Here is a 241779-nt window from a genome sequence, read left to right as displayed (position 1 = left end):
TTACTGAAAGACTCAGAAGTCTGAAAGTAAAAGTAGGATTCATACTGCACAATTAGAGCTTCTTTTTTTACACAGTCAAATGCATTCATGTGCAAAGGGAGGTAAGATTATTTCATTATATATACTTCATGGTATGTCATGATTTAAAAAAAATGTAAAATATGCACTTTCACATCTTCAATGTTGGAAAAAAAACTGCGTAGGGTTAAATTGAGGATTGAGAGCTAAATTGTTTTAGTGTTTTGCCGAGCAACTAATTCCGATTGCATGTTACACGTAATCCATCTCACGTGTACATGAAAACGCGCCCCCGCCCATGCGTATATAGAAGATTTTACGTGTAAAAAAAATATATGAATTGTTGTGACCTTTCTCTGCCACCGTAGAATACATACAATAATGCATACGAATAAATATCAATAAAATACAATGATTTGAAATAATCAGCAAATTTACAAAACCTTTACGCCAACTCAGTTTCAGTTTCAGCACAACACTTTCAACAAACTTTTATGGCAAGTTAAAACGAAAGAATAGTCACAATTGTGGATAAATTATTATAATTCTTATTGTTATTATTATTATTTTAAATATTAATTTTATTTTATTATTTTAAATGTGAATTGATTTCTTATGACAGTACAGTTAATTTTGCTCAGCTAAAATTAGCGAAAGTACCGCGACGAACGTACAAATAGGTAAACATTCCTGCCTGTATGATGGTCAGTCAACAGACGAACGAAGAGTTTAAACTCTTAATTATCAAGTTCAAACATATTTTAGGAAACTGTTTTATTCTATAGTAAATTAAGCACTTAGTCTTTTAAAATGTGTTGGCCATACCCTCCAAGCTCACTATGACTCCGCATGAAGACGATAAGAGGATGCCAACGATAGCGTGATGGATTCTGCATCAGTTGGAGAAGGTTAGCGAAGTATTTCCTTTGACCTTTTTTGTGGTTATTCTCCATTAATCAAAATATTTGTCAATAGCCTTTAAATCTTTGTTAATTAAATAAACGGAGTCTCTTGGCCGCTCTTCTTACTAGTTTTGGGGTTAGTCGTGAGTTGTGATGGGATGTTTACTAGTACTGCATTAGGTCCACAACAATACTTGACAACATTTTATTCCAAAATGCACATTCAATCGGGAATGTATTAGACATGAAAATCTTAAAAAAACAAAAACAAAAAAACGCAAGTGTTGACACCTTAGCTCAATTTGGCGCATTTTAGGCTAGCTACAATGGCAGGGTCAAGTCTTTTTCATTATATAATGCCACAAGCTTGACACCCCCCATCTTTCGTATCTTATTATTATTATTATTTAAATAGGTTTGCAATAATATAACAATAAAATAAAACTGTTATGGTATTACAAAAATGTTGGAAAAAGGGAAGGGCTGTAAATACTATTTCCAATAGTTTGTATGTTTTTTTTTTTTTTTAATCTTCAATTAAGTATTAAACTACTGTTATCTCTTTACAGCAGCTGGGCAGAGCCGTCATCACTTGATGCCTGATGGTGATGATGAAACCCAGCATTTAGACACTACTTGTAGATGGAACACAACCTCTTGTAGTGATGACAATGATGTCACTGATGGGTCCAATGAAGAGGAGGAAGCAAACAAGGAAGATGATGCTGCATCAAAACTCACAAGATCTGATTTAAATAATTTTAAACGAGAGAAACCGTTATTTTCCAGTGGTGTGGAACGTTCCGAGGCATGTGTTCCCTTAAAACTGTGTGATGCAAATGAAGACAGTGTCCCTTACACCATCAACAGATACCTGAGGGATTATCAGCGAGAAGGCATCAAGTTTATTTACAGTAACTACACTCATTCTAGAGGATGTATCCTGGGGGATGACATGGGCCTTGGGAAGACCGTGCAGGTATACACTAAAGCGGCCAAGAATATTTGGTGAAAGTGTTTGCCATGGTGCTTGGGAAAAAGTGATATACAGTGAACCCTCGGTTATCGCGGTTAATGGGGACCGAGACCACCCGCGAAAACTGAAAATCCGCAAAGTAGCGGCGCACCTTCAAAAAAAATAAATAAATACTTATATATACTTCGCACCTATATATATATATATATATATATATATATATATATATATATATATATATATATAGGTGCGAAGCAGTGGCGCACCTTCAAAAATGCTTAAAAAATAAAATAAAAACAAAAAAAAAATAAAATATATATATATATATATATACGGGTAGAGAGAGAGTGAAATTCATGTTATAACAAAAAAAAAAATATTATTAAAACTTATTATTTTTTTATTCCCCAGCCATTATTTTTGTATTTATTCAATTACCTCTTTTTGTACTTATTTATTTACTTCGACTTTTACCTGCTGGTACGCTGTCCGGTGTGCCCTGTGAAATGAAAGGTGGCATTTTTCATTTATTTATTTATTCATTTATTCATTCATAACTGACAGCCTCGCGCTCCGCTCGTGCCCGGGCGGAAGAGGTGCTCCTCTTCGGCTTAATTGTCACGCACGCCGGACCTGCTCCCCCGAAGCGTGTATCCGTTCGGTTGAACTCGGTTTCATTTCGCCCCGCTCGTGCCCCGGGCGGAAGGTGCTCCTTTTCGGCGTAATTGCCACGCACGCCGGCCGGCCTCCTTCGGAGCTCTCGTACGGTCCCGAACGGAGCGAAATGTCGCCCCGCTCGTGCCCGGGCGGAAGGTGCTCCTCTTCGGCTTAACTGCCACGCACGCCGGCCGGAGCTCTGGTACGGTCCGAACCGCGCGAAACGTCGCCCCCGATCGTGCCCGGGGGAACTTGCTCTTCTTCGTCCACTCTCCTCTTCGCCCACGCTCTTCTTCGGCGCACGCCGGTCGTCTAACCGCTCCAGCGCCCCGTCGTGCCGCTCGGCGAAACTACAATGCCCCCGCGGAGCTGAGCGAATGGAGAGCCCCGATCGTGCCCGGGCAAAAAGGTTTTTAATTTTTGAATATTTTTTAGACCCGCGAAGCACTGAACCCGCGAAAGGTGAACCGCGAAGTAGCGAGGTATTACTGTATATGTTGCATGCCATGGCTCAAGTGAAGGAGAGGTGTGTTTTTTTTCTTTTCAACAATGTTTTTTTTTTTTTTTTTTTTTTTTTTAATTGTTATTTTACACATAATTACACACCATCACAATATGTTGCGTCATTTTCTTCCCAAAATGCAAGCCAAGGCAATTTAGCTGCTTTGGTTGTTCCTTATGTTTCCAAAGAGCAAACATTACTTTAGTATACGTCCAAAATGCACATTCATTTGCTCCATTATCTTGCTAAAAGCGAGCAACGATTGGCTGTTTCTTATCTTTCCAATGTGCAAGCGAAGGCAGGGTATGTTACTTCATTATACTGCCAAAGTACAAGCAAAGCCACAATAGTTTTGCTGAGGCTCAAGTGAAGGCACAATATGTTGCTTTGTCTGTCTGTCAATATTAAACTGTAACAAATGGAAAAAAAACACATTCATCAAGTCATAACTCATCTAATCTCCTGATGAGAGTTGACCATATCTTTAATTGATGTTGTAAATACGTCACCGAGGTCTTCACATTTCTGTTTGGGTTTTGTTGCAGGTCCTTGGTTTCCTTGCGGCGGTGTTGCACAAAAAAGGAACTTGGGAGGACATTGAAAGCAACAAACCTCACTTTCTGCAAAGTCAGAACCCATCCAAGCCAAGGAAGCCAAATAAAGTGGGTGCAATGATATGAGCATAAAAATGGCTTAAATAGCTTTAAGGCTGGACATTGACATTTGTTATAAGATGACATTCATCCAGATGAAGACTGCATTAAGTGCAACAATAATGCGAGAAGGGGGTGGGATGGATCGGGCGGGGATTGCGGTTGTCTGCAAATGTCATCAGCACAAGTGTTTTTGCGATCTGTTGTAGCTTTTCCTGATTGTGGCCCCGCTGTCAGTGCTGTATAACTGGAAAGATGAACTGGACACCTGGGGCTACTTCCAGTATGCGGTGGTCCACGGGTTGAGGAAACAGGAGGAGCTGGCTCGCGTCAAGAAGGGCCGTGTGGAGATCACCATCACCACCTATGAGACTCTTCGCCTCTGTTTAACTCAATTTAATAAGTGAGAGGCTTTAAGACGCAAGTACAAGACTCCAATGATCCAGTTTCTGTCTGCATTCATGCTATTCTGTTCATTTTTTGTTTGGCCTGTGAAATGATTTCAGGTATTTGTTAATGCTGTTGAATGAGAAACTGTGTCCAATATTTTGACTGGTAGACTATATACGACCGTTTATTATATGATGCTGAGCCTTGGAATGGACTTTTTCAGGGCCTCTACTTGTCTGCTAATACACCAGTATTGGCAAGCCCATACCGTATATCGTAATGCAAATGTTTGTATTCTGGGATTCAAGACCCACTAAAACTCACTCAGTGGTGGGACGACAGACAAAATCACCAGGTTCACCACTCGACGCAAAACTTGGTGGACATATGAAACATGAAATAGTTTCAGGGGACCAAGCATGAAATTCAACCGGAACGCTGCCATTTTGGAATTATGAAGCGATTTGAATGAATTCCAGAGTTTCTTTTTATGACAACTTCTACTCGTGAATTTGTCCAAAGGAGTCTCAATTGAAAGCAGTTATCAGACTGATGGGCAATGTTAATTTCTAAAGCTTTTTGCCTAAGTCAGTGTTCCCCAACCACCGGTTCATGGTCCATTTGATACCAGGCTGCGCAGATATATGTTTTTGTAATGTAGAGTAGATTATCTCCCCGGCAACCATTTGTCGTTGTCCAATGGTTACTAGCTCGCAAAAAAAAATCTTATTTCCTCATACATCAGTCCCAGTTAGAAAAAGGTTGCTTATGCCATTTATTGTAGTTGGAACGTGGCATCAAGATTGATCACAGTTTATCACTGCCTGCAGTTTTAAATAGCCTTTTTATTCCTCACATGACCACTTCCTCGCCCGCAGCATCGACTGGTCTGCAGTGTTTGTAGATGAGGCTCACAAGATAAAGAATCCAAACTCCCAAATCACTCAAGCAATGAAGGGTCTCAAATGTCAGGTCAGAGATTGTGAAGATTTTGAAATAAACCTCAATCCTCTCTTCCTCATTTTGTGGCTTGTTAGTGTATGTATTCTACTTTGTTTTTTACTCAGATCAGAATTGGCCTGACTGGCACCATCCTCCAGAATAACCTTGAAGAGTTGTGGTGTGTAATGGACTGGTAGGTTTTTTTTTTGTTTTTTTTTTTGGGCTAGTCAGCATTTTTTGATCATTAAAAAGTCATAGAAGTTAGAATTTATCACAAGACTTTGTTCAGTGAGTATCAAGACATTCAATCTGGCATGTGGTTTGCATTTTCTAGAACTATTTGTTACTTTGTTGATCTGTTCTTCCTCACAGGGCCGTCCCTGGCTGTCTTGGCAGCTTGGGGCATTTTAAGATCAAGGTATCAGATCCAATTGAGCGAGGCCAGAGACATAGTGCCACCAAGCGAGCCTTAGCGACAGCGAGGAAGACCATCACAGACTTGGTGAGGAAGATTTCCAACAGTTTTCTCCGAAGGACGAAATCGCTGATCAAGGACCAACTCCCAAAAAAGGATGACAGGGTAGGTAAGTGTATTCTCTGATTATGGTCAAGCGGCGCTTTAATGCAGTGCTATATTTTGTCCCCACTCTAGGTGGTGTACTGTTCTCTGACTGGTTTTCAGCAGACGGTATATCAAACTGTCCTGGATTCTGAAGATGTGCAATTGCTTTTGAGGTCTTCAGAGAAATGCGATTGCCAAAGTGGACGTTCTCGGCGGAGATGTTGCTATAAAGTCAGTCCACCACTGCTATATTTTATTTTTTAGGCCTTGTAACGTGGTTGTAGAATTGTTTCCTTCCACTTAATTATTGACCAGAGTTTGTGGAATTGCAGTGAACTGAGCCTTTAAATCTACCAGTTTAGTGCATTATCGTTGTGTTCATTTTAAATGCACCAGTAAAGTTAAACAAATGTTATTATAAATTCTCTTTTTTTTAGTTCTCAGTAGCAGCAACATTAGGTATATGGTATACATATTGATGCACGTTTTCTTTACGAAGATAATCAGGCAGAGTTTTAAGTGCAAGGCTCCATGGCAATACTTGTGACACACTTGTGAAAATATGCCAAGGATCAAGAATTATACGATACTTTACACACCCTATTTTGTCATTTGAGGAAGCTATCCTGTCTCATTTAAGTGAGTGACTGATTGGTAAGCCTTAGCATTTCTACTGGAATGGGTGTGGTTATTGTGTACAGTAAATTGCTTTCCTAGCAGTGGGGTGGAAGTGCACAACAGTTATCTTACAGACACATTGTCAGGGATAGGTTGATAATGGATTCACCTGGTTGTTTGTTTCCACACTTGATGGTTGGGCAGGTACTTCAGAGACCCCAACTGCTCTTATTCAATCCATTAAAAAGACAATTTTCCATAACCTAAGTTTCTCCCGTGCAGATAAATTCTGAGGGTGTGCCAGCAAAGGCTCTATACTTCACTTACCTGTCCGTATTGAGGAAAGTTGCCAGTCACGTGGCACTGCTCCAGTCCACCGCTGGCACCAGTAAGAAACAGGTACAGATGGACTCTACTTCTATTAGAAACCCACTTGTTTTCAGTGTTGCCAATTTAGTGACATTTCTGGCCCTTTTAGCAACGATTTTTCAATGAATAGCGCCAACACCAACTGTGGTCCTCATGTTAGCAACGTTCTTATTTCCTGCACAATGGAGTGAAGGAAGGATTTTGCTTTGGTCTTAATTTGGGAGTCCTGATAACGTCTAATTGTTTTTTGTTTTTTTTTTGTATTCATGAAGTCCGGACACTGAAGATATTTTTCAAATATAAAATATTATTTAAAAATATTGAAAAATAATTGTAGACACTGTAGACTAGAGTTGAACGTTTTTTAAAAATGATCTAATTGTGATGAAATCATCAGCTTTATGGAAGCTTTGTGTCTTATTTTGACAAATGTGCAATGAACCAAATGTGCACTATTTACCTATTGCAGGTCGATCTGGAATGTTGCCCTCGCGAGAAACGGGTGGTCACTGTATTGTGATAAGAGCTCATAACTGTAATTGTGTACCCATTAATGTTTGAGGTTCACTAACATTTCTAAATTGGGAGCATTATGTTTGCCAACAACACAGAACGTACTTGATTGAATACCTAACTGCCTCATTCCCGTAATAGATTGGCTTCAGTGACATGCCTCATTTGTTCTTCTAGGAAAAGTGTGTGAGCGCCATTTGTCAAAAAGTGTTCCAGAAATTTCCAGACTTTATGCAGAGGTGCAAAGATGAAGCATTTGAGGCGCTGTCGGACCCAATTTACAGCGGCAAAATGAAGGTGCGGCTCAGTGATGAGGCTTGGGCTACATTTTTATTCCCCTTTATTTTGGATTAGTGCGAGACACTTTGAATGGTCGCAGCTGTGTGCTGACTCCCATTCAACACGAGTGTGAGATGTGATTGGTTGTTTGAACACAGGCACGTCAAGAGCGTGCACACACTAGTGCAGGGGTGTCAAACTCATTTTTCTCGTGGGCCACATCATAGTTTTGGTTTCGCTCGGTGGGCCACTATAACATATATACTTTAACCCATATGAATCATGATCATCATCATATTATTATTATTATTATTACATATACACAACAAAGTGATGGCTAACTAGATTTAAAAATCAGAATCCAGGAAAATGTTGTTTGTTTAACTACCATTCAATTCATTTTAACAGTGTGATTAGTCACAAAGAAAACATTTGGTATTTTGGCAAGAAACGTAGTCGTGCATGATTTGCCTTGGCGGGCCACACTAAATGATGCGGAGGGCCGGATCTGGCCCCTGGGCCTTGAGTTTGACACCTGTGCACTAGTGCAACCACATTATCTCTGTTGTTTCTTTTTTACTTTTTCTTTTGTAAAACAAAAAATAAACAATTGATTTGTATAGATCATCGAGTCATATTAATGGTGGAAAACATTTTGAATAATCTTGGTATCAACGTAGGTGTCTCGACTTTTTATCCTCTGTACTTGTCTGTGTATAAGGAGCTTATTTTACCCTCAGGTTTTGCAGAAGCTCCTAAGATACTATCTGCAAAAGAAAGACAAGGTGCTCCTCTTTTCACTGTCAACCAAGGTAAGGGCTTCATTTATATATTTCCACTTCCGATAAATTATATTGTACAAATTTCGAATTTATGAATGAATGTCCCATTCATTTGTGGCGAAATGATGAGCAGTTTCTGGGTTTATGGTCAAGGTCATGGCCCAGGCCTGGTTTGCATGTTCTCCTCCCATGCTTGTACTGTGTGTCAGTGTTCCTCCCATATTTAAAAAGCACTCTAAAGTTCATTGAAGACTAAATTGTCCATAGTTATGAATGCGATTCTAACTGGTTGGTTATCTATAGATGCCCTGTGTGCCCGCCCTCTCACCCAGTCAAAAGTATTAAGCTCGAGCTCCACCCATGACCCCAATGAGGACAAGAACAGCACGTAAAACGCATGCAAGCTAGCAGTCCGTGCAAGAAGCTAACATAGCTGTCAACATCTTCAATCTGTACTTTTTGTATTAAAAATCACTAGCAGATTGACTCAAATGCACGACACAAGTCATCAAATGAAAGTCCTTTGTTTCCACAAAGTTAGTCAATACCCACTCTCACTAATAAGCTTCAAGCATTTTCTTTTTTTTTTTTTTTTTAATGCATCCAATGAAGTGTTCAGTGAGTGTACTTTGTCTGATTAAATGGGCATCTGTCCCACAGGAAATTGGAAATTGGATGATTTGTGATTTTTATGGAGGAATTTGGAAGGCGTCAACATTCTCAAATGGTGACTTGAAATCACAGCTTTTAGTTTTAAATTTGCTGCTCCTCGTGGAACCCACACCTTATTTAGAGACAAAACACAAGCAGTCGACAGACGTGTGTGTCTCTCTCTCTCTCATTCTCTGTCTCTCTCTACCTCTTTTCTCTCTCTGTGTGTAAGCCACGGACGGGGCTTTATGAGCAAAAGCAATTAGAGCTTTTAAGAAACAATAATACATCTTTATTTATCTAGCATTTTCACAACACATTAAGGCAAAGTCATAGCCAATGCCATTCTATGGCAATCAGCTAAGAGCTGTTGTTAATGATGCTTGGTTTTTATTGACGCTTGTTAGTTTAGCAGCGGTGCATGTTTCATTTTGAAATATTCAAGATCCATCAGATTTGGAATCAATGCCATTTTTTAGGAATTAACTGGTAATAATCACAAACATTTAGTTTTGTCGTAAGCAGGTCAGCAACTATTAAACATCCATTCAATTTCTAGAGTGCTTTTCCTCATTGAGGTGATGACTGAGGTGGAGCCTATCCCAGTTAACTCTAGATGAGAGGTGGAGTGCACCCTGAACTGGTCTGGTCATTCCCAGTGAATTACCATTATTCTGGTGATAATTCACAGAATCTGTCATTGTTTTTTTTCTTGTTTTGGTCCTGGCAGCTGTTGGATGTTCTGGAGAGCTACTGCATGGTCGAGGGGCATGACTATAGCAGGTTGGATGGCACCACCAAAGCGAAGGAGCGAGTCCACATCGTCAAGGAATTCAACACCTCCGTTCACATCAACCTCTGCTTGGTGTCCACCATGTTAGTCTGCACATGCATTCGCAATAAAAAGCAAATTACTCTATTTCAGAAGATAGGCAATTATTTACTCTGCAGATTGCGGGACTTTCTTATAGATGTTACACATTTATTTTATTAGATTTCTATTAACGGCGAGTGAAATGGAAGTTAAATGCAGGGATATGTTATGGGATATGATATGTGTAACTGCAGTAGCAAATAAGTAAGCCGTACCACATAAATGAGGACACACTCACATGCAACTTAATTTGGTGCTGTTGGTTTGGTTAGCAACATCCTCTACAGATATCTTTTTCAGAGATCTCATTAAGTGAGTCATTTAATTTTTTTTTTTTTTGTGGATGTCCACGGAGATGGACACTATTTGATAAAATTCTATGGCATTTGATGTATTGTATTAATATGAAAAAAAAATGACAACGATATTGCTTCTTTCCAGGGCGGGAGGGCTCGGTCTAAACTTTGTAGGGGCCAACATTGTGATATTATTTGACCCAACGTGGAACCCAGCCAATGATCTCCAGGCTATAGACAGGTTTGTCCATTTATATAAGATTGCAGTGTTTTGCATACTAATGTGCAGCTTTTGTGACATGATTTGCATGGTCCTTAGAGCGTACCGCATAGGCCAGTGCAGAGACGTGACTGTTTTCAGGCTAATCTCATTGGGGACAGTGGAGGAAATCACCTACCTCAGACAAGTCTACAAACAGGTACTCAGATAATTATGATGTCAACGTGTTGTGAGAGATCATCGGTGTGTGGCGGGAAAAATGGAAAATGACTATCTATTATCAAATGATGTGGAAAATGCCTGATGGAATCATGCCCAGAACTGAACAGGAGGTTAGCCATTTTGGTTTGAAGCATCCTCTATCCCAAACCGTTGGGCGATGCTCAATTGTAAATCTCACTGACTATGGCGTCAAGTTCGATAATAATTACGAGTGTGTGGGCCCATTCATCACTGCTTGCAACTTTAATTTGTTTCTACAATTTCATTGTAAGCCCTGATCAAATAGTCCATTCGTGTGCCACAGGAATAAATGCACAGGCGTTTTGAAATGCTAAACTCCAGGCATGTTTTTGTTTGCATTCAGCAATTGCAGAGCTCTGTTCTCGGCATGGAGAGCGCACGGCGGTACTTTGATGCCGTGCAGGGCACCCATAAGGGGGAACTGTTTGGAATCAATAACCTCTTCAGGCTACAGACCCAAGGCACATGCCTCACCCGTAAAATACTTGAGGTAAGATTTAATGTATGATGTGTAACGTATGTTACTTTTTAACTCACCTATTTTTCTTTTCAGTGTAGCTCTAATACTTTGTATACTAATTTAAAAGTATCATCTGCCGTTTCCTTAATACTGACTCTTTTTCCAATAAAAATCTTCACAAGTGTGTCTCTCCCCTCATTCCAGCGTGAAGGACAAGTGGAGGCAGGCGTCATAACAACCAGCACACACACAAACATGGAGGCGCTGGAGGAGGAGGCCCAGACGCACAGCGTTAGCGTGAGTCGCTGTGCTTTTCTCAGAGACCCGGAACATGGAGCACACATCTTTCCCATCCCTCGCTCACACATTTTCTCTCCCCAGTGGCCCTCTCAAATCACCCATTCCCATGCTAAAAACGGGGATACCTCATATGGGGGCCTTCCTGTGTGTATGTCAACCGGCTGGCAGATAAAATTGCTTCTGGTTATTTTGTAACAGGATAACAAACTACCGTAGCACTGCAACTACAATTATTACTACCCTTGCACAACGGTTGAATGAGGCGGAATAATTGTAAATATTTCCTTCTGCTTGAAACAATAATGACTTAATATTCCACTCCGATCCTGCAAATCGAGGTAATCACATAATGTGTGCCCACTGCTACTAGGTTTAAAAATCACTGGAATTGTTTTGTATTTCTTTTCTTTTTGTTTTGTTTTCTTTTTTTTTTTCTGGAACGTTTCCGTTATATTTCCAAGCGAAGTTAAACTGGGGAATTTTGGAAATAATAAGCATAAAAATAAACATTTTGCCCCAAGCAATTAAAACGTATAAAGTTCAACTTAAAAGAACAGTTGATCTTAAACATTGGCACTCATAAAATACGTTTCCATGTAAAAATGACATAAAAAAGACTGTAGTGATTTAAGGCTTTTTTGTGATGAGATTCACAACAAATTGGCTTTTGGCTTGTTATTTTTTTCCGGTCTCAGCTGTCTCTGTGACAGCATAGAGGCAAGTGTGGTAATATTGCTTGGTTTGTCACTTCTGTTGTCTAAAATGGCGACCAATCACCACCAAAATACAAATGCACATGACTACTCTTGTCCACTTCAACCTGTGAAAGTGTAAAAGCATTCAGCACAATAATTTGTATTTATTGACATCAAACGTGACCACATATGAGCACCTCCACAAAATCAAAAATATCACAGGGCTCATATAGACAAACAACCATTCACACTTACACTAACACCTATGGACATTTTGGTGTCATCAATGAATGCAAAATACATGTTTTGAGAAGTTGGGGTGAAGCCACAATAGATGGAGAAAATTCAAGCATCAGGGATAACATGCAAACTGCAAATTCAAACCCAGAACCTCAAAACTATGAAGTAAACTTGAAAACCACCAATCGTGCTGCCTTGTGTCCAATTCCCCTTTTTTTTTTTTTTGCAAAATGTCTTCTATCATCTTAAAGTTGGGTTTGCTTCTATCTATTAGATTTATGGAAAGAATCTGAAGCATACATACACGACTACAGCCTTTATGGTTCCACATGCACGCATGCAAGCTCTCCTGATATGGACAGATCTGTCCAGTGAATGCTATAAACTGGATCATGGTTGGTGGTCCAAATGAAGTCCAAATGTTTATAGCTTCTGGACATGTCAGTTCCTCATATTACATCATAATGGGAGCCTGTGTCGCATTGTGGTTTATTATGATTTGCTATTACGAACATCTGTTTTGTATCCCACCAGGAATGTTCTCATAGGCTGTTTTTTCATAGCTCCCGACCCTTTTCTATGCCAACGTTCTTCTATGTGTTTGTGATTGCAGGAAGCTGGAGATGCATCCAAGGAGAGCATGGGTGCATCTAATATCCCCAGAGGTCTGCAGGACTTCAGTAGTGGGAGTGACGATGATGTTGAGGAGGAGCGGGGAAGTCCCAGTGGCACAAGGAGTATGGATTCCTCCGCCAGGCCAGGTCCAGCCAGTCTGCTGCAACACGGTTTCGCCGCACTGCTCCAAAGGCTTCAAACAATGCCAGAATCGGGTGGAGCGGACAGTAGTTCATGTGGTGAGGGGACAAGCACTTTGGCCTCCAAGCGCTTCAATAGTGGGAATGATGTTTACCCTAAACTGGGGCAGAAATTATTGAGGACCAATTTAGAGGCGGGTGACAAGGAGAGTGATAGAAGCTCCAAAAATCCGATGCGTCCCAAATTACATCACTTTGAGCATTATTCCGATGAGTCGGACGATTTGGACATTGAAACGCTCACACGATCTAAGGGTGACACCCTGACTCGCCACCAAAAAGCAGGAAGGAAAGTACGAGGAAAAAGATGCCACAACAGAAAGAGAAACCTGAGCAGAGGTGCCATGTTCACAGAGGCCATCGAGTCCTTCACAACTTCGGAGGACGAGAGCGCCGCAAGCTCAGATAAAGCCAAAGCAGGGCTCCCAAAAGATGGTCAAGGATCTGGAACGAGCCTGGGTGGATGGGGAAGTGCTTCGTTCACTCGTGTGAAAAGGCAAACGTCTATAGCATCCACCGGAACCCTTGACACTGTCTTAGGTGATGCTCTATTTGGGAAAAGTTAAGCCGTCACATTTGACTAATATTGCTTATGTTCCTGGTTGAAGGTGGGGTGCGGGAGGTGGCATACACCCATTCCAATCAGCGCGTGGTGGGTGGGAGCAAAGCAGAGGAGCTAATCAGTCGAGCCGCAGTGAAGGATGTGTTTGAGCGCAAGATGTACTCTCAACTTCCTGCAAATGAACTCCTCACCCCCTATGAGGTACACAGCGCATAAAACCACTTCGCAGTAAAGCCTGTTTTTTTTCACAGGGGATATGTCCCTAACCTTACCAGCAACAGGTGAAAATCTGTTATATTCTTTACGGAGATCTTAAATATTTTATTACTATTTTTCTTTTCAGTTTTCCCGCTCCCCCATGCTTTAAACACATTAAAAATTTCTAAAGCACATTTAAATGTTTTTGAAGAGACATACAAATTGCAAGAAGAAAATACTGTCCATCCTGTAGCGTCTGTATGTAGATACGGGACAAATGCTAAAACTCGGGCGGATTATCATAATGTATGTGCCCCGTTTAACCAAATCAAAGCTTCTGACATTTTGACCATTCTTGACAAGATGCAACCTTACATTTGAAACATACTTGCTCCTTGAATTACATTTCATGATTCCTCAAAGATATAAAATAAAGGCATGGTTGCGTATTGACCAACAGCCACAGCGCTATTTGCTTTCCTATCTGAAGAAAACTAAAGCATAAATAATTGTATCTTATTTTCTGTGAATGGCTGGCGGTCAGTTCAGGGTGTAGTCCACCATCTAGCAAGATGTCAACTCCACACAAGCACAAGGAAGACAAGTTTTTATATAGTACAATAGTCTCGAGCGCAATTTTTCTTTGAGAGAAAAAAACCCCATATTACAACAAATGTAGTTTTGGTGATGGCTGGAACAGTTATTGCATTTCCATCCATTTCAATGCGGAAAGATGATTTAAGGTACAACTGTCGTCACTGTATCGATTGTTACTTAAGTGTACCGACAGCATCTGTACCTACTTGTATGGAGGAAAGAATAGCCGTAGTCACCAATTTTCAGCGAACGCTGGGAGAAGAGTAAACACAAAAACAAAAGCACGCTCGCGGAGGAACTGCTGTCATTCACAGCTCATCCCCAAACACTGACATGTAGACCGGACAAAGTCACACCCCACCCCACCAGGCCTGCCTCTTCAAGGCACATGCATATACCATAATGCATAGGTTCATTATTTTTATTTTTATATTTTTCCTTCCAATTTCTTTGGTGTTGGAGTATGTTTACAGTGTGTATAATTTGTGTTTAGTAAGTTTAAATGTGTTTACATTTTTTTATTTTTTTTACGATCTCTTGAGAATGCTGATTTTCACCTATTTGGGGGTAGGTCTGGAGCATATCCTCGTGGTAAAGGGTGTTTCACTATGATAAGATTTTTAGTCTTTTTTTTTTCCCAGCAGAGCTTGCCAGAAATCTCCCCCGACCACCAGCCTTGTATCTCCCCCGACATCGCGCAGCATGATCATCATCCTGTCACTTTCACTAAGAGGATTGTGCAGCACACCAGATGTAGCACCTTCATCTTGGGGGAGACCCCTCATGCCATGCGCAGGTAGGTACTAAGGAACGTAGGAAGAAAGAGTTTGTACCTTCCCAGGCAAGTGGTGGGTTTTTCTGGGAGGGTGAATTCCTGGCAGTGTTTGGAAGTCAGCCAAAACTCACTACAGATTGAATGTCTAGCGCCCCCATCTGGGCCTGGAGAAATGGCATGCATTCACACAGAGACCACCCCTGAGCTCGCCCCACCACCCTTTTCCCAGCATCCTGCCAAACATTACACACTTGTGTTCAGACCCGATGGTGCAGGAAAGAAAAAAAGATATCCCCCAGGGACTTTACGCCGGATATGCACATACTTCCCAAGAAACATTTAATGTAGACGTCGCTCCAAAATACACTCATAAATGCGCGCATACACACATATACAGGCACCTTCTTTGGCTGTGATATCATTCCCCAGGTGGAAGAAGCTATCTCCGCCCTGAGGCACATCAGGGTGTGAAAACACATACCAGCCGTATTGATTTCCCCGTTCCGTTTAATTCAAGTCCGCACGAGGTTTTTACTGCCACCACTTTTTTATTTATTGTTTTTCCAGTGAAAGCCACAAGTTCTATTAACTAACACCACCCATTACTGCTACACTTTGAAGTGTTTCTTTTCCTGAGTCCGGATAGACCACACTTTTAATAACAAGTGCCTTGGAGCGCCGAGGAGAAAAAAAAATTGAAAACGTCTGACTATGTGGAGAAGTATTCATCTTGAGTCATGCTTGATGTGCCCACAGAATTTCTGATTAATAGCGTTGGACTTGTGGCTTTTAAACAAAGACACAATAAGTAGCATATGGTGAGTTCCAAATACAGTGGAAGTGCCAAAGTTGAAGACAATGCAGTGCACTCTGTGTAGCTGGCTGAGCCTAAAGCAAAATGTCTCATTGATATCAATTATATTTGGAGTAATCCATTCCAGAGCTCAGCTGTCACTGCCATAAAACCTATATTCACAATACAGGCAATGATTCCTGTAACATCATCCATTTTTTTCCCGCTTTTTGTCATTGGGGTTGTGGGGGAGTTGGAGCATTGCTCAGCTGACTTTAGGTGAGTACACAGCGGGCAGGTTGTCAGTCAAACAGGTCACATATACAAACAAACTCCCACCCATATGCACACCGATGGATGATTTAGAGTAGTGGTGTCCAAACTATGGCCTAAGGGCATTTTTGCACTGCTGCCCGATTTTAGCTGCCCACAGAATATAACTAAAACTAACAATTGACAGTGACTGTGTTCAAAAGGCGACGGCAACATTCATTCGTACATCTCACTTCATTGCTTTTGACCAGTAATGTGTCATTTGGCAAGATGTGCATCAGAATTCGTATCGTTTATCCACTTTCTACGGTGGCCGAGAAAGGTCACAACAATTGCAAACTCCACAACACAACAACATTGAACTACAGTGCGATTGCAAAAGGAAGTGAGCGTTACTCTCGCGGGATGAGAAAAAATGCAAAGGTCCAAAAGTCATAAAAATAAAGTTGTTTTACTAGTAGCAATGCATGAAATTATTTATGCTGTGTTTTTCAAATTATTTATTTGTGATGTTCCCGTGGTTTGTAAGTGAGTACAACGGGTTTAATGTGTACAAGAGGACAGCTGTCACTTGCCAGCCACATATTAGACATTACTAATGTTGAGTTAATGTTTAAATAAAAGAAGGCTGCGGCGCAAAATTGTGGTTTTGATAAGCGAAGTTGGAATAATAACTTGCAATAAAACTGTCCTTTATTTACACCGTGCTTTTCAAAGTATTACACAATTTTAAAGTATTGTTTTAAAACTCTCGGCGTCAGACGTTTATTTAGTTTTCTCCTTTTTTTTATTGTTACAACACCGGCTACTGTGATCTGTAGCCTATGACAACTTAGAGCAACCCGTTCCGTCACTATTACACACAGATCTCCCTTTCTCTCTTCTCAGTCAACTTTCAATTTGTTGCAGTATTCTTAATATTCCGTGTGGACGTAAGGTTTAACGTTACAATTGTGAAGGTTTAACATTACTGTTCCAGCTTTGCATCTTTTCGCATCCCGCGGTAGTTTTGGTCCCTTCCATTGTGGCTTTTGCCTTGGCACTTCCATTGTAGCATTTGCTATAGCGCTGAAGTTCTATATTGTTGTGTTGTGGCTTTTGCAGTCGTGCCAAGGTTCAGTGTTGTTGTTTTGTGGAGTTTGCAATTGTTGTGGCATTTCTCGGCCACCCTTACGTTCTACTCAATGTAGGACATATTGCTCTTGCTTTGTTTCTGAATGTGGATATGTGGAAGCTCTCTGTTTCAAGATATATCCCCAAAAATGTCACGAAAAGCCAACTAGAACATGTGAACTTTATTTAGGGTTAATCAAAGCCTCTTAAAATGATGGCAGGTGTGTTCTGATCGCATATGACATGGGTTTCAATGTGACTGGTTCATTCTGATCACATCCACATCCTGTTACAACCAGGTGTACATGTTTGTGCAACCATAATTTCACACGCAAAAATCTAAAAAAAAATTTTTTACAATTGAGTTGAACAGTTTCTAGGTAACATTTATGGCGGATAAGGATTTGAAATGAAGTGCACACCGGACTCACGTGACATGCACATAGCATGGCTTATTTTTCAGAAGAATCGGTGTTCCACTGTGTTTGCCTGATTTGAGCTGCTGGTGTTTAAAAACTCACTGTGTCAAGTGTGTGTGTCGGTGTGTAGGCAGCAGCTGCAGGAGATGGCGTCCAAATTGCATTTCCCCTCGGTCCAACAGTTCGCCGCCGACGTTCTGAGAAGCGACTCGTCTCAGAGGCTAGAGTGGCTGAGATGCTATTACGACACTATTGGCCACCCTGAACTCGTCAATTTTGTCACCAGCAACTTCCTGACAGCTGACAAAGCCCAGACCCCATCTCTCAAAAACACGAGGATCAGAAGGCGAAAATCCAACCAGAAAAGTCCCGAACCAGAGAAGAAACAGAAAATGCAGAAGAATGCGCGGGAGTCTCCAAGTGTGGATCCTGAGGAGCAGGAGGAGGCGGAAAGCTGTGCTAGAGGTCAACGGAGGACAAAGAAGGCTACTGTGTCCAGACCTGTTGGTGGTCTTGGTGAGTGTCAGGCCAACAGCAGCATCACCAGTAGTTGTCCAGACTCTCAAAAGGTGGCGGATATTCCCCTCAACGTGAAACAAAAGTTAACTAAAAATGTTGAAGAGCATTCCCAGGAGGCTCCTCCTCAGGAAGGAACCTGCATTCTCACAGAACTGTTGGGTGACACCTCAATCCTCGATGACCTGTTCAAACCCAAATCCAAGACTTCCCCCCATAAAACATCCACCTCAGTCTTAGCTTCGCCGCCTTCACCCAGAAGCTCCGTAAACTCGCAATGGAAAACTGTGAGAGGAGGCCGCAAAGACTTCTGGGACATTCTGAACGAGGGCAACGAAGAGAGCATCAATAGGCTTACAGACCCGGACGAGGTGCAGAAAGTTTGCGTCAAAACCAATTTGACAGCTCGACCTCATTCTGTGGAGAAGGAGAGCAAAAGCCTCTGGAAGACCAATGACAAGTTTTTATGGAAGAAATAATGCTCTTCATCAAAAAAGATGCTTTTTTATCCCCCAAAACGGTGTTGGGCCTGATAAATAGTGCCTGGGCATTCATTTGGGCCTTACTGGACTTCCAGATCCATACATTTTTTTTTTTTTTTTTACTTGAACTTAACTTTTAGCAGTTTCACTCTGGCCAACCTCCCGGTGGATGAATAAATGTCAATTTGAAATCTGATTACCATATTTTCCGGACTATACGCCGCATCAACCATTTTTTAAACACACAAGCCGCAGTTTTCTCTGTGGAAAAAAATGAGTTTTTTTACTGCCTGTACAGAACGATTTTGTACTGTGAAAGCACATTAACGTCCATAAACAGATTATTAAAGCAGTGCCTATTAACACAGCAACAGAACAGACCCAAGAGGAAAAAAATCGAGATTTATTTAGTGTATTTTCTGAACAATAGAGCGCCGCTACCGGTCAAAGAAAAATCCACAGAAAAGCCGCAACGTTGTATTGGCCGCATGGTTCAAAATCTAGGAAAAAAGTAGCGGCTTATAGTCCGGAGAATACGGTAAAAGTACTGAGAGCTGTCCCAATTGCAAATAAAATTTGATAAGGCCAAGACAGAATGACGTTGTTCTGCTGAGCATCCAGTGACCACCACTGCAAAAACATACCAAAACAAAAACAAAAAAACTAAGAGTATATCTTCAATATATACTTTTTGTTTTACATTTTGTAGTTTCTCTTTACTAAAGGTTAATATTTATTTTACTTTCTCATTTTCAAATGTTTTAACTTTTAAACTTTGCTACCAATGAAATGAAAATAGACTAAGATTGGTTGTTGTTTTTTACGTGAATAAACTCACATTCCTTTTGACTTTGGCACTCAGGCATTTTGTGTGATGTTGCATGCAAGACTGTGTTGTCAACTTCTAATCAATTGCTACAGTTTGTTTTTATACATGATCTTTTTTTTAATCCTAAACAAAATATATTTAAATTGTTGAGAGAAGAAACAAAATAACAAACTTTTTATTGGCTGGTAACAATGTATAAAGTGAGGCTAGTCAATTTCGACAATCGGATAGTAGAGTTAATTAAAATTATTTAGTACTTATAAGGTCTTCAGCAACAGGTTGGTGGAGATGTTTAACCTTGTGCACCAGATTGTGATGTCAAGTGGATGATTTGGCAACAGGATCCTTCCAGCTGTCAGTATTAGCCATTTAAGTAACGAGATCCTCGAATCACTGGCCCCACCCCTTCCTAGTGTGTTGGTGGCCTAGCAGTGATAACATATGGAAGAGGGAAAAAAAAAGGCTCCTGACCCACTTCTACCATACAGAGGTCATATTGTGTTTAAGTTTTACTTGTGTTCAAATAGTCGAGACTCAAGATTGTCTTCCAACCCAGCAAGTGTAAAAGTAAACAATTAAATATTTTGTAAGCTTTGTTTTACAGAAACAAGTTTGTGACCAATATGTTCCTCATCGTGGGATGAAATCGCCTTCATACTGAGTTTCGACTACGTGACATGACCAGGTAGGCTGGGTGAAGATCCAGAGTTACTTTTAAGCAATGTCTTAAAAGGTGTCAGGAAGAAACACCCACAGCCTCCACGGATATGACGCAAAGCCAAATGGTAAGCAGAGCTGCAATGAGTTTTGTTTTATGCTTAACTAGTGTTCGCTTCTAATTAGCGGCACAAGCAGTACTTGATATCTCGGTTAAGTCTTCGACGTGAGGGCTATTGTATTTGATCAAAAATCTAAATTACAATTAAATGTGCAAGAACATTGAACAAGTATGAGAATGAAAACAGTTCAAATGTACAAAAAGAGACCAAAAGGAAATGTACATAAAATGGGATACGACACTTTCCAGTTACCACGCCCGATTTCTCAAACGCTGATAAGACAATAGCTTTTCAAAAGTTTTATTCAAGTGCATTTAGCTCATTCGCTCTGAGGTGAGTTTTAATGTCTTTCAGCTGCAATGGCAATCTAAGCAGAGCTGCCTTTTGGTTGTGTGGCTGTCACGAGAAAGTGCTGATAGCTATCGGTAAACAGGCGGAGGTGCGTGCCTCAGCAGGACACGGCCGCTCGGAATATCTTTGTGTGCATGGGTGGGTGTTACGATGGATGCTGTCTTCACTGTCACACCTGCAGTTTACACGGCAGCCAGAGGAGAAGAAAAGGCCCCTTTCACACTTCCAACCCCTCCACTTTTTTTCTTCTTCTATTCCAGCCATAACTCCCTTTTTGTTTTCGATTCCAATCGTTTATTTGGCAGCCAGTTGAAGTGCGATAGCTGGGAATTGGACAATGGAATAGCTCACCCACTGACTGACACTAGTTGGAAGCACATAGAGGTCAACTGGCGCGTCAAAGCAATTTTCCGAAATGATAATTGTAGCATAAAGCAGCACGGTGTTTTAGTGTTTAGTGCTTAGCACGTCTGCCTCGCAGTTCTGAGATTTGGTGTTGAATCTCAGCTCTTGTGTGGAGTTTGCGCGTCTTCCCATGCTTGCATTTTCTTCTGTTTTACTCAGGCTGTGGAGTTAAAACCCCGAGCTTTGGTTTAATGACTCAACTTGCACAGCTAAACAGGAGTGCCGCAAAGCGGAACGTATGTGGGGAAAAAAAGACAAGCTGCCGGTCTGTTATGAAATCTGGAAAGACTGCCGACATAACGACCAGATCACAGTTAAAGAGGCCAAAAGAGAAGCAGTTTCCTTGACACTTGACATTTTAGAGGATTTGGTAAGCTATCTGGCTTCCATTGCTATGCCGATCACGTCACAAAAGCCGCTTTCTCATTTAGGCCACTTTTGTCTTGTCTGGAGGAAATCAAGGCCTGAATGCCACTGAATTCCTTGAATTTCAATGAAAAGAAAACAGAAGTTAGGTGTTTGCTCCCAGTGGTCTATGCCCCCCTGGCTTCTTACTTAAAGCCTTGAACGTGGGTCTTAAACTGGATTATGATCTCAAATTGGACCAGCAAATTGGTGCTATTGTTAGATCCAGCTTTTTTTTCATCTTAGGCAGCTAGCTAAGGTAAACTATCTCTCCTTTCTCATCAGCACAGTAATTTATGCCTTCATCAAATCTCGGTTGGACTTCTGTAATGCACTTCATTTTTGAGTCGGCCAATCCTCCATCAAGCGTCTCCAGTTGGTCCAAAATGCTGCTGCTCGCCTCTTGACTGGTTGAGTTGAGGCCTCTTCCCACATCCCAAAAACATGCATGTTAGCTACATTGAATGCACCCTTAAAGACAATCAAATAATTTTCACTTATGGAGGCAGCACTTCGTTCATGGCACTGTCACATGAATAACACCATCACTAAGCTTTCACTGAGCAATCAAGTATGTGGTACCTATCAGAAGCTAAATTTTACATATGACTGTTTACTACCACTCAGTTTAAGGTTATTGTCAAACGAAACATGAAACAAGACAATGTAACATTGTGTATTTAATAGAAGCACACGCTTTCATCTACATGAATGCTAACATGCAGTAGGAAATTCAATAGGCACACAGGCAAACAATTAGCATCCACGGTATGTGGCGATAACACCACCGCCTTTAAGCAACGGATCAGTACACAAATTGTGCTGCAACACTTGTGGACAGATAATATAACACTACTCACAGGCATTTATTCTTTATCCTCTGCGAAGAATGTCTAATATTTACAGCGGTACTGCCACCTGACCACCTTGAGTGATATGGGAAATTGTCTCCAGCTCGTAATTGCTTTAATTGTATTCCTTGCAGAGGGAACCCCACAGCTGTGAGGCTTCATTTTCCCTTGCCAGTTCCTCCATTAGTGTGAAAAGGGAAAGGTAAGACGTCTGTTTACATTTCCTGCCAAAATAAGCTGAGTGTCGGCAAGCGTGTTACAAAGTGGACGCGGCGACGCTGCCTTGCAGGGTTTATTTGCACAAGTCAAAACGGTGACACATAGTTTGATTTGATTTGTTTGAAAAAAAAAAGAAAAAAAGCCGTGAATGACCGGTGGCCTTCATTGACCCGAGGGGGCCCCTGACCCAACCAATCCGCCCGTATGGCTCAAGTTTCCACGTCCAAAGTCCTCAATACGCTGCAAAAATAACAAAGTGATGAAACACATCCTGAAAGCACGCTGTCAGAAATGGAGGTTGAACAGGAGTCAAGAAATGTCCCTCAAGGTACAATCTGCATTCATTTGGCGTATAAAGACCAATTACTGTACTCCAAGGTAGCCGTTTGTAGCTTTTCCTGGGCCAACAAAAGCGCAGGTATGTTCCCGAGCTGGGACAGTCAAGTGTCAAGGATACAAAATTCCACCTGCGATAAGGCGTTAGCCCTAAAGTTAGAGGTGGGGAACCAAGGGCCCTGGTAGGAAAGTGGTTTCCCAACACTGCTCTAAAAATCCAATGTCATTAATGAGTATTAGCTATTTCAAGAGCAGTCACCGAGGATGTTGTGGTACATCCGCCTGATTTGTGTGCGGGCAGCGTGGGTTCGGTTCCATGTCTGCCCTGCGACTGGCTCGTAGTCAGCTGGGATAGGCTCCAGCACCCCCGCGACCCTGTACAGGATAAGCGGTGTGGATAATGACGTGACATTTAAAGAGCTTTAAATAAGAATTTGGATTGTTTCTAACCAGGCTTATTTTAGTTGACGAAAACTGATGAAGTCTAACCTAATAACTAAAAGTAAAATTGATAAAACTTTTTCAGAAATTTCTTTTTGAAGACAGTTGATCTATGTGAACAGCATGATGAAGAAGTGTTTCAATCCTAATTCGAAGGCCAGACTCGACTGATTTATGCATGGTTCTGCAATTTGCTTCCTCAGCAGAAATTACATTTCCGGGTATTAGATCCAGCCCTACCCTTATATTCAGTTTTACAATAAACAAAGAATAGTTGCAAAGGTAAATTTAAAAGTTTATCGGAGGTCAAATTAAGTTCACCTGAAAAGGGTACCGTGAATTTTTGGTTTATTTTGAAGATTCAGCCAAAAATGAAATATCTGTAACTTTTTGTGCGTAGCAGATGATGTTGTCCTCTGTGACCCAGCAGGCGGGAGAAAGCGGGTAGGAGGGAGGTCCGTTCAGAACAAAATGGTGTGTTTTCTCATTGGGATAAATATTGAGGGAGCAGAAATAAACTTATGGAAGAAAGGCTGGATTTTTTTTGCTAAACTGCCGGCCTCTCTGTTGCGCTGCCAAGGGCCTGTGCGTCACTTGATCCATTGTTTAGCGGACGGAGGTCTCGCTAAGCAAGCGGCGGCCTCCGCGCTCCAGCTGCAGCCCCTGCAACTGTTTATGTTTGCAAGGCCCTTCGCCTTGAAGTGGGCCTACACAAGCAAAGCTGAGCCATATGTGAGCTGCGGCCTGATGGAGAACTTTTGCTTTAGCCTCCTTTCTTTTTTTAGGAATCCACCCTCCTCTCATCATTAGCTCCTCATCCTTTTTCCGCCACCATCTTGTCTTCACAGTGTGGTGTTTAGGAGAAGGTGGAGGACTGGAATTATCTTAGATGTGACCACAAAGAATTGCTTCGATTGCTCCTCTTGCTGCACGAACACACATTTTTACCTTTTCAATTAGTAGTTAGAGTGGAAGCTTTGAAGCTGCATGCCTCTAAAGTGATCTGATTTGGAACTTTGTAGAAAAATATACACGGAACCCCCACTAGTTTGTGAGATACTATTCACGAGTACGCCGGTGTTTTTAGTGGAACATAAATAACTACTAATGGCCGGAAAATGCATGTATTCGCATATTTTTCTGCCCTTTTTGCAATGCCTTAAGATGGTACCTCAACGCCCCTGCACCTTCTAAAGTCTGTATCTCATTGAACAGTGAATGCTTGCGAGTGCGCGCATTGTGAATATTGTTTTTTCATCAGGGTTTGTTAAAGTTTGTAAAAGGTTGTATAGATGTTCGCCGGATGTGCACGGTAGTCGCAAACAGTTGTTCATGTCGCCATCAAATTTTGAACTTGTTAGAAATTTTAATTTAAAAACGTTTTACTATTACTTATGCTACTATTTATTTTTGCTTTTACACTCTGTTACGGTTTGTCAGAGACGTGTCACATAACTGTTTCCCCAAAGCCTACGTAACTGCAAGTGACCTTAAATTTGACTCAATTTGACCAATCAAACAAGAAGGCAGTCACATGACAACACGCAGTCGCTGCGCAGCCTCATACAGGAGTAGAGTTTTAAAATTTCCTTTTTCATGGAAAACAGCAGAAATCTATATTTACAGGCTCCAGCTCACGAGCCACTTGGAACTTGAAAAACATACAAGCGGCTGTCTCTTTCATGCATGCGCTGTGGAATAAAACAAAGAGGTCATCCACAGCACGTGAATTCAGATCGCAGTTTGTCTGACCCAATCGAGCCCTTTTGAGCTCTCTGTTCCTTGCCTTTGAAAGGCGTGTCCCCCCTTTCAAAAGGAGGCAGCAGAAAACGCTAACTGCAATGTATGTATGCAAAGTACTGAAAATAAATCAGCATCAAAAATATGTTTAAGGACACATGAATCCATCTTTGATTAAAATTAGCTGTTGACCAAAGTAAGTCATTGCTACCTATTAATTTATCATGACCCTTAATCATTCTAATTATTGAATTAATTAATCCGAGCTAGGGTCTTGTGGCCTATGGGGACACACCTGGATATTACTATTCTCTCTGACCAAGATTTAATTCCCAATCCCCATGTCCTAAATTAGCAATGTTACCCACAGAACCATCCAGCCACTACCAATATTTTCTAAGAATGTTGACGTCAGTAAAAATTTAATTTACTTCATTTTCAGTACACCATCTGCTAGGTCAAAAGTAATTAAGTAAACAAATCTGCTCAAAAAGTAACCAAATCTGTAAAAAAAAAAACCACACAGATACTGAGTATATGGTGAGTGGTTTTGGAAAACAACCCAGCATTTTTTTTGTGTGAAGTAATATTGTTGGACAATATTTGAATTAACATATTATTATAGCATATTTTATATCGTTTTTTTCTTTGATTCATGTGCTATTAAAAAAATTATTACTTATTTATACTATTTGTAGGACTGCTTTTTATCCAAAGTGACATTCCTCTTACTTGAGTATCATTTTTGGCTACTCTATCCACCTCTGTTAAGGAATTCTACTTTTCAGTTTTTTGTTTTTTTTTGAGTGGGGGGGGGTTAAAATGTTTTTCGCTAAAAGGTTTTATGCTTGTGACAGCTGGGTTGAGAGAAGATTGTGTCGATAATGATAGCAGATAGCGTCCTTAACAATGACTTCCATGTCTTAATTCTTGGCTCGTACCTTGAAAATGGCTGCTGACCTCGTCTCCTGGGTGGGCTGCTGCTGCTGTGTGCTTGTGTTGGATCATCTTTGGACCGTTGTGTTTACTGAGACAACAAGCGAGGCGCGTCTCGGGAGGGCCGAGGCGTCATACAGGCAGCATCCTCAAAGACACTAGCTTCTCCTCCCCATTTTCACCCTCCCTTTGTCCAGCCTGCCTTCGGCACTCCCAGCACGCGCACGCTCCATCACTCCTGTGGAGACTGTCCTCCAGCATGACCACCCACAGACTTTGCGACATGAAAAAAACTTTCCCTTGACTCCCGCTCTTTTTTTGTAGTTCTCTCTTAAGGAGATCATACATCTGCAATCCTCAACCTTTGTTTTGCACCACCAGGGGTCAACCGGAGGTTCTGTTTATATTGCTCTAGAATCACACGGACAAGAAAATCCAATGTCATGCACAATACAGAATTGATCAAGAATATATACAGTGACCAGGGACATGCAAAGAGGGGTGGGGGGAACTACTAGGTGTCGTTTTCCTTTTACTAAAAGTGGGTTGCGCTGACAGCAGGAAGTATTTTTCCAAGCTCCCGCCTCCGGTCTACTTTGGAAACACTTGGCAACAATCGGTGTATACCTGGAAGTGTCTGCTTGTCATTTGTGTTTGTAAGATCACGTGTGATCATGCAAATGCTCTGCCTCAGTGGACAGGATTCTTGACCTGTTGGTAGAACAGAATCTCTCAGAGAAGACCAAAACTGTTGAAGACCTGATTATGTGCGGGGTCTGTCACAGATTAAAAAATCTTTTACGATTTGTTCCAGGCCTTAGTTGCTGAGTGTGTCAGTCACTCAAGATAAATAAATGCTTCACTAAGATAGATGACTACTGTCAGAAAAATAATGGTTGTAGATGTAGTTCTCAGTTAATGGACAGGTATTTCCCAAATTTTAGCAGACATTTTAACTCACAAAAATCTCATATCACACCAACAAACAAAAATATCATACTAAAATGAGGATGTGCAGTGACTGTTCTGCCTGCATAGTTAGTTGAAAAAAGATTGATTAAATAATCATTTGGAATCAATCAAGCAAAATTGAATAACTTCCAGCAGCATATCTGCAGATTGTAAATTTGAATGCTATCCATGCACAATATTGTGTGTCCATTTTTATGTTGTGGGGCATCCCTCCATCCATGTTCTGTCATCGCTAGTGTCGCCACTCATTCCCAGAGCACATATAAACACAATAATTTACACAATTTTGTAATCTTCAGTGAACCTAATATGCATATTTTTGGAATGTGGGAGAAAACCCAAGCAAGCATAGGTGAAAATTCTGATATTAGAACCCCTAACTTCGGAACTGTGAGACAGACGTGCTAACCTCAAGGGCAGGCCCACCTTGCTGTCCTTTTCTGACATATGTTGCATTGTGCAGTTCCAGTAATGTTTAATATTAGTCCTAAAATCCCTTTGTACAAATGAAGGGCCATGGCCAGGTGGCCGGGGAAACCTTGTACGATATATACATTATTGTGTGATTGAAGCTGTTCTATTTGGCTAAAAAGGGAAAGTGGCGTGCTATGATCAAAGTGCTATGAGAGCTGGTTTTGAAAACATCGTAAATTACAAAGTGGCACAAAGTCGTGGCATCACTAAATTACAGAGCACCCGATGAAAATCCCCTCCCACTTTGGGTTTCAGAGGGGTAAACAAATTTGAATTCCAGCCACACACACACACACACACCTGGAAATTCCCACATAAGTGTCGCATTAAACTAAAGTATAGGCAGTAACTTTGCCCAACTAACTCTTCTTTTATAGATGATTATTTTATATTTCCTCCACCAACATACCTGCACAATCTGTGCAAGCTTATGAATCTATGACATTTTTTTTTCTTCAACTTTATTGAGCCAGCATGTTACATTAGAAAAATCTCACGGCAAACGAACAAACAGAATTATCTCGAAAGTGAACATACAATGCTGAAATTATCATCTTGTTGAGAAATCTGGGCCTGTTAGTTGAACAAGTTTATTTTGCCAGTCAATATGTTTCTGCTAGCACCCCCCCCCCAAAAAAAAAATTAAAAATCAGACCAATAGTTACTGTATACATGTTTTATAAAAATTGTTCAACAAAATAACAATGGTCTGGCGTAGTTAGAAACACATCCACTTTGAATATTAAGAGCTAATTCTACATCAGTTGCTTTGCTGCAAGTGAAAAAAAAATCAGCCACATGAAGTACGTGGTAATCAATGAAAGTAACACACCACAGTAAAATAAAACCAGCATAAAATAAAGTGTGAAATGAAATTGCTCTCTTACAGTATCAATACTGAGTGGCATTATTTCAGTAAGCTTTTTATTTTTATTGCTGCTCACCAATTCAACACCGTGCGAGCAAATGTGCATGAAGCCATGACAATGTTTTTCTTGTCTTCAACAACCAAAAGCAAATCTAAAATTCTTCTCGTAAATGGTCTCAGACTTGAAATATTCCAGAGAAACTCTGTCCTGATCTACAACTGGTATCATCCAAAGCCTTGCCTTTTTGCAACCTCTACTGGCCTCACTAAATACTACACTGCTCTTTACAAATTCATACATTCAAATATACAATACAATGCAACTTTATTGATATCGCGCATTTCAACACAAACCCAAAACTATTTGACCGTGGGATGTGTGGTATTTTTCTATCCCCTTCACTAACTTTCCTTTGCAACTCCAACTGCACGCACTTCCTACATTCCAACTTCATTGAAAGTACAAGATAGTCCAACTCTTTCTCTTTAGTGTACAGGTACTTATGGTACACGTGTTACAAGTGAAACCCAAATTTTCCAATGTCTCAAAAGTCAAACAAAACTTGGGACTTTGAAACCATGTGTGACTTACATGCAATTGAAATTGAATACAAGAATCCACGGATACTTGTGGTTCACTAATCATAAATTCAGTGATTTAGTTTTCTCCATACAACTCTTCAAAGTGCCTTTTCTGAAACTTTCGCAAGACACTGCCTAAACCCTGTCAAATAAGAACGTCAAGCACGTATATAGAAGTGAAACATCTTTAACTTTGCATGTTGGGGAGACAATCTTCACCGCATGTGCACTTCCAGTGCATTAAAAAAAAGTTGATACATATCTCAATGTATTTCGAAGTGGAACAATCCAGTTCAATGCAATACACTGACATCTTTTAAATCAAAACACGATTTTACGGTTCAAACTGTTTTTTGTTACAGTCCTAATATTGATTGACAAAAACGAAAACAAAAGACATTTACGCTTGAAAAAAAAAAGGTGGCTTAACACAACATTAGCAATACACTGTGGGGTGAAGCCCCACACATGTACAGTTCAGCATTCACAAATGCATCGATTATGTGCTGTATTTGCGTTCGGGTATTGCTTTGGCACCATCTTGTGGTATCTATAGGCAATAACAATGCATCTGTTGCTTTTGTATTTTCATTATTCAGGGGATGAATGCATTTGCTAGAATTGTTTTATTCAGTTTATATGAGTTCCAGGGCCTAAAACCAGACAAAAAAATGGGAATCGTGCGTCACGTAGGGCATCCTGCGTTAAAACTGTGCCAAATAAATCATGAGACTTGTTGTGCTGATTCCTGATGGGACAATCTGGAAGTTGCAACAATTTAACATGATATATAGTTAGAAGACATATTTTCAAATCAAGCAACATGACTGATTTTGGACACTCGTCTGTTAGTGTACATGATGGAACACGAAGAACTTTGCACTGTTATTGCACTCCTCATCCTTTAAGCTTCCCTGATTACAGAACTGGGTCTCTTTTCTGCTTGTTTTCTCTCCACATACTCCTTTAGACCTTGTAGCATAAACTCTGTGTGGAGAATCTTGAGCGGGATAGAGAGTAGTATCCAGCCCTGTGTGTGCAGATCCGCAATAGACATTAGTCTCATGTTTATTACATCCAGAATGTATTCACAGCGCTTCACTTTTGCCCCAATTTGCTATGTTACAGCCTTATTCTTATTATGGAACGAGTTTCCAGCAACAACTAATGACCCAAAGCACAAAAAGAGTGGCTTCAAAATGGCCATCTACCGAAGTTCCTCATCCAACCTGATGGAGTTTGTGAAATGCAGCAAAGAGGAATGGGCCACATTTGCCTAAGAAAGGTCAGCCAAGCCTCTTGCATCATAGTCCAAAAGTTTTGAGGCTGTAATTACTGCCAAAACTAATTCTATATTTATTTTATATAGAATACATTTACACACAAAAAAATTAAAAACAAAATGCTTTTCATGCTGTCATTGTTTGGCTACAGTATCTAGAATGCTAGTTATCTAGCTTGCCACATAGTGACCTTTAGCTAGATAGCTAGATTAGTTAGATTATCTTTTTTATGAGTAAAAAAAAAAGGAAAGCAATTTGTTCCATTTTGGAATGAGGCTATAAGATAACAAGGCGTGGACAAAGTAAAACGCTGTGTAATAATTCGTAACTGAGTCTTCCTTACCAATAACATGTGACAGATGCTGCCGTATGTTTTGTCCCCAGCTCTGATATACTTCAGCGAGCTCGTCACAAAGTCTTGTGGGGACAGCATGGTCACATTCGTTTGCTGGTAGCCCACCATGCGAGTGGAGACCCCGAACGGTGTGACTGCCTGTGAAAGCAAGAAATAAGGTAAAAGTCATGCCTTTCCATTTTGTGTGGATCTTTTTTTGAGAGCCATGATAAATTGGCAAGTTCAGTTTATTATTAGACATGTTTTGGGACAGTGCGGCATGGTGGACGACTGGTTAGCTGGATGGCCTCACAGTTCGGAGGTGCGCGGTTCGATTCTGGCTCGGCCTTCCTGTGTAGAGTGTAGAGTCCATGTGTGGGTTTTCTCCGGGTATTCTGGTTTCCTCCACCATTCCAAAAACGTTCCAAATTTCCCCCAGGTGTGAGTGTGAGCGTGAATGGTTGTTTGTCTACGTGTGCCCTGCAATTGGCTGGCAACCATGTTCAGGGTGCACCCAGCCTACTGCCTGAAGAGAGCTGGGAGAGGCTCCAGTGCCCCCCGGGGACCCTGTGAGGAGAAGCGCCTTAGATAATAGCTGGATGGATGTTTTGGGGCGGTGGTTGGCATGTCTGTCTCATGCTTCTGAGGTTTTGGGTATGGTGTTGGTGCCCTCACTACCTTGTGTATCCCACCCGAAGTCAGCTGGAATTGGCCCCAGCTCACCCATGTCACTCCTGTGTGTTCTTCCATTGCTTGTTTGGGCTTTCGTCAAGCTTCTTCTCATCTTCCAAAATCATGCATGTTAAGTTCATTGAACACTCCAAATTGCCCATAGGTATGAATGTGAGCACAACTTTTTGTTTGTCTTTCTATGCCCCATGATTAGCTGGCGACCAGTCAAGGATGCCTCTCGCCCAGGTTCTCTTTATTTTCACAATTGTGTGACAGGATCTGCTGCTGCCCCCTCCTTCTTTAAAGAGTTTTGATAAACCCAGTACCTGTATAATAATGCCTTTATCTTTATATTCTGCATGAAGACCTTGAGAGAATCTCTCCACAAATATCTGAAAGAGTGATACACGCAGGTTAATTCGAGTATAGAAGCCAAAGAGAGGTTGTAGAACCGTTGCTCAATACTCACTTTGGATGCAGCGTACAGCGAGTACATAGGGAATGGAATGCAGGCAATTCCGGACGCCACGTTTACTATCACCCCTTTTCTCCTGCATACCATACACACAAACGCACACCCATGCACACACACACACACAATCTTAGGAAAAAGCCTGATTTATTCTGTTCTTGGCCACATCATTAGTTGCACTGCACCTGCACTGTTCGAACCTTCATGGAGACGCGAGCGAACTTTGATTTTAGGACCCTCTATTTTAGCCAATATGATCGCTCACTCACACACTTATTGTTAGTGCTGCACTAACATTGTCCACTCCGCGTAGAAAAAATGAAAGGATGCCAGACCCCACTGACATTTTTCATCATTTATCAAGCAATTATATATTGTTTATATATTACTTGATTGGGAAAATGAAAGCCAACCACAACTGGGCATTTTTTTCTTCATCATTGGAATGGATTCTATAATATTGTGCAGGTGTACCTAATGAAGTGGCCTGTGCATAGTTAAACACCAGTTGTTGTCAACTACTGCAAGTATCCATTATAGTTGAATAATTTGTTACATCAAATGAAGGAAACCTGTTTTCCATGCCTGGAAGGATTATTTTGCACATCTGTTGCAAAAAAAAAAGAAGAAGAAGAGAGAGAGAGAACGATATTTTAGGGCAATGCAAAGTATTTTTGTTTTAAAATAAAAAAAATAATAATAAATGAAAAACAGAAAGTTGAACTTCCAAAGTCAAACGCTGTGAAGCTCGTTGACTTCTAAGTTAATGTTTTCAAATAATTTTTCTGCAGGAAAAAAAAAGGAAAATGTGAAGTGATTCCAGGCTCAAACCTTTGCATTATTGAAATGGTATTAACTTTGTAAAGCTCAATTATTTACTTTAATATAAGTGCAAATTGAAGCGGCTCATTGTATAATACTAATTCAAACTAAAATAAATTAAAAACACTCATCCTTCAAAGACCCTTGACAGGGAACAGGACAGTGTTTGAATGTAATGCTGTCATCTACAGTCATGCCGTTCCGCAAATATTGTCGTGATTAATAAATAATATAGAATGTAAAATTTAGTGTGGTCTATGTTGGCGTCTACTTGATCAAATGTATTTGTGTATTCCAGTGCATCCATGCAGTTTTCATGGTACTTCACTTTTCCACACTTTATAATGTTAGAGCTTTACTCTGAAATGGAAATTTGGGGATTTATTTTTTGCAAAATATCTTAAAAATGACAAATCACAAAAGTGTTCACAGCATGTGCTTAAAGCTTTGTTCATGCGCCTTTTGCAAATTTCTCTTTTGTCCATATTGTCAGAATTTGGAGGGGAAAAAAACATGCATTTCCTTTTGGAATAGATATGAAAGATTTACTTGTTTGCAAAATAAATGCTGGGAATACTTGCTGGATGCACTGTAATCTGTTTTTAGACTTGATTTTTCCGGGCAATTTTTTTTTCCTGAAGATTGTGTGTAACTCCTAATTGGATCCCTTTTCTGACATTTGACTCTGGAGGTTCTACTGTGAATACACGTTCTTACCTTCACCATGGTTTTCACATTACAATTTATCACCCTCGTGATTGTCTGAAAGGGAAGATAACAAACATTGTGATCATCTAATCTTCGAGAAGAAAATACTCTGCAATGCTTAAATACGAGGCTGCTCTTGCGTGAGATTATCAGTTTGGAACGATCTTTCAAGATAAGCAAGTACTCACATTTTATGCTGGAGTAGAAGTATAGATACCATGCTTGTACAAAAAATGAATTACTATTTCAACTCCTGCAATTAAATAAACTTCCATCAATTTTCAAATGTAGGGTGTGTCAGTAAATCTAAATCCATAGAGATACCTAAAAAATCTATTATGGTACCAACCACTTCACCTTAAAAGTTTCCAAACGCCTGTCTCATAAAGCTCTGGGCCACCACTAACCTGGTCCAGATCGTCATCTTCAAGGAATCTGTGCGGGACTACACTGGGCACCATGCCTACATTGTTAACTGGCACACAATGCAAAAACATTCAGCTTTGATGGATTCCATTTGATAATGATTTCCACTCATTGTGTAGTTGGCTTGAGCAAGCAAATAATGATGATGATGATGATGATGGCTGAGGAAGTAGTACCTAATACACCAATGTCCAAGTTCTTTAGCTGCTCCTCAATGTCAGTGAAGATGTTGTCCTTGGTGAAGTCTACCACAACTACTTTAACTAGCCGACGTGTACTCTCGCCTGTACATGAACACACGGCATTGAAACGACACAAGGCAATATAAAAATGATGGATAACGTAAATAAAATATTGTAAGACTTACTTATTTCCTTGGCCACCTTGTCCAAAGTGCCTTTGGTTCTGCTCATGATAACCACGTTCATTCCTTGTTCAGCCAGCTGACCATGGTACAAAAGAGGACTGATAAAAAATAATGCGCTACTACTTTCCTATTAAGATCATCTTGGGTGTTTCAGAAATAGTGTAGTTTTCAATGAATAGCTGGGCATAGGGTTCACAAAAAACACAAATTGAAATTAACTTGTGAAAAGTTGGGGAAAAATATGCATATACTGTAGTTTTTGGGTCCAGGGATCCATTACATGTTTCATTTTTTTTTTCGCAGACCACATCCATTTGTACTCCAGCCATTAGGATTTAAAAGCTGATTCATTTAATTAGTTCAATGTAGTGTTATGAGAATAAAGTTGTATATTCTTAAAATAAAGTCATAAAATTATGATGTTCAAGTAAAAGTTGAAGTTATACAAGTATTAGGTTTTTAATTCATAAAAAAAATAAATAAAGAGTGTCTTGAGATATATTTCAGTGTACTATCTATACTTTTGTGACATTTTTGTTTGATTCTGTGCCATGAAGCAGCACGATGGGCGACCGGTTAGAATGTTAGAATATTATTGAGGTGGAATTATGAGGGGGAAAATTGTCTATTTTTGCAGACCGTTATTTTGTTACTTAAGTTTTTGAATTCTTAATGTGCTCGAACAGTAGTTCTCAAATGGGGGTACCAGTACTCCTGGGGGGACTTGAAGGAACTCCAGGGGATACGCAAGATTTTAAATAAAACAAACAAACATGGAAAAATCCTTAAAAAAGAATTCTTGAATGAAAATATAAGGTCATAAAATGAATTTTATGTTCAGTTGGTTATTCAATATCATTATTTAGAAAACCTAGATTCCCCCCATCCTAGAATAATTCGAGCCAAGTTGTCCCGTGCCACCTCTCTGTTACCTGTCAATCACTTGAAGAGAGAGTTAAGGGGTACTTGGCTGAAAAAAAAAACAACGTTTCACCAGGTACATCACTGAACCACTGTGCTAGAACACACTTTGTTTCTTCGGTCACAAGATGTCCTGATCCAGGAGATGTTTTTCTTTTTTTTTTAATGATCAATTATTGCTTAATTGCTGTGATTTAATTTCCTTTGTGTTTCCCAACCCTCGTGTAACATTTTTTTGCATCAGCATTGTGCCTCTGGAGCGTCATAAAAGTTATCTCCAATCCAAACTTGAATAATGACTTACCGCAAAGGCGTATTGTCTTCCTATGCCCTCTGAAGCACCGGTGACCACTGAAATAGCAACACAAACGATGAGTTGACTCAGCATTTCCTCTGTTCTAACTGCAAGGATTGCATCTTACAAGGATACATTGTTAATCAACATGATGTCAAAGACAAGCCTTGTGTTTACTGATTCATCGTGTTTGAGTAACGTGCTGTACTCACAGCATGTTCCTCTGATAAAGAACGTGCTGAGAACGTGTCCAACTTGCCACTACTCTCTCATCTCTTTAGGCCCTGAATACTCAGATAACACATTTCAGTTTGAGCAAGCAAAGAGAGATTGGAGGGACTCTTATAGGGGGTTTTAATCAGATGGGACATATTGGAACTGTTATAATAAAAGAGTGGGACAGCTATGTAAGTGAAAATGAATTGATTTTGATGAGCATGAATGTAGTAATATTTTCTTAATTAAAAGGAAAAAGCTAGAGCTGCATCTCTAAAACGGCGAAACATGAAGAATGGTGATTCTCAAAGTGTGGTATATTTTACGCTTACACTGGTGGTACGAAGGGCTCTCTTTGGTGGTATTTGGAATCATCATTGAATATTGTCACACTCACAACACTCCAGTTGTATTCCAACGGAACTTCTGTAATTTACGATGTCTGGGAGACCTTAAAGGGAACCAATCCAGTGTGATTTGTCATTGGTGTGGGAGTCAACTGGTGGCGGCAGAGGAGCGGATTTGAGCTCATATGCACAAAGCGGAATTGTGGCATATTTCCAGATATGAATAAATGTTTTTCCCACTTTTGGTATGCATGAACGTGATATAAAGTCAAACTGTGGTATAGATATGCCAACTGTTTCTGATTGTTCATTATTTGTTACAGAACTCTGTGAATACGACTTTGTTATGGGCGGTATTCTGGAGATTTAAAAAATAAAATAATTGATGGGTCACACTGCCCAAAAAGGGTGAAAACTAGCAAAAATACTGGGTGGATTATTTCGATTTACAGTTTGTTTGACATCAGGCCACTTCCGGATGCGTAATCCGTCCTTGCAGAAGCTAGCAGGCAAGTCGAAAGTTAGCTAAATGCGAGCTAGCATTTTTAAGAGCTGTAGTTTTAAGATTTTAATATCAGCGGAGACAGACAACGGCAGCCTCACAAAGGAAAGCTTCATTCGCTGATTATTATTTCCATTGACAGGCAGACAACAATTGTGTGCTATGGACAACTTTGTCCATCATAGAATAATAAACACCATCACACAGCACTGTGTTGTGATGTCAGTTTCATGAGACTTTTGGGAATATGTCAATCAGCTGCAGGTCGGTGAATCATAACTAATGGGTAGTGACATTTTTAATCATTTGTTTTCCTTTCTCTTTGAAAATATATCTTATAATGAAAATGTTCATATTAATTTAAAAAAATATCTGCGTGTCTGTGCATGTGCATGCAAAGTAAATATATAATTTAAATATATATTTAATATATAATTTAAATATGTATATATATAATTTAAATATGTATATATCTATAATTTAAAGTGTATATATATATATATATAATTTAAAGTGTATATATATATATATATATACATATATACATATATATATATATATATATATATATATATATATATATATGTATATATATATATATATATATATATATATGTATATATGAATTAATTATTTATTTATTTATTTATAATATTCCTTTACTCTCGAAGCACTAATATTAATTTGTTCTAAACATTGCAGTTTCTTTTAAGACAGAATTCTAGGAGTCCAGAAATATCAGCGAAATATGTCCAGGGCATATTTTGTGGTTCACATGTATTTAATTCATCAGCATGTTTTGTGTTTTATTCATAGGACTTTTTTTTTCAAATGGATATGGGGGAAGTGTGTATGTGGGGGTTATTATCATTTTGCAAAAATCTTTGATATGACTATTGCACTTTGCAGATAAAATGCAAACAGAAGTGTATGACTGCAAAATGTCCAGAATATTAGCCCTTGAGTGCCACCTCATCCAAAAACCTACATGCTATCCATACGGTCTTGAGGGTGTCCCACAAGGCACATTTCTCGGTCCACATTTATTTACTTCATACACATTTTATGTTCATAATTGAATTATTTTTTTTAGAATGAATACCTAAGACTTTTCTACAGTGGTTATCATGACTCACATGAGAATTCATACTTTGAATACAAGATGAATCCAAAACCCAATCGTTGTACAGTAAATGTATTCAAAACAGGTCATTGTTCCAACTGAGTTCTGTCCAAATATTAGTTCATGACCACATTCTTTTATTGTTTCTGACTGATATCACGGCTCAGATAGCTTCCGGAGACATTGTACCTTGTTGTTAGTTTGTAATTATGTTGAGGAACTGTTGACCTATTACGTTCAGCGAGGCTGCTACAAAAATAATTAATCATTTTGACTGCTGGAGACATCAACTTGTGTTTGAGGCATATGATGAAAAGCATCTATACCTTTTTTTTTTTTTTTTTTTAAGAAATGTTCAAAACTGACAGAGGTGAGGTAGAGACAAGAGCAGTGATACTGTATGATAAGCGTGACCATTGCCCATTGCCCTTTGCTTTGGTCAAAGTGTACAAGACTCTTACTTTCCACAGGGTTACTGTTTAAACCCACCCAAAGTCTGTCGTGAGGAAATAAGGTCAACTTTAAAGGCAACTGTTGTGCCAGTTTCAGTATGAAAGTGATGGCTTGCTATCCAGTCTGCTCAATAGTGGGAATTAGTTTAACAACACTGACACTGCCGAGCAGCTCAAATGGGGAAAACGGTTCTGGGGTCACGAAAAAGTAATTCCGTTATGTATTAGATCTTAAGGATTGCAATTTTTCAAATAAAGTGATGACTTCCTGTTGGTTGAACATCCAGGAATTTGAATGGAAAATTCTGGACTTTTGGTGTGAGTTTGTTGACAGTTTGAGTTTGTGTCACTTGTAGCCACACTGCAGTAATCCACTGTTCCAGATTATTACATTTATCAAGATTGAACTGGATAACTAAGTCTTAGTTTGCGTATTAATACCATAGGTTACCAATTAGAACTATTTGAAATGAAAATCTAATTTCAGAAGTTGAACTGGTTCAATTAAAATATTTTGATCATGACCAAGATGATGTTCATGAATCCATATTCTGGTCATTTTTGGGCACAATTCAGTTGTTACAGTTAGTGCACTTGCAGTTTGATTACATTTGGTGTGGAGCTTACAGTGACGACATTGGTGAGAAGAAAAAAAATGTAAAATGTTGAATTTGTGAAGAGTGAACCACCAATGGGCGTGGGTTCACTGTCTATACAGTCTGTTTCCATACCGTTCATACGATGCAGGTGATAAATCATTCTTTTGCTTGTAAACACAGACACACATACAGCAGGCTTACCTGCCCACTCCCCCATGGACAAAAAGAAAGACTTTGGCAGCGGAAACCATCTTTTGGGATAGAGCATCCGAATACAAAGGAGCAGCTTTGCTCCATAGTAGATGACAACCACAGCACCAAGCGTAGTGAAAAACCATTCCATTAAGCTCTTCATGCTTGCCCGGCACCTGAGACACACTCTGCTGCTCCCACCACTGCTGCTTCAGCTGCGTTTGTGCTCCAGTCAGGACGTCGATGAGTGATCCAACCAAAATAAATATACACAGAAAATAGTGATCTTTGCCAGAGAGGACACTCCCTTCTATGGAACAACACACACTCTCTCAACCCCCCTCTGTCCAACAACTACTGAACATGTCGTATCTGTCAGTTGTCAGCCATTATACCTTAAGGCATGTGACTAACGTTGGAACGACTCGTTTGGCCGAGAGAGGCACAACTTGAAAAACTGCATTTGTCATACGGCACTGTGTGACTAAGACGTCATGTACAAAGGTTGGTTGCTCACAGTCCATCAAGGGTGGAGCTAAAATGTCAATGAACCCCAGTCTAAATGGCATCATTTTATGATGTAAAAAAATGAGACATGTTATGAGGCAGGTTTCAAGTTGTAGGAATGCACTATAGCTGATTTTGCTCAATTTTTTTATTTCGAACAAGACCCCAAGATACTCCACGGCTCCACTTGGGGCACGATCTCATCTCCCACCTAGAGAGGGTAATAAGTATTAGTAGTCTTCAAGCAACGCAAGCTTTTTTTTACGCTTATGTTGAGTTTTAGACTGTTCCATGTGCCAGAGTACTGCTGTGCCATCAGATCTCGTTATTTACATATACATATTTATGTACATATTATACAGACACGTCACGCCAGATCAGAATCAGAAATCCCTTTATTGTCATTGTACTCAAGTGTGCAACGAGATTAGAGAGCTCCCCTCTCCAGTGCAATACAACAATAATTCAGATAAATATATAAATTAGATAAATAAGAGAATAGTTAGTGCAATGGAAAATAATACTGAATAGGATATATAAAAACACATCACGTTGCTGTTCTGCAAGGTAAGGGTGGTCGTGTGTGTGTGTGAGAGTTTAGAATGGAGATGGCTCTTGGAAAGAAACTGTTTCTCAGTCTATTGGTCCTTGATTTGATGCACCTGTAGCGCCTGCCAGAGGGCATCAGGTCGAACAGGTGTGAGTTTGGGTGCGTATTGTCTTTGACGATATTGAGAGCCCTGCTGAGGCAGCGGGCGGTGTAGATGTCCGACAGTGAGGGGAGAGGGCAGCCAATAATCCTTTGCGCTGTTTTGACTGTCCTCTGGAGCCTCACTCTTTCCGCCTCAGTGCAGCCGCTGTACCAGGTGGAGACACAGTACGTCAGCAGGCTCTCGATGGACGAGTGGTAGAAGGCCAGCAGCAGCTTCCTGTCCAGGTTGAATTTCCTGAGATGCCACCTTACACACTCTTGCACGCCAACATTGACATATAGGTCTAAGCAAAACATTATTTTCTGTAAAGCTGTCAAACACTCTATTTACCCATTCGTCCATTATCTGAGCCACTTCTCCTCACAAGGGGCGCGGGGTGCTGGAGCCTATTCCAGCTGTCTTCGGGCAGTAGGCGGGGGACACCCTGAACTGGTTGCCAGCCAATCGCAGGGCACACAGAGACAAACAACCATCCGCGCTCACACTCACACTAGGGACAATTTAACTTACCATGTATATTCTTGGGATGTGGGGGGAAACCGGAGTACTCCTAGAAAACCCACGCAGGCAAGGGAAGAACATGCAAACTCCACACAGGAAGGCCGGCGTCGGAAACGAACCCGCCACCTCTGAACTGTGAAACCATCGTGCTGACCAGTCAGCCACAGTGCCGCCCACTCTATTTATTTCCTTATATTTTAATGTCTTAATGATAAACAACTCAACAGTAACATTTAATAACATAAAATGAGCTTGTATGATACAATAAAATCAAATTCAAACAAATCATTAATTGGCAAAAATATATATTTTTAGATATCCGTTCCCAAGTCCGCGGTGGGCACAAGTGCATCTCGGTGGGCGGGCTAAGCCCCTATGGCCCACACATGGGGACGGATCTGGTATGCGTAAACTCACAGATGATGGCTTGTTGACTCAAGAGGACAGCAAACTCATGTTTGGACCTCCACTTTATTTACCAGGGACTCCACATTTGACTTCATTCGTGACTCATCTGATAACCACGTTTGCTGATTTTGCAGATTGAGGATTTCCTACTGGCAGACTTTGTTTACTCTAATTTGCATATTCATATTGGGGCGTGGAAAAGGAGGAGTCTAGTACTCCCCGACTCCACTTCTGCCCAGCTCATGCCACAGGTGAAGATACTCGATGAGTTATTACGTTTTAAATACCATATATATTACATAGATGTGAGGCTTATACAGATTTACTTGGTTGTTTATTTTACATTTGAAGGGAGAGCAGGCACTGCAGAGAGCCTAATACTGAACACAAACAATGTACCCTTTACATTTTTTAATACAACACCTGTCTTATGTTACTTTTCTCGTTCAGACGTTTTGGCTTATGTGTGGCTGAAAGTAATACTTTCTGATGTTATGTTTCTTTTGGAAATTAAACGAATGGAGCGCTTGGATTTGCCACTTTTGATCAGACTGCCCATCTGTAGTGTTACTTGACGGTTGACGTCATCAATGTGCGCCGGGTTGTGTTGCTGGCGCCATTCTGACAAGCGTGTGTTCCCCCATCTCCCTACGAGAGTACCACAGAATACGGCTTTTCTGGTAATTTCCCCACTACTGAGTTTTCTCGTCTGCAGTCACTCTTTTAGGTGAGTCTCGTTGCATTTTTTTCTCAACTATATGCTGATTGCTCATCCCCGAGGATGAAGACGTTATCGGCGGCTAAACGTCCATTGCCCCAAGCTCGTTTGCTATTGAATAAGTTTAGCTCCCTCGCTAGCCTAAAAGTTAGCTATGTTGTTTCGCATATTGTGTGTGTTCTGGTCAAATATAATTTATTTCGTAACAACCGGCTGCCAAAGAGGCCCCACGAAATGCCTCTGCGAACAAGTCTCCGCTATGTGTAAATCATTACAGACGATCTGGTTTACCGAGAATCTTGCATCACACTCGGTCGCCTTTTTTAATTTGTGATGCTTTGTGCAGGAAAGACAAATGGTCGATTTTCGAGTGGTAGAGATGAGAAGTCCACGTTGCAGATAACTAAATGACATTGTTAGCAAGCTTAGATATTGTTTGTGTCATGACAAGCGGTGGTAATATTGCTTACTTTTATCAGCTGCACAACAATGTCACGTGCATGTATTAATGTCATGTAGGAAGAAAAAAAACAATGCAACCAGTGTGAAATGCATCTAACGGGGCAGGCAAGATAAGTGTTTATCAGTCAATAGAGTAGATTACTGGCTTTCTGACTTGGTTGAACTGGTTTGGACTTGGATGAACAGCTGGTCGTATATTATGTGATGCTGTTTTATAGGGTAGTCATTTTCAGGGGTTTACCTGGCTGAAATTGAGACACAAGATGTAAATCCTGATGATTTGGAGGCTAAAACACCCTGAAGTATTTACACACGTTATTGTTCTTTAAGATTTTTTTACATCATCATCCATCCTTATCCCATCCGCTTCTCCTCACGAGGGTCGCAGTAGCTGAACCCAAGTGTGTTTGGGCAGTAGGCGGCGTACACCTTGAACTGGTTGCCCGCCAATCGCTGGGCACAAAAAGGCGAACAACCTTCTGCGCTCACATTCACTCCTAGGGACACTTTGGAGTGTTCAGTCAACCTACCATGCATGTTTTTGGAATGTGGAAGGAAACCGGGGTACCTATGCGGGCACGGAGAAAACATGCAAACTCCACACAGGAAGGCCGCAGCCGGAATGAAACCCCGCTCCACTGAACCGTGAGGCGGACGTGCTGGCCAAGATCATTGTTTGATATTTTGTAAAAAAAAAAAAATGTTCACATACCGTTCTTAACATTCATGGAATAAAATCAACGACAGTTGCATTCAAACCTTTATAAAATAATCACAGCCCATGTACTTGCATAAATTATTCATCGGTTTCTTTTTCTATTGTTGAATTGTGGATTGGATAGCAATCATGTCATTTTAAGGCATGGGTCATGACTGTGTTGCTCACGGGCGATCCCCAAAGCTCACATGAGTAGCTGGTGAAAGCTGGATGATGTGCGAGTTGTCAATGTTTCTCACTTGATCTGGCTTGTGAAGAATGCCTTTATACTTTTTTTTTCTCCACTGTATTTCAATTCAGCAGTCGTAAAGATTTTTTCTTTGCCCTGCCAGTGCATCATATGACACAAATGCTCTAAATTACAACGGTGCCTAATACTGATCTACAAACTAATGCTAAAAATAATCTGCACAGCAAAACATGGAAACTTGTTGACAGCCTCTTTCCTTCACATTTTTGGAGTGGATTAAGTCTCAATGGAATCAATGACGAGAGGATATTTAAAGAAGCAGATCCCCAAACGCACAATCCTGAATCCCTGAAGATCAGTTAGATTAATTTCATTCCATCTTGTTGTCTTATAGTTATTTTTATCGTAAAATAAATTCTGAGCATCTTATGAACAGGCCCAATGTTTGCAACCGACATTCACATTTTTAATTAGAATGAATGCAATCAAGTGATCTTAGATTCAGTTTGCATTTTTCAAAAGTGTTATTTTTAATTAAAAAAACAAACAAAAATATTTAAACAAAAAATACATTCAAACTAATGGCAAGACTGTTAACCATACCTTCTCTGTTCTTTTGAAAAAATAAGATTATTTTAACATTTTGAAATAAAAATAGTTGTTAGTTATTCCATTAATTTAAAATTTATGTTATGAATATTATTGACATTTGCCACCCTCCATTTATTTCAGATAGGACTGCAAGCCCTCTTGCTAATGATCATGCCCAATTGTATCACCTTAATCCTTTATCCCTTCTTAATAGAACCCTTCAGTGGATTAATATTTAATGCACTCACACATGTGACAATTGTTGATGCTAAATGTGCTTGAATGCTTGTGCTGAATATCATTGCAGCAGATGTCTACTACTTCCAATGTCTACCACTGGTCTGGAGATGGCAGTGTTGCTCAATGCTAGCTCATCTACTGGCCAACCTTCACCAAATGGACCAAAGTATTGGAACAAGTTGCCATTATAATGTAGTCAAGTCCCCCCTTTATATCTAGGACATATTCCTCTTCACCATAGGAATATGTTATTTGTTCCCAAATGTCTGTGCTGAGAGCTCTTCTACATACACCAACCTTATCCAATGCTTATTTGGACCTTGCATTGTCAACTTGTCATGCTGGAACTGTAAAGGATCCAAGTCAAACTCTTCCCACATAGTTGGAAGCATAGCGTTGTCCATAATGTCGTGATAAGATGACACATTAAGATCTATGGGAACTAAACTGTGTAGTCCAGCTTATTAATTAAATGACGTGGAGGCCTGTTTCAGTACGCTGGTCCACACTTTGTGCTGGCCTGAGACTGTGCAGCCTGTTAATAATCATTAATATTAAACATCTGGAATGAACTCCCTGTCAACTGATAGTAACTGCAGATTCCTCACAAAATGAGGAAGCGGAATTAAACATCAACCCCTCCAGCATTAGTAACCTTCACAGGTTTTCACATGCTTCAAAAAGACATCCTCCATACTATTAGGAACTAAAGGCCCATTGTTGAAGATGGCCTCTCAAAATGAAGGTGACAGACTCATTGCCTTTTTAAGACAAGTGAGGGTGATTGTGGATCTGAGAGGCTTGAGCATAATTGAAAGCAGTAATCGAGACAATGACAATGCACTTGTTGAGCTTAATGGTTTGTGTTGCCTTAAATTGGGGGCAAAATATTTTGCAACTCAATTTGTTGAGTAACATGTTGACGTTGTTCAAAGTCATTCTAATTTCAAAACAATTTATCCCATAGGAAATTATGGAGAGGGAATTGTTTGTAGTTTCTTCCTGGCTAAAGTAATGGGGTTTCCATCCAAATGTTAAGACATTTTCAAGTGAATTTAGTGAAAACACGCAAAACAAAGATTTGCGGTTTGTAAGAACCTCAGGTCCAAATTGTGGCAGCGTTCACCGCATAACCGATAGGGCAAAGAAGATTGTTTATGTTATGAATACTTTCAGAGATAAGGAGACCACCGCGTCCGTCTCCGTCTGTTTGGGAACGCAGACACACTTACGATGGCCTCTTTTTTTTAATGACAGAAATGTTTCAATTTCTTCATCTCCCCCAAATGTATACCATTGTTTTGTTTTTTTGTGACTACAATGTGTACGTGTGATGTAATCCGCTCAAACATTCGACCGTAATTGTTTATCCGGAAACCTTGTTCCCATAGCCAGAATTCACATTTTTCCTCGATCGATGCGCTGAATAATCCACCCCTCAAAGTGTAAAAATTGCCTTTTTTACTAAATTGTATCGTTAAGTCCCTGTAGAAGAAAATTGAAAATTCATCCATCCGTTATCTTCTACGGCTTCTCCTCACAAGGGCCGCGGGGGGGGGTGCTGGAGCCTATCCCGGCTGTCATCGGGCAGTAGGCGGGGCACACCCTGAACTGGTTGCCAGCCAATCGCAGGGCACACAAAGACGAACAACCATCCGCGCTCACACTCACACCTCGGGACATTTGAGAGTGTCCGAACAACCTTCCATGCATGTTTATGGAATGTGGGAGGAAACCAGAGTACCTGGAAAATTCACGCAGGCACGGGGAAAACATACAAACATGAAATGAGGCTCCAAGATCGTGAAAAATAGAAACCTCCTCCCTGCTGTCGGACACTGTGGTCATCTTTACTGAATGTGTTGAAAACCTGCCCTGCTCGACTCTTACAAGTCAGTCGAATCCATTTGTACCGTATGTGTTCAAATGTCTTCAGTGTGAGCCACAGGTTGATTAAGGTATGCTGCTTTAGGCAATAAACTCTTACGTTTTCCTGAAGTGTCTCTTGTGTGGACCCACGCACAACACAAAAGCGAGTGAGATGGTGTCGTATTAGCGCTGACACCGCCTCATTCGGTTTTTCATCGTGTGGGCAGTGGATAATTGGGCGGCAGCCACCGAATGGCAGCATGATGAAACAACTTCTGTGGACACTGGAGAGCCAAATTTCATTAGCTTTGAAATCCACCAGACACATGTCAACCAGCACACTTGAGTTAAAAGTCTCACAAGATTTCTAGGTGTTATTTGCCTGTTGGGGTATATTTGAGAACATTTTGTAATTTTTGGTGTGTTATTGAAGTTAAACTTGAGTTTTTGAACTCATCCAGAACTTTTACGCAGTCAGTGCACTGAGACATTTGTGGTCTGTCTTCCTTTCAGGTATATCCAGCTATGGATATAGACGGTGCCAGTACGGTGGTGCTGAAGACTTTAACCCAAGCCACCAGTCAGGACACATCTGTGCTGAAGCCCGCAGAGGAGCAACTCAGACAGTGGGAGACACAGCCGGGCTTCTACTCGGTCCTCCTGGTAGGCAAGACTTAGAACAATTTGTCAAATTTGGACTTACTTGATTACCTATCGGGGCTCTTGCTAGTGGAATGCATTCTTATATTTTTTTTCTATCGAACATTTTATCGAAGGCATTTTCTATTGATATCGATCACGTGACTATTGCGAGACATATTGATATTAACTTATCGTCCCAGCCCTAGTCGCAACACGACAAACCTCACAGTCCATTTCCCGCCATCTTGCAATCAAGGATGAAGAATGAAGATTTTTTTTTTTATACATCAGATTTGTATTCACATTTGGAAGAGGCTTTTATTTCGATCTTGAGACATTCGGTTGTGCCACCTGAGAGCCAAAAAAAAAGATCATAATTGTGTCACTTGAAGTATACAGAGTAAATCTAGCCTCCGAGAGATGAATCAAAGCTGTACTGTAATTTGTTGTTTCTATATAGAACGTTCTTGATCCGGCTGCAACTTCACTCCCCCTTTTGCTACCAACACTCCTTATTTTTGTCTTGCTGATATGTATGACTTGCCATCCCTTAGAACATTTTCAACAACCATATGCTGGATGTGAATGTCAGATGGCTGGCAGTACTCTACTTCAAAAACGGAATTGACAGATACTGGAGGAGAGTGGCCCCACAGTAAGTACATGTTTTCACCTTTTAACGCCTCCCTTGGTGTTGTCTCTTTGCTTCAGTCTTTCTTTTATTCGTGTTGCACTCATCTTTGTTTTGGTTCCATTTTCCCGTAATGGCTCTCCTATGTGTATTGTGCCTTTATTACTGTCTTTACTGCTGCAGCTTGTATCGTCTCACTTCCTGCCCTCCTTGATTATTTATATAACCCACGCTTTTTGTCTTTTTAATGCACGCTGATCTATGTGGCCTTTGCTTTCACTCAGCCCCATGTGTCTTAGGCTGTTTTATGAGATGACTCTAGTTGGATTTGAATGGAGCATTAGTCTATAAATCCACAGGACAGCAGCAGGCCTGAGCTCTTCAGTTCTGCCTCAGCAATCTTTGCGTTTGGCCACTTTGTTTCTGGCTGCTTTGTCTCGATCTCCACAGTCTCCTCTTCCGCCTGCTTCACTGACCAAGTTTGTTTTGCTCCTGTCAGTAGTTGAGTGAAGTCCCTTTCATAATTTAGAGTGCTACGTAAGGGTTTTGGGGCCGTCATGTAATTTACCTTTGGGCTTAGTGCCATCCATGAGTTTAAAAGAAGAGCGATTCCCAATATGGCTCGACGAATATGGTGTCATGGTACGAAGCGTAGGCCACATTGTGAGGTTGTTGCGCACATTTTAATAAGTGGATCTGACAATGTTCTGTGGTCTAGAAACCAAAAAAAAAAAGAATGTTGTCTTAACATCCCCATTTTTTTAAAATATTGTTTTGAACACTATCTCTTCTGGGATGCAGGGTTGATATGATTGTTCGTCTTCATCCATCCATCAATTTTCCTTTAGTGCTTGTTCTCCTGTTAGTTGTGGGTGAGCGAGAGAGGATCTCAGCTGACTTTGGACAGGTGCTGTACTCTCTGAGTTGGTTGCAAACCAATTTTTGGGCACATATGAACAAACAACCATTGTCTCTCACATTCACACCTATGGACAATTTAAGTCTTTCATCAATCTTAGATGTCTGTTTTGGCGGCTGTGGGAGAATGTGGGCATATTTCACACAGCAAGCCCTTCGCTGACATCTGAACCCCGAATCTTAAAGCTCAATGAGAGCCTGATCTTATTTCTACCACCTGTTGATAACTCTTGGAAAAAATGTATCATGGTTAACAAAAGAAAATACTATATAATGTTATGTATATACAGTGTACGACTGTTTTCTTGATTGATGTCAATGTTATTCAGTTATACGGTGGACGTTTTTCTACATCAGTATTATATTGTGACGGCACACACGTGGCCGCACAGGAAGGAGTCACTGGTGGCTCTCGTGCGTGCATGGTGTTACAGTGGGGCAAGATGATGCCACTTTGATTTTAGATTTTGGAAATCAGATCAAAGAGGTAAAATTCACAAACTAATGTTCATATAGCCTAAATAACTAGAAAAGTTGAGTAATTTCTCCAAGACTGTTAACAGAACAGGTGAATGTTATTCAAACCTGCGGGCAGTTTAGTACCCATCTCCATCATGCATCACACTTTTAAGATGAGATTTGGGCTGTTTTTTATTGAATCCCTTTTATTCCTTGTTTTTAGCTGGTTGGCACATCGTATCCTTCATTTTTTTTCATTTAACTGTATTGTACTAACCAACCAGGACCGAGACAAGTACTGCTTTCCTCATTGCCATACACACACACATGCTCATCAAGTCAAATTCATTTATATAGCCCTTAATCACAGAAGAGTCTCAAAGGACTTCACAAACCCACAGTTGACAAATATTAATGACATCCCCTAATCTTAACCCCACAGGAGGACAAGGAAAACTAACATAAAAAAAAACACCTGGGGATAAATAAGCTCAGTCTTCTCAAAACACAGTCTGTCAGTGCTGAAATCTCCTTAGCCGTGCCTCAGGAATGCGGTCCACCTTAGCCCTTGTCCCGGTCACTCGGTGAAGAATCCGACATCCAATTGGGTCATTTTCACCTTGCCCCTCTCCAAGGCGGATGAGGACGAGGCTGAAGAGAAAGAAGAAGCGGCCGTCAAAAAGACCAACCTGTCGTGCAACTAACTGCAAGAGTATACAAATACGTCTTGTTTTAAACATTTCTACTGTGGTAGCGGCTCTTATTCCCGCAGGTCAGACATTCTAGAGCACTAGACACTGAATAGAAATTCTCAAGTACCTGCGCGTTTGCTTTTGGCTCTCAGGATCACTAAAAGAAAAAGTAAATTATTTCCAAGTTCACTAACCAAGTTTTTTGTTTTCCACATTTTATAACCGTCAGAACGTTTAAATGTTTCCACTGTTTGTGTTTTTTTTCATTATCCTTTACTGAATACCTGCATGTTTACGTGTGTCCTATGAGCCCGTGGTTGCCCAGTGACGATGTATACTCTAATCTTTTGCACATTGCCAGTAGGTGCCGAAATCCTCTTTTTCTTAGGCACATGGCTTAAATTGTTCCACCGTCCAAGTTTACCTTCTTCTCCTTACTCGGTCTGCTCAGTGACGCATCGCGATCATCAAGCACTCCCCCACTCCATTAAGCCCCAGCTGCAACTTAAATCTACAGCTTAGTTTTTTTGTTTTTTACAAATTCACTGCACAAAACAGCAATGGCGAGAGCATCTGCTGCAATTTTGTAAACGGCAAGATGTTTAATGGAGGTAGAAGATTGAAAGAAGGTTTGCAGCTGGCTGGTGCTGTTGCTATACAAAGATTTGAATTCATCCCTAAGAAGTTTAGGAGACCCGCTTTCGCATTTCACTTTCCACTTGTAGATTTCAAATAAATTATCTAAGTAGTCTGGCAGGCTTGCTGTATTCACAGTGCAGAGGCGCAGCCCCGCAAAGCACTGCCGTTTTACAACTAGGATCTCTCAGGGATTTAAAAACATGCCATTTTCTCTGCGCTGTCAGATGCAGTTTTTTCCTCTGAGGATGTTTTTTCTGTCTGCTTCTTTTGCCAGCGCTTTATCAGAGGAGGAGAAGACCACGTTACGTGCCGGTCTCATCACAAACTTCAATGAGCCTGTCAATCAGGTCAGTGGTTTCACTCACTCCGCCCTGCTGAAATCACACCTGTCCTGATGGTGGACTTCATTAAAGAACCTCGTAGGGAAATCGTCTGTATCAAATTTTGACGACATGCTGACATCTGAAGCAGGTAGCATTTGTAGAACACTGATTGCCATCCATTTGCATCAGCTTGAGCTGCGTATGGGCAAGAAGTAGGAAGCGGGGCTTGGCAAGATTCTTTTTCCGTCCTTTTTCTATTGCACTTACTGAGGTCGTGGGTAAACCGGAGCCCATCCCAGCAGTCACACGGCGAGTGGCGTGGTACACTGTACATCCTAAACCCGTCAATCTTCTGCCAAGATTCCTCAAATATTTTGTTTGTGATTTGAAAAGAATACATGGATTGCAGTTCAGTCTATAACATGGGACTTCAGCATAGCAACTAAGAGGTTAGCGCAGAGGTAAGAAACAGCGCTTCCTGGAGAGCCATATCCTGCCTGTTTTAGACCTCTCCCTACTCCAAACACACCTGATTCAAATATTCAGGATAGTTTCGGGCTTCTGCAGGGCTTGTTGATGTGCTGATCGTTTGAATCAGGTGTTTTTAACTCATTCACTACCAACTGAGTAAAAAAAAAAAGACGTATTTAGCCGTCAATGGTATTGAATGAGTTAAGTAGAGAGAGATAAAAAACGGGCAGGGTATGGCTCTCCAGGAACCGGAGTTCCGTACCCCTGGGTTAGCGTAAGCTCACTGGACTGCTTTTCAGCCATCATGGGCGTGTCATGCTCCAGATTTAACTTTTACTTTTTCATCTGGCGTTTGGATTTAAAATGGATGGATGCAAGAAAAGAATGTCAGTCAAAAGTAATACATGAATATGATGTATAGACTGCTTAGTCAGCTTTTTGCAGTAACTTCTGACTTACAAGCTGTCACTTGTAATAGAGAGAGGTGTTTCTTTCTCTATTTTTGTTTTGTGGTGAATTTTGTTTACAAATATGACAGAATTAGAGGTGGGCCACAGTATTTCATCCTGAAAATCGATTTTTATAAAGGCTTGTAAAACAATGCTGGTATTAACAAAGCTATAATCGGGTGTGGGGAAATCAGGTTGCCGTAGATTTTTGGAAATGGCAACAACATAATTCAACAATTCTGATTGCGACCACTGAGGAGCTCTTTGAGAGGTGGAATATACACTCAGCCATTCAGGATTGTTCTGGTCGTCCACTGGACACAGCTGGCAAGATGAAAGGCATGCGAATGAAGTAATTTACACTCTTTGCCAACGTGCCGTGCTGCCTAAAGTGCCGCCTGACCCTATTTCAAAGATAAGGCGACCCTGCTCGCTGCCTCCAGGTGTGGACATAAGCTAGGAAATTTTCTATGCTAGTGTAGCGTAAACTCTGAACTTGAAAGTCCTCCAGAATTTTCAGGAAAAATATGCCACCATACTTGCGTCATAGAATCATAGATTTTTTTTCATCTTTGGCAGACCCCACGCATAAGATGCAGCTCAAACAACAACTATTATAACCCTGCTGTGTGCTAAAAATGAACGGAATAAAAGCAATAAAAATACAAGACTGATTGTTGCGAATATTTCACCGGCCAAACCTGAATGTCCGGTACGGACTCAAACAGCGCCTCCCACCTCTTGTGAAAGTCATTGCGGTGATCGAAGGCTTTCACCTAAAATGATCGGTGGCTTAGTGAGGCTAGCTGCTATTGCTAATGTGAACGCTAGTGACTTATTTTCTATCACGTCAGTTCTAGTCACTTCAAGTCGCATCTTGTTGCAAAAGCATGAGTGCTACAACGGCCGTGCTCAGTAGCAGCCCAACTCAGCTCAGTGACGTTGGGGGCGGCAACATTCCCATCAAAAGGAATGCATGTACTTAGAAAATAAGTCTAACATCATTTTTCAGCCAATTTTCCAGACTTTCTGGGGGTTTCACCTTTCAGTCTCCTTTTCAGGAGGTGAAATGCTTGCCTTATTTGCTTAAGATCCCGTAATTGACTTGGCCAGTCCATGACCTTCCACTTTTTACCCCCCAAAGTATATTTCACTCAGTTCGTTTCCTCATTTCTTTTAAATTGAGCTAGTTAATCCCTGATCTTTAAATCAACATTTTTAATGCCTGTTCCGAAACATTGAATGATTTAAAACTATAGAAAGGAATCAATTTCAGCAGGTTCACTCAACTTTTATTCAGTGTGGTTATTGACGTTGTCTCTAAAACGTAAAACTAAAATTGCCCCAGTCTTCAGGCAACTGCTCCCTCTGCGAAGAAGAGATAACTTAGAAATCAAGTGGTGTGCATCAGTGTGAGGGTACATGGAAGGTGGTCCTGAATGGCGCCTATCCATCCTGTTCGCTACAGCTTGTGTTTCCCTGAGGGATGGTCCTCAGACATCAGGACTATTAGTGTCCATACGGCACACTGTTAATATGCTGTTTAAATACCATATGGCTCCACAGTCGCAGCCTCTCTTTGCCAAAAGCAAATCCAGACCGAATGCCTGATGTTTTATTTCCTTACTGCTTTGTGTGCTTTTTAAATGAAAGAATTCATTCATCAACGTTAAACTAAACAAATGCCTGCAAGCAAAGTAAGACAGTGAGCCTCAGCAATTTTCCCGTCTTTAACCCCTGCGGTTTGAACAACTATGTACCTTGTTAACAGATTTTCCTCAATCCCAAGACCTTTATATTTGCATTTACTGTTCAGGAATGACCTTTTCCTATTAACTTTTAAAATCAAATGTGCTCACGTTAAAGCATTCAGATCTGCCTGCAGTTCTGCTCTGAACATTGTCCTATTTTTGTTTTATGTTCCTTCTAAAGACAGCATTGTAATTAATATTGCGTTAGTGGAATATTACTTAAGCAATAAAATCCACCCGTTTTTGTCCATTTCAAGTGGGCGGGGGAATTTTACCACTTGTTGTCGAATGAAAATGACTTCACAGTTGCTCAGTGCTGAGGTAATGACAATCATAGGTCAACTTAAAGAAAACAGAACCTTTAAATGTTTCTTCAAAGTAGCGTGCTTTCAACATAGCATCACTGTCATTGGAGTAACATAAGTTTCATTAGCTTTATGCTAACATTCAACGGGAAACACCACCGATGGGCTAACACAAATTCGCATAATTTTTGCTGTCATTTAAATCCAATGTGGCGGTGAAACACACAAATAGAACACACAACAGTACTCAACAGGCCAATATTATACAGTCCTTGTTCTGTAGAAGGATGAGGAGGTTCGGAGTTTAGCGGCATCTTATTATTTATTTATTTTTTTCTATTTCTAAGATCCAAACTTTTAAGCCTGCTTCTTTTAGACCTTAGTCTCAACTCTTCCTATGTCAAATTTTTACCACTGTCAGGGTAAGCTGTACACGCCACAGGGGGCAGCACACTCTTATTTTTATCTGTGACGCAGTAGGTGTTTAATCTGAACCAGTGCCTTCTTTAAACCGCACTTTAAGGTAGTAACAAGTCTATTAATGTTTTTTCCATATGTATAGTTGTAACTCAGAGGTTGAAAGTCTTAATTTCATGAAATGAAGCTGTCAGAGTGTGAAGTCAGTGCACCTCACTACACTTTTTTTCAGCCAGCATTAGGATTAACTATTTTTTTTTCTGTCATTGGTTTTATGTTGAGCGAGAAGTGACGAACTTTTTTGCCTGCACCGTTGATGAAGGTTTTATGATGACATTTAGGACTCTGTCACAGGAACTTGTGTTTGATCAGCATTTCAAAATGCATTGTGTTTGATTTTAAAGAAGCAACTCCATTTTTTAAGTGATCTCGCTCAAAGTCTTTATTTTTACCGGAATGCATCTGCACATCACTCCTTTGCCGTTCCATGCTTTTTGCCTGTGGTCATTCTCTTTTCTGTGTGTGTCTGTGTGTATATTTGTGTGCTTTGCCAATAGATAGCAACCCAGATCGCGGTGCTGATAGCCAAGGTGGCCCGGCTGGACTGCCCTCGGCAATGGCCTGAGCTCATCCCTGTTCTGCTGGAGTCTGTCAAGGGCCAGGACGGCCTGCAGCAGCACAGAGCGCTGCTCACCTTCTATCACGTTACCAAAACCCTCTCGTCGAAACGTCTGGCACAGGACAGACGGCTGTTTCAAGATGTAAGTCACTAGTCGCCTCCTTTGTGGACTGATTTGGTCTCTTTCATCGTGTGATTTTGTGTTTTAGCATGACCTCTCCCTGTGCCAATATTTTGGTTTGTTTTCAACGCGCAGTTCGGTGTGTCGCCTGTAAGTGTTGCTGTTTAGCTTCTGTTGGACTGTCACACATGAGATTAATGGAAGCCCCATTCCCTTTGTGTAGAAGTGCCCCGGTTTTTTTATGCATGAGAGACTTGGGTGTGTGCGAGTGTGCTTGTGTGTGGATGTGTGTGTGTTTATGCAAGGTAATGTTTTCTTCCTTGAAGCTGAGTCCCTGCAAATCCCAAGTTTTTTCTTTTAAATGCCATCCAGTGTATCCAAGAACACAAGACTAAAGCAGAAAGATGGATTTGGAGAATAAAACATGATTTTAGGGCAGCGAAATGATCAAACAGACTAACGAAAGCCCCGCTGTACTTCTTCCACTTTGGAGGCTTCCTACATATCCATATCCTTCTAATCTTTCTATATCCACATCCTTCTAATCTTTCTGCGACATTTCTATCTTTTTTTTTTTTCACTTTTACTTGAACCCTAGACACGCACCTACCTCATGCCGTGATATGTGGTAAATTTGCAGTTTCTCTCTTGGTTATCCTTTCATTTGTTGATAAATATTTCTGTCTTAGCATTTTTAATGTGCATGGTGAGCACCTTCTGAAGCTGTTTGCTGTCATTTTCAGTTCAATGTTCTCACCTATGTATTTTGACAGTTTTATTTCCTTTTATGTATGGTTTTATATTCAACTTTGGACATTTTGCCTCTTGATCTGCTTTGACATGCGTACTGTATATGCTGAAGTCAATTACCAAGCACAACATGGCACCAACAGAGAATAATTGATGTCAGAGACTCAACTATTCTGAAGGTTGCCGAAGTGTGTGAAGTGGAGTGTTTTATAAATGAGGTGATTATTTTCAGGCTAAATGACCCATACGGACAATGTAATCTACACAATGATGACACAAAATAGGCTCCTCCGCGTTTGCCTTTTGAAGCATCAGTGCCATAATGACATCCCGCAATCGGACAATTACCAGTAGTTATGTGATGATATTGTAGAGTATAAAATACTTACACTTATTCGCCTTTGTGGGATTACAGCTCCAGCTCTTGTGAAATGTACTATATAAATAAAGTTGTATTGTATTCCGTCACAAGCAGAGCACGAGACGTCGATCCGTCTCTGACTCAATCTCTGAAGCTGGATAATTGGCAGCTTGTATTTGTCCCGCATTCTGTGGCAGGAAGTTGTAAAAGACTTCATTCACACTCTGGAGTTAAAGACTGTGGGACAAAGGAGGGCAGCTGATGCTTAAGCACTCAGTCTTGATCCGTTTCTGGATGATTCACTGTGTTTTTGAAGCACATTTCCCTTAGTTTAAGTGTGCCTTCCGTTTCTTTTGTTTGCTCAATGTGAATGTGAAATGCATGTTAATTTGAAAGCGGAATGCAGTGATTAAAAGCAAAAGTCCGGTTCTGTACTGTGACCTTCCTTTTGAATCGGAGGTTTAATTACAAAGCCAATTTGGCTGGAAATCGTTTTGAATCCTTTAGTTTGTGAATTATCTTTCATTGAATTTGAAATCAATGTGCGAATGGCAGATTTTTCTTTCTTCTAAGTTGAAAATGTCCTCGCGTCTCCTTTTGCAAGATAGAGACGGAGCCTTTTTTATTATTATTTTTTTTTTGTTTTTTGTTTGTTTCCAGTCACCTCAGCTAGTTGACAGGAATGCAGTGGGGGTGTCCTTATGCGGTTTGAAAGTTACAAACAACACCCAATGAACTTGTTTGTGTAGCGGCGAAGGAATACGAAGAAGCCACACTAGGTTAGAATAGAAGAGAATCGAATGTAGCAGGCCTGGCCAACCCGCGGCTCCCGAGCCTCATGCGGCTCTTCAGGTGCTTTCACATGACATGCGTCAAAAACGCTTGGCTGACGCTGCCATTCATTCCCCCTACGGCTAGATGGCACGCTGATGAGGTGAGCCTGTTCGAGTGGCGTCAAACGCACGACGAGAGAATCTCTGGCGCGACATCCTTTGCATTGTGAACAATTTCCGTAAGTTGGCTCTCAAAATGGAAGATGCACAGTTTAAACGAAAATATGAAGAACACAGGATGTCTTTGACAGAGTGGGAGAGTTTATATTTTTTTGTTGAGCGTAATGGCAAGCCGGTCTGTCTCATATGTCACGCAGCATTAGCGCATTTCAAAGCTTCCAATCTTCAGCGTCACTACAGCTCACTCCACCCTGACATCGAACAGGAATTTCCAAAAGGCACTGAACTTCGCATGCACACGTTGGTTGCTTTGAAAAGTCAGCCAGAAAAGCAGATGCGTTTTTTCAGTTTCAGTTCACGAAACACTCGGAGACCGTAACGCTTGCATCATATCAACTGGCTTGGAACTTCACACGGGCTAAAAAGCCACACAACGAAGATAAAGATAAAGATAAAGATGTCCTTTATTAGTCCCACAATGGGGAAATTTGAAGTGTTACAGCAGCAAAGATATAGATCACACAGAGTCGGCGGCGTAATGTAGCCGTTAATGTGTAACATTAGCAGCAGACATTCATAAAAAGCATGCAAATATACACAGTATAAACGTATCTAAGTGTAAGGAAACACTCCTAATGCCTGTCCATTATACAGAGGGGGAAACACTGTAATGATAAAAACTACTGAATGATTGAAAATACTGCAATGATAAAGATATTACACTGATAAAAGTACTGTAATGGTGAGAGTACTGAAATGACAGGAAAGTACTGCAATGATAGAAAATACTGCAATGATAAAAGTACTGTAATGGTAAAAGTACTGCAATGATAAAAGTACTATAATGGTAGAAGTACTGCAACGATGGAAAAATACTGCAATGATGAAGTATTGTAATAGTAAAAGTACCGCAATGATAGGAAATACCGTAATTATAAAAGTACTGCAATGATAAAAGTACTGTAATAGTGAACATCCTGCAGTGGTAGAAATACTACAGTGATAGAAGTATTGTAATAAGAATACTGTAATGGTAAACAAAATACATCATTGGTCGATGTTAAAGTACACCCTTGGCTGAAAGTACAGTAGTAGTTAATATTGCATCCTAGGACTGCACAATTGCACTAATGCCCTCCCGTTTGTAGGCCTGACCCAATGTTCTTGTTAAAAAGTCTGACAGCAGTAGGCAGGAAGGAGCGGCGAAATCTCTCTTTGGTACAGCGAGGGTGTAAAAGTCTGTCACTGAAGGAGCTGTAAAGTGTTCTCAGAGTGTCATTGAATGGGTGGGCTGGTTTGTCCAGCATTGATGACAGTTTTGCCGTCATCCTTCTGCCCCCCACTGAGTCCACAGAGTCCAGGGAGCAGCCCAGGACAGAGCTGGCCCTCCTCACCAGTTTGTCCAGTCTCTTTTTGTCTCGGCCCGAGATGCCTCCTGCCCAGGAGACCACTCCATAGAAGATGACTGATGAAACCACAGAGTCATAGAAGTTCCTGAGGAGTGTTCCCCGAACGCCAAAGGACCTCAGCCGCCTGAGTAGGAAGAGTCTGCTCTGACCCTTCCTATAGAGAGCGTCTGTGTTGTCGCTCCAGTCCAGTTTATTGTTCAGATGAACACCCAGGTACTTGTAAGTTGAGACCCTCTCAACGTCTGTTCCCTGGATATTCACTGGTGCAGGTGGAGAGTGCCGACGCTTGCGGAAATCCACCACCAGCTCTTTGGATTTCCCAGCGTTGATTTGGAGGCGGTTCTGCTGACACCAGTCCACGAACCCCTGCGTAACCCCTCTGTACTCCCGATCGTCATCGTCAGTGATGAGGCCGACAATCGCAGAGTCATCAGAGAACTTCTGCAGGTGACAGGTTGTGGAATTGTATTTGTAGTCCGAGGTGTAGAGGGTGAACAGGAAGGGAGCCAGCACAGTTCCCTGCGGCGCTCCCGTGCTGCAGAGGAGCACGTCAGACACACAGTCCTGTGTTCTCACGTACTGTGGCCGGTTTGTGAGGTAGTTGTGAATCCATGTGATGAGGTGGTGGGCCACTCCCGCCTGCTCCAGCTTGTCTCCCAATAAGGCGGGCTGGATGGTGTTGAAAGCACTTGAGAAATCAAAGAACATGATCCTCACCGTGCCCCCCGCCTTCTCCAGGTGGAAGAGTGAAGTGTGGAGCAGGTAGATGATGGCATCATCCACACTGATGCCAGGCTGGTATGCAAACTGGAGTGGGTCCATTGAGGAGCTGACCAGGGGGCGCAGATGGACGAGGACCAGTCTCTCCAGGGTCTTCATCAGATGAGACGTCAGCGCCACTGGTCTGAAGTTGTTGAGCTCCTTCGGATGGGGTGTCTTTGGAACCGGAACCAGGCAGGATGTTTTCCACAGCTGGGGGACTCTGCCCAACTTCAAGCTCAGGTTGAACATGTGCTGGACGATTCCACACAGCTGGTCTGCGCAGGATTTGAGGAGCTGGGAGCTGATCCCATCTGGGCCTGCCGCCTTCCTCGCCTTCATCTTCCTCAGCTGGTTCTTCACCTGAGATGTTGTGAGGAACAAGGCTGAGCAGGAGGAAGTGGTGGTTGTCTGATGAGGCTGGGAACTGGAGCCTGTGGAGAGAGAGAGGGGGAGAGAGGGTCTCGTTCGCAGTGGCAGGAGGGGTTGGTGGGGGCTGCAGCAGGGGAGCCTGAGCGGGGTCAGGCATTTGATCAAACCTATTGAAAAATAGGTTCAACTCATTTGCCCACTGAAGCCCCCCCCCCTTCTGGGTCTTACCTGCTTGTCCGTGGCCTGAGATGGTCTTCAGGCCCCTCCAGACATCCCTGGCATTGTTCCGCTGCAGTTGTTCTTCCATCCGCATCCTGTAGGACTTTTTCCCCTCTCGGATCCTCCTTCTCAGCTGACGCTGCACTCTCTTCAGCTCGTCCTTGTCGCCTGAAACAAAAGCCCTCTTTTTCTCCTTCAGGAGAGCTTTAATGTCCGGTGTGATCCAGGGTTTGTTGTTGGAGAAACATCTTACAGTCCTGGTGGGAATGGTGTTCTCCATGCAGAAGTTAATATAGTCTGTAACTGTGTCTGTTAGACCATTAATGTCCTCACCGTGAGCTTCGCTGAATACCTCCCACACAGTTGTGTTGAAACAGTCCTTCAAGGCTTCCTCGGCTTCTCCGGACCATCGCTGAACTCTGCGTGTCACAGCTGGCTGCCTGCGGACGAGAGGTTTGTACACAGGCAGGAGAGCAACCAAGTTGTGGTCAGCTTTGCCCAGCGGGGGGAGGGGCAGTGACGTGTACGCCTCCTTGGTGTTGGCATAGAAGAGGTCCAATATTTTATTGTCTCTGGTTTGGCATGTTACATATTGTGTGAATGAAGGCAGAGAGGAGGAAGGAGAAGCATGATTGAAGTCACCAGAGATAAGGAACAAGGCATTTGGGTGCTGTGTTTGTAGCCTGCTCACAGCTGCATTCAGTACATCACAGGCTGTCTCACCGTTAGCAGAGGGAGGCACGTACGCCGCCACCGCGATCACATGACTGAACTCTCGCGGTAAATAGACCGGACGCATGCTAACAGCTATCATCTCAATGTGCCGACTGCAAAGTTGATCCTTAACAGTTATATGCCCAGGGTTACACCATCTATCATTAACAAACACAGCCAGCCCTCCCCCTTTTCTCTTACCGCTCTCCAGTGTCCTGTCCGCGCGTAGTATTTGGAAGCCGTCCAATTCCACGACGGCGTCCGGCGTTAGCTCTGTTAGCCACGACTCCGTGAACACCAGCAAGCTAGCCTCCCGGACAATCCTCTCGTGCCGGGTTAGCGCTGTTAGCTCGTCCATTTTGTTGGGGAGGGATCGAACATTCCCCATAATAACGGACGGGAGGACGGGGTGATATCGTCTCCTCCTTGCCTGGCATTTAGCCCCCGCACGACATCCCCGTCTCTTCCTCCTCAGCTCGCGGGGAATATCGGGTCTCGCTCCGGGAGCCCACGCGGGGTTAGCACGGAGTGCTAACAGCTGATCTCTTGTGTACACGATCGATCCGTAGCTCTGAGTTTCGTCTCCGGACACGATCGCGCAAAAAACAGCCCCCAACAGCAGTAAAACCACCGCAAGTTGGATGTCCATTGCTGAGGTGAGGTAAAAATAAAATAAAAAAGGGTAAAGGGAAAAAACACACGAAAAAGGCTCAATAGTGAGCCACGCTGCTGTAAACAGGCAGCCACTCGCGCGGGGACTTGATTAAAAATGCCTCATTGACGCCGTTGAAATATTGTCTCTTGAAGACGACACATTAAAACGGAGCGTATCAGACACCCAACTTTCCCGCCACAGTGTTGAACGCAGATGATCAGATATTAATACGGCCGTTGAATCACAGTTGCACTCTGATATTCAAGCATATGAGTATTTTAGCGACATACAAGACAAGCCTCAGTTGGAAATATTTGCATGGTCTGTGCCAAATGAATGTATGATAAGGAATGCCAGAAGTCTCAGTCAGCAGCATAGTAAGAGAGAAATGTTATTAAAATTATTTTATTTTATTTTTGTTTGTGGACTTACTTGAACCGAGAGTTTATGTACGTGAGACAGTGCACACAAAGTTAACTGTTGAACATAACTGATGTTGGTGTGGGATGTTTTCAATAAATCTGGCTAAGCAGGGTTCTTTGAGTGCGTGCATACTTGATTAAGGCATCGGATGATGCTCATGTGTGCCCATGTGTATGATGTGGCTCTTTGCAGTAACACAGAAAAAAAGTGGCTCTTAGTCTCTGACTGGTTGGCCACCCCTGGAATATAGAACGGAATGCCATTAATAGTCATTATACCCATGTATTATTAGATTGAAAACAACTTTTTTTCCAGCGCAAACATGTACCGAGTGAATCGCCCAAGTCGGCACGAGAGCTTTGTGTTTATTCTTCTCCGGACCGTCGCTATTGATTGAGCAATACTTTACGCAAAGCAGCAGACTACAAACCCTAAGCGCATTGTATCAGTTCTCCGCCTCCAGCTGTGGATTCGTCTTCACTTTTTGCTGACATCTAATTGACTCCGGCTTTTCTTATAACAGCTTGCTCCTAGCAAGATAGTGAAGGAAAATGTCAAACACAAAGAAAACAGACGAGAAGGAACTGGGTGGTGTAGAGATATACGATGGAAGAAATTAAAAAATACTTCAGTTCAAGTGAGAGCCAAATGTGCCAAATTCTGCACTTATCAGCGGAAAAGTGGGGCCAAAGTATAGCACATTTGAAATGGCTAAATATTAGACCAAGTAGTCCATACATTTGCTCTACCAATGATTTGGCAAAACTTTAGAATTAATGATAAAATTGTTCAATATTTTCTTCCTGATCTAATACATGACTGGGTGCAGGGTGCAGCATCATCGGTTGTTAATGCTCACAATCAGACAATGATTCTGTTTGACCTGATTTTGGGATTAGATCACATCACACTTAGCAGCTAGGAAATGTTTACATCTTATTTGATATGTGAACAAATGGGCTGCATTACTTTGACATAAAAACACTCGTTTGTTTGTGATTTAGGTTAAGTTCTGTTACACCGTTTCACTTTAAAGTTGCTTACATTTTGACCATCAGCAAATGTTAAATTACAGAACAGCAAATGTTTAAAGTAACATTTTAACATCTTTAATGCTCAGCATGGACTCAAAGTTAAATAAACTGCAATATAACTATTCACCCTTTGAAGAAGCTTAATTAGAAGAGAAAAAGGTGCGACGCAGCGAGGTTTTGCTGTAATGAACGCACGTTGCGGTGTGTATAATAAGCCTTCTTACTTGGCCTTTCTGTGCGCGTATTCAGCAATGCTTTGGGCCGACCCCACAGTGTGTATGCATAAATACTTTTATTAAAATGAAAATCCAAACCCAAAGCTCATTACTGTGCCCTGGCTGATTGTCTGAGGTAGTGAGCCACATGATGTACCGCGCTGTTAAAAGGACCAGCAGTGCTTTTGTTTGCCTTTGATCATCTTATTTTGCTCTACTGGAGTACATGCATTCCCACAGAAAATGTAAGTGGTTTGGGGCCCAAATAATGTTCTGGGAGTCAGTTCATCGAGACCTAAATTAGCCGCGTGACTCTTGAGGTCCTTGTTTACTCCCTACTTGTGTTTTTCTTCTACATTGTGTCTATTTTGTTTGTATTATGAGTAGCTTTTAGCATACCGTCTTCGCCGACAGTGTGATTATGCAGTATTTTCCATGTGAATGTTATTTGAAGATGCATTCATTCCGCACACTCACCGGCGTGATGTTGATCCAGAATGATTTGATCAGCGTGTGATTGACTGTTTTATGTGTGCATGTTGGCAGTTGGCGTCAGGTATTTACAGCTTTGCGTGTTCCCTGTGGAGCCACCACACGGACTGCTTCCTCCAGCAGATCTTTGCCCGTGACGAAACAGCAGCAATGGCATCGCTGGAAAGAACACTACTGTCTCTTAAAGGTAGTTGCCATCGGCACCACACACTTGAAATGCACTTTTTTTTTTATATGAACGGTGCAGTGATGTGTTGTCAGAAGTATCAATCATCAAGCATATTCAGGGCTCTACACTACATTTTACACTGGTAGCGCTGGTGTGATCGACCAACACTGTGGTATTGTCGTCTCAATTGACGTACTGTAGTTTCGTATGATGTAAATATTGTCAATGACTGAAGATATATTTTACTGGAGCTACTTACTTTTCCTCATAGGAAGTGCTTTAGGGTCATATTTTGTGGTGTGTTTACTGTTTAAACTATTCACCCATCCATGCATTACCTAAACCGCGTATCCTCACGAGGGTCGCGGTTGTGCTTGAGCCTATCCCAGCTGTCCTTGCGTGCTAGGCGGTTTACACTAATGGTGCACAATTTAAAAAAATAAATAAAAAAAAACAATTTGGGAGAGAAAAGAACTTTGGGAATATGTACTTGAGTCCTATGTGGATCCCAATCAAGTTTTCTGAAGCTCTAGTAGTAAACTGTCACTGTCTATATACAAAAGATAAGAGAAATGCTGAGGAATTCCTGGCTTCCACTGTATCATGAATAAAACATTGTAAATGCTGTGAAATATGTTTCCCCCTCCTTAGTACTACGCAAGTTGACTGTCCATGGATTCCAAGAGCCACAACAGAATATGGAAGTTATGGTGAGTGTTATCACTTTTTGCTTAAATTGCACATTTCTCCGGGAAAACGACATTTCAGCATTTCTCTATGCTTCATTTTGATTTCACTGTGCAAAAATGTGGCTGGCCATGGTGATTTGAAATGCCCGTAGCCATCTCTGTGTTCAAAGAGCCAAGAGTTTTGTTTGAGTCCTTCTCCAACTGTCGCCGTAAACGAAGTCCAAATCCATGAAGCTATTTCATTTTACATCCCATCACCAACTTATGACCCTCTAGTCTTTTTCTCTTTTTGCTTTGACGGCTGACACTTAAAAAAAAATAAATGTGCGCATGTCTCATCCTTTTACACTGCAGATTACTGCCTCCTTTTCAGTTCAGTCGGCCATGTTTTTTTTAACAAATATACTCAATGTATTGGCACCCTCTAAGTTGAATGCGATAACGATGGTATTATCTGAACAGTATGTTTACAAAAAAATTAAATAAAAGATAGATGTACATATACATATTTTGAACATTTAACTGTCAGAATGTATGACCGAAGGATATCACTTGAGCTGCCAGCAGACATCATTCGACCAAATTTCAGCCTGGATCAAAGAATACTTGAAGAGTTCCAACACAAAAGCTGTCAAGCACCATTTAGGGAAAAAAAAAGAAAAAGGCACGCTTGGTAGCAGACTGCCTATCACTGTGTTGCCCAAACTCACTGAAAGTAAAGGTTTTATTGCAGAAAGCAACAAGCGCCATAAACAATTTGCTGCAGCTACCTTCACCTCAATTGTTGACTTCAACAAGTATTTACGTCAACATTAGCTTGTTTTCCGCTATCAAACTTCTGCCTGCTTTATTTCTTGTTAACTCGCTGCCAATATATTAGCTTTGATTGTGATTTTAAAATATGATAATTGTACGAAACGGTCAAAGTGAGATGATGTCATGAAACTCATCCATGAAGTGATGTTGGTCACGAACGCGAACATTACAAACACGCCGGATCTTTGAAGTGAATGACGGTGGTTCAGCTCCTGTTATAGAGCAGGTTTTTTCTCCCCACTAACAACAATCATTAGGTCAATCTCTTGAGTTAGAGGAGAAAAGACAAGCAAGTGAGCATGCTGTTAACAAACGTGCAACAGTTACTGCATCACTATCTTAACATTTTTGGAGCATGTGAATTGATAAAGCAATCTGAATAATATTCAATAAACCACATTTTATTTCCACATTGGGGGTCGAAAGCGTAAACTCCTCTTCTAAACAAGTGGTTCTTAAAACGTGCTGAAATTCTCGGCCCACTTTTTGTTAGTGTTCATGTCCACAGATTCTGCAAAGAAGCCTTCATCTGTGTTGGTTGCAATCAAGAGGGATGAGAGAATCAATTATAGCAGAAACAAAGATGATTAATGACACATCAAAAGTACAATACCTTTTGCCAGTGCAACGTAACAATTGTTGGTTACAGCAGCGGACAGCCGGTCATCGCTGCTGCCTGAGATGTGCTCTCTGCGGCAGGCGAGTGCCAGTGCATCACTTCCTGGCGGGATCTTTTTTTCCCCATTTTTTTCCGCAAATCTTATTTGCAAAGATGTGAGGATACCTAGTCTGACTCTGTGGGGAACATTCTTGGGGAAGGTAGAGCCTCCAATTCCTCAATTATTCGAGAGAAGAGTCGTTCAGGGAGTCAATTCTAATATAATTATATAATTAGAGCCCTGGATTCGAGTGACTCAGCAGACAGACTGTGGCATATGATATTTTATGTATGCGAAGTAAGTGTGGTTCATATAGAACAGATCTAGGCAAAGTATGGCTCGGGGGCCACATGCGGCCCACCCACAGTCTCCGACTTTTATTTTGAAAGTTGTTCTTATATTTTAGGTAAAAACGTGTGGACGCTTGTAAATGTATCGTAGTCAGTTGGTGCTACGACATGTTTGCAGTGTTGCCAACTTTGCAGCAATTTGTAAAGAAAAATCTTCTTTAAGTGTCAACTCTGGATGTAAATATACCAAATGATAACCTAGCCCAATTGGGATATTTATTTGTAAATCCAAAGAAATCAACGTTAGACATTGTTCTAAGTATGTTTCCTATAAAATGTTAGCTGACAGTACATTGTAGTCCAAGTACGTCATCAAATTAGCCGTAGTTGTCTTTACCAATGTAACATTTGCCCTGACTTTGAATGTGATAATTTAAATATGCAACTGTATGATCTAATTAGTGAGTCTTCTACTGTATTTTATCTGCAAGTCGCCTTGGTGTACAGAGAAGATGGATTCAGCGATTTAAGGTCATTGCATCATTTACGGTTCGGCTCACTCGTTTTATGGTGCTTGTTCGCTCAATCATCTCTATCCCAGACCTTCTATTTCTTACGTTAAGCTATTTTATTTTTTTTAGTTTGCAGTCTCAGTCGGTGAACTTGTAGAGGCCAAAGCCATTTTTTTAAACAAAAAATCTGTGATAATCAGTCAGTCTGATGTAGCACAAATGAGTTAAGTTCGAGCAAGAAGGCTCAAGGTCTTACAGCGGCTGTAACTCTCGCATTAAAATGTCATTTGCCTCGAGCTGGTTATTCCAGCTCAGCGGGCGGACATAATGGCTTTAGAGTTAATATTTTATGTTCAGATTGGATTTACATGTTGTGAGTATCTCAGGCTAGTTCCTGTTTTAGCTTGCAATACCAATTTCTCTCACATGTTCATTTGCCGTCCTTGGATTTCCTTCTAGGCACTATACTCCATAATAAGGGTACTTTTCAAACAGACGTGACATTGAATGTATTTATTTTTGTCACAATGTGCTCGTGATTTTTTTTATGCCTGTACAAAGCTATGCCTGATATGCAAGTGGAGTCGAAAGAGGAAAATGTATTTTTAAAAAAAAGTGTGATGTTTTTTGGAGTGGTTTTACCATCTGTTGACATCAGTGAGTAGATGCACTAACTGACTCAAAACATGTTTTTTTTTTTTTTTTGGCATGTAAATGGGTAGCTTCAAATAGAGCTTTTAACCAACGTGCTCACATTTACCACCAGTGGTCTGAACGTACGTGATAAGTTTGGAAATTCACTTTCTCTAAAGAATATGGAAGGAGGTCACATCTGTTCACTCAGTATCTGATTTAATCTTTTCACTTTTATCTAAAGTACATGTTCATCGGGGGTGCATATTTGTCTTTCAAGGTATAATCTACACTGCTCAACCTCATTCGTGGTAGATATTACACTCCAAGTGAGGAGTTTACAGGTTTTCCAGGCCCCAAACTGTACAATATTATGTTAAGTAAAGTCACGAAGGGAGAAAAGCAGGACTTCATATTTTAGGTTACAAACCAAATGAGTAGACAATAAGATATATCGAAAAAGATACACCAGTGTAGCCGTGCATTATGATGTCTCATTTTTATGGGATGTCTGTATTTGCTTGAAAGATCATTTTAGGTAATATCTGATACTCCCTGAAAACCTCACTGCATCTAAATTTGTATGTGGACGATGTTGTCCTTTTCCCATTGCACGGTACCTATTGAGCTTGCTATTGACACATTTATTTATTTATTTATTTATTTTTATACCTGGTGCTGGTACCAGGTCAGTTAGGTTTCCAACCGTATCAATGTGATGCCATACGAGTGACTTTAACCGCAACTAGTCACTCATTCATTGGTTTAGAAATAATAGCATTGTCATCATCATATTTAAGGCTACTTGTTGCAGCCTTCCAGTTTCTTACATAACATTGTCGACTTCTCATGCTGACAAGCAAATAGAGAAGGCTCTTGTTCTCCTCCATTGTTTTTGTTTGTTTTTCCATCTAATGTAGTTTTGTGTGGTACTATTTTAAGTGGAAAGCCACCTTCTCCAAACTGAGGCAAGACAAGTCATGCTGTGTCGCGCAGAGACACTTTTATGCATATTTTTGACTGTCGTCAACTATCACACAACTGCAAATTAGACTTACCAGCCAAATAAAACCTCTCCTTGGGAGACAATATTCTCTTCTCTATCACAACGGTTTCACAATTTGCTTTTATTGTATTATTATTAGCTTGCATAATGCAATACCTTACAGCACTGCTCAATAGCTTCTCTGCTTCAATTTGCAGTTTATAGTAAGTGTCATTTACTTTTCTTATGCTTGTGTACATCTTCCCAAGCGGTTTACATCTGTCACTATTGTCCTGTCCTATCATATCTCCTTCTAATGAAAAATGGATATAGTTGCAGTGTCTTTCTCATCACCCATATGCTCCATTTGTTCATTATTCAAGGTGTTTTTCCCGTCCACCTAGCTCAGCAAAAGTTATGCCATTGAAGTCGTTTTCATCATCTACACCTACTTTATTATCATGAACCCTTCTTGACTTCACTCTTGTCGGACGGTCTATGAGGTTGCTGGGCTGTGGGCGCAAAGGTGGGTTATTAATGACACCACTTTTGACCTCATTGCTCAACGCTAATGCAGATCTTAACAGACTGCATCTCCATCGATCATTCCATTTGTTTAGTCACGGCTAGACCAGGCTTCGGAAAATTGATTCTCTTTCATCCTGTGCGCTGCTGGCACTGCTATTTATCCTCCTGAGTGGTTTGGCAGGTGTAACTTTGCTTAAATAGTGAGGGCTATAAAATGTGGGCAATTAAATCTTGCTTCTCCTCTTTTCCCTCTTTTTAGGGTTTCCTGAATGCGGTGTTTGAAAGGCTAAAACAGTTCCTGGAATGCTGTGAGTACTTTGACTCTTGTATCTCTGAAATATGATCAGTTGTGGAATGAAAGACTCCAAAATTGGTGGTAGTATCATTTCCAAATTACAATAAGTCACGTTTTTAAATGAAAGATTTAGGTAGTAAGACAGAGTCAGCCCACCTTAAAGAGTCTCTTAAACACACACACTTAATTGTCTTTGCAAAATGAATGCTAATTTCTTTGGTGCTTTTCTTTCATTTTCTTCAAGTCAATCAGGGTCGCGCGTGAGCTGGAGCCTATGCCAGCACAATTTTGTCGAGTGTGGTGTTCCATCTTGAAATAGCTAACTGCCAGCCAACTGCGGGGAACACAGACAAACAAGCACGTCAGTCATTAACATGAACAACTAGGGACTATTGTGTCTCCACGTAACCTCATATGCCAGTGTTTGGAATATGCAAAGACATACCCAGAGAAAAACCCTTGCAATCACAGGGTGAACATGCAAACCATGCCCAAGAGGGGCGGAGATTCAAAACACTGAACTGTAGGGCTTGCTGAAAAAAACCCTAAATATTTCTATTATGTATTATTAGGGAAACCTGGAATTTTTAAAGTGGAAGTCAAGTCAAAACTTGTCCTCACTAGTCTAAAAATTGTATTCTGATTAGGGGCTCCAGCACGCCTGCGACCCTCGTGGGGAGACGCGGCTTAAAAAAATGGATCGATGGATATACGTATTATTCCATGCAATTATACTCTAATAGGTCTGGACTGGTGTAGTATGAACATGATGCTTCATTTCCCTCACCAGACTGGCAAAGAATATGTCTTTATTTGAACTAAAAGCAATAAAAGTAGCCACAAAATTAAATACCATATTCCGGATTTTTCAGAAAGTTGTCTTTTTCTCTATTCCTTCCTGTCTTCATTCATTTTGGGTTGTTTTTTGGCACTGCTTCTTTTTTTCTCAACATTTAAATCTTCACTCCATAAGGATTCAGCAGCAAATAAAACAGATATCCTCCACAAATCTCACCAATATTTCTCCTTCTCTAGTGGCGGCAATTGGGACAGAGCATGTCAATTTTGGGATTGTAGTTGTTGGAACATGCTGAGCCAGCAACAAAGCAATTGTATGCCAAATGTCTTTCTGTCAACTGTTGTTTGGGGGGACGTTTTTGCATTCAAGTTGTACAGTCCTTGGTTTCTCTTGGAGTTTGTCATTGAACCACCCGGTTGTTGAAAATGTCTTTCGTGATTCCCAAGGCATTTTCCAGTGTTGCTTTTGTGTGATGTCTATCCGGCCGACAAATTTTCTGTTCAATTGCAGATTGAGGTTGACAGAAGTTAAAAAGAGATTCCAATAATTTCAAAAACTTCCAATTAGTTGCGATATTTGGAGTATTTGCTAAGTTAATGCTGTGTTATGTTTATGCGTTCTGCTGTCATTTGAACAGCACGGATGTCTTTGGTCCGTATGGCACTCACAAAAAAAAACGAGTCTCCATCAGAGCACTGTCACAAATTATGAAAGTGTTTGGATTTATTGATATTACAATCCTCTAATTTCCACATCACAACGACAACATGAATAATTAAGACTCCAAATCATCATATGTCTTATTGTCCAACTGTCTTTGATTGCGTTTGTCGTTCAGGTCGACAAATTGGTAGAGGCAGCACTTGTAGAGAAAAGCTGGAAAAGACTGTCATTCTCTACACTAAAGTTGTGAGTTGAGATGCACATCATGAGGGAAGACAATGGTTGTTAATAAAAAATGTGAAATCTAACTATAATGTTTGTGTCTTCTGTCCCTTAGTTGTTGGATTTCTTGGAGTGCCACCCCTGTGCATTTATACCTCTAATTCAGTGCTCGCTGGAATTCGCTGTGAGCTACGTGTTCACGCCCGTCGGGGAAGGCGTCACCTTCGAGCGCTTCATCGTCCAGTGCATGAACCTCATCAAGATGATTGTTAAGAACGATGCCTATAAACCCGCCAAAAACATTGAAGGTAGGCGATGAGTTTGCTGAAGATGTGTTTGAGATGTTTCGTCACCTCTGCCTCATCTCCACACCTGCGTTCGTTACGGGGGTCCCTCAAAAGTAGACCCCAATCCCTTTTGTGACAACCTCGATTCTGACTAAAAACTCCAATAAATAAAACATTTATTTTAACACGTTTTTCGCATGTTATACAACCAGAAAAAACAAACACTGTGGTAATAAATAAGCATCAAATTCAAGGGTAGTTATGACAGAGACCTAGCCCACTCTTCTTTCGAGCTTTTATTGTCCGATCAACGTTTGTATCGTATCTACAATAGATATCGTTATATTGTACAATTTTACGCCACACACAGGATAATTGCTCACAATAATCTTTTGATATTTTCGACAATCAGGGCTCTACTCAACTTCTGTCTATCGGTGTGTTTGTGTGTGTAGGTTGGTTTAAGTCAGATTGATTTGAGCTGAACATTGGTTTGCTTTTGCGTTCCCACCTTCCAGACGGGGCAATATTGTAAGGCGCAAGGTTAAAGAGCCTAAGGGAAGATCGAGCCTTGGCTGACCGACTCATCTATTGGCAGTCATGTGACTTATTTTTTTGACCCACCCTGTCAATCATGTAGACAGACAGGATGTCTCTTGTGTATCTGCGAGTATGGCAGGTCCACAAGCTGTGTAGCGCTAATGAAAGCAGAATAGGAAATGACTTTATCCTCTATTGGCTGACTGATCATATATTTTAATACCGCGTTTGTTATTAGTATTGTGAATAATGATGTTGGGAATTAGTTTTTCCTGCATTGTTGCGCTCAGTAATAATAATAATCTTTGCAATTCAGGAAATGTTGGCAGGCACAAAAGACAACAATGTGACAACTGGATTTTAATTTTTGAGTTTAGCAGTTTCATTGTCTTGTCAATGTAGACAGTAAACCGGAGAGTCTGGAAGCTCACAAGATCAAGACGGCGTTCTTCACACACCCCACGCTGACGGAGATCGGACGCCGGCTTGTCTCCCACTATTTCCTTCTCACGGAGGAGGAGCTGGCCATGTGGGAAGAGGATCCCGAGAGTTTTGGTGAATCTATGAATTTAATTCAGACAAAGATTCTCATTTCTGTTCCTATTTGGAGCAGCAACTGTTATGCAATTCTGCTGTGCGGGAATTTGCAACATGAAACTTAACTTCATTTATTTATTTTTGTAAAACTAAAGCAATATGCCACATCATTATAGCCAGAAGCTCATTATTAATGATTTAAATCAGGGGTCTCAGACTCCGGTCCTCGAGTGCCGCATTGTTTTCCATCTCTCCCTGCTTCAACACACCTGATTCAAATGATCATTATCGTTATCAGGCTCCTGCAGAGCTTGCTGGTGAGTTGATCATTTGAATCAGCTGTGTTGCATCAGGGAGAGATGGAAATCATGCCGGAATGCGCTCCTCGAGGGCCAGAGTTTGAGGCTCCTGATTTAAATGTTTAAATCTGGAGAAAAATGTTTCACAAAACATTTTTTATTTAGTATGCCCCCCGGATGGCTTGAAGAAACCCAACAAAAAGAAAAGAAAGAAAATTGTTGTAGTCAGTCACATTTTTTTCACTCATTACTTGTGATATATACTTTTCAGTGCATTTGAAGTTTGAACAGCTTGGGAAGCAAAGATTTGTGTTCTACTTGGGAGGTTCCACTGTTTTTTAAATTAGGTAGCATCTTTATGGAGAGCCATTTTCACCAGTGTGGCCTGATGGTTATTAGATTTGAGCTCAAATGGAGGAGTGGATTGGTTGGAAAAAATAGAGAAACTTTCCAAATGAAGATTTCTACATGTCATTGAGCACCATCTGACTCCCTCTCGCCCTCTCCTCTGCAGCTGTTGAGGAAACAGGAGGCGACTCTTGGAAATACAGTTTGAGGGTGAGTAAAAACCTTCTGATTTTGAGATACAGACGACTCATTCCATGTTGTTTCTTCTACTTCAATATATCACCAGTGTCCTGTATTAACTCGACTCCCTGATCATATTAACTGTGGGAAAGGGAAAAGTCACACCCACACAGTATAGTAAACACAACCTTTTCCCGCATTGTGGTAGAGCAGCAACTCTACCCAGTGGGGAGGCTGGCTTGGAAACATATAACAAAAAAGTTGAGTGAGAGAAAAGTTGTGGAAGAAAAAAAAAATTGGAAAGTCCATTAAAAAAGAAAGATACAAATATTGGTTAAGCCAAACAAACTATTGTAATTTTAATCCCAATTGGAAATGAATTGCACAGGTATTAGTGTTCAATATGGTGTGAAAACCTTATTCAAGTACACAATGGTGTAAAGCCAGTTAACCTTTTTTTTCCCTTTTTTTTTTTAAACAAAGAGATCATACAAAATTGTCATATTAGTTGCATAATAATAATAATAATAGGAGATGAGGCATTTATCTGCCAGATATGGCCACAACTGTATTCACTTTCAGAAGTGGCATGCTCCCCTGTAATCAGAGAATGAGATTCATGACTTGTTGGACAGCGGCAGTGACTTTGGACACAAAAGCCAGTGTTCCATTCCAATAGTATTTTGGACAGGCTACTTTGACCTTTTCTGAGCATGTCGTGAGGGGAATTGCTCAGCACAGTTTATGGAGGACATGTCACCATGCAACTATTCCTTCCGTCTTCATGAATTCCGCAACCTGATTAGAAGTGACTTTCAGTCGTCGATAAACCTGTGTGAATGTTGCCAGTTAATTGGCTTTTTTGCGTCAAAAACCCCGCTGAGCTTAAAGTCTTGTAGGGTTTGTAAGGTGAGCGCACATTGGACATTTTGTACTTGCATTATTTATTGATTTTCACACCTAAACCTGATATGGCTCAGAGGGCCGGTGATGGATGACTTTTATGGAACATATTGATGTTTTGTATTTATTTATTTTTATTAATGGGATGGATGGATATCCACCAGGATCTTTATCAAATGATGTAAAACAAAACCACACGCGATCATTATGTGTGTGGGAGCACTGTAAAAAATCGTATTTTTCTATGTCAAACTTTTCTCCATTAGTTTGGCTGGTCAAGTTGTACTCAGGTGCAACTTGTAGATATTAAAATCAGAGCTCAGACTGGCACCTGAAATCCCTGTTCCCTAATCGCATTGATTTTCTTTTGGTGGGTGGCAAATAATTTGGTGCATTACCACCGATCAAAAGTAGGTCGCGGTAATGCACCAAAAGTATTTAACAGTTTTTTGTAAAATCAATTTCCCCAAAAATGCACTTATACTGTTTTGATTTCTTTTTCTTGATGCATTTTTTGACTGGTGCGATTTAAGGTCTGAAAAATATGGTACTTTGGCTGCTAAATTTGATAATTTCCTAATGATCACTTTTCTCTTTCTATCCTTTTAGCCCTGTACAGAAGTGTTGTTTCTGGATATTTTTCACAACTACGGCCAGACCTTGACGCCTGTACTCCTGGATATGGTTCAGAATCTTCACGGTTAGTTCATTCAGTTTTTGCTTCATTCAGAGTACTTGCTTGTTTTTTTTCCTTCATGATTACTTTTTGTACAGTCCATTTCAATTTCCTGGAGTGGAGCCAATTTCAAAGGTGAAGGGAAATCGCCAAATAGGTTAGCCCATTCCTAATACTGGTAAGCATCTTCCTTAGCATGCTTTGCTGCTCTACAGAAGGTCCTTGGAATTTGCACAATTGTCCCCTACAGCGGCTATAGTTCTCCTGTCAACAAATACATATTTCATGAAGCAGAAAAGCGTGTCAGTTGTTTCACGTTGCCCTTGTGGTATGTGTGACGTGGCTTTGTCAGCACCCTTGACTTCCCTTGTGACAGACTATTATTATAACCACTCAAGTCTGCAGGGCTCAGTCACACTCACACATATGTCTTTGTGCTCCTATAGGGGACAGGTTTATTGTCGCCATTGTTTTGGGTTCTGCTTCTGGATTAACATGTCTTTGCACACGCACTTTAGTTTTATGGGGTCGACTTCCAGCCTTTCTCCCATTCCGCTCTGAGCTTCAAGTGACAAAGTGGAAATACGTTCCACTGAAGCAAGAGTGACAACAGATTAGAAAATCCCAGTGCTGGGCAGTGCGCTCCTCATGTGAAGCACTTTGAATTACAATTTTATGAATGAAAAGTGCTATATAAAGTTTTATTGTTTGAATTCAAGAGTTTGCAACTACAATGTAGTTACAAGATAAACTCAGGTCGCCTAGCTTCTTCTTCCTAATTCTTCTACTTACTTTGTATTTATGTCAGTTTGGATGCCCTGCATATGGTGGCTGAGAAAGGGTCACTACAATTACAAACGCCACAACACAACAAATTTGAACTACAGCGCTATTGCAAAAGCCACAACGGAAGTGGCCGAAACTCACGCGGGATGGAACAATTCTTTGACACTGACCGTTTAACTGTTTTCCTGTACAGATGACCACACCGCTGTCTGTGTCTCCGCAGTTGTCATTCAGCGCTGAGCATGCACCCGGCAAAGCCGTTTTACATTTGGTGTTCAGTCCAAGGGCTTAAAGTTTTTGTTTCAATCAAGTACACGCGGGCTACAAAACAGCATTTCCTGACATTTACAGATTTGCTAAGGAAATGGGCCGTTCCACACCTGTCATGAATCCAATGATGATTTTGCATATATGCTCACATGGTGTTTGAATTCTTACACGTTTATTAGCGAATGAGGGCCATTGTCTTTTGCTTCCCTTATGAGTCACTTAGTTTCCTTTTCCTAATTTCGTAATTGCAAACCGGAATAAAAAGCATTCAGGGCTACATGCACCATTTAAAATGACTGTTAATGCACTTACTGTATACCAAACAGGTACACTGGATCACATTTATATCCAGAATGCATTTCTCACCAGATGCAACTCAGAGTCCAATTATTGTGTTTACACCTGAGCAAATGAGCTGTAACAAAAGGGATAATGAGTTTGCATAACTGTCTGTGTGTTTATGGGAGAGTGCGTGCGTGCGAACCTATCTTTTTCCCAGAAAATTGTCTCTTTGCAAGTTTCAGTAACGACAAAACAAGACTCACTTTTTAAAAATGTTCGTGGCAAAATACTGTCGACCCTATTTTTCATATTTATTGTGTTGTAGCATGATTTACGTTATTGTTAATGTCTTATCTCTCATGTAATTTGTTTTGTTGCAGCAGCAGCTTTTGTAAAAGCGCTATATAAATCAATTTGAGTTGAATTGAAAGAAAAAAATTAGATTTTTGGGTCTTGTTTTTGTTTTTTTATTATTTTTTATTTTTACAGGGAGAGAGGCAATACCTGTTTTTCATGGAAGATGTGTATTAGAGGTTTATCAGCGTATTTGGAATTTTTGTGTGGAGTTGGGGAGTTGTTTATCAATAAACAAAACAATTTCCAGTGGCCAGATGGCAGACATGGCTCTTGCACCAAGTCTTATACAATGCATTAAAATACAACTTTATTTATATTGCGCATATCACAACAGCTGGAGCTGTAACAAAGCACTTTCCATATGCCGTCATACAAATTAGCATACTCTCCGCTACTTTGTGAGTAGGCCTAATAATATTTTGCCGATTTGGAATGGAATGCAGGACATAGTACCTGAATAATTTTAAAATGTAAATTTGTTTGTGTAAAAATGAGATTTTTTTTTATGTATGTGAGTCCTTTACATTAATTAAAAAAAGTATGTGGTAGTTTTAAAAAACGTTTTTTGAAAAGTTGAATATTTTATACCTGCATGAAGCACCATATTAAGATCTTGTGATGTAAATTTGTTCAATAAAAACAGTCATATGCACATTTTGTCCATATTTAAAATGGCGTTTTTGTCACACATCTGGTTAGGAAGTGTGTGGCCTCATAGTAGTGCTGATGAAAAATTTTGTCCCAACTTTCATTTAATTTGCCCATCCCTGGTTTAAACTATTAATTGATGCTATTCTAATCACTTTCAGGGCAGTGCGTCACTTATTTTCAGACATTCCTATCCTATTTTCACTCATGCTGGGTCCCTATCTGTCCTGAAAAGGGTCCACTTTAGATCTTCTAAATGTAAATGTCTTTCTTTTTTTGCAGGCCCAACCAATGTGGAAGATCCCGTTCAGTTGTTAATGAAGGACGCGGGTGAGTCAAACGTCTCTCTCCATCCTCACTGTGTTTGTACTTTTACGGAAGGTCAGCGCTGCCGCTTGGGATGATTTAATGGCATCCAAAAATGAATCAGATTGCCTCCCACGTGGATACTTCCACTAAAGTGTTTCTAGTTGAGACATCAGTCATCTCTTGGCAGTCTTAATAAAACACAACTTGATAATGAAGCTGTACACTGCATGCACTGCTGCAGATAATTACAATAGGGAGTGTCAACTCTGTTGAAAAGAAAAATGTGTGATGAGTAAATAATAACCATTTCAACAGCACTCTTAATAGCATCTGACGTTAATGATGCGGTTGGGTTGTTAGTCCTCAACACTCAATAATAACCTGAGCTTGGTGTCTGGACCAGACGCTCTGGTTCATCATACAGCCTATAAAACATTGTATAAATGAATAAATGCAAGTCAGGACCCAATGCGTTGTCGAACCACAACCAGACACTTTAACTATTTATATTGTGGCATTTCTTATTGAAGTTTTAATCCATTATTCATATGCCCTGCATGGTCACTTAGTCTCATAGGAACAAAGCATAACGTTATTATGCCGTATGAATGAATATAGTCAAATTTATGTCAAATGAAATTTGACGGGGGTTTAAAACAAAAGAAAAGCTGAAAAAGTTAGATTTGGACCATGTTAAGCAGAACAAATAATTTTCTTAGCTGCCTGGATCATAAACATGGACCCACACAACATTGTGTCATGAGCAGAGTTTGCTGTTATTTTAATTGTTGTTAGTCTGAATATAAACCAAGATCATCTTTCATACTATCCAGAGGATCTCAATGGATGCTGCTGGTTTGGTTAGCAACAGAGTTCATATGGGTTCAACGCTTGAAATCTTTTGTGTGATGGATGGTATCGAATGAGTTACTCACGATTAACATTGCTACAAACATGGTGCCCAAGTATGTTTCGCAAAAGCAGTAATTAATTCAAATAATTAAAGACCTTAGGACCTGATGTGCTTCCAAGCCACACATCTTTGCTGAGGTTTCACAGGTACTGTTCTAAATGGGAATTGACTGCAAGAGAGTTACCGTTGCCTTGTAGTTCGGCAGCCTATTTTATTTGTTACATAGTTTAACATTAACATTTATTGATTGTGTTTACATACCGTACATGTGTTGAAAGCGGGTGGAGCGTCAGTTTTCCACAAGGAAGCTTTTATTTTATTACCTCTAATGGGAAAAAAAAAAGATTATTTCTTTGGAAATTGATGCAAGAAGATGCTTTGGCGGACAAAAAAAATCTAAGCGTTTTTAGCATCTATTAGGAGAAATAAAGTAAGTTCAATGAGGGGGGAAGCAAAAAGTAAAACTTGTTTTGAATATAACTGCTTTTTCTATTAACTAAAAGGAACAAATGCCGTTATATAGAGACAACATTGCAACTTCCTTTTGTGTTGTTGCCACTACAGTACAGTGTCATGGAAAAGGCTGGCTTCAGTAAGGCTTTGTGAAAGGAGCCAGCTTTTTCAAACTCAAAAGACAGACACTCATAAACATGTCAGCATGAAAAGTCCTGAAATTGACTTCCCAACAAATAATTTGTTTGTTTCTATTTGTTGTTTCTGTAATCTCTTTAATTGCATGGAAGAAGTTAGTTGAACAAAACATGCCGTTAGTGGGGTTTCTGACAGTTCCATTTACCTGTCCTGAATAGTAAACCTCTGGCAGTGTTTCATTGATAAGAATCCAAGCGCTTGCTTCAGCACCTTCAGCCCATCTGTCTTGTGTGACTCTTTGTGCTTGCACATCTGTTAGTCAGGATGAATGAGAGCCAATGTGCCCGAGAAGCGTGGAGCTGCCCAAGCTGCACCAGCCGCTTGCATCATGTATTTATTTTTTTTCCCCTTAAAGGCAAATGTGCACGCCACAGTCCTTCTGTCATGTACTTGAGAGGACATTATCTTGGCTTCCTGCTCCCACAACAGCGAAAGCCCTGCAGTCATCAACATCCTAAATGTTTCACTGCCTGTATGATTTCACTTTCTATAAGGGCATGGGCCATACAGCCGCACCAGACAATTGTTCTATCGCTGTAATTATAAATCATCATGGGCTTTTCATCTCTCCTGAGCTTCTTTTTAACTCGTCAAATTGTTGACTGTGTATGAGTTTTTTCACGAGACTCACGTTGAAGTGTTATTTTTAAATCAAAATCTGCACACAGATTTGTTCTGCTTAAGCGTACATCTTCAATCAAAAACATAACAAATATCAACACCATCTAATGCCAAATAGACGACAATAAACCTGGCTTTTGAAAAAGGCAATGAGGAGCTGCACGTTCGTCCTCAGTGATTGAGTCAATAATACTAGATCAAAGTCAAAGGTCAATTTTTGGAATGCATTGTTTTCTAATGCAGCCTTTCTCAAACTGAAACCATGCATTCTTTTAATTTCCTGGAAAAAAAATTACACAAACGCAATACCAACTTACACTTTTAATGTCATACTGAGGGTGCAAAGTCGTTATGATGTCGATGATGATCTGGGCTTAAAGATGTTGACACTATGCAACTTTTTTCTGTGTGCGTATTGATTACAGTTTATATCACCATTTACCAAATCCCGTTTTTCAATCGATTTTGCGTGTACATATATCCTTATCTCAAAATAAAGATTTAGTGAAATGTTAAAGCGTGTCAAATTTTCTCTTCATCAGCACATCGTGCCGATAAACTATTATTTGTAGCCTGCAAGTGAGCTTTCTACTTTTACTTTCCAGCTGGGTTAAGTTACCTTTATTTAGTTTCTTGTTGGCTTTGGTTGCCTTTACAGTTGAAGGTCAGATCATTCAGCTCATCTGAATACTGGAGTCGTTTTTCTGTCGAATCAGAGGGCTCCATTTTTAAATATAGTACATTAAATCTCATGTTTTTTTCATAGAAAGCTATACAAAAAAATAATAGCTGGTTTCCTTTACGATTCTTGAATATTGAAAATGGATTTGTTTATTTTGCTTTTGTGGCCTTTTCTTTGATTATGTGCAGTGTTCAATGCAGTGGGACTGGCTGCCTTTGAGCTGTTTGACAATGTGGACTTTGACCAGTGGTTCAAGAATCAACTTCTCGGGGAGCTGCAAGTCAACCATCACAGGTGACGTTGCATTTCTATTTTAAATGGAAATCAATATCACTTGCGGAATTCTGATACCTCTAAAATCATCACTTACCATGAGACCCCAAAAACGCAAATGTTTGTTTAGGCATTAATGTTGCATTGTCAAAGAGAGAGAGCCATTTACTGCACTTTAGTTTGGTCAAACATGTATAGAAACTCAGTAACAATATAGATATATGAAAAAATATTACATTTATCAAATTGTGATCCACCGTGTTCTGGGCCAACGCCTGCAATATGTACTCAATATATATGAATTAGATATTGATATCAATGTATCTAAACAACAACCCCTAGATGTCTAAGAAATATGATAATAATGAATAAATATGTTTTTTATAAACATTTTTTGGGGTCTCTACATGCATGCAATTCAAACATTTCATCAATTAGGAATTTACTCCATTGGGAACTCGAAAAGGTGCAAGTCCTAAAAGTGGTACAAGTTGAAGTGTGAGTTGAATTTGGAGGTCAACCAATTTTATTTGTTAAAATTTGCCTCAGAAGTCCAAATTATCATTGTGTATGACTTTACCGTCACGATTAACTCTACAATGGTTGTATTGTATCATATTAATTCCAGAAGTGCGGAATTAATGCAGAAAGTGCCGTTTCATTGTTTAGAACTCACTGTCCGTCATCAGTTTTAACATACAATAGTGAGCACTAAATCAGATGCAAACTCAGCTGTGTTTTCACAAAAAATAATTTATCACATTGCAACTGGTGAAAGGTGAAACAGTAGTGTGACGTCATATTCCAGTGGTTCTTAAGACTTTTTACTTTAATGACCAATAACCAACATTAATATACAATAGTGTAGCATGTCCAGGTGTTAATCAAAAACTCGGCAGTGTACATGTATATTTAATATTATTGTATTCCACAATAACATTTACACACAACCTTGGACTTAAATTTTGGAACATTAAAAAAAAAATCTTGACCCTTATGGAGTTTCCTGATTGCTAGACTTCAATGCGATGATATATAGTTGAACGCCACTTCAAATGGTTTGCAGTTTTACTTTATTTTTGCTCTATTTATCTGTATTGTGCAGTTCTCTTTACATTTAGATGACAGGAATACTCAAATTTTAATTACAACACTGCCTATACGGTAAATAAAGGTCTTGTATTGTCAGCCTTTTGAACCTGGTCCAAATGGATCTACTTTATTCCCTATGGGAGGATTTTTGATTTGACATTAGAACAGTTTGCATCGCGTAATGAGCTATGTTCGGCTTTGGATTCCACTGTGCTGACGTCAATGTACCTAGCGTTTTCTGATGCACATAAAAAGTGAGGTTGGTTTGGCTTCCATTTGAATATAAATTTGCATTTAACTTGATATATGGTGTTTTTCAGACTTGAACAACGCTTAGGTTTTCAGAGTAACTCCAGCTAATTGCTGATTGACCTCTGTTAGGCTATTGAGTCGGATAATCAGCGCAGTCAGTATATGCCAAATACCTCATTAGTATCCAGCCGATATCTGTCGGCTGCATTAACAACTGCCGCCTGTGTCCACTCATTTGCTCCCAGACTAGTGACACAGCAGTGGAAGCGGCAATTCAGCCTCATCACACTCTCATATCGTCTACAGACTCAGGCAGTCAGCCAGGAGATGAGCGCATTTAAAAAGTGATGAGAAAGTAGGAGAGCGGCTGGTGTGAGTGATATGAAGAACAAAGGCGAGCCCTGCAGGCAAAAATGCCAGGGCAATCAAAGCCCCAACCCGGCAGCACTCCAAAGATCAGCCACTCAGGCGGCTGTGCACGTCAGCGAGCCGGCAGTCTGATGTCACTGTGACACTGTTGCCCAGGTGCTGAAGTCCATTTTAGTTGGCAAAGCAAGCCAACGCGGCTGCTGAGGGGTAACAAATGTTTTGGCATACTTGCTTTCCGTATAACAGTTGCTCGAAGTGATGTATCTGTCTGGCCAGAAGTTTGTTTCCTTCTTCAAATTTGGGTCGTAAACAACAGAGAGAAACAGAAGATGGCTTCAAATTTGGTTCTAAATTGTATAGGAAGTCCGTCTATTGTAGCTTGTGCCGGCAAAATATATACCCCTTCAAATACCAGCCAGTACTCAGGCATAGGGAATTCAGACTTTGGGATTATTTTAGTCTCTCTCTCGTCTCCAAATCTAGTCTTTCTTCTTGTCAACCAGACACGCAACGCTAGGTTTCGGGATTTAACTGCTGTTTTTCTGCTCACCAAAATATTCAAGGGACATTTTCATCAGTTCAGCTAGAACTGTCGTTGTCGTTGTTGTTGAAGAAAGAAGAAATATTCATTCGTGTGTCATAGAAATCCACTTTGGGCTTTCAGAAATGTGATGAATGCTTCAAGCTATGACAACCAATCTGGCTAAAAGTTTAGTTTCCTCAAGTTTCAGTTGAAGGGTTGTTGAAACTTATTTACCTTTTTATTAAGCAGGGAACGTACAAATTGAAAGCATTATTAAAAATAAATGGATTTTTGTTGAGAAGACTTTAAATCCAGTTCTGAATTGTATAGGGAGTGTGTTAAAGGTTTTTTAAAATACAATACGATACCATTTTATCTAGATAGCGCATTTCATGCAGTTTTCCGCGGTTAAATATAATGAATTATAAACAGTTTTTGTCACACTTCTACTTCAATTGTACTGCTCATTCTGGTGTGCCTTGGCCAACTGGCAGCAGTACAAGACAAACATACGGATATATTCTACTGGAGGCTCAGCTCCTTTTTGTGGTGTGTGTATGTTGACATACAGGGGAGCGGAGGCTATGTGGTTGTTTTAAATATGCAATGTGTAACTGTATTTGTTTCATATTTAGTTAGACAATAACCTTCAGCTGCACATGGCAATAAACCGCCTAACATCCATCCATCCATCCATTATCTGTGCCGCTTCTCCTCACAAGGGTCGCGGGGGCTGCCGGAGCCTATCCCAGCTGCCAGCCAATCGTAGGCCACACGTAGATGAACAACTATCCGCGATCACACTCATACCCAGGGACAATTTAGAGTGTCCAATCAACCTGCCATGCGTGTTTTTGGAATGTGGGAGGAAACCGGTGTACCAGGAGGGAGCGGTTGCGCTCTCGCAAGTTGTAGTAAAAAAAAGGCTTATCTAGAAAAACTTGTAATTCGGGTCACTCGTATCTCAAGGCACCACTGTAAATTGCAACTTTTTCGACCACTCTACCTTCAAAAAGTCAGCTCTCAAAAAGTGATCCTCATGAATAGAGAGGGAAATTTCTCCCGGTAAAATTGTTTCAGTCCCAAATAAGAATAGCTAACATGAGTTAGTAGTTCATGCTCTAAAGGAGAATTAAAAAGTATTTTAGGTGTAAATGCTGATTAAATTGTGCCGTAATATTAATATTTGGATAAGTAATTTGACTACTCATAATTTTAATATTTTCATTTCCTAATTATATCCACACGTACAATATCCACAAGTTGGAGCTTATTAAAACAGTACAATGAAAGGATTTATATAAATACATTAATTTAGTATCGAACATAATTGAGGTAAGCATGTTGGCGTGCCCCCAAACATTTCACTTTCTCATGTGGCCACCTAGGAATATCTCCCACCCATACATGAAAGGCTTGGTGGGGTGAACTGTTTTAATTTCTGTTTGTGTCTCAAAATGTAGTCGTTATCCTTATCTATTAAATGCACATCCGTAATAGTAAGTCACCACCACTTCCTTTTAGTCAGCGTTAGATGTAATCATAGACCTCCTGCTGGGTTTTTCTTGTTCTGGTGTGCTGAATCAAGAGAAACATGTTTCCGTCTGGTTGTACATGTACCTTGAGTTGTTTGAAGAGCCTTTGCCATGAATATGTAAGTTTCTCATGAATATTAAAGTGTGGCCTTTTTTTTTTTGCCGGATTGTGAGTCGTTCTCCCTCTATAGCAATTAGTGGTGTGTTTTTGCGGCCTCTCGTGCATGCATAGCTGTGTGTATGCTTTGTACATGCCGAGGCTGGCATGCATGATTCCCACTGGTGTGCATTCGTTAGGTGAATATACAATACGTGTCCTGACATAGGAGGGGAAGAAACTCACTGGTGGGAACACTAGCTTCTGCCAATGTGTTAGAGGAAAACTTACAGGGAACTGTGGCTGTTCTGTTGTTATTATCAAGATAAAAATAAGCCACATTAGCATTAGATTTATATACATTGTATCAAAATAAACATTGAGACTGTGGTTATAGTGGGAACTGCATTTCACCATTGTTGAAATAAGTCATCTACTTGGCAGTATCTCAAGACAAACAAGATAAGGTCCTCTATTTGTTACAGCTGCAGTTGTTGCATCTGCCAAGAGTTTTATTCAAAGCGGCTTTTCTGGCAGCTGTACCCGTTTCTAAGCTTGTCTTTTGCATGCAAGGTGCAGTTATAGAAGTCACACTTTTTTCCCATAGGTTGGCTGGTCCTGCAATTTATACTCTGGAGTTACTTAGACATAAAAAAAAAAATAACAATAAAAAATAGAGATTGAGAATGCAGCCAATTTGCAGATGAAAATAGTAATTGAAAAGCAGAGAGCAAGTTTGGAGCAAATGAGAAACTTGCTAGGGACTGGCTAAAAGCAGAGACTACTCTTACTGTGATGAAGAAAACAAAAAAAGCTAATCGCCGACTGGAAGCTAGATTATCACAGCTAGAGCTTTGACAATCTCAAAATTGTGTTGTCTAAGATTGCGATTGCGGTCCCAAAACGATGAATGGTTCAGTCCTATACTATACCATGGTTGACTTGTGTTTATCAATGCATACTTTCACTCAAAGCCAAAAACCTTTTTTGAAAGCTGTTACTTAGAGATTTGTACTGGCACAGTCGGGCTGGCAATTAAAAATGGGTAGTGGCCAGATGTATTGACTAAGGGCCACCGGCCACCGTTAATGTTGAACTCTGAAATGGCAGGCAACATCACTGAATGTTCCATGAAGGAAGTTCCACTGTACTATAGCATTCCCACATCAAACTACCCCGTCTACTTTAGTTTGCCCACTGGGGTTTGTTTGAAGCCAATTTACCTTTAAGCACAAAGAAGAACAAAACGAGCCTTGACTGCATAGAAACTAAAGCTTATTTTGTGGTCTAGCATTTACAAAAAAAAAATAGGAAAAAATGCATGGTCAGCATAAAAAAAATGATACAGAGAACAAATGAGGGTATTGCGAAAGTTTGACACTGCATTATGCCCATGTATGCCCACAAAACTTTTAAGATGGAGCAGAAAAACTCCATCTGCTGCGGGTCTTGTGAAATCTGTGGGCCATCGTGCCCCAAACAGATGTCTGCTTGGACCAAAAGAGGTACAATGATGTGGCCAAATGCACTGATGAGAGTCCAGGTGCACCACATGACATTTGGAGCCTCTTCATTAACAACATGGTCAATGTCATCATGTCCTTGGTCTGGTCTACTAATCGTCTTTACGATCAGTGATACCGCTTGTTCAAACTACACAGGGGTTTTGCTGGGGAAAAAAAACACTTTTGTGCGGTTATGGTTTGAAAATGTAATAATTGAGCCTGTGAAGCAGAGGTCCTCAAGCCTGTTCCTCGAGGGCCGGTGTCGTGCAGGTTTTCCATCGCTCCCTGCTGCAACACAGCTGATTCAAATGATCAGATAATCAGCAAGGTCTGCAGAAGCTAGATAACGATCGCTCAGGTGTGTTGCACCAGAGAGAGGTGGAAAACGGGTAGGACACCGGCCCGCGAGGAACAGGATTGAAGACCCCTGCTGTAAAATGTATAAATTGTCAAATGAATGTAGGAACCGAGTAATGCCACTGTAACAAAGAGGTGTTGTGCAAAATACCTCAGCGGTGACATATCATAAGATATGGCAATGCCTTGCTTGTTACGCAGAAGCATTGCTACAACTGTGTGAGGCTTCACACAGCCACACGCCGTTCTGCAATTAGGTGATTAGATAATGTCAGAGCAAGCGTCTGCCGTGACGTATAAAACCAAACTATAGTGAGCGCCGCAGGATTTGTGGACTGTTATCTATTAAAAGCAAGTTAATTTGTCAGAGGTGTATTTGTGCAGAGGTAAGGTAATTAATCCTTATTGGACCGTCATGCTCACTGGTGTCTACACACAAATAGTGAAGCCTGTGACGTTTACATATGAGCTTGGACATTGAATGAGCTGCTGAGTTTTGGTTTGGTGTCAGTTCACCGCCATGTTAAGTCAAGCGTAATTATCAATCCATTTGAGGAGTAGAAGTTGGTAGAAGTGTGACCAAAGTCAACTGACCCACGCAAAATGAAAATATGACTAATGCTCATCCATCCTCTGTGCCTTAATCACCTTTCATTATATTATTGCTCATTAGCCAAGAGAGAGCTTTTCTGTCATCCGGTCATAATTGGGCATTGGCTCCATTGTCATACTCGGCCGGCTTACATAGAATGTTGTGAAAGCCTGACATTTTTACTTGGCCTTTTGTCGCCTGACCTTTTTAGTTTGTGATATACAGTCTCGCTCTCTCTCAGGTGATTTATGAATACTTGTATAGTATGCTTGTATGCGGACACTTGTAGTTGTTTCCCTGATAGTCCCTGATTGCAAAATGGAAACAAAATATCAGTGCTTTGCTTCGAGATGTTTAAGATAAGTTGGCATTTATTTGGATCTAATGCAACAATTTGTATGACTAAAATATTCGGAAATTTAGATTTTTTTGGAGGGGGGGGTAATATTTGTTCTCATTTAGGGTTGAGCATCATTTAAATTTAGACAATTCTGTTTCTTCGATTCGATCCCGATTCCTCATGATTCACAATTCTGGTTAAAAGGTCTTTTTTTTAATATATTAAATATATTATCAAACATATGAACTAAAATTTTTCACCAGAGTTGATTTTGGAGAACCTCAAGAGAATACAAAAATGCAGCAGGTGCTAAAAGCATGTAATTTGAGCACCTATTGATGACCTCTATTGTTTTTTTGTTTTTTTTGAGAAAGAAAAATATTTAAGACAAAGCCAGCTGCAGGAAGGGACTGTGCATACATATTTCCTCTCGGTCCTTTCTTTGTGCTTCTTCAGCGCAGCTAAGTAGAAATCTAAATTCAGCACCGGCATTCTAAAATCTGAATGATCCATGGTGAACCAGAATTAGGGCTGGGCGATAAACCGAAAATTTACCGTTACCGAAATGTATTAGAATGGCCGACATCATTTTGCCCATGTCAGTAAATTCGGTGTCTAAAAAAAAAAGAAAAGTCTTTTCTGTCTGCGGCGATGTTCATGCCTCTTTAAGACGGGCTCCAGCGCATGTAGTCACGTGACTCATGCGCTGTAGAAGAATGTAAACAGAAGACGCGTTCGTAGCTGGCGATTCAAATCCTGAAGCGGCTGACACGGCTGCAGACGAAGTAACGTTAGTTGAAATTGTTCCTGTCGCGCTTGTCCCGAAAAGAAATTCGACATCTGTCGTTTGGAAATCTAGGCCTTTGCAAATGGCATTACAGCATCTCGACACAATATATTTACCTAAAAAGATTTTGTGAGAGGTACCCTTTTTCTCCTGTTCTTTGTGACATTGTTCAAGTCATGCAAAGCATGCTATTTTGAATGTTTATACAAATGATTTTTGTACTTTCATTTTTCATTGAAAGTAATGTGTACCAGTTGGTCAATAAAAAAAAGCAGTTAATATGCATTTCCTGCATTTATTTTGATTTTGGTCCTCAGGGGGAATTTATCGTCATCGAGGTAAAATTGCCCAATTTATCGCGATGTAATATCGCCCAGCCCTAACCAGAATGTTACTCCCAGTTCCACTGGATTCTGGAGTTTCTGTGGCCAACCCTCCTCATGTTCATGTATTGCTGTATATCAGGGCTCTTCAATTAAAATTCAGTGTAGTCCGGTTGCAAGGGATTTGTCAGGCAAAAGTCCGGACCTCAAAATGTTTCGATTTCGATTACTGCTCAGCTAATTGGACGGCACATAGTGGCAGCCGTTCACACTCACATCCAGCCATGGACAATTTTGTTTACAATTGAAATACTTGTAGAGGAACAGGGACGGGGAGAACATGCAAACTGCATACAGTACAACCATAGCCTCAGTTTTATTTTCTGTAACTCATTATTCATTCACACTTCCATCTACCTAAAAGAAAACCTCCTTTTGAATACAACATGAGTTCTAAGGATGTTTTGTGTTCAAAACCATCCCCACGGAGGCGAGAAGCCAGACTGCTGTGCTCCTCGCATACAATCCACTAATAAAGGGATTCAAACTGATTTGTCTTCTCAAGAGAAGTCACTTTTTGTCTGAAGTGTTACTTGAACTCACCACCACAGGAGGAACAACAACAACAACAAAAAGACAATGTTGTGCTGATGTAGTTTATGCCAAAGAGTTCAATAATTGACTTTTTGTCAATATCCACAATTTAGTTTTGCAGCCCATTTTACCACCTGTCAGAAGCTTCAAAATTGCATTGCTCAATAGATAAACAAGGAAAACATTTTCCGCCTACTGCCTCTCATTTTGCATGCGCTACGATGGCATCGCTTTGCGCCATCTTTGCACATGCCTTTCAGACTTAACAGTTTTTAAAGCTACAAAACAAGCCAATGCAATTTATCTCAGGTTTGGTGACATTGGCTATGCTCCATTCATCTGTTTGTGTATTCCTCCCACGAGGCACAAAGGGAACTGTTCCTTAAAATGGATGAGCTTCCGGATCTGTCCGCATGCGCAGTAGTTTATGCCTATTTTTTTTCTCTTCTCACAAATCAGTGGATTAGATTTAGTAGATCGTGCCCACACGTAATTTTTCTATTTGGGTTCCTCTTAGTTTTAGATGAAGCCCTTCGGCTTCCACTTATGAATGTTCGCCAACGCTATGTGAAGGAAGTCTTCTGTGTTTGTTTTCTTTGAGAATTCCCCACATTTAATCATCTTTTATGTGATTGTGATATCACTTACATGATACTTAATATGCTCAAGCGGAGTTGTTGTTTGCAGCCCGATTAATCAGCGCACTTTGCCACTATTCCCCAAATCATTTTTCTCTGGCGCAGCTGTACCTGCTTGGTTCGAAGTATACCATATGCCTCCGCTAAAATTGAGTCTTGTAGAAAATTAAAATGCAGTGCAAGACTCTGGCTCTACATCTGCTTTAATTAGATGCTCATCTGTTCTCTTCTTTTGATCCATGTCTTAAATGCCACCTTTTGTGTCTGTCAACTTCATTTAGGCTCACTAGTAACTTTAAATTAAAGACTCCAAGAATCTCCTATTAGTACACTCATTGTTCCCTCTCTCCATGGTATTTTTTTTCCCCTAAGAATTTTAAGCAACTCCCTCCTAAAGAGTGTTGTCTTATCTCTCCCTTCAGTGAACTCGCTATCCACTCAGTTCTCTTAAACGGCACTTGGCTTGAGTAGCCACCTCGGATACAATTGAGCTCATGTTTCATTTCATATCACACTTCACAGCCCGCATGATTTTTTTTTTTTAACCGACAACCAACCACTTTGTATTGTTTAGTGCTGGTCAGCTTGTTTGCCCTTTTCTGGCATGAGTACTTTCTGAACTTCCTTTTTCCATCATATCCTCTTTACCACGGACTGTATGCCTAGTCGCCATTCAATCACAGAGGCATTTGAGTGATTGATTGTGAAGAGCGGGAATTAGTCCCACGCCAGTCTGATGAACCGCTCTACTCCCAATTGGCTCCTGTACTACTACATTGTCATTAAAATGTTTTCATACAAGCTGCATATGAAGTCTGAATATTAAGTTGTAACTTATTAGTTCGTGTGTGTTTGGGCAATGCCTTGTTATCATCATATAATATGGTCCCGAGGCTTCAAGTTTTACATGAAAAGACACATGGGTGTTTTTGAATTTGCTGTTTTCGGTATCAATGTTGACAGGGTATGTGTATGCTAAAGCAGAACCCATGTGGACTGTGAGGAAACTGGGATGGAATGAGTTTACTGGTGATATTAAAAACACACATTTCTGTTCAAATGCCTGTTTTTGTGCTCTAAAAAAATAAGACTGAGAAATATTTTTTTATCTTTTTTTTTTGCCTGTACAACTTTTTGAAAAAAAAAAAAAAAAATAGAGGCACCCGAGATAATTTGCCTGCAGTCTGCACATCTCTTCTAAATAGAGATGTGGCTGAGTTCAGAATTAGTAAATAGTCTAATTCAAACTCATTCAATTGTGAATCCCCCAAAATATTTATTTTAAACTGTATTTTATGTCCTTTGTAGTACATATTGTCAATTAAATAAAATTATTTCTGTGGTGTATAGTTACTGTATAACTTTGATATTCGCACTTGTGCCATGTTTTTCCGCTTACAATGCATTGTGGTATATCTTAACCTGTCGAGTGACCATCAATGCACATTACTTTTCCAAGTGCATTGTGGGTGATTTTGAGTGCACATTTTTCTCTTGGACAGTCAAACTGCCTTACCAAATTGTGTAACCCATTCATAGCGCACTAAATAGGCAATAGCCTGCACATTACGACATAGCCAGAGTTAGCTTTTTTGAAGTTAGTTTGAACTGAGTTGTGCTGTTTCCAGAAGACTTAAATGGTGGAACTGGTTCGGAAATTATTAATTATTATTATTTTTTTTTTTTTAATTCCACAAAAATCTGTCATTTGAGCAGGGTTGTGTTAGACCTCTTATACCTACTGGACATGCCAGGCCAGTAATGTTTCCAACAAATTATGATGCACTGCAAATCCAAATTTTGTTTTGAGTAGTTTATTATTTGTTCAGCATGCCTGTTTAAAGGTCTGTTAGTGAGGTATTTTGTTCTGAGTATACTCTGCAAGGAAATTCGTCAAATGTACTCATTGCAATCCCATTATTCTCGACAGGTACAAACTGATTCGACGGAGAGTGATCTGGCTAATAGGCCAGTGGATCTCAGTCAAATTCAAATCGGACCTTCGTCCATTACTCTACGAGGTCATCCTTAGTCTCATGCAGGATCCCGACTTGGTGGTAAGTCAGCTTGTAAAAATCCATACTGACACCAAGGGGTACAATTCAGTTTGGCTCGCCTGCGTACAATTTGTATTGCAATCGGGCTGTAGTGTTTTGTTTCTTACCTTGTTGAAAAAGTACCACACGCACACACACGCTCGCACGCTCAGAAGTGCTATTCGTTTTCTTGAACTACCAGCATGTCAATAAAATGACAAAAGAAAGTTTTTTTTCTTTCCCATTCATTAGACCACACAAGCTTGCTACAATATACCGTAATAGTTCACAAACAAAAATAAATAAGATGTGCACTTGGTTGCGTCATCCGCATTTAGTGACCATTTCCTATGTAATATTGAGCTGCATTTTGCAGGTAATAACTTTTGTAAGTACCTCTTAGCTTGTTGTTATGATGTAAGAATTACAGTCCGCGTTTGTTCATGGTCGCTGCGGTCATATTTTAAAAATACATTTGAAGATTCTACTAATTAAGGGAAATAAGAGTGCAACTCTCCCAACTTCCACATTCTCATTAATAGTGATGTGAGGGTAGGAGTTGTAATAACGGTAGTGATTTAAAAAATGCCTTTCTTGTTCCTTGCATGCTTGTGATGCTTGCACTTTTTTATGGTGTTTACTATTCAGCTGTGCAACAATGTGGAGAGTCAGAATAGCAGAGATAAAGTGATCAATGCAGCGGTACTTAGAATACTATGATGGTTGGGCAGATGATGGAGATAATCGTTGCACCATTTTTGAATGACCAGTAGTAGTACATGTAATGCAACTTTGGGTGTGTAATTACGGTATGCAAATAGTCCCTGAGCGCTTTAAAGTGTCTAGAACTGTGGATTATTGATTGACAGTTCAAGTATGTAGAGAGCTGAAGCTCCAATGATCCATGCTCTAATACTTTCAGACTGGAGAATCATATGACTTAAATTGCTTGCGTTACAGACTACAATTTAGTAAGTTTGGCAAAACTAAGAAAAATGTGCACTCAGAGGTTAAACTGTAATAGTAATGTAATAAGATGTTACTCTAAAAAGTCCATGTTCAACAAAGGTGCGTGTTTTTGAACAATATTTAAAAATATAAAATAAAATAATTTCAAGTGCAAGATGAGGATGAAATAGTCTTAGAAATGCTTATTTGTTTACGACGACCATGGGATCTGAAGATATGAGCAATATGATGCCTTACATAAATGACAAACTGTATTATTCATCCAGTTGAAACTATTTCATTGAAGATGTTAACTGAATGTCCCTTGAAGTTGGCTTCAGAACTCATTAGTTTTAAAGAGAAGACATGGGAGTGTTCAGCTGCGCTCTGTCGACGCAATAAGACACCAAAGAAATGCACATCAAAGACAACACATCGACTCTTTTCTCTCATTATGATGTTCTCCTGCTGCTTCCATGTTTAGGTTGTGCATACATTTTATGCAAATTCTAAAGATGAGCTAGGTGTCACTTTGTTTTTTTCCCCTCTCCCCAATCCCTTGGCATTTGTAGTGGGAGGCATTGATTTACTTTGAATTTATGGCTAAGCTTGATTTGAATATGTAAAGCCCGGGCGATATAGGAAACCGTTAATTACTTTGCCTCATCTGCAGGGGGGCTTTGAAGATGTTCAAATATGGATGTTCTCTTTATGGATCTGCAATGAAATGTGGTTGTGAACAGTCATTGCAGAAAAAATGTAATTGAGCAGCTACGAATTGAAGTGGATGACTAACCTGATTGAGGAAATGTAATGAACAAGCTTAACACTTGTATTGCCGTGTGCAGCTTTAAGTACCATAACCTCTCGTACTCATGTTTACGTTGCATTTTTAACCGTTATTTCCTTTGCCTTCATTCTGTCTTTATATGATGGCACAATGAAAGTTTTCACAGTCTGCTGGTGTTGACGGAAATTTCATCTGTTTTATGCTAAACTTGTAAAGGTAAATCAACTCCGCACTGCGTTGAAGCTTTTCTGTCTGGTTCAGTGAGCTTTGCCAAACTAATTTTCTCCCTCATTTAAACTTTATAACCAATGCATTTTTTCGTCACACAGATTGAGAATGATTATTAATGTGACACCAATTTTTCAGTTAGGTGCCCAGACAGATTGTTTTTTGTGACCCAGAGTGTTTTTTTTTTACCAATTCTCATCAAATTGTCTTCCACACTTTTCACACTAATTGAAATGTAGTTTGTTTGAATTATTAAGGGTAGTGCTGACAACATCTTCCTGGGGCTTGCTGCGTCGATCGTTGTTATGTAGCAAATGATGTGGTCATATACTCTCCCTAAAAGCTTATTCCAAACCTTGTAAGCCCCATTTTACCAATATGGATAACATTTGTCGTGAAAAAAAGAAAAAAAGTGCTGACTCATATTCTCGCTGGTTGAGGATAGGGGCTACAAAGCACTGACTGTAATGGACTTTTTACATCTCCCACCAATTTCTTCACTCGTTTACTTTCCTTAATTCCCCTCTTCCATCTGCTTGCTCTTCCCCCGAGTGTCATTACCAACTCCATCACTCTGACACGGCAAGATTGCACCCTTTGGTTATGAAAGTGGATAGTGGCGTGACTTTGGAAAGGCAAAGACATGTCTAACCAGAGATATTCACATAGATTTTACAAGAATGCTTCCTATATTGCAAGGAAACTCTTTGCACCACACCACTAAAATTATTTTTGAAGTGCTTTTTTGCTACGAATAGTTTAGGATTGAGACGAGGAAAGGGAATACTCCATTGCTTTTAAAATGCCAACATGCAGACCTCTTTGTTTTGCTTTTTTTCTTTATTCATTGCTTGTGAAAGAAAACACCATCCTTTTTAGTGTTTTTACTGCTGAGTACTCTCAAAAACTGTAAGTTGATTTTGAATGTGCTTGAAAAGTGCTTGCATTTGACCTTGGTGGAGGTATAAACCCCCCGGTCCTGTCAACTTTGCTAATGGATTGCTCTGACATTTGCTGCCCAGTCAATTAATGTGATGAAAACTTTTCATCTCCTTTCCACAATTTTTTTATACCTTACACAACTTCAAGCTTAGTTGGTGAGTATATCTTTTGTGCATCATTAGCCTGTTAACATTTAGCAGCTGGCATTGTTCTGCCATTGCAGGGAGTTTGTGTATGTTGCAGCTTACCATAGTTGACCTCATCTCGTGCTTATTTAGACAGGACATTTTGTTCGACTCTATCCACAGCCAAGCCTTTTTGCTTTCGTTGCTTGACACTGATATTCAACAATCACTTCCAAACAAAATTCTTAATCCATTATTTTTATATTGTATCTATACCTAATCAAGACTGAACTGATGAGAGGGGAAGTTGATTTATTTTTTTCTTGTGTTTTTTCTGATGTATTATTTTCCCCACAGGTGAGGATTGAGACAGCTACAACTCTGAAGCTCAATATCCTTTGAATAGTTACATGATTGATTGAATTACTCTCAAGGATTCCCAAAGTGTGGTACAACATCCCACTGTTTGCATGTTGCTTCCCTCTTTTGGTATGGAAATTAATCACTGCTGGAGTACAGTTCGCTTGTGATTAGTGGGGCAACGGATCATCTTAGATTCGCATGGATCAAGCACGACAGTTCAGGCCGGGCATGAACAGCGGAATGGTTGGTAGATAAAAAAAAAACAAAACAAAAAAAAAACACTGCATGCTCACATTTAGGCAACATGATTAGTCTGCATTCACGACAATAGCGACAAAGGAAGTTAAAAACCTTCATTGATCACGTAATTTGTATGTATGGGAGATTTGTGGTTTAACAAGTCAAACTAATACAGGATTTTTTTTTTCTGTCTCTTGTCCGGACACCGTCGTTCAGCCAGACATGTCAAGGAAGCTGCAAACATACTCAACAAACACGCCGCCTGCACAAATGCTAACTTCAAAATAAAGCTGACTAAGTCATTGATGCCAATGCAATATCCTTAGAAAACTTTTACCTTGAAGTTGGCCCGCGTGGTGGCATAATGGCTTCCTTGACTTACGTTTTCAACCATTTGGCTTACCTTATCGCAGTTTTAATTACATAGTTACCACCGACATCAACGCAACCCCATCCCAAAATCATATTCAGTTGCTAATTTAGGGCACTAACAAAGCAATAGAATTGAATACACCGTCATCGTATGATACGGCACAAGCCTTCTACGTTGTGGTTAGCAGCTAGCAGTTAGCATTGGCAACAAGTGCCCCTGCTGGTAGTTCAACAGCAACTCTCCATGTTTAAAGGAAGCGAATGTGCCTTAAATTGCACTTTGAGGTCTTTTTCATTGTAGAAAAAAAACACGCTAAATAAAACTTTGTCTTTATTTATCTCATAAAACACTTGCTCATTAAATGATTTCATGATAAGATTCAGTTCAAGATATCCTGCAGGCTATCTTATTTTATACACTGTACCACGCATAAAATAAGAATGCATCCTGCCTTATATCGTGTTACATTTACGTTCTTAAATGTAATCCTTTTTTTTCTTTAGATGATCTGAAAAACTATCCGATCCATGACTCATGATCCGTGATCAAGTAATTTTTTTTTATTCAACTCAGACCCATTATACTAATGTAGACCGTGGATTTTCTACAATCATACCTTTCTTGCTGTGACTGGCTATATTTCTTCAGTTTTACTCCAACCTTAACTCACCACCACCCGTCGATGACTTTGAGTTCCGGACAGAGCAGTTCCTCCCTGTGAGTACTTGTTTGGCATTTGTTCAAGTACATTTGTTTAAATTGTGCAAATATTCCCCGTATCTCTTTCCGACTCCACACAGTACTTGGAGTCCATCTTTGGGCTGCTTTTCCAGCTGTTGCAACAGGTGACAGAGTGTGACACCAAAATGCAGGTGCTCCATGTCATCTCCTGCGTCATTGAACGAGTCAACACGCAGGTGAGAATTGGCTGACTTGAGAAGCCTAGAATTTATCATTCATTTCAAGCAAAGAGAAATTTTATTGAGAGACCAATAGCGCAGTCTGTTTCTGCTTGGAAGAAACATCACTCAAAGTAATCACCCAGGGGGTCTTCCCGCAAAGGATCTCAATGATTTGTCATCCTGACAGTACTAACACAAATTACTTAAACTGCAAGTCTTTAGGCGGCTCTTGCATCGATGTCATTCCTCACTTAACCCTGTGGCGCAAATCCTCGTTTTTACCACAGTGATTTCATTCAACGCCATACCAAAAGGATTATATATTTTTGCATTCAATAAGTTGCCCTCAACCATGTCTGCCAACTCTCGGGGGGGGAAAAAGGAAGCTGACCCTCTTAATGACCTCCCCAGGCTCTTTTCAGATCCACTTTAAGCACCTTGCATTAAACGATGCCATGACTTCAATCTGTCACTGAAATGGCTTTCATCCATGTGAACTGTCAGTCTGGTTAAGTCTTCCCCCAGTCCCCGACCCTGACTAAACCTCCAGAGTCAGCGCGACTCTTATTAACATTCTAACCCTGCCAGAAAGGGATTTGGGCCCCACAAAGACTGTTGGGAGATTGAGGAAAAATGCACATTGTTTGGAAAAAATGTCAAAATGTTTGTTTTTGTGCTCAAATGTGTTATCTGAAGCATTTTTTGCTGGCTCAATATCTCCCACCGTCTTTTCCCTCTCCAATAAAGCTCCTTACAACGTTGTGTAATCAAGCAAAAGATCCCAGTGTGGGTTACGCAGCCCGTTCACAAAACCCTCACAAGGTACATGAACATTTAAAGCATTTCCCCCGCCTCTCCCCCAAGATTAAAAAAAAAAAGGTTAGAACTTAAATCTTGGCTATTTCTCTTGACATGTTTTGGGGTAAAATCCTCCAATTAGCCTCTGGCTTTTTAATAGCACATTTCATTATCAATGATGTGCAGTGAGGTTGACGTAGTGGGTTGCATATGCGGATTGCATTGTCATAATGACAGCACTTGGCACTTCATTTCACCTTTGAATGTAGCTGCTGTTTGAACCACTATAAATCACGAATGGGATGCTAAATATTAACACTGTCAAGGACATAATCATCTCCTGGAGGATTAAGGTGTTTTTTCGATTTGCTGCATAACAATCCATTCATCATTTCCCCCAGACGGTCCACATCAGTGATGGTGTGAACATGAGTTTAAATGTTTGTCGCTGTATTTGACTGGCGACCAGTCCAGGATGTAGTCACTGCAGTCAGCTGGGATGGGCTCCAGCGACCTTTAAACCTGAGCAGTGTAAATGCTATAGTAATTGCATGGATGATGCATGGCATTGTGTTCAGTCGAGGGGGCAACAATAGACACAAAATTGTCTCTGCTCCCTAGTAGTGTTGTGGAACCACTAATGTTGAGTTCAATCAGTTCTGTGATGATGGGTGACTTCCAAATTCTTCTAATTAAAAAGAAAGAAAAGAAATCAAAAGCAGGAACGTGAAGTGCAAAATATGAACTGTTCCAGGCTTAATGTGTTGACATCAAATCTTATATTGTACAGGCAAAATTGTCATTACCATTTCATACGAGTCATACGAGTGTAAATGAAAGGTAAAGCGACACGCCTTCTCTTCTCTGGGTTTTCTTCATCCTCATTATTAACTATTATTTACTATCGGCTGTAGAAAAAAAATAAATCATTAATTCTATTGCGAATATACCAAGCCACCAGATCCTTGATTCTGCATTCAGTATCACAAGTAGCCCTTTGTAGGTGGCTTTTATGTTTGTGCTCAGTCCTATAATTGCTTTACATCTTACAAGACTGTTTTTTTTTTATGTTTTAGATCCGACCATATGTCGGCTGTCTGGTGCAGTACTTGCCCCTGCTTTGGAAACAATCTGAAGACCACAACATGCTCCGATGTGCCATACTCACCACTCTTATTCACCTTGTGCAGGTCGGACCCGGACCTAATATGTTACCATGCTTGTTCTTGGATGTATTTTCATTCTATTGTAGTCCCTGCAAAACAACTCAAGGAACACAGTAGTCTCTCCTAATGAACATAATAATATCAGTCACCTTGACAATGATCTCTGCTGCAAAACACCATCTCATTTGTTACTCACACTATATAGTTAGTGTCATGCAGAAGTCACAGAGGGGCATGAACTGAACATAGTGGCATGTTTACACCCAATTATTGTCTTGTCACTATCTAGAAAAGGTTCTGTTGGCATTTTCAAAATGTTTTTTTTTTTTTTGTATATCACTAGATTAAAATAGATTTTAGTTACGGACTTCTACACATTACACACACTCTTACATGCCCTAATCGGACATGGGTTAATGAGACGAAAAATCCTCATTATCCTAAAACCATGTTCAAGCGTCAAACCTTAAGTGGTGCTGAGTAAAGCTCAAGGCAACACAGTGCTTTTCAAATGCCACTGAATTAGTGGCACTTTTCCGTGACAGGCTTACAGTACTTTTAAATTGGAGGCTATAAAATGCACATTGCTTTCAAAAGCAATTGTTGTGTCTTAGCAAATGTTGTTTGTTCAAGTTAAATCGATAGAATAGATACTGTCACGTGTGATTTAGTCCAAGCAATGCACGTACCCTGAATGCATCTAAAAGACAGTTAAGTTCTTTATAATTAAACAAATGGATATTTTAGTCCAAGATGCAGAAGTGAATCCCTTGAGATGATGTGGTGCACTAGGAATAAATGAGTCTGTGCTTTGTTCTACTGAACTTTACCTAACACTTGTTCCACTTCATTATTAGACGTTCTGCAAAGAAAATACATGAAGTTGAAAGTAGAGTTTTTAGACCACCCCATCAGACATTGATATTGTGTATCTGTTTTTTTTTTCCATGGCAGGGCCTTGGTGCGGAGAGCAAGAACCTTTACCCCTTCCTCCTTCCTGTCATCCAGCTAAGCACAGACGTCTCCCAACCACCTCACGTGTATTTGTTGGAGGATGGATTGGAGCTTTGGTACGATTCCTAACTGTGTGTTTTTTTTTTTTTTTTTTGTGTGGTCCACTCAATCCATCCTGTGCCACGGGGGAACATTTAATACGAAATCTTTCTTTGAGATCAATTATATTTGGAATAATTAGTTTCTTTGGGTTGTTTGTCTTTTATATCCGTGCAATTGGCTGGCAACCAATTCAGGGTGCGCCTTTAGCACAGTTATGCTAAGTTCAGACACATCGTAAATATCTTGTAAAGGTTGCTTTAAGTGGCGGAGAGGAGGGGAGCCTTCAGCAGAGGGGGAAAAAAAAGTGTGATCACGGCCAGTTGCGCTGGGTCTAACCAGTGAAAGGAAGCAGGAAGTAGTTTTAATTTTGGTATGTTGAAAACATATTAGACGCCTGCTTGCGATTAGATGCAGAAGAGAAAGATGCAGATGTAGTATGCACTGCATTACAAAGCTTACAGTCGTTTTTTGAGAAAATTAAAAGATTTATTGGGCGCTTTATTGGTCCAAGCAATACGGTATGAGTTTATTACGAAGCCATAAAATTTAAGTCGTGAACAAGAAGGATTTACAAACTGGACACGTCTTACACTCCATGGTAATGCCACTAATATAAAACATAAAAAACGAATCCACACAGCCAAGGTAGGAATTATCATGCAGCTTTTCGACAAGCATATGACACCTTGCCAAGCAGGCAGCTCGTCCAAGAAGATAGCAGCAGTCTTCTGGGATGAACAAAATTTCCCATTGAAATCAATTTGGTGTAATATGTTCTAGAGTCCAAACTTTGAAAATCATAAAATCTTTGTAACGGTAATTGGTAGCAGTCATACAAACACAAGCAGAAGTTAACCATTCTGTTGAATACAATAAATGTTCTCATATTTTAACAACGAGCAGTGATAAACACTACAGTACTGATGCAATGATGTGGATATATATAAGTGTAGTGATTTCTCCGGGATTGTCTGACTGTTTTGGTGATATTATAGACCCTTGGTGATGAAATTCCTTGCAATTGTTTATACAGCTTTTTCGCAACTTTGTTGCAGCCATCAACTTCAGAATGAGAGAGTACCTGCAAAAGACAGTTTGAGGATTAAATACTGTGTTTTTATAATATATTCAATTGACTAAAGGTTGAAAAAGATTTGCAAATTAGCAAATGATTATATTCTGTTTCCATTTACGTTTTACAAGGTGTCCCAACTTCAATGGAATTGGGATTTGTAAATGTACGTCAACCAAATGCTGACGCTTTCCACACCGGTTGTGGTAAACGGGTTCCCGCATGTCATTATGATTTAATTCTGCTCAGTTCTATGCAGTCAGTGGCATGGTCATGTCTTTTGATTTTATGTTTTGAAAGTACACTCTCATATAACCCTTTGCTGCACCTGCGAAAGGTTTGGCTGAGTGGTGGGGATTTTATTTCTTTTACAGGTGTTACCTTTGTTCTTGTCCTGCTGTCATCTCTTGTCTTTTTAACTCTTGTCCTTAATCTCCCTCTTCTTTGTGTTGCAGCCGAGCAGTGCAGGATTAGTGTGATGTAAGAGCTTGTGGCAAAAAAGACCCAGTTTCCGTCCTGTTCTTTTATCTTCTCCGATAAACAGTCCTGCTCAAAATATCCATTTGCTTGGTTTACAGTGAGGTTGTCATCCAATTCGGCTTTTATCTTCTGTCAACTTGCTCTGTTGATCCATATCAGTTATTTGCGATGTGCAAAATCAAATCTTTCCGCTCAAAGTCTCATACATTTTGAGTAAACTCCACACGCCTTTGGTAAGGTTGTTGAAGATAGACTGTTTTCCTCCAGTTCCAAATGTGTGAGTTTTGAGAGTTTTAATGAAAGGCTTATCATCTCCCTCGACCTGTCCCCCTCTTCTTGCAGGTACGTGACTTTGGAGAACAGTCCGGCCATCACCCCCGAGCTGCTCAGAATTTTCCAGAATATGTCAGCTCTACTGGGTGAGCTTCTGCTTCTTTGCTTTGGATTATTTCTCACTCCGTCAAATATCTCGACATACTTCATTCCTCAATTCACACATGTGTTTGATGCAACAAAGGCTTCATGGATATGCATGCATTCTGACGGCATGACAGATGTTTCTATCAGCACGCTATGAGCTGGGCTTGCCATGAACACGTCAAGGTCAAGTATGAGAGACACTGCCAGATGCTGGCAAAATGTACAGCATGACCAACTCCAATTTACAAAAAAGATAAAGATGTCCTTTATTAGTCCCACAATGGGGAAATTTGAGGTGTTACAGCAGCAAAGATATAGATCACACAGAGTCGGCGGCGTAATGTAGCCGTTAATGTATAACATTAGCAGCAGACATTCATAAAAAGCATGCAAATATACACAGTATAAACGTATCTAAGTGTAAGGAAACACTCCGAATGCCTGTCCATTATACAGAGGGGGAAACACTGTCATGATAAAAACTACTGAATGATTGAAAATATTGCAATGATAAAAGTACTGTAATGGTAAGAGTACCGAAATGATAGAAAGGTACTGCATAATAGAAAATACTGCAATGATAAAAGTACTGTAATGGTAAAAAGTACTGCAATGATAAAATATACTGCAATGGTAAAAGTACTGTAATAATAAAAGTACTGCAAGGATAGAAAAATACTGCAATGATAAAAGTACTGTAATAGTGAACGTCCTGCAATGGTAGAAATACTGCAGTGATAGAAGTACTGTTATAAGAATACTGTAATGGTAAACAAAATACATCATTGGTCAATATTTAAGTACACAATTGGCCGAAAGTACAAAAAAATACTTTTACTGTATTGTATGGTATTCCTAGGGGGGAATTCTCTCTCACTATGCTGTTGTGTATACTTTATAGTGTGCAATAGACCACAAAGAAACAATTCACACACTGAACTGCAGTCCACTGGTGAATGCTTACCAAATGGCACATCAAAATATTTTGTGAGTTTTTACCTCTAATTGTAGTTGATAAACTGTCTTTGATATTAATTAATGTTTCATTTGCCTTTACCTCAGTATTCTATAATGTGTAACAGATATAATATTGTTTGTTGTATTAAAGATTTGTTGTTGAAAAATACAGTAGAAAACGACCTTGAAAAAAAATCCAAATCATATCGCAATCACAATTGTTAGGAAAAAAATAGCAATTAGATAATTTTCTAAAATCATTCAGTCCTAGCTAAATGTTGAGCAGTAAATTATTTGTATTTATTATTATTATTATTATTTAATGAATTCTATACTCATGACAAATTGCACATCTTTAAATCGGTTGCTGAATGTGGTTAAAATGGCACACAGAAAAAAGCCATGTAATAATGTCATCGATTTTTTTTTTCATTATCTATTATAATAATCAACAAGAATAGTTTATGCACCTGCAGAAATAGCTGGCTATTGCCAGGCATTCATATTTTTAACATAGGATCCTGAATTACATCCAAATGACCTTCTACCAAGACTCTTAAATTTAACACCCTTAAATCTGTCGATGCCACATTTGTTAATGATATACCTTTCTGATAGGCAAGTGTGTAACAAAAAGAAACTCAACATCTTTGGTGGATAGAAGCTTTTTGGTTGTGAAGCAAAGCTCACATTTCCAAATTCATCTATATACTAATGTCTGAAGTCTTTGTATTTCACTCAAGAGTCAGAAAAAGTATTTATAAGCTAATAATAACAACTTTGCACATTCACGGACAATATCTCTTCCAAGCAGTCTGCGTCCTGTCGGACGTATGCAAACCTGGTTGTTCAGGCGGCAGTCGCATTGCAAAAAATTTTATTTAAAAAAATAAAAACGGAATTGAGTTGTGACCCGAGGACAGCTTGTATTTACAGAATGAGGAAGGAAAATTGGTGCGATCCTGTGTGATGAGCCTGGGTGTTACTACATCACACTTAAGCAGCCTGTCATGATTTTGCAGTAGTTGGCTATGCCGAGCTGTGTCGGCAGGCCAGTAACCGGTGGCAGATAGAAAGGAAGTGTGTGATTGAGCACCCGGGATGCTGCTGTGGTGAGGAACCGTATTGATTTGATGCTTCTGCCGCACAATGAATGAGGCAGACTAATATGAATACTGGTTTGGACTCATTGGCTTACTTGAGTGTTTGATCATTCATTCCCAGAATGAATTGGAATCCGTTAGATTTATGAGCAAAAGCTAGACAGGACCAGCCACAGATCTTATTCTTCCACTCTGCAGCTGCAGTGGGGTGACGTGTGGCTTGTGGGCCAAATGTGTTGAAAGCATTAAGATCCAACTTTGTTTGCCTTTCTAAAACCAAACCGCTGCTTTGGATCTTGAAATCGCCTTGTCTGAGATTGCGATTTCAGTCCCAAAACGATCAATTGTTCAGCCCTTCGAAATAGTGACTGTTCCTGCTGCGTGCTCTCTTTAGACCAAACTCCAATTCGTCTGTTGGTCCCCTGCTGTTTCAGCCTGTTGGTGATCGCAATGTGTAAGAAGTTGAGGTCAGATTGCCAAAAGCAGTGAGACAAGAAGAGCCATATGCTCCCTTAACATTACTAAACAGAAGGTCCGGAGTTTTTATCTCTTTTGTTGACCGTTGTTAGGGCGCCGGGTGCTGAAATTGTTATTTCGTGATCACAGCTCTAACAGCTGTTCGTTTGTCTGTTTTGTTGGCGGGTAACCTCGCATTGCCTGTATTATTCAATGGAAGGAAATATTCTTATCTCCTGTCCCATTCAGGTCTATCTAGTGATGTTGAAAGTGTGGGGAAGCTCGGCTTCCGCCACCGATGGCCCCTGCCAGACTCGACAACAATTCACTGACGTCCCGCTGGTTGCACGCCAACTCCAGCACTATAAGAAATGCAAACGAGCTGTTCTTGGCCATGGCTATTACATTGCTAGCATGACTTAACATCATAGGCTGTTGAGTTTGTCTCAAGGGTTCTATTTTTAACTTTAATTGCCAACCGGAGGTAAATACTCCAGCCAAAGTAACGAAGGCTGCTGGTTGCCCTCGACGACATGGTGAGGTTACACATGTGCCGTTATGTGCACGGCAACAACCCTCGGTCAAACCTTCTGTCTTGACTATCTCTGATACACTATTCTTGACGCGGGAGGAGTTTGTAAACAATATCTAAAATAAATTTTGAGGCGAGAGATCAATTTAATAATATTCTTGTGTTTTTTCTTTTTTTTTTTTCCAATTTGCAAACTCCCTCTGTAACTTTATTTGACTAAACATTTCCAAGTTTTGTAACCTTATCTACACAAAAGACTTCTAGCCTTAACTCTTGCATTGATTTTAATTTCTTTTTTTGTGAGGAAGTCACATTAGCACATTTAAAGCGCCTTAATTGCCTTGAATGCGCTTGCAAGGGCAAATCTCCAGTTGCTCTAATGAACGATAATAGCTCGGAATGATGGCAGCAGCTCAGGACGACTTAGCACATTTTTGAAAAAAAAAAAGCAATGAAAAAAAGTTAGTCACTTTGGTGCAGTAGACAGGAACATATGTTGGGCAATATTTTGGGAAGACAATTTTGAGCATCCATTTCCACATAAGTCTGTAGAAAATGCATGAAATTAACTTTCCTCTTGTATTTTTTTTTTTTGGTCAAACTAGTCAGTTATCACATTTGGCTCCTTTTTATCGCAGCATCCGGCGGTTCATTTATTTTTGCCCATGGAGAGCAGTGCAGAGATGTGGGCCATAGAAAAGCGTCTGGCTGGGATTGGTGTTGCAGCTTGCCAGGTATGTGGCCTGGCCTGCCTGATAAAAGAGCTGTGCTCCATCACCGCTAAACTGGAGCAACAAATTCCCTAATTAGAATGTCAAGAGCTTTGCCTTGGCCTGACTCAATGTGCACTTTTCTCTGTGTAATGCTGCCACCTCGCCCCTCAAGTAGGACGCTTTTCAGCCGCGTGTGGAGCACCGACAAGAAGACGCATAAACAGCAGCAGTTTGATTTTTTTTGTCGGCATTGGACTGACAGCTCAAGTGTTCATTAATCTAACAGGCGTTTTATTCAATGTTGCTTTTCTATGTGAGGAGTACTAGAATGCACTGCTTTGAAACAAATTAAGGGAGTGAATCCTAATAGCAACAGGCCACTTTGTAAAGCACTGCTCGTACTTTTCCAGGTTTGTAATTGCATACTCACAAAACAACTGGACCACATCGTTAAAAGCTTTGAATTTTAATTGCTTATGCTTTCTATTAAGTTTGCTAGTCTGGTTTATGAACACTTTGCATTTTGAAACAAGAATATGGACTATTTTCTCACAAAACAGAATTTAATACCTGAGCATGATGTACTTTTGTGTTGAGTGTAGTTTATTGCCCATTCTTAGCAGCAAAATGTCTTATGCTCCGACCATATATTTAAGTTTGTAATATACTTCAGTTGGAAGCGACTAGGAAGCAAAATTTGATCATTCATGTCTTTAATAGTGCTGGAATAAGACTTTGAAACCTGTATATTGTCTGCACGCATTACTTTCCGTAAAACGTGTCTTGTAAGATTGTTTGGATAAACGTAACTCATGGAGAGAAAAAAAAATCTGCAAAAACAGGACACCTACCTCATTGATACATTTGCATCAGTGTGAAGTGTTGTGGAATGGCTGCATTGAAATGAAAGCAAATTTGTTCACAATACTCAGACGGTGTGCTATTTTTTCAAGCTGTTTGTATTCATTCATGGACACCTGGGGTCTTCTGGCTTCATTTTTACTAGAAAATAGCAGAAAAAAAATCTTATCAAGTCCAGCCACCAATATTCTGAGATTCACGAACCTAATTTGAACCTAGAATGAGAATTCATTGTTTCCAACTTTTCACGTTAATATCTGCTTGAATTGTCATTCTTTAGGCCCTCGCAAACTAGTCCCGTAGTTTATCAGTAGTAGCCTTTGTTATAGTTGTCATGGGAGTAAAGGAGAGACAAATACCTTTATCACAAGTCAGTATGGACATTTATCTTTTGAAATAATATTTTTAAAGGAGCAAAATGAAATTGGGCTTCTTCAGACAGCAAGCTAGTTGAGACCGAATCAACAGTCCCTTTGCTTGTGCTCTAGTTGACTCAATTGATTTCATCAACAATCTTTTCCAACCAGAATTCAGAACAATTAAGTCATCATTAAAAGTATTTCCCTGATCAAATGCTCTCATCAAACTTTACTTCGGATTGTAACCCCCTCACCGCGAGTCAGTTCTCTGATGCCTTTGATCAGCTTTGCGGTCCCTCCTCAAATATAGGGCAACTAAACTCTTTGGTTCCACTCATCTTGTTGTAATATTTTGGATTCTGCGGCTCCATTAAAAATTATGGAAGACAGCGGCCATAGTTTAATGAGAGAACTTGTGCAGCTAAACAAAAATGCCACTGGTGAAAAAAAAAAAACGGCAGGTCTCTTATCAAATCTTAAGACTGTTGGCATTGTTACTAAAGCAAAGTGAAAGAGTCCCAAAGGGAACAATTGTCAAATCTTATCCAGGCAAATCATCATAATCCACATTCTCTATTTGAAACTATTGATTCTGCACTAAAGCCTCGTCAGCCAATTTGCAGTAATGATGGTCTTGTAGGTCTGAAAGGAAAATGGTTGCAATTTTGGCTTTTTATATTAAAGGAAGTATTTGCTATCACTGGTCAAGTCTATAAATGTGTACGCTGCCTCTCTCCCAAAGTCAGCTTGGATAGGCTGTGGCTCATCCACCACCCCTCATTCCCACTTTTGTATTCTTGTTGAAAAGTTTTAAGAGTAACTTCCAAAGGTTTCCGATAAAGTGCCACTTTGTTGGTTCTGCGCGATACGGAATGATGGTCAGATAACAGTTTTCATGATGTCCAAGCTCCTACAACAGCATCCCACGCTGTCCTCTATTCCCTGTCACACAGCTGCTATCCCACCTTGGAATTTACCTCCGTTTGTAGGTCAGTATGTTCTTCCCGTGCCACTCAATGACGATGCGAAAACTGTCGGAAATTCCCAGCTTTAATTGGCGGCGTGAAAGGGACTGTTTATACAAATTTGTCCGGAGTGTCCGTAGCTTAACGAGGATGGGTAAATCATGACTTCCTGTGACAAGCAGATACTTGCGGTTTATGTTCCTCTCAGCTTGTAGAGGTAAAACTGTCTCTGCAAAAATTCATGTCTTCAAAAAGGATGCATAAAAAAAAAACTAATGGGGAATTTAGTCACCCAATTCCTGACCTGCACACGTCTGTCGGAATCATTTCACCAGAAATGTACTCATTTACAAAAACATTCTGTTCATTAGCCAAGGTTGTCAGTACTTATTTGTAAAAAAAAAAAAAAAAAAGTAAGGGCATCTTGGGAGTTCTCAGTTGTCATCAATAGAAAGCTTCTTAGGTCTAATGAGGCATTTATGAGCTTAGCAGCGTATTTATTTTGATTTTGTTCTTTGTTGAGCTTGCAAACTTTTAAGAATACATGCAGGAGAAGGTGCAAAATGGAGATATGTGGTTTTCAACAGACGGTGACCATATACAATTACTTGCACAAGGGCGTTCATTTGCTCAGCGGTGTTGTGTACATGTGCTCGTCTTTTATCATGAGTGTCATATGTGACGCCAGGGTCATTTTGAGGTTTTTTTTTTTGCCTTTGCCTTGTTCCTGATCAAAACAAATGGCTTCTCGTGGTTAGGCATTTGTTGTTGTGAGGCGTCACTTCTACTCTTGTTTACAATCGCTTAGGATTACGAATGGCTTTCCGAAGTTTGCACTCTTCTCTGCATGCAAGTTTGGTGTCTGTTTGAAATGGATGCTTTCTCTTTGTGTGCTGTGATACAGTTCTGCTTAATGTGTTTTGTTGAGGTGAATATTCATGTGGCGACATAATGCTGATGAAAAAAAGCCTCAGGATTACACTGTGTACCTTTTATTTCTTTTGCCTCATTGTGGCTGGCTAGAGATTCCAAAAAAATATTGGATACTGTTTATCATATGTGTTCAATCCAAGCACCAAACACATAACTTATTAGATGTTGTTTATTATGTCTTTGCTTGAGGCAGAAGGCTCTTACCAAGTCCTCCCTTCATGTCCTCTGAAGCGTTCTATTTCCTGCAGATGTGCATCTTTGTACACTCGGTTCATATTAAGCTATCATTATTTTATATTTAAGCGTCCTCGAGCCTGTCAGCTAACTTTCTAGGTAAGCAGGTTTGTTGTAAATAAAAGTACTCCTTGGCTGATGTGTCTTACTTACCGCAGCTTCCGTTTTTTGCCAGGTACTATTTTCGTCTGGCTGATTTGATGACTTTCTACTCCTTGCGTTTTCAAGTTTCAAATCTACTATTATCTCATGGCTTCCTTTAAAATTACAGCTGTTCTAAAAAGTATTTTTAAATCAGTCAAAATAGTGAAGCACTACCCCTTTTTTTCCTTCATACGAAGTGTAATTTCATTACTCGTACCACCCAGTAGATGGCAGTGGCGCTCTTATTGTCAATGTAGGCGGGGGCTCTACGCTTTGCATTTTCAAATTGAAAAACCGAGTAAGTACCTCACAAAAAATTTTCGGGGCACAATGGAAATTTATCAAATCATGTATTTCTGCATAAGGTATATGAGGGATGAGACATCCATCCATCCATCATCTGTACCGCTTCTCCTCACTAGGGCCGCGGGGGGTGCTGGAGCCTATCCCAGCTATCTTCGGGCAGTAGGAGGGGGACACCCTGAACTGTTTGCCAGCCAATTGCAGGGGACACAGAGACGAACAACCATCCGCACTCACACTCATACCTAGGGGCAATTTAGAGTGTTCAATCGGCCTGCCATGCATGTTTTTGGAATGTGGGAGGAAACCCACGCAGGCACGGGGAGAACATGCAAACTCCACACAGGATGGCCGGAGCTGGGATTGAACCCACGCCCGATGCTGTCTCTCACTGTGAGGCCATCGTGCTAACCAGTCGGCCACCGTGCCGCCTGGGATGAGACATGTATAGACAAAATGATTCAATTCATTTGAAAATAAAACAAAGTTTTCAAATTGCAACTAATAGCAGCCAGGTAGAACATAGTCGCCTGGCAGAGTTCACAGAATGTGCTTGTAGAGTGCCTGAATTTGAGGGGGGAACAAACTGGCTGGCTTACCTTAAATATTCCCAAACAAAAAAGTCTGCTCAGTCAGTCAGTTGTTTTTTCTTGTGTAGGGTCATAAGCGGTCAAACTTCACAAAGGGCAGATCTTCTTTTGCCATATGCTATACGATATTAAATTTGATCTTGAGCAGTCTTCTATTTTCCTCATCAGAGTGCACCACTTGTCTCCCCACAGCCGCGTGTAATGATTTGTGTTCTTTAGCTCTGAAAGCATCTCTGCATTCTTTGAAGTACCGTGCTTCAGAAGAGGGTTGCCTGTGACAAAGGCTGACTTTTCTGCTTGCTTCTGCCCTTTGCAGTACTTGCAGTAAGTCCATCAGCGTTTCCTCAAATAAGAGCCACGGGAATCATTTCTGGCAGTTCAGATTAAACCAGTATTTCTTTCTGGGAACAGTTTTGCCTTCTTCAATAATGTTAGCGACAGCTTTCACTTCGGGTGCTACTTCTTCTTCCTCGTCTTGGTCTTCATCTTCTTATTTCCGCCTCGCTGGACGAGTCCTCCCTCACAAATCCCATTGCGTCGGGCTCTGCTGCATTTGGCCGTTTAAAATAATGACTAATGGGCTTTGTAGTCATTTTGTTATTTATTTATTTATTTTTAAACAATTTTCCTCTATTTCTTTTGCTACCCTCGCATCAGTCATCACAACTTTTTGTTTTGCTATCCTGCTTCCTTTTCCCCAACAGATCACATGATTCTTTTCAGAGGACCCCATTGGTTGAGTGCAGTGTTGCGTTCAAGTGATACTTGGGCTCAGCATTACAACGAGCACAACGTAAAAAATATATATAATGTACCCATCAAATTTGTTACTCACACAAGTGCCCCTAATTGCATTTTACAACTCGCACTGTTCTATTTGTAGTCGCATATGCTCGTAAATTGTCGAGCCCTGAGCGTGGGCTTACGGAGTATAGAGCTCTGGACGTCACGTGACTCATGTGTTTACATAGCCATGCTGGCAGGATTGTAGCAGCGACAGGTGAAGGATTTACGACGGAGAGCAGCGATAAAATTTGTATTTATCAGTCAACATTCCATCCACAAGTAAATCTTCATCTCTTATTGATGAAAAGGACAAGATATGCATGTGAAAGCTGGACAGGTGCTTTTTACAACTACCATACAGTACAATGATGAATCCATGTAAAGGTTTTGGGCGGTGTATACTTATGCTACGGTCATACTGAATGCGTGTGCCGTGTTTCTGGTGGTGCGTTTTCATATATAGTCATTTCAGTTGACGTTATCAGGCGCGGTTGTGTGCCAGGCGGCACGTTTGACGCAAAAATTATGCTGAGTTGCTCTTTTGCCCATTTCGGTGTGATAAGCTGAATTGAATTTGGCGGCGGCGACAGCCATTCAGCTTCGATAACATACTAACGTCGTCACATACATGCGCAGAATAAGGAGACACACAGCCAAATAAGGTTTGGGGAAAAAAGACACACACATAGTGTGGTGAAATAAAACATGGGGCAGTATAATTGTCATCTGTGGGACCGAGAGGTATATAGAACACGGCCAGCTTCCTTTACCGGCCAGGACCGGAACTAATAAAGAGCAGGCTTGGCAAATGGGAAGCAAGGAGATTGTATTATTTTATGAGTGGACTGAATTGTTTACAACTAACTGTCAACCAAGCATTGAGCAGCCAACACAATGACCAGTCACCGGATTGCCTAGCAATTTTCAAACTTTTTCTTTCTTTTTTTTCCCTATCGGAGGATGTATATATAATATTATATGTATGTATTTATATATATATGTATATATATATATATATATATAATATGTATATATACGTATATATATATATAATATGTATATATATACATATATATATATATATATATATATAATATGTATATATATGTATGCATATATAATATGTATATATGTATATATATACGTATATATATATATACGTATATATATATATATATATATATATATATATATATATATATATATATATATATATATATATATATATATATATATATATATATATATATATATACTAATGGCAGGATCATTTTTTTAACAGTGTATATTGTGGAACTTCAGATTACAAACTTAGTTGGTTCCCTGAGTGTTGCTGAGCAAGTGGCTTAGTTCACAATGAAGGCAACATAATTCTCTTTGTGTGTGGGAGAATAAAATATCATTTTTCCATTCAATCAATTTCTCTTTGAATTGCAGATTTGCACACTTTCAGACTGCTTCATGTCTACACCTGCCGGGGCAAAATATTGGCTCTGACTAGTTTGAATAATAAAAGGACCTTGTTGATTTAGATTCTGCACCTTTTCCGCTTGTAAATTTGACTGGACCAAACCGAAAGCGTGCACACACTTCTCCGGGCAGTGGAGTAATGAGATCTCAATTTCCTTCCGGCGATGTTAGTCACAGGTATTGCACTCTGAATATGAAAGGCATCATTTTCCGAGAGAATCCATCCTTGTTGTTTTGACCAGGGCGAACTTGAGGAAATCGCACCATTATTTCTGATTTAAAGCGCTCTGGAGCATAAATTAGTGAAGCCCGCTTGCATCAGTGGGGTCTTGCCCCATAAAAAAAAAAAACTGTCTTGGAAGAAACCGATCAGGATCTTTTCCAATGTGGGTCAATAGCAGATTGCTGGTGGCAACTGTGACTGATGAGATTGACTGTGAGGCCTGTGACCCTGTGAAACGCGCCATACACTGTATAGTTTGAGAAAAGTTGGTCTCAAATTCTAGCTCGCACTTGTCCATCGTGTTGGACAGAAAGCATGTAGGTTAGTATTCAATTAAATATTTTCTATTGGAAAGAATGAACAGGTTACTCATGTTGCACTTGTAAATATCAAAACAACTCACCAAACAGAATTGAAAAGTGAAAATAAAAGTGGAAGTGGGTAAATATTGTAAAACTTATTGTCACTATGGTAATGCCGGGCACCTTCCAGCATGACTCCATTCGGTTGGTGAAGACAGACGGGCCGCTCAGCTTCTGCGCCGGGTAGAGACGGACAATGCGGCTGGCGTGGATTATTGTGTTTCCCCATACACTGGGATTGAATGTCAATAAGCGTCAGAGAAGGTCAGACAAGCACTGGAGGTCATGTATGAAATATGTTAAGCTTGCCTAACAAAGCTGTCAGAGTTGTTTAGTCATTATAGTCATTAAAATCAAGCCGCCGTTAATATCACGCTTTACATTAATGCTGGGCTGGCCGATCTGTTCAATTGCTCGCATCCTGCATGTCCTGAAACAGGTCATTAAAAAAACATATATTTCTCCCTCAATACCTGTTGCTGAGCAAATTTAGTTATCTTCCTTCTTTTTGTTCAATTCATGATACTGTGGAACCTTCTATGTCGAACGGAATGTGATTTGGGCCGGCAGCACGTTTCACAAGTCGTTGTGTGCCAAGTCATTTAGTCGCAAATGCCCTTGTCCTTTTCCCGTCTTTTGCATCGGTCAGCATTGTTATTCAAAGCTCTTTTTTTATTTTTTTTTATTTATTTGTGCAGAGTTGAGCTCAGAGAACCTGCGCACATGCTTCCAGATTGTCAATGCCTACCTGTATTTGTCTACAACGGAGTTCCTCCAGGTAAGATATTCACAATGCCCATTTGGAGAATTTGATGATTGATGAATAAACACGATGTGAATGTATGACAATAATCCCCGTTTATTTTCGAATATGTGAAGTATTACCCATCTGTGCCCTTCAGAAATATTGGATTTTTTTTTTGTAAGATTGAAAGTAATGGGGCAACTTGATTAATCTTCATTTGGCTGGTGACCAGTCCAAGATGTACCCTATCTCCCACCAAAGATTCACTTTACACACTTTTGTAATTACGTAGAAAAGTATTTTGAGGGGAAAGGAGACCATGTCTAAATGTTCTAAAGACCTGTTACCGTATCTGCAGAGTTAGTCATAAATTAAGTTTGTTCCTTGCCATTTTAGCTTCCCTGTGTTTACACGCTTTCTCATGATTATTTTTGTAGAACTACGCCGAATCCTTATGTCAGTCCTTCTGTGAGCTCATGAAAGACATCACGAATGAGGGACAGGTCCAAGTTTTGAAGGTAGGCATCGTCTGTTCATAGTTGGTTTCCATTGGTACCGACATGGTGTTTTCAGATTCAGAATCAGAAATCCCTTTATTGTCATTGTACTCAGTGTGCAACGTGATTAGAGAGATTTAAGGTTCCGAACAGAGCACAATTAACTCATTCGGTCAGCAGCCTGAGGATGTTGTCACACGGCAGAAGAAGGCACACCCAGTTACAGTCTTACTTCTAGTTTTCATTTCATTTTTTTCGCGTTTTTTTTTTTTTTCATGGAACTATTCTCTGTATTCATGACTATTAGTGTAAATTAGTAATAGAGTGCGGCGCATTCTTGCATACAAATTGAAACCCGGTTTTCTTTTCTGTGCAGCAACTGTCAAAACCAAACTGTATTTCTTCATCCTCCACAAACTTTGCAGCATGATTTTTGTGCTTTCGTGGTCTTTGTTTGAGAGAGCATACTTCATGTACATGTGACTCCTTTGTTGTGGCTTCAAGGAAACCATCAGCCCACACAGCGGCACTCAGTGACACACACCAGTGCCCTTTGCGACATCTGTGCGTTTCTTTGAAAAGTTCTTATGAATATATAATATCATAGGCTGTCAGACAGTGTTTGTCTTTTCCCTTTGGTCATTCACACTTGAGCTAATTAATTACGCAGTGTGCCGGGAATAAAATACCATTGATGATTCCGGCGGAAGCTTAATTGTGTGAAGGCTAATGATGCAGGAGTGCTTATTTATTGGATACACTTGAAGTCCGGAAAATCAACAAAGCTATGACTTTTAGTGAAACACAGTCAGGTTTAGTAGGAGGTATTTTTTTTTAAATTTATTTATTATTTTTTTCTAGTGCACTACACTAGGAATAAACATTAAGTGTGAATCTTCTCTAATTGGCTTGCTTTTGCTTTTACTCAAGCACTGCAGTCAGTCCATCTTCATATTCCAGCCTTCTTATGGACCTCACTGAAATTTCTTAACATTTGAAGGACTTTTCATGTCAAACTGCAGGTCTCAGCCCCAATTAAAAGCAAAAATTTTCTTTTTCCGTCTGACACTTGTTTCCCTCCCCAATGTCCCCCCAGCACCTTACGGTCTTTTCTCTCCTCAGATGTATGTGTTATTTTATTTGTTCTTCAAATAATTTTACATAACAGGCTTCCTCACAATTCTCCTTGCTGCTTTGTCCTTCAACTTCTGCCTCTCTGTGTTTCGCTAGGTGGTAGAAATAGCTTTAAAGGTTAGCCCCATTCTCGGTGCCCACATGTTCCAGCCCCTGCTGCCAGCTGTCCTCAGAGGTGTAATGAACGGAGAGGTGAGTTGTCCCACTTGACTGCAATTACTCTTTGTACATGGTTGTAAACACAAATTTGACTCAAATGGTGGCTGTCCCACTAATAGACAATGTGCCCCAATTAGTCTCTGAGTGAGTCATGTGTGTAAGAAATATAAATGCCTTACAACAATTACATTTCACGTGAACTCCGCAATTACATTTCACGTGAACTCCGCAATCTCTTATGCATCCTTGCTTGTTCAACTATTCCATTTATTCGTTGCACACTTTGACTTTTTTTGTCCTCTGCGTTTGACCTTAATAGACCATCTTATTTAGATTTAACACCACATTCACTTGATAAAAATTGTAATACGCCCTTTATTATCCGATCAGTGTGGGTACAACTAAAGTCCTTTACAGAGTAGACACTTCTCCCTGGCTGCATTTGAGTAAATAAACGCCCTGTGTGGTAGTACCGCATGTCTTATCTGCTGATTTGAAACTCGCTGTAATTGAACATTGTAATGAATAACCTTGTTCTTAGTCACGTACTTGTCCTTTCCGGTTGCAAAGATGTCACATGATAACATTTATTCATGATTCCGCACAGTTAAAGGTCGTAGCTGGCCACTGTGCTGCTCCGTCAGTGGGCTTGCTGCACCTCCACCAGTGCCTACTGAAGCATGGGTTACCGTATTTAAAGTGTGTGTATGCATTTCTTCCTATGCATTCAACGCTTTTGCTTTTTGCAGAGATACCCTGTTGTGATGTCCACCTACTTGGGTATCATGGGCCGCATACTTTTGCAGAACTCCAGCCTCTTCTCATCGCTGCTCACTCAGATGGCCTCTGAGTGCGGCCAGGAGGTGAGAATCAGCGCCTGTCCTTCATTTCTGTCTCCTCAGCAGTCTCTTTCAGCACCCGTTAAAGACGCCACCTCAAAGCGCCGGTGAAAAGTGAATCATTGAGAAACTGGGCTCAAAATGATGAGCCATGGAATTGCAAATGGTATCATTTCCAGGCACTAAGTCAAAGCTCTAGCCCCTTTCATTCTGAAACTTTGAAATTGTTTTTGCCCTAACTAGAGGGAAATGAATCACCTACTGTTAATAGTTTGGCCTTAATCTGAATGGATAAAAGGAAAGAATAGGCTGTTTGAAAAATCCCTCAGCTGTCACTCCACAGTGCCAAGCGCCTCTCTTCTACGCTGGCTGCTAAATAAGGCAGAGAAAATTGGGAAGGTCAATTCTCATAAACAACACTATTAATTCAGCCCCCCTCAAAGGCTGTTAATTTCCACGCCCTTCTTTTAGCCTTGTCTTCTTAAATGTCTTCCCCTCTCTTTGCTTTACCAGATTGACCAGTTGTTAGGCAGTGTGATTGAAATGTGGGTGGACCGCATGGACAACATCACGCAACCTGAAAGAAGGAAGCTGTCCTCTCTGGCGCTGCTTTCCCTTTTACCGTCTGACAACAGGTAAGACACATCTGTCAGTCAATCACCGGCATTTGGGGAGTCGGATCCATCCCCTTTCTCTGCCTGGGCTGAACGATTTTAGGAAAAAATTGTATTGCGATTTTACTGACTCATGCGATTTTAATTTGATTTACAATTTTCTCCACAATCCACAGTATCATTTACAAACACGGCAGACAATGCAATTATGCCATTTAAAACAATGAAAGCTATTACTCTAATAATAATGTAAGGCCACTAAAGAGGATTCGTGAAGGAGGCGGGCCTTTAAAAAAAAAAGGTTCAAGTAAGGCATTTAGGTATTTATCATTTTGTACTAATGGATATGTTTGTATATGTTGTAATATAAATGGTATTTGATGGTGGTTGTATTTTATTATCTTTTTTCTTTAATCCATATATTTTGAATTCGTAAAAAAAGAATCTGTCAACAATATATTTAGAAATAACTTACATTGTGATACGTTCTCCAGCTGTTTCATCCAGCCCTATTTTTGCACATCAGTTTAATTGGAACAAAGACATTTTTCCCCACTTTTGTTAATTTATTACAAATGTATCCTAATTCAGTCATTTGATTGTCTTATTTTTACTTAAATTCTGTATTACAGAGTGACTAGGATAAAGGTTTTTCTTTAAAATGATGTCATTTGTATCATAGAAATTGTAGTAATCCAAAGTACTTTTGGTAAATTGTTTACTTGGTACCGTCGAATACTCAAGAGTTGATTACTGGTACTGGTATCGGTCTGGAAAAAGATTAAAGTTTTAATATAGGCAACAATAAACACTTTAGTGCAGGGCTCCCTTTTTGTACTCCCATCAATAGCGGGTTTTGTTTGCCTTTTCCACTGCATTGTATTTTTTCGCTCAACATGGATCTTTTTGCAAAATGGCATTCTATGAAGTACGAATCTTTATGACAGTCACAATAAGTGGCCTTATTGTTGGTTACTCAATAGTCAAGCAGCCCGTACCATTGTAACTTTTGAGCAGAGCAGTACAAAAAATGGCTTAGCCTGTTTTGGAGTGGTAGAATTTTGCTGCACTGGTGTGTTTCCATGCTGTAAGTGGTCTCATCTTGGATAAAATACATCAAATATAGTTACACACTAAAAAGTAAATGTAAGTGACATTCATTTTCCTCCATTGCCATTGCCTCCATTTGGTGACTAATGTTGTGAATGCAACATGGTTTTTGCCGTTTTCCAAGGTAACGGCAAGTAAAGGAAAGTTTGGCTTCTTCATCCATTGCAATTTTTAGTGCACTTTCTATTTAAAGACGATTGGCTATAGCCAGAATATACTGGATGTGAGGTCATGTTCATAATTTTGCCATGTAATACATTTTTGCATGAAATTGATATGTGGGTTTTGAGATGAGATTTTCTCATGATCATTCTGTTTTTGCATTGTTAAGCACTTTCTCATCAAGATTTTTGGACGCCTGACATTTTTCGCAGACTTGATTGTGTAATGTTAGACAGCCATGAAATCCTTTGTCATGCCCCTATGCTTGCTCAACATTGCGAATTGGATAGGACGGCTTTGGCTGGTCGGTCGCTGCATGACAAATCTACTATCCCTTGAACAATCGCAGCTAAAATTGGAAGGGGTTTGTATCTTGTTCGTTTTCCATTATACATCTAATTATTTTGTCCTTTCTGAACGAGCAGCACAGTTGTCAAACTAAAGTTGAGTAGCGCAGAGGTTTATAAAAGTTTTTCCAATTTCTGCTGTCAGTTTATTTGTAATTGCACTGCTAATTTGCTAATGAGTAAGAAAGAGCGATGAATAAGGGCAATGTTTAGCACTACAAATGAGTTATGTGAAGCAGACCAGATCGGGGCGGGGGAGGGATCTCGTTAAGGCATCCTTTTCCTTAAATGTGATTTAACGTGGCTGGCTGCTTAATGTGGCCTGTGGCCTAGATCATCAATTATTTTCAATGTTCTGCTTCAAAATACACTTTTTGAATGTGAGATGTCATGCCCACTTACTTGAATGTCCATTATCTGTGTTTTGGAGTCAGAGGAACGTAATATTCACTGTGGTAAATATGCTCAAGTACACAAAAGCTAAAATGAGAGTCTTAAAGCAACCTTAAGGAACTTTTCAACATCAACTTACAACTAGTTTAATGATACCCTTGTCATGGCCTGAAAGGGGTCTGTATCACTTTTGCTGCTACGAAGCAACTTTGAATAGGATGGCAGACACACTGCCGCGCAAAAAAACGACAAATGTGACGGGCGTCAAATCAAATGTCTATGTACGATTGAAGCTGCAAAAGTATAAAAGTGATGGGAACCACGTTATTTTCTAAAAGAGCTCTGGTTCCAATGGTCTGCGCTTCAAGAACTGCAGCGCTCTTGAACTGTGCTCAGCAGTGAGTGCGGTTTTGCAATAATCGGCAAGTCGCTCAAGCCACAGCAACTGTTGACTTGATGATCCTCTGTCTTAAGTGCAGTTGGTTGGCTTTCCGATCAAATAACACTGACTTGAATTAAAAGCGCAAGTCGCCAGCAGCACTGTTTAGCCATTTGAAAAGTAATCACAGGAGACGGTGGATAAAGTCACAATTGACGGATCTGTTTAACTGTGTGATGAAGGGAGTCTTTAATTGCTAGCAGTATGCAATGGTGATTATATGCCGCTCCAATTCCGGTGTAATTTTATTTTTTTATTTGTAATTTTTTTTCTGGGCTCATCTTAAGTATATGCAAATTATTAATGCATTCAGGCACTGCAGGCCTTCCAAGGTTGGGTGACGTTTTGGGTTCATTTCTTTTTCATTGGCTTCTGCCTTTCTTGCTCTCTGAAAGTGTTTATGTCGCAAATAGAAAGGTTGATTTCAAATGTCAAAAGGGACGTGTCGAGGGTGATTCCTAATATAAGAAGCGCTAGACAGAACATTGATAGATGGAGTTGATCAACTTTTGTTTATGTGGCCATGTGTTTTTTTGACAGCCACTTAATCAATGGCTGGCGAGAACAGATTGACTCTTTGTTACTATTTTGCTGTCATTACTCCTACTGGATACAAACAAGTTCAAGTGCCACCAGTGACCGTGACTCGTGACCCCGTTGCTTGTGTGTCATACAGTGTGATCCAGGACAAATTTTGTGGCATCATCAACATCTGCGTCGAATCGTTGCATGACGTGATGACGGAAGATCCCGAGACAAGCACCTACAAAGAGTAAGTCCGAATGTCTGTCAAATGTGTTGTCTAGCAATACCTTGATGAGGTCTAGTGAGTCTATTTAAGGTATATTTTTCCCCAAAAAAGAATGGAAGAACCTTGCATGCACCACAAATGCAGTGATGGAACACAGACACTTCCATCCCTGCATCTTTTCATTAAGCCCTGATTGGCAGCAGTGTCTCTCCCACTCTGATGATAAGCACAAGGTTGAAACTGCGCGCCTTTGTCCTGGATAGTGACTGATGGGCTGAGGGAGCGGCAGCGGTGGGAGCACATTTTTGTCAGAGTCAATCAGTTGTAGTGAAAATGTCCCGTGTACATCAGCTTGACGTGGGAAGGGAATATCCCATCATCCTTTGAGAAAGAAATCTTCCTCAGAGAATGTTTGTGCTCCGTCTCGCCGAAGCATCAGACTAATTTCCGAGCTGCGCCCTTCTCACTGCTGTCGGTGTTGCTCTTTTCTCGCTTTCAGTGTGCCACGGAAAAAAAGAAACTCAAAGCTTTAACAGAAAGGTTAACTTTGATGTTTGTGTATCTGCATTCAGATGCTTCCTGTGCTGCGCAGCCACGTGACGTATTTGCGTTTTATAATTACAAACATGGGATAAACGTGTATGATGGAGTTGCAACCAACACCCTCTTATACCACTTGCAAAGCTGCCATAAATAAATGATTCGATTTGAGCTGTCAGTGTCAACTTGCCTGCCTCGCATGCACCCACTTAATTGATTCACGAAGCTGCTCTGATTAAACAATGCAAATCTCTTTCGTCACCACTTGTTTGCATTACGCATACCCAGTGGCTCCACGTGCTCCTTTGAATAAACATCCATCCATCCATCCATTGTCTGAGCCGCTTTCCCTTACAAACGTAGCGGGGGTGCCGGAGCCTATCCCAGCTGTCTTCGGGCAGTAGGCGGGGTACACCCTGAACTGGTTGCCAGCCAATCGCAAGGGCACACAAAGACAAACAATCCAACAGTTCAATCAACCTACCGTGCATGTTTTTGGAAAACTGGAGTACCCACAATTAATTAGCCTTTCTCAATTCTGTTTTCCTCCGCAGTAAATAAAGCAACACTATTAAAACAGATTAATCAGATCTCAAAAGCCATCATTTAAACTCAGCACTCGATTTTGCAAACAAATAATATTGCTGATAGATTGGTTTTGATCTTTTATTCATTTAAAAGAATTGATTGAGCTGGATTGAACTCTGATCCCCTTCAACCTGTGAAAATGTGTAAGTGTTCCGCACAACATTTTGGATCAAACGTGCGCTCATATGAGGAAAAAAACCATGATCACCTCCCCAAAATAAAAATAAATTCTTTACTTATACAGACTGAAGCAGACAATAGCCTTGATTGTTTGATTGATTGATTGAACATATAAACAGAATATAAACAGAAATTGATTTAGTTGGAAGAGATTTAAAAAGGAAGACAAATGATCATCCTCAGCAGTTTACATTTTCAAAAGAGAGTAGGAAGAAGTAATAAACTTGTCTAGTCCTACTTCTGTTCTTTGTGTATTTTGACTTGTTTCAAATTAATGCACTAGATCATTTAATCATTTATGTAGTCTATCCCAACCTGAAAAGAAAAGGAAAAAGTCAACTTATTTTATACATATATATATATATATATGTGTATATATATATATATATATATATACACACACAATTGCACTTTATACTCTCAGACTCATAATGTATATTTGTTTTACATTACACTCAATCTAACACGTGACAGGAGCATGAATGCACACACGAACCCTGGTGGCGACTTTGGACATTTTGCTAACTTTTGGGCCCCTATACAGACGAGGTTAGCATAACAAAATCAGCTTTTTACCGTCCACATATGCGGCTCTGTGCAGTCTAGTGCATTTGAGCCTACGTGAAATAAAACCTACAGTATTGGACCTCTTCGTAACAGAACCGTGGTGCGGCGCTGTTTTTAGGGGCTGCTTTGGAAGTGTTGAGGAGCAAGCTTCAGGACAACCCGGTTGCCGTGCCTTGGGGAAATTTCAAAGTTGGACCAGCACGTTCGCGTACAACCCTAGTGAGGTTATGCAATGCAGAAAAATGGATGGATGGATTGACAGAATTGGAAAAATTCTGAGCACAAAAGTTCTTGCGAGGAGGCTGACTCCAAAGGCCAGTGTGGCCACATTGGACGTGTCACTTTCGGATGAGTGGTGTTGGCGTAGCCCTTGAATGGCTTGAATGGTTAAAAAAGAAAAAAAAGTGGCACTAACGCTTAAAATTTTAATATATAACAAGCTAAGCCGCTATGACGTAAGCTGCTCATTTCCTCATTCTCTTTTCAGTCAGCCATGGAAAGGCAAAATGTTTTGTGATGTTTTCAGAGGTTGAAGTGGGCCTGAGTAGCGATCTCCACATTTTGAGGCCGGATGGTCCCGTTATTTTGACGTCATTAGCGACGTATTTACAATAACTTTGAATGGACAAATTGTGATTTGTCCCTGACGTGACTCCAACCAAGACATGGAGGGAGTGCAGGAGGGTGCGGCCATACTGCTCATTACCAGAACGTTTGTGAGCTCCTTAGTTTTGTATTGATTTCTCAAAAATGAGTTGATAAAATCAAAAATGCTATCTTATGTAGTATTCCTGATTAAAAAAAATATATATATACATACATTGATCTTAAATCGGACCATCCCGGCTGGATGATCCCTTTCATTAAACAGTATGAATAGCAAGCCACATGCATACTGCCTGTCCTGAAGTGGTCTCTTGCAGTACAAGTATACCTATGGTTATTAATATTAAGTTGAATATTATTGTGTTTGCAGCTGCATGCTGATGAGCCACTTTGAGGAGCCCAAGCTGAGTGACGATGAGGAGCAGCCGACCGAGCAGGACAAGAGGAAGAAACTAGTCAGTCAAACAACACACGCACACCGCCTTCTAAACCTTCTCTTCCAATGCGCCATTCTGTTATTTATATATATATATATATATATATATATATATATATATATATATATATATATATATATATATATATTATTATTATTATTATTATTATTATTATTATTATTATTATTAAATGCCTTAAACAGTAATGGCAGGTGGACAAGACACATGTAAACATCCATATAATTAACTATATTTGATATCCGTTTTGGCTCATCAGAAGTTGTTGTAAAAATTAATTTATACATCTACTGTGTGGAATTTACTGTTGATTATTGAAGCAATTGAGTCAAAGTTATGTTCAATACACGACTTGGCTGGAACCAGATTATGTGCTCTAGATTCAGTCTCAACTAATTTGCCGTAATGAGAACAACATAACATCAGCTATGGGAAGCTAAGTAACTCTGTTCGAAGTGTTATTCTTCTCCATATTGTATGTCACTGGCCTGGAAACAGGAGTTCATAACATTCAGATAAATGCTCTAATCTCATTGAAAATATTAGAATATTGCAATTGAATTTATTTAGTTTTGAACCACTCATGTCAGTGGACAATCGCAACAACTACAGTAGAAGTGATTGTCTTTACCAACGTGGCTCAGCATAGTTGCTATGAATGAACATGAACCTAAAATCAATATCACCCTGTTCGCAGCCAATAAACGCATATCAAGAAAGGGTTTCAGTCCAGTGCTGCTTTAGACAAAGGTCGATGGAAAAAAGAAAATCTGTCTTCTATTGCAATGCATGATACATTTTTGAAAGTTAGGGTGGTAGGGACGAACCAAGTTTTGAATCTAGTTTCGCATCCACGTTTAGTACCTATTTTCATATTTAACTCATTCACTACCAGCCGGGAAAATAAAATGGATTTTTGACGTCTATAGCCGTCAATGGCAGTGGTTAATAGCTGCCACAGTGCTGCATCATCCCTTCAAGTTCAACTCCTACAAGATGAATCATGGTAGCATGCTTAGACTCCTCTAACGTGAGCCTCAATGTTGAAAGAGAACCGATAAAATGCCATTACTGTAATAAGAAATGAACACAAATATCCTTTACTGTAAATATAGACATGAATACATTCTGGTATCAGACTTTCTCTTCAATCCCCAACTGTTACATTGTGCAATATCAACACTTGCAAACATAGTGTTTAATAATAATGTTGTTTGTGTACGTACCTCGAATGAATCCCTGGACGAAACCCTGTGTAGTCAATGATAATATAGTTGCTGTTTGGTTGAGGAAGTACAGCCGGATTTTTTTTTTTGTCCCAAACCATTTGTTCTTCTGAGGTCATGAGTGTGTATGTACGTGCTTCCCAGTGCACTATCACCTCATCCCAGACACTGACTTCTTGCTCCAGGGAATAGAGGAGACTCAACAGTAGCACCTCTCCGTGCTTGATAATGTGTGTGTGTGTGTTGTGTGTGTGAGGTGCACTTTTGGAAGAATTTGAGGGAAAAGCCTGCCTTTGACATTTTGTAGGACAATTTGACTTTCTGTATTTGTGTGTAAAATACCATGGAGAATGGATCTTATTAGGGACTGTGGATCATCATTGTTCTATCCCCTCATAAAACCTTTTACATTGCATTCAGCTCCCTTCACAACCAACACCCCCACCCTACGCCGCAAAATCATATTTACAATTTTGATTGACACTACACAGCCCCTAAGAGGCCAGTATGCTCAGGAACAGCCGGTCAATGTTTTTTTGGGGGTTTTGTTTTTTTGTTCTGTTTTCTTAATTTCTGTTGTTTTAATATATTCTTATTTTACTTTTTTACTCATTTATTTACTCATTGTCCTTTAAGTTTATATTTAAAAAATAGTTTTCAAGGATTGAAGGAATTTTCTTCCCTCAAAATTCAAGGATCGAAAGATCCAAGGGATTTTTTAATTTATTTATTTTTTATTTATTTGCCGTCATACCAACATACATTTGAAGAGCATGGCACAAAATAAAATCCTTGAGGTCCCAGGATAGCCCAGTAAGAAACAAGGCGTGTAAATAAGTTGAAATAATTATGATAACGAGAAAAGGGTAATCCTTTAGAATGGAAATACAAGAGGATTGAATTTGCCAGGACCTTACCAAGTTAATTTTGTACTCTACAGAAAGAATAGTTTCAAACCAATGTTCAACATACTGGGATAAATGGACATGAGGCTGAAAGAAAATTTTGACTACGCTAATTGAGTTATGTTTTGAAATCTGTTAATTAATATATTAGTAACATTATTTTTCTGTAATCGTCCATCCCTAACATACAGTTATAGACAAACATCAATTCATACCGACATTTACCCATATGTACAATTCAAAGTCTTCAATGAACGTGACGTGCATGTTTTTAGCCCACTGGAGGCGTAAACATGCAAACGCCACACAGGATTGCCTGACTCACTTGAAAGCCACAAAGCTCCACACTCCTGCGCTGATTCTAAATTATACATACTGTAGGTATTGCCGTGTTGCTTAGAATACAAGTGTCTGTCAAAATACAATTTTCAAATACTCGGTTTAGGTCTATCGCGAAAGTTCTTTGCTTTATATCAGTAAATTCATTTAGAATTTGTATACAGGAAAGAACAACTTCTCAAAGGAAGTGTGACATCCACAAGCACATCCAGCTTCTAACATTTGGAGGACTTTGGAAGGTCCAAGTAGAAATACATATTAATGCACTATTTATTCCAAAATTAGGAAATAGACCCAAAGGAGCAGGGGGGTAACAATTTTGCTGATGAGAGACAAAGTGAATTTAAAGCCATTTTGCAGGCTTGAAAGGAGCAATTTACATTTGTAATGGATAGTTTCACTCAGACTAATGGTAAAATTGTGCTTTATGGGATTTTTTTCTTCTTTTTTTTTTTAAAAGGATACCTTGCTAGTGTCCAGTTTCGGTAGTCTAGTCAAATGAGCATTGTTTAGCAGGCATCCTTGTAGTCTGCATTTAAAGTTTTCTATTCAATTAATTTGTAATTTACAGAAAGTAGTACTCTTTCTTACGCCTAACTTTTAATACTGTAAAAATTTTGTACTTGTGTTGCACTTGTTATTGTTCATATAAAACATCCCCTGAAACTTTTCCTCTACCAAATAATATCCCGGCTCTTATAAAGCAATCATTTTGGCTCAATGCCCTAAGGCAAGAAGAGCATTTAACTATTTTTGGGGTCAACAGAGTGGAATAAATATCAAATGGCTTCAAAAAGCTTGAGGCGCCAGACTGTCCCTTTAGCACATCTTCCAAATTGACTGTGAGACGTGTGTTCCTGTTTATCTGTACATTTTTGTCAATGAAATGAATCGGCAGTTTAGCCATTCCTGGTTAGGAAATAATTTCACAATCCACAGTTTAGGTCTTCCTTCTACAGGTTAGATTTTATCTGTAAATGTTTCTTAGTGAGTCACAAGTCCATTTGGTATTTTCACAATGCAAAAAAATACTCACCGCATCTTCAGCCAAATAAAACTTATTGAAGCTGTGTCTACCTATTGCATCATATTCTTGAAAAGTTCCTAAATTCAATCTGCCACTTTTTTGGTGCTGCGGCTTCCTCCTTCCTTCCTGAGTTTCAGGTTCACTTTCTCGCTAATTCTTGGATTTTGTTTTCGTACAATTGGTGACAGTTTTTTTCCTCCCTCCTGCTGATGTTGGGTATAATTCCATTTTGACCACTCGATGGTGACAAACTTTCTTTGACATCATCTAAAGTTGAGAGAAGTGTTTCAGGTCAGCCGAGTTTTTGCTGAAGCTCAAATCTTTATCGATCATTCAGTCCGTCTTTTTAGGCCATCGAGCGCAGCGGCTATGGGGATGGGCACCTTTCACATTTGAACCGGTTCTGTCCCGATTCTCTGTACCGCTAATCAATTTTCAATACTTTTTTCTGTTACTTGTCAGAATGGATGTTAATTTATTTAATGATTCAAAAAAAAATCAATTGAGCTATTATTTTTCACGATATAATTTGACTGACAAATTAACATAAACAATTTAAACCAAATGAGCCAGAGGATTGAGTCAAGTTATAACAGATTACAATTAATTAAGAATGAATAATAAAAACAAATGTATATTACAAAATGTGAAGCAAAGTTCTTTTCCATTAACAATACAAAGTAAAACAGTAATAAAAGGAACAAAGATAGTTGTATAGGTGTTATCTTCAGACCTTGTGCAGTTGTTTTTGAAGAACGCAAGGCCTACCTTGTGCTGCGTGAAGAGTCTAAACCCAGATGGATTGAAACATATTAAAAAAAAATAATAATAAATTAAGAGGAAATTAGTGAACTACAACAAACAAGTTCAAATTCATTATTTGAATGTACCCGGCACGTAATGTTCTAATTTGGCCACAGGTTTTTGGTGTTTCACCCATCTGAAATTATGAACGTGGTCGTGGGTAAATATTATTTTACAACTCAATGTACATTTATTTTAACTTTGCTAAAGCTGCACATCTTTCAGCGTGACTCATTCAGTGGGAGACAGACCTCTCAGTGTCAGCACTTTGGTGAGTCGGGATGAGCGGAATGCCAGTATGATGGTTTATTATAGTTTTAAAAAGTGAAGAAAATGAAAACCGTCCGTCAGTGGTAATAAGCTTTTGTTTTTTTGCGAGAACTCCAAAGCAGTCAACGATTGGTTGCTTGCAAAAATCACAAAAAAACTCTCTTGACTGACCTCTTTGAAATGTTTGCCTTTCTGCTTTGTTGGTTAATGTCAATTGTCCTTAATTTTTTTTTTTCAAAATGTGCCAGCGAGTAGTAGTCAGCCCACAAGGATAAGTAGCCTACGGGTCTGTTATAAAAATAGCTCACCAGTGAGAGGACGTGACTTGATAAGCAGAATTAGTTTTTATTTTACGTGTTTTCTTTCATTCTGTCTTTCCTTTTTCTTTCTTTTTTTCTGTCTGTCTGCCTCTTTAATGTACCAAATATTGTATTTTTTTAAATAAGTGTTCATTGGAGAGAAAATATATATTTTTAATATATATATTTGATAAAAAATACATTATACAGCTGTAATTTTACTCCGGTGATACCGCAATATTTTTGCTTGCGGTTCTCATGTCAAAATCTAATATCAACCCATGCCTAATTGTGAAATAGGTTTGCTAGCTTGGGAAAAAACGTAACCTTGTTTTTCCGACTTTTTCCCTTTTATCCTTTTGAGTATTTGTGAGATGTATCTCGCTTTGATTTGAGGGTCCCAGTCATGGTTATATGATGTCGTTTGTGTCTTGCACAAATGCAAAAGCACGCTTATTCCCCAGATTGCTAAAATCCAAAGAATCATTCCTTGGAGGCTGGGGATAGAAAATGGGTGATTGGAACTCTTATGTTCTACATTCAAGTCAGCTGACAGCAGTGCCTTGAAGCATTTTGGAAAAGGCTGCACAATGTTGGGAAATAATGTCATTGGGGTTTTTTTCCCCTCAAAATTGCAATTTAATTATATATTTTTTTAATCAAGGTCATTTTCTGATGTGTTTTTTTTTTTTTCATCAAACTGGTAATTTATTAATCTTGATTACAACAAACAATATCAGATATATTATGCATTATAGCAGTGTTTTCCAATCAGAGGTACGTGAGCTCATTGCAGGGGTACGTGCAAACATTTGCTAATATATTTCCCCTCTTAATAAGCTGTAGCAGAACACCGGCAAAATCTCAAAAGCCGTGTGTCGTATTCAGGTGCGGATGACTGATGTAAAGAAAGTTAAACCGAGAGGATGCAGATTTTTGTTACTCAATGGATATATGATTATTCATGACTCTTTTTTTCAAGGGCTTTTTTTTTCCCCTTATTCTTATCATACCATATCATACCAAATGACTTTTTGTGCGTTATGAATTCACCCTGGGATACAGAAGGCATTTGTAATGAAGACGTTTGCATTTTGCTCTTTTATTGCTCCCAATCTCAGCAGACCACAAGTGTTAGCATAATGTGATTTTATTTTTTTATTATTATTATTATTATTTTTTCGAATTACAGACCTCTGTGACTGCTGCTACCCCAGCACATATAAAGATTCTTTATTCTGTTGCCGGAAGCAATGCGCAACCATCTCAATGAGTTCCCATCTTGCCATTACCATTTGATCATGTCAGTTCCCACACGCTGCAGCAAATTTTGCAAATCCACTATGCTGGTGTGTCTGCATCTTCAGAGTTAACTATGTATTCATGATGCCCATAATTGCCTTTTCATCCAGGACCACAATATCAAATGGCATCATTCAAGAGATGTACCTTTTTTTTTCCCTGCATCACCCACCGGTATCTTTTTCCGTCTCTACCTTATCTGTATGGATGAAGAGTAATCTATGCTGCCTTCTGCCATATATTTTAGTACGATTTCAACATGGGAGCCCGTTACCACAATTAATGCAAAAATAATTTTCCCGCACCACATCTGTGCTCTTGTCTTTAAGATTGTATTCTTTTTTACGTCTTTATGGGGGAATTTGTGACCCTAAGCTAATGGGAGTCATTAATATCTGATCAGACGATTCAGTTGTTAAGTTGATCGTAATGCACCTTAATTACCGATGTGGCGCACGTGGCTCTTTCAGTACAAACTAATCTCTGGCTGATTGTTTGCTCAAAGGACTTGACGGGAAGTAATTGGAGCTTTGCCTTGAGTCTAAAACTCCACGAGGACTTTTAAAGTATTCGAGGTTCTCTGAATAAGGGGCTTGTCAGAGTACACCATCAGAAAATTTATGACAATCTGGGATTTGCTGAGAACAGATGGGAGTCATTTAAATAAAACATCCACCTTCAATAATTGGTAGGGTTTCACATTGGCTTTGTCCGACATGCAAATACAAGAATGGATTTTTTTTTAATTGTTATTTAATAAATATTAATGTACACTTTAGAAAGTTGAGTGAAATTGTGAGCTACATCACAAACAAAAATAGTTGTAGCAAAGGGACACTTACCAGTACTTAGAAAACTCTTTTATTGACTACTTGTGGACACGAAGCGTGCTACCCAAACAACTCCCCCAAAACAAAAAGAAGTCAATTCATTTTGTCTTCCGGAGTGAATTCTCTATCCAAACAAATAATCTTGTTGGTGATTTTAATTTGGCTGTAGCCAGACGTTTTCTCCTCTCTCTGGGAAGGTGAAGCCAACTGGCATGAGATGTTGCTTCATTTTAAATATATGTCCAGTTGTTTTCATTCAACAATGTCTCAACCATACCTGAGCGTGTCTCATACTTACTCATTCCGCAAGATCAAGTTTGTCACGGTTTCACATACGTGTGGACTGCACCCATGGTTTTCACATGGAATTGAAAGTGTACACCCTTCCACTAGTCCTTGTTTGGTAACCGACATTTACGCCCTCTCCCAATTCCTATTAGCAAGACACATTCCAATTTGTGCAGCCTCATTTCCTGAGCAAATGACTGCAATCAAATTGTAATCCTCCCACTAAATCAGGAGACCATAAAAGAAAGCCCAGATAAGCACTGAGAGGTGTTTTTGTGCACTGTTGAGCAATCCATCTTTTCCTTTTCCTTTGGCCCTTCTTCCATGTCTCACCTCAACCATCGATTAAGTCTAGACGTAGTCACTTAAGGTAATGTTGGTATTGATCTTTCAGGACATTTTCATCAATGTCATGGCAGTGTAAAACATCACATTTAGACACTGTCCAACCATCTATTAATAAATGTCAAAGGATTGTTATCAAGGAGCAGTTATTGTGATCAATCTTTGAAAGGAAAACACCGATTATTTTTACATTAGGGGGCCCAACCCTTTTTTTCAGTCAATCCTCAGTTCTTGCAAAGTATTAAACTCATGCTGAAACCCAATTCTTCCTGATGTTGTATCCTCACTTTATGAATTAGCCGTTTACGTCTCCATGGTCACATTCGCTACCATTATTTTGTGAATGAGTCGTTGTTGTAAAAGTGACAAGAAATTAGAAAAGCTTTGTTTAGATGCAGCCTGTTTAGCATTTATCTTGTTGTGTTCATCATCTGCTAGCAAGACAATATAAAAAAAAATGTCTTGCTTTGCCGTCCCCCCCATCCGATTAATTGTTTGTCACAATCCAACCCAATTTATCTTTGCCTTTGTCAAAGCCTTGGAGGCCACTTGGTATTGGTGTTGTTTTTCCATCTTCCCTCCAGTCCTCTTTGTCCTCAAGCCTCTCCTCAGCCCAACTTGTTACCCTCTATCGTATTGCTTGTGCTGTGTCCTGCCACGTAGATTGTTTTTGTGCGTCACTTGTGCATGTCTCGCTCCACTCACTGTTGCAGTAGACCCACTTCACTAAAAGGGGAGAACACTTGTGGTTTCTTTCATCAGCATGACTCTTTTCCGTCCGCCAATCTTCCTGCTACATGTATCGTTTACTCACACGCGAACAAACCATGCTTACCGTATGTTCCAATTAACCTCCTGCCAGTCGATCATGCTTAATCATATAACCTGAATGTGTTGCTTTTTAATGTCAGATTACCCAGACGTTGTTTAGTTTTTTTTTTGTTTTTTTTTTTTCATTCTTTTTATTACCATCCTGGTTTAATATCAATCATTTGAATTGTTGATTTGTACAAGGCCTATGACAAAATGTTCAGTGACAGGGATTTTTAGGGTTGCTAATACTGGTCCTCATCCATGATATATTTTCCATGCACTGACGCATATCAGGATTTGTACACTATCAAAAAAAAAACCTGAATTAACATTGATTTTGTGAAACATTCTGACATCTTCTTATCAAGCATGAAATCCTGTCGGTGACTGCTTCTCATTCCAAAATGCTCAGCAAATCAAGTAGCAGTTACAATGTAGTTGCCCTTCTCAATGCACAAGCTGAAAACTTAGTTTCATCAACCCTTCCAAATGAAAATTGTCATTCGTATTTCAAAATAGACGTCCTGTCACAATTTGTCCCACTTTGAGATTTTAAGTATGTCTAATACACAAAATGTCAACAAATATACAGTGACCCATATTCTGCGCTTAAAAATAAAATATGCGGAGGCGATATTTCAATATACAATTCCATATTGACTTTAATGCCACGCTGAACAATCTGTTTTTAATTTGCTGCATTTAAAACCTATTACTGATAGTTTAAAAGTGATGCAACAGCGAAATTCACAATGCCACCTGCTGAATGAATGCGATCTTCTCCGTGTAAAGCATGAGTGTCAGTTAACAGTTTTAAAGACTTCCGTGTATTGACTAATTGATTTGAGTCGTTACAAAGCTCAGGTTCAATCTCCCGTCAATGCCCTGCGGATCAGTCACTGTTCATAACACCTTGTATAGTTCAAATTTCTTGCGTTAGAGAGTTGACAAACTGTCGAGAATCGATAACGATGTACGATATGTTGCTTTTTTGCGACAACTTTGGAACTGCGTTGCAGTCAAATCACGCTGTGACAGCGGTTTTGCGACTGGCCGGGGTCACAGATGTCATGTCAGAAATAAGCTAATCGTAGCTGCCTGCCGTGTAATCCAGGCCACCCCACGCTGTCTGCAACACTTTCTCATTTACGCTTTAATTAATCAGACAGCCATACAGCTCATTACCTCACGTGAGTGTGTGTGTGCCCTGGCACACACACGCACACTGTGCTGACGCCACGTGGTGAATCTGTGTGCCGATTAACAGTAAATTTATTCACACTCTCTACCAACAAGAGATGTGTTTTTTATGGTCCTCCCAGTCTGTTAAGTGTAACATCTCAACAGGACTTCCTCAAATTTCACTCACTGATTACAATTTTTGGCCAAATGTCAAGGACACCTGACTTCCTGGGTGTCTCATCACTCAAAGAATACAAGAAGAGGATGTAATGTAATAATGCAAATGTAATAATAATAGATTTATTGGATGGATAACAACGGTTTAGAAACAATAAATAGCAATTTAGTCAAAAAATAAACAATCAATCAATAAAATCGGATTAAACAGTTTTTTTGTATTATAAGAAAGTTTTGAGTCCTTCATAGAAGAGGAGAGGTACAAGTCATGGCCGAGAAAGGAGAAATGAAGAGCCATACAGATCTGAATAGATACTATTTTGGAGTTGTTTAACTACAGTAACCGAATTTCAGACTTTGCAGTGCTACCTTGACTTGCATTGGGGTTTTTTTTGTTTTGTTTTATTCCGTTCATCATTTTCTATAGCAGTTGAGCCTATCGTAGCCAATTTTCAGCAAGAGGCAAAGTGGACTGGTCGCAAGTCAGTCGCAGTGCACATTTAAACAAAAAATCATTTCACAGTCACACCTATGAGCAATCTAAAATCTTCAAGGGACCTAGCCTGCACATTTTTGGAATATGGAAGGAAGCCCGAGAAAATGCACACAAGCAGAGGAGAAGGTGCAAACTCCACATAGGATGACCAGCGCCGAGATTCAAACCAAGAACCGAAATATAAGGTGCTTGCGCCACCCGTTAGTTCACCTGCAGCTCCATTTGATGAAACGATAACTGCTTCCTGTAGTCGATCACAGACATTTTATATAGCTGGAAAATTGTAGTAGTTCGACAAACCTCTCTCACAATACTCTTACAACCCAGGTTGCAACATGAAGTAATGAGTAAATATGATGATTTGAAAAAATGTTTTGTTCAAAGGATATGAATTTAATGTACATACACGAGAGGTGAGGCATCATTTAAATTGTGTTTTAATAACAAGAATAATAAGAGAGGGAAAATAGTATAATAGAACAATTCTTTGATTTGTTTTCCAACTATTTTGTGAATTTGTTGAAATGCGTTAATTTTTAATTCAAGGTTTAACATTATTAGCCCCTGTGAACCGAACCAAGTAAAACTTTCCCTGGTCCTAGGGGAGGAAAGTGTTGGCGCATTAATAACTATACTACCTTGTCACTCTCTTCTACCTCACTGATATATGATTCCTTCCCTCACCTCTCTGGGTTCATTTTTCACCTTTCCTTCCCTCAATCTCACACTTGCATCTCCTCTCAGATTGTCTCCTTTGTTCTTCTTGCTGCCATGCTCATCTCTGGCCTCCGTTTTTCCTCAGGGATGACAGCGGTTTGTGCTTCTTTTTCCCCCAGATAAGTAGCGTCCTCTCCTGTGATTAGCGCAGCAGGTCCCCTCTGTACTCTCTCGGTTTTTTGCTCAAGATTGTTAGTTTTGCCCCCCATATCTGTTTGCTTAATCTCAACCATACCCTCCGTCCGTGTTTGACACAATGGAGAACAAATTGAAATCTAGGTTGTCATTTTGGCAAACAAATGCTTTATGCATTCAGCCGGTATTAGGAATGATTACATTTGACTGTATTGAAAGATGTGTGACTTAAGTGTCAAAGCTGTACTCGCAGCCTAGCCTAAACCTTTTCAGTACAGCATCTTCTGGCCAACGAAGATCACTCTTGACGAAAGGTTGCTAACTGCGGGTGGGAATAATCAATCGGACTTTGTTGGTTGTGTGGAATTGATTGTTGATGAATCAAACTCTTTTATTGAGTTGAACTTTGTATAAGAACAGGGAGATGTCAACTACAGTTTGGGAAGTTGATCCACAAAGCCATCCACCAAGTTTTCTGAGTAGCTTTAGCTCAATAGTGTCATCAAGAGAGGAGTTAAGAAAATTCACAGACGCTATCATTGCACTGAAAAGTACATTTTAATCACCAATATATTTATTTATCATAAAATCACCCCATATTGAGACTAATTCCCATCCTTCGAACTCTTACTGAAATAAGGGCCTTAATAGCTCACTCCTTCCAACAGTTTTACATGCCAGAATAAAACAGAAATCAAAGCAATTTTCTTTTTGTCATTTATGCAGGATTAAATGTTAAGGAAGCTTGCCATAATTTCAGCCAGAAAGGCTTCCTGTCGCATCACGTTCTCTCACTCACGCTTTCAAACACAAACCGAGCCGAGTCGATACTAGTCAGTCAGTAAATGATGATGGTTATATGCTTTTCTCATTAAGACACTCCAGCAGCCACTCTTCAGGAGTTTGATTGCTCTGTAATGGCAGCTAGCTAATGAGCTGTACAAGTGTCATGATTGGCAAGGGACCAAGAGTTGCCATTTACAATAATGTTGCTCTCCAAGGGCTCCAAATTATTTTTCTTCATGCCCCTTCGCCTTCTGTTTATGGACGTTTGCGGTGAGGGCAAATTCAACTTTGGCTGATTACATGATTAGAGTGAGCCGCTCGCTGTTTGTACGGGTGTGTACACTGACCTGGTTTCAAAGGGTAGGCTGACGGAGGATTGTGACTTCGGAATTAGGTTGTTGAGGGGAGAAGAACAAAGCCAGCCATAGAACAGGGCACAACTATTAGTCAAACAAAGTTCAAGTGCCCAAAAGTGATTTTGTCCTAAAAAATCACATGGGACGTCAGCAAATCTTGTGAGACTTTATCTCAATCAGAATAAAAACGCGTTAATTTGCTTTAGTTAAGCGTTTTTTTTAATATGTAGAGTTTTCATCGTATTGTAGTCATTCTATTTTGCTCAAATAAAATGTTATTTACACAAAGAGATGATGTGAATTACAAACAGCTGCTGGCACATTGTGCATTGTTGTCTGCTACTCTATTCATTCCTGTTCTTTTGTGTTTTCTTTTTTTTTTTCACCCACAAAAAAAAAAATAATCTGAGCTGTTGTATTTATATTTCAAAACTGCTCTTTACTTTTTGTCTTGTGCTGCCTTCACGATAAAATAAGTGGCAGCTGCTGACTATACGGTGGGTGAGGTCGAGGTATCATCCATATGAAATTGGCTTGACACATTTTTTGTGAGACCATCATTAGTGAGAGTAGAGCTGAGCTGAGTGGATGCAGTGCAGTGAAAAAAAAAATAACCTCACTGTGTTGATATTCTAACAGAATGACAAATTGACTGTGGTCAAACTGGCAAAAGAAAAACCCTAAACACGTTGATTAAAAGAAGCTGCTGGCGTGTCATTTCACAGGTCATCACTGTGAAATACGCTCCATGTGCTGCGGGAGCTGCTGATCCAAGCAATACTTTAGTGTTCAGCTTTTGCGTATTTAAAGGAGACATGCTTTAGTTTCACCTGCTCTTACCAAACAGGATCAAGAATGTGACTAAGTCAATAGTGTGCGTACCAGATTATAGATTTTGTTCGGCTGTGTGCATTAATGACAAAGTGAGTTAACGTCACACAACTGTACTACAAATGTCTTGTTTGCAATAACCATCACTTGTTTTAATTCCCGTCCGCTTTCATTTGTTTTGGCTTCACGACAGGGGTCAGTTTTTGTTTTGTTCACTGATTTATTTTGTCCAATTTTTGGACTTGGTTTAAGTTTGACTAATTTCAAAAAAATATCTGTTGGATTTCACTGTTTGTTGTTGTTGTTTTTGGGGGGTGGGGTTGATGAGCTCTTCTCCAAACACAAATGCCCCCTTCCCCCAACATCCCATTGTCAATTTCAGTAACAATCTGATAAAGTGCTGTTTATCAGGAGCTAACGTTTGCCGTCCTGTGCATTAAACGAAACTCACTGCAGCTTTCCTTACCCAACCACCACTGGCTAATTTCACAATATTTCTTTTGTCACTCTTGGAGGCAGCACTTCAGCACCATGCCTCCTAATTCAGTTCAGGTTAAGTGCAAAGGCTGCACTTTCCTCAATGATAGATTAAAAACACAACATTGTGTCTTGTTGTATTGCAGTTGGCCCTGGAGGACCCCGTACACAGTGTCTCGCTCCAGCAGTTTGTCTACGAAAAACTGAAGGCCCAACAGAGCCTTCTGGGGGACGAGAGCTTCAGCAGACTCATGGAGACGGTGGACACAGAGCTTGTAAGGCAGCTCCAGGAGTTCCTGCAGGGCTTCTGAACCACGTCCGCAGTCCCTCACCATCACCACCGTTCACAACACACCGTTGTCGTTTAATCCTCAACGCCTTCTTTGCTTTAAAAAAATCAAAAGACTCAAGCCAACGTATGGATTGTTAATTTTCCCAAACTCTGCCCTTGTTATGCCTTATCTATATTCAGAACTAGCTTTGTCCATTCCCTCACATCAAAGGCCTCACATCTTTCCGTTAACAAACGAGATTGCTTCATATTCCTTTTTTTAAAAAAAATAGATTTTGGGTTTGTCTGTATTAACCATGATTTTTGTAAACCTCACTCGAGCTTCCACTTATCTTCGCAACTTGCATTTTCTTTCATTAGAGTGGATTTCAAGTGGAATGGGTGGAAGTGTACTAACCAAAAAGCATTTTCGTGTGTGAGGGACTGTTCCAAGGAATATTCTACAGACTGGAGGCAAAATGTGGATTGCAAGGAAACTACAAAGACCTGGAACTGTGTTTACAAAATCTGTTCTTAAAAAGAAAACAAAAAAAGACACACACACAAAGAAATTACATTTTTGTATGTATATAAAATATGGACAATAATCTGCATGATCATTATTTTAGTTTTTTATTTTTGCTTATATTCCTCACCCCTCCTCATTTTAAAATTTCACAAGAGGTCAAGTTGAAGTAACTACTGAGTTGTTGTTTTTTTTTTAATGTTTTAGTTAGTCTATGGAATTAGTGATTTTTTTTTTTTTCACGCCATTGATTTGAATGTGGAACCACATTATGTATATGTGTACTGCTGCTATTTGTGGGTGTGACGGAGCACTTTAATAACCAACAACTTCCTTCTCATCACTGCTGTGTGTTCCTCTACATTGTGACTATCAACAGGATGTCTTGACTAAAATCATACTTTTTGTCAAAATAATTTGCACGCACGTAGCCAATTTTGACGTTTATTTGACCACTTTTAGTGACAATACATTTGATTTCGGGGTAGAATCAGTGTTCAGTACAGTTTAATTTCATTTAGGCTATATCAGTGTTAAACATACAATAAGTCCTTAAATGGTTTTTGAGCTCCGAAGCTGAAAGTGACTGTCTGAAAATTGGAGTTCATGAGGGAACTTAAATCTCTTTTGTTCAGCTTTATCATAAAATTAGATAATGAGAGTGTATATTATGGCATAATAGTTTTAGTTTTACACAGGAAAGAGATAAACATGCAAGCTACTCCCGAGTAGAAGTCAGCCTTACGGCCTTAAGCTCAAAACACTTGACTCTTGTTTCTCGAAAGTGTGTTTCTTGAGTCCGTTAATGCTCGATGATCTCTCTGCTTGTATTCTGTTAATATAACTCTGCAACACGCAGTAAATGTTTGCTTTTGGATTATGTGTGTTTTTTTGGATGAGGTGGGAGCAAAAAAAAAAAAAAACAACAAAATAAATTATTTTTCCCCCTTTAAGCTTTCAATAAAATGCAGTTAGCAGCCAAAAAGTAAAAAGCTCAATGACCATAAGAAGAAAAGACTTGTGCGGAATATTTGTATTTAGTGTGATTTCATCATCCAAAGAGTCATGCAGCTTTTCTTTCCCTGCTGCTATGTTGCTGTTGCTGTAAAGGAACCGTGTATATCAATCAACACATTATCATATGACGTACACTCACCGGTTGCCTCAATGGAAACAATACAGGAGCTGAATCCCAAAATCTACCGTCTTTTGAGTGACACTGTGAAAGAGGTATTAATTCAACAGTCTGTCTTTTGTGGTCTTAGTGTACCACACTGCTTCAAACTGACAACCATTTCCTAAGTCTCTTTTTCCAGATGTCCTGCAAAATTAGCTCATGAGCAAACCGTATATCTGCTCGTTGCTTTTATGCAGAATCCAGCACAGGTGGGCTATTGCAGCTGTGAAGCACAAGCGAAGTGGATGACGTGCTAAACTTGAGTGCCCTTCGTTGCAAGCTCCGCTCTGCTACTACCCTCAAAAGCGGAAAGCCCCAGTGTCGACTTTGATAACCCATTCACTGGCAGTGGGCAATTTAAGAAAAGTGCATTTAACATTTAGTAATCAAAATACATTAGCTGATTTTATTTTTTTTTTAATACAGCTCTAGTGTTGGATCGCTTTGGATTGTAAATGTTTACCTCTTGTTGTGGCGAGTGGATGTACAGTATTATTTATCTTTTCCTTTTTATGTGTGTAGCTGTAGTTTGAGGGTCCACAAAATTAATTGCAATAAATAATTTTTGGCTGATACAGATTCCCATTTTGGGGAGGGAGGACAAGAAGCTTTTAAAAAAAAAAAAAAGGATGGGCTAAGCAAGGACTGAAGTGGGTTTTCCTCTGTACAATCAATCGTCGGGTCAAGTACCGCGTGTATAGAATTCACTCGGAGCAGAATAAAATCTGCTGTTGCGTCCACTGGCCCTTTAACTGAAAGTTCAACTGAGGGCAAGAGAGACAGAAAGTAAGCATCTTATGTTGCGTTTAATTTGAGCAAAGGGATGAAGTGCAATGAATACATCCATCTGTACACTGTGACCCGGTCCAAACTCATCTGTGAATGTGGCTCATGTGACTACAAGAGCCTGTGAGAGGTTCCAGTACTCTTCCTAATATGGAGACCCATTTCTATTCGTGGGAAGCAGATGAAGACGCACAAATCTGTTTTTATGGCTAAATCTGGCTATTGTGGCTTGTCTAGAAATTATGGTGAGGAGATGTGTAGAGGAAATTAGCCAGCAAATGTGCTAAAAGTAATGTTTATAAAGGAACTATGAAACCTCTGACGTTAGCTTCTCATCATGCAAAGACGCGTTCGGTGGGGACGTACTACTAAAAAACGAGGACGGAAGTGCTTAAAAAGGACATGGACGGACAGGGAAGCAGGCTAATTATTTTATGAATAAAGACGGAGGGACATAACGGCGCGGTGGCCAGGTTGCAGACGGAGGACGGAACAGCAAAATAGGGTAAAGTCCCCATCTCTGCTCTCTACCTCAATTTTGGGCTTTCTCAAAACTCTGATTGTGACGTATATTACCCTGCTTGCATTATTCTGAAAAACAAAAGGAGTGTTTTTTCCTGATGATGTACAGTATAACCATTTTTTCGGAAGAGCTTTCCTGGAATAAATAGGTGTATTCCAAGAATATAGTTGTATTTTTTAACTCCACCTCTAAAATTTTAATGATAATGATGTTCATATTGTCCCAACAGCATAACCCATTCAGCCCAAGTTTGAAACAAACAAATTGTATTGTCCTTTTCAGCAAGAGTAACTGTTTGTTTCTCCTCGCTCAGACGATAAGGCAGCGGGCAATTGCTAGTGGCCAAGCCTCCACCAATTTGTTTTAGGAGAGCCGATGTACTCCTGGACGATGGCCTCTTAAGTGATTTATGGAGTGCGAAGAGACTTCTAAGGAATTCCGCTCACACCTTTGACGCTAGCACTTCTAATTCCACAGAGGCGCTCATTTTTCTTGCGCTGTACTTGGACTGCAGCCACTAGTCCTTGGGAGAGCTTCAGGTATGTGGGACTTCCCTGCACTGCACCACAGAGTACTGCTCTCATACAGTCAAGGCCACCATTAGCTTTGTTTTTTTGTTTGTTTGTTTTACAGTGGTCTGGGCAACTCAAAACACATGAACTAGGACGCTGTAGGTTTACACAAATAACTACAAAGGAATGAGCAATATGGTGCGTGGGTAAAAAAGCAACCCGTTTTACAGTAGTTCAACAACCATAAAGATCATTTTTGGCAATCATCATGATGAGGGTGCATGTTTTCTTTTAACCATGTGAGTCAATATGATGCCATTGGAAGTGTCCAACCCCCAAACTTCCATTGGCCGTTCAAGTCTGTTTCCCATCCTTCTTTTAGCGGGAAATTACCTGATAACTGGTAAACAGATGGAAAAACAAAACCCAAATGCCAAGCTCTGTGAATTGTTTTCATATTCCCTAATGGGTCATCCTCAGGTCTGCACTCTACTGAGTGGCATTGCTAAAGCGTCAAATAATTACCAGTGGGCTGAGATTTACACGGTTCTGTAAATCATGTAAGTGCAGAGGTCGTGAGATTGTCACCTGCTCCGGCCTTCCGGTGTGGAGTTTGCATGTTCTCCCCGCCGTGCCTGTGTGGGTTTTCTCCTGGTTCTCCAGTGTCCTCCCACATTCCAAAAACATGCATGGCAGGTTGATTGGACACTCTAAATTGGCCCTAAGTATGAGTTTGAGCGCAGATGCTTGTTTCTCTATGTGTGTCCTGCGATTAGCTGACGACCAGTTCAATGTGTACCCTGCCTACTGCCCAAAGACGGACGGCATCCCTGCGACCCTCGTGAGGAGAAGTGGTTCAGATAATGGATGGATGGTGTAATGTCTGATTTAAGAAAGCCCCTATCCACTTGTTAGACATGCATTGAACGTAGAGAAAACAATAAAACGCAATGAGCGCACCCACGCAGGAGCTGATGTTGACCACAGCTCACATCCATGATCACCACTGTTTCCCCTCACCGTAGCAGGCCCCGCCTCTTAAAGGAACATATCGAAGACACGCTAGAAAAAGCCGACGACTGTATTTTCTACCGATGTAATTTTCGAGAGAGTTCAGCGTTTAAAGTTATGTTTTAAGAAGGTTAAATATGTTCAAACAGTGGAGGAAGATTTTTAATATCTTGGGTCTATCAATATCACAATTTTAACACATTGCGGGTGTCTCCGGACACGATTCCACAGTACAGCACAACACTATATCTCCAGTAATTCATTTGGAAATGACTTGTTTCCAAACTAAGAGTAATTCACTGCCTGGAACACTTAAACCACCTTCACATTCTCTAATCGATTTTGTCAATTGACAGGTCAAGAATCGGCTGGCTTCGCCGAACTGGGCATTTATTTTTCCTCGCGAGTGTTTGCAATAGAAAACCTTTTAGCAGGCTTGTCCTTCAGTATTTCAAATGATTAACACTAGAATAAGAGACGTCAGTGCTCGGTACAATTGTATGGTACACGCTGAAACAGGCTGTGGTGTGTAATATGGGAGTGCGTGGGTGCTATTGACTGGGGGGAAAAAAGCTTTTAAAAGTGACCTTTGAGACAACTGCCTCTCGCTGTGAGTGAATTTGTTCGTTTTGCAGCCGGACCATGTTAATGACAGCCGCCTAATGCGTGAGTAACACTTCTCCCCTTTTTGCTTGCAAGTGGTGCCTGTAATTAAAACGGGTCATACGTCACTCTCAGACGAAGAAAACTAGTCGAGACAAGATGAATGACTTTTTTCCTCTATGATTTGAAAATCCATTATGGTTCCGCAACCTACCCTCATTGATATGAACAGCATAAACCGACGGAGGTAGAACTTGTTGCACGAATGAATGCCAAATATTTCATGAGCCTCTTACTACTGCTGTGCAGACGAGAAAAATAAAATGTCAAAGTCTTGAAGACGGGGAACGAAACAAAGGATTGAGATGTCACGTCTACTTTTCTTCAACTTATTTTGTTGTAGCTGCTGGCAAAAACAAACAAAGTGCTCCTCAACAAATGAAACAGCGGGCTATTTTCTTACTTTCTTATACTATGCTGTGGTGTTGCTGTGAAGCTTTTTGAGCAATTTTTTAAATGATATTATTTGTTGGTAATAGTGGCGCTTCGATCAATTAGCCACCAATCGTGATTAGACGATATCTGTGGGAAAGTATGAGATCGGCATATGTTGATCAATGCCTTTCAGTGCCGATCACAAAAAACAATCTCCTGCAGCTCGTCCTTTGCAGCTTTGCAGCCAAGTTGAGACCAGCCTGCGTACAGTTTAGCTTCCCGCTCCCCCTTTCCTTAACGCTGCATTTTGCAAATGCAAACATTTCAAACTGAATACTCCACAAAGTTGTCGGTATTTGTTGATATACCACAAATACTTTGTGATTTTCCCATTAATCAGTGTAATTGTCATTTGATTTGGTTTTGAACTCCAATATCTACGTTATTATACCCCCCATAAGCCGACAAATGCAACCCCCAACAGCTAATCTGTAGTTGAGTCGATAAACTGCTATTAGTGGAAAGACTCTTGTCATTTCGATTTCTGTGTGACAAGTGTGTATGTTCTCTATAATGACTATGCAGCGGCCACCTCTGCTTAATTATAAGCCTCTAAACATGAAATCTCATGTTTCTCGCCACATATTGTATCCGGAGCTATTCTTGGCATTATCCACAGGTAACATTTTGATCTAATATTGTAATGCCATTTGTGCGTGGAAATCTTTCAAATTGAGGTATCTTGTTTCCGTTTTGGTCACCAGGAGAAATGTGTCAGTATTTTTCTTGTTGGCCCAATGTTTAAGTGATACACACCAATGAGCTCTGCGACAAGATTTTGACTCGAAAGGGAAAATTGGCTATTGGCCAAACAGCAGTTTGGCAGTCAGTGAGCAATTCTTCAAAATAGGCCATGTGCTTGCGCCAAACTGTTTATTGCCACTCAAAGTTGAAGTTTACTATAAAATAGTGGCGTGAATCAGCGGAGAATTTGAATAGGTACTATTCTGTACATTGTTTCAATAAAAAAAAAAAAAAGAAAGAAAGACACACATTTCTTGTCGTTAAAAAATGGATTTTTGTGGGCTGCCCTATACATGGTCCCCTGATAGCAATGACCAGAAATTGTGGCACCCTCTTACCCAGCTCTAATAAAGTATCAAAGTAAAAAAGTTAGTTTCGTGACATTAAAGGTTAGGCATAAGTTCTCATAACATTTCTAATATCCCTGTAAAATAATGATTTTAAGCTCCTAAAAGTAAAAAATAAAATGACATTAATTATTTAACTTCTTCAATGCTGAGTTTTATTTCTCACCATTTCAGTACAGTAGCACTTGAGATAACGAATGACTAGTCGGACTTCCTGTGTCCAAGTAAGCATCAGATGACACCGCACATGATCGCAACCATGAAAGGAAGGAAAGCAGGCTGCATCTTTGCTTTCACGTTGAAACCCAAATATCCTTATCTCACAGCAGAAATAGACTCGTATGAGCAGCAAATGTTTTTCCAATCATCTTTTCCTCTGCGAATTATGACCTCAATTTCTTGTGCTCGGAAGTGGTCTGCTGCTCCTGTTGCTTTTTTTTGTTAAGGTTAAAGATTCAAGGTTGTGTGTGAACGTGTGTGTATGTGTGGTGAAGGGGGGAAAGTATCCCTGTAGGCTGTGAACCAGGCGAATCTGTCTGGCACTAGAAAATAAAACTTCAGTTCAAAGTCACCTAAATCACAATCAACTCACTTTAGGTTATCGGGAGATTATTACGAACAAAATAGTACCTGTTTTCTGCAATTTGTTGTCTCACAAACAGATGCAGCGGGTGTCAGTGTTATCGCCGGGCCCCCTGACATGATAGTATTAACCGGCAGAATTCCGTAAATCTGGCCTAATCCTCCCCGAAAATGGAAAAAGAATCTTTGATAAGCACCAAACACACAAAAGACGACAGATAAGACTTGCATCTAAAAAAAAAAACGAAAAAAAAAAAAAAAAACCGCCGCATCATCTTATCGGGGGCATTCTAAATCTAAAACCTCCTCTTATCAGTTGTTGAGCATTTAAAGGCACTCAGGCCAATGCAAATAAAGAAGAAGGCAGAGGATAATCAATGTGAAGGACAGAGAAGCACTGAGTCGGCTTTTTCAGGGCACACTCTGTTTAAACCCAATTAAAGCTATTACAGCCGATAAATACTTGACTCAGATACATATTGCATGTCCTCCAAAAAAGTTGCCCTCGACTCTAATAGATGTCGTGCCGCAATTAGCCCCAAATCGACGCTTCGTTCTTTCCCCTCACAAGGCTTTAGTTGTTAGATTAGTGGTGGTCAAACTGAGGTCTGGGGACCCTCCTGGTTCTGACAGCGAGTACTTGGGGGTCTGCAAATTAAATACATTTATTACCCTATCTTAGCCTGGAGCCAATTCATAGTTCTGATATAACTGTGACATATCATCAATAAATAAGATATCGCTGCATGAATGAAGCTGTGGAAGGCACAAAGCATCGTCCTATCCATCAATATTGTAATTTTTTTTTCTTCAAAAAAAGTCTAGCATTACATGAATAAATGTGTCTTTTAAAAAATTCACTTGATAACATTTGACTTTCTACTCTTGTTCAATTTGCAAAAACTGTTTTATTCTGACAAAGTACAGTATGTGCATCAAATAAAACCTGATGGCTTCTCTCAAAAATGTCTGTAAAGCCCGTATCCGACTGTGCGGCGAGGGTTTGCGAGTGTTGGGCAAAAAAAAAAAAAAAAAAAGATCTGTCGCTGGGTGATTGTCTCACCCTGCAAATATTTTTGCAAAGACGCAACGTAGGAGCATGAGATCCAATGCGATAACTTTTATCAGAAAAAGACAATATTCCCTGCCCATTTTTGCAGCTACCAGTGAATTTCCTTCGAGCCTCGTCTTATCTTCTGACCTCAGACAGACACGTGAGTCACCATTGGATAAACACGAGAAGGATGGCTCCAAACTTTCTGGAAGGTACACTTCATCATCGTTTGTGTGTGGGAAGCATCAACTCCTGCGTCCACTTCCTGGGTTATTTTCCAATCCAGTGGGCAATTTGGCTAACGAGTGCACTTCATTATCTGACAATTGGCCGAATGGCATCTATTAAATGAACATATTAAAGGGATTTGTTTGCTCAAGGTGGCCTTGTTAATGACACCATGCGCCTCCTGAGGTGTTTGTGTGACTAGCTGGCGGCGTCATACAAGCACAAAATCACCATCCCACTCGTTGGGTTATGGTCGGGATTGTGCAGAATGGTCGCTCCTCTCCGCTGGAGGCTGATTGATGTCGGACATGTGGGAATTTTCCGCTTTTGAGACAAATGCGGCAGACGGCGGCCTGTCATCCTCTTCAAGGGATCACTTGATTAGGCCTGAGAAAAATGGGCCGATGCTTTTTTTTTCCCAACAGTATACAGCTCTGACAAAAATGGCATATACCAAACTGATTGTTGAACTACTTCAGATTCCCTACACAGGGGGGCATATTATGGAAAATTGGCTTTGGAATTGCTTGTTTACTCATAAGTAGTTCTATGGCATGCCAATCTACCTAGCAAGTGGGAAATTACACAACTAGGTCCTTTTTTTTTGTGAGCTGCCTATTTCAGAAAAGAGCTCAAATCTTCAATGGAATTCCAAATGTTTTTTATCAAAATAATTTGTGTAATTGACAAAACTATGGCATACACCACATCCACATGTTGCTACAGTTGAAACATAGAGGAGATGGCACAAAAAAAAGAAAAATCTATAGACTTAAACCCAATGGAGCATGCATTTTACCTGCTAAAGAGGAGCCACTTCTCATCCTATATCCAATTAAAATTCCTGTCTTGCTCAAAAACTGAATTCTGATTACAGCCTTTTAATATCGCCGACAAAATGATAATCTTCCAGAAAACAGCCCACTAAAAGAAAAAAAAATGTCAGAAAAGCTCTCAACTCCCACTCCTCCAGATAGTTGTATTCATTTAAGGAGGAATTAATGTTTGCCCGCAGGTGAAGACACCTTGCTGAAATACCTGATTACTTCCCTCTTCAATTTAATGTGAGGATTTTCATGTCGAGGAAGGGATTTGATGAGCGCCCGTCAAACACCTCTCAGCTATGCGGCAGCTTTCGTGTCATGGCATCACACTTCACCAATGCACTACTTGCAGATGATACAACTCATTATTATTGTGTTTCATGCATTACAGGGGATTACGCCTACAATACTGTCGGGCAGTGCAACTTTCTGGCATAATGTCCCCTCTGGAGATGTGAGCTGGTTCATCCCACATGTTCTGTAAAAAAAAAATAAATACACGAGTCTGGGAATTTTTCACTATATTTACCTTCTCCACATGACAGAAGGCCCTCACACTCTCTTATGAAATGTACCGCCGAGATTCCTGCACCCCTGTGAACTGTGACATTTGCAATGATTGAAAATTTTACAACAAATTTCTTGGCACATTGGGGGTTATTTATTAGTGAGCCTCCAGAGGGCGATATGTGCAGACCCTTCAAATGTTAACTGACCAGCAAACAAAAGTTTGGACACCTCATACTGGAAGGCTGGGCTGTAGACAATAAAAACACGCACACACACATTTTTTTAAAATTATTTTTTAAGTAATTTTTGGCTCCCAACCCTAACTTGAAAAAGTAAAGGTCAGTGACATTATTCAAAATAAGTTTTACTACTTTTTTTCATTTATGAAGCTGATCTGTGTGTGCAAAATATGATTTCAACCCATGCTTAATAATGAGTACTTAACAAACGTTTGTTTGAACATATGCGACCTGAACTTTTTTTACAATAATTCCACACACGATGGTCTCAGCAATGCACCCCAAAATGTTGCTCAAAGCTCCAGCCTGCGACTGAGACTCATCCGTCTTTTCTGGCACGAGCTGGCAGTCATACATCAAACATTGTCACGTGACGTCGATGCGGGCAATGAGACTTTCGGCTTTGAGGCGGTTGCGACCGAATAGTCAGGCTGCTCGGACGACTTTAGCGGATGCAGAAGTGAGAACAATTTCCCAAAATCTACCATCTGTCTTCCATCCCAATATATATTCCCCTGTGCACTTAATTGCAAGTTTAACTTAAAGCATATCTACGTAAGCATTTCCCCATCTTTTATTGAGCCTTACGGTAGAAAAATCTGTCACACTGAACAATAAGGTCTCAAAATATATTTACCCTGAAATACTGACATGTCAATTTGCTCTCAAATGTACTTACTCAAGTGTGAAATGTGCTTCTGTTTAGTTAAACACAAATCTATGCAACAGCTGGCTATATCGGTTAAATTGCATCTTCTCCCATCCAGTGGATGAAAACTTTCACTATATGTCACTACCTTAGATTGATAAATGATGACAGCCTTTTAACTCTGCAGCAGCTAAATAGCTACACCGGAAATGTTTGTTTGAAAAATACATTTACAAATACAATTTCATTCTTATTAAATAAAAAATATAAAGGGAGTTGATTAGATAAAAAAAGGAAATCAATTGTTTATTTGTTATATTTTCATAGTTTTATTGTTGCTCCTCATAATTAGAAAGTTGTTCCTCAAATCAGAGAGAAACCTATTAAACACTTTAAAACAGTGACCGTGCATATCCAACATACTTCACACACGTATTGTGCAAAGGTCAAAATTGTGTTTATGCTTTTTTATGTAATACTCCCAAAAAGGTGTCCACATCATCAAACTCCAGAAAAGTGTTAATTACTTTAACTGCACGCTGAATGTTTTTCCTTCTTCCCTTATCTCGATATGGTGTTGCAGCATTGCTCATTTCTTCCCCAGTATGCCAATTACGTGTTGTTATCATTGACAAAATGAAAACGATCAGCCTCTTCTCCTCACTTTTAAACCTCTTATTGGGTAAAGTGTAATCCTACCAGTATCTTGTACACCCACAAAAACATTCTGTTCCTTAGTTGAGCCTCCAGCATTCCAAAAGTTGAGCGCCATGCAGCTTCTTCCTCCGAGAACCTCTCTTACTTTTGTTTTGAGAAGCTGAAGTCTTTTCTATATTTCAGAGGAGGCTTTAGAAGTCTTGCTTTAGATGAAGCGTACGCTTATTTTCGATCAATGCTGCTGGAGGCCTGTAGACTTACCCTTTGGGGGGGTTCTTCATGTTGGACCGCGAACTCCTGTTTTGCTCTTCCCATCTGTTCGTATGTGTTACCCGTGACACGAGTAAACATATTCTTGTATTTCATTTTTTTAGGTTTTTTCGAATTTGCTATATTTTTCTTTTTGCGGTCTTTCATTTGTCCCTTTGAGAGCCACTGTTGGTTTGATTTGTCATTTATTTTCTGTCTAATTGGACAGTATTTATCACGTGTCTAAATATTCCTTTCTCAATTTTAGTCGTATCTTTTCCTTTATATACTGAAATGAAGAAATCTTGAGTATTTTCTTTGAAATAATCCCTATTCCTATAAAACACATTTTATACATGTATCTTTTGTTTGTGTGTGCGTGAGGTAAATGTGCAACTAATATTTATAAAGAGCAGTTGTGCGGTACCGAGGTGGGTGGTGAAATTAGGAGTCATCATGTTTCCCTGGAGTGGTAATAATATTTTTTTTCACGCTTTATTCTGGATAGAAAAACACAGATGCACAGTCTTTAATTGGCATTTGAGGTTCCGAGCGTTTAAGTGCTCCTATTTGCTCAGCGTGATTCCCTCAGCAGGAAGAAGTAACATTATTGGTGGGTGGATGCACTCTTTTCAAAACAATCCAATTTCAAAGCAATCCGTTTGACTTTGACAACTGGAGCTCAATACGTGCAACTGATGATATCTCACAAAGGTGAGTGCACTCTTAACATCTAGAGCTGAAACATGTTTTGATATGTTTTCCTAAAAAGAAAATACACTTTGCTATAATCAGTGTACAAATTGTATGCTTTTAAATTTGTAGGATACATGGATGTGGAAATGGCTAATTTGTGCACAATTTGAACTCATCAAACAGGAGTTTACTTGCTTTTGGTCCCTGTGTTTTAAGAGCGATAATCCATGCATTCATTACAGTCATGCATTTTATTTTGGAGTCAGCCAGTCCTCCCTCAAGCGCCTCCACCTGGTTCAAAATGCCGCCGCTCGCCTTTTAACTGTCCTTTCGGAAGATGGATCACATAACCCCAATCTTGGTCTCTCATTACTGCTCCCAGTGCACTTTAGAGTTCGCTTTATGATACTTCTGTTTTTGTCTTCAAATTTTTAAATGGCCTCTGACTGCTCTGCGCTCCGCCACCCCTACGCACCTGCTCGCTGCCTCAGGTATGTGGACAAAATGCTGTTGGGGGGGCCGAGGACTAAGCGGCTACGGACTATTTTAAAATCCGTTTGAAGACACATTTTTATTCTTTTGCAAATGACACTGTTATACAGACTAGACTATTGACTGCCTTACATTGTAGCAAAGTGACACTTTCGAAGATATCTGATCAAAACAATGTGAGAGCAGGGGTGTTCTGACTTTGGTGAAATACAAAAGCTTCAATACAAGGAACATCCAAACCACTTTAGTTGACTGATCATGAAGTTTCTGAAACGTTTCTTCATTTTCCCACCCGAATGTATGAGGCGCTCTCTGTCTCAATACGGAGCCGTTCTTCACTCTACACTTTGTGCAGAAAATGGTGGCGCCAGAGGCCCAACCCCCCCCAAAAAAGAAAGTTGTAAGATGTGCAGTAGGCTTTCATTGATCTCCTCATCCATCATGCATGGAGGCCTCCGCCTTAAAAGTGTTTGCAAAGCTCTCCATGCAGGAGCTCCAGTTGCCTCTGAGGCTTATTCCGCTTTGCATCCTGCCTATCTCCAGCAACTGTTGTTTATTTTTGTGCTTATGGATTGCAGTGGGGGCGGCACGGTGGCCGACTGGTTAGCACGAGACAGCATCGGGCGTGGGTTCGATCCCGGCTCCGGCCATCCTGTGTGGAGTTTGCATGTTCTCCCCGTGCCTGCGTGGGTTTCCTCCGGGTACTCCGGTTTCCTCCCACATTCCAAAAACATGCATGGCAGGCCGATTGAACACTCTAAATTGCCCCTAGGTATGAGTGTGAGCGCGGATGGTTGTTCGTCTTTGTGTGCCCTGCGATTGGCTGGCAACCAGTTCAGGGTGTCCCCCGCCTACTGCCCGAAGATAGCTGGGATAGGCTCCAGCACCCCCCGCGACCCTAATGAGGAGAAGCGGTACTGAAAATGGATGGATGGATTGCAGTGGACCACATCTTCCTTCCAGATGGGAGCTTCTTGGGTTGAACTTCTTGAATCTGTCATTCCAAAAATAAGCATGTTCGTATCACAGAACATTAAATCAGATATGGGCAATTCATTTTGCAAAGGGGTTGCATGAAAAAGGAACACTTGGCAAGGGCCAAGTCAGCAAGCTAACTTCGACTTTGTCGCTATTATTTTTCACAAAGCATATTGTCTTGTTTTCAATAAATTGTAACTTAAATTGCAATAGCACCAATCACCACTAGATGGCAGACATATTTGACTTGTGATTAAACTCGGTCTTATCGGCTAATATTGTTTTCAATATTAGTTTTTGCTTATTGCAAATGATATGCAGGACTAGCGACTCAATATTACAAAGTTGAGTGTGTTGATTTTTGTGAAAAAAATGTTCAAAATGAGTTCTTGCAATTAATGTTGACTTCTTGGGCCTTACTTGAACAGTACTTTTTTTTTGTATGTATGAGAGCCCTTTGCCCTGGAAAAAAAAAGATTAGAATTTATTAGTCACCTCAAACCTTTTGTTGTTGTGTTACAATAGCGGATCTACATTCATTCACTGAAAAATGTATGATCAAAAAGGAAATTTATTAAGAGCATTTGTTTTTCACTTATGCACGTATTTTGTCCGTATTTAAAAAAATAAATAAATAAATGGTGGCCCACTCCAGCATTTAAAATGCCCATGTATAGTATATCAGGCCAAATCTTCTTGGCCTTCTTCCCTCCAAAAGAAATAAGAATGTTGCTAGTATTACGACCACTGTTGTCATTTTTTTGCTAATCTCTTTTTTGTAAAAATTTGTTGCTAGAGGAGTTGGAAAAGTTACTAAATATAACAAACACTGCAGAGAACTGACGCAGCTCTTTACTACTTCGCTTGGACTACTATCCATATGTGTGCACATAAAACCAAAACACAACTTTCAAAATGAAATCAGCGCATATTTTACGTTTTAATTTGACTTCATTGATGAATGGTTCTTTGTGGATATGCGCCCGACCGCAATTGAGTGGCGATCAGTCCAGGATGTACCTCACACGTAAAAATGGACCATTATCTTGGGAAATAAAGACAGATAAGTAGTCACACATGAAGTACAACACTTCATACACGACATTTACGCTTTGCAAATGTGTCCCCAGGTAAACTAGCCCGTCATGCACATGTTTTTTTCAGTTTGCGTAAAATGTCACTTGGAGGCTTTCCAACTCTGCCTGTCGTTTTTCCACATAATTTCCAAACTGCGTTGACCTTGAGTGTAGGAAGAAAAATTGCAGTGCATTGGGCGTCATGGAGTGATTGATTGGTCGCCCATCGGTCTGAGCCTGGTGCAATTCCAGCGTTATGTGTTGATGTGTTGTATTGCGCAGTATAACTCTTGTCAGACTCATGTCATAGAACTGCTGTATATTACATTCAATGTCCCGTCACACGTATGGACAATCAATTCCTACTTTAGGGAATGTGCTGATTCTGCTTTTTTTTTTATATATATATAAGGAGGAAAGTTACCATGATCAAATCAAGCGATGATGACGTTAAATATATACAGCTAAGTGGAACAATATGCACCACAGAACAGGAGGATTGTTTGTGCTGCTACGACTTGCTAACGGATGCTGCATTTTTTTTTTTAAATTGTGAGTAGTTGTACTTTATTTTGTTTGTATTTTACTGTGGTTAACATCTTCACTTATGTCAGTTAACAGTGTTGTAATTCTACTCAAATCGTTGCCTGTGAGACTATAAAAAGCTTTATGGACCCGGAAGAAATTAAATCATGTGACATGTTTTCCTATTGGTGGAAAGCTTGGTATTTAAAACCCCTTGCAAACCATCCTGCGTCACACAATATGAATTATGTTGGTCTTTCTAGCTACCACTGTATTAATTTAATTTTGTTTTCATGACAATTTCCATTTACTTCCCAGGTGGTGACACTTTCTTGAATACGATAATGATGGACAGTTGGGGAACTTTGCAGATAAACATGCTGACAGTGGCCATCCATCTCCTCCCTTCAAAGGAACCTCCACCCCATTCTCTTCTGCGACTTTATCCATCTGTGTCTCACGGGCACACAAACGCACACCAACATCCACAATATCTGTTGAAAAACCCCGAGATCGAAGATCGTGACTCACTATCAATCTTCAATGATGAATCAAGTCCAAGCTTTCTATATGTTCTCTCTTTGTGTCTGACTACGTGTTGTACAGTATGTTCACAGCCTAGTTATATAACATTCAGTAGCGTTTTAATAAGTAATGCACCTGTAAAAATAGGACACTTCCCTAAGGCGCACATCTACAAGTCCTTTATATGATTCCATGTGTTAGTGCTGACAATGCGACTCAAAAATCTCACTCATGTGACAAAAGACACCTGACCTATTCTCTGCGCTTTGTGTTTCTTCAACAAAAATGCTTTGGGACGCTGGAGTCGTTTTTCTGTCATCATTGTTTCCTTCTGGTTCCCTGGGTGGCATCCCACAAGGATCCCTCCTTGATCCCTTCATGTTTACAAATACAATGTTGTCATATAATGTTGCTTGGATGCACAATTCCTTTCATATTGAAAACATTAACCCTTACTCTAAATGTTTTCCCCGATTAGTACTCGTCTGCCTTATTTTTCATGTTTCTACGTGTTTCTCTATTAGTGCCCCTTTATCTAGCTTTAAAGTCCCCTAACACTTGACATAAATTGTAAGGAACAAGCAACATTGTTTGATATTCATCCATTCATTATCTCACGAGGGTCGCGGGCATGCTGAAGCCTATCCCAGCTGCCTCTGGGCAGTAGGCGGGGTACACCCTGGACTGGTTGCCAGCCAATCGCAGGGCACACAAAGATGAACAACCACTCATGCTCACAATCCCACATAAATGACTGTGAAATTGCGTCTGAATATGAAGGCCTCCGCACTATTAGATGCTTCTCTGCCTCCTGCAGTTAAGTAGATAAACACTTCTGGCCATGACCGTACCTCATCTTTGCCTGCATCCCCTATACATCCACACTTGACTGCAATGGACTCCCACTGAAATATTGCCGTAGATTTGCCTTTCTCAGAGAGATGGCTTTCATGTTGGTAATTCCAGGGAACATTTTGCATGTCATGTGGACATACTTCTAACCGTGTAAATATCATTTTATGTCTCGCCTGGCAGACTGACAAACTGACGGATGATGATGATATGATGAAAATTGCTTTTGGAGCATCTGTATGACCCACCTCTGCCAGGAAGTGGTGGACACAACACAACCCTAGACATGTCACTCATACAAATGATGGGAGGAAAATAAAGCAAACAAGAAGGGAACTTATTCCATTGAAATTGCTCCTTCCATCAGATTTCATTTTTTTTTTTAAATATACTGTAGAGCTAATCCTATAAATTACTGAATGGTTTGATTCCTGGGTACATGAAAGAAATGCTGATTGAATATAAACCCAATAGGGGTTGGGTCAAATAGGGGAGCCCAGAGTTCAAAATAAACATGGTGAAGCTGCAGTTAGCTGTTATGCTGCACACAAATGGAATAAGGTGCCAACAGAATTGAAGTCAAACCAGAGTTTAAATGCTTTCAAATCCACGTTAAAAACGTTATGCTTTGATTACGGCCCTTTAAACAATATCCATTTTTTTTTCTTTTAATTATTTTCTAAACCTATTTTTCTTTACTTTACTTTGAAAAAAAAGCAACTTTTCTGTGTATGTGTTTTAATGCTATCAATGTACATTCTGATACTTTTGTAAGCTACTTTTTTTTTTCTCTACTTTGCTTCTACTTGTGTCTTTGTTTGTGTAAAGCACATTGAGCTGCCTTGTGCATATAGAATGAAATTCATGCTGATTCACTTATTTGCTGCTTTATCCCAAAAACATCTCTCTCTTGACTTTATTGAACATAAAATCTTCAAGATTAATTACCAGAAAATTCTGAACTTTAATACTAAATAACCTCTTTCATTAAAATGAAATGCAATTATAATCTGTGGAGAAATAATTGACATCTTTGCAAACATCACCCAAAATAAAATGAGCGGCCAATTACCTTTTATGATTCATTGTAATTTGAACACGATCATCGAACAAGAATCCACAAGGTTTTGCTCCAGACCTTTCCATCACATGAACCACTACGCCACCTTGCCTATAAAAGAACTGTCTGACATATTCTTTTACCTGCCTCAGCGCTTTCCATTTTGGGCTACCGGACTTCAAGGGCAAGCTTGCCGTCTCCGTTTCCACTCACTGTCTGATAACGTGAAAAGCTGGAAAGGTGAACTCGACGTAGCCTTTCTTTCTGTTTTTCTTTTATTTGTGTTTCTTCAATCAAGCGGGGTGGCCTCTGTCTGGCTCGAAATCATTGCGAGTGGAAATGGACGCAGGAAGGCAAACACAGACACGGCAAAGTGGGAGCTCTCGAGTCATATCAGACTTCTCATGAAAGAACTTCCTGTGCAAAGACACATAAACAAAGACAACACTGAACCTGTTCAACACTTTATTTGGAAAAGTACAGTCCAGTACTGTGACATGAGAGCCAACAAATATCCTTGTTCAAATCTGTGTGACACTCTGAAACATATTTTCAGGCTACGTTCTTCTGCTTTTTTGTAGCAAAACATCCAAAGTCTCCACGGAAATCAGTCTAGCTCTACATCTCTTTGAGGGAGGTTTTCTTGAGCGACGCCGAGATGATTACCTTTAGCGTACATGTCATGTCATTCACAACGGTGGTAACTTTGAGCCTTCTTGTACTGCGTGATGACTTCATTGTGAAGCCTTGGACATCTGCAGTTTGCCATTCCCCAACTCACCGGTCTTGGTCCTTTCTGTGGAAACCATCGTTAGATGTCGGCTGAAAAAAACTTATAGGATCACCTTTGAATAAGAAAGTAGGAAGTGGTGTCAAGGAGTCACATTAAGTTGATGTGAACAATATTTTGTATTTCAGGGAGGCGCTAAATTTAGTCCGGGTAGTTAGCAGGTGTTCCACAGAGTTGTGTTTTTGTTCTGCTATAGCTGCACTTCACAAAGCATGTTGTACAAACTCTGAGTTTTATCCTGAACTCTCAGTTCATCCACTCTGAGATAGGAAACTCTGAGTTTCCGGTACCAGGACAGCTGATTTGAATAAGTTTAATCAACTCGGAGTATCTCCACTTGGAGTTAAGCGCGTGTGCCACAACTTTGAAAAGCCAGCATCAATGGAGCCCCGATTGGAATAGTCACCGTGGCAACGGGGGGGAGGAGGACTGCGTTTTCTCAGCCCACTAGAACTCGAAATATGAATTTGTTCATACAACGCGTTTGAAGACATTTTGAGGAAGAAGTGCAACACTGCTGCAGCTGGACGTTGCTGCGCGGGTCAATGCGTGCATTTCAATTTCGTCAGGAGAAAACTGCTTGAATGGACGCCTCACAATTTGTTTTATTTAGATGCAATCTCACGGGGGAGGAGCGCACCAGCATCATATGTGATGTTGACATTGCAGAGAATGGCAGATGTTAGTTGAACTATGATAAAGTTTTTAACATTTTGAAACAGTATTCAGTCTATATGTTTGAAAAGAAAAAAATCGATATATACAGTTTTCCTTGTGTTTTTGTAATAATAATAACAATAATAAGAATAATAAGAATAATAAGAATGCCGGGGAACCATTTTTTTTGTTGAGTTAGGTCTGACAGCTCTTTTTGAGTCCTTTTCGGTTCTGGAAGCCAAAACTGAGTTTTTGAGCTATAGGATCCCCGTTTTCTTAAAAAAATATGAAATATACGTGTATGTATGTGAATAAAACACTAATATGAAATAGTCACACGCTTTGAAAACAGAATAAAACATAATCGAACAACGGCATGCCCGTGCTTCCACGGTTAAGAGAAAAGGCCCCACTAATCCTCTTAATTACCACTCCGCTCGCTTCCTGTTTGCAAATATTGCCAGCACTGACCTATTGGGAGTTGCACACACCTCTCACTGGACTGTCTCAATTGTGGCTGCACAATTAAGGTGCCACGTAGCTGTCGATGAGTCCAATTGTAATCAGCTCTTTTTACAACAGTCTTACTCCATTTGGTTCATCCTGAGGGTAAGAGCGAGAGAAAAATCTTGTCAAAGAGAGCTAGAGAAAAATCTGGCTACAATTTTGGAATCAGCATAACAATCAAAATCGATAGATTTTTTTTTTAGATTGATCCCCATTGTATTATAACATGTAATATAGAGCAACTTGTGACATATTTAGTAATATTTAAGAATTAAGGGTGAGGTTTAGGAACAGATGGAGCTTCTTCCCTGAAACTGCATTGTTTAAAATTACAATACAACAAACATTAAAATCTCGATTGCACAATTATTATTATTTTTTTTTTTTTAAATCTGAAAAATCTGATTTAATAGAGAAAATAAGGGAAGATTTTTACATTTAGGGATCCATAAAGCCATCTCTGACTAAAAACATTTTGTTGACCAATGTTCTTTTTATTTGTAATGCTGCAGTTGTAAGAGGACCTTGAAATGTTTTGGAGGATTTGTTGTATATTCCTGGTTTAAAATACCAAAATAGGCAATCTAAACCTATTAAGACAGGAGGCGCTTCAAATTAATTGCGTTTAGGATCACTTCTCTCAAATAGACAGATACAGCAATAGAAGACGCAGCAATTGACAAATCAAAGTCTTCTTTGCCCTGGAGCAAACCTTCACACCCCTTCTCCGTCCCGTCCTCCTTTACACCAAAGATCTCACCATCATCTCCTCTCCTCAGTCACACCTCCCATCCACCTGCCATCAAGTGTCAAATGAGAGAGCAATGAGTTGACTTTAAGCACTGAGGGGATAAGCGTGATTGGTCTGTCACAGGAGAATGGTCTCAACGGGCTGGTCCTCCCACTGCAACACGCTCTCACACACAAACACACGCACGCCTACGCACATACACGCCACAACGTACACTCACTCCAGCTACGAGCGTAGATACCGCAGAAACACGAAGGCCATCATGGACCAGTTGGTTATTCATCTCCAAGAAAAGCAAGCGTCCAGTCAGTCCACCGTTTTTCACAGTCGCTAATGAATCAAGACAAACGGGGGGTACGCCAACTGCTATTATGCAGTGCACACAAACACACCAACGACGCACTTGAGGTCCATCAAGATGAGTTTACCCCGGTGTGAAGGAGCGGCTGAAGCCGCAATAAATATCCATTAGAGGGCCTGACGCTAACAAGTCCTGACGTGAGGGCGACGAGTGGGGGACAGCGGCAGCGTACGCTTCGACTTTCTGCCTCTCGCCACCTGCGGCGTCTGTTCAGGTGATCAATGTGCCTCTTTCACTGCTCAAAATAAATCCGTCTGTGTTATTCGTCCATGTCCGCCCATGCGGGAATGTTAGCACCAATTAATGGAAGTGAGAAGAAATGAAGTAAAACTACTCGCAATGTGGTACATGTCAAAGGCTACAATTTTAGAGGGAACAAAATGCTTCATTTCGGTCAGCCAGTGGGGTTATTTAATCAATTATTTTTTTTAGATATCTATTTATTGGTACCACTTTATTTGAATGTGGCTTAATAAGACTGTCATAAGACATGAATGAATCCTTATGGCAAATGTCATTGAGTGTCATTTGGTAAATGATGTCACTTCTGATGCAAAGTTGACATTGTTTGAAAAAATGTCGTTGTCATGACAACTTGACATATAAATAAGTTGAGGAAGTTGACTTTAACAATGTCAACTTAGTGTAACACTCGATTCCCTGGGTGTGGTGAGTACTAGTCCGAGATCGGGGTTCGTGGGAGAAAGAACAGCACACGGAGAGGGAATAGCTCCACATACGACTTTATTCATTCGTCCGCTCACTCCATAACGAGAGCCTCTCTCTCGCTCGTTCCTCTTTACACTCCATATCCCTCCGCCAATACAACAAAACAATAGTCCCCCTAAATAAGAAATAAAATAGAGCTATACAAATATAGACATTCTCGTGAAAATAAATCTTACATTAGCATCAAAAGTAACAGTTCATATGTCAAGTTGATATTAACTTTTTAAGAGTGCTATGGGAGTATTTGTATCTCAGCCATGGGGATGTGTCCCTTTGAATCATCGGGAGTTTCGACCTTTCAACACGAGACTCGCATCAAAGATGAGATCATCAAAGCTGTGTTTATGTCGCATGTGTCCCAATCATGAAAATTGCCATTGCGCCGCCCCCCTCCTGGGGGGTTCTCAAGTGGGAGTTGGTGATCGGGTCATTCTGGTAACCATTTTGGGATCAGCGCAGGTCCTTCCACTTGAGCCACATCAACTGGCTGCTTACTTCGTTCACTTCTTTTAATAGCCTGTCGCAGAGCCTGACCATTGATCTTTTAGCAACGTGATGTCGGAAGAAGTCGCAAACCACAGACTTTCACATTGATTGCTCATTGTTGATTATCTGCTGTGTTGTATTGCAACATTAACCATCGATACTTCTTTCGCGGTCTGTGAGTGCTGGAGAACATTCATCACCATTTGGAGTTTCCACTTTGCAGAGGCTTCACTTTTTTCATCAGTGAGTCAAATGTGGCCGTCACCGTATGTGACACGCTAACGCTGCCACAGTTCAAGCTTTCCACAATGTCTGTCACATGTGATGCGATACCCTCCTCGCCTCCTCCACCCCACCCTCGCTAAAGCTTAACAACACCAGTGCCATCCCCTCGACAAAGACAATGATGGATGTGCGTGCGCATTTTTAGAATAGATTACATTTCCACATTGCATCACGTGCAGTTTTTTTTTGTAGTGATTGACATTGTCTTTATTTAACTGCAGTTGCGACATGATCACGTATTTATTGACTCTCTTGATTCTCCGCCACAAGACATCAAAGAATAATAATAAATGATGACGCACAATCCATGACAACAGAGTTGTGCTGGGCTTTTTGTGCGGCTGTGCATTAGAAAAGTCCTTTTTCCACACTAACACATGCGCAGCAAGTCGAAATGATCACGTTGCTTTGAAGGCAGACTTGAATGCAGGACTGATGGAATTCAACCATGATTCAAATCTTTGATTCTAATAGAACCTCACACACACACAAAAAAATCAAAGCACCGCAAAGCTTTAATTTCCTTTTATTTCAGATTAGTCACACAACAGAACAAAAACTTGAATTAATAAAAAATCTATTGGAGGGCTGATGATAAACATTTTGTCCGAAGCTGACCGATGACGTGTCAGTTTCAAACCCGCCTACAACTTTCTTTTCTCAATGTGTTCTTTGGACAATGAAAGGTAGAAGCCACTTCACACAAACAAACCCACAACACCTCCAAGCATTTACAAACACAGCTGTTAGCAACATTCAAAAGCAAAGCAGAGAGAACCAAGGTAGCCAACTGTGCCTTGTCAACATCAAATCACTTTAACAGAAAACTTGAAAAAAAAAACATTTAAAAGTAAAGTAAATAAGTGTAGGTTTCTAAAAATAACTAAAAGGGAAAAATTATTTCAAAATCTTTATAAAACCTCAATCAAAGATTTGAGGAAACAAAAAGCAAAGTTTTTAACCTGAATTTCAATGTTTTTAACGAGCATTTGAAATCTTTTACACTTCACTGATTTCACTTCTGTTGGCAGCTGATTGCATTTGTGTGCAGCATAACGGCTAAATGCAGCTTCCCCGGACACTACTAACTGACCAGCGTTTGCTGACCTGTGGACACCATACTGTGTCGATAAAGGTCTAAAGTGGTGCACCATTTAAAAATTGATGATTGATTAGTGAATTGACCACTGCATGATAACACAAATTCTTAAACTCTTGTTCAGCATGAGTCACTTGTATTATAAATTTAACTGGTACCGTATGTTCAAAATACACTATAATAAGAAAAATTAAATGGATTAAAATGAGAAAGTTCTCTTGATTTCTTTCTTTCTTTTTTATTCAAACATTTTTTGGAGTGTCATCAGTATTTTGGGGGACGGGGGATCACAAACAGACAGGACAGAGCACAATAACTCACCAAAGACTAAAGGAAAGCAGTGAACAAAATAAAAAACAAAGTGGCAAAACAACGACAACCACCTGGACGAGACACAAGCGGCTGAGGCAGCTGATTGGAGGACACAAGGGCCCGGGATGACAAGCACAGGTGGACACTTGAAACCAGAGGTCGTCAATCCTGTTCCCTGGTGTCCTGCCTGTTTTCCGTCGCTCCCTGTTGCAACACACCTGATTCACATAATCAGATAATCAGCAAGGGCTGCAGAAGCTTGATAATGATCCTGATCATTTCAATCAGGTGTGTTGCGGCAGGAAGAGATGGAAAACAGGCAGGACACCGGCCCCCCAGGAACAGGATTGAAGACCCCCCGTTATAAACTAACATAACACACGAGGAAAATGATCTGAATTCTAAACCAAAAACCACTAACAACAAAGACTCCATGGCATCAATTTGTGTAATTTTATATTTTTATATTTTTCCCCTGTTGTATTTTATTCTGCCAATGTTATGACTCTTTTATGCAGTACATTTTTACATCTTTTACATCATGTTGTTTCCTCAACTTTATAAAACAATTTCTTTAAGCTTTAATAATTATTTTCAATAAGGCTGCAACTAATGTTCATTTTAATTATATATTGTTTTCGTAATTTTTTTTCCCTATACGTACTTTGATTCCAAAACATGACATTATGTCATACTGACAGTGCACAAATTGTGCATCATAAATTAATTGTGCTTGCGTTCCTGGTTTGGTCCGGAACACGTAAGAAATTTGGCAAAAATGTTGATCCTCGTTTTTCAAAGGGAAAGCAAATTTTTGCAAATGTCTCATTTTGAAATAATCAATCTTTCATGGAGGAAGACAGAAATCTGAGAATATTTAGAGCGAGTGCGCAATTATAAATCAATCAAAGTCTTTCATTTTTTTCATCACATCCAAAACATGAATTGATTTGATTATCTGTCGATCAATCATTGCACCTGAAATTTTCAGAAAGAATTTTTGGGGAATGAACTGCATCACTAATCATGTCGTGCAATCAGATTCATAATAACAAAACATTGATTCTCATAATTGCACTTTCTGTCGGTGTCTCTTCTTTTAACTTCATTTTCCTTTTTAGATTGTCTTGTCGTTCCAAAGGAAGCACGTTCTTTCTTTTTCTATACAGAAATTTAATGCCATCATCCTGGCTTCCTGCCTGGTCTCTCTTCTTAATCTGGTGACGAGAATGCACACACACACACACACACACGCACAAGCACCGTATATACTGTATATGTGAAAGTGAAGATGAGAGAAAATGCAGCAGAGATGATAAAAAAAGCACATAGGATGCTGAGGAGGAAGATGCAAGAGTGATGGTGGATGGGATTAAAGTGACAAAGTGAGAATGGAGTCAGCATGAATGCTTTATACATTTCTACACCACAATATGTATATCATGCCATAGTCTTTTCAAAAGAATTGTGAATAGACGCTGCGCTCGGTGCGCGCTGTATGTTTGTGAGCACATGTCCCATTTTAAGGGATTAGTGCTTTTTCAAGACAGAAATTCTTTTCATTTTTAACCTCCTATTGGAGAAAAACCTACTGCAGTCAAATGTCAAATGAGGAAACACGTTCCTTTTAGATGTTCATTCAAGAAAATGGGATTGAGTGAACAACAACAAGAACACGACAAATTTTTGGGTAATATTCAACATACGCTGACCGCGGATTTTTTAACTCAATTTTGTCGGTCAAGCTAAAGTATTTGAACCAATGCTCAAGCTTTTTTTGTAGAAGAAACCTTTTTATTTAATTGTCGCCAAGATGAAGTTGCAATTTTCCACTTGGAAGAAACCTTAATGAAGTCAAGTTCAGCAAGAAGAGAATTATCACGTTTTGAACAACGTCTGCACAAGTGCTTGCAATGGAATTCTCAATCCAAAATCACGTCCAAATTTCAAAGTCTATCCAAATATTTTGGATCATCTGTAATGCCTTTTTTTGAATAATTGTTTAAAAGGTCCTACAGAATCTAAAGTCAATCAAAAGTTGGTGAAATGACCAATTTTATTGAACACATTCTCAAATATTGCAAAGTCTATGTTCTGCAGATTTAATTTTTCTTTATCGATTCCAACATATACGAGTACTTTTGAATGATATCCTACATATGCCGGCCATAGATTCCTGTCAAAAGTCCAAATTTGAAAGTCATTCAAAACTGTGTGCAATTTTTTATTTTATTTTTTTAAACAGCAAATGAAATGTGTGTACATGTCAGATACAGATGTCTATCGATTTTAAAGCGAGTGGCCAAAACCAAAATTTTAAATGGTCACAAAAGCTGGCGCAAATATCCTTGAGTGAAAAGTTAATCAAAATTTTAAACCAATGGTCAAGCTTAGTTTTAATGGTTATTTTTCAGCATACTTTACGCAACCTCCTGGTTAAAATGTTTAATGAACGGATTTAATCCCAGCCATTTTCACCAGAGCAAACCCCTCAATGAGTTAATTAAGGGAAGCTCAGCAAGAACACTTGACATGTTAAATGGTATTTGAAAAAGCCGAACTGCGGAACTCCATACCAAAGATTGTTAGCAGTTTTACTCGTCAAAGCAAAAAGCTGATTGATTTTGATCAATGTGGTTTGAGCAAACTGAGGTGAATGCGCCCCCTGGGGGTAATTGGCGTATGTGAAAGCTGAAATCATGCCCATTTTGAATACTGTCTGATCTGCGATGCTCTGGAGTAGCTGAGGTCATCTGCTGGCTCCCTTTCTGCTTCAGCGCTCTGCCGGTTTCCATTTCAAACATCTTTTCCTCTCTGTTAATCTTTGATGGCCTCAAAGGGCGACACCCTTCCCTGGTCTCCTGCTGCAATCTTCCCACATGGCCTTTTTTTAAAAACACGATTCAGCTTCAAAGCGCGAGGATGACGCTCTTTGACGGAACGCGACGCTGAGTGGAGTCTTCACGATCTCTTGTTTTTATTTACCCTCACTAGCCGCCATTTAATAACACACGGCATTTCAATTATAGATGCTTGAGTGCTTGCGCGGGCAGAAGGATGTTCTATCCTGAGCGCCGCTGACGTATTTGAAAAATCGAGAACATCGGCAAAAAGGTCTTCGAGGGTCCACTGTGGGTTGAGGCTTTCAGCTCCACCTCCTGCTGTACACGTCCGGATCAAAGCAGGCTGACATTTATACAACTTGCGCAACTTTTTAAAGTACGCTGTGATGTGCACGTGGAGTCCTTGAGAAGTAACAACTCGACACAATCTCTGCACATAAAGTACGGTACATTTTTGATGTATGTGTGTGTGTCTACGGGGAACATACACACTCACGATCAATGCGTTGATGATGTTTCTTTTGGCATACTCTATTCTCATATAGGGGGAAAATGGGGAAAAAAATAATACCAAGACTGACATGTGAGCAGCAGCACGGTGCCACATGGTACAAAGTAGAACATAATTGAAGAAGCTATGTTTACTGTTGTCTTATCTAATAAATAATTTGCAGTACACTCTTCAACTTTTATTGGGGAGAAGGACAATCGGTTGCTCTTGCTCTTCAGGTTGCTAGAGTTCACCAATCAAGCAAATAACCAACCAACTAGCAGATTATGACTAACATACCCCAAAATAAGAATTTACCACACCAAAACACCAACCAAACAACTAATCAGTCAACCGAAACAACAATCTAACTAGTCAACCAAACATGCTTAAAACAAACTAGCCAAGCAAACCAACTCACGATAACAAACAACAAACAAATAACTGGCCATGCAATAAAACAACTAACCAGACAACCAAACAACCTCATTACTACCTAGCTCGGCAAACTACTAAATGCAACAACCAAACAACTACCTATTAATATATATATAATTATATATATCAACATCAACATGAACATCAATGCGGCACGATGGCCTCACAGTGAGAGACAGCATCGGTCGTGGGTTCGATCCCGGCTCCGGCCATCCATGTGGAGTTTGTATGTTCTCCCCGTGCCTCCGTGGGTTTCCTCCGGGTGCTCCGGTTTCCTCCCACATTCCAAAAACATGCATGGCAGGTCGATTGAACACTCTAAATTGCCCCTAGGTATGAGTGTGAGCGCGGATGGTTGTTCGTCTTTGTGTGCCGTGCGATTGGGTGGGAACCAGTTCAGGGTGTCCCCCGCCTACTGCCCGAAGATAGCTGGGATAGGCTCCAGCACCCACCGCGACCCTAGTGAGGAGAAGCGGTACTGAAAATGGATGGATATTAATATGAATATTAATATTGGTGTTAATGTTAAGATAAATATTAATATCTAACCAACTAACTAACCAAGCAAACAACTAACTGTTAAGAGCTAAAAAACAAGCAGACAATTGATTGACTCAGGCAAATCACCAAGCAACTAACTAATCATTCAACCAAATAACCAAACCAAACCACTAAACGTCAAACAACTGAGCAACCAAATAATTAACCGAGCGGCCTACTAACCTATTAAACAACTAACAAAAAACAAACAAACAAAGCAGATGACAACCAACTAACTAATGAGCCAAACAATCAGACATTAACTAATTAACCGAATATTAAATTCTGTAAATCACAAAATAAATAAGTCACCAATCAGCTATTCATTCACCGAGTAACTAAGTAACCCAGCAACCAAAACTCTAACCAAATAACCATTCACAAATCAAACAAAAAGCCAACCAAGAACTAAAAAAAAAAAATCACTATTAAAAAAAAAAAAATCACAAAACAAACATCTGAACACGCAAAAACGCAATAAGCCACACTTTGCAATCTGATATGTTCAAAATTATGCTTGTGGCTTGCAGTGATTTCCCGCTTGCAAAGCGCCTTTTGCACTTTATGCAAATAAACTGACCAGAAAAGGTTTCAATGTGTGCATCCCAGCGTTAACAGGAAGGAGCCTAAAGATGAAGGTGGTAGCATGACGCCGGTGCACAGCGGGTGTGCTGGGTGAAGTTGCTATGCGGGAGCAGATGTCACGCTACATATGACGTACACCCAAGTCGTATGTGGGAAAGGACTCTTGCACCAACAAGATGTGGATTAAACATCAAGGAGCAGCAGGATTAGCGCACAGTAGCTGCCCACTCGCCGGATATTAAGTCCTTCCCAGCTATCATTGCTCCTTCAGCATGTAATAATTTGATTTTAACCTCCGTAAAAGTAGGTCCCATACATTCATCATTAGTCAGGTCTCAAAATGGGAAAACCTGCTTGCACTTTGTACAAAACCGAAAGATTTGTAGACATATGTTGCACATTGATATTTGTCTGTTTCCTATTTTGTTACCCTATTGTGAGACATCATAAGCATGCTCTTTGTCTTCACACAGAAGAATCATTATTAATAATAACATCGAAAATTTACAAATTGATTAAACACGCGACATGCTGGCAGGAGTGTTCCAATACTTATGACCAAAGTAAAATTTACATCTGGAAACTGGTCGAGTATGAAAGTCATGACTTTCTTTTCTTCACTTCAACACGGCCGTTTTCCCATTTGAAGTTTATCCTCAGTCAAATCCGTCTAATGTGCAACTTTTATTACAGTCGCTGAACTTCATCTCAATATTGTTGGGAGGTCAAAATCCTGCCGTCAAAACCTGAGAAGCTTTTTAAATGATGAAATAAACTAGACGGAGATTGCTTTTACAACTCTAACTCTCGCGTCAAGGAAAAAAAATAATGCCCTTCTCCTTAGCTGAGCACAAACAAATGAATTTGGTGTGTGTGCGTGTGTGTGTATGAGCGGCGCATGGGAGGTGGCAGGAGTCAGCGCTCTGCGCGCCACACGTTGGTGCTCACGTGGTGACCTCTCAGACTGCATGACAATAGATGTGTTAAGTTACACGTTACGGTAAGTTGACTCCGTTTTGGAATGAGGAAATTAAATCAACAGTACGTTGAATGCAGTAGCGTCTCCAAACACATTCTGCGATTCAAGTTGTTCTAATTTCAAAACATTTTGTTGAACAGTTGGTTGAGCCCCACTGTGGAAAGAAGGTGACTTCTACTTTGAGCAATGTACTTGATGTTTTTTTTTTTTTTTTTACTCTTGTAGCAAAGAGCGATCTTGTTTCTTTTATTGACCATCATCCCAGTACCTACTGGCCTACATACACGCTGGGATCACTTAGTAGGAAGTACTTTTGTAACCTGGACCTTCAGTATATCTCCTCTAGTGACTCTCGTCCACCCTCCCTCATGTGTGTGCTGTGCACCCGTTGTCGATTTTTCTCTCAGTTGCAAAAGTACCGACCTTCCTCGTCATCCTTGTGTGGGTTACCTACATGCTGAATAATGGACGCTTCCCTGGTGTCCTTGATTTTTTTTTTTTTTTTGCACCAACATCAGCGTTTTTTCATTGCCACATTTCAGTGTTTTGTTGTAATTATTTTTTTTTTTATTTGAGGCCTCTAAGAAATTGTGCTTGGCTCAGCGTCTGTACCCAGAGCTTCACCAAACAACATTTTGTACTTTTTGTTTGATTTATTTTTGAACAATTTAAATCAATCATTTTTTTTCTGACTTATTTCACTACCGATATTTAAAAACATAATTTTATCCTTTTGTTCACCTTACTTGACCAAAATGGGCCGATTCTTTTCTTGCTTTGTTCACTTAGTGAGATTGAATTGAGTTCTAGGAGCCTTATGATGTACATACAAGGCTCTCTGTAACTCCCACTAACAACCCAGGCCAAACTTATTCTTCCCCTAAATACAAAAATCTAAAACAGTCAACATGTTTCCCTTCAACCTACCTTCTTGACACCATTTACTGTAGTCAACGAGCTGAACCAACTCGGCCCTTTGTCTGATGGAAATTTGTGGTCTCACTGAAAATGTTCCTAGAAAAGAAAACAAATTTTGCTGCTATGCAGAATGAATCTAAGAAAAAAATTGTATTATCTAAAAACTGAAATCAAATGGTCTTTCATTGATAATTGATATGTCTTATTTTGTCTTTATTATTCGGAATTAACCAAGCAAAGTTGCTGAACAATTGGTTACGCTGAAACTGCTCTTCTTAATCATTTCCTTTCTTTTGGCCGACCTATTGTTAGTGTAAGCAGTGCAGTGGATGCATTTTAATCGACGGAAGCCATAAAGGAAAGAAGAAAACTAAATCTTTCAGAATATTGTGCTGACTCTGATTGGAAACTCCGGGGGACTCTGAGAATGGAGCTGTTCACCCCTCCTCATCCAGACTGCAAATAATTGGCATGTGCCCGAAAGCCACCTCAAGCAAATTTGATCATATACTCACCACATTGTTGTGCGTGACTAGTGTTGTGGAGGGAATTCAGAATGCACGGCTTCTGTGCGCACGCTGTGGCCATCGGCATGTTCCGCAGGTGCCCCATTTTGTTTTTTTGTTGTTGTTTGCCATCGCCACATATGAATTATAGGAGGATCAACAACACAATTGCGGAAATAAGCCGCTGCTTTGCATGCTTGTCAAACAGCCCGAGTACACACATCACAATCAGCAGTGCGTTGATGTGACAACATGGAATGAAATGCATTCAACCCAATATGTCTGAATGTGTCCTATTGATTGGCGACCAGTTCGGAGAGGAACCCAACGCTGGGTCAAAGTTAGCGGGGAATGGCTCGAGCTCATTTGCTACCTTAATCTACTTTATCTGGTGTCAGATCAAATGTGACACGCGCTATAAAAAAATGGATGGATGCTGTCTGTTGTATTACAGCCTGCAAGTGTGAAGTTCGTTAGTTAGTTAGCTCACTAGCTAGCTGGACAGAGAACTAATAAGTAATTTCAAAATTCTTCATTCCTACGTCCTCGTGATCTCACAAAACACCACCAGTCGTGGCCCAAGTGCTGTTCCAATGGAAAATAGGTGCAACCCAAAAACGAACGGAATACCCAGATGTTCTAATCTGACATCTTGACTTATAAATACTTGACTGGAAAAATATCCCAAGATGTATTTTGTGCAGCTATCAAAATAGCAAATATGATGATCAATTATGGAAATACGACAGAGCCAGGTATGAAGTTCACATGCAACCTCAACGGACATTCCAAATAAAGAAATTGGCATTTGTAAGGTGGTATCAGGGTCGACTTGCCCATTCGGCCATATAGGCAGATGCTAAGCGCACCAGGGAGCCCAGGGGCCGCCTAAACGAGTATCGATGGTTGCGTCTGGATGGATGGCTCCTCTGGCCAAGTCACCAGTTGCCGCTAGTGTGGGCCCAATCCGCCCTTTCTACAGCGAGGCTGAGACGCCTGGCGTCGGCATCCTGTCTGCGCCCATCCACGGCGACTGAAGTGGGATAACCTACGAACCTGTGACGGGCATTCTGAGAAGCGCTCCATACCCGTTGGTAACAGCTACCATGGCAATAAGAGCATATGGCCGAGTTGAGACAGGCAGGACCAGCGGTCCTACAGGACTGAGCTTGGCGTAAACAAATACACGCTTACAAGTGTCAATTGCTAAATGTATACATTGCAGTGTGTAGTCTACAAACAACATAGAGTAAAAGAGTACAAAAAAACAAAACAACAAACGGTGGTATTTTCGTACACGTGTGCAGTTACAAAAGGGTGTTTGCGCTGTTGCGGGGGTGAACAGAGCCAACTTACTTCCCAGCCGAATTCAATAAGTGACGACTCTTTGGTTGCTGGGCAGAAATTCCCAGATTGCACATGGTGGGCGTAACCCGATGAAAAGTCTTGAGCTTTTGCCACCCGGAATGTGGCAAAATTTTAGTATGCTTCTCAGTTTCTTCCTTAGGCCCCCAAAGTGTCACGGTTGTGCTCAACAGTAGAGATGCGGCATATTGTGATGTCAAACCACTGTGATTGAGGAGTGAAGTCTTCAAGGAGCCAAACAGTGAGTCATTTCCCTTGTTGAACTTTGCCAAGGATCAACATCTTTTGGCTAAATTGAAATTAAGTCTCGGCGGAGGATGAATAATTTCAGAGTTTTTTTTTTTTTTTTTAAGACGTGGTGAAGTGAAAATGGCAGATTCGCTCTTTGGAGAGCAGCATTGCAATCAACGTCGTGGCCCCTTGCGTGAAAATGTCAAGACGATCAGAGCGTGCGAGTCCTTGTGTGTCACTTGAAAGTTGTTTTGATGCAGCCAGTGTGTGCGTAGGTGTGTGTGCGTGTGTTTATACGCTTGCAAGGACCTCACGCATGAGGTCATCATCTGCCTATGAGCAACAGAAGCGTCTCCTCATCTTCATCGCCTTAGGCCCCTTCAGGTGAGCTGCCGTTGCCTCAAGCGGCTTGTCCCGTCTGAATTGAGGAAATCAGGCTAATTACTGTGGAGGAGTGTGAGGGCCATTCTTAAAAGGTCAAAGATCAGCTAGTTTAAAACAAAAAGACTTAAGGCCATATTCTCCCGTTTGCCCAATGTCATTTTTTTGTGCACCTGGCTCGCACACTTTCCAGACTTTTGACCCTTTTACTGTTTTCCCATCGCTTTTTCTGTTTTAAAATTCCAATTCTCTTATTAACACTTTTTCTCAAACTTTGCAACACTTCCCCCCTTACAAAAATGATAACTTTATTCATAACATATTGCACATTTTTACTTAAGAGTTTATGTCTCTGGGCCTCAGCACTGATGATTTAGACTTCAGTCTTGGTCTGATTGAGTTGGAGAAAGTAAACTGCCATGCAAGATTTCTTGTCCAAGATGCTGTTAAAAAAGGAGCACCCATTGGAGTGGCATCCTCAGGAGACACGGAAACGTACAACTGTGTGTCGTCATCATAGCTGAGGAAATTCACTTTGTGTCTCCTGATGTCACCACCACTATGGAAGACATGAAAACTGAACAATAAAGGACCTAAAATTGAACCCTGAGGCACATCACATGCTACTTCATAGACCTTACTTGATATATGTAATAACCTAAGCTATTCCAACTTCATTCTTAGAATATTAGAAAAAAATCATAACACTGTCCTCCTGCGATTGGCAGGCAACCAGTCCAGGGTGTATCCCGTCTACTGCCCGAAGAGAGCTGGGATAGACTCCAGCACCTCCGCAGCCCCTGTGAGGAATAGCGGGACCGATAATGGATTGATGGGTAACACTATTCTCCTAACAATGCATTCTCTCCTCATCAAATACAATTCCATTCTCAAATTACGTATTTTTCTTCTCCTAAAACGACAACTTTGTTTGTACAACACAGTATATTGTTTTTCTTTCTTGTGTGTGTGTGTGTGTGTGTGTCAAAAATTAACCTTCCCCAGCTGTCACAAACAAATGGTCCCGTTGTCCACCCTGCAACTATTTGCTTTTTAATGCTGTCGCCTGCGTTTGATGTCACGAGGTAATTGCTCCTTTTTGGAAAGCAAAGAGGCCCACTCATCATTCACAGGATGCTGCTGTATCCATGGTGACAGGCTTTGTTACCTCACACTGCAAACAATTGCTTATTGTACCTGGCTTGGGTAAAGCACCTTTGAGTGGAAGATGACAGAAGGAGAATGACTTTTCTTGTAAAATTGTAACTTTATTCTTCCCCTTGAAAAAAATGTTTAACTGTCAGTATAGTATAATACAATAGTACTTACTCATTCCTTTTTATTATTTTTATTTTTCATCATCTAATCCCAAATCTTATCATTCTTATAGTTCTTATAATATGACTCGTTTGTTATTTTATAGTGTTATACCTTCCCTTCAAAATGACAACATTTTCTGATCCAATCACAACTTTATTCTCACAGCCCCCCCTCCCCCTGAAATTACATTGTCAGGGCTGGTTTGGAAGAGGTGTGGAAGAAGCCATGTCAAGACGTCCCTCTAAATGATCCCCACCGGGCAGGTATGAAAGATTTTGTTCACCAGCCACGCCTGACAACGACAACAACAACAACAACAACAACAACAACAACAACAACAACAACAACTCTTATGTAACCATGCTCTGGGGACATATCTTCCATCATCATACAATCATACTGTAATGGGGAGTCTCCACACTGAACATGTAGAACTAAAAAGCCTTTTGGATTAAAAATAAAGCAGCTTCAACAAACCATAAGAGTTCTTTCCGATTGAATTCAACTTTTGACACAGTACAATTATATTCAACTTCTCCAAATAAAATGACATTATTGAAATAATATGTTACTACCTTTCTTGTATACAATTTCTACTGTAGTCTCATAATGTGATACTGCTTCAATTTGTATATACTTGGAGCTGCCGTCAAAGGCAACTCTCATTCTCGAAAGGAGTAACAATGGCTCTAGGTTTGTATTTATTTTTGGTCACATTACTGACCCATAGAAGAAGAGGAGATGCTTTTAAGCAAAGCTAGGCAAGCGAGAAAATTCCAAGAGTTCCTGCTGTGTGTAGGATTAATTCTTGTCATTCTTATGTGTCCACGTGTTAGCATATTCCATCATCTTGGAGGGAGCCACAGTGCGAATGATGATGAAGGATTCCAGTTCAGCCTCCGCTCTGGAATGCCAATCGCCTTCACACTCCGCTGCAACAATGAAAAATGGCCGTCCCACATTTTTGCAGTTATTAGCATTGGATATTGCCAAATGCAATTACTGCTGTCGGCTGCGGTCGGACTTTGCCTGCCTGCTTTATCAACTTTATTGTATCTCTGGATGGTGATGATTTATTTCTATTTTTTGGAATGTTGGAGGCACTGCCAGCTCCTGTAATTCTCGAAACTGGATTTTTTTTTATTTTTAAATAGGAGTGCTGACGATGTGAAAGTGCTGATGTGGTGGATTGTTCTTCTCCTGCCTTCTTTCTTGGTGTCAGTGACCGCCTTTTTCTAGCAATAATACGCCGGTGACAGGACAATGACTCAAGAGCAAGCGTCCAGAGTGCCGTTGCAATGCATACGTCAAAAAGATGATGGATGACGCACAGTTGGAAGTTGTATTGCGTTAGATTGCTCTCTGGATGTCCGTGCATGGCGCTTTGTGGATGTTCCAGCTTTTTTATTTACTGAACCACTCAGAGGACAGGAGTGGGAGAGGGGTGTGGTTGGGTTGGGGTGGAGGTTGGGGGTTGGCGGAAAGTCCACTCTTGAAGGGAGGGTTTTTTCAAAGGGTTTTGGGTATCTTTAGTATTTTGTTTATTTATTTTTTTGCCACTCGAGCTCACAGTATTTGACAATGTTGAAGGCAAGTTCTGTGACACTAAACTCAAACAAGCCAGCTATAAATATACTTTATGCCCCAGAGAAGAAAAGGGCCTTCCCCAAACTCTCCTGCATAATATTACTCTGATTTTTTTTTCCTCATAAATATGTTTTATTGTCATAGTACCGTAGTGCTCCCCTTTAAAACTTTACCAATATATGTAATTTTATTGATGCAATTTCAAATCAAATTTAATTTTATTCTCAGAAATTTTATTTTACCCTTCATAATTGTCTTACAAATTCCACCCTTCTCTGGTTGTAAAATGACTACTTTATTGTCGTGATATTTTTTTTCTGGTAAAATTACAACTGTCATATTATTGTAGCAATTTTTCTTTCTTGGAAAATGATCATTTTATTGTCATAACATTGCTTCCTTTTTCTTTATCATGTTACTGCTCCACCATAATATTACAACTTATTCAAACAATTTATTATTTTCCCTTCTCAAATGACAACAACTCTATTATTATAATATTCAACCTTTCTCCTCATCATGTGCGTCATTTTCATCGGATTTCCTAAAAAAAAAGAACTTGAGACCGACAGTATATATTTTTTCCAACATATACAACTTTAGTCTCAAATTACATTTTTTTTTTTCTTGATAAAAGTTCTTCAAAAATAAAACACCTAAGGCTGTTTCTATGCGTTTTGGTTTGTGTACTGGGTCAAAAAAAATTCTTTCCCAAACAAAATTGGAAGCATAAAACTGTCAATGAAGCGCTTCATTCTGAAGTGAATACAATAAAGGATTAAGGAAGCATCGCATTGATAGTTTTCTTGGTGGGATTATTTAACTCCAATTAGCAACGGGAAAAAAAGCAGGAATTGGACTGCTCGCAAGACAAAAAAAAGGGTAAAAAAAAAAGGCCCGTTGATTTCCTATTAAGAACCACTGGGCCTCGAATACCACCGGCAAAGTCATTGTTCTCACCGCATCGTCAGGAAAGTTCTTCAACTCTCTTATAATTTCAATTAATAATACATTAAAAATATATATATAACACTAAGGCAGTAACATTTCATGTTCGGCTAATTTTCAATATTAATATACCTGCTACCAACCAAGGAGCCGCGGCTGATTTTCGGTTTGGATACGGTGCATGTCGTGCATGTGCATACGCGTGCACATTCATGAAGCTGCGTTCCAATTCTTGCCAGCAACTTGAAAAGTCAATGCTCTAGCTTTAATTGACTGATGGAGAAGTGAGTCTGGGATTCTTTTGTCTATATATTGGAACAACTCTTGGGAAAAACAGGGAAGGAGCAAAGTAAACACGAAATTGAAGCTTATCTGAGTCCAAAGATGCTTTCTTGACTTTGGAATGCTGAAGGTTCTTTGACATATTCCATTTCTATTTGCATTTACTTTGTCCGGTTACGCCATCGCATAACTCCATCTTGGGCTTTCTGCAACGGGAATGAAAAAGCAAATAATCGCTATCTGAATTTTTTTTTTCCCTTCATGTAAAAGCCCATTCACAAGCAAAACTTGTGTTTTTTTTGCGATGCTACCACAGAAAGAAAATAAGCACAAATGTAAAGTTTAATTATCCAAAACATTTCACATCTTGTTGTTCATTTTGGAACAACTGTAAATTTGCGCTGAAAGAAAAAAAAAAAAATAAAAAAAGAACAAGCAACTGATCTTTTTGCGCCACTGTTACAACTTCTCCCTTTTTCAGTTGGCAACCATAGTGTGACCTCACCTACTTGATTATGGGGCTGCTGATTGGACAAGGAGACGCGGCTCTCCTGATTGGATGCTGTAAAGGAGCCCAACTTCAAACTGTCTCCCGCTTTGTTAGTATAGGAAGTTGGAGTATATGATTGTATCTTTGTTTGTTTTGTTTTTTTTCTTCAAATATGGTTTATTCATTTTTTATTTTTTTTTTATTTTGGCCTTGGCTTACCCCCAAGGAGCGCTTCATTGAGAATGATTTTATTGCGTTGTTCTTTGTATCAGTGTACACATGGTAATAAAACACTGGATGGTCTCAAGTGAGGTTCAAGTTACTCTTAAGGGACCCTACACTGGAGCATAGCAGGCTAAAACATTACAGGATTAATGACAGAAATTCTGTAAACACACATGCTGACAATAAGTGATGATTTGAAAAACGCCGCTGAGCCAAAGTTGCTGCGGTCCCATTCTGATCAAATTGCTACCATGGGAACATTTATGCTAATCTCTGGGGATTTCTGTTGCTGCTGCTTCCTTTAAGAATGCTGGCATCCATAACAAACTTGAATTTGAAGCTACTTTGACAAGATGTCATTTTCTTGTGAGTTTAACATGTCCTCCAAGCTTGGGAATTCTCGGGGAGGCAGAACACATTTATTCATTTCATTATTTATTTATTTACCTACCCAAGCGGAGCTGTCTATTTGTGTTTCGTTTGGGGAAATTGACATTTTTTAAATGCCAAATCCTCCTCAGATTCACTAAGTGTCTTCCTTTCCTCTCAGAAGACTGACAGTGAGGATTTGTAATTGAAATTCTGTGTGGTAATGTTGGGGGGGGGGAGTTTGCGAGATGCTTGAAAATACAGCATTGTTCATCAGGATTCTTCCTACCGGAATACGTTACAAGTTAGGATGGGCAACAAAAGGTCAGCTTCATTTAAATTTCTGTAAAAAAACAATCAAATAAAGTGCACAAGATCATATTCCCCATTAGTAGCAGGTTCACCTGCATAATTCATATGGTGTATTCAAACAGCATGCAATATCATCTTTTTCTGTATGTTCAACCGCCAATGCTTTTACGCTGCATGAACCATAAGCTGCTTTATATGCAGGAAAATTCCTTTTCCCGCAGCGACAGCATGCAGCCCTTGATCGAAAAAAAAAAACTTTCTAATGAGTGTGGCATGCAGTCACACTAGACCATTTGATCTGTGCTTGAGCTCACTTAACAACCAAAATCCAGCAGATGGCTAGCGTCAGTGATGCGTACTCAAGTTTAGTACACCTCTCCACTTGCGGCACAATTGGCCATTGACACACAACATAGATGTGTTAAGCAATTACGGTAATGCAGTTGTTTGTAACCAACTGCCACAACAGTAGAAAAATAATGGATGAGGTATGTGACGAAAGTTTGTATTTAAATTACGTTTTCGGCGTCTTCCAAATGGTGAACTGTAATGACATATGGTGCAGCAAAATGTCTGGCGAAACAGTGTTCACATGTCTATGCGGGTCAGGGAATGGCACAATTTGCCGGTTGTGGATGAGAACATGGGTTAGCATATTTAATTCCAGCAGGACCAGAAGACTGGCCGCAAGTAACGAGGGCAGTGGCACCAACTGCACAATGACGTCATCCGTCGTGGTCACATGACTCTACCACGAAAGGACACCGAGATTAATAAAGCAGTTTATTCAACCCCATTGCCATCCCATAATTATAATCTTTATTTCCAAGCACCACACTGTGACTGCGTCGATTCAAATGAGGCCTAGCGGTCACAGGATAAACCATGGGATTATCAGTGACCCCCATTCATCGCCCACTCACGATTCAGCACCATGTCAGATGCAAATGGAAGCCCAGTTCAATGCATATGAAAACACAAAGTCACATAATAATAATAATAATAATAATAATATTCCCTTTATTAGTCCCACAATGGGGAAATTCGAGATTCGAACCCAGGCCTCCTGGGGAGACTGGGTCCTGAACGCGGCGCCTTAGACCACTCGGCCATCCTGGCAGCCATGGTGCCATCTTTATTAATAACATGATTCTGCGATTTCACCCTGGCATAATTAAAACAAAACCTTGACTTTTTACTGAATACTCTATGATATAATTAATAATATTAATGATGATAAAAATAAGTATTATTATTCTAATAATAAAATGAATCACCATTCTAATATTATATTACATTCGATTATGATTCAATTGCATTTTTCCTTGTGGTGGCAGCACTTCATCGCCTGAGAACCTGATTACACCAATCCCAGTTAATGTCTTGAATTATTGTGGACATATTGTCCGCAAGTTGAAAGGTTTGTCAAAAACTTCAGTGGGTGCTTCTTATCAGAATCTAATGCTGCTAAAACATTTAGCTAATTCTAATCTCTTTTTGGCTGCAGCATCTTTTATGTTTGGGCTTACATGGTAGTGATTGAGACATAGCAGGGAAGATGACACTGGCTCTTTGGCCAATCTACCTGTCAAGTCAGGGGTGGAAATTTTTCAGAAATAGGCTGATACTACAACTACAAAAAAAAAAAAAAAAAAGGTCTCAATGGCAACAGACCCACTATTGTCCAGTGGAAAACTGCTTCTCTCAAACGAAACACTTTTCATTTCCACTTTGAAAATTAACCAGCTGTGATGATTGCTTCCTTTTCCCATTTGCTTTGGAGCGCAATGATTGACAGCTCCTCTAGCATACATCTGCTCCACTGTTGTTTCGGCACCCTCCGAGGCATTTGAGTTACCGTTGAAAAAAATACTTTCACTTGTTTTTCTCTTATGTAAATGAATAAGAGGTATGATACAATTACTTAACCCTTCAAACGTCATCCACGGTGATGAGAATATTGTGAAGGAATGAACTGTCAGTATCACTCAAAAATGACCATTACCATCTTCAGACATTTTGATAAGAGGAGAAGTGACCATGGACTGCACATGTGAGTCTGTCTGCTTGCATTTGGGCAGACTGCATGAAAAGGCCGTCATAACCACCGTATTATGCACATAATTATGTGTATCCATATCAATCTGTGCAGTTGGCGCTTCGGAGTAGATATTTAGGGTTTAGCACATTAGGAGTAAATCTCATCATAATGGCACAAAGATTATTGTCCATGCATTGACTCTGCAAACATTACGGTTCTCCTGAGAGTAGATAATTAATGGAAAGATGGGATGCATTATGGTAATACCCAATGTAGATCAGTGCTGTATCCATTACAGACTTTTGTGATGTTCGCTCCTATTCCTGTAGAAAAAAAGCGGATTGGAAAATTTTAAGTGTGTTTTTCCCTTTTCATTTACTGAAATGATGTGGGTTCCCATTCACCATGCAAAAGTTGTTCCAAAACGAGAAGGCGTTTTTTTTTTTTTTCAAATTCTATAATTTTTTAATTTCCGCATTTTTTAATATGTAATATAGACTATAGTCCTCCTTTTTAATTGATTATCAAGCTTAAAAAGCTGCAGACTTAAGTGAGCGATACTCTCCACGTCACATGTTTCGCAGACATTTTGTGGCTTTGTGGCCGAAAACACAGCCAACCTGATCAGCTGTAAATTGTCAATTAAACTGCAAGCTTACTCCATGCGGATAATGTACTTAGCCATACATATGACGCGGAGCAATTGCAGACCACCTCGGACCACTGATCGTGTGACCTTGAGTTAGCATCCCCGTCCCGCAATAGTGATGGAGACGCAATTCAAGTATTTTTTAAGATGAGAATGATTACTATTCATTGAGTGACTTTTTATCTACAATGATTTTTTCATTCTCATGTTGGTGTCTTTTTTTAATGAAATCCAATGATGCCCACCACATGCATGCGCTCAATCGGTATGCCTGCGTCTCGATCAAATACACCTAAATCGTGTTGCATCACCTCCGCACCGACTTAGACCTGCTTTTCTTGAGTCTACAAGAATCGCACACTCAGAGCTGCATGGTGATGTGGGTTGCCCACCCTTGCCCTGGTATGTGACATGCTGGTAACAGAACCGATGCATGATGTCTGGTGTTCAACCACAACCTACATTTACTCTTCCACTTGTCGCCAGCGATGCACAGTCACGAGTCACTTCGGTATCCCAATATATTATCAAGGCACTCAAACTCGCAAAAGGGCATCTCAGCAAAAAAATATTTTCCATTTAAGACCGTAAGAGTACCCAGCTCCCTTAGCTCTCAACTTGTTATGGTAACATTATTAAAAGAAGATATTCTCAATTCTTACTGAATAGCTTCTGGCTCTCTGTGGACAAGATGCAAAGGACTTCTTAACATTTAAGGTGAATGTTCACCCGACAGCCTCGGAAAGAGTCAACAAGTATAGAAAGGCCAGAGGTTCAGGGCAGACTCACGGCCAGTGGGCCTTGCTCCTCTCTGATTTTTTTTTTTTTTAAGTGGACGAGATGAAGGACGGACAGAAAAAAAAGTTAGGAGTGAAAAATGGAAAATTAAGAGAAGGGTGGAAGGTTGCTTTCACTAAAAGGCTTCGGATAAAAAAATAAGGCATTAATCACCCATAATTTTATGCACTTTTTTCCAACACTCTCGTGACCTTTCAAATGCAAAAACAATTTTCTGACCTGAATTTGTTCTTTGCAAAGAACAAATTGTGCATTGACAAAAACTATCTTTATTTTACAAAAGCTAGAGGGCGGCACGTCGGTATACGTCTGTCTCACAGTCTGGTTTTGGTTTTGTTGTCGCTGTGTAGAGTTTCTCCAGGTCCATGTTAAGTTAAGACTCTAAAGCAGGGGAGGGCAAAATTTGGATTGGCGGGCCACAATGGGTTCTAAAATTTGACAGAGGGGCCGGACCAAGAGGACATGGATGGAGTGTTTTGGCAACCTCACCTCATTGGAGAAAAAAAAAAAATAATAATTCTAAATGAAAGTGAACAAAAGCATTACAACAATATATATGTCTTTGAAAAACAACCGTATTTAGAAAATAAAACATTAACAAGGTTTATTCATTTAATTTTTTTCAAGTTCGGCAGGCCGGATTAAAACGCCTAAAGGGCCGCATGTGGCCCCCGGGCTGTAGTTTGCCCACCCCTGCTCCAAAGGGTGACAATGTGCATGCTCAGCTATATTTCACCAGAAATCCTGATGAGGACATTTGGTATAAATTCCGTTTTCATTCAGAACTTGGCAATTATTGGAGGAGAGGCCTCTCTCAGGTTCAGGAGTGGAGCTTATGGGACCAATATGTCGGCGCTGTACTTTTGCGTTAGGCAACGGAGATAGTTCGACATAATCAGAGCTGTTTTAAAGTCTATTCTCAAAGTAAGGTGAACAGAACTGAATGGCTGCTCAGGAGAAGTGATTGAAGGAGAATGTTTGTTTGTCTTTGTGTACCTTGCGATTGGCTGGCAACAAAGTCAGGGTGTACCCCTCTTACTGCCCGAAGACTGTTGGGGTAGGCTCCAGCATCCCCCTGACCGTCGTGGGGAGAAGCGGCTCACGTAATGAATGAATTCAATTTTATGAGAGCATTTATAAATATATTGTTCACATTATTTAATTAGAATCCACACACTTAATGGAAATCATGCTCCAATGTCGGAAGGTTAAATGTTGATTATTATTGTGCTCATTCAAGTTACAAACAAACTTTCGAGAGACGTGATGGCTGGGTTTAAGCTCTGAGCCATCCTAGCTGGCGGGATCACATGTTTACACGCCACATTTCCTCACATCATGCCACAGCCATGAATAGTGCACAGCAGCGTGTCTATTGTTAATTATAATGTTTGACCTGAATTTTATCTTCTGTGATCATATACAACGCACACATTTCTGTTTGCACAAATTACTCTGCATGACTACTCACCTCTAATTTCTCCTCCACGCACATGCACACACAGTTGCATGTCCTATATCATCCCCCTGCTAAACGTCGTGGCCGAAGGATCATAGGATAAGCCCCATGGCGTCTAATTGGCCTCCTTTAGAGACTCTGCGTTCACATGATGAAGTGTCAGGCCATTCTCAGGCATTGAAGATGTGCCGCTGCAAACGCTCTGTGACAGTCTTTGCCACGGGGATCACCACTGAAGCCCACTAGCGGCAGTCAGTAATGAGTGGGCAACATAAGATAAGATAAGATGTCCTACTCACACACACAGACACATAGAATTAGTCACTTGGGCAGATATAAAGGATGTCGCATATGTAGAAGCATGACAAACGACATTCACGTTTGGATAAGGTCCAACAATCTTTTTCATGCTAAACAACCTTCAAAAGACGCATTAACACCTGCTAAATGACACCCAACACAAGACACTGAACCCTCGATTGATTCAAGAGGGCCTAGAAAAAGTGCTTTTGTTGTGTTGTCACTTTGACTGTTGGCCCGCTGGTAGACGCTGACGCCATCTAGACCAGCATGAAAAGAAAACAAAATCAGCATGCTGGTTATGCCGGTGAGCACTTTGGCATTCTGATTCTGATTTTGATTCTGATGATCCGGCTGCAATGGATGCAGTGTTAGATAAAACAGCACGAGAGCAAGAGAGGGCGCCGGGCCACCACCCCACTACATCACGTTGTTTTTCTGAAGACCAAAATTTAAATAAGAATCTTAATAGAAAAATAAAAGTATTTCAAAATGTGTAGCTTATATCCATTTTCAGATGAGGAGGATAAAAAGTATACAGTTGATGATGAGCAACAAGTTCCTCTTCCTCCACCTCTTCAAATACCTGGATCCCCTCAGATAAGTTTGATATTTCGCTTTGTGAGTCAACTTCTGACTTGCGGAATACATTTTCTATGTTAAGCTCTGCCGTAGTTGTCTTGGAATGACGTCATGCTTCCGGGTTTGTGGCTCGGCAGAATCTAACTTTGGGAAAATTATTATTTTGTCAAATCACCAAATAATTTTTGGATGCTTTATTCTTTGTATTACGTGTAATTACTTTACTTGTGACCCAAAAAGATTTAATTTGCCATTTTCTGAACTTACTTCACACTAGGTCTTTAACTGAGCTTTGAGATTGGACTCTCATTGTCCTTCATAATGAGGAGTTCTTACTTTGATGACAAGTATAAGCCAAGTACCACACAGATGCCTCCAACGCTTACATTAACCTGCACAAGAAGGCTAATCAAAAAAAAAATATATATTTTTTTTTTGCTGTGCACAAAATAGGAGGCAGACTGCCGGCCTCTTGAAGGTACACTCGCTTCCATAAGTAAGTAGTGATCATTTTAAAATGATCCTGTGTGTAAATATTTGTCATCCCGCCATAGACGTCTTTGAATGCACTCCCACTGATAATGTACATGATAAACAATCCCACAAATAAAGAAACGAAGAGGATGTAGAGAATTAGACCCAGAGGGCGCGTCATCTCTGCGTATCTTCAATATTTAACAATAAGGGTGCATGACGGTACACCAAGCTCAGTGTTTAAGTGTTAATGTTTGCAGCTGTTATATTATATGGAACCTTGGAGCATATTGCTATACATATACATAACATCCTCTTTCTCTCTCTCTCGCTCCAGAAAATGCAAAATAAAAAAAAACGAAGAAAAACATGACCCTAGTGATGTTTTACATGATGATCTATGATAGGGAAGGGAAAGCAACGACAAAAAGGACACCCACTTGTCAGGGTTCGCTGGAAGGCGAGGTGGAGGAGGACCCAAAGATGCAGGGAAGCCAAGGCAAGGTAACTTGAGGGGAGTTTAATTAACAAACAAAGGCAAACAAGGGACTTGGAAAAAAAAGAACGAAATGACGAGGACGAACAAAACACGACGGGACAGAACTAAACGGGGCTATGGAACAGGAACAGGAACAGGAACAGGAACTGTGACGAGCAATGAGCACGGGCGAGAGCAACAGTGGCGTGCCAATAGGGCAATGCAACAATGGGCGGTGAGATCGGGGAAATTGTGCAATGCACCGACGACGAACCGCACTTAAATAGTCCGGTGATTATAGGAGCAGATGGGAGTCAGGTGTGAGGCTAATGGGGAACCGGTGTGTGGTTGGTGGGTGCGTCTCCTCAGCCGGACGACAGGGCGGGAACGAGCGCTGAAGGAGACGCCCCCCACTTAGCTGACAAAAACAAACAACACATGGCCTGGTGCGTGATAATAACAAAAAACCCTGACATGACCGACACGGGTCATGACACCACTGAGGAATCGATTGAACATCACCCCCACACTTTTTTTTATAATCACCTCCTAAAAGCTGATAGCTGCAGGTAAATGCCAAATAACATGAAGTACTAAAGTACTACTGATCATCTATTACTCAGTGTCATAGCTGTGTTGTGACTGGTTGTTCCTTGACATGTATAAATGTATTGGTTGCTATGTAGTTCCTATGGCCCTTTTACGCAGTCTCGTATATTATGTCTTAAAGGCCTGATGTCTTATTTGAAAACAAAACTGCAATGATTAGGCAAACGTAATAATTGCTCTGTATTCCATATAAAATACTGTATCAGAAAGAAAAAAAACCTCGGCTGCTACCTTCTGCGATTGAGATCTCTTTGTGTTGCCGTGCCAGCATCAGCGCCTTTTGGCAGCCACAACAAAATGACGGAAAGCAAAGGCTATTCAGAGGACATGCACGCACATAAAAAAACAGGATGTTATGCGTTCAGCAATGACAGCCGGCTTATAAACACTCAAAGCATTGATTAGTGGATTTTATCTCAAACAAAAAAAGTAGGGAAGCAAATGAAACATTAAAAAAAAAAAAAATACCAATCATACGCATGGCCCTGAAGCTAAAAGCTGAGTGAGTTAAGTGAACCTGTTTACACGACATGAAATTGCACCGCGAGAGCAGGCAGCGCAAGGCAGCTGATTTCATTTTAAGGCAGTAAATCTAACGCTTGGCAATGCACAGTGCATGATGATGAGCGATGGAGATGATGCAATAAGCCAAACCATGTTTCCTCACCAACGTGTCTTTGTCTCCCATCCACAGACCGAATAGCACATAAATGCAAGTTGACCCAGCTGATGAAAGACTTAAGTGACTTGTTTTTTCACTTCATCTTGTTTGGGAAGCACCACTTTAGCCTGTCTTTGAGAAAGAACACTCCTTTTAGTCCAATATGTCTGACGGAGCACATTGTAATGAATACAGATATACAACGCTTTTTCCATTGTATACAAGAAAATAGTGTTCAGGGTCACTGAGCTAAAGTCTCTCCCATCTGACTTTGGGAGAATAGCGGGGGAAGACCTTGACCGCTCACCGATCACACACAGCCACTTATACTCAAATTAACACCTGTGCACAATTTAGAGTGTGCACTGAACCTATACATGCACGTGTTTGGAATGTGGGAAGAAGTTGAGGAAGCTGAAGATAACGCACACAGACATGTCTTCTTTACTTGGAACAGCTTGCGGTTATCAGAACAATGTCTCGTCACCGAAAATTCATGAACGTCACGTCGTGTTTTCGTTATCAAAGAGCTACGTTTGGTCATCATCTCGTTATCGTCATAAAATTTTTTTTTTTAAAAAGGGGGACGTTAACCAAATATTTTCATCATCGTCATCGTTGACGAAAACAACACTGCCGCAGTCGGTTGCCGGTTGGGGGCGTGGCTTTAGCATACTCTTTCACGTCCGCATGCTGTCATCAAAAAAGTCACAATAACGTTTACAGATCTAAAAACTCGGAGCACCCACATTAATAGGCGCCCGGTCCACTTTAGAGAAAGTTTAGGACTTTTAAATGCGCCTGATGGTCGTAAAAATGCAGTATTTGAAATCCTGGCGTCGCCTTCAAATTGAAGTAAACATATACTACAAAGTAATGTTTTGTGACTTTGAAGAGTAACTGTAGTTTGATTAATGTAATTGATGTAATGCGTTTGATTAGTCGTTACTGAAAAGCGTGCCGATTTTGGAGTAACACATAAACAGCATCACTGCTTCTCAGTTGTGCTTTGGAATGTTTGGCGCCATTTGGCTGGCTGCATTAAACATTGTTTAGCCGTATTCTGTTTGTTGTCCTTGAGAGCACCGTGCCTTCCCTTTATCACAGTTACGAGTGTGTGCATGTGTGTGTGTCGCAATAGCAAATAAAGACAGTCCAGCTCCATCTTTTACGGTTATAGAAATAAATGAGAAAAAAACAAGAGCATATCTGAAACAAGCAGACGACCCTCATTTCTCCGTGTCAGAAGGTCTGGTGCTCCTCCCGCTTTCAATGCTTCTCCCAAAGCCATTTAGGCTTGGACTCCCCACCCCGCAAAAAATAAAAAAAACTCAGACAAATGACAAAGTCTGTGAAGTAAAGAGGTGTAGAAGCAGGGACATGTATTGGGCTGACTCCACTGTCACGTTTTTTCTCCGTATATTTTCTGTGAGGAAAAAAATGGTGGAAATTTCAGTCTACTCCTTCTTACTGACTGATGTGTTTTTTTTTTTTATTTCAGTTTGTCTTGCAGCAGCAATGTAGATGACTACAGACCCCCATAACTCATTGTGAAAATTTGACACAATGAACAGATACATTTTTAATTATCAGGCAGGTGCAGCAATTTAAAATGTAAGCACAAACTGACAATCGGGACAGATTTGAGTAAAGTCTGCAAAGGCCTGATTGCTGGATAGCTCTGAAAGATTAACTTTAGTAATTAACTTTGAAGTGTTGGGGTGTGTTAAGAGTGATTTTTCCATTTCCAATCGTCTCAGAAAACGGACCAGGGTGAGCCGCGACAATGGTAAATGTTCAGTTTTTACAATGACGAATCCATGGTCAACACTGAGTCTGAAACATGAAACGGAATGATAGCAAATTGTGACGTAAAAAGAAACTTGTGCTGTTGCTGCACACAAATCGAGGCGCAATTGGCTGTGTTGAATGTCTGTCAAGCACAAGAGAAACATCCAGGAATAGAATTTGAGACCAGATCAGATCAAAATTAGCCAAGCTTCCGCAATTTCTTGGTATTATTTTGAAGTCTAGATGCTCTAACGGCTACATGCAGCAGCAAGGAGGTGGATTTAAAATACGTTTTTATCCATTCAAAAAAGCGGCGGGTCGGATCTTGACACCTGTGATTTAGAGTCTTCTATGAACCAAACAGAAACATTTTGGGAATTTGGGGGGAAGCTGGAGAACCCGAAGAACATGAAACCGAAGGCTGATTCATGAACTGATTTACGAAGCACTCGACAATTCAGTGAACGGAAAATTGAACGACTCTTTAACCGCTACTTTTGATTCAGTGCAGTCAAAAGAGCTGCCGTTCCCAAAGATGAAAATTACTCACTACTCACTACTCTGTCAGAATTTTAGAAATTCATTCATTGATAACCCCAAAGCATTTTTTTTCTTTTGTCTTGCCACTCAGATCTTTGAATAAAAAACTGGAGCCTCATGGCACTCTTCCACTGCACAGAAACTGGAACACCGTGTAATGAACAAGAAGCAAGCTCGCCATATGCTCATCAAATTACTCCACAAACAGCACTGAAAAAAATATGAGACATGTATTCACATTAAACTCTCACTTTACGAGAAAAAAAAATGCAGTGGGAACTGCCTGATTTATACTCCACTTAATAATATACTGTCTTTCAACACCCCTCTCTCCCTGCATGACAACAAAAATCCTTTCTGGACCAAGACAAACGAGTAATAAAAGAAAAATCGACAAGACATAACCACTTCCCTTAGCAGGATAAAATGTCACATGACATTGTTGAGGAGACCAGCCACAATGTAATCCAGTGAAACCCCGCTACTTCGCGGTTCACCTTTCGCGGGTTCAGTGCTTCGCGGGTCTAAAAAAAATATTCAAAAATTAAAAACCTTTTTGCCCGGGCACGATCGGGGCTCTCCATTCACTCCGCTCCGCGGGGGCATTGTAGTTTCGCCGAGCGGCACGACGGGGCGCTGGAGCGGTTAGACGGCCGGCGTGCGCCAAAGAAGAGCGTGGGCGAAGAGGAGAGTGGACGAAGAAGAGCACCTTCCGCCCGGTCACGAGCGGAGCGCGAGGCTGTCAGTTATGAATGAATAAATAAATAAATGAAGAATGCCACCTTTCATGTCACAGGACACAGCGGACGGCGTACCAGCAGGTAAAAGTCAAAGTAATTAAATAAATACAAAAAGAAGTAATTGAATAAATACAAAAATAATGGCTGGGGACTCAAAAAATAATAAGTTTTAATAATAATTTGGTTTTTTTTGTTATAACATGAATTTCACTCTCTCTCTACCCGTATTCTATATGGTGTACTGTATACAGGGGGGTATACTGTATACCTGTATAGGTTTTTTTTAAGCATTTTTGAAGGCGCGCCGCTACTTCGCGGATTTTCAGTTTTCGCGGGTGGTCTCGGTCTCCATTAACCGCGATAACCGGGGTATTACTGTAATTACAATCTTTGCCTCTGTCTATTAAAAGCGATGAAGGAATTGGAGTATTATTTATTTATTCATAGATTTAGTTTTTTATTTATCTGATAGATGCCAATTCCCATTTATACGGCAGAATAAAATTGTGATAATCAAATGATTAGATAATTAATGAGAAATAACATTTTGGGGGTCTCATTATTTACAACTATTATCTGACGGATTTAGCAGTTTTAAATGACTTTTTCCTTCAGAATTTGTTGAATTTTACAACAAGTAGAATCATCAATCAGACCCTAATAGTTATTACCTTATTTTATTTGGTTTGATTAATTCTTGTTCCCTTGGTGAAGTTGCTGCATGTTTTTTTCCATTGTTATTTCCCCTTTCAAATGTAACCCTACCTGATGTGACAATTCAGATTATTAAAACAATTCATTTTCTAATAATAATATATTTCATTGATCGCTTCCAAATAATAATCATGGCCTGAAACATTTTTTTTTTACCTTTTCTTTTAGGCTGGAGGGAAGTACAAAGCAAATTAAGCCTGGATTCCCTGCATGTGGGATCTCTTTATGTAATTCCCTGAGGTCGGGGTGAACGGGGGGCTCCTGCGTCAGCGCCATGCGACCACCTCCCTACTCTACATGAATAATCCCGCAGTGGGTGGGATTACTGCAGTCCTACATCATACAACCTACAAGATTACAGGAATTCATCTGTTTAATATAATACTGATAATCCCTCACCTCACTGAGACCCAAATGGTAGTGATCTGAATGGCATTTTCGTTGGCCTGGAAAATGAAAATAAGACCGAAAGTTCATGCACGACCACTCTCTGAAGCTGCCATCATTTCAGATGCAGGTCACTAGTTTGAAATAAATTGACCCCATGAAGACTTTAGGGCGTGCTGACGTCACAACCACCACCCAGTGAATGTAGCTGGAGGAAGACGGAAGAACAAAAAGAAGGAATCAAAGATTTCCATCGCCCTGAGACACAAGTGAAACATTTTCTGACTGGTTGTAAATGTCTCGGCTTTTATCAAAGTCACAAACAAGTTAGAGCTCAGAAGGCAATTTTGTTTTCGGGTTAGATGATGTAACATATGCATGATACAGATTCTGTTTTTGATCGATAATAAATCAGCAGTGTTTTTTTTTTCTCTTATCACGATGTGTCAAAAGTGTTCAGATAGCTACATCAAAGAGTCTCTCAACGCGATACAGTGCAGCTCTAAACCATTACAAACTACAACCTCAATAATAGAATTTTTATTCAATCATTGAATAACTCCATCCACCCATTTTCTGCCGTGCTGCATATGTTGGGTGAGCTGGACTCTATTCCAAAATGGGTACCGTAATTAAAATTAAATAATTAAAAACGATTAATCCCTCGCCACTTTGTGCTTTACTTCCCGCGGCTTCTGTGTTTTACGGATTTTTCCCAAATATCCTTAAAAAAAAAAAAATGCTGTCATATTGGCAGACGCGTTGTTGGTTTAATTTTCGCTTTGCACAATAACACCAACAAGAACCTTTGGATAAATTGCAACACAATCAGTTAAGGTAAAACAATTTTAGGATAAAAATGAAAATTTTTCCGGATGATTACGACGGTACATTGACTTGAAGATCACATTCCCCTCATAGCCTTCATCTGGGTATTTCTTCTTCATTTTGCATTTTTAAAGTTAAATTAGTTGTATAGAGAGTATTTCGGAGGTTGGAAATTTTGCTGTGTAATAGAGGCGCAAATCTCCCAAAATTTAAAAAATAAAAATAGAAAATAATAATAATACAATGTCACCCTCTACTTGGCAGTTTTTCACTTTTTGGTCAGGGTTCTGGTCCCAATTAACCAGGGATTACCATACACCTACGTTGTTGCTGGTCAGCAGAGATTGGCACTTTACCGTATTTTGCCGGTCCGTTGTTGTTCTATTCATCTCTGCCACCTTTCACCATTGTTTGTATGCCTCAGGTGTTGTCTCTACATTGTGATGCTGTCTGTGCCCGCTTCTCTCTACCCCCCTCCCTCCATCTGTTGCTGACTCCCGATGCCTTGGCTTTGATTTGTTGCCATGGAGTTGAGCTGAGTAATCAGCCCGGCCGCCCTGTGTGGCCTGTGCACCCCTCGGCGGGGGCTTCATCCTGAAACTTGTGTGTCTTTCTTTCGCTTTTTCTTTTTCTCACCTGCTCTAAGTGTATTTGTGGCGTGAGAGATGATTTTTATCCTGCATTTTCTCATTTATCATTATTATTATAGTGCTTTACCAGGTCACATGATGGAAAGTGGTTAACACATGTACCTCACTGTTTTGAGGTTGAGGCTTTGAATTTGGGTGTAAAGTTTGCAAGGCATCACAAATTCCCAAAAGGCGCATGTTAAATTGTCCTGACGAGTGAATGTCAGCGTGAATGGTTGGTTATATATGTGACCTGCGAAAGGCTGGAAAACAGCCAAGGGTGGACTCCGGCTTTCTTGTCTCATGTCCACTTGGGATGGCTCTGGAAAATGCCTGCCACCCTTACTGAGGAAGAGTAGCATGAAAGCTGGATAGGAGGGGTGTTATACAGGTTCACCTGCACATTCTAGACCTAAAGGAAAAGCTGTCTAACATGCCATGTATTTTTAAATCAGATGAATGCCACAGTTTGTCAGGTATTCATTTAACAATATGATCAGGCTTGCAGATATATGTAGAGTTGCACTCCATCATACTTGTTCTCTAATTATTTGCTGAATAATGAAGCTGAAATATTGTAAACTCCTCTCAATAAATGCAGTTCAATGAAATGACTAATTGTTGTTGTTGAAAAGTTTGAGCCCTCTTATGAATCACTTGAAACAGAAAAGTATTGACTTTTTTTATTGTTCTTTTTTTTTCATTCGAGTTTTAAAAAGGCGATCACCATTTACTTTAACAATAAACTTTTAATGATGATTATTACCATTTTTAATTTAATATTATACTGCATTAAAACTTAACTGTCTTGACGATTAGCTGCTGTTGTTGTTGCAGTATACTATGGACTCGTTCTAAGACTTTTACAAAAGTTGTAGGCATCACTATTGTATTTTTGCACTATATGTAAAAATATATGATTTTTACTTAAAATACTAATAAAATACTATGAGTATTTTTCTTTATCATCACTACCTTAAATTAAAATTTTTTCTAATGAAAGATTTATGTTTAAATCTGCATTTCATTATTATTATTATTATTATTAGTAGTAGTAGTAGTAGTATTACTTGTAAATAGTATTAGTATTTGTATGATATATCACCTTTATTATTTATTAATCATCCTTATATTATTATTAGTAGTAGTAGAGGTAATAGTGGTGTCATCATTTTACATAATATTGTGGGACGTGCCATTACTTCTGACTTTATACCCCGTATCCTCACCTTATAAAAGGCTACATTAATATTTTAGTATTCATTATCATTATCTTGATGAATGAACACATTAGGCGTATACCTAATGTGGTGGCCGCTGTATTACGAGGACAACAACACACTCTCTGCCTCCATCCATTCTGTCGTTGTTGTCGTCGTAAATAGCTGCGGGAAATCCTTTGCTCTGTTTGTGTACATTGGCAGACCGGCCTCAGACACGCTGCTGATAACATCATCATCATCGTCATCATCATCGTCAGTATGATAAGTCGCTTTGCCCCCTTCCTCCCCAAGCTGCACTGCAGAAGATAAATGCCATGTGATGTATATGAAGATTTATGAGCAGAAATAAGTTAATAACAAGCCTGCCTCGTTGCTCTCCTTGTTTCCCTAACACACTACAAAAAAATGGACTCCAGTTAGCTTAATAAGGACTGACTTGGATTGCATTTTATTGTTTCAGTGCTACAAAGCTTGTGATGTGGACCTGCATGACAGAAATGCATGGATGGAGAGCTCTTGGCAACACTGGGCGCCATTGCATACAGGCAACAAACACAGTGGGCACAACACTAGATCAACGGACATATGAAGAGTCCTTGTTTTGTTTTCATCAGAGGCCTTGTGACACACAGAGACTGAGCCTGAATTCAAGTCTGTGCATTTCAATTGTTATGTTTAAGTTGGTTTTCTTTGTGTGTGTGTTTCTTTCTTTCTTTTTTGCTTTCCATACAGTCCGAAAAACACACCCTCTTGTCCTTTGAGTAGCTCCCAAAAATTTAGTTGAGCACGTCTTCGTCACTGTGTGCTCATGGCACACTTTATTAGGTACACCTGCACAAATTCAAGAGCTGTATCCCAAAAACATCTGCCCTTAAAAAGAAAGTATTGAACAATTGTGGTTTTGTTTATTAAAATATATTAAATATAAATGGTAAACTAATATATAAAATATTTAATTGCAAGGGAAATAATAATTCAATGTAAAAAACTAATAAATAAATAAATAAATAAAATACATGAATAAATAAAAATAAATAATTACATGAAAGTCTAAATTCAATGAAATACATTCAAAACTAGCACTGTTGGCTAAATGAATACATCTCCGACAGAATTATATACAAACAATATAAAAGTCTAAACACAAATGCATCACATAAATAGTTGATTAGAAATAATTAACTGATAACAATTTGTAAATCAATATAAGAACTAAAACCTCTGAGTTTGCAACTGCGGGGGAAGATGTGGAGGCTTAAAAGAAGTTTTGATGCTAATGATTGAAGCTAAGTTGCTGGCTGTTGTTTTGTTTTTTAACACACACACGATGTGATGCAGTGTATATTCCAATCACAGACATAAACACGGTTAATGCCCAAAATGAGATAAGATTGATTCTGATACAGCTCTTGCATTTGGACGCCAGTGAACGGTGTGGTAGGTGTACCTAATGGACTGGCACATGTGTTGCGTTTACGGCCTGTGAAATTTGCACTTGACAATCTTCTTGAAAGCACTTTGGAAGTCCTTGTTGAAGTAAGCGTAGATGATTGGGTTGAGCAGGGAGTTGGAGTAGCCCAGCCAGTTGATGACGGCGCCGAGCCACTCGGGCATGTAACAGCTCTCGGCGCAGAACGGCAACACCAGAGCCACGATGAAGAAGGGCAACCAGCAGAAGATGAACGTGCCCATGATGATACCCAGCGTCTTCACAGTCTTGCGCTCTCGGGCCAGCGCCAGTTTGCGTTTGGCCCCGCAGTTCCTCTCGCTGAGGTTCTCGTGCGAGGATGACTGCGGGGTGTTGGGTAGGGCCAGGTGGCTTTTTGAGCCACTCACCTCCATCACCTCCAGCGATTCGGCCTCGTCACCGAACTGGACGGTGCCGTTGACGCACGGCCGCACGCCACCCGCCTCCCCGTTGCTCTTCTTATGCAGCACCGCAGGGGACAAAGTCAAGCAGGGCTCACCTTTGACCTTCTCCGTCTTCTTCACCGTCTTTCGGATGCGGAAGCGAGCCGCCTTGAAGATGCGTCCGTAGAGGACCAGCATGAGGATTAGGGGGATGTAGAACGCCCCGAAAGTGGAGTAGATGGTGTAGCCCGGGTCCTGGCTGATGATGCAAGCATCCGGGTCGGCTCGGTCCTCGGCGCTCCTCCAGCCCAACATGGGCGGGATGGAGATGGAGAAGCCCACCAGCCAAGTAACGCTGATGAGGAGCGCGGCTCTCCTTGGGGTGCGCTTGTTGACGTAGTCTATAGGGTCCGTGATGGCCCAGTAGCGGTCCAGGGCGATGGCGCACAGGTGCAGGATGGACGACGTGCAGCACAACACGTCCAAAGAGATGAACAAATCGCAGATCCCCTGACCCAGGGTCCACTTGTTCAACACCTGGTACAGAGCCGCCATGGGCAGCACCAGCACCGACACCATAAGGTCTGTCACGGCCAGGGATCCGATCAAATAGTTGGCCACGTTCTGAAGGGACCTCTCCAGGGCGATGGCTGCCACGACGCACGCGTTGCCGAAGATGGAGCACAGGATGAGCGCGCCCAGCAGCAGGGAGGTGACGATCTGGTAGCCCAGTTGCACGTACGGGAAGGAGTCAAAACTGCCGGTGCTGTTGTTGTTGTTATTGTTGTTGTTGTCGGCGCCCAGCCAGTCCGCCACCACCTCCACCCCGGGCGGGTACCCAAAGGTGGCGTTGCTGTTGTTGCCTCTGGTGAGAAGGTAATCCATACTTTGAAGGCAACTTTCCCGGGGCGGCGCGGGGAGGGCATGCAGCCAGCCCGGGAAGGTGTCGCGGGGGTGCGAGGCAAGCTGCCCCTCAGCCGGTACCGGCACCGGTGCTCATCCCGTGCGTCTTGGCGCGCTCGAGCCGTGGTAGCGAGTTACTCTCAGGACGCATGGCGCGCGCGTGGGTGCGCGCGCGTACTCTTTCACGCGTATATGCGTGTGCGTGCGCGTGTGTGTGCGTGCGTGTCCCGTGAGAGGTGACAGCCGTGCGCGCTCACTGGTGCCGAGAGTCATCTGAGCTCGGTGACGACGTGAATGATTTTATAGGAGCAGCCTCGCCACACGTCAGACCCAGGAGGTCTCTCCCATTTAAGAGGCGCTCGTTCGCAAACTGCTCCCCCTTTTTCTCTTTTTCTCTTCCACCTCATACCTCACTTCGCCGGATTGTTGATCTCCACTCTCTCCCACCTTCACTCATAAGGATATTTTTTTTCAATCAATTGCAGACAACAGATGTTGTGATTCAGGCGATATTTTAAGACGAAAATCGAGAAATTCCTTTAAAAAGACGTTAAAATGTAAAGTGGAAGTGTGGAATTTGACACGATGCCGTGGTTTAAAAAAAGTTTTGATTATGAGTTCATAAAAAAGCAGTATTAACAGTTTCACAACTATTGCAGACAGCCTATGGGGGAGAAAGGGCAGCTGCTGCTGCTATCTGCTGCACACACGCAGTATTGCATCCACTTTTAGACGAGACTGATTCTAGAGCTGTGCTTCTCTAAATGTTCAGAGCCAAGGCAGTGATTTTGCCGTCAGAAAAACGGCAACAACCTTTTCCAGCAGAGGAACGGGAGGTTCATGGGTCTGAAGTTGGAAGGAAGTTGGAAGGTACAGTGATTTTATTTTTCCAGAGAAAACCAAATTACTGCTGTTTGGTGAAATATGACTACTGTGAAGTGGGTTTTTAACGTTGCATGTCCTCCCCACTTGCTTGCATAAGAGTTTTCTCAAGGTCCTCTTTCATTCCAGAAACATGCATGTGAGGTTCATTGAAAACGAAAAATTCCATTGGGAGGGTGAATGTAACACTAAACCTGACCCCTAATCCTAAACCCCAAACCCTAACCCTGACCCTAACCTAATTCTAAAAAAGAACCCTTAACCCAAACCCATAAATCTTAACCTAAACCCTAAACCTAACCATAACCCCACCAACCCTGAACCAAACACTAAACCAAAAACGAACCCTAACCAAACGGTAACCCTAACTCTAACCCTTGACCGTTGTCAGGTTTCAGTCGGCGAGGAGGAGGTGGACCCAAAGGTGCGAGGAAGCAGGGAAAAGGGTAAACTAAAGGGAATTTATTAAATTAATCAAATGAGGACAAACAACATGGCGTGGACAAACAAACGTGGCAGGGTGCAAAAAGACTAAGACGAACTAAACGTGACTAAACAGAACAAAAGCCGAGGAACAAGACAGTGACAAAAACCAGGGACATGAGAGGGAGCAAGAGCAAGAACATAGCCGTGAAGGAGATCAGGGAGCGGTCGTGACAGTCCAAACGGAGTAGCAGGAGTAATGTTCCGACCATGGGTTGTCGGAGTGAGGTGTTTAAATAGTCCAGTCAATAGGGGAGCAGATGGGAATCAGGTGTGTTGATGATAACGGGGAACAGGTGCGTGGCTGGTGAGACAGAGTGCTGGGGGGAAACGCCCTACTCAGCTGACAAACATAAACAAAAGTGCACATGGTAGGAAAGTGACAAAAACAATAACAAAAGCACATGCAGACGAAAACAATGACAAAAACCCCTGTCATGCCCGACGCGGATCATGACAGTACCCCCCCCTCAAGGGACGGATTCCAGACGTCCCACAAAAAGAAAACCATGTCCAAAAACGAGGGTGGGCGGAAGGGGTCGGGCGGTGGGTCAACGACCCGTGATCGAAACCGGTCTGGCGGATGTCCGGGAGGCCAGACCAGCGAGTCCTTTCGTGGCCATTCAGGCGGCCGTCCGGGTGGCCGAACCCGCAAGTCCAGTCGTGGCCATTCGGGCGGGCGTCCGGGAGGCCAAACCAGGGAGTCCGACTGTGGCCATTCAGGCGGGCGTCCGGGAGGCCCAGATCGCCACATCGAGTGCGCCGCCGAGGCTGAGACGAGAAGCGGCGGTGGGTCGAGGGGCTCAGCCGAGGCAGAGGCTTGGAGCGGCGGCGGACCGGACGCAGCCGAGACAGAAACTTGGAGCGACGGCTGGTCGTCCAGCCCCGCCGAGTCAGGAACGTGGAGCGGCGGCGGGTCGTCGAGCCCCGCTGAGTCAGGAACGTGGAGCGGCGGCGGGTCGTCGAATCCCGCCGAGGCAGGAACGTGGAGCGGCGGCGGGTCGTCGAATCCCGCCGAGGCAGGAACGTGGAGCGGCGGCGGGTCGTCGAATCCCGCCGAGGCAGGAACGTGGAGCGGCGGCGGGTCGTCGAATCCCGCCGAGGCAGGAACGTGGAGCGGCGGCTGGTCCTCGAGCCCCGCCGAGACAGGAACGTGGAGCGGCGGCTGGTCCTCGAGCCCCGCCGAGACAGGAACGTGGAGCGGCGGTGGACCGTCGGACGCCGCCGAGGCCGTGACGAGAAGCGGCGGCGCATCGTCGAAGGCCGCCGAGGCAGAGTCGAGAGGCGGCGGCGTGTCGTCGTCCACCACCGAGGCAGGAGCCAGGAGCGACCATGGGTCGTCGAGCGCTGCCGGGGCAGGCCCTTGCAACGGGCGCAGGACAGGCGCCGTCGGATCCTTGACCGGAAGCGGACGCGGGACAGGCTCCACCGGAACGTGAGCTTGGGGCGGACGCACAACGTGCTCCGCCGGAACGTGAACCTGGGGCGGACGCACAACGTGCTCCGCCGGAACGTGAACCTGGGGCGGACGCACAACGTGCTCCGCCGGAACGTGAACCTGGGGCGGACGCACAACGTGCTTCGCCGGAACGTGAACCTGGGGCGGACGCACAACGTGCTCCGCCGGAACGTGAACCTGGGACGGACGCACAACGTGCTCCGCCTGAACGTGAACCTGGGACGGACGCACAACGTGCTCCGCCTGAACGTGAACCTGGGACGGACGCACAACGTGCTCCGCCTGAACGTGAACCTGGGACGGACGCACAACGTGCTCCGCCTGAACGTGAACCTGGGACGGACGCACAACGTGCTCCGCCTGAACGTGAACCTGGGACGGACGCACAACGTGCTCCGCCTGAACGTGAACCTGGGACGGACGCACAACGTGCTCCGCCTGAACGTGAACCTGGGACGGACGCACGACGTGCTCCGCCTGAACGTGAACCTGGGACGGACGCACGACGTGCTCCGCCGGAACGTGAACTTGGGACGGACGCAGGGTCTGCTCCGCCTGAACGTGGACTTGGGGCGGACGCAGGGTCTGCTCCGCCAGAACGTGGACTTGGAGCAGACGCGGGACATGCGCCGCCGGAACAGGGACTTGAAGCGCCGGAACGGGGCTCAGCAGCTGGCGGGGAGCCGGAACGGGGCTCAGCAGCCGGCGGGGAGCCGGGACGGGGCTCAGCAGCCGGCGGGGAGCCGGGACGGGGCTCAGCAGCCGGCGGGGAGCCGGGACGGGGCTCAGCAGCCGGCGGGGAGCCGGGACGGGGCTCAGCAGCCGGCGGGGAGCCGGGACGGGGCTCAGCAGCCGGCGGGGAGCCGGGACGGGGCTCAGCAGCCGGCGGGGAGCCGGGACGGGGCTCAGCAGCCGGCGGGGAGCCGGGACGGGGCTCAGCAGCCGGCGGGGAGCCGGGACGGGGCTCAGCAGCCGGCGGGGAGCCGGGACGGGGCTCAGCAGCCGGCGGGGAGCCGGGACGGGGCTCAGCAGCCGGCGGGGAGCCGGGACGGGGCTCAGCAGCCGGCGGGGAGCCGGGACGGGGCTCAGCAGCCGGCGGGGAGCCGGGACGGGGCTCAGCAGCTGACGTGGAGGCGGCGTGGGTGGCAGCAGCTGACGTGGAGGCGGCGTGGGTTGCTGCAGCTGACGTGGAGGCGGCATGGTCTGTGCCGCTGACGGGGAGGCTGCGGCGGGCCGGGCGCAGCAGGCGGGCCGGGCGCAGCCGAGACGGGGGAACTGATCCCTATCAGCCTGCCGCCATAGGGAATCAGGGGAATGGGAGACACGAGGGACCGAGACTATGGGTGCTGGTGAACGTGAGCTATGATGCGCAAGGGGAACGTGATCAGGTGCGGAAAGCGACGGTGGACGAGGGGAGCGACGGGACCGTGACTTACGTGACTTTGGACGTGGTGAACAACGCGAGGTAACGTGGGAGGTGGTCTCAAAAAACTCAAATGACGAAGGTGACAGAAATGGTTGGGGGGAAGGAAGGTGACGGCTCAAAAACAACTCAGCGTTGCGCTGGGCGACTAAGAGAGTGGCAATATATGCAAAATCATAGTCGTGATCGGGATCGGAAAAAATGTGAGGGGCAAGGTGCTCAAAATCATACTCGTAACCGGACTTACTTGAATCGTGAGGGGGTGAAAAGGCTTGGTGCTCAAAATCATCGTCATAATCGGAATCAATAATCAGGTGAGGGGGTATGACAGGGAGGCCGTCGATTTTAATACCGTGAGACGCAGAGGAAGCAACAGACGAGGTACGGGGCTGGTCGGCAGGCTGATGAGGGCGGTTGTCCGATCGGCGACGACGATGACGTCGCCGAGAGCTTCCCGCAGGGTCCGTAGTTGGTCGGAACATTCTGTCAGGTTTCAGTCGGCGAGGAGGAGGTGGACCCAAAGGTGCGAGGAAGCAGGGAAAAGGGTAAACTAAAGGGAATTTATTAAATTAATCAAATGAGGACAAACAACATGGCGTGGACAAACAAACGTGGCAGGGTGCAAAAAGACTAAGACGAACTAAACGTGACTAAACAGAACAAAAGCCGAGGAACAAGACAGTGACAAAAACCAGGGACATGAGAGGGAGCAAGAGCAAGAACATAGCCGTGAAGGAGCTCAGGGAGCGGTCGTGACAGTCCAAACGGAGTAGCAGGAGTAATGTTCCGACCATGGGTTGTCGGAGTGAGGTGTTTAAATAGTCCAGTCAATAGGGGAGCAGATGGGAATCAGGTGTGTTGATGATAACGGGGAACAGGTGCGTGGCTGGTGAGACAGAGTGCTGGGGGGAAACGCCCTACTCAGCTGACAAACATAAACAAAAGTGCACATGGTAGGAAAGTGACAAAAACAATAACAAAAGCACATGCAGACGAAAACAATGACAAAAACCCCTGTCATGCCCGACGCGGATCATGACAACCGTAATCCTTAACACTAAACCTAACCCAAAATCGAACCCTAAAGTATCCCATACCCCTAACCTTAGCCCCTGCCCCAACCATAAACCAAGCCTTAAACCTAACCCTAGCCCTATCAGTACCCCTAACCCTAGCTCGAACCATACCCTGAACCTTAAACCAACCCTTAACCCTAACCTTCGCCCCTGCCCGAATCCTCAAACAAGCCTTAACCCTAACCCGAACCCAGCCCTAACCCTAAACCCTAAACCTAACTGTAGCCCTAACCCTTTAATTTAATACTTTTAAAATGTGTTTCACTATGCTGTAATATAGCAAGCCATTCTTTTCCAATCCATTTGTGATTTATGTTTTACATAATTTTTTTTTAATTTCTAAAAATCTCATTTTACTCTTATTATCAAAATTAGACATTTTATTTGATTTGACCCTTTTTTGATTTCATTATTGTACTTTATCTTTTCTTTTCTGATGCCAATGGTCTTTGTTTTTATTTGTGTATTTCTTTTTCTGCACTATTGACGTTATCCAGACTTTCTGCACTTTGTGCTCTAGCTAGAAAAAAGCTGGCTGCATATAACAACTATCAGATTTTTTATTCTTTTTTTTTACCTGATGTTAAGCACTCAGTGGCCGCACTATGCTGTATTGTCCACACAAAGAGACCACGAGCAGGCCTCGTCCTATTGTAATCTATTGTAGGGTGATTCTTTGTTAACAACATGGAACATCCCAGTGGGCTCACTTGCAGTCTGTTTCGCTGGGCAAGAGCAGGGTGGGGGGCTTCAGGGTTCACCACCTGCGTACTGGAACCATCCCTGCGCGCTCAAAATCAACCCGAAGAATAAGAAGTGGGAGAAATGTGAGGATGAAGTGGGAGAGCGTCAACGGGGCTTAAAGGTGCAGTCATGAGCTCCCGTGTGGGGGGCAGCGGTGGGAATGACAGCAGCGTCCGTGTGGAGCAGCTTGTGCGACCTGTGCTTCCGGGAAGGAAAGTCCACAGAGAGACAAGACGGGATGGAGATGAAGGAAGAGATACAAGAGGTTGGGAGAAAAGAGGAAGACACAGGAAGAGGGTCAGTATTGAAAATGTTGGCAGTGGCTCAGGAGAAGGAGGAAGCACGGAGAGTCTGTCCAGTTCTGGTTCGGATCAAGTGGAATGTGCAGATGGGTTGAGCGACATGCCAAGCGGCGTCTCCACAATGAATAAAAGCAGTCTTCAGCTTCCGCGCCCATTTCTCACCTCCATTCGAACCACATCACCCATCCCTTTGCGCCCTGTGAGAGCTTCGTCATCTGGGACGACCACTGCGAGGCCACCCAGCCGTCCTATCAGAGACCCCCTGAGGGAGGATGTGAGGACAGCTGGAGGCTTGTCATGGACTTTGACAAACGAAGGGGACGAGAGCCAGTTGGACGAGAAGGAAGAGGAAGAGGAGGGGGGCGGCGGTGTGCGGGACGCGACGAGCCCATCTTGGACCTCGGTGCAGGAGAGAAGGATGAGCAAAAAGGAGAGGAAGAGAATAAAGTGTGTGAGGAGGAGGCAGAGGAGGAAGGAGCGATGGAGGCAAAGTCAGCTGCAGGTGAGCAACACAGTTCATCCATCCATTATCTGAATAACTTCTCCTCACAAGGGTTGGGGACATGTTGGAGTCTATCCCAGCTACCATCGGGCAGTAGGCGGGGAACACCCTGAACTGGTTGCCAGCCAATCGCAGGGCACACAAAGACGAACAACCATCCGCGCTCACACTCATAACTAGTCGCAATTTAGAGTGTCCAATCAACCTGCCATGCGTGTTTTTGGAATGTGAGAGGAACCACAATCGAATCCTGCACCTCTGCGCTGTTAAGCCACCGTGTTAACCAGTCGCACCGTGCCATCCCACACAGTTCATATGAATCTTTATCTTTTTGTTTACCCGTTCGCCACATGACGGCAGCAATGAAGGGTCATTGGCTGAATAGGCAGAAGAGTCAATCATCAGTCACTTAGAGGTTAACCTTTTTTTACACCTAAAAAGTGGCTTGTTAATGTTGAAAAATGTAATGTGTTTGTAGTCATTTCCAAATTAAATCACCAGAATTCTCAGGATGGAATTGTAAGTGGACGGTTCTAGTCCGTGTTCCCGCGCTCTGTGTTGGTTCATCATTGGATTAAGGATTTTTACCGTTCGCCAGACTGGAGAAGGCAAAGTCCTGGAATGCACGTTTAATTCTGCCACAACGTGGGTCGCTATTGCCGTCTTAAATCAAGGACAACATCTACATTTTTTCACGACCGCTTGACGACCCACTCCTAATGGGTATGCGACCCACTTTTGTATCCCGACCAACCAGTTGAAAATCACTGCGGCTGTTTCGCTAGTCACTGTGCCCACACGGTGGACTGAATATACTGGACAAGCATTGTTGTGCACCGTTTGAAGGTTTATAAATCTCTTGACAGCTCCAAAAATTTCATTAGACCAAATCAAACGGTTCGGTGAAACATTTTGGTATTTAAAGGAATGCCAATGTACTTTTCTCTAATGTGTCAGTTTTTTGGTTGAATTCAACTGCAATGGTAAGCGATACTTATAAATGTCTTTTCCTAAATGTAAGTGGTGATTATTTTATTATTCTAATTTCTTGACATTGTGTTTTTTTCTTAATTATTATTTTTAAATAAATGAGGCCACATTTAACTATATTATGAATCTGAAGAGGAGAAAATCACAATTTGTGATGCCAACACATTTAGTTTCAGTTTTTCAAAAAGCGATGAGTCAAAGGCTTCTTGAGGCTTCTTATGCATGCAGCCAGTCTGTGCACTGCGGTTGTGCACCGCCGTCGTCAGGCACGCGTCTCATCTCAAGAGGCATTGTGAGCCCAGCCTGAAGTGGGCCTGCATGTGATGAGGCTCGGCTGCGGTGAGCTCTTCAAGCATACAAACAGACAAACGTTTTCAGTTTTAACCTCATGAACTCCTTCCGTTATATTGCTTTGATGGTTTTCATCAAATTGGCTGTACAGCATCAAGCTTTGTTTTCGGTGTCAAAACTTAATGGCAGTGTTGTGGTGTAACACCGGCGTCAATCCTGCGCTGTCCAAGCCACACAATTCTGGCTTCAAACCTGTGGCGCCACCGCTGGGAGTTGAGTGCCCTGACAGCTGAACGAAAAGTCGCCAACGCTATGTTTGCTTTGTCCTTGGACTTTAATTCAAAGTAGCATAAAAGGCTGAGTTAGTGATGATGCGTCTTTCTGAGGCGTTGGAACAATTACAATTACGTCACACTCAACTTCAGCAAACTTTCTAATCAGAAACAATCTGCAATGCCTTCTGTTGAATGAATTCATTCACACAACACAAGCTCCTCGCTCCACCGCATTTTTGTTGCTCGAGTTGCTCATTCGAGTTGAAACTTTTTCTGTTCAAGTGTAAATGAGACCTCAGCAATGTTGTTTTCTTCCCTGGTAGCATATTATCTAGGATTACGCTGATGTTTTTTTCCCCAAATATCTTGTTGGTCTTTCAGACAAAAAGAAATGAAGAGCAATTTTCATTTCAAAGTGACAATTTAGAGGCTTACTACTCAGAAAAAGGAAAAAAATATCAACAAAGAAGAATTAAGATAGAAATCATCATGTGAGTGAGGTGAATGGATTATTCACATTTATGAAACAATAAATAAATCATTATATTTAAATTAAAACAGTTTTGAATGTACAGTTAGTTCTAATTCAAAGAATGAGTGCAAGCTCTTTCAAAAAAATGCATAGGTCGTTGAAAATGTGAGCCTTCCTTGTCCGCCTGAAACAATTGTGAGATCCTCCACGGGTACAGATTTAGTTCACTGGGATTAAAACAACGAGTTCCCCACTGGAAGTTATTACATGACGCGTGACCAGCGATTGCATTGGTCCTGTGTGTTAATGACACACCTTGGGAGGGTGCGCCGGCACTGTCGGGATCTCCCTTCTAGGATTTTGAAGTGGTAATTACTCTAGAAGAACCCCTTCGCTTCTCTCAAGTGTGAGGAGTCAACATGTCACCTGTGTTTATGTGGCACGATTTCAAAGTCGAGGGGCAGATGTCACCACAAAGAGGCGAGACGCATCTTGCTGGATGATGTTGTGCTGTCAATCGGAAATGAGAAGGCGTGTGTGTGTGTGTGTGTGTGTGTGTTCATGTGCGAGATTGCGTGTGCCTGCGTACGTTGGTGTGTGTTTGCACACGTGTGTGTGCATGCATTCACTTGGGAGGGCTGACCCAAGAGATGAGCGGGCTTGTGGGGGTAGTGCTGTGGAAACAGATGCAAACCAGGTTAAAAATATGCCATAATGTAAAAAGGACCACCTCACACTCCGACTGTCTCATTCCGCGAAAATCTCACTTGACATGCTACTTTGGAAAATAATCCAGACAGAATATAATGTACAATACACATAACCTCCACACACTAAAAGAGATTCCCTGTAGAAGTTAGGATATTTCGGATTGACCCGAAGATTCCATGGCTTTGTCCAGACGGTTTGAGCACACTCTCCAAAAAAAAAAATGCCATACAATGTGTGTTAAATTTTTGTACACTCTTTGTGTTCCTAGCCAAAAATGACCCTTCATATAACATGAATTGTTGAGATAACAATCAGCGATCCAGCAAAAAATATCGACAAGCAGTTTATGGGAGGTAGAGCCTGGTTGTATGTTTTTCGGTCCACCATGTCACTCCAAAATGTCCACATGTCAAGAGTGCCTGACTTTGGCAACTGAGATACAAGAGCAGGTCGTTGTCAACAAGACACCTGACAGCGACCATAGACAATTAGGTCAAGTGTGAAGCATCTGCCACTCATTTAGAACCCAAATCCAAACTTGTGGCACATTGCTCATTCAAGCAGTATATGCCAAGCATGCCATCTAAATATGGCATGAAGAAACGGGTCACGTGAGAGGACAAGTTGTGACTGGGGGGAAAAAATTGCAGATGGTGTTCCTGAAAAGAGCCAAGGGAAGCAAATAGTGCTGGAGAATGAATGCACTGGACTCGAGGCACAACATGTTTCAAATCCGTCACCTGCTAGTCTCATAATGAGGAGCTGAGAGGTACACCCTGAACTGGTTGCCAGCCAATCGGAGGGCAAACAAAGATGAACAACCACTCACGCTCACACCTCGGGCCAATTAAGCGTGTCCCATTAACCTTCCATTTTTTGGAATGTGGGAGTAAACCGGAGTACCCGGAGAAAACCCACGCAGGGACAGGGTGAACATGCAAACTCCACACAGGATGGCCTGTGACCTGAAATCAAACTCTACTCCTCTGAATTGTGAATTTGATGTGTCATTTGAGTTCTAAGCATCACCCAACAAATTAAACTCATTTAATTTGTCTTATCTTGCTTCAACTCCTGAAGGCTTCCACAGGTAGTGGAAGCATCAGCATCAGCAGCAGCAGCAGCAGCAGCAGCAGCGATGAGGACGAAGAAGGCGTGACTAAGGAGGGTTACATGTGTGCCGTGTGCCTGGACGTCTACTTCAGTCCGTACATGTGTCAGCCGTGTAAGCACATCTTCTGCGAACCTTGCCTGAGGACGCTGGCCAAGAATTGTCCCGCCAGCACGCCCTGCCCCCTCTGCAGGACCATCATCACGCATGTCTTTTTCCAGAAAGGTGAGGCCGAGGTCAAATCACACAAGTTCGGGGGAGGGGGCGTGTGCAGCTGCAGGCGACTGTCCCAAAGGGGGCAGAGTGGAGCGCCAGCAGCAGATGAGACAAACAAAAGTGCCTTTTATTTGCCTGCTTTTTTATATTAAGTGCGATGGCTTTTGACTTGCGTGTAATGCGTGCACCATAACATGAAGTCCACTTGGACATTTTCTTGAAAACAAACAACTATGTTTCAGCACTTTAAAAAAAATATTTTGAAAAACACAGATTTTTTTTCCCCCAGAAAAATGTACAACTTTAATCTCTAAAATATTATTTTCTAACAAAAAAAATCTATAACTGTGATCTAGAAAATGTACATCTATTGATTTAACTTTTTTTTTTTTCAAAAATATCAAACTTTTTCCCGTAAGATTTCAACTTGTTCTTGTTATGCACGGTAATTTATTTTTACTTTTCACTGTGGCCTTAATTCTCCTTCTTAAGGCAAATCTGCAACAATAAGAAATGTGTTTGACGGTGTCAATTTTGTGAAACCAGATGAAAAAGAACACAAAAGTTTACAGTACCAAGTAGAGCGAGTGTTTTCAACCCTGTTCCTCAAGGGCTTCTATCTTGCCTCTTTTTCATCCTGTCCCTGCTGCGACACACCTGATTCAGATAATGATAAATAGCAAGGTCTGCAGAACCTGGATAAAAATCCTGATTATTTATAACAGGTGTGTTGCAGCAGAGAGGATTGGAAATCTGGCAGGACCTCGGCCATTGAGGAACAGGATTGAAGACCCGGGGTAGAGTACGTTTGCAACATATTGTGAGGTGTTTTGAAGATAGGCACCATGCAAACTTCAACCAGAATGTTCTGAAACGAACCGACTATGACAAAAGTACATTATTAGTATTTCTGTATTGCATCTCATTGGATGTTATACCTAATGTGGTGGTCAGCCAGCACAGGCTAATCTGTAAATAAGTAATGACATGGAAGGAGCCACCGCGGTCTTGTTTTATTTTTTTCTGTGTGCCACAGAGTCCATAAAAAGCCAGAGAGGATGCGGTCACAAGGAAAACACAACCACAGAGACGAGAGCTCTATTTGGTGATTAGGTGATGATGATGATGATGATAATTTAGTTCTTGTGTTGATTAGCCGAGGCAAGGTCACGCAGACATAGGAGGACGAGCGGCTTGTCATGCGTCATGCTTTTTGGAGTACACTGAATGAATCATATCTCTTACAATGTTTGGGTTTGGATTTTGCTTTCCCAACAGAATTAAACCAAATGGCACGGACGTTCTTCCCAAACGAATACGCCTGTCGGAAACAGAACTTCCAGAAAGCCACTTGTGCGAAATGGCCTCTGCCGAGCTGCAGAAAACTCTTCAGAATATTTGGAGGTAATCTGAAAGTCTGAGAAACATCACAGTCAAAATCTTGCAAAGAATTCAAGTCTAGAACGGCACTGACTTGAACACAAAGCAACAACAGAACTGCTGGGAAATCATAATAGAAATTTGTGATTCAACTCCGTTCACCCATCTATTTTCTTGTCCTCCTTCGGGTCAAGGGTGAGATGCTGGCTATTGCGGCTAATTTTGGGTGCGAGGTGGCCAACTCCCACGCATTCTTTTAAAACTTTTTGGACAATAGCTGAATCCTTAAATATTTGCTTGCCACTATTGTCCATGTCGTCCGTTTTCAAATTGAATTTGAACAAGAATTGGACGTGTACCAGCATCAATCTTAGCAGTTCCACTGTCCTATGTCAAGTTGGAGTGAGTAATCGTTCAGTGGCTAAAGTGCAGTGACGTGCGGTGATGTTCATGACTGGTGAGGCACTGACATAAAAATATCAACCCAAAATAGAAGATTTTATTGTGTCCTTAATTGAAACATACGCTTCAAATAAGATCAAAATGTATTTTTTTTTTTATATCAAAGCTTTTTATTAAAAATCAATTGACAACAATGTGATAGCAAGACAAATTAAATAATATTTATTATAAGCTTCAGTTCATTTCATTCATCCTCCGTGCTCTGAATATCGGTGGTCTGGACGATCACAAAGACTAAATATGTAATATAGTCGACAGACTGTTGAATGTCAGGTGCAGTCCGTGTGCGATGAAATAGGTCCATTGGTGACCGAGAGACACAAAAACAAGTCTCTTGTGTGAGTGGTCGCACCATCTTCCTGAGTCAGCAATTATTGTGTGGGTGGTCAGCGGAGGAACATAATGGGCAAAACTTCGCTTCACTTCCTTCTCATGTCTTTAAGATGGAAATATGCACATTCAGCTATTAATGAATTGAAAAAGATCAGTGTGAAGCATGGACCATAGAGCTCAAATGGAACAGAAACTGACACAATCACATTTTTTTTTTTTAATGCTTAATATGCAGGGGAAGGGACAGCAGGGGGCGGCACTGCCTCACTTGCCTACCCTGAGCGCCCATCAACGCTAAAGTGAGCGGTATAATTCTAAAAACAACTAGAAGTGAGCTAATCAAATTTTTCTTACCCATCCAGGTTTCAGGGGACCATCCATCCCCGGGGCGCGGCGTCAGTTGCCCCACGCGGGAGGCGGCTTCCGTCTGAGTGCGTTGGACTTTGACGACGACGCCCGCGGCTGGCACTTTGACATGGATATGGTCATCATCTACATTTACTCCGTCAACTGGATTGTCGGCTTCTTTGTATTTTGCATCCTCTGTTACCTCTTTTTCCCCTCCTTTTGACAGCCCGGTGATGATGATGATGATGATGATGATGTGATGACAGGTGTTATGTGATGACGCCGTTTGCTTTACTGTGGAGACAAGCAGGTGGGATGTTGAGTGGAGGGAAAACAGTGGCAGTGGCAACTTGTTCTCAGCCATTAATAAACGATTGAAAGAGTATATTGTGTAGGAGGTCCATTTGGACATCTAATGTTCTCTTCGTGTACATGATAAACAACACGTTCTGTCCCTCAATGGCAGGGGGTCGATCAGAAGCATTGAAACGGCATGATTCATAGTCATTAAAATAGCAACGACATCATTTTAGAAACATGCACTCACTCGAATGCTTACCGTGATCGAGCTGTTCATTGATCACCGCCTTTGCGGAGATTGCGGTGGTTTAGATAACAGTGTTTCCTCAACTTTTAGCGAGGCAACGTTAGGAAAACTTACAGGACGCCAAGGAAAAATGTCACAAAAAGTATGAATACTGAAATCGTCTCAAGGTTAGTTATGGACGAAGATGATATAGTCGCAGGAAGCCATAACTTATTTGGGAGTTTGAATGCCAAGTTTGTTGTACCTTCAGACTTTCTGTGGAAGAAGAGCAAGCATTCACAATTCACTCTTGTAAAATAGACTGAAGACTTCTGCCATTGGCCAGTATCCGGCGAGACTTCATGTTGTTTTGAACTAAAAAGCTTTTGTGAAATGCGCTATACAAATAAAGATAAAGTATTGTATTGTAGTGAGGCGGCACCGCGTCTAACTGGTTAGCAGGTCCGCCTCACAGTTCAGAGGTGCAAGATTCAGTTCCGGCTCCAACCTTCCAGTGTGGAGTTTGCATGTCCTCCTCCGATTTCCTCCCACATTCCAAAGACATGCATGGTAGGTTGAGTGGACACCCCTCTGTGTGTGTGTGAGCGCAGACGGTTGTTCGTCTTTGTGTGCCCTGCGATTGGCTGGCAACCAGTCCAGGGTGTACCCAGCATTTACTGCCTGAAGACAGCTGGGATAGGCTCCAGCACGCCCAGTTTAGCGGATTAGATAATGGATGGATGCATGTAGTGTGTTGGATAAAAAGGAAAACTGCACATATCATGTAGATAAAGTGCGATATTAGTGCACTCAATTTACCATTATAATTAAATTGGATTTTACAGTTTCTGAACTTTAACATGGTGGGGTGGGGGTGCAAAAGTACAATTAGTAAGCCATGACTCACTGCTCAAACAGTAAACAGATAGCGAATACAAAAGTCCGACCTCTAGTTTTTACAGTATATGTTCTTACGTTTACTTCATGTCAAACTTTTATTCGAATCCCAAAAGATGACAAAGGGAGAGCGTATAGCGCATATTTTCACCTCCCGTGGCTGGGTCTGGAATGTGTCCCAACAATTAAGAGGGGTGGGGAAGTGTTTCGCAGTCGTCCTCACAGCAGCCTGCTACAAAATGCTCCTCCAAGGTTACAAGAGGAGGAACCACCGAGTAGGGAGGGGGGAGATTTGTGAATGAATGTGCAGAATTGCGAGCCAAAGTGCAACCCCCCCACCCCAAAAAAATGTGAGGCGGTGACGTTTGCAGCCTTCAATGCTGCGAAGAGGCAGCAGATGCTTATCGGCCGCCTCTGCCAGTGGTGCTCGGTGCAAAGCACAAGACATGGACGCTTTGTGCTGGATGATGTGTGAGGAGGAGCCGAAGCGAGGAGGAGAGCGCTTGTGAGCTGCTACATGCCGCGGGAGTAAAGGTGACTTGATGCGGAGAACAGGCGCGCATTCTCCGCCTTCATCCTCATCGACCGTTCTCATCCGGGAGCACATCTGGATCCCACTCTGAGGAGGTGGTGTAAGGGCTGGGGTCTGAGGGGACAACCGACTCACAACCATAAGCCAGGTTGAAGTCAAGAGCATAGAGTGAGGACGGTGAAGAGTTGAGAAGAGGAGGAGGAGAGAGGTGGCGGTGAAGAGAGGGGTGGGGGCGCAACAGACGGGAGAGATCGTTCCGTATCAGGACTGTTTTATTAGTGGGTGTGTATGCATGAGTTCTGCATCGAATGGGCGCAAAACCCGCCCCAGATCGGCCGGGACCATCTTCCAGATCGGCAAGCCCCTTTACCGAGACCCCCAGCGGCGGGAGAGCACGGAGAGCAGCCGCAGAGCCCAGCGCGCCGTGTCCGACTGCAGGATGGTAGGTTGCGGACGTCCGCGAGTCCATCCCGTGCACTCATTGTGCATCCTGCACGCTCATGCACATGACACATATGACGACAAATTGCAGCATGCATGACGTACTGCATAATCATGTGCATTTAGCATGGTCGGTGTGCTGCAGCGGTGCTTTTTTTTCGGGGAGTGAGGGAGGGAGGGTCGCTCTCCAAAACTGCATGAATGAGTGTCCACGGCTCTGATGATGACGATGTGATGTGTGAGACATGAAGCATGTCAAGTGGACGTCATGCTAGGCTGCGTGCAATGAACGCTCTGCAGAGGCGGCACGCAAGTCGAGAAGCTTTATTTATTTATTTATTTATTTTTGAGGGGGGCGAGATGGTGCAAAGTCAACGTATACCAGGATCGACTATCAACAGTCATTAAAGCAACGTCTGAGCAATTTGATTAAGACTTTTTCTAAGGATCATGTAATAATATTTTGCAACCTGTCCGTTCGCTTGGAAATTTTATTTCGAGTATTATAAAGTTTATGTTTTTTTTCATTATTCATTGACTTCTTTCATTTAAAGTATTCATAAATTTGTTGGAATAATATTGATAAAATATTTTTATTAGTAGTAGTAAAACTATTGTTACTGTTTTATGATTTGCAGGTTTATAGATTATTTTATTTTAAAAAATATTTGTATTTATTTTAAAGTTGCACATGGGTTGGCTGCTTTGGGAGTTCCATGTATTTTATTTGTACATGTATTTTAGAATATGTATTATTTGATTTAAAATTTACATTATTTATTCTTTTGAAAACTGGCTCGATTTAGAGAAAAGGGATGGGACATGTATAGTCCCAGACCTTGTTGCCCCTGTGCAGTCTGGTAAAGATCCGATAGGACACTTGGAGCCCAAAATGTTTTTTTATTTTATTTTACAGCAATGAATTGGGTTGTTTAATTTTCCTTTATTTATTCATATACACAAAGCAATTTACATTTGAGCTTCATGTAGCACGTTCAAGTGTAATGTGCCAATTTCCCCACTGAGTGGAGCTGCTTTAATCGTGTCTGAATCTACTTGTGGCTTTTAAATGATGGGAGAATTAAAATGCCAGGTGGAATATATTGGTCAGGTCTACAACCATGCATTTGGAGATTAACACTGAGTATTATTTTCTTTTAAAAGGCAGACTTGTCAATACGGCTCTGGCGTTGCTTCATTAGGTTATGCATGTGTGAATGAACATGCTATTGACTTGATATGAAGTGATGTTTCCCATGTGGTTGCAATACAGATCGTGCAAGAGTTCAACACGCTGGTGGCCCTGTACCGTGAGCTGGTTATATCCATCGGGGAGATTACCGTCGACTGTCCCAATTTGAGGGCCGACATGCTAAAAACTCGAACCAAAGGCTGCGAGATGGCCAGGGCCGCACACCACAGTCTCACCTTGATAGCAGGGTGAGAGTTGTCACATAAAGTGAAAGTTTATTCTCTGTAAGGTATTTTAAACCTATTCTCTTTTATTCACAGAAAAACTCACCTACTTGTGTTTTTGTTGTAATCTTTATATAATGTTCTAAGGCAGTGGTCCACGGCCTGGAACTGGTCCATGGGCCATTTGGTACTGGGCCGCATAGACACAGATTTTTTTATTTTATTTTATTTTTGTAACAGAGCATATACATCCCGATCGATGCTATTAAAATTGCTGTCAATTCTTCATGAATATTTCCACTCGTAGCAGGCTGGAATAGTCCCTATCACATCTGAATAGTGGCTGTCCAATGTATAGAGAAAATGTGCACTTAAATAACGATTCTCTTCCGAAATGCATTACATATAAAAGTTAAATAAAAATTGGTCCCCAAAAAAAGGTTAAAAACAATATATATATATATATATATATATATATATTAGAAAAATAATACTTTAAAAATGTGCCTGTTACAGTATATTTATTGGTGGAAGGTATTTGTTTGAGGAGTGTAACTGAAAAAATATATGCGACACCGTTTCCCTGTATTTATATAGCAAGTCGACACAAACAAATTCTTTTATAAATTAGCCACACTATAACATAACAGCATAAGGGCCAAAGTGCGGAAAAGCTCCCACATTAGACAGATAAATAATGATTTTTTTTTTTATTGTCCACTTAATTGGTGGACAGGCACTCCCTACACCCACTTTTTAGTATACAAACAATAAAAAGTCAACCTTTGAAATAAATCCACTTTACGTGATTTCTGATCGCTTTGTTACGTGTGTTAGGCCAGAAGATGGTGAGATTCATCCAGAGATCTGCAGGCTCTTCATCCAGTTGCAATGCTGTTTGGAGATGTATATCACCGAGATGCTCAAGTCCTTCTGTTTGTTGGGCTCCTTGCAGCTCCACAGGAAAGGTAAACACACACACGCACACACACACGCACACACTTACTGTACATACACTTTGGGTAAATCCAAGAATGTGTCAGTGGCTGATATAACTGTAAAGCGTGTTCTAAGAAAGTAATTGAATGTTGCACAAAAAAAAAAATGACAACAAAAAAGTCATCATTCATCGGCCCTAAGCCCAAATGCACTGAAATGTTTGCCAAATACATAGCTGATGTTGCAAAAAATAGCATGTTGTGGGTTTTTGTTTGAAACATAACCTTATTTTACTACAAAGTTGTCCGTTGGGGGAAAAAAAACAAAAAAACAACAAAAACTTTGATTAATGAATCAACCCTTGTCCCTGATCCCAGCTGTACTAAAATGATGGAAAAAAGCAGTACTTTTGTTGCACGATGCAGCATTTTGAAGAGATGGGCATTTTATCATTACCAAAACAAGGTCCAATACTCAAACACTGCCATTTTGCTGGCGAATGACGAATCTATGTTTTTATCCTATGATGTGTGTACTTGACACACACACGCATGGACACACCTGCACAAATAGAGAATTGTACTGATGAGGAAAAACTGACGGAAGGAGGAAAAGCTGAAGTCCAAGTGCATTTACTTTGAACACTTTTCTGAGTTGGCCTCAAGTGGTGTTTGGTAACATTGCCCAGTTGTAAAAAAAAATATATAAAAAGGAGAATTACTACTTGCAAATTTCTGAAGAGTTTTGACCAGCTATTTTACTGATTGTGGAAGTTGGCGGTACATAACGTATAACCTAGCCAATGAACAACAAAATTGTGGTAAGTGAAAATGCTGAATGGCTGATAACTCTGTATCGCCACTCGCGACAGAGGCTGGTGAGTAAAAAAAGTTCATCTCAGGACCTGGCTGAGAGCCATTTTATTGATCCTGAAAGGATGACGTTTCTTAACAAATGACTTTATCCTCAAAATTGGGAACACGGCGTCTTTCTTTGTGGTGCCAGGCAAAGATCCCTGTGGCCTCCCCTCGGAGGACAGGAAGGCCGAAGAGAGCTCAGATGTCCCCATCCTTGAAGACACGTCGTCCTCGCCCACTGACGGCCCGCCACTCACGTGGTTGGTGGCCACGGACATAGCAAACATCGAAAAGTAGGTCGACACTGAAGATTAGAGTTCTTTATCGTTAAATTGAGTGTAAAATATATAAATGAATAATTACCTCATCGTTTTATTATCTACAAATAATGCCCCTTATTTTTTATCTACAAATTGACATTGATAAAAGAAAATATTCAGTCTCCATATAACTGTTATGCAAATTACATTAAGACAATTGATTTTCAAATAATGTTAAGAGGGGATTTGTTGAACAAAAATGATACTGTATCTGCAACAAAAAAGGAAGAAATTTTTAGAACAAAAGTTCTGTCAAAATAGACGCACTTAATATGCAACATGCAAAGGTCAACATCTAATTCTTTTTTTTTAATTTTATTTGTTGCAGGGACATGAAGGAAATGAAGAACCTTCTCAGTAAACTCAGGGAGACGATGCCTTTACCACTGAAGAACCAAGGTGTGTGACTAAGAGTTGACCAACTAAAGATTTTTCAAAGTCAACCATAATGTGAGGAAGGTTGAAGATAAATAATCAGTGACGTCATTGACATTTTTCAACTCAATACAGTGGTCCCCAACCTTGTAAAGACATATTTTGACAAACAGGCAAAGGAACAAATAAAACTGATGATTAAAAATACAATTGGCTATTACGTACATTAGTTGTACTTGTTGTAATTAGTGTAAGTTTCTCATCAATAACTATAACGCTCTGTTGCTCAAACTCGTGGAAATCAGAGGCTCACGGCTGATATCATTTACAACTTTCTTGCATTCTTTCATACCGGCGTAGACATATGAAGACTGTGTCACCTTGTTGGCCGGACATTTCACGACCACACAGAGCTTTATGGACCTGAGACAGCAGCGGGAAAAAAAATATAAAAATCCAGTCCACTTCAAGTGTTAAACGTTGATGAGGAGTGGTAAAATCGACTTAACTACTAGTCGATTAATCAGTTTAATGTCCGGTTGTGACGTTATATTTTATATTCAGTTTGTGTTTGAAGACCTTAAGAATAAATTCAATAAATGCAACAAAAACATGCCTAGAAAATATTCAATATGGGTAGGGATAGTCTGGAACATAAGGAGAGTTTACTGTGTACGTAATGTGATATAAAAAATGATTTCCAAAACTTTCTCTGTGTTCTTGTGGCTTCTAGACGACAGCAGTTTGCTGAACCTGTCTCCCTACCCGGTGGTCCGACAGAGGAAGAGACGCTTCTTTGGCCTCTGTTGCTTGGTAACCAGTTGAGGTATCAACAAAAACGTCAACAACAACATTAAGAGACAACATTGCTCTGTACTGTCCTCCACTACTCTTCTACTGCCATTTTGAAACACACAAAAAATATAACAAGGCTGACAAACTACACAGAATAAATGGCAACACATTCCCATAGTTTTGGGTCAATGGAGCCGTTTGTTCGCTGTTAAATGTAAAAAAAAATTCCATATGCAAAAGAAACACTTTTTTTAAACCCTCCTGTTATGTCTTTTTTTTACTGGACAGTGACTCACTGCATGTTTAGTTAGGCATTGGAATAATGAATTTTAAAAATGCAAAAATATTGAATTAAAAGAAGAAATGAACACAAATAATGCTTTAACCCCGTTTTTGTTACTTATTTTTAAATAGATTGTTGCATTGATTTATACATACATGGACTTTTTATGCAACATTTTTTTGTGCAGTGAGCTGCTACTTGGCCAATGATTCGCTTTATAATTATAATTTCAAGTGAGCCTCAGATACATCACAACCTGAATAAAGTTGGGGAAAGAAAGAAAGAAGAGCAACACTGAGCTGTTAATTGAATGGGACGGACAGTGAATCACACAAATATAAAATGAAAACACTCTCAAGGAACATGGTGAAGAAAGTCACACCTAGCCCCGCCCTCTTAAAGGCCCAATTGCGCACAAATGTGCTTTATTACACTTTCTAAAACCAGTTTTTGTCTTTATATTCTTGTTTATTCTGTTGTGTTGTCCTTTTTTTTTCATATTTTACACAAAGGTGCCACTGTATTTTATTTCATTTTCAAATGGATCAAGTCAACATGCAATATAACAGGAGGGTTCAGGACATCTCTTTTGTTCTCAGCACAGTGTTGAATAAATGCCACCTGTATGTTTAAGGATGGCAAGGAAGTCATTTCACTGTGTTGTCCAATCCAGTAGTTTCTTGTTTGTCCTCCTCCCCGCTCTTAATTTAGCCTTTCATGACAGATAAATCTATATCTTAACTTTACAACTTCAAACTCCAATACAGTAATCCCTCGTTTATCACGGGTAATGGCAACCAGAAACCCCCAACAAGGAGAAAAACTGCAAAGTAGAGGTTGACTTCTTTTTACGATTATTATTATTTTAAAATGTTATTTTGATTTATTTTATTTTCTCTTCCCTCTTCTTTTAAAACCACATAGAAGAGGAAGATGAGGACAAAGCACTGTCGCCCGAAGTAATCGTGGCTTGACTTTCTCGTTGCACAATAACATCAACATGGACCTTTGGATAAAATGCAACACGGGACTTTAGTGACGGAAAGCTGTTTTAGGACAATTTTTAACAAACAATTTAACATCTTATTTGATGTTTCATTGTGCTGAGCGAGCCGTGTCTTTCGGTTAGCTGAGCGCTCTGCTCACAGCTTCTGAACACAGCTGCTTGCTATCCTCTGATCCGGCTCGGCTCGGACTAACTGAACGCCTCTTTAGAATAACGTTAAGCGTTTCCGAACAGAGTCATTGTTCAAAAGTGCCGTTCGTTTATTACCGTAGACATGACTGGCCAGGTACAACGAGGGAAGATGTTGGGTGAGGCTCCGATGATACACAACTAATCAGCTCACAGGGATAAATCCACTCTCTCATTGGTCGATCTCACGCTGGGAACCAATCACGCGCCTAGTATTAGTGCCTGGGGGAATAAAGCCTCCGATTGGATACATTTCTTTGAAAAAAGCGCGTCTTTCAGCAATATGGCTGGTGATATGGCTGTATTTAAAAAAAAAAAAAATCATGATTATTTTAAAGAAAACTGGAAGTACTGAAGCTGCAAAACGTGAAGTGTGAAGTGTCGAGAGAACTGTATACTGTTTGAATGGAGAGAGTTCCAATGGAGAGTTTTATTTGCGCACACACACTTGCGCACACACTCCACACACCCGCACGCTCACAGACACTCTATTAATATCTTTAGACTTATACACACTGGTTCCTTCCCTCTGAGTAAGTTGGTTGTTGCTCAGCATGACGCCACCTTGTGGACAATGGTTGTTCGTGTTTATGGCCCCTTGGACGCCCAGTCGGCACATGAGGATGGTGTACATTTTACATTGTTAATAAAGATTTTGTAATGGAAATCATGTGTCAAGCAGGTTATTTTTCCCTTGAACCTCCACTGGATGGAGACAAACCACGACTTAAGTCTAACTGCTTTTGCTGAAAGTAACAGTAAACAGTGATGCACCTGATGACTAATTGAGCAATAATTTTATCTTAATAAAAATATAACTTACATGGGAGGGAAGCATATTGGTAGCATATTATGGGTATCACAAAGACATTAGGGACAATATTAGCGGCCTCATCCGTATTAATCTGTATGCAGGTTTTCTACTCTCTATACAGGCAATTAGAATCCTTTATACGGGGTATTAATTGCGCACAGATTTTCGCTATTCGATAATTAAGATTGGCAATGAGAAAAAAAGTGTTTGTGTCCATATCAGGGGTGGGCAAATTCATTGATTGGCGAGCCACAATGGGTTCTAAAATTTGACAGAGGGGCAGGACCAGGAGCAGATGGATGGAGTGTTTTGGCAACCTCACCTCATCGGAGAAAAAAAAATTTTTTAAATGAAAGTTAACAAAAGCATTTCAAGAATATATATGTCTTTGAAAACCCGCAGTATTGAGCAAAAACATTAACACGGTTTATTCATTTAATTTTTTTCAAGTTCGGCGAGCCTGATTAAAACATTTAACGGGGCGCATATGGCCCCTGGGCCATAGTTTGCCCACACCTGGTCTAGATTAAATTTCTTTTCCTGTTGTCTCTCATTTTCTTCACTATTCATATGTCGTATTGTCTCCCCTCCGCGAGCTCTTACTGCAGACTTCAAGTTAACTTTTTTTTTTTTTTTTTACTCCGGGTTGTGCAAATGGGTTAACAGAGGCTCATCTGAGCTCACAATGTCTTGAACTATTCTCTCTGCAGACCGGACATGACCCCTGACCATACAAGGAAAAAACAATAATAATATCACTTTTTAATTGTATCTTACATATAGCCTGTTTAAATGTTATTTATGAATTTATCTGGTTATTTTATTATCATATATTATTTAACTTGTGCTTGCAGTACATTGTATTTAAATCATAATTTGGGTATACAGTTGTTTAGTATTTGTTGAAAAAGATTGGTGACCACTGTTTGAATATAATGTTGCACACGTACACGCACACAACCCTAAATTGAGTTTATTATTGGCTACAATAACACTAGATGGCAGAAAAGGACAACTTTTCTCAAACTGAAGCTCCTTAACTCACTTAAAATTGTTTCTTTGGCATCAAGATGCCTCCATAAGGTATCCAAACAACCCTCTCATTGCTTTGGCCTCAGTACAAAAAAAAAAGAAAATAGGTGAGCAGCAATTAACAGATAAGTGAATATGTGATTAGTCAAATTTGGTTAAATGTATGTTTTACAGTGTATGAATTTTCGTATGAACAAAAATCATCAAAAATGAATTAATGTTGAGTCAGCTCAATTTAATTTCCTAGAAGACAGGGCACACATTACTTATCACCTGATTCACAGCAAAACCAGTTTCCAAATCCATCTGCTAGAGGGCAGCTGTGCGTCGGGTCACAGAACCTGGTCTCTGTTCGATTGCCATCACATGGCGGCTCTCCGAACTGTGCGTATACTAGTATCATATGACTTCCGGTCTGCAGTGACACACATTAGGCGACAAAAATGTGAAAAAATGGTTGCAGTCATATTAAAAAGAGGAAACACGGTAATAGCAAAAAAAAAACACTTTAAAGAGAATCATTGCTACCCTTTGTTGCTTGCTAAACCAACCCCCTGACAATTAACAAAGTTAAAAAAATGAGTAGCAAAAATAAATAAATAAATGAAACAGAAATTTAATTTAGTACAGCCATCACACTCATCGAAGGTCCCCCATGCGGGCGATTCTGAGCCATAACATGCTGTCAGCTAGGGAACGAGTGCTACTGAGCCACAGGGCACATCAGCTTGGGACAGTGACAGATGATTCTTTTTCCATAAATAAACAAAGTCTGGGTTCGGACAGATTTAGCATGTACAAGTAATAGCGCAAAATCAATTGGAAACAGGCTGCAAATGGCAACGAACTTGTAATTTAATATGGCAGCAAAGTGGGGCACGAAATGTTTTTTTGGAGGGGGGCAATAGCAGCGGCATAATCGAGCCAATTACGACTCACAAGCGCAAACAAATTGCTGTCAGTGTGTATATGTGGCGTCACTGAAGATTTTCCACCATAAGCATCTTGTTCGAGAGCCAATTTTGAGGCATGCTGAATTTGACGAATCACTACATACACTTAGAAGCAGTTGTATACACTATTTGATTGCTTGTTTTATGCGCTGGTGCCTTGTTATGCATCATCATCAAAGAAGAATCAAAATATGTGAGGAATTGCTGCCATAATAAACACACTGGTGAAATACAAACAAAGGACAATATGGTTTTAAGCACTCTCGCGCCACTTCATTAGCAAGTTTTGTTAAGACAATCGAACGAATTTAGATGACCATTGTAGTGAGGAGATCATTTAAATGCATTGTTGAGCATTATCAGTAGTAGTACAGTAATAATCCGACTTTGATTACAGGACTTTAAATGAATATATCATAATATTGTATCATTAATGATATTTACCTGCGATTGGCTGGCAACCAGTTCAGGGTGTTCCCCGCCTACTGCCCAAACACCACCGCGACCCTCGTGAGGAAACGGATAATGGATGGATGGAAAATGATATTTACTAGCTGTTCAATGCATTGAAATTATTTATAATACGCTGTCATCCCCCACTTATGCTGCAAATTAAATTACTATTAGACGAAATCATTTAAAGAATCAGCTCTCCGTATGTTGCAATAGACTTCTACCTAACTGTAAACTACAACCTCATTAATCACCAATCAAAATTGAGTAATAGTATCTTTTGATTCACATCTTGTGTTGGATCTCATTTGGTGGTAGTTGCAGATGCAGCTAAAGTTTTGCTCACTATATGTATAACAACAGAGTCAGGCAAGGAGTGAGTGGTATCAATAAAATCACCAGTCATGTCTCAGCGCCTCCACTGTTGTACCGCGCCTCAGGCTACAATAACAGTTAGCTCAGACAACAGGTCGGCAGACCGTGGCCTCCATTAGTGCCGCCACACAACGGTCGAATGTTCCCTTTTGACCACCATCTGTTCTCAAAAAAGCCAGGCCGTGCTAGTGAGCAGGTCTCTTCTCCAGACCCCCCCAAAAAATAATAATAAAAAAATGTTTCCGCTCTTGTCGATTCCATGAAAGTGATGAGTCAGCTTGCGAAGATCATCAAAGGTCGAGAGCTCACCAATTCCGTCTTTTTGCAAACCGCATGACAATGTACATTGTGTGCGAGAGTGCACTCATCCATTTTCAATGACAAATGACATTTGAATTTGTGTCCATGAGTAAAATGTAAATAAAAAACACCCTACTAAAAAAGACACAATATTCAAATTGATAATTATTTATTTTTTAACTTCCCACTCCAGTTCCTTCAGAAACATTTGGAAAACATCAATGCAACATATCCAGTATATCGTTTGCTCTATCACGTTTCCATAACAGAATTTTTCCGTGTCTCATACATCTTTTTATGTCAGACTCAAATGTACTTAGTCTCCAGCAAAAAAAAACAAAAATAAATACTTTTGAAGAGGAGTAATGAGATTTATCAGGTCACACCACACACAGTATGAGCAAAACTGTTAAATGGGACGTACAGGCTCACTGGTCGAATGCTCGTTTGTGGGTTCGATCACTGGCCATTGTGACCATGTCGAAGCATCCTTGAGCAAAATATCGAACCCAGTTGCCCCTGATGGTATGTCATGTGACTGCAGTGTGAAGTGCTTTGAGGGCACGAAACAAGTGAAGGACCATTTACCAAATTCTTGATTTTTTTTCCCCCTCTTTGTGTGTCGGGTCCGAAACAGATCCTTTTTTCAGATTTTGCAAAATGCGCATGCATTGTGTGCATCGGGCCTAGGTTACCACTGGATGGCACGGAAGTCCTGTCAAAAGGAAAGTAGCACATTAGTGCCAAAGAACTGTGATGAAGTGATGCATCTCCAAAGCGATGTCGGGGAAGAAATATGTTTCTTGTATTAACGGAAGAAATACAAGAGAGCCCTTGTTGACATGTGCACACTTGTATATTTATTAAGAATAAAATCTACAAGCCAATTATTTTCAAGGGCAATGTTGTAAGAGGAGGTTAAAATAATACGAAACCGGTTTAGATGACAGTTTGTGTATTAAAATAGGCAATTAAAACATTTATAATGTCAATTATTACATTTCTTGCTATTCATGCCAGGGCACAGTCCTTAGCCGTCGTGAATAGATCACACAGAGCCAGTGAAATTGTTTTCAAATGAGGACGACAAATGAACGTGGCACCGTTATGTTGGCCCAAATTCAGCATATGCTCTTCTCATGCTCGAGTGAACGTAACAATCCGAACAATTCCACTCATGTCCCCCGTGTGTGTAGTTATGGCTTCATCTTGGTCCATTTAGTCATTAAGTATCTACCCAGAGTGATTTTGTAGGCACCCGTACAAGTTTTACGGCGCCTCCCCTCCAGTAAAAGTGCACCTCCATGTACTCTTAGCTGTTGTTGATCCTTATAATGAGATGAACAAGAGACTCTACTGCTCTTCTTCCGCTTCACACTTAACCATAACAAAAGCGGGTGCGTTTGGATGCATAGAATATTTAAAAATGTGTAATTTGTAAAATAAGTTTGAATAAATAAAGTTTTCCAAATATTATTCCATGAAAAATTAATGTCAATATTAAGTGGTAGTTTCAGAATAAAAATTACAATATTTCGATGCTGGTCATAACATCACGAGGAACTAGAGTAAATAGTCAGAATGTTATGACAATTAATTTGTAATATTATCACCGTAGTAGGCTTACACTCATAAGTTGAAAGAAAAAAAATGGGGCCTTGAGATTCACAACTTCATTCTCATTATCTTATTTCAACTTTATCCACAAATGTTTACGATTATACACGTAATAGTCTTATAATACCACCGGAAATAACTGTTGTCATTGTGTCAGTGTGATTATTTAATTAAATGATATAAATATGGAAGCACTTGGAAAATGAGAACCTTGATACATTTATGCTCATCCCGTTGTGATTTGTCTTCTCAAAATATTACAATGTTTTCATTTAAAATGATAATTTCATAATATTGGAGGATCCTATTTACTCCGAAATTAATTGCATTTTTTTTCCATTGAAAATGACTTTTCCTTCGAAAATATAATTTTAATACGGAAATTTACATTTACAATTACAACTTTCATATGACAATAAATATTGTAGCTTTTATTTTCTTTTTGGTAAAATTAATGTTTTCCACATAACATTCTGTCATAATATTGCAGCGGCACTCTCAAAATTACATTTACAATTTTTCTTATAATATGTCTACTGTTCAAATGCAGGAAGTGGGGTGTTCTGTGTCGCTGGTACTCCAAATACTCCCATTTCCAAATGAGAAACGTTATTGTCACCACGTACTCCAAACACGTGTGTAAACAAACAAGCAGTCCATTTTCAAGTCAGGTCTGTTCTCAGCTCACACGGCAAATTACATAGTGAATGACATCGTGAATTACATGAATTATACAACACAGTCTGCGCAAGGTCACCCCATGTGCCACCGCTCGCCCACTTCCATTCTCATCACCGTGGTAACTAGGATGATTTTTGTTTCATAGTTATAATTTTTTTGGGGGGGGGATCCTGTGCATGCAAGCAGCCAAAAAGTCCAATTGCTGCTTGTTCCATTTTCACATGTTGAATAGATGGAAAATGCAATCAACCAAGCAGACAGAAAGCTGTTTATTTGCTACCCTTCATACCCAGTTTGAGGTCGAGGTACTACTTCATACATTTCTCCACACTACTCACGGCAATTTAATACACTCATGGAATGACACACTAGTAGGATGCTGAGGCATTTTAGAGTGTCAATAGTGTGGTTTCAAAGGAGTGGAATATTTCTGAAAATTTCCAGTAAATTTCCACGGCATGTTCATATAGGGAATTTTCAAAATATTCCAAATTATAAACTTTATACAGGAATCATGGAAATTAAGTGGGAATCTCTGGTTAGTTTACTGCGAATCGAGGTCAAATATTGTTTGACGAGTGCAGAGCAATGAGTTCAGCATTGTAGTTTACTAATAAGGTTCAATTGCGTGCCAGCCAGCTAAAAGCGGCATAAATATTAGAAAAATCTTTGCTAGCAAGACGCCAGTGTGCTGAAATGTCTAACTTGTGAGGACAAAGAGCATGCTACAGATATCAAGGAAATGGAAAAATAGTGGGCATTTTAGTGCAGCTGCTAGTGCATTCATGACGCAAACCTATTAGTTAGGCCTAGTTGTGTTACTAGTGCGGCAAAGAAGTTTTTTTAAAATGGCTTAGTTGCATACTAATAGACACAAAAGACACTTTACTAGTGGTAATTCTGTACAAGGACCACTGGATGGGGAACTAATATAATAGTTCTGAGGATACAATTCACATCAAACTATAAAAGTAAAAAATATATAGATGAACAAATGAAATGAACAAAACATTTTGGAAGAGGTGAGACAACTTCACCACTTCAACAAAAACAAAAGGAACCTCTTCACACACTAACGAAGATCAGATGTGGGAGATGAACCCAAGTGCTCTCAATAGCTCCTGATTAGTTGTGTGACGCAAGTTAGGGTTTTCTTCAATACCATCAATCAAGTAAGAAACTGTTATTCCAGCGGTTTGCCGGCGCTGTTCGACTAGTGCACTGAATTGTATTACAAGAGTGGACTATAAGCATGTTAGTAGGCGACATGGACCTTAATGGAAAAAAATGCTCTGTGCTTTTCAAAAACAGACGCAAGTCAGGGAGAGATTGAGTTTGGTTTCGAGGCTTTTATTTATCGGCCACTCTTGGAACGAAGGTTTCATTTGTACAACAGCAAAGGAGTTTTTTTTTTTTTTTTTTAATTGTGTCATTTATTTTGTGTTTTTTTTAATACATCAGAACATAAAAGCAACGACAACAGCTTTGACCAGGGGGAAGACAATAATGACCTCACAACACAATTTGTACGCCCTTATAAAGTCTCGAGTCATTCGTGCAGTTTCAGCCTTCTGACTGCAATCGGCACAAAAAACATGGCTTGGAGTCATGCAACTGTAAGAATAAAAATAATAAAATAGATGCACAGAACTTGTGCATTCAAATGGTACTTCAATAAAGTTTTCCGCTCATGCACATCACGACCAAATGTGTATGAAAAAACAGAAGGATCATCGTAAAGTGGTGAAGTCGCTCACTGCTTTACAATTTCTTGGCAATATACTCTCGCAATTACAGTATGTACAAACACGATATAAAACATAAAAAGCACACTAATTTGAAGACACAGAAGCGTACAAACGGGACTTTTCATCGCAAGCACATGGCATAGTTGACTTTTAAGACACAGTCGACGAACCCGAATAATTTTGTGTAACGGTTGGATGGTAGGGGATGGGAAAACAATCCTCACGAGATACATTCTCAGCAGAAAGTGCCGCTTGCTCTTTTATCTGGAATGCAATAACACACTTCTGTTTGTGGTGCCTTATAAACCCAAAATAATTTACCAACCACACTTACAAAAACTTGCATACACACTATTAAAACATTCACTTGCATTGACATCTAAACACGTCAAAGATCATTTTTTGGAGGTTGGAAGTGAATAATTGAACTCATTTACTGCCAATTACAGCTAGATGAGTCAAAAGTCCATTTGAACTGGGCTGGCAGTGACGGCTCACATTCACCCCTGGCAAAACAAAAACATAATACATATTTAAAACTACTCATAAAAAACAGACTCACTCACAAGTTAAAAAAACAAAAAAAAAAAAAACACATCTCACCAAAAACTCACAGAAATTACGTGGCAAAAGTAATAGTACTAATCTTGTCAAAAGTCGTAGTACTTTTTAAAAATTAACTAAAACCAACCCATGAAAACAGGCTGCTTTTAAATTGTTGTTCAACATTATTATTTTTAATATATTATTTAAAAGAAATGATCATGAAACAGGCCTGGACACGAATGATGGCACCCTTAATATTTATCTGAGGCAATGATTTGAATCAAACAATTCTTGTAACTTTCACAGAGACTTGTGCACCTCCCAGCAGTTTTTTGGCCCATTCTATGTGAGCAAAGTGCACCAGTTGTCTCAGGTTTGGACAGTGCTCTCACCAGATGGCTTGTTTCAGCTCCTTCCACTTCCACCGATGTTTGAAAAGGATTTAACGTAAATCAGGGCTCATAAAGGTCCTCTACAGAATTGTGCAGTATTTTAATCTTAGCCATTTGGAGGTGTGTTTACCACTGTGTTTTGGATCATTATCCTGATGCAAGATCCAAGACGAGGGACTGACACAAGGCTTTGTGATCATGGGCAGCACATGTCTCTCCAGAAAACCTTGAGATTTCATTGCTTTCTGCACACTATTCAAGACCGCACCAGACCAGACCATATCAGAGCCTCCTCCATGTTTCTCAGTAGGGACAGTGTTCTTTTTTTTTAGTGTCTTCTTACATAGAGCTCATGTGCCTTGCCAAAAGGTTCCAGTTTTGTCGCAGACATTCTCCCAGACGCTTTGTCTCTTGCCACCATGCAGTTTGGCAAATTCCAGTCTCCGGAATTAATTAAAAAAAAAAAAATCATTTATTTTCAACAGTGGAGTCCTCCTTAGTCGTCTTGCATTAAGTCCACCATAGCTCAAATGTAAATGTTCCGTGAGCTTGGAGTTCAACTTTAATTTCTTTGGAAATTGTTCTGGGCTCTTGTGTTAGTCGTAAAATCCGTCTTTCCGAATTTTTCATCAATGTTCCTCCTCAAGCCACCTCCAGGGAGGTTAGCTACAGTCTCGAGGTTCTTTAATTTCTCATTAATATGTGCAACTGATAGACTGATAGCCTTTACCCTGAACGACAACTCTCTCCTTTGCTTCTTATGGTCCATGTTTAGTGTGGTGCGTACCATGTCACCAAATAGTACAGTGACTGCTTGCCAACTTTTAAATAGTGGCTGATTACAAGTTTGAAGACACCGTTGATGCTAATTAGAGGGCACATCTTTTCAAGGGGTACCATCATTTTTGTCAAGGCCCATATTATGAGTTGTTTTTTTAAATAATTCTGTTGAACCACAATTCAAAAGCAAAGTCTCAATTAATTGGTTAATTTTCAAGAATGTTTTTTTTCATTGTTATTTTTGGAAGATTTCGGGGACAACTGCAGGTAATATTAGCGTACCAATAATTTTATTCTAACACAAAAATCTTTCTCACACCAAACAAATCCTCTCACATGTAAAAAAAACACAAAAAAAACTCTTACTAACACCTAAAAGGTCTCAAACCTCTCTCCTCTCACATATATAAAAAAAACACAAAACACACCAGAAATCCTCAGAACAACAAAAAGTATATTCTTATGGGTGTAAGTGAAAGTTAATGTGGAATTTGGCACATACAACACCTCATATTTCTGTGCATTTCGCCCTTAATTATGAATTTCCTCCTTTATCGCACAAGGTATTTTAATGAAAACATAATGGAACAACAATGCCGGATAATGTGACACTGCGCTCTGGAGACATACAAAGACACCTGATAACGACACCAATGTGCTACCGCTATCTAGACATGTGAAAGCAGTGCTGCAAATAAATAAATAAATAAAAAGATGACGTGAAATAAAGTTCGCCTCTAAAATTGTGTGTCAGCAGAAAGACTCCAAAACCGTGACGGTGACTCATGGACGCTGCACCACAGCAGTCGATACAGACGTACAAGGAGGAGATTTAAAGCACAAACAGACGCTGGAAAGACTCTTGTGGGCAATATTTTTATACATCACGACTCAGCAAACACCCACCACCAATTCATTCGGAGCCAGCGAACTCTTCAGAAACCTTTACAGCAACATTGAATTTATTTCAAAAACAGTCAACTCTTATTTGCTTCTCTCATCCTCACAAACCTTCAGCGGTTCCAGGTGAGATTTAATACAAATAAATATGATGTTTTTAAACGTGCAAAAGTGTTTAATTGAATATTTAGGAGATTATTGTGGTATGAGACAGGTTCAAATTGATAAATAAATGATAAAGAATAAATATTGATTAAAAATCTACATTATAAGTATTGTGTTATCTGAACTGTGATCGTGTTTATTTTTTTATCAGATGTGCCCAATGGTATCATCAATAAATATATATTTTAAAGAAAATTATTCTAAAAATATATAAATTTACACATTAAGAAATAAGAAAAGCGCTTGTAAAAAAGTCAAAACTTGTTTAATATGTTAATTTTGGTGATTTTCCTCTCAAAGTTGTGGTTAAAAACGAACAAAAAAACAAAAACAAAAAACATTGATTAAAAACGTCGAATGAAGGTTTTTCAATCTGTGCAACCCACACCTCCCACGTTCTCTCAATATTATCAGATGGACTAGCTAATAAATTCAAAGAAAATCTAATTGATAACAAAAAGCATATTTTAAAAAATAAATATGTGATTTAAAAAATATAGATCTTGTTTTATTTATCCTGTTTTTGGGGGGGATATTTTATAAAGTGAAACTTGACTTTTTTTTAAAGATTTTGTCACACACATTCAACGAGATGGTGGGGTGGAATCAATAAATAAATACCACAACAAAAAATCTTGGTAATATAAATAAATACATTTGAAAAATAATCAAATTCCTACAAGTAAAAAAAAAAAAAAATGATGAGTTGACCGATTAGCTGGAATATATGTTGGACTGGTATTGAATTGGCTGCCCTCTGATACCAGCCTTCATTTAAACAATTTCACATATGACTTTTGTGATCAGAATCATAGAAGAGTATGTTTAGCAGAAATGCCTTATGAGGAACATATATTAAAAGCTTTACATTTGTATTTTTACAGCTCGGGTGGTAAATCTCACTTAAAACAGGGGGCATTATTGTCCCCAAATTAGCAGGCTGACACTGTCATAATTGACCATCGTACTCACCATCGCAACGTTTCTTCTCTCAACCTCACCTCCGTGTCATTCACCATTTCACTATAGCCCTAAATAAAGTGAAAGGAGCAGCACATCTCCTCTGAAACAAACGCCAAGGAGAAAAGAGGCAGAGCACAGACCAAGACCCCCGGGCAGCAGGGGGGGGCGAGCGTGCTCAATGGCGACCCCGCCGACGGCTCTCAGGTGGCGTCGTCGTCGTCTTCATCGTCCATGTGGTAGTTGAGAGTGATGACGGCGCTGATGAACTCGCCCAGCTCCACAAAGTCGGCAGTGATGATGTTGATGCCACTCTCGCCGGGTCTCTGCGAACGGATCCACTGCATCATTCCAGGCAAAGCCCTGTGGGGCGCGCACCAGAGTTAGAATAGTTTGGGATTTTTCATTCATATAATTACAATTAAAGTTTGAAACCGAAAGTGTAGCTTCAGTTAGTTTTTGTTTTTTTAAAAGCATTTTAATTCATTTTGCTAATCCATATCATTTATGCAGGGGGCGGCATCAAAGAAGAGACTGAGGGCAGCAAGCTGCAGCAAAGTGGAGATTGGGGAATTGCCTGTGTTAGACTAGACAGTTGTTTCTTAAAGGGATACTTTACTAATTTTGCAATTTTCAGCAGTAAGAAATTAATATTTTGTCTATAATTGAATATTTTTCATGTACAATTAACCTTCAGAAATGCATTTTTTTATCACTTACTGTAGACTGAAAATGACATCTCATGTTGAGGCCACAGGTCAACCAATCACGGCTCAGCTTGTGAACGTAAGGTGAATCGTGATTCGTTGTTACCCAAGCCCTCACACATGTGATTTTCAGTCAGCTGAAAGTGGCAAAATGTGTTTTTAAAGATCTTAATTGCATATAAAAGTAATGATGTTATCAAATTGATTATAGACAAAATATTAACTTTTCATTCCTGAAAATTGAAAAATTAAGAAAATATCCCTTTAAGTGTTTAGATATTGTTTGTGGTATACCCCAAAGATCATTGTTGGGCAAAATAACATTTTTCACATGTTAATAGCGTTTGTAGGGTGAAGCTGACATTTGTGTGTGAGTGCTTATGTCTGGACTGTATTTTTTAAAACAAATTCCTCAATCTGCACTTTGACCTGTATTTTAACCAAATTTAATTCAATTAAATGTAATTTAAAAGCCTTCACATAATTTAGCGCAAATAATGTGGAAGGGATTAAAAAAAGGCAAAACTGCTAATAAACAACAACAAACAACATTTGCACGTCACTGATCCTTCAGCTCAAAAAACCTCCACCAAGGCTGAGAGATCTTAACTAATATTTTGAACATCTTCAACATGCTCTTGAGTGGTTCATGCATTATACATTGAGAAAGAAACAAAAGTTTTTTTGTTTTTTTTAAATCCACACTTTTATCTGATCCACATCAATATTGTATGTGTCCTCCACATGGTCGATGTTGATGTTTTATTATTCTGTTTTAGTCAAATTCTCAGCACAAACCAAGGAGAAGGCTGCACAGCTGTTTTCAGATATTGTGAATCTAAATGTCACCCATAGCCTATTTAGAAGAAACTTGCTTTGCATTACCATTTGTATACGATTGTACTCATTTCTCTAGAGAATCGTCCACACTTGCTCACCTTTCTGTGATTGTCTCTCTGAGTCCACTAGCCACACCCTTCATCACCGTGCTGGCCTTCGGTGTGAGGACCACCTGGGAAACAAAGAAGGTCCCCTTCCTCCTGCAGGAGACATGTAGTCCACATTTTTTTAAATTTTCTTACCACTTCATACCCAATAGAGACGGGCTTTCTAGATGTCACATTTGGTTAAATTCTGGGTTAACAAGTGTACTGTAGCAGCAAATGAGAAGAAAATCCCAAAACATATGAATGCAGAATGAGCAGAAGTGTTTATGGACACTGGACATAATTACTAAAGCTCTTGGTAATAATGGTAAAGTGTATTTGCATGAATAAACACTACATATTGCTGGCAAAAGCCTTCTATGTTACAATCTATTTTTTCCACCAACGTATTGGAAGCCGTGACAGTGGAATTGACAAGTTCTTCAAAGCATTCTCCCCACTGACACTGATGAGTGTTAATGGTGCTAAAAAAAGCCAGATAGGACTCTTTCTCTTTCTTTGTGTGCCCTGCGATTGGCTGGCAAACAGTTCAGGGTGTACCCCGCCTACCGCCTGAAGATAGCTGGGATAGGCTCCAGCACCCCCGGCGACCCGTGTGAGCACAAGCGGTACCAGTTTGACTCGCAACAAAAATGGAGGGTTGAGGTCAGTTTTACAGAAAATGGCAGTGATGTTATCCTTTTGACCGCATGATGAATGCACATCCACAAAACACACACGCACACTGACAATCTGATTGCCAACCTGCGGTCAGTGACAGAGGCCTGGAGAAACTGAACCAGCTTCTCCGGGTCAGTGGTGTTTGCCCATGGGGCTGGCATCATCTGGCCGGGCCAAAGGAAGGGCACCTCTAGGGCCATGGGGTGGTGGTAGAAGACCAGCACCTGGTACTCCTTCTCCCACAGATACTGCAGACTCACCTGAGGGCATGCGGACAGAAGAATTAATGTAGAAAAAAGATCTTTACCAGTTTTTTCATATGAAAGCTTATATATATACTTACAGTATATATGCCGTATGAATGCGGTATATTTTAAAAAATGTTTTTATTTATGTACTGTCGGGCCTTTTAAAAGTACAAATATATCAATTTATTGTGTATACAGCTCTGGGAGCTAGAGCGGACAGACAAAATGCATGGAAGTGCTTTAAAAGGATGGAGACGGATGTGGACAGAGGACAATTATTTTTCTGGATGAGGACGGAGGGGCGAAATGTCCCAGACCGAGGACAGAGGACGGACCGGCAAAAAAGGCAAAATTGCTATCTATGTCAGATATGCAATACAAAAATGTTCTGCCTTTTTTTTAAGAATTGCTTTATATACTTGGCAATTTTTTTCATCAATCAAATTTAGCAGGGTTGTTAACAACACTTTTGTTTTATGTCGTGTAAACCTTAGAAGAACAAATGATGCATTCGCAGCCATACCTCCTGAGCAAAGACAACTGGGCAGAGCTTGTCTCCAAAAACGTCCTTCAACATAGTCACCAGCTTCTCATGATGCAGGTTCTGCACGCCGTAGAAGTGGTTGAAGTCCAGGAACACCACCTCCCTGGCGTGTGCCGACAGGAAGCTGCTGATCTGCTCCAGACCTTCTCTCACCTACACAAAACACATGTTCTTTTAAAACTGGTGCAAACCGATAATCATAATTTGAGTCAGCAGAAAATTACACACCTTCGGAGCAATCCACTTGGTGCATCTGCTTGAATTTTGATATTAAGAATCATGCATTATTCATTGAGAAAATCAGGAAACTGAGCCCTGTTTCACAATGTGAACATTTAGACATAACACCTGACTGTCTTTTTTTTTTTTGCGTGGGAGATTCCTGTTCCCCTGCCTTTCCTCCTGCATTTGAGTCAACTTCACCACGTTTCAACTACCATGACAACTCTCTTTCTTACAATAGATGGATCGATGGACAGTTAGAAGGTGTACTGACCGTTGCACTGAAGAGGCCATGGGCAAAGAAGAGCTCGTTTTCGGGGTCTCTTGGTTTGGTGGAGATGCGCAGGTCAAAGAAGCGGACGCCGGCCTCCAGTTGGCTGTTGAAGTTCATGGTCTGCGTGGCTAACCACTTCCTCATCAGCTTCTTGGCCACCGTGCCGAAAACCGACACAAAGTTCTGCACGGTTTCGGGCTGCTCGGGGCCCACGGGAGACGCCTCATCGATGTAGAAGCTGAAGGAGTCGTGGGAACCTGGAGTTGACACGCACAAACAAAGCTTTCAGGAGGGATGTTTCATCAAACTGTATTTGTGTGGCCTGCGCCGAGATGAAAGCGTGGGGTTAGAACTAGCCTGGCGCCATGGTAACAACTTGTCTGAATAACAACATCAGGGTTGTTAAGTCATGAACCTAAAGAACTTGAAAGCAATTCCAGCACATCCGCTTGCTGAATAGAAGAAAAAGAAACTCAGCTTTGCAATCAATGCAGAGGTTTTTTTTCCTCACTTCAATTTCCTTATATTTTTCATCATGGTCCTCTAGCTATAAAACAACTTCTCAGCAATGTTTGTAACCAGTAACCACCAGTGTACCTCTAGTGCTAGTTCAAACTTGAACTGAAAATGATGGCAAAAAATATTGTGTTTGAGGTTGAAGAGCCAGATATACACCCAACAGTTGTACAGTTCATGTTAATCATAGCCAGTTAGTGAACGGGAACAAAAAAGGCTGAGATTATTAAATCAAAAATTTGTTTTGTTTTGTTTTCTGTTTTTGACCAACACCATCAGAAACGGGCGCGACATGCAGTGGCATCATTTTCGACAGAAAAAAATAATTAATTATTCATCTCTTTAGTTTAAAAGATATGATTCCAGATTTTTTTTTTCAAATTAATATCTGAATATTATGGCGCGAAACTCCCACAGTTCCCAGCATCTGAAGTCTGCCAGTCCCTTCACAATCATATAAAATGCATCTAAATTTCCACCACGTCTACACTTACGTCCATAGCTCTATTATCAAATTATAGATAGCTTTATGAGTTTTTTGGAAGCAATTTACATGATGTAAAATCCCCATTTTGAAAGAAAATTCAAACAGTCAAACTACGGTGGAGGAGAAGAAACCTAAAACCGTTGACAGTTTTGGTTAATAGTGGTGCAAGCTTGGGCTTTTGCCATCCAAAAGTACAATACGTATCACATCCTAGTGAAAAGGTCAATGCAGGAACCATCGACACTTTTCGTACATGCCACCCACTATGGTAGTTTGGTCTATACATTTCCAGAAAGCGATTTGACAAACAAATTGAAAAAAACAGCTGAAGCCCCAAAGTTAAACAATCCTTTCCACAATGCTTGTTGACTGTCAACGTGTTTTAATTTCAAAACAAACGTCAATAGGAATTCATGGAAAGTGTAATATAGGGCTCACCAACTCTGTGCCCAAGGTAATTTTTTTTTATTTTTGTGTTTGACTGTGCCTTTCAATAAAAGGCTGAAAATGCATCAGCGATGCTGTACCATAATTGCTCCATTATTGCTCCCTTCAAGCGAGCAATAGGTGAAGCTGTTTGATTCCCGATGGCAAAGATGTCGGCCAAATTCCTGATCATGAAAATCATCCCTCTTGTGTTATGGTCGGAAGGTTTTATGTCCTGATATGACTGAGTGCAGTGTGTGTGTGTGTGTGTGTGTGTGCGTGTCATGTTACACAAACCAGACAAATTGTTTTATCATCCGCCTGCTTGTTCTCATTTTTGCAATCGATTCCCCATACTCTTTTTTTGTCTCATTCGAGGCCTGTTCAGTCTCACACAATAACAACACGTACACGCGCGCGCTCACACTTAGACAGATACACAAAGCCAGAAGGAAGCCTCCAGTCCGGCGTCCGTGTCGGGGCAAGCTTTGTGAAGATGTTTTGAGACAAAGCAGGATTGACAGCTGGAGCGGGTGGGCACCAGAGCCAGGGTCATGTTGGGAAGCGGAGCCTGACCCCAACAAGCTCCAACAGCTGGAGCTAAAGTTACCGTCGCAAAGGATTTATCTTCTGTTTTTAAGGGCAGTCAAACCGAACAGACAAACAAACATTTTATTCATTTACCGCAAATAGTCTATCTGTGTTAATCTATCTATCTATTCAGCGACATGCAGAACAGTTAAATACTCTTCCCATTTCATGACAGTGCTTTTTTTGTGACGTGTGCTCTGAGATATGTTATTTTGGAATGAAAAATTCGTGTATCGGCGCAATACCAAATACATCTCATTGTGTTATTACAAAAGGAAATGGGTGAATACATGAAGAGAGAATTTGAGGAGGAGAAGAGCGACAACCAGGATGAAGAGGAGTTAAGGAAGGGGAGAATGAGATAAGGAAGAGTGACGAGGAGGTGGAAATGAGATGAGGAAGGAAGATGAGAGAGGGAATTTGCAGAGTAAATGAAGAGGTGTTGGAAGATGGACGTGAGAGGGGATTCAGGAGGAGTTGCAAGTACAAGAGGAATGAAGAGAAAATTGATGCGAAGAGATGAGATGAAACCGCGAGAGGAGACTTGACGAGGTGGGGATGAGGCGACATGAGGCAAGCATTTGGGGGGAGGTGATGAGGGATTCACGAGTGCATTTAAGGAAATTAAAAGATATTAGGACAGGAAAAAAAAGCAGACGAATGATGGTGAGGAGAAGGGAATGAAAAAAACGATTGAAGGAAGGATGACAGATTGTGAGAGAAAATGGAATGACAGACCACGAAGAGAGTAGATACAGGTGGATTTGGATCAGGAAACAAGGGGAGAGACTTGGGAGAGAATGAGGAAGTGAGGAATGAAGATGAGGCAATGAGAGACAGTCAAGAGAAGCCATCAAGAAGGAAATTAGATGAGGAAAGAAATTTGAAGAAAAGCACAATGTATGGGGATGAGATGAGAATATGTTGGAAGGATATTTGGAGGGAAATGTGCAAGTGAGAGACATGAGGACAGGAATGAAAGATGGGGGGAGTACATTTGAAGAGGAAATGAGCAGATGAGGAGAGGAGGGGAGAGGAGAGGAAATGAAGGGAAGAGAGATGAGGTAAGGAGAGGTGAGGATGAGAGGACACGGTAGAGGATTTGAGAAGAAAAGATACCATGAGGAGAGGAGGAGAATTTACAGTGGGAGTGGGCAACTCCGGTCCTTGAGGGCCGCTATCCTGCCTGTTTTAGATGTTTCCTATTCCAGCACATCTGATTCAAACAATTAGCTCAACAGCAAGCTCCGATGATGCCTAATAAGGATCCTGATCAATCAGGTGTGATAGAAGAGGGAAACATCAAAACAGGCAGGATAGCAGCCCTCGAGGACCAAAGTTGTCCACTCCTGATTCAGAGCATACTTAGAGAAAGGTGATCAAATGAGGGTGGCTAAGGAACACGAAGGAAGGGAATCAGGCAAGGAAATGAAGTGAGAGAGAGAAAACAAGGCGCAAAATGAAGGGGAGGAATTCAGGAGAGTATTTATGGACCTCTGAGAAAATGATAAGAGGAAACTCGGGAAGAAAATGATGATGAGGAAAGGAGACAAGAAGAGGATTTAAGGGAATGAATCTGGGGATTGAGATAACATGGGGGTGGTAAGGAGAGAAAACGAGAAAACGAGGGAAGGAAATTAGGAAACGAAATAAGGAGGACAGGAGATAAAATGAAACCAAGAGATAATGAGAGAAATGAAAGAGAGTTAGAGAAGAATGTATGGAAAATTAGGTGTGTAAGTAAATGAGAATTGAGATGAGGAGAAAACACCAAGTTACCAGTTCTCATACAAATGGAAAATGAGAGACACACATTTGTTTGCATTGTACTGGATGGAGTAAGACTCATTGTAAAACATTGCTTCCTTGTCACTGAAGCACACCTATGGAGCAGGATTGAAATCCAGCATGTGGACATCCATTCCCTTCAATCTCCCTGAGCTCTTTTATCCCGCTCCCGGCCTAAGAATAGCTTTGGATGTGCACACGGCTACCTGGCGGGACTGTCCTGTATTGCTTTTTCCTTCCAAAACCACAAACACACTCACACACATGCTGCCTGTGTACCTGCTGGACTTTTAGAATCAAGACAAATGCCCTCCTGCAAGGAAACCTAATTAGCCGGCCGCCTGTGTAGAAAATCTATACAAAAATCATTTTCTGCCAGCTTGTAAGACATCTGGATGCAGGATTTAATCAGGAATGTTTGCAGGATTGCCAAAAAATTCACAGAATCTATTTTAGGTCTCTCCCAACATCTCAGTGCACCGGTGAGTAGTGGGTCATATGGTGACTGTACACTAAATTGCACTAATATAGGAAAGGGGAAAACAGTAGCGGGTTATTACTGCATTAGTAAAAGCTTGAGTTACGGCAATTTGCCATTTTGCATGTTTCCATATTCTGACATGAATTTAGTAGAAAACAGTAGAAAAAAAGAACAAAAAAAAAGATATGAGACATGATTATTACACATCGTATTTTTTTTTTAAATATCCAGATTTTTATTGTTGAGCACTCAAGTTTATTATCCAAGCACGAATTGCAAAAACGAAAAACAAAGGAATTTAATAAACCATGTACTTGTACAAAAGGTATACTATGTTATATTCATAAGAGGATGTAAGAGTATAGTTCCATTCATTACTATGCAACTATGCATTTCTTCAAAAATATTTAAAAAAAACTACAACTAAAAACTAAACTAAAAATGCCATGGTTGAATTATGCTAGATAAAAATTTAGTAGACTACTGTACAAAAAGTAAGACGTGGAATACATTCCTCACAAGATATTATTTTTCCAGCAACGCAAGACATAACAATGATGTTATTTCATTTTCGTAATTAATTATGAATATCAGAGATCTTTTCCTGTGTAAGAACACAAAAATACTGATTTAGTTTCAAGCATTTTTTAAAATAATTAATTTCAGCTAGATCATTCAGTCTAATGAGATTTAAGAGTTTTCTCAATTGGCATTCCTCCAGGATATGTTCTAAGGACCCGTTTTTTTTTTGTTTAGTTTTTTTAATCAGCCTTATTTTTCTACAATAAATTACCGTCCAGTATTATGTTGAACACGACTGGATCAGATTTACATATTTTCATCCTCACACACTTTTCTGTAATTGACATTGGACCCTCATCACCAACAACAGCTGGTTTATCCAGTCCAAATTTAGCAACTTACAGACTGTCAGACCTAATGATAGCGTGATGATTACAGCCCTGAAGGTCCGACAACCAAGAGCGAACAGAGACAATGACAAATGTTCTGCTGCACGTCATCATTAAACATCCTGATTTGCATCGCTGCCAGTGTGAAAGTTTTGCTCATCATTAATGCCCAAAAAGTCTCTCTCATTATGTTCACCAAGTGACATCACATTCTTCTGTCTCAACACATTGCCTATTTTCAGTCATAAAAACTGGAAAAGTGTTCATTCATTCAGAAGTTCATTCAGAACGCTGCAGCTCGGGTTCTGATAAGTACAGGACATCAGAACATATTAAATTAGTCCTAAAGGCTTTAGACTGGCTCGCAGTCAGCAGTAGAATAGATTTTTAAATTTTGCTACTGGTATAAATCACTGCTTGGTTTGGGTCATGAATATAAGAAATGCTAATTGAATATAAACCGAGTAGGGCTCTAAGGTTAGCAGACGTGGGTCAATTAATGGAGGACAGAGAACAAAGCAAACATGGTGAATCAACATTTAGCTGATTAGAATAAGCAGCCAACAGAATCCAAGTCAGCCCTTAGTGGAAATGCTTTTAAAACCGGGTTAAAAAAAAAATTCCCCGTGCCAAAGATAGAGAAAGGTCTTTAGAAGCTTTTCTAAAAGTAATTTTTCCAAAATTGTGTTCTCGCATGATAGGTTCTTGATGTAAAATTAGTAAGCACATTTTTATTTCTTCACTTTGCTTTTAAATGTCTTGTGAGAACATTGAGTTACATTGTGGAGGAATTGCACTATATATATTTTTTAAATTTATTATTTATTAACTCACTCACTGCCATTGACGGATAAATACGTCAAAGATCCATTTTTTTTCGCTCGGCTGATAGTGAATGAGTTAACAGTTAAGAGTCTTTACTGAACCTAACAGCAGAAATTATAACACTAAAATAACTCCACACACAGAGGGTCCATAGAAACCCGAAGCGCCTCACGGTGAGGCAGGTGTGCAAACCATTGGAAAGGTGCAACGAGGGCAGCATGGTGTGTAAGTGGTTAGCAAGACTGCCTCCAGTCGGGAGATCCAGGGTGCCAATATCCCTGTATGTTCTTCGCATGCTTGCATTTATTTTCTCTGGGTTCTTGGGTTATACTCCCAGATTCCCAAAATGTGCATGCTAGGTTCATTGAAGAATGTACAAATATCACCTTATTTTATTACAATAAGTGTGATGTCTTTATCTCCTATTCAACAGGAACATTGATCTTGTATTATCTCGTTTATACTGTACATAACAAAGATTTATAATCCAAGGGAATTTAGGGGACAATAAAACCACAATCCATAATGATCCTTACTAATTGCTTGTCATAAAGAAGGACGGCACATGCACAGCTGCACTACCCCGGCAGCACGTGCAGACCAGGGACTGTTTCGGTTTTTGGCAACAGTCACATCATCGCATTCCTCGGCTCACACTGTCGAGTACACCAAAATGACAAAACACTTGAGTCGGGATTAGTCAGTCTGTGTCATCTGGGGACATTTCCCAGCCCCTCAGAAAAATAAATGCATGAATAAATAACACAAGTGAGGCATCTGTCATCGGATGCTGAGACACATCTATTGAGAATCTAACTCAGTGGTTCTCAAACTTTTTAGAGTAACACCTCAAAAAATTGTTCTTCAAGTAGCACATGGCGACGATTAAAATACCGTAGGCAAAAACATGTTTTATTCCTAATAAGTCCATTATATTATTATATTATTGTCAGCCACTGGGCGTCACGATGGCCTCACGGTACAGAGGTGCAGGGTTCGATTCCAGCTCCAGAGTTTCCCGTCCAAATAGTCGATAGGTGTGATTATGAGCGTGTATGGTTATTCGTCTTTGCCCTGCGATTGGCTGCCAACCAGTTCACGGTGTGCCCCGCCTACCGCCCAAAGACAGCTAGGATTGGCTCCACCACGGCCGGCGACCCTTGTAAGAAGAAGCGGTTTGATTCGATGTACTTAAAGCAAAAGTGATTTTTCTTTTTAATTCCACCCCTACCGCTAGAGGTAGCCTGTGTATCACGAGTAGGACCAAACTTTGCGAGTCACTGCTGTTACCCCATAAATAAAACATCCTTCCATCGAAAAGCAGAAATATCGGAGCTTTCAGAAGAAGTGAAACAGCCTTGTTTGTCCCAATTTGATTCCGGCCTGAATAGAAGCTGGACACAATAAGATTTCCCTATGAGAAGAATTACACAGCAACTATCCAATAGCAACACATGGTCGTTGCTAAAATCGAATTCTCTTGGGATTAGGAAATCTTGACAAACAATCTCTGCCAAATGTGCAACTACAAAAAGCAAGAAAAGAAATCCTCACAATGTGTTTATGCAGAGCATAAATCCAAACGGAAGTGGGTATAAGGAGAGCATCTGAGCTGCATCCCACCACCAACACCCTTCTGCCTGCACAGTGGCAATGAGCAAGTAATGATAGCTAATTAAATGGGACAGAGCATGTTCCCATGCTGCTTGCTGCCTCGGCGCGTCTCAACTTGGCCACAATGAGGCGTGTGATTCAGCAAATTACTAGCATGACTTATGATATGTCAATGCTGGTGTGTGGCTTGTGTATTACAAGCAACGGCGGGCCGGACATTTGGTACCCGGAGCTTGAGCGGGGACTTTATCCAGTATCCACCACTATCATGTCGACCCGAGAAGCCACCAGTATTATACAAAAAATGCTTTATAACAGCACATATTGTTGCTATGCACATTATATGGAACCGATATGGATACAACATGACAAAAAAAATTGCAAAAGTCATCATATTTGCTGATTATTGCGCAGATCGCTATTGACTTGTTTTGCTAGTCTAATTTTGGCTTGCGCTGACCTTCCAATCAGAGGACGCAAAATGCTGATGTTCTTGTGAACCGATTCGCTGGCCTTGTGAGGAGAATTTGAAATGTGATTGAGTTAAGAAAAAGCTATGCTAATATAGTTGGGAAAAAAACAGTAGAGTAGTCGCAGTGACTTAAAGCCTTAAGACTTAAATGAACAGCACATACTTCGGCACTGTGATCTTACATGTACGTATTACAGGAGGACACTTGATTCCTGTAACACCATAGTACTCACTCAAGGCACTCAACGAATAACTGCACATCATGGAACATGGGAGAAAGGGAAACGAGTATTTACAGCTTGGACAAAGTGAAGCATTATGGGAGTCATCAACTTTACATTCCTATTTGAGGGAGGGACATCACATTTGTGTAGTGTCGCAATTTTAGCGCTTTGAAAACTCACGTGTCCATCACTATACTGTATAAACAGCATTTGAGTTTGCGTCAGCTAAAAACAACAGCACAATCTGTTCTGTTGACAGAGTGTTAGCAAGCTTCAATAACACTATGTATCCCGCCCCACCCAAAAAATTAAAACATGGATCATAGCACAGTATGGATTAGGGATGGAACGATTAATAGAAAATCGATTTAAAATCGATTTAAAATCCATTTAAACGGCTTAAAATACGCATCAATATAAAAATAAAAGAATATGGAATTTTGATTACAAACGGATTTGTAATGATAACAGTCAAATATATTCTACATTTATTTATTTTCACTTTTAGTTCTGGCACTAACTAAACACTCAGAAGACAAAAATGTAGTGAAACAGTCAAGATGATTCGTTCATTTCCAGGTTTTTTGTATTTACATAAAATTACTCTTTGTAACAAGGACAAAATGCAGACGTTAAATAAATAAAATATTAAAAACATATATTTGTTACAAAATGTGTTATTTATTTTGAATAAAAAGACAAAAAAATGTAACCGAGGCGAATTCGGGAACTAAAAATTGAATCGAATCAGGGCTTGAGTGAATCGTTACATCCGTACTATGTATTCAAGCGTAAAGAGAAAGTCCAAAAGGTTTGTGAGACTGTTGGAGGTCCCCAGTTTAATTTTTTCTTCATAAATTATATGCATTACAAATGTTGAGTTTTCCGTTATGTCAAGTAAAAAAAGTTATTTCAAAATGTACTAAGTGCAGTCGAGAACAATTGCGTTAAATGAAATCCAGAAAAGACTTATTAACAATTATCAAGGTTGTATTTATTTTATTTATCATAAAAACAAACTTGATTCCTCAAAAGTCACTGTTAAAAAAAAAGTGTCATTTTTATATTTAGCAGGGTTGTCAGTATCAACAGTGACTATTAAGGTCACTAGTAATCTAACTTTCTTACTTTTAAAATCAAGTAATCAAAAAAGTAACTAAATTACTTTTTAATTAACTAATCTACAACATAATTAAGTTACAAAGATGGCGCCAAATAAATGGTTTTATTTTGGCTTTGGTCTGATCACAAAAACAGCAACTAGGTGAGTTTTTCTGCAAATAACAGAGGACATGTATCCAATCAAATCAGTGAACAGGCAAAATTAAAGTATTTGGAGAGTTTCCAGAAATTCGCCCAATTATTTTTTTCACCACTACCCCTTAGTAACCTGGATGTTAATCTTACTGCAAGGAGAAAACCTGCGTACCCAGACAAACCACACAAAAGCATGCAACTTTGGACTGGGATCTGAACCAGCATCTCCTGACAGTCAGACTGCCAACCATTACACAACTGTGCTGCCTTTACTTGAAAACACTGAGAATAAAAATCCATGGCACACAGCAACATGGACAAGTGGATGATAAATCTGATAAATCATTGCCAAATTGGTTTCATATTATTAATTGACTAGTGATAAGGCGTTGCATAAAGGAAGGGCGCTTTTTAAGACCTGTGGATCATCCAACAACTTTTTTTTAATCCATTTAAGTATTTCTTTTCCAGAAGATTTATTCAAGTGTGTGTGGGTACCACACCCAGGCTATGCAAGAGTCTATCAGGTCAATCTTCCATTCTATTCTTATTTGTGTGACCAATATTATTAATAATAAAGAGTACATCATGTGACTATTGCCAGTGACCATTTATGTTTAACTCACGGGATTAATAACGTATCTATCTATCTTATTTATATATTTGGAATGTAAGATAATCAATTTTAGTGTGGTAGTGTTGGCCTATATTTGTCACGTTGCGCAACAGGTCTTGCACATCCAAAAAGACACTTCAATTGCGTTCTCGGTTTACAACGGCAGCGACATACGATATTTCGAGGTTACGAACGGCGTCCGAGGGAGAATGCATCTTCTTATATCACAATAGCCTACTATACTTTGTCACGCTTTTTCACTTGATTGTTGTATAAAGATGGACAATAAGTGCTTTTTCATACGAATATCCATTGTTTGATTTAATTCTTACAACTGCGCGAGCGTACCTTAGTGATGGACTATAAAGCAAGTTCCGATTTACGTACATATATATCGACAAGGACCTCCTGTAGAATGTGTAGAGCTCTTCAAAGCACCCATCCACACATGCGGACAAACGCAGACGACGAAGCACATGGATTTACTCACCGGGGATGGCCAAGTTGGTGAGCGGAATGCTGTGCATGCTTTGCGGGAGACTCGACATCCAGTCGGCGAAGCGCAAGTCACTACTTCTCCCGTGAGACGAAGCCATGCCGCTGCTGCAGCCACCACCGCCGTGCTCAACACACGTTTCTACCAGACCAGCTTGCCTCGATGCCTACCTCCCTGCCTGGATGGATGGGTGGATGGATGGATATAGTGCGCGCTCCTCCTCCACCCTTTGTGGACGCACACACACGCTCCACTGGCAAGTTAAGCGACAGTTCACACCGCGCACACACCGCTGGGCGGGTGCAATTCTGCGGGTAGCGCAATTATGATGATGGGATTAACGCGTCGTTCTAACTGCTTGTGCAAGGCATCGTCACAGTTAACAGGTACAAGAGGAGCCATAATTCATAATAAGTGGAATATTTTGTCTTCAATGTTAAATCTCAAATGCTTCAAATAACTTGCCAGAATAAAAAAAAAAACAAGAAAGATAAATTTGGAAATACTTTCGCATTTGTTCAGATTTTAAATTTTTAAAGGGGGAATTTATCCCAAGCCATTCTTTACAATAGAATCTATGCATCCCCATCAGTCTAAGCATTCCATTCTGATAGATTTCGTTTGAGGAATGAATTAAACAGCCAAATCCTCCCCGTTTTTATCAATTTTAGAGGGTGGCCATGTCGACACTTGCTGTCGACCGAAAATGACATCACAGTTGCTCAGGGCTCAACGGCCAATCACGGCTCAGCTTGTGAATGTCCCATGACCAAACTCAGAGGACAGGTGAGCCGAAATTGGTCGTTACCTGAGCCCTCAGCCCTACGTGTAGATATGGTCAATTTCACATATTTTCACACATCTGTACTATTAATCACTCCCCACATGGGTCTGTTATTTTTACCAATTATTGACCAATCTTAAATGTTGAAAATGGCTTTCAGCTTATCAAACATGCAGAGTATGCTTCTGTAGTGATGACTGTATAAATTTTAAGGCTATTAACATTAAACATGGGTGAGGGCACTGCATATGCAGTAAAATAATTCAGTTTTTTTCTCTTTTTTTTAATTGCCCGCTGAAAATGATTGTTTGAGGACTATTTATAGTTATTTTATTATGGGGCCATCCTCGCCTTGGCATTTGACTAGGTTCCTGGAAAGGTGCTCAAAGAGCTATTTCAGTATAATATTGTTATTTTTGACACACAGGGAAAATGTATCACTTGCTCATTTGTTGTTAAGTGCTTTGTAAAATGTAATTGTATTTTCACTTTCGCTCTGTGTACTTTGTGTATCGCCCCTGAAAATAATACATTCCAAATATCCTTGGAAGAAAAAATTTAAATCTTAGCTTTTTTTAATTGCAGAAAAAAAATCCCATAAACTTCCTGCAGACGGATATGTGAGACGTGCATTTAAAATTATGTAATTTATGTGTACAGTCAGGAAAATTCCCCCTCGAGGTACATAAAAGGAGTGTTGCCTTGAAGTCATATTCAAGTGACTCATGAAGATGTACAATTAAAGGTTAGATTAAACCCCATTAAATAAGACTAACATGAACCCGAAAAAGGTCAACGACGGCTTTGACGAGTATAAAAAATGATGTGCCTCATAAAACTTCCAACATTCACAACCCAAGTTGTGACGTGCTGCAATAATGTGTTGAGTGGCGCTCCAGGCGGGTCTACTGCAAGGTGATTCCGAAATGTGTTCTGGCAGCTCATGATAGCCCAAACACCTGAGGAAGGCGTCACTGGCAGCGGTTTTGGACGTTCATTTACGTGACAAATGTGGCTCAAAGAGGAGATATTTGATAATAGCTGTGTTGTCATCTATTCACCTATCAATTTTCTATATAGCTTGGTTTTCTCAATGGAATAAGTAAGCAACACAAGCACAACATGACATTTTAAGTGATGGAATTGGAAGTGTTAGTGGAAGGAGCAAAGAAACATGACTGAGTTATATGAAAGAAATTTGTTGCTACAATCATTTTGGGGATGTCGGAAACCGCATAAAGCCAGGTTTTGTTTGATTTAACTTGATCCGAGGATATGGGAATTTGCTCAATCTGCCCATCCTGTGTAATATTGTGTTTAAAACTTAGGAGAGTAGATCTAAAATCTTCTCAGGGAGAGGTCATAATCACTTGTCACCATGACCCAGACAAGGAAATGTAGAGCTGAAAACTTCTGCTGCTAAAAACTTGAGATGATCTGATAGCCAGGATGGAGACATGTACCAGTTCCATTTCTGTCATCAACTCCTTTGTTGTCAATGC

General features: G+C 40.5%; 7 protein-coding genes and 1 long non-coding RNA gene across 10 annotated transcripts; 4 read left to right on the top strand and 4 right to left on the bottom strand.

Annotated features, from left to right (window-relative positions):
• The first annotated feature begins 713 nt into the window (after positions 1 to 713).
• ercc6l2 (excision repair cross-complementation group 6-like 2) lies at positions 714 to 19534 on the top strand. 3 transcript variants are annotated; one of them, XM_088295080.1, is made up of 20 exons: positions 714 to 926; positions 1490 to 1899; positions 3601 to 3717; positions 3918 to 4111; positions 4977 to 5070; positions 5166 to 5233; positions 5413 to 5620; positions 5693 to 5833; positions 6503 to 6619; positions 7280 to 7399; positions 8122 to 8193; positions 9545 to 9690; positions 10130 to 10225; positions 10304 to 10403; positions 10791 to 10937; positions 11112 to 11204; positions 12756 to 12996; positions 13566 to 13720; positions 14956 to 15110; positions 17818 to 19534. In XM_088295080.1, exons 1-20 carry the CDS (start codon positions 902 to 904, stop codon positions 18680 to 18682), a joined length of 3564 nt encoding a protein of 1187 aa, XP_088151206.1. In that variant the 5' UTR covers positions 714 to 901; the 3' UTR covers positions 18683 to 19534. The 3 variants fall into 3 exon arrangements, with proteins under 3 accessions (XP_088151206.1, XP_088151197.1, XP_088151188.1); XM_088295071.1 differs by having other exon boundaries at positions 12756 to 13497; positions 14959 to 15110; XM_088295062.1 differs by having other exon boundaries at positions 12756 to 13497.
• An 8550-nt stretch (positions 19535 to 28084) lies between these two features.
• On the bottom strand, positions 28085 to 39044 carry hsd17b3 (hydroxysteroid (17-beta) dehydrogenase 3). Its single transcript, XM_088295051.1, has 11 exons — positions 38614 to 39044; positions 35183 to 35229; positions 33958 to 34033; positions 33767 to 33874; positions 33572 to 33639; positions 33174 to 33218; positions 32207 to 32241; positions 31632 to 31713; positions 31489 to 31554; positions 30500 to 30649; positions 28085 to 29903 (listed from the first exon to the last, which is right to left on the bottom strand). The coding sequence occupies exons 1-11, from the start codon at positions 38765 to 38767 to the stop codon at positions 29778 to 29780; spliced, it is 957 nt and encodes a 318-aa protein (XP_088151177.1). The 5' UTR covers positions 38768 to 39044; the 3' UTR covers positions 28085 to 29777.
• Positions 39045 to 41299: 2255 nt separating this feature from the next.
• Positions 41300 to 136465, top strand: ipo11 (importin 11). The gene is made up of 30 exons (XM_088295039.1): positions 41300 to 41460; positions 46035 to 46184; positions 46718 to 46818; positions 49777 to 49849; positions 53776 to 53979; positions 62369 to 62501; positions 63135 to 63193; positions 67855 to 67903; positions 69528 to 69598; positions 69690 to 69882; positions 70804 to 70956; positions 71752 to 71795; positions 73278 to 73368; positions 75970 to 76017; positions 79052 to 79157; positions 90071 to 90197; positions 93567 to 93600; positions 94862 to 94902; positions 94986 to 95102; positions 96962 to 97075; positions 98006 to 98121; positions 100002 to 100078; positions 111769 to 111848; positions 112253 to 112333; positions 113543 to 113638; positions 114355 to 114468; positions 114958 to 115079; positions 118186 to 118281; positions 121112 to 121196; positions 134948 to 136465. Exons 2-30 carry the CDS (start codon positions 46047 to 46049, stop codon positions 135110 to 135112), a joined length of 2928 nt encoding a protein of 975 aa, XP_088151165.1. The 5' UTR covers positions 41300 to 41460; positions 46035 to 46046; the 3' UTR covers positions 135113 to 136465.
• A 17231-nt stretch (positions 136466 to 153696) lies between these two features.
• On the bottom strand, positions 153697 to 155719 carry LOC148344226 (uncharacterized). Its single transcript, XR_015844738.1, has 3 exons — positions 155659 to 155719; positions 154931 to 155042; positions 153697 to 153788 (listed from the first exon to the last, which is right to left on the bottom strand). It is a non-coding gene; the product is annotated as an uncharacterized LOC148344226 (long non-coding RNA).
• A 33418-nt stretch (positions 155720 to 189137) lies between these two features.
• htr1aa (5-hydroxytryptamine (serotonin) receptor 1A a) lies at positions 189138 to 191762 on the bottom strand. Its single transcript, XM_088305602.1, has one exon. It carries the CDS (start codon positions 191415 to 191417, stop codon positions 190155 to 190157), a length of 1263 nt encoding a protein of 420 aa, XP_088161728.1. The 5' UTR covers positions 191418 to 191762; the 3' UTR covers positions 189138 to 190154.
• A 5753-nt stretch (positions 191763 to 197515) lies between these two features.
• rnf180a (ring finger protein 180a) lies at positions 197516 to 205280 on the top strand. The gene is made up of 4 exons (XM_088305847.1): positions 197516 to 198306; positions 202126 to 202381; positions 203651 to 203776; positions 204910 to 205280. Exons 1-4 carry the CDS (start codon positions 197632 to 197634, stop codon positions 205116 to 205118), a joined length of 1266 nt encoding a protein of 421 aa, XP_088161973.1. The 5' UTR covers positions 197516 to 197631; the 3' UTR covers positions 205119 to 205280.
• A 1279-nt stretch (positions 205281 to 206559) lies between these two features.
• rgs7bpa (regulator of G protein signaling 7 binding protein a) lies at positions 206560 to 214138 on the top strand. The gene is made up of 6 exons (XM_088295028.1): positions 206560 to 207292; positions 208565 to 208731; positions 209545 to 209675; positions 210652 to 210796; positions 211152 to 211222; positions 211932 to 214138. The coding sequence occupies exons 1-6, from the start codon at positions 207143 to 207145 to the stop codon at positions 212021 to 212023; spliced, it is 756 nt and encodes a 251-aa protein (XP_088151154.1). The 5' UTR covers positions 206560 to 207142; the 3' UTR covers positions 212024 to 214138.
• Positions 214139 to 221030: 6892 nt separating this feature from the next.
• Positions 221031 to 240213, bottom strand: plcxd3 (phosphatidylinositol-specific phospholipase C, X domain containing 3). The gene is made up of 6 exons (XM_088295014.1): positions 239488 to 240213; positions 228790 to 229046; positions 228273 to 228446; positions 227586 to 227761; positions 226833 to 226934; positions 221031 to 225550 (listed from the first exon to the last, which is right to left on the bottom strand). Exons 1-6 carry the CDS (start codon positions 239591 to 239593, stop codon positions 225391 to 225393), a joined length of 975 nt encoding a protein of 324 aa, XP_088151140.1. The 5' UTR covers positions 239594 to 240213; the 3' UTR covers positions 221031 to 225390.
• Between the last annotated feature and the right edge of the window lie 1566 nt (positions 240214 to 241779).

The sequence above is a fragment of the Idiotropiscis lumnitzeri genome, chromosome 1, assembly GCF_059441095.1.
Source record: "Idiotropiscis lumnitzeri isolate Australia: NSW breed Sydney's pygmy pipehorse chromosome 1, RoL_Ilum_1.0, whole genome shotgun sequence".
Lineage (NCBI taxonomy): Eukaryota > Metazoa > Chordata > Actinopteri > Syngnathiformes > Syngnathidae > Idiotropiscis > Idiotropiscis lumnitzeri.
Note: the sequence above shows the minus strand (reverse complement) of the source record. Positions and strands in the feature narration are given on the sequence as shown.

Coding starts and splice junctions, on each gene's coding strand:
- htr1aa (XM_088305602.1), bottom strand. CDS start 191,417: ATGGATTACCTTCTCACCAGAGGCAACAACAGCAACGCCACCTTTGGG.
- plcxd3 (XM_088295014.1), bottom strand. CDS start 239,593: ATGGCTTCGTCTCACGGGAGAAGTAGTGACTTGCGCTTCGCCGACTGG. Junction 226,935..227,585: donor GCCTCTGTCACTGACCGCAG/GTTGGCAATCAG, acceptor TGTCTCCTGCAG/GAGGAAGGGGACCTTCTTTG. Junction 225,551..226,832: donor AGAGAGACAATCACAGAAAG/GTGAGCAAGTGT, acceptor CGCGCCCCACAG/GGCTTTGCCTGGAATGATGC.
- rnf180a (XM_088305847.1), top strand. CDS start 197,632: ATGAGCTCCCGTGTGGGGGGCAGCGGTGGGAATGACAGCAGCGTCCGT. Junction 202,382..203,650: donor GCATGTCTTTTTCCAGAAAG/GTGAGGCCGAGG, acceptor CTTTCCCAACAG/AATTAAACCAAATGGCACGG. Junction 203,777..204,909: donor ACTCTTCAGAATATTTGGAG/GTAATCTGAAAG, acceptor TTACCCATCCAG/GTTTCAGGGGACCATCCATC.
- ercc6l2 (XM_088295062.1), top strand. CDS start 902: ATGGATTCTGCATCAGTTGGAGAAG. Junction 13,721..14,955: donor AACTCCTCACCCCCTATGAG/GTACACAGCGCA, acceptor TTTTTTTCCCAG/CAGAGCTTGCCAGAAATCTC. Junction 15,111..17,817: donor ACCCCTCATGCCATGCGCAG/GTAGGTACTAAG, acceptor GTCGGTGTGTAG/GCAGCAGCTGCAGGAGATGG.
- hsd17b3 (XM_088295051.1), bottom strand. CDS start 38,767: ATGAAGAGCTTAATGGAATGGTTTTTCACTACGCTTGGTGCTGTGGTT. Junction 33,640..33,766: donor CTTGGACATTGGTGTATTAG/GTACTACTTCCT, acceptor ATTGTGTGCCAG/TTAACAATGTAGGCATGGTG. Junction 32,242..33,173: donor ATGTGAAAACCATGGTGAAG/GTAAGAACGTGT, acceptor TTTTTGCAACAG/ATGTGCAAAATAATCCTTCC.
- rgs7bpa (XM_088295028.1), top strand. CDS start 207,143: ATGAGTTCTGCATCGAATGGGCGCAAAACCCGCCCCAGATCGGCCGGG. Junction 208,732..209,544: donor AGTCTCACCTTGATAGCAGG/GTGAGAGTTGTC, acceptor TACGTGTGTTAG/GCCAGAAGATGGTGAGATTC. Junction 209,676..210,651: donor CTTGCAGCTCCACAGGAAAG/GTAAACACACAC, acceptor TTGTGGTGCCAG/GCAAAGATCCCTGTGGCCTC.
- ipo11 (XM_088295039.1), top strand. CDS start 46,047: ATGGATATAGACGGTGCCAGTACGGTGGTGCTGAAGACTTTAACCCAA. Junction 67,904..69,527: donor AAAACAGTTCCTGGAATGCT/GTGAGTACTTTG, acceptor TTTGTCGTTCAG/GTCGACAAATTGGTAGAGGC. Junction 97,076..98,005: donor CTCTTATTCACCTTGTGCAG/GTCGGACCCGGA, acceptor TTTCCATGGCAG/GGCCTTGGTGCGGAGAGCAA.